A 240,787-nucleotide genomic window follows, 5' to 3' on the forward strand; every position below is an offset into this window, starting at 1 on the left:
CTATTTTTGTGCTGTCTGCAAATTTAACAAGTTTCCTTACTATACCAGAATCTAAATCATTAATGTAGATTAGGAATAGCAGAGGACCTAATACTGATCCCTGTGGTACACCACTGGTTACCTTGCTCCATTTTGAAGTTTCTCCTCTAATCAGTACTTTCTGTTTTCTACATGTTAACCACTCCCTAATCCATGTGCATGCATTTCCTTGAATTCCTACTGCGCTCAGTTTGAGAATTCATCTTTTATGCAGGACTTTGTCAAAAGCTTTCTGGAAATCTAAATAAACCATGTTGTATGCTTTGCAATTATCCATTGTCAATGTTGCATCCTCAAAAAAGTTAAGCAGGTTAGTTAGACACGATTTCCCTTTCCTAAAACCATGCTGACTGTCTCCCAGGATATTGTGACCATATAGGTAATTTTCCATTTTAGATCTTATTATAGTTTCCACAAGTTTACGTATAATAGAAGTCAGGCTTATTGGTCTGCATTTACCTGGTTCGGTTTTGTCTCCCTTTTTGTGGATCGCTAATATGTTTGCAATTCTCCAGTCTGTCGGTACAACCCCTGTGTCAAGAGACTGTTGCATGATCTTGATTAGCGGTTTGTAAATAACTTCATTCATTTCTTTGAGTACTATTGGGAGGATCTCATCCGGCCCAGGGGGGTTATTTATTTATTGTTTATTTTAAGAGCTCCTAGTCCCTTTAACACTTCTGCCTCTGTTATGCTAAAGTTATTTAAAACTGGATAGGAACAGGCCGACATGTGGGGCATGTTGTCCGTATCCTCCTTTGTAAAAACTTGTGAAAAGTAATCATTTAATATATTAGAGCACATATAAAGAAATCGACAGACAGTAAAAGAAAAACACTTCAGAATGAATCTGATCTCTACGGTCTGTCAATGAAAATAAACATATTATTCATATACAGCAATCACCAGCAAAGATTCCATTTATTTGATAAATATGTAAAATATTATTTTCCAATTTTCAGAAACCATATTTTTGCCAATAGCTCTCATTCATCAGATCTAAGGGGAAAGCAGAGAGTTAAAAAAAGACTAACTTGTTTTAACTTTTAAATCATACAGATGAAGCAAATCGCTATGAAAACACCACCATCACAAAGCACTTTACAAGACTGTTAGGAATAATGCATAATACATTAAATACAGTGAAATACAGGGCATAGTACATTAAATACAAACAGTAAAAAAAAAAGCAAATTCAATTAAATACAAGTCTAGGATATGAATTCTAAACAACGTCGATGTGTGTGTCATACAAAATCATACGAATAAGATGGAGTGAAAAACCTGGAATAGCAATTTAGACAACAGCTAAAAACAGATATCAGGCTTAAAGAGCATTGAAAGCAAGCAAGAACAAGTCAGTCTTGAGAGTTGATTTGAAGCGAGTGACTGTCGGGGGCCATGAAGCTAAAGTGGTGCATTTTTGCATGGGTATAACAAGCAAGTCAGAGTCAGAGGACTTCAGCTTGCGTGCAAGTACATAGCAGGTCAGCAGGTTGGAGCGATATGGACCTGTGTGATGAAAAGCCTTGTAGACAAGCAGGAGAATTTTGAAAGTAATCCTGAATTTAAAGGTAGCCAGTGCAGCTGGGCAAGACAGGGGGTAATGTGATCATGTTTTTTACATGTGGTAAGGATCCTAGCAATGGCATTTTGAACCAGCTGCAATCAGTTTATGGCGCGTGACAGAAGACCACCATAGAGATAGTTGTAGTAGTCGAGTCGAGAGGAGATAAATGCATGACAGAGTATCTCTGCTTCTGGGAGGGAAAGGTAGGGACGGACCTTTGAGATGTTTCGAAGGTGGTAGAAGGAGTATTTGACTACAGAGGAGATTTGGGCATCAAAGGAGAGGTTACTATCCAGAAGTACACCAAGGCTTCGTGTCATTTGTTGGACCTTATCATGAGAAAATTAACATCTGCTTTGCAGGATTGCTATTTTGGATACTTCTGTGTGCCTGGAACGTGAAGGGAGGTACTTTGTGGACATTATGGCCTTATGGTACAGACTCCCACATCCTCTTTGATTCAGTAAGCATGTTGCTGCAATTCTTCACTTTTGATTACATTTATAGATTTGTGTAGGTATTTGCAAGAAACACATTTTCATATCTTCGGTCGAACGTGTCGCAGCAATAAATTGAATATATATATATATATATATATATATATATATATATATATATATATATATATATATATATATATATATATATATATTATTTATTTATTTATTCAATTTATTGCTGCGATACGGTCGAGCGAGGATATGATAACGTGGTTCCTGCTGCCCTCAAGACTGCCCGAGTAACGTCAGTGCTCAAAAAATCCTCCTTTGACCCAGCTGTCTTATCTAACTTCCATTCCATATCTAATCTTCCTTTTCTCTCCAAAACTCTTGAAAGGGCTGTAGCCAGCCAGCTGATGAAACATCTCACAGATAACAATCTGCTTGAATCTCTGCAATCTGGCTCCCGGCCGCATCACAGTACCGAAACTGCTCAGCTCCGGATTGTAAATGATCTCCTGCTAAATGCTGATGCTCCCTCTGTGCTTGTCTTCCTTGACCAAACTACTACTTTTGATACCATAGATTATAGCACTCTTCTTGACCGCCTTCAGAATTATGCTGAGATCTCTGGAACCTGTCTCTTCTGGTTGTCCTCTTGCCTATCTGGACACATTCAGTCTGTTTTCTATGATGATTATTATTTGTTTATTTAGCAGACGCCTTTATCCAAGGCGACTTACAGAGACTAGGGTGTGTGAACTATGCATCAGCTGCAGAGTCACTTACAACTACGTCTCACCTGAAAGACGGCGCACAAGGAGGTTATGCTCAGGGTCACACACAGTGAGTCAGTGGCTGAGGTGGGATTTGAACCGGGGACCTCCTGGTTACAAGGCCTTTTCTTTAACCACTGGACCACAAAAATGTTTACCCTAATGCCAATAACTCTAGGTATAAAAACAAACAATTATTATACTATATTGAGTAGAAATACGTACATTGGCAACCCTGTGGATTGTCTTGGCTTATCCCAAAAAAACCAGTTTTGCAGCGACCACATCTCACTCCTTCTACATTCTCCTTACCTATGCAGCGGCCAGCCACTGTTCTGGAGCTGGGATCCGTGCGAGACTCACACATTCCATTATTCAAAGAGCCTTCTGGGTCACAGTCACAGGCTGTTTAAATCAAGGGGGACACATCAGAAAAGACACACTATGCAATAGCTCATGAGCAAGTAGAGGGAATGTAATAATCTTTGGCACGAGGGTGCAGGAGATAGTGTGAGTCCTTAAACACCCCAGAGGGAATGTCAGGATGGGGTTATAAAGTTACAAAATGAATTAACTATATAACGATTACAGTATGTTGGTTGTACTGTAGTGCTGCAGCAAGAAAAGATCAAGAAGGAAATTCAGCAGAAGGTGTAGGCTTATTTTTAAAAATTTTTTTTTTTTACTTAATTTAATGAGAAATGTGCATTAAAATACCATTTGCATATGATAAACAGACTCACAAATGTGTGTGGATGCACATATATTCTGTTTGAAATATATAGATACCTTGACCAGACTGCACCCAGCTACCTCCAGACCCTCATCTCTCCTACACCCCCACTCGACCTCTCCGCTCCGCCTGCACTAGAAGACTGGCTGTACCTCCTCTATGCTCCCCTGCCTCCACAGCCCGCTCCTTCTCCACCCTCGCCCCGCAGTGGTGGAATGACCTTCCTACAGATGTCAGGACTGCCCAGTCCCTGACCACCTTCTGGCGCCTCTTCAAGATTCACCTCTTCAGACAGCACCCTCCTCTTTTCCCTCAGGACACTATCACTCTTCCTTAAATGCGCTTTACTTGCTCTTATCTGCTCCCTATTTTACTGCATTTAATCCTGTATTTTAGAGTACTGTAATCTGTCACAAGTGTTATTTAATCTGTAGTATTTTTGTATTTAATTATATCCTGATATAACTATAACTGACACTGTTATCTGCTCTGTTATTGAATCGTATTTTGTCATACTTGTACTTGCTAGAACCAAAGTCATTGTATTTTATCGTGCTCTTAATTGTATTAATACTTGTACTGTGATTCTTGAAATGTATTTTTGTTTACAACTGTAAGTCGCCCTGGATAAGGGCGTCTGCTAAGAAATAAATATTAAAAGTAGAACGTCATGCTCTTATTTGCTCTTATTAGGACTTAAGTCATTGTATTTTGTATCTTGCTCTTAATTGTTCTGTAATCCTTGATATGTATTTTTTGTATTCAACTGTACAGTCGCCCTGGGTAAGGCCGTCTGCTAAGAAAATAAATAATAGATAAATGATACATGAAACCTTTTCACAATTTAGTACTAGTAGTCTGTGCTGCATAAATGTTAAATAATATTAGCTTCTACAAAATCTAATTCAGTGAGGTTCTTTTGTAAACACATAGTTTGGAGGTGTGTAAAGCATTTTAAATGATGCTTTGTAAAAAAAATAAAAAAATAAAAAATAAAATAAAATCTTATAATGCAATTAGACATTTTTTACATGCTTTGATTACTCTTTCTTCAACATTAACAAACTTACGGATACACACATAAGAATCTTAAAAGAATGGTCTGCACTGCTCACACTTTGGTCCCATTCTATCGTGTTGGCAAGTCTCACAAACACCTCCACCGACTCCATCACTAGCTAAATACACTGCCATGTCAAAATGGCAGTCTCTGAATGTCTGTTGCAGTTGCATTCTGGAAAACAGTAGTTTTTTTTTTATTATCTTGTAATGCAATTTATTTGTAGGTATGTATTTATTCCCCAATACACTTTTTGTATTATAGCAATGAAATGAGAGAAAACAAATAATGAATTATATTGCAAATGGTCTATAATAGCACATGTGGACTAATTAGAACTTAATTAGAAAAACACAAATTTGTATCCCTGGTACAACAGGTACTTGGACACAGAGTGAAAATTGCACTTAGAAAAACGCTGTATTCTTTTTGTTTTTTATTTCTCTGCTGAAATTTTCAATATTATATATATATATATATATATATATATATATATATATATATATATATATATATTAGCTCAAAGAGAGAGAGAGAGAGAGAGAGAGAGAGAGAGAGAGAGAGAGAGAGAGAGAGAGAGAGATTTTGGTGTTAATATTGTATAGGACACCTGTATAATTCATGTTTACAATATAAGAAACAACAAAAGTTCTAAGCTATAATTGTGTTGTGTAGTTGTGTAGTCCACTAGAATAATAAAATGAATCCCATTACTTTTACAGCCATTTATGCTTGATCTCTCAGCTGGCCTCCAGGGGGCATCATTGTAAAAGTCTTTGCATCTCTCACAGTTCAAACCACCAGTGTTGTGCTGGCAGACACACCTTCCATGGACCTGCAAGAAATAAGTCAAATTGCAGGGTAAAATTGTTGCTCTTAGCACAAATGAAAACCCCGTCTAACAAGATAATGTGCATACACTATTAACTTGTTATGACTAGGCTTTTTAGCCTTCGCTACCTGAATGTAAAAATAATAGTAATGATCACATTAAAAAAAGCATGCATTTCATTAATATTTTTACAGCATAACATTGTCAAATAAAGAGCAAATATATCCCTTACCATTCTCCTCTTGCATTGTCCACTGGCATACACCGACTGGCATGGCCATTGCAAAAGCAGCTCCCGCAGACAACCATTTCATAGAGAGTATAGTAATACTTCTCTTGAGGATTCCGCTTCCATCTTAATAGTAAAGTGTCTCCCAGTGTCAGAAGCCTGGTGAAGTTTACTCGAAGGTTTGTCATAGTTATGAGCTCTGAAGTGAATAAAATAAATGGTTACCATTAAAAAGTAACTGCAACGTTAAAATGTTCAATACAGTTTTTCTTTACCACCCCCTATTAATAAGTAAACAGATAAGTGAAACATTGGTCTATAGTAAATAGATTTAGACTTACTTAACAGACCTACTTTCTTTTGGTATATACCAGTAATTGTGGCTCTTAACACCCCATATTCAGTACCTTTTTCCTTCAAATAAAACATTTTTTGTTGTACTGTATATTAAAAAAAATATTTTACTTTGTAAAGTATGGTATGTGTAGTCATTAACTTTGAAACCAAACCTATATCAGAAAAAAGAACAAATAATAGAAAAGTCCCAAAATTATACCAACCTTGTACATGTGGATTATAAGGATTCTCTCTTTGAAAGTTAGGATCCAATGCTTTTAAAACAACCTGTAAAATAAATATACCGTTGCTTGTTAAATTACCCATTGATTTGGTCACTTACTGTATTACCTCCAGTATACAATAATTTGCACAATTAAATATTAAGTTTAGCTCAAAGAGACTGTTACTACTTTTATCTTTATTAATGTATTTATCTAGTTCTCTGGGCAGTGACCCAAGATTGTATGTATAGGCATAAGACATGAGCGACGGAAACAATTGCCAATAAAGTGACAGTACACAGAAAACTGAAAGCAGCATATAGTATTACACTTTAAGACCAGCTTTTTCCTAATGAAGTTATTCTTTTGCCAGATTGGTAAGACTGGAAAAGAAGATACAGAGTTTAAGTTATTGCTCTTGGATTGGGTTAGAGCTAGGTGGTATGTCATTATTCCTGTCAAATATATGGTAATGTCATATGAATTGGCTGTACTCTTCTTTAGAACGTCTGTCAGCATTTAACCCTGTCTGCTGTCTGGGTGGAATTCTGCTCTATCCATTCCTCCTCTGGCTGCAGATCTGAACATGTTCTGTGTGCATCTGTACAATAAAGCCCGGAGGTAAGATCTAAATATGCATCCTGTCATTTGGAAACACATATAAAAGCTGACTCCACAAGGTGTTAAACTTTATAGTTATTATTGTTACATTGATGTGTACACGAAACAGGACAATTAGAAAGAAATCCTTTTGTGCAAGTCATTTCGAAGCGAGTGGTTAATTGCATTGTGAGGTGTTCAAACACTAATACGTGTATTAGTTGCTGAATAACAGAGGTTCCGTCTGTACACACATCTGGATGGAATTTAATACACAGTTGTAATCTTGGAAAATATCTTATAAATAATTTTTCTAATTATCCCTTTTTATTCTGTAATAAACCTAGGCTTCTTGTCAGTGAGTTGTTTCTGTTTCTGATAAAGATTTATATCGCATTACTTCACTTCCATGCAACAGTGTTGAGTAATATGAGAATCACTCCAAACTGGCATTTTTTCATTTCTGAATTTATTGCCTTTCTGCTCATACTGTACTGACATCTAGATATCCCAAGATGCAATACTTCTGAGGTCCATTCAAACCACAGGTTGAAGTTGCCGAAAGCTGAGAGCTGCGGCCTATCAGCAGATCTCCAAGTTGTGGATGACACGAGTTCTTGATACATTCATCTTGAACATAGACAACAGCAGCCAGTAGTAAAAATACACAATACCCATGTTAATATCCTCGGCTGGATTAAAACCACAAAACAGTATCATTTTTTTTTATACATTACAAATTGGTTTTGGTGCTCCACATTAACTACTAACAGTAATGTGTATTTGATTCTATTATGAAATAAATAAATATGTATTATATAAACTGGTAAAAGCTTTCTTTTGTGCTAGTCAGGTTGGACCTTGCTTAAGCTTGTGTGTATGAATAGTTCAAAAACTCTGTTATGGAGTTTATCACTAACTTGGCTAAACTTGCAGATTCAGAATAGAACAATGCAAATCAACCATGAAGCAGCCGACAGGACACAAACTGCAATTACTCACTGGCTTTAAACATTAACAAAAGTAACATGAGTACGGCTTTGTGCAGCTCTCAGCCACTGCAATTGCGGGGAACCTGTGTTATGACAGTATAATATGTTTCATGAAGCTATATCTCTTCTTAATTCTTGGTTAGGTTTAAATATTGTCCTGAATTTCTTTACAAACAAGGGTTTTACAGTTCCAATCCTCCTGTAGTGGATGAGGGTTTACTTAGAAGAACCATATCCACACTTGTTTAAACATAATGTTTAAATAATATAAAACAGAAAATGTCCTGTTTCATATCTTTCTCAAGTTACGGATTTAAGTATTCAACTATAAAACATGTATTCTAGTGTTATATAAACATTAAACACACACACACACACACACACAAATGCTATTAAGATAGTAATAGTACCCAATAAATAATGTATACTAACAAACATATTTATCAGTTCATTGGTATTGTACCATGGAGTTGATGTTAGAAATCCAGCACCTTCCTAGACAAGCCCTATTGGTTTTTGTAGTAGGCGTTTCCACAAGTCCAGTATTTTAGTTGGTTACCGGAACAGTAGATGATATCTTCATGTTTTCAGCAGTCAGGCCAGCCAGTAGAGAAAAGGAGAGGCTGCACACAGGAAACACCCTCAGGAGGTGACCCATGGACACTGCAGAGCCAATAAGAATGGATAAAACCTAATAGACCCTAGTTCAGAAAGGAGCTAATACTGGACAATTCCTGACCGAAACAGAATCATGGGTGCCTGCAAGCTCCTGCTGGATCAAAAATGGATTTCCTTTGTGGGAAGTGAATAGGAGTGGAAACCTAACCCTTTTTTTATATACTTATTTATAGATTACACATAACATTTCACCTCTCAAGATTTATTTTCTTATTTTTTCCCTCTCTTCAACCAACATTGCCTTTTAGTGATTTCGACAGTACAGAAAAAGGAAAACAGAACAATATCTATGCTTGAAGATCTGAGTTGTTGTTTTGGGACTTTTTTATACTTACAGATAATGAGCAGCTGCGTCTCTCGAGTACTGCTGAAGAAAAAAAATATTGCTAGAAAAGAGATTTTGTTTTAGCAAACAACACCTGGGTAAAACGTAGTCAGAGAGAAAGTTAATTGAGTTATCTGGAAACTTGCTGAGGCACATACTGTCTGTGGCACATACAGACAGTTACATTATTATTATTTGTATTACTACATTTTAAGCTTTAAGGCATATTCCATTGTAGCTCATCCAAAAAACACAACAGTAGCACAATCATACATTTTAAACAAAATGGGTCTACAACAGACCCCTGTAGCAGTTCAGATGTTAAGTTGTGAGGTCACATCCTGCACTGATGTCAATCAGTTGTTGCCTGTTTCTAAGATTCAAACTTTTTCATCAAGCCAAGTTATATGGGAAATGAGAGAGACATAGGATGTAGCAGCTGTGAACATTCAAATAATCTTCAAACCATAATGGGTTTGGACCTTAGAAGTGATCATCTTTCACATTGCATTTAATAAACAGCTGGTGTTGTTGTGTCTGATAAATACACTATCCTATAATAACCAGTTATAGCTTTCAAAATGAACACATTTTGACATAATGAAATGCCCAATTACAGCTGTAATCCTTTATATGATGTGCACAAAGACACACATACATTCCCTAGGGATGTACTGTACTGAATCTTAGAACATCCCTAGTACTTCTGTAGACCAGAAAACCTTAAAACAACATAAATAATTCCGCAAATTCTGGACATAAGTTTAACAAGGTTGACAAGCAGGGCCTGGTGGCTGCAGGTTCACGCAGGTAATGCAAGACGGGCCCACACAAATGGTAAAAAAGCAATCGCCAAAGATTTTTTCATTAAAAAAAAACATTTCCTGATTAAGATATTTTACAAATAATACTGGAAAATTAAGTGAAATGAATCAAGAGCATGGATTAATTATTTTATTTTTGTGGCACATTTTACAAATTGATGTTTACTTCATATGAATTAAAAAGGAAATTAATTCTACAATTAACTGTAACTGTGCTATTGCATTTGTTTTAGTATAAGCCAAATGTGTCTGGTCTGGTGGAAAAGTCTGGTCTGCTGGAAAGGCTTTCCTAGGTTTCTAAAATGTGTACTATGATTATATTAATGAAATAAAATTGTAAATTACAGTAGAACTGCAATAGAATAGTTCTGCATTCCATAATTTTTTTATTTTTGTTAATGAAAAAAAAATTATGAATGAGTGTTCTTCTGACTATGCCCACATATTAAAGTTGAAGAAGTTTGCCTATCTAATTGCAAATTCAAACAGAGCACAAATGGAGCATATACTAATATTAAACCTTTTGATAAAAAATATATACATTAGAGCCCATTATGCTTGTAAAAATGCCTTTTCTGTTAAAATAAATAGTAAAGGAACTTACTTGCTCTTGGCAGTGCTTTGTAAGGCTATGAATTTCTTCAAAAATAGCTTCAGCACGTAAAGACACACCTGAGCTACTCCCAGGTAGCTCAGACTGCAGGGTGTCAAAGATAAGGTTTCTTGAAAACCTTACAACTACATATGTGATTTATGAATTACTATTTGCTATTTGAATGCAACAAATATATGTTAGTTTATCAAGGGGACTACATTGTATCTGTCTCCTGAACTGATTTAAGATTGTTGTGTGACATTACAGTACACATTTAAAATGCCTTGTATCACTATTCACATTTACAATAGTAAAGGTGACACTGAGCTATTGCGTACCTCTCATTGTCACTGCTCCACTTCTACCAGTGTTGTTGAACTTCAAAATGTTATTATGTTTTGGTCATTTTGGACATTCATGGTTTTGTGTCATACAGTATGTAATATATCCATTAAAGGTTCTGCAGCACTTATTTGTATCTCTTATTAGTGACTACAGCATTATATCTGCCCTGCTTCTCTTATGTTAAAGATCTTTCATTCTTTGCTTGTTTATTAAACTTTCATTTAGGGTGTAGAGATCCATTACACGTTGGCAGCTTCCAAACTGGTGGTCATTTAAAAATAAAATATCTGCCTTTTAAAATGGGCTTTAGTGATGAACCTAGAGAAGTTATGGAAATAAATTAGATGAAAGGTTTAACAACAATCATGATGGTACTAATGTTAATCATAGTTGATCAATACAGGTTGAGCATATTTCAAGTGGCGTGCCGTCAGGACCTTCAAGGTATTCTCTGCTGACCAGACAGTGCCAAGTAAACTGTCAGTCAAATGACATTACGTTGTTTCACTCACTTGCGTACAGTGTGCTTGCTCATACTATGAAACATACTGCTCTAATTATTATTTGTTCATTTGTCTGACGCCTTTATCCAGGATGACTTACAGGGTTTACTAGAGGGTTTTTAAGAGTCTTGACCTTTAACTCGCAAGTGTTTCCTGCCCAACTCACGTAATAACTTGGGTAACTCTGAAAAAAGCAGACCAGAAAAAAAGAAGAAAGGAAAGGACAAACAAGATCAACAGGAGACAGGTTAAGAAAGGGTTAGCGTGGGATGGTATGTGTATATCTGCCACTCAGTGGAGAGGAAAAAAAACACCTTTTCTCTTAGGGGAAAAGCTCTGGTGGACCTGGTGGATTGTGTGAATATTGATATTGGCTTTTGCTGCAGAAGTGGCTGCTCCGATTCTGAATGAATGAGGGGTATAGAATTGAGGCAGGCCTGCTCAAGCAACAAGGGTAGCAAGATGAGAGGATATCTTTCTGTCTTGATCTTGAAGAAAGTTTCTAGGTCTTTTATCCTTAAAATGCTGCTATATGACTCATTTTTGATATTTTAATTGCCTCATCCTTCATGTTCTTTAATTGTATTTATAAAATAAAGTATATGTTATGTTGATATATATCAGTGTCTCTGTATTTTTCATTTGATTGAAAAGCACCCACAGTGGGGATAAGTGTTGTGATCATCTTTGTTGGAAAACATGGAACAAGTATTGAACAGCAGTTTGCTACGCATGAGGAATGACGGCTGTATTCATGTTATTTTTCTGAAAAGTGATTTAACATTGGATAGAAAAAACTGTTAGTTCCAAAAATGCAAGCACTGCTGTGATAGATGAAGGCTGCAATATGGTAGAGAAGTTAAGATTATTTTGTGTCAAAGCAAATGGCTGGCCAGCAGCACACGGCTGTACAAACAAGTCCTTTGATCTCCAGCCCTGACATGAAAGAAGTTTGCCCTTCGGGAGTCCACTGGGGTATAAAACTAGTTAAACAGGTTTTTGCTTAGAAAATACAGCTGGTTTATGAGGGGGTCATAAAGCTAGTTTTCAAGGGGACCAAAAGAAGAGACCAGGCTCTAAGACTTCAGAGAGATCCAAAGAGATAGTGCCACTGGGATCAAAGGGTCTTAGGCAAATCGGAGAGATAGGAACAAGGAAGGTGACAAAAACCAGATGTATGGACCTTTGTGGCACTAGGGTCTGAAGACTGCACTGAGTTCAGAGATCTTCACACTAGATCACACACACACACACACACACACACACACACACACACACACACACACACACACACTCACACTGAATGAAATATATGGTAATAGGATAATGAGTTGTACCTTTTCTATTGGTTAAGTGTCAGAGAAAGAGGAGGAGAGAGACACCTATGCAGAAGGGTATTTAATGTCATGCAACAATTGTAAGAACGAGTATTCTGTGTCCTGTACCTGGGACCAGACTCCCTGCATATTTCAATAAACCTAACAACTGACTGAAGAAAAGGACTCTGTGCAGTTTCTTGAATCTACTTACTCACCATCCTTTTTTAAGTTACATCAATCTTATTGGCTGATAGGGTTTTACATCCTTGGTTGTTACAGTATGAAATAAATAAATAAATAATAACATAGCAGTGTAATACGTGAAAGCTTTGTAAAGCACAATGTATGTAGTAGTATGGTAAGTAGAGTTAGTAGAACAGTAATAAAAAAAAAAAATAGGGGCAGTAGTGTGGAGTAGTGGTTAGGACTCTTGACCGGAGGGTCGTGGGTTCAAATCCCGGTGGGGACACTGCTGCTGTACCCTTGAGCAAGGTACTTTACCTAGATTGCTCCAGTAAAAACCCAACTGTATAAATGGATAATTGTATGTAAAAAAATAATAAGGGCATCTGCTAAGAAATAAATAATAATAATAATGTTACCGTGTAAAATGACCATGGCCATTTTTATAAGGGCTGCAAGGTTGTACTGAATTAGAAGTTTAAAGCGCTTATGTTTATTAAAAATATAGCTTATTCCGGGGTGATGTAAAACAGACACAAGAAACTCAGCGAAAAAAGTTTTCATGTGTATAATCCATATTACACAGATTTGAAAATACATATTGAGAAAAATGGGACAAATCAGAGGAAGCATACTAGTGTAGTCTCGAACTTCACGAGACTAACTTATTCCATTTAATGTGGATCCTTTTTGTGGCCACTTGGGTTTGGTTTAGTACACTGTCACGGCTGACCCCGAACCAGTTATTATGTGTAGTAAGAAATTGGATTCCTTTGCATGGAGAATTTCAGTGGCTAGAGTTCACGGCTCCTCGATTGATTCAGATGCAGTTGTATTAAGTCTGCCCACTAATAATGTAGAGCAAAATAGGTATTGTGGTGTTTGCAGAGCCGACCCGAGCTGAACCCAAGACAGAAGTGGAGTCCTGCTGGGAACGAGCTGAAACATTGGACATGGACTAGATGATTTAAAAATGAAATGTATTAATGAGATGATATGTGCTGTAACCATTTGTAATGTTTGAATAATCTTTAGTCTGTAACAAATACTGTAAAGTGCTCTCTCTGTAAGACCGTATAACAGAATCTGGTACAACTTGATACACTGGCCGGCCTTGAGCAGTCTCTTATTAAAATTGGCACGATTCCCAGAATTTAGTGCTGAAATCTCTGTTAAGACTTTTCAGCTTGACTACAGAATAATGCTGTACTAATAGATGTATGTTAATATGCTTGTTTTAAATGGTATAGATTGCTGTGGTAACATATAATCATAGGTAGTGATAATTATTGTTAGTATGAAATACTATGAACAATTTTTATGTATAAGATCATATGATTCACTTTGCTTAATATGATAACATACCTGAAGCTGTTTTCTATCAAGATGAGCATAGTTAAAAACTGAGTCCTAATTCAATGAAAAGAATTACTGTGTGCTTACATTCAAGAATTATAACTTCTGAATATAAAGGGAAAAGGAGTTAGGAGTATTCTTAAGGGAAAGAGAAAAACAGAAAAGGATTAAAAGACCTCGCTTTGAGTAGGTTTCTGCTTGTAATTCAGTTTTAAAATAAGTAGGTGAGTAAGAACAACCTAGAGTAAAAGCAGACTATAACTTAAGAAAAATAAGCATTGTCAGAAGATACACCACAAATAGAGAGCAGAAAAATTGAATAAAATCCTATTGTAATATTGCGGATATACTGCTGCTAGCAGAAAGTAATAAGGTTAGCAGCCATACGCTATAAGAAGTAATGTACTAGTTTGACTCTGAAGTTAAAAGACGCAGCATAAAAAGATGTTGTGTTTAAAATACAAAATAAAAGGATTGAATAAATAATGAAGAATAAAAGCAGGAGATAGGTTTTAGGAGAGTAAACTCTATGTGACCTGTCTTCTTGAACTCTCTATCAGCCTGCCCTTGGAGAAATTAATATTAGCTGCTGGAAGGCCTCTTTGGTGGGAAGAAGCCGGAATTTTTTTATCAGAAGGCTTATAGTATCGGGCCGGACTGCAAAAATAGGGAGTTAGAACGGATGGTCTTAGCACCTAAGATAGTTAGTTGCCGGGCGGAACAAGCACGTGAGATACAGGTGTAAGGAAAGTTCTAGGGAACATTAATCACTATTAAACTTGGCAAGAAAAGAGGTGTCTCCAGCAAGCTGGTTTTAGCCAGTATGTGTATAGCTGAAAAATACAGGGTCATCTGGATGTCAATTAAGTTCAAGCTACCAGGGGCCCATAGGAGAAAAACATTACAGCTTTACAGCTCAGTAAAATAGTTAGGTTTTCCATAAGGAGAAAACTCTACATTAAAAAGATATAAGATGGAAGTTCCCTATAATACTGGCTAAACATACACCAGTAAGGAAAGAAGGAAACTAATTTGAGTGAGATGATATGAAGGAATATATTTTTGAAAGCCAAGTTCATGTAATCAATTATAACCATTATAAACTATAAACTGCTATATTATGATATAAACTGTTGGTGTTGCATATATTCAAAAAACACCACTTTTCTTATATTGGTGTTGCATATATTTAAAACACCACTCCTTTTTATAATGCACCCATATTAAGTAGTGAATCAAGGTTGCAGGGATTTTGTGAACTCTGCTTCACCTAACTTTTCAGATGAAGGAGGGGGGCCAAGAATGAGTGGATGAGAACATGGGCTAGTGTTGATTTGTTGGCATATGACTTTAATTGAGTCTGAAGAGTTGGTTAACTTCTTTAGAGATTACTGTTTGCCAAGAGATAAGGACTGTCAATATAGATTGATGATTGGAGCTAATTGGAGCCTCCCATTGCTTTCAATGGGACGAAAATTGTATAAAAACCCTGGGCCGATCACACTGAGACCACCACAATCAAGCTGGGCAGAGCTATGTGGTCCATCCTTTGCAGATCTCTACAGAACAGTCCTTCTCTTTTGTTCACGCTACTCTTCCTTATAATAGGAGGTAAGCATATTAATGGTATTATTGTATCTCACATTTATTGGTTATATTGCTATGAGGTTTTGAAACAATGTTTTAGTATTAAGAGTGTTATATTGAATGTGCTAAAACATAGCAGTGGGTGCTTGTAGGCTTTGTGCTTAACCAGCCTGAGGGCTGCACTGAATACATATAATTGTATTATGTTATTGAAGTATTAAATGCTGAAGCTTGTAATAAACTTAGGATTGCTAATTATTGTTACATGTTTTCGGGTTTTGGTAGTATGCGCAAACTACTAAACCAATATTAAAGGCATTTTAATAAAACGAAGGAGCGCTGATGTTGCTCTGATTCGTAAAACTTTGAATAAATGAGTCTGAGTGATTTTCTTGATTAAATAAAAAGGTTTTAAGGACACACCACTCGTCCAGTGCTCGAACATAAACCACTAGGAGTTTTAAACATCTCTGTCCTCCTTAACGTCTCCCCTGAGTTAAGAGTGTGTGCAGAGCAAATAATATAATAAAAGAGAATGTGAAAAGTGAAAACGTGACAACACTGCAATCAGTACTAAACTTGACCTAGTTTAACTGATGATCACAATGATCTAATCAACTTTGGGATTAGGAATGGTACTAATGTTAGTCCAAGCAAGTGGATCAAACTCGCATAATCCTTGTTGGGCAAATCAAGTGGACTAAATTTGGTATGTTGCAATTGACTAAATAAGTTTAAATGTTTTTCTTGTTTCTTTTTCTGGTATAGAATTATGTCTGGATATGGATAGCTAGTTTATTGTATAGTACCACTTTTGGCTTTTTTCAATTTTGTTAAATTAAAATCCTACAATTTTTCCTTATGTTCCCTGGTTTACTTAGCAGATTCAAACCAGTAAGCTTATCTTCGGTGTTATCAGAAACAACTGTTTGTAATTGTCAAAAGGAGTCATTAATATTAAGAAAATTGCATAAAATCCAAAGTAAATTACAAAAATACAAATTTTCCAATATGAAGTATATCTCATTCATAAACTAACACTTGTAACAATAATTGTTTGTTTCTGTATTCTATTTAAATGCAATTACAGAAAATATATATTATAAAAACGTAATCCTTTCCATCTGTTAAAAAAAAAGTCATACTTGTATATAGAATGCATATGCTCTCCCTTCACATGTATGTGTTGAATAAATAAGATAACACAGTAATCATATGCAAGAAGATTTATTGATTTCAGTAGTTTAAAGTAAACAGAGGTGCCCTAATAATACCATCACCAGAAAGAGTTTAATTGTAATTTAACTTCAACAGCTTGTTACTGGAAATACAATAAAATATATGTATTGAATTGGAAATTATTTCCCAGGACAGTCCTCACAGTTACAGTCTGTTACATAAGTGTACTCAAAAAGTCTGGTTTTAGATCCAGAGCAGGCCAAAGTTGCAATTCTTTTTTCCTCAGTCTTTGGCTGGCAACACTTGCAAATTGTCATCATGGATCCGGAATGGGAATTGGTGTTTAAAAAGAAGCTAAAAAATAAAAACCCAAGTGAGTATCAGTGTTTGCACCGTATACATATGTTTGATTAATACACAAATAGTTTTTGGTCAGCTATTTTAGGAAACACTGAAGGTATACAGTACATTGGTGACTGCCTGTCAGTTGTATGCTATGGATCCCTGCACTAAAAAGTAGCATTATGAAGGTCCTGATATAAAATGATGATCTTCATAGTGCAAAACACGGATATGCAGAGCAAAGAAAAAGATGTATGAAACAGCTCAGATTTGAATTGCAGTCCTATCAAATTTAAATTACCATATGAATAGTGGATAGAGGCCACAACAAAATTAATAAATATAGAATCATAACTTTATGTTAATAGTGCACACACATCTGGCCATGGAATGGAGCAGGGAAGACAGGTTTCTATTTAGTATTACTGTAAATTACATTGTTTATGGATATGAGATGAGACACAAGACTATAATTACAGATGATGATCTTCACAGTGCAAAACACTGATATGCAAAGCACAGAAAAAGATGTATGAAACAGCTCAGAAAAAATATTCAAATATAAGCAAATGGTTTAAATTAGTGTACCACCACACAACTAAAAATGTTACAAGCAAACCTAATGTCATTTATCAAGACACAGTAGATATGGTCAAAGTTGATTTTGGTCATATTTTAATGTATTAATTATGTAGGAGCGTTGAATATATTCAGTTAAAGAAGCTTGAACACTCTTGTTTTTGCAGCATGGTCATTTACATACCTTGATCCAGATTGACATTGGCCTTCACATTCGGTCACTGTCAGAAATGCTGAACAATCTTCGATCTGTATAGTTTTATTAGAGGTCTTCGGTACACATGATTCTTTACCTAAAACAAGAACATTGAATATATAAAAATTGTGGGGTACAAACCTCTGAATTGACCTTAGAAACATCGCTAGGGTGTAACCTATGCTTTCTGCTTCTGTAGCTGAAAAGCTGGTTCATGCTTTTGTTTTTTCGAGGATTGATTATTGTAACACTCTGCTTGCAGGCGTCTCTAAAAAGCACACTGTCCAGATAACAACATGTTCAGAACTCAGCAGCTCGTATCCTGACAAGGTAACGTGCCAGGGATCATATCACTCCTGTTAGAGTCCTTGCACTGGTTGCCTGTCAGGTTTCGTGTTGATTTAAAAATTTGACTTCTTACTTTTAAGGCTTTACATGGTTTGACTCCACAGTATTTATCTGATCTCTTATCAGTCTACACCCCTTCACTCAACTGATCTTGGACTGTTATGTGTTCCCTCTGTTCACGTACGTTCTATGGGCCACAGGGCTTTTTGTTGTTATGCACCCTTTGGAACACCATTCCTAAAGAGATGAGGGATTCTGCCAGTCTTAATGCTTTTAAATCTAGCTTAAAGACCTACTGTTATAGAAAAGCATTTTTATGACTGATTTTATTTTCTGTTTTGTTTGTTTGTAAAGAGCTTTGAGATGTTGCTTTTAAAGGCACTATATAAAACAGTTGTATTATTATTATTATTATTATTGTAAGGGTGTGTCAGCAGATAAGACTTGGCTGTTTTGTACACTGATGATGTTCACTTTGGGAACCACGGACAGTTCACATACAGTCCCCTCTGGTCTTTAGCTACTGACTAGAACTCCTTTTTCTTTATTGTTATGGTGTAATGTGTGTGCTCTTTTAAACTTACATGTGTAGCAGCACTTGTTGTCATCCCAAACTTTTTGGCTCTAAAGATTGAACACAAAACACGATTAATGAATAATTAATAAAGCAATGTTTAGAAACTATACAAACAGGCGAGTTAGATTAGTAAATAGTGTTGGTTTACTTTCAAATTCCCTCAGGACTAACAATATTTCCCTCTTTTAAATCTATATTTCATATTTTATGCTTTCAGGTTTAGGTATTATACAACTAAAGAATACATACGTCAGGGCAGCTTTGTGTGGGGCACACTAGAATCTTCTCGTTAATGCCACTCTTGACACAGCTGTAAGAATGGCATGGCTGTTTTGCATCATGCCATTGATCTCCAATCTGTATGAAGGAATCCAAACACAAACAAATACAGTTGTAGTCTAAAGTTTACATACCCCAATGGAAATTTATAATTTCTAGAACTTTCTCGGAAAAAAAAAAAAATTAGGAAAAATCTTTTAGCAAAAGTTTTGCTTTTATGGATGAGGAAAGAAAGTTACAAGAAATAGAAATACATATTTTTTTATTTCAGCAATTTTTTGCAAAACTCCAAAAATGCTAATTCAAAAGTATTCATACCCTGACAAGGAAAATTAAATTAATAGCTAGTTGAGGCACCTTTAGCAATAAGCGTCCTTGTGACTGACTGTAATGTTTTCATTTTGACAGTGTGTCACGTTTCATAATGAAAACTTATCATGGTTCTTTAATCTGTATTTTGTTCACATTTTCTGTTAAACAGGATAAAATATAATGAATACTGTAAGTGGAACATGCATACTGTTTGGTTTTCTAAATTGCAAGTTTCTATTACAAACCAAGCACCTTCTTTCTTAATAAACTGAATAAAATAATACATTTAAGAAATAATCAATAGGGGAGAAAATACCATCTTGATAGACCCTTAGAAAAAGAGTATATATATATATATTATATATATATATATATATATATATATATATATATATATATATATATATTATTCCAGTTCCAATTACCAGCCACATATCTTTCTTTTTAAGGACATTTAGCTTTTGGCAATAGACCAAAAGTAAAACAAATTAGAAAAAATAAATAAAAGTACGTTGTTGTTTACCTGATATGTTTGCCCTCCATGCTCACAGGTTATATTGACTAGAAAACAAAACAATATGTTTATTGTTTAAACAAATAAAGCCACAAAAAGGGAATCAACACTGTTATTAATACTACATTTGGTTATGTTTCTTTTTTAAATATGTATCTGCATTAAATCCTTATTTTTGACCTAGATTCTACACTTTAAAACACTCAATTTAAACATTAAAAGGGAAGTATGTCCATAACACATTAAATAAAAATATGTCTGCATCATAGTTGCAGCTGCATAGCTCTTATTGTCATTATAAAGACATAAGGCTTATGTTTATGCTAATTAATGCAACTTTACATCACTTAGGAACACACAATTGCATACTTTACTAAAGTATAAGGAATGTGTAATAAACTTCATAATAGTACTATAGTGACATAAAAGTACATTGTACTACATAGAAATTAAATTAAAGACTATTTATTTTTTGCATGACTGTGTATGTATGTCTTGTTTCAACTTTTGATAGCATTGTATGAGCTATTTAAGATGCTTTTACTATCTTGGACCACTGTAATTTGATCCTCAGACCAAGGCGACGAAGTCAGTAACTACAGCTCGAGTCAAAGAAATCAACACTATACGCTGCACACTAGACAACTTTCCATCTACCTTTTTACTGCTAGAAATACAAAATGAAGCCAAATGTGTGAAAATAATTAAAAGTACAAACTTTTCCCAGGTTTAATTACTCAAAACTAGCTGAATAGCAATTACTGTATGTAATGTCAACTTTTTTGAGCCTCATACATAGTTTGAAATGCTTACCACAATGTGGAATTTCACAGGAATCAGTTACATTGTTGACTACCAGAGATTGATAATCCTCACAGGTTGGTGTTACACGCTCCTCAACAACACATTCTTCCATCAGTGTGGTGCTGCTACATGTGCAATTTTTGCAATTGTATTTCCATGTCTCTCCAATCTAAAAAGCAGCAATGCTGTAATCATTATTTATATTTACCCATCAATATTGTTTTTTTCTTTTTAAAATCCCTACATAACACAATAAAGTCAAAAAGACTGAAAACCCTCCCAGTCCGTTTTATTATTCCTCTGTTTTAAGACAATTAAGATTTACCTGTGCTGACCCTGTGGGGACAAAGTGACTAAACTAATACATGTCTCTTGAAATCACATTAGTACCTTTTAAATAGACCTTTAATTAAGTATTTAGAGAACAAGGAAGACGAGCATTACAGGTCAGCAGGGAGTGCTTGTTTACTGTCTATTCTGACTTGGCTCTAGATTACAGAAGATCTATTAAGAACATCTAGAATTGTAAATGCTGACCTCTTTGTGCTCTCCATTTGGTCCTTTGCAGTCTACAAAAAGGAAGAAAAGGTATTATTTTTTATTGCCTCAACCAACGTCAGTTTTATCTCACATAAAATATGTTTTTTTCATGGAGTTTGTCTAATGGCCATTGACCTACACATTTTCAACAGAGACAACAAGATTATTGTGAAATAAAACATAGTCCACAATATAGCTAGAACCTAGAGCGGTGTTAATATCAGTTACTTGCAGCTGCAGGGTAACCCTTTGTATATCCTGTGTGATACTTAAAGGACTGATAAGATAAGAGGAACTCCCATTTTCATGTTTGTGTCTATTATAGCGTTGCACTCGCAAGTGTCAATATTAGACAGCTTTGCTTTTCTGTTTAAAAGTTGCTGCTTGCATCAACATCATCATATCCCACCCATGTGCTTCTGGTTAATTTTACAGCACACATCTTTTTATATATTTGTTTATTTATATAAATTGTTACTTAATACTAATATTATGAGCCAAATAAGTCTTCTTCATTCTGTATGATTTTAAATTTAAGTTTCACATTTTGTCACATTAATATCTGTGTTGGTTACCATTACTTTCTCCTTACCCCTTCATTGTATGATTGTACCAGAGAGAACTAGCTGTATCCAGAGATGTTCAATACTACGTCTTGATCCTCTCTCACACACAATAACCATTCACAATACCATACAGGTTAACATCTCCCTCAATGTTTTTTATTTGGAGGATGCGCTTATGTACTCTGAGCACATGCATAGTACATAACTACTTACATGTGCAGTTTCGAATACATTGAGCACTGTTTTTATCTGCACGAATTAGGCCATCAGGGCAGAAGCATCCAGATGTCATTTCTCCCAAGTCGGTTCCAGATTTACGCTCTCTGAAGAAACATTTTTAAATGAATTAGGAAACTTTAAAAACACAAATTAACCAAATGTTCTCATTTAATTACTGAATCACTTTTATTCAGTGAGATGCAGCAACTTGTTTAATACATTTGAGAAGGCTGACATTTATCAAGGCCCAGGGTTCTACTGGTAATTGTCCACACTGTAGACAGCACTTACTGTATAGCACGTTGGTTAAAAATGTTCAGGCTCATCCAATGAACATTTTATAATAAAAAGCTATTGGATGCAGTGGATGCTTAGTTTTAAACAAAAGTGCACCTTTGGCATGGTGAAAGGTTGTTTACATTCTGTACATTTAACGTTCACAATGTCCAAAAGGTGGACAAATCATTAGAACAATATTGGAATGATACTCTAGGTTATAATGATACATAGTTTTATGTCAACTAGATTTGAGAAGCAATGCATTTATATTTTCACATTGCATATCAATATACTGCTAACATGCCATCCTCCACTTTTAAGAATTAGTTAAGTGAATTTTGTTCCATGTATAAGTGGACTTGTACTTTATCCTCAGAGTTTTGGAAAAAAACAATTTCAGGCCTCAGTGCAACTTTTACTCAAGGTACAAAAGAATATAAGAACATTTCTGAATGAGAGCAGGTCATTCAGTCCATCTACTGTAAGCTTGTCTGGTTCCTAGTAGCCGATTGATTCCAAAGCTTTGTCAGAATGGGTCTTAAAGGAGCCAAGTGGTTCTTCCTCAACAACATGGCTAGGTAACCCATTTCATACCCTCACCACTCTCTGTGTGAATTTAAGGAGGGGGGTGGCAACTCTATTGTGAGTTGCTTCTTGTTAGTGTCACAACTCTTTTGATTAACTGGCAGATACTGTACTGAAAATATTGCAGCCAGTATAAAACTATGTTGATTGTTATCTGTTCCGTTGATTCTTTAAGCATGAAATACTACATCACAATTATACTTACCCTGCCTGGCAGTAATCATCCATCCCTCTGCGACATGCACCATAAACCAATCCCACAGAGCAGTTTAGGTCTGAAATATAAAATCCATACTCTTTAAAAATTACATGTTTTTATGTTAAACTAAATAAATTGTTTTATTTTATGGAGTATTCTGGTGTGGCTGTGAAGGTCTTTTTCTATGGTCTATGACTTTGCACATTCACCAGTTGCTGTAAATAATAGGAATGTAGGTAGTGGCTTAACTTTTAAAATATACCGTAGTTCAGAATTATTGCACTGGTTTCTGGTGCTGGAGGTGGGATGTTTGACTTTTATTTATTTTATTTTTTTTGCAACTTAAGGCTGCTTATCGTTGCCTCTTCAAATATATGCCAATAATTTAAAGAGCAACATCTCACAAGAGCAGTGGTATTCGAAAATGTTATCCGTTCCTGGGAATGATGAACAACTAGGGCTGGGGTGTTTTTTGACCTCTAAGCCCCAATGAGATCCTTGTTTATTACACTGCTTGGTAATTGTCCCCAACATTAGGCAATTTTTAATAAGCAATATTACCCACAAAAGTACTATATATATATTATAAAAAATATATAAAAAATTATATATAATTATATATAAAAATTATATATAAAAAATATTACACAAAAAAAAGGTTTCTGCAATGGTGACTGCCCAAAGAGATATTACTTTGAAAATTATACCTGTCTAAAATGTTGAAGAAAATTGTTTGAAACTCAAACTCTTGGTCTTAGAGAACACAGGGTAAACAGAAAGGCATATATATATTTTTTTTTTTATTGGAGGACTTCTAATACATAAAGCAATGTTATAACTTTCTCCAAAACAGAACTCAGAAGTAATTAATTGGAAAGACTAAAAAAAAGAGCGGGAATTACTTAAGACATGGTTAATATACTAAAAATTAAAAACAATAGTGCACGAGTCAAGTGGTGAGGTAAGAGTGTAATAATACCCAAGATAATGCAGAACTCTCTTTTTCTAAACAATGTCCCTTTACACACAATTTTAAAACAAAACTTACCACATATCCCGTTTGTATGTTTAGTCCATTCCACACAGATATTACTTTCCTTACAACGCTCTGCCGCTCGTGCTATACTTGAACAGTCCAGTTTTGTATTGTTTAACATGCAGTGATCGTATTGGCAGGCCGCTTCATAGTCTGAAAGATTTACTTTTTTTCGACATTCGTCAAAAATACTGAAATAAGGAAGATGTTAAGAAACAGTTCATTTTCAATTTGACAAGGGGTATGGATCATTTGTTAAATTTCCCTGGTGAAACTGGACCCAATCCAGGCCAATTGTATACAGTGTGTCCGCAAGAAAGGTGGTGAGGAGGTGAGGAATGCCAACCTAATTCTCCCAGCGCATTGTAGGTAGTAAAGACATTTTCCATTGATATGGCTAGAAGTTTCTAGAACACTGGACCACTGTTCAGCATTAAACCTGTAGCTGTACTGTTTTAATTATTCTTATTTAACTATACATTATAAAACATATTTTATAGGTTACTGTAAGATACAAGCTGCTTCCAGCCCACTCAAGGTCACTCGTTGTCCGCCCTTACCTCTTGTGGGGTGGCTATATCAGCTTGTATTAAACAGAACACTATATAATATTGCTGCTAAGAAATAAAATAATAATAATAATAATATTCTATAATCTAATATTCCTGGAGCCTTGGGGATCCAGGTACACCTTAAACATGTAGGGCTGTTTTCTTATGAGCACCTCAGCCAAAGCACTCCATGATGCTCATGGAATATTCTATTTATATAACAGATATAATGTGTGGAAAATAAATGTTTAAACCTAAAACAATGCATGCTTTTGGATTAGGATTTGAGATAGATTTACTCAGAAGCATTAAATATGAAAAATGTATCTATCTAATGCCTTAGACCTCACCCCATGGACCTTTTTGCAGGCTGAAGTAGCTATGGCATCATTGAAAATACAAGATCCTCACCAGGTGTGTCAGTCAAAAAAGCCCAATTTATAGCATAATGATATATCCTGATCATCTCCCTAGTTTTTTTTTTTTAGCAATATACATTGAGATTATCTATTTCACACAACTCATTAAACTGTTCGTGATTTCTTAGTTCACTAGCTTTTTGTTGGTGTGACACCTTATTTACACTGGAATTCTGATGTCCACAAGGTATTATGGGCAATCCTGCATACACTGTCAAAATTAATAGAATGTTAAGACAATGAAATAACTCACTGTGTTAGATTAGGAGGACCCCCTGTGTGTGTGTGTGTATGTGTGCGTGTGTGTATGTGTGCGTGTGTGTGTGTGTGTGTGTGTGTGTGTGTGTGTGTGTGTGTGTGTGTGTGTATGTGTGCGTGTGTGTATGTGTGCGTGTGTGTGTGTGTGTGTGTGTGTGTGTGTGTGTGTGTGTATGTGTGCGTGTGTGTATGTGTGCGTGTGTGTGTGTGTGTGTGTGTGTGTGTGTGTGCATTTGTTTTATTTAAATATGTTTGCTATTCATGAGACTGTTCTAGACTGTTGCTGACTTTGTACACAACTTTTTTTTTCTTTTTTTTGCTTGTATGTTGCATTGGTTTGAACTTCTGCTTCTGGAGTAAACGTCAAAGGAAGCACAGAAACTGTAACACTTCAAAAGAAACTTCCCATACCAACTGAAAGAAGCAAATTAGATGGAAACAGTGTTAGATGAAATTGAATTTACATACCTACTGCTGAGTAGCCAACAAAACGTTGAATTATTTTTCGTTGGTTTTGAAGAGCATGGGGGTGGAGTGGGTGGGGGTTCTCTGCAGGGCACGTTTTTCGGGGCTGACTTGCAGTATGGTTTACTGGCATCGTCGTATATCCAGTCATAGGCAGTCTTGTCACAGCATGAATCAGTTTCATTCATCCCGTCTTTACGGATACAGGATGTTCCACCACACACACCTTAATACAGGAGGGATAAACGTGATGTATGTTTCATGGGATAAAATCATTTAATGAAGTGTTTACTGTTAATATAATTTTTACATACCACACTGTCCTTGTGTATTGTTCTCAAAAATACTCCTCGGCACTCTGATATTGATTTCATTGTAACTCGCTAGGGATACCCTAGTTTGAATTGCAGGAATGAAGACTTTTACAGAAGCCCCTGTTGACTCCAACTGAATTCCATCATTTTCATAGGGAAATTTCACCTGCATATTGTTGAACTTGGACTAAATAAAATTAAAAAGAATAATGTGAATGCTTAAAACCTTTTTTTTTTCTTCACTTTCAGGAACAGGACAAAAGAAAAAATTATATAATTATTATACAGATAATTATAGAGATACATAACAATTGTACAATTCCACAGTAGAAAAATGAAAGAAAACCAAAAGTAAGTCGTAAATACAGTATGGTCATCTGGCTGGGAGGGCTGCATAAAATCAGTAACCCATTCAGGTCAAATTACTGTACATTTTCTGCAGTTCGGGTTTTAATAATCAAGCACTATTGATCTTTGAGTTTGCGCTGTGCCCAAAGAGTTATCTGCTTTAAATGCAAATTTTCAATTAAATGGTAGGATTTCTAGTGGCATGGAGAAAATGACATTAAAACACAACATTAAATTGACATTAGAAGCTGATTTCGCATGTTTTTAATACAATTTTGAGGGGAATTCACTAGCCTGTGCTGTGTATTAATGGAGTCCTGGGTTCAAATCCAGCTCAGGTTGCATCCGTCCACATAAAACCACCACATTAGTATAGAAAATTGATTCACTTACCACAATTTTATAATTCACTATGCTGAGTGTCACAATACTGCTTTTATATTTTAATATAAGGCCTCTGGCACAAGATGCTTTGTAACCCGGAATACAATTATAATTGTCAACTGCAACTGAAAAATTATGTATTGGAGACTTTTCTTCAACAAGGGTATAGGTGCAGTTCTCCAAGAAGGTATATGTTGTCCCACTAAAGGTTTTGTAATGAGGATCTCCATATACTTCACATTGACCTTAAAGATAAATAATAAAGAAAAGTAAGTGTCCTTTAAATATGTTAATTATACAGAAATGACACTAATCAAAACCGAAGGCTATTAAATTTAGGGTAAAGTTCATACTCACAGTCACAGTCCCATTTTGTACAACAACCATCCTCGACCAGTCTAGGCTCTACACCATTTTGACACGTAGGTTTGGACTGTATAGGGCAGACACGGCTTTCTTTAATTTGCTTATACATGCATGTCTTGAGCAGACAACCATCGTACCATTGTCCACCACACTGCACAGTTCCATTGGGGCTTTCACAAAAACAGTGTTCAGTGATAGGTGTCGTGGTTTCAGGGGTAGTTGACGTGGTTCCAGGGGTAGTTGTCGTTTCGGGGGTTGTTGTGATTTTGGGAGTAGTTGTGGTTTTGGGAGTAGTGGTTTCTGGAGTAGTTGTGGTTTCAAGGGTAGTTGTGGTTTCATGGGTAGTTATAGTTTCAGGGGTAGTTGTGGTGGTTCCAGGGGTAGTTGTCGTGGTTTCAGGGGAAGTTGTCGTGGTTTCAGGGGAAGTTGTCGTGGTTTCAGGGGTAGTTGTCATTTCAGGGGTTGTTGTGATTTCGGGAGTAGTTGTGGTTTCGGGAGTAGTGGTTTCTGGAGTAGTTGTGGTTTCAAGGGTAGTTGTTGTGGTTTCGGGGGTAGTTGTGGTTTCATGGGTAGTTATAGTTTCGGGGGTAGTTGTAGTGGTTTCAGGGGTAGTTGTGGTGGTTTCAGGGGTAGTTGTTGTGGTTTCAGGGGTAGTTGTGATTTCGGGAGTAGTTGTGGTTTCGGCAGTAGTGGTTTCTGGAGTAGTTGTGGTTTCAAGGGTAGTTGTGGTGGTTTCAGAGGTAGTTGTGGTGGTTTCAGGGGTAGTTGTTGTGGTTTCAGGGGTAGTTGTTGTGGTTTCAGGGGTAGTTGTAGTTTCATGAGTAGTTGTGGTTTCATGGGTAGTTGTAGTTTCGGGGGTAGTTGTAGTGGTTTCAGGGGAAGTTGTCGTGGTTTCAGGGGTAGTTGTCGTTTCAGGGGTTGTTGTGATTTCGGGAGTAGTTGTGGTTTCGGGAGTAGTGGTTTCTGGAGTAGTTGTGGTTTCAGGGGTAGTTGTTGTGGTTTCAAGGGTAGTTGTTGTGGTTTCAGGGGTAGTTGTTGTGGTTTCAGGGGTAGTTGTTGTGGTAGAAGCACAACAAATTCGAATCTCATAATCATCGCACAATCTAAATCCAATTGCCGTCCAGGCTTGGTCCTCATTTTTGCAAACTAACCCTTTCTCTTTGTCACATATCACGGTTTGCGTAATAGTACCACTTTTTACAGAACGGCACTGAATATTTTCAATTCCATTATAGCACGTGGATGTGTCTACGGTCTCATTATCCCCATCATTTGTAAGATTTGGTGTCACTTTGTTAATCCAGGCAGACCATGTCCCTTGACAAAAAGGCTCTGTAAAAAACACACACGCACACACACACACACACAAGGGGGGGTTACTGTACTGTGCTAGGTGCAAATTAACTCCTGATAAATTATGAGAATTAACACAGATTTGCTTTTAAATTCCCATGTAAACAAAAGAAATAGTCACAGAAGCTCTGCTCGTGAAGATATTAACATTATTTCGGAAATCAACAATTTTGGAAATCACATTAGGACGATTAGTTAATAACGAAACAGGCATAACAACCACTTGAAAATGCCAAAATCAATGCTACATACCGATTTCTTGAAACACTGGAGTTATAATTTACGACCTTATGAAAATCCTACCCCATTTCTTCTAATAACCCTGAATAAAATACGCGAGGCTTTAATGGTAAGGCATATATGTAAGCAATAAGGCATGACAGGTTGTGTGATATACTCTATTATAAACCTGTCAAGATGAGTAGAACCTGAATGCTGCCTTCTGATCAATGGTTGCTGTAGAGGGCATTAACTGCCAGAAAATGCCCTCAGAATGTCCACGCAACCATCACCAATAAAGTGCAGTAAGGAATCAATCCGCCCAAAAACATCTAATAATATAACGGTCAGCTGTCAGAACCACAACATAAAAATGACAGAATTTACTGGCTGCATTGTAAACAAAAACAAGTCCTCTATAAAAAAAAAAAAATACTGGGCTCAATCTCTATCCAACAAACGAGAATGGTCTTCACAGCATTCCAATGTCTTAAGTCCTGCAATTATTGATGTCCACCAGCTGTCAATAGTTGAAAATCAGCAGCACATTCAAAACCCGAAGCCTCAATGCTTCGATCCACCCCCAGAAATCTCAGCCCTGAACATATCCGCTATGTTTCAAAACTGCACTTTCACAGAAAACCTGCAATTCAACTTGAAATGAATAAACTTTAAAAAAACAAAAAAAGAAAAAAAAATACTTTCATAAATAAATAACTAAAATATTTAAATTACTAATTGAATTCCTTTCTTTTAGTAATAAATTAATTTGTTTAATAATACTGTTAGTTATAGAATCAATTTGTTATATTTACCTATTTAAAACTGTTACTGTTCTTTATTAATAGCAGACAAAACACAACTGTCTTTTGTATAAATGTTTTCCCTGTCTTAAGTAAATTAAAAACTAAACTGTATTTAGATTTTTTTAATGTTTGGTGTGTTTGTTGAGAAAAAATAGTTTGCTTCACTGTTATTGCTGTTAAAAATTTTAATGGTTTCTAATAGCAATAATGACCTCCAGGCAGGGCATTTCCCTGCCTGTTGGTCATTATTGCTTAAATATCACCATGCCCCGGGTGCGTTGCAAGGCACATGGTGAAGCCGAGTGGCTTCAACCGCCCAGGGCACACCCTGAAGTGCTTATTGCGCTTATAAAATGGGTTAACTAACTAATTTGAAAAATCCATTGTTTTCCGCCGAAGTGTTAGGAAGTATCCATACCAGATTAGCGCTGCCACTTCACAGTGGCGAGAAAGACGTTATTTGCATTATGGAATACCCGGTCACTTATCAAACTGACTTTGCGGTTTATGGCTGGACAACGTCGAGAACTACTGGGCCTGTATTAAACAATTAAAAATAACACTGAGCACAGCAGAAGAGATGAAACCATCGTACCTGGATTAATTAATGTGGAGCGAAAGGTACGGTAGGAATTATCAAGATAAATACAGGTACTCTGCACAACACAGATCACACAGCTGTGCAGGCATGGCAGGAGATGCAAGCGACCGAAGGAGGAGAACAGACATACAGTAGACCAGGGGCAGCGGCAACAAAACATCCATTTAACCACAAAAGACTCTTTAAGAGTCACCCAAATCATCTTCTTTTTTTTTTTTTTTTTTTAAGATGAAAGTTTTTAAATTATGCATTTTCAGAATAGGACAGGGAAACACTGTAGTATTGGGCGAGTTCAAGAAGAAGGGGCAGAGCAATCAGAAATGGCAAGTTTTTAATTGATTTGAATACTTTTGCTTTTTTTTCACTATTTGAATTAGAGTCAATGATGTTCGATTCAAGATTTCACCTACACTTCGGTTTCCCAAAAGTTCATCATTTACAGACATCTGTTTTAGTTATTTTTATTGCGATACAATGGCTGCTTTTTTAAATTTTTCTCTAAATTCTAGTGGTGTATTGCTATCTACCAGTGATTTGCCCCGTTTTGAAAAGAACTGCACATGGTGATATGCTTTAATATCAACACCCCCATGTGACTTGTGTATAATTTAAAATATATATATTCACAAGGTTATAATTATCTATTGTAAATTCCTAGAAATAATTATTTTTGCAAATATTTTAAGCAAGTATACTATAAACTATGATACAATTAAGTTGCAGACAAGGTAATTTATAGTTATACAGACAAGCTCCAAGTTTACTCTTAAAAATGTTAGTTTGTTTTTATTCTTTGTGAAGCAGACATGTATGAAAACATATTTATATTACCTGGAGTGGTTGAAGATCCTGTTTCAGAATTTAAAAAAAAAAAAAAAAGATACAAATACTTGATTACTGCAGCCATTCTCACACACGTTTTGTTGGTTAAACTAGCATGCTACAAAAAAATATTATTTGTGCCCATTTTTAAATTGCGCTGTGTGGGATTTATTCAACATTTTTATTTTAATAATTACCAGTAAATATTTCCACAGTTGTAGATGTTTCTGTACAAAGGAAGCACATTGTATTAATACCAGTAATGAATTAAGTTGTGTTGGATTTACTGTTGTGTCAAATATTAATGATGCAAACAAATAAAAAAACAGTCAATATGTTCATTTACAATTTTATTTGGTCAGTTCTGAGAGAGCATCAACAACTTGTTGGATGTTGTGGCGCTGTTTTGGGCGATCGAGCTAGCTCATGACATCCAGTTCACAAACTATATTTACTAACGTGGAGGGCAGACACGCGTTGTCTTTGGACATAGCTGGGATCAAAATAAGACGGGAATTAATTCAGTTAGACATTTAAGTACAAGGGTATTCTCAAACAGCTGCATTAATACTATAATAAGGGCATAGCGCAGTTCGTGGTAAGCGGTTTTATACAGAACTGTAAATCCACAAGAAATATACAGCATGACAGACCAGACACAGAAAAACACAATAATAAAAATAGCCGCCCGCATTATCATTAAGGTGAACTACACCACTGCTAACCATAAAATCGCCCATCAGCCACTACTTTCTGCTGTCTTGGAATCCACAGTAACAACTGACCTGCTCCCTTGCAATATTTATAGGTAAGAATAAACACGCTCATTAACATTTACACGTGAAATGCGGGTTTCCATGTGAAACTGGACGTGGATTTCCTGTGTGTTTTGTCATTTACATGAGTAAATGAGATTTATCCTATCCCTCTCTTTGGCCGTTTTTTTCAGCCACAAACCTGATTTATCCGAGTAATTCCCCCAAACGTGCACGCGCATTGCCATTTCACGTGCAAATTGACCCGCATGGAAACCCCATGAATGATGTCCGATTCAAGATTTCACCTACACTTCGGTTTCCCAAAAGGCCAACATTTACAGACATCTGTTTTAGTTATTTTTATTGCGATACAATGGCTGCTTTTTTAAATTTTTCTCTAAATTCTAGTGGTGTATTGATATCTACCAGTGATTTGCCCCGTTTTGAAAAGAAGTGCCCATGGTGATATGCTGTAATATCAACGCCCCCATGTGACTTGTGACCTGTTTTGACCAATCAGGACAGCGTATTTAAAAAAAATATATACATTAACTATAAAAATAGTTAATGTATAATTGAAAGAAAAAAATTCACAAGGTTATAATTACCTATTGTAAATTCCTAGAAATAATTATTTTTGCAATGTTTTAAGCAAAAAAATATATATATACTATAAACTATGATACACTTAAGTTGCAGACAAGGTAATTTATAGTTAATACAGACAAGCTCCAAGTTTACTCTTAAAAATGTTAGTTTGTTTTTATTCTTTGTGAAGCAGACATGTATGAAAACATATTTATATTACCTGGAGTGGTTGAAGATCCTGTTTCAGAATTTAAAAAAAAAAGAAGAAAAGATACAAATACTTGATTACTGCAGCCATTCTTACACACGTTTTGTTGGTTAAACTAGCATGCTACAAAAAATATTATTTGTGCTCGTTTTTTAAATTGCGCTGTGTGGGATTTATTCAACATTTTTATTTTAATAATTACCTGTAAATATTTCCACAGTTGTAGATGTTTCTGTACAAAGGAAGCACATTGTATTAATACCAGTAATGAATCATAAAAAAACAAACAGAATACGGCGTTTTATAATTTTTCTAAGTGCAATTTTCACTCTATAAGTCCAAGTACCTGTTGTACCAGGGATACAAATTTGTGTTTTTCTAATTAAGCCCATTTTATTTCCTCTCTTTTTCCCTCTGTTTATGTCTTTATGAATTTCTGAAAAGTTTATGAAAGTCAAAATGTGTCTCACCTATTATTTGTCCTGATGTTACTTGGAAAAAAACAAACCATACTTTGTTATAAAAACAGTTAATGTATATTTAAAAAAAAAAATTCACAAGGTTATAATTACCTATTGTAAATTCCTAGAAATAATTATTTTTGCAAATGTTTTAAGCAAAAAAAAAATTGTATACTATAAACTATGACACAATTAAGTTGCAGACAAGGTAATTTAAAGTTAACAGTGTCTGTAATTTATAACACTAAGATTATTTTATTCTCTTCACAAGAAAATGCAGACAAGCTCCAAGTTTACTCTTAAAAATGTTTGTTTTTATTCTTTGTGAAGCAGACATGTATGAAAACATATTTATATTACCTGGAGTGGTTGAAGATCCTATTTCAGAATTTTTAAAAAAAGAAGAAAAGATACAAATACTTGATTACTGCAGCCATTCTTACACACTTTTTGTTGGTTAAACTAGCATGCTACAAAAAATTATTATTTGTGCTCATTTTTTAAATTGCGCTGTGTGGGTTTATTCAACATTTTTATTTTAATAATTACCTGTAAATGTTACCACATGTGGACGTGTAGTTGTTTCTGTACAAAGGAAGCACATTGTATTAATACCAGTAATGAATCATATCAGTATAACACCACAAGATGTATTGATAGAATTATAAATAAAACAGTTAATTAAAAAAATCTAGTATTCAAGACTGTATCATTAGAAACTATAACTTATTAGGGCTTGACTTTTGCTTCTTTGGGTATATACTATGGCCCTAAATAATCAATAGAGTTGGTTTTTCTTTGTTTTTAAGTCTGACTTTTTTGTAATAGTTGAAGCACACCTTTGAATTAGTCAACCATTACATATTAGTACTCCGTAATTAATCAAATTAGGTGACTACTTCAAATTCGCAAAATAAACTCTCACAAAAGAAATGTGCAGACATGCCATGTGTCACTGGTTGGCTTGTTCATTTCCAGCATAATTATGGATTTAATTTGATTCCATCCAAATCAGCTCTAGTAATACAATATTAATAAAGGGAGGATTTTAAGGTTGTGAGAGTCATTCACAAAAGCAGCACTGCTAACACAGTATTACAAACCCATTTTCCATAATATTCACAATTAACTTAAAAAAAAAAACATTATAAGTTTTAAATACCTGTTTCTGTAGTTGTTGTCGTGGGTGTGGTTGTTAGTGTTTCTGTAGTAGTTATCGTGGGTGTGGTTGTTAGTGTTTCTGTAGTAGTTATCATGGGTGTGGTTGTTAGTGTTTCTGTAGTAGTTGTTGTCGTGGGTGTGGTTGTTGTGGTATTCAGTGTTTCTGTAGTAGTTGTTGTCGTCGGTGTGGTTGTTGTGGTGTTCAGTGTTTCTGTAGTAGTTATCGTGGTTGTTAGTGTTTCTGTAGTAGTTGTCGTCGGTGTGGTTGTTGTGGTGTTCAGTGTTTCTGTAGTAGTTATCGTGGGTGTGGTTGTTAGTGTTTCTGTAGTAGTTATCATGGGTGTGGTTGTTAGTGTTTCTGTAGTAGTTGTTGTCGTCGGTGTGGTTGTTGTGGTGTTCAGTGTTTCTGTAGTAGTTATCGTGGGTGTGGTTGTTAGTGTTTCTGTAGTAGTTATCGTGGGTGTGGTTGTTAGTGTTTCTGTAGTAGTTATCATGGGTGTGGTTGTTAGTGTTTCTGTAGTAGTTATCATGGGTGTGGTTGTTAGTGTTTCTGTAGTAGTTACCATGGGTGTGGTTGTTAGTGTTTCTGTAGTAGTTATCATGGGTGTGGTTGTTAGTGTTTCTGTAGTAGTTACCATGGGTGTGGTTGTTAGTGTTTCTGTAGTAGTTATCATGGGTGTGGTTGTTAGTGTTTCTGTCGTAGTTATCATGGGTGTGGTTGTTAGTGTTTCTGTAGTAGTTATCATGGGTGTGGTTGTTAGTGTTTCTGTCGTAGTTATCATGGGTGTGGTTGTTAGTGTTTCTGTCGTAGTTATCATGGGTGTGGTTGTTAGTGTTTCTGTAGTAGTTATCATGGGTGTGGTTGTTAGTGTTTCTGTCGTAGTTATCATGGGTGTGGTTGTTAGTGTTTCTGTAGTAGTTATCATGGGTGTGGTTGTTAGTGTTTCTGTAGTAGTTATCATGGGTGTGGTTGTTAGTGTTTCCATAGTAGTTGTTGTCGTGGGTGTGGTTGTCAGTGTTTCTGTAGTAGTTATCATGGGTGTGGTTGTTAGTGTTTCTGTAGTAGTTATCATGGGTGTGGTTGTTAGTGTTTCTGTAGTAGTTGTTGTCGTGGGTGTGGTTGTTAGTGTTTCTATAGTAGTTGTTGTCGTGGGTGTGGTTGTTAGTGTTTCTGTAGTAGTTGTTGTCGTGGGTGTGGTTGTTGTGGTTATTAGTGTTTCTGTAGTAGTTATCGTGGTTGTGGTTGAAGGTGTTGGTGTGGTTGTGCCTGTTAACGGTAAAGCAACAATTTATTTAAAGTTTTAAGCCACAGATTTCAATTAAGTACATACACATTTGCTGTGTGCTGGAATGTACACTGAACTATGAGTAGTGTAAAGTAAAACAAATAAAAAGTAATAAAAAAAAACGCCACCACAGAACTACATACAGATATACAGAAAGATAACTTCTCAAAACTGCAGACCACTCTAATCATGTAGGAAGGATAGTGCCAATAAATACCGGTACACTGTAAACTTTCATGGCTAAATCTATGACCATTTAATTTTTTTGTATAAAACATTGAAATAGTTTGTCTAAAGACATTGCATTACAATGAGTAATGAAAAGTACTTACCTCCACACTGCAGCCTGCCATCTGTGCATGCACTGAAAAACATGTAGACAAGTTTAGCATATATGTTGGGAAAGATGATTGTGCAATGCTAGTATTAATGTGATAAAAAAAAAAAAAAAACATATATCTCTAGTTATATTTATTGCTAATTTATGATAATGCACATGGGCTATCATTGCAAGTGAGCAAAGGAAAAGCAGTCCTACACAGAATGAGACTCCCTCTCCCAACAGCAAGGGGCTGAGAACTTTCCCCATTCTGTCACTGCATATACTGTCTCAATGGTATTGATGGCGCACATAACATGTTTGCCAGTGGATTGTTATATCCATAAACACATCATTTATATAAAAGTCTGAAAGCAATGCTGCTACTAAAAATAAAAGTCAACATAGTGGTTATTTTAGCTATCAGTAAGATTTTTTTTTTTAATAATAATAGTATGTAAATAACTTACCAAGTATCGTTGCAGTCATTTTGTATGGTTTCGCCTGGTTTTATTATTTGATTATAAAGACAGGTGCAGTCTTCTAAAGCAGAACACTGCATGGTGTTCTCATCAAGATAAGGTGTATCGTCTGGACACTTTGCATAGCAGCCTACATAAAACAGAAAATGAAAGGAGAAGATTGAAACAGAATTAGCAAGTCTGCAGCATCTGTGGCTATACCACGTCATATCGGCATGGTTTAAAAATGATTAAGAGTGTCCAGTCTTGTCTATTTAGCAGTTAACCAGGGTCCTTATCTGGCCACGAAATACATGACAGTTGTTTTCCTTTTAATAAGCCATTGTCTGACAGCACATGCCAAGAAAGCACACAGGTTATATTTTCTATACAGTACGTCTAGGCTGAAAATTAAAAATGTATATGTTTTTAAAAAAAGGTTTGTCAAACTTTCTTTGAACATTTCTAATCAGGGAACATCAGCAAAAGATGAACGCTAACTGTATTTCATTTTAACCAGACAAAAGAGCAAAGAAACCTGTGTGTATCTGTAGGAGTAGGTAGTACTGTACAGTGAAAATGACTGAATGATGCTCTACCAGCTACTTGAATTGTTTACAAAATTTGTACTAAAGTCAACGCTGATAAAAAAAAAAAAAACAGAAATATTGAATTAAAAACTAGTATTAATTGTGGGGGTCATTTCTCTAAAACTCAAAAAAGCTTAATTTTATTGTTTTTTTTCCTTCTTTCCTTCCTTCCTTTATAAGAGTATGTCTCAAACAGGTTTGTATTTTTTATTCTTGAAGTACTGGTATGCATGGCATGTTTCAAGGTAACATACAGTATGAAACTAATGATGAGGTATCCTGTGTATGAATTATTATAAACAATATGCTGAATATATATTTAAGACCAGAACATTCATGCCATATAGCACTAATGAGCCGTGAGAGGTAGGTCATTTATTTTTGGAGAGCACGACAGTACCAAATTATTTATAGTGCTACTAAATAATTCAGTACCAAGGTTGACCCATAACAATGAATTTACCTTCAAGCTTTGCAGAGAACTTCTTAGAAGTCAAGTTATTACCACAAGTCTTTGTGGCAATCGTTCCACAAGGTTTGTAATGCCAACTGCATTTTCCTGGATCATTGTAATAGTCACAATATACAGCTGTAAGAGATCATTACATTTAGTTATACAATTGTTTTCTTTTATTTACAACAATTGTAGCTTCTTAATGAGGTGCAGATACTGTACCAGCAAACTGTCGAGTGTCATTTTGTATCTTTGTTTTCGTGTAGGATATATTCCGTATCTTTCTGTACTGTCGCTCGGTATAAACCCCTGTCTTGTCCTAACTATATACAATCTTAGGAGTTATGTAGACTGATTTATTGTCTTCTACAGAATGCTACATTTTAAAAATAAAGACTTGCAATGGTTACTTATCTTCCTATATTTATACATTTTTGGTAGCACTCGTGGAACATGATTTTATGTCTGAATAGTTTTAGTATTCATGCACTAAGGTAAAGAAGCACAATTCTACTGGATGTTTAGGACAGATTCAAAACATTTTACAGAAATATTCATATACACAAGAACCATCATTGGTACAAACATTTACCACTACCCTCTGCAAAGAAATATAAATAAACCTATGTTGTACAACACCAGGCGTCTATATAGCCCCATCTAGTTCTTTGGCAATATACTCCATGATATTCACATTCATATTTGTGTAAGTCATAAGTTATAAGTTGAAACACTAATCCAGGACAATCATAGTAAAAAGATGTGATGGAAAACCAAAAAAAAATATTTTAACAGCCTTTGAAATATATCTCGTACTAATTTGAAAAAAAAATATGAATTAGCTTCCAATTGTTTTGTTGAATCGCTGCACAGATTTGCTTTTCAATGTTATTACAAACCCATTTCCATGTAAAAAAAAAATTGTTAAAGCTTGTTATTACAATGTTGTTATGCAATGATTACTTGTTATTCATGTCCTGTAATCTAAAGTTCTACCATAAAATGGAATAATGGAATAATACATACGGCACAAATCTGGGGTCCTCCATTTTATACAAACATCAGCCTCGTTACAAGCCTCCGCATATGCAGCAACAGCAGTGCAAAATCCAAGGTATTGTCCCTCCAGTTCACAGACACATGATTCTTTAACGCAAACATCGTAATATGGCTGGGGGTCCACCTAAATATTTAAAAATGCACAATGAAGATTAAAATATGACAGTTTATACACTCAACCACGGATAAACTATATTGTATTATTGTTTTTATTAAGCATGTAACACTAAACACTTTATAGCTATATGCTATTTTAAAAACTTTCTTTTTTTTAAAGAGAAAACCCTTGTAAATGTATAAACAGTTTTAACTATTACAATATTAAACTAAACTAAACTAAATGTGAGTTGTTTATTTTCTGTGAAAGAGCAATAGCAAACAGAAATTCCATGACTCAGGTCCCTCTATTGAGTGTGTTTTTGTTTTTTTTTATAAAGCTTTATTTACATAAAATAAGAAAGCTCAAAATGTAAAAAATAAATTTCAGATACAAGGCTTTTACAAAACAGCTTTCAGAGCTAATGTTGGTTTGGAGAATATTGTCCTCCAATTCCTGAGAAAAATTAGAATTGCACTAAATTTTTACCTTCTTATGACATTCTTGAAAGGTGTTGTCAGTAATGATCTTGCACCTTCTCTCTGCCCATGCACTACAGTACCAGTGTTTCTCACAGGGGGATGTCTGGTTTACTGTATTGCCACAACTGGGGTTGACTTTCCAACTGTTGCCAAATTCCAGTACATTTGTAACTTCTGATTTTCCTCTGGTTTTCATGTCATTTTTAGAGTCCCCGTCAAAGTTTCCACAGAGACCACAGAGACCTGTATTCTGCAAATAACAGAAAAAACATGTATCTACTGTTTCATGAATGTACACTGTACAATTTAAACATAAGATATTTCAATGTAAGGAAAATAACAACTCTTAGGGCTCCTGGAAAATGAGATCATCAAAAAAAGGTTATTAAGCTCCTTTTATACCCCCTCAGAATACAGTGATTTTATATATATATATATATATATATATATATATATATATATATATATATATATATAATGTCATTGAGGGAGGAATGAAAAGCTCCTTTGGTAGTATTTAGAAAAAGTGAAATGTAAATTGAAACTTACTTTCCATTTGGGGTCCAATATAATGGTTACTCTTGTGTGCTTGTCCCACAACAATGTAATGCCATTCGTCAGAGTGATAATTAGGTAGAGACCCACTGTATGAACCGAGTAACTTGTCGTCTCAGCCCCACATTTGTTTGATCTCTTTTCTAAAATTTTCATATCTCGTAATTCTATTTCTTCACCCTGTATAATTGCAAATCATATTAGACAGCTGATATAAAAATAAAAAAATAAACTGAACTCGGTTATAAATAAAGATTCCAGCCATACCTGGTAGTTAATCTTAATAGCCCTTGAGCATGTAAGTGCTTCATCGCAGCAGGGAACACTTTCTGCTGTTATTCGGAAAGTACCAGTCGAACCGCAGTAGTCCTAAAACCGAACAAAATACATGGTCACATGGAAACCAAAGCCAATACATTTTAGACAAAATATGTCTTGGAATCCTTTGTTAAAAAGGGATGACATACAATAAATATTCATATATAAACATACAGTAATTCTTGATATACAATGCTTGAATTCCAGCAACAACAAAAAAGGTTTAAGTTGGTAGCTCTGAATCTCTTAGAAATGCACAGATCCTTACCTCTACAAGAGTATATTCACAATTCCCATCGTAGCTGTACCACTTTAAATCAAAGGTTTGAAAGTGTCCATCTCCATAAACTTGGCATTTTCCTTTGCATTCTTCTTCTGTACAACTCCACTTTCCCCTGATGCAAGTGCTGAACAAAAACAGATTAAAAAATATTACGTATTTATATTTGTAGATATTGCTTGATTCAAACTGCTTTAGACATGTTTCACCCTACCAATTATTGCATCCACTTGTGACCGTTTCCCCTGCAGAGTAGCTTTTGTCCCCAAACACGCATGAGCATTCTTCCTGACGAACACATTTGCTATTATGATCTTCATAGTATCCATCTTGACAATAGCAGCCACTTTCACAGTTATCACTGGCCTACAAAAAGGAGAACAATTTGTGTTTGATCTATCTAAAAGGTACTATTATGCTCCAACTGTATAGCAGTTAATCAGACATTTCCCATACTACCCTTTATTTATTCCTGTGCTAAAAATTCCATTTCCTATTCCAAGAATTTAAAACAACACTTACTTGCACAGTAATTTACTTAAATATTTTTAGCTCTTTATATTGTTTATAAAAAAACAATATAAAAAGTTTAAATTTGACTTACTGGTAAATTTAGGCTTTTACATGTTTTGTTAGACGTTGGGCCTGAATATTTAGAACATCTGATATATTTCTTGCCATCTGTGCAGTCTAAAAAAGATAAACAATGTAAAAGTTATAATCACATTAAAAATGATCTCATTCTGTAAATAACAACAGTAAAAAACTGGGATTGCCCATTCATGTTGTATGGGGAGGGGATGGCCTGACAAACTTACACCACTTTACATGAAAAGTACATCATTATTATACACCATACTTATTACATATTTGTATTAACGTATTTATATGATTGTAATTGCAGCTACAGTTCACACTGTAATAGAACTCTAAAATACAGACTTGAGTATTTTAATATGTGCAGTGTTATACAACATACCTTTCAGTGGTTGGCAGTCAAGGTTTCCATTTTGGCAAACACTGAAAGGAAATAAAAAATGAAATCACAAACGTCAGGGTACTTTCTGTTTGGCCCATTATATCTACAAACATATCACATACCACTACCACATACATTACATTAGAACATTTATTGGATGCTTTTGTAACTATTTTTGCTCCCGTGGAAAATGTGCACATATTTTGTAAGCAAATGCAAACTGTGAAAATTACTAAACCAATTTAGAATTGTTGATATACAAAATTCAATTTCTGATATCAAGAAAAAAATACTGGTATCAGTAATATAATTGCTCATATCAGAACCTGAGGTTTAAATGTTAAGGGGCCTTGCTGCAGTAGCATGCTGTGATCGCCACGCTATTAACAGGCTTTGAAGTGCCTTGCTATTTGATGCACTTTGACCCATGGAACGATGTTAATCATACTAAACTAGCAATGCCCTACCCCCTCTAGGCATTCCACTTGGACTGTGCATTTCCAAAATCTAGAAAACTATAGTACAATTAGAAGTACAATCTAGAAAAAGAACGTTAATGTCTGGGTCCCAGAAGTCATTGTAAACATACTAGCCCTAGAGTGAGACAGAAAGACCTATAAAGAAACCTAACTTGCAGTAAACAGCTTAGGTACTAGTTGGAGGACTTGCATTAATGAGTAGGTAATACACTTTTTTGGTAAGGTGTTCTTGTAGGAAGAAACTCACCAGGTATGTCCATCAATTTCATTTTGCCCCAGACTAACTGGAGTTTGACCATAATAGCACGGGCATTGAGGTTCTGGAACACACATCCCATTGCTGTCCAAATGTTTTTCTAAGCAGCCACATCCATCTACTGGGACATCTTCCACTTCACAGGCAAAGTCAGACCCTGATAGTGACTGGCATGTACTATTGCAGGCCTTCATGTTGTATGAAAATTTCTGATTTTTATAACATTTTTCAACTATAAACAAAGAAAAAATGGATTTAGGACCAACTAACACATTAAACACATTTCAGTTTTCCAGTAAAATGACTGCTACTTCCACCTATGAAGCTGAATTTAAAGATTGACAACAGTACTGCATGTCAAGAGAAAGCTCTCAAAGTTTAACCTATAGTACCATTGCAAATTGTGTAGGTGTACTTACAGAAAAAAAAACTATACATTTACAGTATCCACTCAAGAAAATGAAACTTACCACAATCGTCCTTTCTCCAGTTTTCCACAATCAAGCCATTAGCAGCACAGGCCTTTGCATAATTACCCAGTGCTACACATGTGCATTCTGCAGGATTGGCACAGCATTTTGCGCTACTTACACATTTCTGGGAAGAAAACAACAATCAAAGACTGTAATGTTAATTTTAAAACAAAACACAAGACTACTAAAACATTACGTGCTTTCTCCTTTTTGTAAATGTCTGGTAAATCTATTATGCTATAGCAATCTCAGGTTTTATGTACTGCGTAAACAATGTTCTCGGTTGCCATATATGACGGCCAAATCAGGGTTGACCATGTTAATTATTCATGGATGAACAAGTCTATGAACCTATTGTTGTAATACACAGCTGTCAATTCTACATTTTTAACAACAATGAAACGGCAATTTCATTATAAAAGAGTACACAACCCAATTGAAAATACACGTTACTATTGAATGTTGGTATTGTTTTTTTTTTATTTATTTTTCTTAGTACATTTGTCATTTATTATATCATACAATTATATTATTTACCTCGAGAAAAGGTGTATAATCGACATGAGAATGGCATTTAGCAAATACAGGGTCCTTCAGGTAGGCACACTTCTCTTTTCCATATTTTTCTGTAATAACATAAAAATATTATATTCTTGAGTCTGTCGGAACATTTCAAGAAAGAGAGACCCTTCAAATGGTTTACCATACTGTAGGTAATCTGCACAGAATTTGCAGTTTCACATACTTTTCTCTACTCTATGCGTTAGTCAAACCCAATTACAATGCCAGGTGCATTTTAGATGTAGCATCTCTCTTTTGAGTTCACCTCCAGCCATATTACTTAAATCATTAAAAAACACAAGCAGATATTTGGCCAATGCCTGTTTAATAGATTGATGACATGTTTACTGTTATTATGCTGCAAAAAAAAGAACAAAACAAGAAATCCCTGTATTTGGAATGACATTCTTACCATTGTCTGTGTTCATGCAGATGGGAGAGATCTCTTCACACTCTTGTGTCTGTCTCCTCCAGGATTTGGCAAAGGATTTGGAATCCTCCACAATTCCACTGCTTGCCATGAATTCATCATCAATTTTGTCATTGTAGTTGCCACACAACCCTAAAGATTACATGGACAGTAACAGTCAACATATGATTCTGTGAATTGGTGAATCAAGTAATTCATCATTTTCTTTCTGCATGTGTGAAAATCAAGAGTACTTTTACATTGTTCAATTTAAATACAAGTTGAAGAGTGAAAATAACACAAATAAACTATGACAGGTAAACCACACAGCAGTCCTACCTTTTGTAACTCCCTTTGCAATGGCAGGTAATGTCACATACAGCTGCATAAAAGGACTCCTCTGAATTTGCATCTTCATACCAAACTTTGTTTGAACCTGAATGTACAATGAAGACTGCGGGAAAAATTGCACATTTTCTGGAAAAAAATAAATAAATACAAAGTGATAAAAAAACAGTTTTTTTTTGTTTGTTTGTTTTTGCAACTGCTTTAAAATAGGTTCCTTTTTTCTACTTACCTGAATTATACCTTTCAGCAGTGGCTTTATCATCAACGTAAATGCCTTCTTCAGTGAATGTGTAAGTGACTATCTGTAAAATAAATAAATACATTATATAAGCATGCAATTGCCTTTTTAAAACATTCACATATACTTGTATTATTAATCTCCCAGGTCATTAGTAAACAGTGGAATGAAACCAAACACATCCCCCTCTAGTTTATAGGGGCTCTTCAATTGAATCTTGACGAAGACTTCTTGTTGGAATGTTTGTCTAATTTAGTACTACTTGTATTTGTATTACTACTGAATAAAATCAACTCATTACATCCACGATGAGCATGTCCAGATGATAAAAAGCAAAATCATCAGTAAATGATTATAAGGGGAGCTTATACTCTATTTGAATATGGCATAAGGATTTGATGCTCAACTGAATAGTTCTATGTTGGAATAATGTTGTATTAACTGAGTGGAATCTGTTTGGTTTCATTTCCATTTGAATAATGACCTTCAAAACATGAATAATACATATTTTAAACCTCACAGTTCATCTCAGACAACCAGGTTCTGCATTTTGTGACTGTCCTTTTACATTTTAAAAACCATCCACTCCATACTGTCGTTACCTGCGTTGCTACATTATTAAAAACATTGAACAAAAATAAGAATAACAACTGAATTCAACAGAGCAGGCCAATTAACCTTTGACCTTTGATATGCGGGCTTGCTGAAATTATAAAATGATTTGGTTAAACAACTAAATAGTCACCGCTCCCATTCCCCCCCACCCCCCCACCCCCGCCCCCCAACTGAGAGATTCCACCTTGTAATGTAACATATCACACAATACAAAAAGGAAAGAGAAGCTTGTTCATCTGTGGTCACACAGGTCAACAATGAGTCTGAATGTGGATCTATGAAAATTCAGGAGAGGGATGGCAGTTTAAATTGATCAACATAGCAGAAGAAGGACTTCTGCACAATTATTTTATTTCCCCAATTTGAGAAATTGTATGACATCCCAAATCCACTGGACATATGAGGGTGGGGCAGCCCGCTTCTAATTAAATAAAATCAGACATCTAACCAACAAAGTAGCAAAGGCCAAGGTGTCAGATTGCACTAACAATTTGACATTAATTGCCTTTCATTGCAAACACACAATTTAATTTAAAAATACATGTGCTCTCAATCTGAAAACTTACTTGGTTACCAGTGATTTCAAGTTCCACCCTTGTCAGGCAAGTCGTTCTGCTGTCACACTTACTCAGCTGAATTATTAGTTTCCAGTCATCCCCCTATAAATGTATACAGAAATAATAATTTTAAAAAAAAAATGTTTAATGGAAAACCTTTACAATTTAAGTTATTCAGATGGTGGCTGAATTTGCATGGTATTTTTGCTGTTCACTAGCATTTACTGTGCTTTACCAAATGAATACATTGTAGCAGGTGGCAGTGCTAGGCATCCCCTTGCTGGATAGTTCAGGGGCTGTACTCCCTGGCATATGAAAAAGAGGGTAGCGGGTAGAGGATCATGGGTACGAGTCCAGTGTAGTTATTTATTGTATTTTGTACAAGTTTTAGGAAACAACCAGTTTCTGGGGTAACAACCATTAGCATACAAGGCAAAAAGTTTTTTTTTTTTTCTTATACACAATAAAACTAATGAAGTATTATTGACATATACTTTGTTTAGTGTTTATTTGTAATAAAATAACATTTTAAAAAGTATTTTGCCATGGTGAATCGGTATTTTGGTCAATTTGTGAGTTTTTTTAGCGTGAGAAGATGATTTACCCACCCTTTTTAAGTCATACCATGTTGTCAGGCCACAAGCTTCCTATAGTGTGAGGAATGTGTGTGATATGTGCATGCTACATCACATTCTCACAACAATGGAAAGAAAATTTGGAGTTTCTAAACTGCATGGAAACTGCCTATGTGGATATTCTGATGTCACTTGGTAGAATTTCTTGCTTTCATTTAAACTCATGTTAAATATTATTTTTATAAGGAATATACACATGATGAAGTGTAAAACATAAAACATAAGTTACCATAGCAGCATAGTACTTGCAGTTTCCATGCAATGTGTACTCTTTGCCATCAAATGTATGGATGAAAGACCCGCCTTCAATTCTGCACCTTGAAAGGCAATCCTTTTTTTGACAATTCCATTCTCCATCTTCACAAGTGCTGATAAGAAAATGTTTAAAATATGTTTAGGCAATGGAAAAAAGTATTATTATTATTATTATTATTATTATTATTAGGCACTAACTGGACTCACCATGATTCACACAATCCTGTACGTGAGCTATGTGGTTTATAAATCTGTCCATCAAATTTGCAGGGGCAATCTTTCTGTTTCACGCATTTATTTTGTCCTAGGCGGTCATCAAGAATTTTACCTTATGGGGAATAAATAAATAAATAAATCATGAATTAGCAACTACAAGTATCAAGTGATGTAAAAATATATACATTTCAAAACTGTTTTTATGTAGTAGAAACATTTACAAACACTTAAACACTGTACTCATAAGAGTAACATCTTTGTGGAGTTTTACTGCAAGTGAGTGGACACTACTCTCATCATTCAAACATTCCTATATATATATATATATATATATATATATATATATTTACCTTCTGGGCAAATGCAAGTGCTGGTATGTGTCTCATCAGAATATGTTGGATTTGAACATGTTTGGATGAAGGCTGGGCCATTATCTTTAAACTCCAGGTTTCCTGGACAGGTGGGTGTAGCTGTATTTTATAGGAGAACAAAAATGCTTATTAATATGACAGTTTATATCACACATTCAATAATTTAAATTGTGAGTTTATCATCTTTGTATTACATTTTTTTATTTGATCCCTTTTATCTTTAAATGTGGCATAGTCAATGTGTATGTTTCCTAAAAGTTTCAAATAGTAAACAGCATTTTACAATTAGATCCCTGTTCAAAACATGAAAGTCGGGTACCAAAGATCTTTGTAAGTCGAGCCTTATACAATCACATGAGACTTTGATGTAAAGTAGAAGAAATAGATTCCTAAACGTGTGTATGTATATATACACACACACACAATGGGGGAGTTTCCGTGTGTGGTTATTTACACGTGAAGTGGCGATGCATGTGCACGTTTGGGAGAACTCGAGAGGATCAGGTTTGTTACCGAAAATAAGAGCCACAGAGATGGATAGGGTGAATCTCATTTACTCATGAGCATGACGTAAAACACAGGAAATCCACACCCATTTTCTTATGGAAAACCCGCATTTCATGTGAAAATATCCATTGCTCCCAATCCAGACAGCCTTGGGAGCATACATGGAAGATGTCCGGCACAGATCTCTATAGTATCTGTCTATATTACGTCTCCACTGGTTTTCAGCCATGGTGATCTGCAATAGCTGGGTTGGACAGTCTCATTATATACCTCTGGGTTAATTATTTTCTTTTTAATTTAATTAATAAGTGGTGTGATAAATTAGTTCAAATATTATTCACTACTAACAACATGCCACCCCACCAATGGACATTTGAAAAACAATTTCTGCAAGAGCAGTAAAACACATTATTAAACAACCAGGCACGAGGCATTTGCAAATCACAGCTTTATTACATGAGCTTAACACTGTGCTTTAAAGTGTCACTCAAACAAGATGTCACCTGACAACCATGGCTTTCCAGGTGAGATTCTCTTGTGTACCTACTCTCTGTGCATGGAAACCACATTTGAGAACTCTATTCATGGCTAATTTGCATATCGACCTCCTCCTTCCCTTATTTGCATGACGTCGGGTGAAAAGAGGGTATTCTCGAGTAAAATAAACTGAGCCAATAGAAACCTGAAATGTATAGGTCCATTTTAATTTGGCTCGAGTAAAATTAGAACACACATGGAAACTCCCTCAATGAAAATATTAAGTTTTTTTGGATGTACACAAAAGTTTTAAATTATTTAAACAATATAAACACAAAAAACTGAATTTGTTATATATATATATATATATATATATATATATATATATATATTTGTTTTTTTTCTAACCGATTTTCCCTCAGACTTTATCCTAATAATGTATAATATATTGAAATCCATAATAACTTACAACAGTCCTCTCTCCAGTTGTAGATTCTATCTGTGACTTCTTCACAGTTACGAGTCATTTCTTCAAAAACAGGACACACACGTTCCTTTTTTTGTACACCATTACAAAACTCCTTTTGGCAAGTGTCTATATATTTAGGGGTTAATTCTCCACTGCAAGACATTAAGTAACTTGATATGGTCATCTGGCAAACCTAAAACAAAAGAGCACACATGGTTTTTTATTTAACTTGAAGAGAAATGGATTAAATAAACTGCAAAACAAAGAAGCGCACATTTTATTTTAGTTACATGGACGTATTTTATCTTAACTTTATCCTATTCAAACAATAAAAATCTATATTAAAACAAACACAGCTAGGTGAATTATTATTTTTCTTTGTAGAACATTAGTTGACACTTACAATGTCACCTTCACATGTTGGTATAACATCTTTGTCTTCACAGTCTTCACTAGAATATTTACTTTCTTGATTACTTGCTAAATAGAAGAACAAAAATGTGTTTAGTGTATATTTATGTATTGTAATGACAAAGTTGTAAGAGAATATGCCCCCCCCCTTGTAAAATAAATAAATAAATATTACCATCAGCACATAGACCAAGTGTTTTATCTTGATAGTCAGATTTAAGATTCATCTATTAGAAAAAAGGAAATAATAAAATATAATTTGGATTAAGCTGTTATGATATTATGAAAGCTCACATAGCAATTCATTCATTACTCTACAAAACAAAATATATATCTTTACTTTAAGTTAAGGCTTAGGGCCTGTGTCCGCAATACATCTTTTAGGATATATCCATAATACATGTTTCATTAATAAACACCTGAGTTACAGAGTCGATAAAGTTTGACATCTTACCCAAAGTGCATCTATTCCATTTCCCTGATTATTCCACAGCACTGTCAGAAAATCTCTCCTACTCCTTAGTCTTGTGTAAATCCCGTATTTATGGATATGGATTGATTTGTGATCAAATGGAAGGGAAATCCTGTGAATTCCAAAGTAATGTAAATATCATAATGGCAATGCTGGAATACACACACACACACACACACACACACACACACACACACACACACACACAGAGTAGAAGCACATTCAGTTTATATTCATACACTGGGCCAACAGCCTGGTTAGCATATTCCTATGGACTATTTTAATCAGAATGTATGTTTTTGTTGTTTATACAAATATTTATATATTTACTATATTTCTGTATGTTTTATTTCACATATACTTAAAATATTTACCTTGTTCCATCAACAGAAATGGTTCCATTGTCCACAACAGTTTCAATATTGTCTATAGTGATTTTAATTTTAGCCAGAATACCATCTTCCCCTCGCTGTATTATTATTTTAAATTGAGCGTCAGTCTCAGATGATTGGCTGAACACAAACGCACAAGTTGATCCCAAATAGAGAAAGTTGTTTTTGAAGGTCCTGAGTGATCCACTTCCAAATGTACTGCACACCACTGCAATCAGATTACAGTAAATACTGAATCAGTGTTTTTGATAACACAACAATTAATACATAGAATTAATTTTATAGAAAGTGTTTTTGATAACATACAAATTAATACATAGAATTCTGTAGTTTTACAAGCCATTTTGCTTTCCTTTTTTTTCAAAAATATTATTCCTATTTCTATTATGTCTGCAATTAGTCAGATTTCTATTGTTCAAATATTGAGTTTAGTTTTTTTGTATTATTTTCATAATATAAAGCCTGCTCTGTAAGGTGTTTTTGTGAGGAAAGCTTAATGAAAATATCACTAAAAAGCAGGTGGCAGTAAACAGCTTGTCATTTGAAGCTATTTACTCTTAACAGCATCTTCATTATATAAAATTATGTAAAAAAAAAAAAAAAGATGCCTGCTTGGTTTACATGGAAAAAGAAAAATAAGTCTCACCATTTTCTCACACTATTTTGGTAGTACCTTTCAGGAAGTATGTTTAGTACAGCACACTTTGTAAATACTAGTAGATAATCTACAATAGACAGCCGTACACTGTAAAAACCCCAAAGTCATTCTAAATAAATTAAATCAAGTTACATTAACTTAAATTCAAATTTTATTCATAACACTCATCCATTTTAAGTTACTTGAACATTCAAATTTACTTTAGTTGTTCAAACATAAATGGTTTAAGTAGAATCAGGGGACTAGATTCCCATCAGTCCTTGCAGGACTTGTACAATTTATTTTTGGAATTATTTGTTGTTTATTGTGTTGTTGTTTTGTGTATGTGCGGTTGCACATGCGTGTTGTGTTTGCTTGTCTCTTGTGCCCCCGCCTGCTCCCTTACATGTGTTCTTCTTGTGTTGTGTGTGGTCACCCCCATTCGGTGGTCAGTCTGCGGATGTGACCTCCCTCCCATCTCTCTCTGTCTATATCTCTGCATCTGCCTGGTTCCACCACTTGTAAATGCTGCCATAAACGCATAAGCAGAAGTGCTACACTGGTAGCTAATGAAATAGCTTGTTGATTGCACGCTCTGTTGCCTTAGCTAACTTTTTATTGTTTAAATGAAATAAAAATGTTCAAACTAACTTGACTATTAGAAAGTAAAATGGATTAAGTTACATGAATATACATGTTATGAGTTTAGTCAGCACCAGAGAAAGTTGTCATAACAAAAACTAAATGAGTAGCTAAACTTAATTATATTAAGGCTGTGAGTTTACTCAACTTTTTTGAGTAAACTTGACTTATCAGGGTTTACAGTGTACTTGCCCACATTTCCCACTACATACTGTTTGTATAATAATAATAATAATAATACTTGAATCCAAATTCAATCCGTAGGGACAGTTCAAGGCTCTCGCCAGCAGAATGTAGTTATATATATATATATATATATATATATATATATATATATATATATATATATATATATATATATATATATATATATATACAGTATATAGTTGTTGTTGTTGTTGTCGTTGGGCATCCAGTATACCGGCAGTCCATACAAGTTCAATACATTTCTCACTAGATGCTAATCGACCTGGGACTTTCTGGAACTTCCTTATGTAAGTCTTGCAGTAAGATGATGACCCGTATTTGTCTTTTTGAACAAATTTGTGGAACCAACTCGTTTTTTTTTCATGTTTTTGTTTTTCTTAAACTATCTTGCAAAGTGTATTAGGTTTTACTTCAACTCTGTGTGGTCGCTTAAGCTTGGTGCAGTCTTAAGCCCGCAGCAATAATGTAGGACATCACTTGCACCAGTTCCCAGCTATGCTAAAAGTTAGAAAAATACTGAGTGGCTTAGCATCTGCTGAGGAATTTGTTGAACTAGTATGAGCTACCAGTATAATAGATCCCCAATATATATATATTTTTTAAAAAAATTTAGTCGTCGCCAATTATTTTTACCCTGGTTTTCACCCCAATTTAGCATGCCCAATTATTATCTGTATCCCCGGCTCACCGCTCGCAACCCCCCCGCCGACTCAGGAAACGGAGGCTGAAACACGCGTCCTCCGAAACGTGCTCCTTCCAAGCCGTCATTTTTCGCACTGCAGATCCACAGCAATGCTACCAGACCTATAGTGCCGGAGGACAACACAGATCTGGCGGCTCCGCTGCAGAGCCACAGGCGCCCTATCGGCCACAGGGGTCGCTGATGCGCGGTGAGCCGTGGATTCCCCTGCCGACCTAAGCCCTCCCTACCCGGGCAGCGCTCAGCCAATTGTGCGCCGCCCCCTAGGAACTCTCGGTCACGGTCAGCTGTGACATAGCCTGGATTCGAACCAGCGATCTCCAGGCTATAGGGCACATCCTGCGAGGAGCGCCTTTACTGGATGCGCCACTCGGGAGCCCTATAGATCCCCAATATAAAAAAGTACAACAACAAGATTCTATTGGCTAGAGGCTTGCACTGTCCCTGCAGAATTTGGATGCATGTATTTATTATTATTATTATTATTATTATTATTATTATTATTATTATTATTATTATTATTATTATTATTATTATAAGAACATTATGCATTATCTATTATCGTTATTATCTATTATCATTATGTATTATCATTCATAGACTACCATAAGGATCAGTAGGAAACCTTATTATATATGTACATGTATAATATGCATCTAAATATACATGCAGTCAAAAACTATTTAGCAAATAATATATGGATATTTTTTTTTTGGTATTTATGTAAGGCTGTGTCTGGGTTTCTGTTTTATTTCCCCTGCTTTTTTAGTTAGTTTGTTTATTTATTGATGTATTTATTTCTTTTTTTGTTGGCCAAATGATCCGGACTGTGCACTTGCGGTTCTTCAACACAACTTAAAAGCTTCTTGTAAACCCAGTTTAAGAAAGCTGCACAATATCAGTAATCATGCAAGGCCAAATTAGAACGCTTGACAGGAATATTTAAATATAGCCTCCCAAGAAAACTACATACAAAACCAAATTGCCTGAAAGTTTCTACTAAAAAAAGGAAAAGTTTCATACATCAGTCTGTCTTTCCTACTTTCATCTGAAGAAGAGACCTTTGAGGTCTTGAAACTTGTGATTAATTATTGTTTAGTTAGTCCAATAGAAGGTATCACATCTCCTTCTCTTGATCTACCAAAAAGATGAGACTTATTTTTATTTTTGCATGTAAACCAAGCCAGTTATGATTTAAACAAAAAACTTTAAAAAAAAAATTACAGTATATAATTCAACTCATTGTTTTGACTGGAAAAGCTGACTGTTGTTTAATGCGCCTCCTGCAACATTGGGAGTAGTATTATTAACAATGAATGTAGTTACTTTTTATATTGGTGCAAATCTTGAAGTACTTTTGTGATAAGTTAAAATACTGAATACAATTACTGAACGAAGAAAAACAATCTTACTTGCCAAAATCACAATGGAAAAAGTATTTACTGTGAGCGTAACATTTTTAAATTTATGTTAAAAACTATTAATCGACAATTAATTCATGAATATCACTGTAAAAACAACTACATCTGATGAAAAGACCTGCCTTAAAGGGTAAATAAGGACCTTTTTTATTTTATTGTGTTACATGTTCCCATGTGTTGCTACAACTGTTTACGTAAGGTTTGTGTATTGTTTTAATTTTAATTTTTTTTTTACATTTTGACCACTTTTTTAAACTTTTAAATTGCATTCCCTGAACAACATTTCCCATCCTCCTCCTGCTCACTGGTGAATCCATCTCAGTTACATATGTGAGCAGGAGGATGATGGGAAATGTATTTCTGAGCGGTCCATGCGGGTACATGTGAAGCCATCTTGAGGTAGGGAATGCAATTTAAAAGTTTAAAAAAGTGGTCAAAATTAAAAAAAAAAACAAAAAAAAAACAACACACACCTTACGTAAACAGTTGTAGCAACACATGGGAACATGTAACACAATAAAAGGTCCTTATGTACCCTTTAACACGAGCTTTATTAACAATTGAATATGGTGCAGATTTGCCTTAATGCCAGTGTAAAGAGAACATTGTTAAAGCGATTAATAACATCAGTTGGATAGAGACCTGTGACAGGGTGGCATTTTTTCCTTCTTTTCATCTTTACTCCACAAAGGTAACCACTGAACATGTGCAAAGCATGACACCATGTCTTGGATCCCAGCTAATGTGGTGGATAAGATAAACCCATCAAAATGCTGAATAACATGTGTGCTATCCCAGGCAGTTACTTGATAATTTCCAGTGTCTAATACATAACGAAGGACATTCCTTTCTAGTAAGTCTTATGATGTACCGTTTACATCAATTTAAATGATGAAATCTCATGTTTGTATATATATATATATATATATATATATATATATATATGTCGTATATCTGCATTTATAAAAACAATTGGAACTTTTACATACCTGGTTTGTCATCGTAAACAAGCATGTTTCCAATACCCTTTGGAATGCCTGAAAATACAAGTATGGAATATAATAAAACTATTTAACGAGGACTATGGTTACAGTAGTCTATAATAAGACTTTTCTCATGATAAACAGTAAGTTTATTTTAAACTGGGATACAAAATTATCCTAAGACTAAAAAGAATCTGCAAGGTACAATAACTTACCATCAGACCCACTGGTGGTTGTAACGACTCCTAGTAAAGAAAAAGAAGCAAAAAGCATAATATTGTATTATTATTATTATTATTATTATTATTATTATTATTATTATTATTATTATTATTATTATTATTATTATTATATTGATACGTTTGTATAGCTATACAATAGTGCCAAGGCTGATACTGAAGGCTAAAGGTCAAATAACCAAAATATTATTCTACATTTTCCGCTTATAATCCTGCATTCAAGTGTAAGTGCTTACTTGATATACTTTATACCTTAAAGTGATACTAATACCTACAATGATACAGTAAGACATGATTTACATAACATTAATAACAATATATATATGGCAGCAGTGTGGAGTAGTGGTTAGGGCTCTGGACTCTTGACCGGAGGGTCGTGGGTTCAATCCCCAGTGAGGGACACTGCTGCTGTACCCTTGAGCAAGGTACTTTACATAGATTGCTCCAGTAAAAACCCACCTGTATAAATGGGTAATTGTATGTAAAAATAATGTGATATCTTGTAACAATTGTAAGTCGCCCTGGATAAGGGCGTCTGCTAAGAAATAAATAATAAAAATAAATCAAAATACATGAGAGAATGCACATTTGTCTTATACCAATCACATATTTTAAAAAAGAAGTAATTTTAATCTTAACGATGACCTACCTTTGAGTAGAGAAGAGCCACACAGAAGCACTATCACTGCAAGATGCATGTTGTTAGATGGTGACAAGCATCAACAAATGCAAAGTGCAGAATTTCCTTGTTAGGGTCTCTTATATTGCATTTTCATACAGGCCACTTTGAATAGTATGAGGAAGTGACGGCACAGTCATTACAGTATATAACCAGATAAAACCGGTCATACTTATCAGTGTTTTCAAATTGGTAAAATTTATAATTGTCTTCCTTGTTTTCAAAAACTAGGTTATTGATTTTACTTTGGGATATTTTCAGGTGTGTCATTTGCAACTACTTTATGATCGTTAGAAAAACATACACACACACACACACACACACACAAATTCATATATCATGTTACATAACTATTTTGCCCCTTTTGAAATCTATGTTGTTAATCTGTTCTAAAGAGAACTAAGGTAGCAAGGTTTTGTAGCAGCAACGAAAGAAAAAAAAAGGTTTCTTTAAATTTAGATATGTTTGTCCATCCTTCATTATGTTGCTTGATGAGTTGTTTGAAATGTAGTTCAAACCCACAAATCTAATGCAATAAAACAAACTAATGCAAGTTATTTATAAAAATGAAAAAAGAAATGCAGAAAAGTAGCATGAAAAGTAACACACATAAATTCACACATAAACAAATTCCTTATAAAGAAGAAAAAAATGGTTATTGGATTCAAGTTTATGAATGATGTTAAAAGGTCATGCACAACATTAAATACTAACTGCTTGTTTACAGACCACTAGCTTGGACTAGCTTACCTAAAGTAGCAATGGGTAATTTTCTTCAGTTAATTAATACGAATCAGGAAATCCTGCATGTCGAGGTTTGTAGTATGTGGTAAGGGTGTGTAGCCGGCTCTTTTGTACAGCGGTATCGGCACTATGCTTTAGTGCGAGAGGTCCCGGGTTCGCGCTCGCCCTCCGCCTGTGTGTGGATTGCCTCGCCCTGTGTGTTATGCCTGCCTGAAGGGAACCGAGATCGATACGCAGGAGCCCTTAAATCAACACTCTGGGTTAATCTCAGCAATCTCAATTTGATCTTATGTTGTGCAACTGGGCATTCATTCATTTGTAGAAGTTATGGTCCAGATCAGAGGAAAGTTTATATGCCTGGAAATTATTTTCCAAATTACTTCCTATTAATAAATATTTAAACAGGATATGCCCAAGAAAGATCAACTCTATTTACCCAAGGACTTTTCCTACAACATCTGCTTCTGCAGCATTATTCTTTTTAAGTCATTAAGTTATTGTCCTCTCAATATATTTTGTAATAAATCTATATAACTGTGGCAGGATGGCTTGCTGTGGTGAGGTGTGGTGACGTAACGGACCAGGAAGTAACAGAACCACAACAATGGATGGGCGGGTGAAACTGAACGCAACGGCGTTCATCTGATTTTAATAAATAAATAAAACAAAACAAAAGATTTAAACAAAACAACAAAACAGAAACCAAAGGGCACGAGGGCCAAACGAATAAACAGACAAACAAGTAAGTGTCGTGCTGGCTAATCCAGCACGTTTTAGCATTTGTTATTTTCTGTCTCCTCTCTATCTCCCCATACCTCCTCTCTGTACACCCAACACTGCAGCACAGACAGCTGCAGGTTCTGTTAATTATCTTATTACCCCTCGGCCACAGTCTGCACGCGTTTGGTAAGGATGCGCGACTGTCAGCTAGTTAAATAATCAGTAGCTGATCAGCCACGCATCCTCACAGGGTTTTTAAATTATAAATAATAAGAAATGCACTGCGCTGTTATCCGCGCCGCAAACAATAATACAAATAATAATAAATAGGGGTGGGACACTCCGCCATACATGCCCCCCCTTGCGCGCAGCACACATGGCCTTTTCGGCCACCTCCCCCCTTAGTCCCCAAAGTCCCGGCTAGCAGTCCCAGCCCAGGAACAGGGGCAGCAACGGACCAAAGGTGACGGCCACGGTGGGATGTCCTCCTCCCACCCAAACAGCCGTAGCGTTCCGATGGCCCGCGCACAGGCCAGCTCCTCTGGCCAAAAAAATTTTGGGAGTGATCTCCAGACCTGCCCCCCCTTCTTCATGGCCGGCAGCTCCCCTCCGTGGGGCTCCGGCCACCAGTTCTCCTGCAACAAAATTGCTGCGGGGGGAGCTGGTCTCCTGACCTCCCCCCCCTTCTTCATGGCTGGCAGCTGCCCTTCATGGGGCTCCAGCCACAGTATTTCCTGCCGCGAAAGTGCGGCTGGGGGAGCTGGTCTCCTGACCTCCCCCCCTTTTCCGTGGCCGGCAGCTGCCCTTCATGGGGCTCCAGCCACAGTATTTCCTCCCGCGAAAGTGCGGCTGGGGGAGCTGGTCTTCTGACCTCCCCCCCTTCTTCGTGGCCGGCAGCTGCCCTTCATGGGGCTCCAGCCACAGTATTTCCTGCCGCATGGCAGGACTGGTAGCGACCCCAGGCAAAACAGGACCCTCGAGAGGCGACGGCAGCAGCAGCGGACCCTCGGGAGGCAAACTCGGGAGGGGAGCTCCTGGCCATGGAGGCGGCAGCGGGAGCTCCACTTCTCCCTCGTACTGGTGGCTCTCCAGGTGATGCGGAGCAACAGGCAGCCCCAGGCGATGCGGAGCAACAGGCAGCCACAGGCGATGCGGAGCAACAGGCAGCCCCAAGCGATGCGGAGCAACAGGCAGCCCCGGGCGGTGCGAAGCAGGCATCCTTGGGCGGTGCGAGGCAGGCATCCTTGGGCGGTGCGAGGCAGGTATCCTTGGGCGGTGCGAGGCAGGCTTCCTTGGGCGGTGCGAGGCAGGCATCCTTGGGCGGTGCGAGGCAGGCATCCTTGGGCGGTGCGAGGCAGGCTTCCTTGGGCGGTGCGAGGCAGGTATCCTTGGGCGGTGCGAGGCAGGCTTCCTTGGGCGGTGCGAGGCAGGCATCCTTGGGCGGTGCGAGGCAGGCATCCTTGGGCGGTGCGAGGTAGGCATCCTTGGGCGGTGTGAGGCAGGCATCCTTGGGCGGTGCGAGGCAGGCATCCTTGGGCGGTGCGAGGCAGGTATCCTTGGGCGGTGCGAGGCAGGGCAGGAGCAGTCCTTCCCATGACGGTGGATGTGGAACCAGCAGGTATTCACCCTCTGCTGGTGGAGCTGGGAGCGGCAAGCAGTCCTCCCACGGCGGTTGAGGCAGAACCAGCAGGTATTCACCCTCTTCTGGTGGAAGTGGGAGGGGCAAGCAATCCTCCTATGGCGGTTGAGGCGGAACCAGCAGGAATTCACCCTCTGCTAGTGGAGCTGGGATCGGTAAGCAGTCCTCCCACGGCGCTTGAGACGGAACCAGCAGGCATTCACCCTCTGCTGGTGAAGGTGGGAGGGGCAAGCAGTCCTCCCACGGCAGTTGAGGCAGAACCAGCAGGCATTCACCCTCTGCTGGTGGAAGTGGAGAGGGAACCAGCAGCTATTCACCCTCTGCTGGTGGAGGTGGAGATGGAGGTGGCAGAGACAGAGGCAGCTCCCGCTGCTCTGCTCCTGCTGGTGGAAACGGTTGAGGTGGGGACAGCGTGTAGTCTCCTCCTCGTGCAGGGAACCGGTGCTTCTCCTTCTCTTCCTCTTCCTGGAGAATGGGGCAGTTGACCACAAAGTGTCCCCATTCCCCACAGGCAGTGCACCAGTTCATGGTCTCAAGTGCGCTGAGGTATGCTTCCCAGCTGCCCTTCGGTCGTCCCTCCTCATCCTCTCCAGGGCGGGGGCAGTTGACGACGGAGTGACCCCCCTTCCCTCAGGAAGGGCGCCAACTTGAGGCCTCGACCAGGCGAAGGTAGCCATCCCAGCGTCCACTCTTGAGCTTCCCTCTCTTGGGCTCTTGACGCTCGGGCTCTACCTTCATGGGCGCGGGATGCACGGGCTCCCCCCTTCCGGGAGCTGGATACACGGGCTCTCACCCTCCGGGCACTGGATGCACGGGCTCCCCCCCCTCCGGGCGCTGGATGCACGGGCTCCCCCCCTCCGGGCGCTGGATGCACGGGCTCCCCCCCCTTCTGGGTGCTGGATGCTCACGCTCCCCCCTTCTGGGCGCTGGATGCTCGCGCTCCCCCCTTCCGGGCGCTGTAGCCTGTTTCTTCGCCTTCTTGGCACTGTCCCTCCTTCCCTTCTTTGGGACCAGTAGTTCCACCTCCTGCCATGGAGGGGGTTGGTCGGGTGGTTTGTGCCCGACCTTGCCGACGGCAAAGGACCATTCCTCCCCTTTGAGGCAGGTGAGGCAGGTTTCCTGATCCACCTGCGGTGATGGTATGGCCTTCAGGTAGATCCACTCCTCCGCAGTCTCCACCTCACCTCGATCAAAGCCCTGCACAAAGAGGGGGTCTTCATATGGGCACACCTCAGGGAGGTGCCCATACTCCAGGCAGGCGAGGCACCACGTAGCCCCTCCTTCCTTCAACTCCCTCTGATGCTCATGCCACCTCTCCATGTAGGCATCCACTTTATCCATTTTTTTTTTCCAAACACAAAAACACTTATTCGAAAAAAAAAACAAAAAAAAAAAAACGACCTTTTCTTTCCTGGTCCGGCTCCTGGAGGCGTTGTTTGTCCCACGCAGGACACCATATGTGGCAGGCTGGCTTGCAGTGGTGAGGTGTGGTGACGTCACGGACCAGGAAGTAACAGAACCACAACAATGGATGGGCGGGTGAAACTGAACGCAACGGCTTTCAGCTGATTTTAATAAATAAATAAAACAAAACAAAATATGTAAACAAAACAACAAAACAGAAACCAAAGAGCACGAGGGCCAAACAAATAAACAGACAAACAATTAAGTGTCATGCTGGCTAATCCAGCATGTTTTAGCAATTGTTATTTTCTGTCTCCTCTCTATCTCCCCGTACCTCATCTCTGTACACCCAACACTGCAGCACAGACAGCTGCAGGTTCTTATACTCTGGCCGAGGGGTTAACTAGCTGTTAATTATCTTATTACCCCTCGGCCACAGTCTGCACGCGTTTGGTAAGGATGCGCGACTGTCAGCTAGTTAAATAATCAGTAGCTGATCAGCCACGCATCCTCACAGGGTTTTTGAATTATAAATAATAAGAAATACGCGGCGTTGTTATCCGCGCCGCAAACAATAATACAAATAATAATAAATAGGGGCGGGACACTCCGCCACAATAACCCTAACTTTTTTTTTTTTAAATTTAGTCGTTGCCAATTATTTTTATTATTTTCTCCCAATTTTGAATGGCCATTAATTTTTTATGCTCAGCTCGGGAGGCGAAGACGAACACACGCTGTCCTCCGAAGCGTGTGCCGTCAGCCGACTGCTGCGGACTCACCATGTAGCCACCCAAGAGCTACAGCGTCGGAGGACAACGCAGCTCTTGGGCAGCTTATAGGCAAGCCCACAGGTGCCCGGCCAGACTACCCTGGCTGACCTAAACCCTCCCCCCCCCCCCCCCCCCCCCCCCCCCCCCCGGGCGATGCTCTGTCAATTGTGTGCCGCCCCCTGGGAGTTCCTGTCCACGGTTGGCTGTGGAATAGCCTAGACTCGAACGGCGACGTCCAGACTATAGAGCGCATTCTGCACTCCACGCGGAGCACCTTTACCGGATGCGCCACTCGGGAGCCCCGTAACTCTAACTTCTGGCTCATCCCACAGGTCATGTATCTGTCAGCTTGTAGCATTCAAGGCAAGTCTCTTGAGAAAATATAATTAAATCAAAATAATAAATTAAGATCTCCTATAATTGATTTCTTAATTGTTTTGTATAGTGAGTGTTTCCTTCTTGAACTTTACACAGGTACAAACAAACAAACATAATATTATAAACCCTACTTATGTAACTATTCACTAAAGCAGATAGAACCAGTTCTGCCATAACCCACCTTACCTTAGTCATGTTGTCTGGCAACACCATTTAAAAAGAACTGTATTCCCTAGGGGTATTAATGTGGTATAACAAGTTTGAGCAGGAACTCTAAATTAAAAAAAAAAAAAATGTTGAAGTCAAGTGTTGCATAGATACAATATAAAATCAGTTAACATACAGTAAATAAATACAGTAGTAAATGAAAAACAAAGAACATCCAACTTTTGTTGAATGTAGTATTGGTATTTCATTTTCTTTTTTTTTTAATTTCTGACTGGAATAAGGCCTGATAGAGAACTCAACTTGACACATGAAGAACTAAAGAAACTGCTATTTAAAAAAAAAAAAAGTATATCCAAACAAGGAATGAAGTGAGAAGCATAAGGCTGTTCCTTGTTAAATTATTTTGTCATCACAGGATAAAGAGAAATCAAATTATGCAAGTATGTATACAATTTTCAACAGAATGAATACACATGTAATGCTGCATTGAAATCCCACTCAGTGTTGTGCAAAGTACACCACTTTTAATCCTTGCAAGTTGTACCATGGTCTTTTGTTAAAAACACCCCATTAATACAGTGTTCATCTATGTTTGAATTAGAGGACAGCAAGTTAAGTGGAATAGAATAGAGAAGCACCTATTCATTGTTTACTTTCTGTTACAACAGCAACCAAGAACACTATATATATGTGTGTGTGTGTGTGTGTGTGTGTGTGTGTGTATGTGTGTGTCTGGAACAGTGGAAGGGTTTAGTAAAATAGAGTGATAATCCTCACCTTGATTTGTGAGATGTTGGGCATCTATACCTTCCTGCCACAAAGGTAAAACTTAAATAAATAAATAAATATACATCAAAAATCAAGGTGACATTTATTTCAGCTAGTGCCTAAAAGTAATAAAAGAAAAACTGGAACTAAAGAATTTAAAAAGCAGCTCCTATAATTTGTTTCTTATAAGGTGTTTGCATGGTGTGTGTTTCCTTCTAGAACCTTTTTTATTATTATTTATTTCTTAGCAGGCACCCTTATCCATAGTGACTTAGTTGTTACAAAGTATCACATTACAGATAATAGCAGTTATAGAATAAAATAAAATCAATAGTAAGAGCAAATTCAAATGAAAGAAAATAAAAATTACAGTAAATAATGGCGTTGAGAGTGATTATGACTAAGAGCAGTTATAAGCGTAAATTCCATTAACAGCAGTTATAAGAGTAGATTCCATTAAGAGCAAGTAGTAAGTACAATAAATGGATAAGAACGATTTAAAATAAGAGCAGTTACAAAAAAACGAGAATACGGTTATGGTTACCTTTAAGAGTAAGGTCAATGATTGAGAGCAGTAGTAGAATACAGCAAAGTATGGAGCAGTTAAGTGCAAGTACATGATGATGCAAGTACTTATACAGTTGGGTGTCATATAGTCGAGAGTTGTCAGGCTTACAGATGCTGTCTGGACAGGTGTGTCTTGGAGGCGCCGAAAGGTGGTCAGGGACTGAGCAGTCCTGATATCCATGGGTAGGTTGTTTCAACACTGAGGGGCAAGGGTGGAGAAGGAGCGGGTTCTGGAGGCAGGGGAGCAGAGGGGGGTACAGCTAATCTGCCGGTGGTGGAGGAGCGGAGGGGGCGAGAGGGGGTTTAGAGAGGTGCTGTGTGGAGCAGTCGGTGAGGAAGGGGCGAATTCTGCGTATCTTGCTGAGGAAAAAGCGACAGGAGCGTGCCAGAGTAGAGATGTGCTGAGAGTAGGAGGGGTCGAGGGTGACACCGAGGTTCTTGGTGGATGAGGGTGGTGTACACAGAAAAAAAAAGATAAGAATCAACCCTACTTCAATCCTGTTATCTGGTACCATCATTATAATGTTTTGAAAGCTTCCAATTAATACAACAAAAGAAAAAAATAGTAAACCTAAGTAAATCTGTAAATCTAGAAAAATCAGAGTAGCTGCCTATTTGTTGGTTATATGAATATGTTCTGTGGTATCTAGTTCTGTCTTGAATGGACCTGTATTGTGGCTATGACATTTGACACATTCAGAAAATTGATGGTTAAACAAAACCAATACAAGAATACAGAAAGCATGATCAAGAACTTGTATATCTATCTACAGTATATAGCAAGTGCTAGACAAGCATCTAAATCAGCCGTTCCCAAAATGGTAAGCCACCCCACATTGTTTCATCACAAACTCCCTTGTCCAGACCATGCACATTAATTTCCTTTGGCATACATCCTGGATATATTAATATACTGCATTTAAAAAAACATAAGAAATGTTTTAATATCTTTTTTTTTTTCTTCTTAGGATACATTTAAAATATCGATATTTGTGTACAATCGATAAATCCAGTAACCTAAGTGTGGTTTTAGGTGCATACACCAGTCCCATATATTTTAATAATTTTATTACGCTGTGTTTTTCCTGGTTCAACCATGAACTATTACCATTTTAAACCCTGATTTATTGGTACCACAGCTTCTTTCATTTCATACACATCTTCACTGTAAGATCATGGCGTTTTAGAACCAGGCTGTGCACCACATAATATTAGCCGGTGACTGAACAGTGTTTATTTCTCTTTGTTTGGGTTTTGTACAGATTTCATTGAAATCTACCTCTGAATAGTAATGCCAGTAAAATAATTGTCCATGCTAAAGCTCCTTTGTTTGACATTTGTTTGCCACCCCGTTACCAGTAAACAATATTTAAGAATAGTTTCCTTGTGAAGTAACTGAGAACTGTACAAATGACATTGGGGAGAAAACCGGGGTAAAAAACCATTGGCAACAACTAAATTAAAAAATAAATGAATAAAATAAAATAAATAACAACCCAAGCACCTTCACTGGCATTCTTCACCTACAAAACAAATATAACAAAACAGTGTAAAAGGATATCTTTGTAAAGTTATTAGGTAAAATGACAGATTTGCGTGGTATGTTTTTGCATTAAGCTGCTTTAAACTAGAAATGTACGTGTGTGTAGGGGCCATAATGTACTGTATAAGGAGAATGATCTCATTGCTATAGGTTTAAACAAATGTGGCAATGAAACAGTACATTTTTACTGGACAATACCTGTTAAGGAACCGCATTGCACATTATCGTACCACATTACACAATGGACCCTATTTACAAAGCTTTAACTCAGGAATGTTGTGTTGTTATTTAAGGCTTGTGTAAGAGTGTTGTGTTGTTATATAGTGGTGGCATCTGTGTAATATTATGCATTGCAATGCCTAATAAAAATGCACTTAGTGAGTTTTTTTTCGACTAGATGTTAGTGTTTTATAGAATACCTGACATCACTGCATTATGTTTTGATCGAACCCCACAATAAAGTACTAACTTTTAAGGGTAAACAAATGAACCTCAAGATCTAAGGAAAACTTAAATGGGCATGTTTAATATATCACTCAATTGTTCAGACTTAAAGAACAGATCCATACTGTCTCACAAGTGTTTAAAAACAAGAATGAACACAAAAACAGTGTTTTCAGATGTGGATGCTTGGAAGGATAATTATTACAATATACAATTAAATTGTACTTTAAGTTTATAATATATAAACTTACATTTTACATACACTATACAGTATGACATTGAATTTCAATACATTGTTTTTATGAAACAATGTCTTCCGTACTAAAAGAAAGTTACAACATTGTCTTTTAAACTAAATAATTTAACCACAATAAATAACACAAAGCAAAACCAGTTGTATATGATGTTTGACATTTCCCTTTATAAGTATAACTACATTTAAACCATCACTTTTGTGTTAATGACCAGGTTATTATACCAATTAGTTACCACTTAATACCACAGTATCACTATTTTATTTCGTAGCCTATTTGATATGTGTTACACACACGATGCATTTAAATCAATGTGGGTTTTATTTCACAGGGAGATTCAGGTCACTCATCACGGTAAGTTTTTCCTCATAGCTCTCAGATAGGGTTGTCAACAGGCTGCAGAATCTCGGGACACTTTAAGGCAGGTCAGGTTTTTTTAACTCACCTCTAAAATACAATGTATTCAACATGTAAAGTGAGTGTGAATTGCTTGAGCAGTTTAGTAAATGTAGTTAATTGTTTAATTGTGGTGGTGATTCTATCCGGAGAGCCTCGTAACAACGATTAACCGTATTGCTTGAATTTTTTCTTACAGTAAACAATATCTATCAAAATAGTGCAACACCATTATTATAACTTTGCATTCACCTGCACATTTAGCCTTATGACAGCAGGTAAAGTTTCTATTTGTTTAATATTTCTTGCTTCACCTGCCCAGTCAGAGACTCAGAAAGCCAATCAGCTACTGTATAGGTCTGATTGATGGAAACGATCCTTGCAGGCAGGTGTGTGCTTTTGGTAACAACTAAGTAAAACAATTCAATTAATTTAGCGACAGTTCGCACAATTCACTCTCACTTTACTGAATACATTGCAGTTTAGAGAGGTGAGTTACAAAACCTGGCCTGCCTTAAAGTGTCCCGAGATTCGGGAGCCTCTTGGCCACCCTACTTTCAGATTAGGTGACACAGGTTGAAACGTCATTAAAGAAAATAGTGGGTTATGGCAAAGATGCAGCTCTCCTTTCTTGTAAAGGTAAAGTAAACTGTTCTGTATTTTGACGTTTCTATTGTGGGGGGAGGGGGCTATCGGTAAATTGTGTAAGTTTCAAACTGAAATCTAATTCAGGGATATGTTTCCATTAGGTAATAAAAATACTATGAACTAATAGGCTCAAACCAATAGATTGTGCGCATCCCTTGTTAGTAGCTTCAGTTTTTCTTGACAGTTTTCGTAGATTCGGTATTCAGTTCGGTATTCGGCTGAATCTTTTGAGATGGATTTTGTATTTGGCCAAATCTCAAAATATTGGATTCTGTGCATCCATAAAAACTATATAATACCGTATTCCTTCGGATTTAAGACACCCTTAAATTTAAGACGCAGCCCAAATTTCCCACCCTCAACTTGAGGGAACAATTTAAAATCAAATAAAGGTGCATTTACTCATATAAGAAAACGACGTATGGAGGCAGTTTGCAGCCATCTGCTGTCACACAGAGCATTACAGTTATGTGCTGCTTCTCATTTCCAGTCTGCTGTCACACAGAGCATTACAGTTATGCGCTGCTTCTCATTTCCAGTTGTGATTACTCACACATGTTTTTCTCCCTTTTTGTGAACTGTGGTATTGCTTGGCTAGTAGAAAAATATGGGGGTCTGATTAGAACCAAGCCTAATAACGAAATTGTAAAAGCTTCTCTTTGAATTCCTCAGGAAGCTAATGACGCTTTGTGACAGGAAGAATCCTGTTGTGGCTGAGCTGATATGGAGGTCCTGATTGGCTGGGGGGAGTGCCCAGGTAGCCTACGCCTGTTTAAGAACACAGCAGCGCCAGTTCGAGGCTACTGCACCACGGACATAGCTACACAGGCAGGCACTGAGCAAAAGCTTGCTTTGTAAACATCGAGGAGGAGAGTGTCCACTCTGCAAGATAAGTACTATGGCAAACTTTCAACTGCCAGTCGGTCACGTTGCTGTTTTGTGTACTCGGGTAGTCTCATCTTTTGTTGGCAATTTTAATACATGCATCACTATACTGTACTCGAATTTAAGACGCAGGCCAAATTTTTTTCTTTTTTTTGAAAAAATTTAGTAGTCGGCAATTAGTTTTTTGTTATTTTCTTCCCAATTTAGTAGTGTTCAATAATTTTTTTGGCTCAGCTCACCGCTACCACCCCTGCGCTGACTCGGGAGGGGCGAAGACGAACACACGCTGTCCTCCGAAGCGTGTGCCATTAGCTGTCCGCCTTTTTACACACTGCAGACTCACCATGCAGCCACCAAGAGTGGTGAGCTGCATGGTGTGCGGTGAGCCGAGGACACCCTGGCTTCCTTGGAAGGTGTGGGGGTGCTGGGCCTAGTGGAATTCCCGCCAGTAGATTCTTCCATAGTGGCCCTGGTGCAAGACCCTCTGGTAGGAGGTTTGTCTAAGGACCCTGCATACCCTAATGGCCAATGCAGTATAACAGAGGCCCACCTTAAAAGGGCGTACACAGCCTAAACGTAAGTAACGTGCCTGGCCAACATGGCAGGTCTCCTCACGGCCAACCTGGAAGGCATATTACAGTCGACGCCCCTCCCTGAACCAGTAGCTTCAGAGCTGCGCTTAGTCTCAGGTACGCTGCTGCAAATTTCAGGCTTCCAAGGGCAAACCCTGGGCAGAAGCCTGGCAGGCCTTGTAGTGGTGTGCAGACAGCTTTGACTGTCACAGGCCAGGGTCCCGGACACAGACAAGTCAAACTTGATGAACGCACCTATCTCCACTGGCCATACTTTTGGGCCAGCAGTGGAGGAGATCCTGCAACTCTACCACTGAGAGCGGAAGGCGTCTTGACAGGTGGCTGCGATGCTCCCTTCCTGTGCGGGAGATGATGAAACGCTGGCGTCTGCCCGTGACACGGACGGTTCACATCACCACTGCACTGCGTGGCGACCTGAGGCATTGCCGGACGTGGGGCCCCAGCACAACAACACCCCGGGAGGTAGTTCCAACGCTGCCCTAAGCAGCCTCCAAGACAGGCTTAACTACAGCCTCAGCAGCCCCAGCAGGGCTCCTGAAGGCTTGCGGACTCAGACCCACCCCTTCTCACAACACCAGCTGCAATACTGGCGCACTTGCACCTCAGACTGTTGGGTGCTCGCCACCGTACACACCGGTTATGCACTGCAGTTCCGCGCTGGCCCTCCTCCCTTTCGAGGGATCACGGTTACATCCGTGAGCAACCCTCTCCAGGTCTTGGCCCCACAGGCAAGAAGTAAAAACATTACTTCAAAAACAAGCCATTCGTCTTGTAGAACCCACTTCTCAAGAGGAGGGATTCTACTCGAAGTACTTTCTAGTGCCAAAAAAGGATGGTGGCCTCCACCACATCCTAGACCTGAGACACCTCAACAGGTTCTTGAGGGAGATGAGATTCCAAATGGTCACACATCGCCACATCCTCCAATCTGTCCAGCCAGGCAACTGATTTACGACTGTGGACTTAAAGGATGCGTATTTTCATGTCCCTATTCATCCAGCGCACAGGAAATATCTCTGTTTCGCTTTTCAGGGAAGCATCTTCAAGTTTTCCATGCTGCCATTCGGCCTCTTCTTAGCTCCCCGCACATTATCAAAGTGTGTGGATGCCATCCTAACCTAACCCCCTTGTGTGTTGAATTACCTGGATGATTGGTTGATTTGCTCTCAGTCGCAGAAGAGAGCAGTGGCCCACACGGCCATAGTGAAGGAGCATCTGGTGAGATTGGGTCTCAGCCTCAACGATGCCAAAAGCCAATTAATAACGGTGCAGAGTATGGTTTACTTGGGTCTCCGGCTGGATTCCCTTACAATGCAAGTCTACCTGTCAGATGACAGAGTGGCTGCCATTCACAACTGTCTAACCCTGTTTCAACAGGGATCCTCAGTACAACTGGTGTTGTGCCAGAAATTACTGGGTCCGATGGCCACAGCTTCATCAGCTATCCATCAAGTGTGGCTCAATGCCGTCCGGCTACATCCCAAACGCAACAGACACCGTCGACTGACCGTGTCTCGCATATGCGGCAGAGACAACTTACTGCCCACTGTGGTTCTCCCGCGAGTGGCCCAGGATGCTCTTGTACACATTCCCCCCAATATCATTGCTCCCAGCCTTCCTGGATAAGATCCGGAGAGAGAAGGTGACAGTTCTCCTTCTGGCCCCCAGATGGCCAAGAAGAACCTGGTTTTCAAACCTTTGCCAGCTGCTGCAAGGCCAGCTCTGGGAGATCCCGCTGTGCATGGATCTCCTTAGTCAGACGAGAGGCACTCTCTGGGCACCCAGAACAGGGCAGACTCCAACTGTGGTTTTGGCCCCTGAACGGGACCATCTGTCAGCCTTAGGGCTCTCAGACGCAGTTGTCAGTACACTGAAGAATGCTAGGGCCCCTCCACAAGGTTGTTGTACGCCTATAAGTGGAAGTATTTCCAAAATTGGTGTATATCCAGAGGCCATGACACCATTTATTGCCCTATAGCAATCATTTTACAGTTTCTGCAAGACTTACTGGAGGAGGGTAGATCCCCCTCTACGCTGAAAGTGTACCTAGCAGCCATATCTGCATGCCATGTCTCCATTGACTCAGTGTCCCCGGGCACTCGTATACTAGCGACCCGTTTTCTGAAGGGCGCTCGGAGGTTACGTCCTAGAGTCTAGATGCGGTATTGGGGGCTCTCACTAAGGCCCCATTTTAGCCTATATTTTCCATAGAGTTGAAATATCTCTCTATGAAGATAGCCTTTTTATTAGCCATCACCTATGCTAATCTTCTGACAGTCCCTAAAATTAGTTTGAACTCTGTCGGAGCCAGGGCTTTTAGTTATAATTACCCTTGTCTTTGGAACTTGCTCACGATTCATATCAGGAATGCTAGCACTATTGAATCTTATAAATCCAGTTTGAAAATGTATTTTATTATTATTATTTTTTTAGCAGACGCCCTTATCAAGGGCAACTTACAATTGTCATAAGATATCACAATATTTTTACATACATCACATTATTTTTACATACAATTACCTATTTATACTGTTGGGTTTTTACTGGAGCAATCAAGCTAAAGTACCTTGCTCAAGGGTACAACAGCAGTGTCCCTCATGTGGGATTGAACGCACAACCATCCAGTCAAGAGTCCAGAGCCCTAACCACTACTCCACACTGCTGTATTTGTTTGGGTCTGTTTATTTGACACAGGCTTTTTTATATTTCTTTTGTAAAGCGCCCCGAATGATTGCATGAAGAGCGCTATATAAGTGAAATTTGTATTGTATTGTCGTTGTATTATTATTATTATCATACAAAAATCAACCCAGCATAAAAAAAACCTGTTGTCCTATTTCTGGACAAATATTGTTGCCCCTTCTTTATAGTTTTATATTTACACAAAAATATACAGAAAAAACTCCAGCATTTGCTGTTAAATTGTTTGAACCCAGTGCTAAATCACAATGGAGTCAGTTTATTACTCACCTTAATGCATTTCAGATTGTACTGCATATTTTCTTATCAATTTCCTTTAAAAGGGTAACCTTTACTGATGTTTTTCATTGCTGTTTAAAAACAAAAAGTATTCTCTTTTATTAATAACTTAAAATTGTCTAAATAAAACAAAACATTCATTGAGTAACAGTTATATTCTCCTTAATTGTAAATACTATTACAGTATTATACTTTGCTCCATAATGCAGTTATGACTAACTTTCTATGCAAACGCCGACTGGTGTCACAGGGAATGAATTACGGTATGCTGGAGGGTCAAAACAGAGGAGTGCGATTAACTTGCGTTAAAAAAAATTAATCTCCAAAGAAATTAACGCGTTAATCGCCAAAGTTAACTGCGATTAATTGACAGCCCTAATATATAATATAATATAGACCCCTAATAGACACATTTGGTAAAATACTGTAAGTGGGGACACAGAAAACACAGCTGAATGTAAAACTACAATTTTTTCAAAAATTAAATCTGCATTTTAAATATTTCCAAATTTGTCCTAAAGATGCAGTCTAAAATATATATAGCTTCCTTACTTTTAACTTTTGTAACTGAGATTTAAGAATTTTTAGTTTTTTAGTTTTTTTTGTGCTTTATATTCATGATGAACAACAAAAAAAGGTAAATTAAGTTCATAACGTTTTCCAGAGCAAGACAGCTGGTCTAGGGTGTAACACTTTTCTTTTTAAATCCGTTTTGAACTGAATCCAACACGGAACTTGTACTGGACTATTGCCAACTATGTTGTATTTTTGGTATATTCTTTTTTCCTTTTCACCAGAAAGATTACCAGCTGCAGATAAGTACATACAATACAAAAGGGTTGGAATGATCATATCTTTATGTTATCTGTAAATCAGTATGAGGCAAAAAAGTTAAAATCAGGGGCTAGGTGACGCAGTCTGATAATATGCTTGTCAGAAATATTTTTAAATATTTGCCATATTATGCTTTGGTTTATTTACTCGTCAATAACTTAAGTTTGAAGGATTATTATTATTATTATTATTTATTTCTTAGCAGACGCCCTTATCCAGGGCGACTTACAATTGTTACAAGATTTCATATTGTACAGATATCACATTATTTTTTTTACATACAATTACCCATTTATACAGTTGGGTTTTTACCGGAGCAATCTAGGTAAAGTACCTTGCTCAAGGGTACAACAGCAGTGTCCCCCACTGGGGATTGAACCCACAACCCTCCGGTCAAGAGTCTAGAGCCCTAACCACTACTCCACACTGATGGGCAGCAATCCTGAATAATAGAGTAATATATATGTGTATTTTTGTTTGGGTATATGCATGTGTGAATGTATATGAATATGAATGTGAAAAAAAAAATATATATATATATATATATATATATATAATCTGAAACAAAAACACATTGGAAATGTGAAAAAACGGCAAGTTATCGAAAGTGCCCAGCCAATTAAAGTAGAGATGTCAAAAATACAAGCCAAGTTTCAAGAAACCATTGGGGCAACCTTATCCAGCACAAAGCAAATAGGCACAACTGTAAAACCAATGGGGGCCAAGGTTGCCCCAATTGTTTCTTCTAACTTGTATCAAAAACTCAAGCTAAGTTAGACACTTGGGGCAACTTTGGCCAGCACCAAGCAAACAGGCACAACTGTCGAAGTGTCATTCATTTATTTCATTATTTATATGAATGTATTTATTTATTTATGTTTTACTTTTACCAAATATATAGGCTGTATGTGTGTGTGTATACAGTCAAACCTGCACATAGGAAATTCATGACTTTTCTGAAACTATATGTTACAGGATTTATTATTTGTTTTGTTTCTTCCACTTCAATCTCTAAGAAGTGGAAGATGCATCATACCACCCAGACACCCAGATCTAAGAAGTGGAAGACGCATCATACCACCCAGACACCCAGATCAGTTCGCCCTCCCAAACTGAAAAGCCGGGAAAGCAGGAAACTGGTTCGGGACGTCACTCTGAAGCCAACAATGACCTTGAGAGATCTGCAAAGTTCTGTATCTGAGATGGGAGTCAGTGTTCACACATCAACAATAAGCCAGTCCCTACACAAAGCTGGCCTAAAGATATGATTTTTTTTAAAGCTATCTTTAAGATTCCATTCTGTTGTGTTTAAATTCCTTTTTGCTTCCAGAGTAAACATTACCTGGTCATTTTCTCAGAACTGCTAACTGATCAAACTCGCAGGGAAACCACATTCCATCTAAAATACGTTCACCGCAGATCAGGATGTCACACAAGAGTAAGCCAAAGGAAGTTTTAGAAGCATTCTAAAGCAACATTCAAAGCTCAGGAATTCTTCATCAATGTCTAAGAGTTTTTTTTAATTAATCTATATAACCCAATACAATTCAATACAAATTATTTGTGTATATAATTTGACCATCTCAAGGACAACCTGTATCCTTTCAATTTTTGTCAATGTAAACAACACACACACACACACACACACACACACACACATATATATATATATATATATATATATATATATATATATATATATATATATATATATTAGGAAGGCAAACTATGAAGGAATGAAACAGAGACTAACAGAAGTAGATTGGAGAAAAATAGAGAAAACATCCATGGAAAAAGGATGGCTGTTTTTTAAAAATGTAGTACTTGAGGCGCAAAACAATTACATCCCAAAAGTAGACAATTCTAAATCTAAAACCAAATTGCCAAAATGGTTTAATAGATCAATTAAAAAAAATATTCCGAGAAAAAAGGCACTTTACAGAGCGTTTAAAAGGGACCAAAAACAAAGTACACAGAAAGAGTACTTGGAACTGCAAATGCAAGCCAAAAAGGACGTTAGAAAGGCCAAGAGAGAGATAGAAATGAGCATTGCTAAGGGGGCTAAAATCAATTCCAACAAGCGTTTCCAATATTCAACATTCAAAGAGATGTCTAAGAGATACAAATGACAAAATCATAGACGAAGAGAAAAAAATAGTAAATATATTAAATGATTTATTTTAAATTTTTTACAAAGGAGGATACAGGCAACATGCCCCACCTGTCAACCTGTTCCTATCCAGTTTTAAATAACTTTAGTACAACAGAGGCAGAAGTGTTAAAGGGACTAGGAGCTATTAAAATAAACAAATCCCCTGGGCCGGATGAGATCCTCCCAATAGCACTCAAAGAAATTAAAGAAGTTATTTACAAACCGCTAACCAAGATGCAACAATCTCTTGACACAAGGGTTCTACCGACAGACTGGAGAATTGCAAATGTAATACCGATCCACAAAAAGGACAAAACCAAACCAGGTAACTACAGACCAATAAGCCTGACTTCTATTATATGGAAATTTATGGAATAAGAATAAGATCCAAAATTAAAAATTACCTATATGGTAACAGTATCCTGGGAGACAATCAGCATGGTTTTAACTAATCTGCTTGACTTTTTTGAGGATGCAACATCGACAATGGATAATTGCAAAGCATATGACATGGTTTATTTAGATTTCCAGAAAGCTTTTGACAAAGTCCTGCATAAAAGTTTAATCTCAAACTGAACACAGTAGGGTTTCAAGGAAATGCATGCACATGGATTAGGGAGTGGTTAACATGTAGAAAACAGAAAATACTGATTACAAGAGAAACCTCAAAATGGAGCGAGGTAACCAGTTGTGTACAACAGGGATCAGTATTAGGTCCTCTGCTATTCCTAATCTAATGACAAAGTACCTACTTAATAATAAACCACGATTATGTTCCCTCACTGCAGAAATTCCCCACACAGCTCAGAACTGAAGGTTCAGCGGGCATCCTCTGATCCCACAACCAAGCAAAGTTTATCTATTGCATTCAGGAACTTGAGAGCAGATGTCAGAGAGATACTGGCCTCTAGAGGACAAAGGCCAGCCCTGCAGGTGCCCACTTGAGCTTACCAGGCCTGAAACTGCACTGGCGCGGCCGTGCTTTTACCAGGTGAGCCACAGTGACCCGATTTCTTGCAGTTTTACCTTGGAATTCTGACAGAGCATTTTGAAATTATGAATGAAATAAAGAATACCAGTTCTAATTATAATAAACTGAAACAGATAAAAGATTATTAATACAGACCCAAACTAATATCAGAATACAATATATGCATGTTGTTGTTTTTACAATATGTATGATGTTATAGTAAATATGTAATAAATTGTATAACTAAAAAACAGTCCAAGTAGAACAAAAACTAATCAGTTAACTTCATCAGTAAGACATGCCAAGCAAAGTAGAGACAAGGCTTTCAGGTTTGCATTTTCCAGGTACGTCACAGATGCCTTGATATGACTTTATGTACCCCATTTAATACAAGAACGTTATAAAAACTTTCTGGAAAAGTAAGATAAAAATATTTATATCATTTTAAATAACCCAATGTTCTATAAAATCCAATAGTAACTGTATGCAGTTATAGTCAAATACAATTAGACTCTGACTAATGCAAATTATGATGGATTTGTTCTGATTGTAGGTTTATTCAGACTACATGGATCCTGATTAGCAACAGTCTACTGCAGTTGAATAAATAATGTTAGGTACAAAATGCAAGTGTGTTTTGCAAACATACCTGATGTGAATTTCTGATACAAAAAGCAGCCAATTTCCTGTAGTTCTTCCTTATTGGGAAAAGTTTCCATTGCATGCATTATCAAACTGTAACATCTTTTATTTCCTGACATGAGAACTTCAACGTTTCAAGCTGAAAAACAAGTATGTACAGTACAAGTGAGATTTTAATTTGATAATAACAGTGTCAGAATATTTAACCGTTTGTATTTGAATGGTATTCACTGCACTTTTACTATCCAATGAGTCAAGGTGTCTTTTACCCCTGCAGTTTTGTCGAAAACATCTGGCCTTGCATAAAATTTCTTTATGATGGAGTGAAGGCCATGTTTAACCTTACTTTCGAATAGCAAGTTTTGCAGTATAACAAAAAAAAAAGTTTAGCAGGGATGGAGTTAAATCTATCCCTGCCAACAATCACAGGTGTGGATGGCCACAGTCCATATAAAGATGTGTTACCTACAAAAATGACCCAGTTTAAAAGGCATATGGAACAAAGATGCAATTGTGGCACATGGAAAATAATAGACTTAGGTTAAAGGACAGTCCCAGAAACAAAAACACAAAATACTTTTCAGTCGGTGCCTTGCTAAATTACCAACTGTGATGTAATTACAGCTTCCCGACACTAGAGTGCGACAGCGCCACCACACAGGATGTGAGATTGAAATGCACTCACACTGGTTAAACAGTTAACAGTGAGAGTACAGGGTGATTGCATTGCTGTTTGACTGTGTGGAACTTTAAGGTTCACAAGAACTTTTCTCTTATTTTGCAGAAAAAAATAAATATGACACCCACGATTGAATATTGTCGGTGATTCATTTCAAGTGTGTATCACAATAAAAAAAAGTTAAACAGGTGCTTAATATTATAATAAATGTATATAAGTATATACATAGTAAATATAAGTGGAATGGTATATCAGATTGAATGATATACCAGTCTCTTCCATAAGCCTGGAAGCAGCCTAAACTTCAAAACTGCAGCCAGAGCGTGCACCTGCCAAAACCATGCATTTCTCTAATACCCATTGTTAACATCATCAGTAAAAGCTGAAAAAAGTGATTACATTTTCTTGGCAGAGATGTCTGGCTGTGCCTAACCTAGACCAGTCAAAGGAAGTATGGCCCTCAGTGCATGAAGTACAGTGTCCTCGTTGTCTTGGAATTGCTTTATTGAATTCAAAATTGCCATGTGATCTCCATTTTCCACAAATTCAGCTAAGAGCACATCAGAAACTGTAATAAATAATTCAACATTTTGTATTAATTACTGGTATAAAATACAAGCAAAAAGAAATGTACAAATGATGCTGTATCAGAGAAAACCCAAACCAAACCTGACAGCAGAAGATGTGGTAAAGCTCTGAGTTGTCATCAACGCCAGACCTCAACCCCCAACAGTGAAGCTGACAACCACCAAGAGTGCATACTGGTATATATATATATATATATATATATATATATATATATATATATATATATATATATACTGCAGTCTATGTAACCCACACAAACCATTAAACAGCTGTTTTGTTTATATACTTTCTGATGTATTCCCAATACATTCCATTCCTTTCCAACATCCTGTGGAGAAGCTATGTCATTGAGAGTAGATGGACAAACTTCCAGCAGTCTACAGCGTAATGACCAGCCCACCTTTAAACAAGAAAAGTCTGTTTCAAACTGAATAAATTGCACGTTTGGTGTATTGCAATTGGATAGAAAATCATTAGGAAATGTTGCTTTAAATAATAATACTAATGCTTTTCTTTAATACATTTCAGTAATTGAGGGGCTCGAATTTTAAACTGAGGAATGCAACTTGTGTTTCTGCATCAACTTCACTTGGGCACAAATATTTTAATAAAACAACATTTACTTCTGGTGCTAGACCTATTGGTTGTTTTCAAAATATAATAGTGGAATAAATAAATAAATAAATAAATAAATAAATACACATGTAATACAACAATTATATATATAATGTTTTTAATTTGGTATTTTTTGTTTTATCCTGCTCAAATAACAGGAGCATGCCAAGGATTAAGGAATGTATGTTACAAATTATAGTAGACAGACAGTACCAATTCATATTTTATTATATCCCCAATACAGTTGTGGTCAGTACAGTGCATTCACATAGTTATTTCTGACAGCTGTGTTTGGTTAAGTTTAGGGTTGGGGCTTTAGGGTGAGAGTGAGGGTTTCTAGATTTTCCAGTAATATAATAACTGTTAATAGGTTAAGTTTGGTCGTGGGAATAGTTAAAAGTGTAATGGGCCAGACAATAATGTACTACTACTGCAGATACATGGACCATTTTTAATTATCCAATAGACTACCAATTTACTGCAATGTAATGCTTGTAGAATAACAGATGGTTAGTCTTGAAATTACAGAAAAGAATCATGAAGACCACAAGAAGGATTGGGTTCCATTATGCAAACTTCCAAGGTTGTATTTAACTAAATGAAAAGTGCTGGCAATGTATACAATTTTAAAACATTCATATTAGAAAAGTGTAATTTTCCATAGGTCCCATAGAGGGCACAGAACACTCAGGTATAACACTCAAGGGCCCTTTTCTGACTAACAAATGCATTACAAGACAACAAATACACAATAGGCAAAGACTGTCAATGGTAAGGCCATTATAGGCTGACAGGACAGCACTGATTTGAGTAAAAAAAAAAAAAAAAGTGTTTCCGCATGTAACACCAGTAATTCGTACTGAAGTCTGCCAACTGAATGCCTAGCAGTCGGACGGACATTTAAAAAAAAAACAAAAAACAAAAAAAACGTATTGTCCACGGACAACCAAAACAGAAGTTATATACAATTGCATGCGCGTGTGTGTTAGACGTATTCACTGATAGTAACTCTTGCCACGGACGTCTGTGTATGGACAAGTTTCCGACCCAGCTAGTAGTATCAGTATCCGAATATGTTACAACTGCTGTCTTTCCTGTCTTAACTGAAACAGAACACATTCTGGCAGCACAGAGATAAAACCTTATCATTCTAAAAAAAAAAAAAACACCTTTAATTAAAGGACACCTCGTCATATTGTGTATAGGGGCTGTGATATTTTGCTTGGTTGTATCTATACAGGGTGTCCCATAAGTCAGGCATCACAGGCAAATATTGGTTCGTTATTTATTTGAGGTGTGAAATGTCTAAGCAGAGAGGAACACATTTTGGATAATTTTGATGTCTGGTGCAGTCCACCGGGAGTGGCTGTCCGATTTAAACATCTGATATTGACTTCTGTGGCCTAAATAGCCCTAGTGCAGTTAAATCAGTGTGCCAGCAACAGACCTTCACTAGTTTTCAGTCTTAGCAGCACCTACTCTTACTAATATAACATAACAAACGTATATTTCAGAAAGTAAGCGTACAGTATGTCTGGTTGTATGAGAGAACCCCACACATTATTCTCTTTTCAAATAAATACGAACATCGTAAAACTATTAAAGAATAACTTTAGGGACTTTAAATGTATATGTATTAGTTTACTTATATATTTTTCAACTTGTATGCCTTGTACTACAAAACGTCTTTAAGTAAAGGCCATCAGTGGCAATGTTCATTCCAAACGTACAGAAATACTCAGGGTTTTGTTTTAAAACAAATGGCTTGCTGGTTCTCAAAAAAAAGAACCAAAATCTATAACACGAACAAGACTAAAATTGCCATCCACATGTCTGTTTTCGGGACTTCAATTGTTGTATTATTGTAGTACGTAATAAAAGCATATTTATTGTTCTTCCGCTTCTTTGCTGTCATATGACCTCACAGGTTTTGAAAGACGGTACGAGCTCCACGTGACAAACATGCTCCTCCTTGCTTGAGCTGTGTACTGATCTGATCTGATCGTTCTTTTCAGTGCACACTCAAGCGTTTGGTTCACTTGTAACTTTGTGGAAGTGAAATTATCAAGACAGTGACACACAGTAACCAAAAGGACCATTGTTTTACATCTTTCAAAATATTTTTGAACCGTACTTTTTATATTCGGAAATAGCTTTTAGCCTGAAAATATAAATACATTAACAAATAACAGACTTCGCTGATACTTAATCAAATCCTAATACTTTTTATTTGGTTGTTTCCTTATGTCCCGCAAATCCAGTGACCATGAATATAACCTTCGAAGCTTAAGCAATCTGATGGGGGAGAGAAGGAAGAAACTGAACGATGGTACTGGAGAGCGAAGCCTCATCAAGGCTGCCTCCAGCTCCAGCATCAACAGCCAGGCTACAGCCACCGCCGCTTCCACTGGGGACCTGGAAAGGGCAGCCCGCAAGCAATTTCAGGAAGATGTCACCCCGAGTTTCGTGTACGTCCTGGCGAGTTTCTCTGCGCTGGGTGGCTTTCTGTTCGGCTATGACACCGGGGTAGTATCGGGAGTGATGCTCCTGCTCAAGAGAGAAATGAATTTGAGTGCGCTGTGGCAGGAGCTCTTGGTTTCCAGCACGGTCGGCGCAGCGGCGCTGTCAGCCCTGGCTGGCGGGGTGTTGAACGGGTTTTGGGGGCGCAGACCGTGTATCTTACTGGCCAGCTTTCTGTGCTCAGTTGGGGCGGTAATGCTAAGCGTTGCTCCAAGTAAAGAGATTCTGCTCGTAGGACGCGTTGTGGTTGGACTTGGAATAGGTAAGTTTGTATAGCCAAACGCCTAAATGGGAAATGTAACCTTTTGTGTTTTAAAACTCCTCTGGACTTATTTTCACATACTGCGTTTTAAAAAGCTAAATGTATTTGATTCTGACAGTACAGCAAGTCAGAATGTGGGGTTTTAAATGGCAGTACTTGCGTTGTCAATTTAGCGGAGATCCATGACATTGTTTTGTGTGTGTATGTATGTGATGGTATGACGTGACCCTACGTTTATACATTCTTAAATGCTTTATTGGATGATAACAGAAGCACGCACGTCATAGATTGTGAACTGAATACAGAAACAAGATACAATTCTAAGAGGAGAAAAATCAGCGCCAGCAGTGATGTGTTTCTTAAAGCCTTAACTGTTTTCAGTTAAATGTCATTCTCTGGAAAAACGAGGCATATTGTAAATAGGAAACATGGATTTTAAAGAAATGTACAATATTGCTGTAAACCCCCACCCCCTCCCCCCAAAAAAAACACGCCCGATTTGCCTTTAGGTTTGTAAAAACACGTCTGTCGGTTTTACAGTCGAAAGTTGTGGTGCTGGAAACCCTTGCACTGCAAGCAATTGTTTGTGATGTTGCAAACTATTTAATTTTTTTTGTAAAGATCTGTCAATCATTTGGGCAGGTTAGGTTTGTTATATCCTTTTGTTGAATGAGCAATACAGAACATTTTGTCCAAATGTGTGATGGTGACTCACAACTGAGAATTTTAGGTTATTCATATGTAAGAACACATAAAAGTAAATTAATAGAAAAAAATCGTTAGAATATTAATGTGTCTCTGTCTTATTAATAATTTTTTTCATAATTCATAAAATGTGATGGTAATTGGACAGGACATATTACAGTATGTGACAGTTATCTCCACGGAATTATCCTGATTGTGCAGCTTAGGTCAGAATATTATTTAAAACCCCAAACCTTTTTTTATATACCTGTTGTTTTCTGGGATTCAAATGCAAGTTAAGATTTTAGCACAGGTTTAAATACCTGCTGCACCTGATCTCTTTAAATCACTTTGTTTGATTAAATCACCATTATTAGCTGCAGTCTTGAGATTCTGAAAGCCATCAATAAGAGAGAAAAGGTTTTAACCTGTATCTAATACATCATGATTCAATATAAACACGCAGTTTATCATTCAGTATCGAAGCTGTAACAAGATAAGAGACATGCCAGGTTGTTTAATGTTTGCTTTAGTTACTCAGGCTTATTGTACGTGGGCATTCCCAAGTGGTTGTAAAATTCTTTATGTACCTAAATTCTGTCTTGCTTCTGGTTTATGTTAAGTGCTTTGTATGTCCCCAAACACTGAAAGAAAGAAAAAAGGTTTTGCTTAACTTTAAAATGATTGCAGCTAACAAGTGATTCATTGTGGACTTCTATTCGTTATATAAGCCTCAAATGTGCAGTTTTGAGAGAAACATGTGATAGTAAACATATTTTTTTTTATTTTAAAGCAATATATGTAGTACTACACTTGGTTAAATACATTTCAGTGCGCCAGCCATGCTTTCAGTTAGTTTTAGATCTGCTTGGTCAGTTCAACTGGAGGGTGAAATTGGATCCACCACTTTAATGGCTTCTTAACCACCCCAGAAGTGGTATATATCATCGGAATCGCACTGCTCGAAGTGGTTGTAACACAGCTACCCGTCATTTGGGAGAATTAAAATAATTAAAACACATTTTAAATTAAGACAAAACCAGAAACTTATATTGTGTATACCTCCGCAGTGAAGTACAGTCCCACATTTAAAAATAAATTGCACGTCTCTGTTTACTGTGAATATATGCATCGAAAGAGGCATCTTGAAACTAGAGGACAGCACAAGCTAATGATGTTGATGGTCTGGGCAGAGTTTCAAGTAACACTGAGAAAGACAGGAGAGCAGCTACGATGGATGCTGAAGCCAGATCTTGAGGTGAGTTTGTGACCTTGTTATATGCAAGGCACACATATTCAAGTCCGTTTTCATCCTTTCGGATCTCAGAAGATGTTTTTGTTTAGTTGTCAAACACCCTCGTGTCCATGTCGTGCCTGATTTAAGTTTAAGATCAAACCAGACTTTCCTCACCAATCCGACCGCAGTGTCAGGGGATAGTGCCTCAGTTTCCCGCAGACGCTTCAGATCCAGGCTGGTAATTTGGAGGGTGGCGTCTTGCCTTGTCTACCTGCTTTTCTAAAAGTTTTCATGACTGACAGGAGTATGTTATTGCTGGTTTTAAACTCGCTGTCAGCAGAGATGTTAACACTTCTACTGTTAAAATATCTATTTAGTCCAGCTCTCAGTGTTATAAAACTGGAGACTGAATACTGGTCACCTGTTGGACTGGCATAAAATCCCCTTTAATGTTGTTGACATTTTTTGGACTTATTTCCTTAAAATTAATGTCCATATCTTTTTCTTTAAACCAGTCTTTAAGTACATTAACAGCTCATGCTGTCGTTTTTTCAGTCTTAGTTTTCTTCTGTTTCATTTAGCTGTGCCTCATCTGCTGTTATGTGTTACTCTTGACAGTTGCTGGTGCACTTATTTTATTTATTTATTTTTTCAGGTGGACTGCTGTCTTCACTCAGCAAGTTGGTGTTGTGCCAGTTATCTGTTTTCATCCCCAAATATATTAAAGGAAATAGGTGAAATGCCACTCATTTTTGGCAGTGGTTTTGTAACTAATAACAAATAAAATGGCAGTTTGTCATGGAATTTAGAATGTAGTGGTGCGTAGTGATTTATTCAGTGTGAAGCGGCTCCTTAGTATGCGTGGTCATGTGATGCTGTTTAACCAATCGGAGGTTGTTATTTTTCCAAGCTGTGTTATAAGGCAGAATAAACCCACCCTGTTATAGTTATTTCTTTTGCGTTGTATGTGCCTAACACAGTAAAGTAGCAGTTTTAGAAATCCCATGACTTAAAAGCTTGGTTGGGGGGGGGGGGGGGTCTAATTATAGTATAAAAGGAGAATAGAAATATCTGTCCTTTATTTAGTTTAAACTGAATGTTTTACAGAAAAAGAGATGCATTGTCTTGGTGTTAACAACAAGGAACAGAGTTCCTTCAGTAACAATTAAGTGTGCACTGTTTTCTGTTACTTTTTCCACTTCTACAAGATTTGCATAAACATGTAAACGTACAGCAGTCTCCACATAAGAAAACACTTTGCCTAAGAGAACAACCTTGTGGTAAACCATAAATGCTCCAGCTAAAGGAACAGGAACTTTGCTTAAAAGAACACCTTCTTGGCACCGATAGTGATTTATTCACAACGGATACAGTACTATTTTTGTAGCCTGACAACTCATCATCATCAAACATAAATTAAAGTGGTTTATTCAGTCTTGTCAAAAGTGACCTGTCATCGCGAGAGTGTCTTGAGGCTCACTGATTGGTTTATTAAATATTTCCATAACTGCCGTCATTTCATTGCCTTGTTTTGCATTCTGATTTCCACCAGTGCACCTCATCGCTACAAAATGGCATGTAAACAAACAGTGAAATGCGCCGCTGTTTCTCTTGCTACACAAAGTTGGAAATTGTTCGAGCTTTTGAAAAAAAACTGAATAAGACACAAATCACAGAACAATTTTGGTGTTTGCCGTTCTGGTGAGTTGTTTCACCATTCTGTTAAATAATGTGCATGGCTTGAATATTACTCCTGTACATGTATTCATAATTAATCTAGAGGTGCTGCTGCTGCATTTGGTAATATGTAGGGGTTGCTGTGTTAATCTGGTTTTGACAGTTAGTTTATGAATGTTAGTTTGTCTGTTACTGTATTATAGTTTATTAATATACACTTGCCTATTGTTTTTCTTTTAATTATTCTGTTAATTTCATATGTTGATGCACGTGTGTCATGACAGGTAATACATATGCATTTATTTATTTAATGATTCCTATTGTGTCTGGTGTCTAACTCCGTCCTAGAGAACACTTCGGCTAAGAGAACACTTTGCTTGCTTCCCGAGGGGTGTTCTCTTAGCCGGAGACTACTGTACCATTATACTCTCACTGTCAGTTTTCAAATGAATAAATCACTCATCAAAAGGTGAAACACTGGAAAGACCATGGCCTGGTCTCTCATAATATAACTAAATAATAGGATAACAGGAAAAACATATAGCCATACAGTACTTTTATTGGCTAATTTTATATTGCATTGTCGCTCCCTAGGATATTCACGTTGAGCACAATTTTATAGGTCTAACTGTAGGCATTACGTATTAGTCAATCTCAACACTAAACCGGTCAGTGATCTGTTTACTCAGTTATCTCATTAACAGAAAGGTACCATGGGAGACAGCAGAACTGAAAACACACCCATATAAATGAAATCTTTAATAAGACAAGTGTCTTGTGAAGCACACATTCTCATCAACTGTCCATGTGTCCTATTTAGATGCAATATTTTCACAGGTTTTTGGTGAATTGTTGAGTACTTGTGAGGCATTTAGACAACTGTTTTGATGATGGCCCTGCTTCAGACACAAAACACAACATGTTTTTGGAAACCAGAAGAGAAAAACACATTAAACCTGGGATGGAAATAAGACTCTTATTGCATGTCAGTTTCAACCATTCCAAGCTTTACTACAAGCTCGATTAGCCATAGTGTATAGGTAACAAGCTCTAATTAAACTCCTAGTAAAACCAGGAATGGATCAAACTGATATGCAACGGGAGTCTTACTTCCCTCCATTCATTAAACCAAACACTTGGATGTGATGATTTTTTTATTTTATTTTGTTACTGGTACCCACAAATAATCTGAGACTACTATACAAGTATAATGTGGTTAGAGGCTGTTGGATTTAAACTTCGTTGGTTTAAAGACTGTTCCCAAGTACTGCTGGTAATATGGCAGTAAACCGTAGAAAAAGTAAGAAAGAGTCCTTAAAACCACCTTTCTGCATGTTATTTAATTGGAGAGATTTAGCTAACTGGATTCTCAAAAAAATGTTTAACAATAGAAGCTTTCATGAATGATTATTGCCATTATTTTGCAATAATAGATTAATTCACAACCTGAGATCTAATTTTGTATTCAGCAATGCAGCTGCACATTTCATTAGTTTAATCATGCTGCACCCTTTATTGCTATGCAAATACAATTTGTTATATAGCAATGTCTGTTAGTATTTAATGAACCAAAACCATTTGGTGCTACAATTGTTATAAACAAATATATTTTCTGTTCGGTTTGTATTTAAATTAAAACTGCATAATAACCTTCTGCCTTCTGTTGTTAAACATTCATGTATTGTAAAAAAATAATGCATTTTATAACATTACATTTCTTTGAATAGATATGAAAACATTTTATATTGATACCAGATGTGTACATAAAAAAATAGCAAACAGAATATCCTGATTCACTGTTTTGTGTTTTTATTTATTTACATGACTATTTTTTGTTTTTGTTTATATATTATCTAACTAGAAAACAATTTTAACAGAAACCATATTTTTCAAATTTAAACAAAATACCTTTACACTGTGGCCCATACTAAATAAAAGTTGTATTGCAGTTTTTTGATGTCAAGAATTCATGTCACATGGTTACCCATGCAATCCAACTTTCTCTCTCAATCAAGATTAGCTTGAACAAAAATCGTTTGTCACAAACTCAACACCCAGCCAACACTGATGCTTGAAAAATGTATTAGTCAACAAGAAAATGTAACCCCATCCAAAAAATGAAATTTGACTTGGCTTTGGTAAAATATTATCAAACTGAGATCGGAAAGCACAGAAATACAGAAGAAATACCTATGTCCGAAATTGATACACACCTGGAAAATGTCATTTTCTGCATAGTGCAAAAAGACGGCAGTGAGTATAAATCTAGCAGTTTGTGTTGTGGGCTGAGCTGCTTCTGCTTGCTGTTGTGGAAACCTGCTCTCTCTCCTTGAGTTGCTGTTTCCTGTTAGCAACATTGCTTTCAAGAGGCAGGGCCTTCCCCAAAGGCTCTGGTCAGACTGTAAAGCTGGGGATAGTAGCTATATATTTACATGGTGGCCCATGCTAAAAAAAAAAATCAATAATCTAATTGCACTGTGACTTTCACTTTTGTGACCTTCTCTGTCAATCAAGATTAAATCGAGCCTAACATTTTTTTATTAGAAGATAGTTAAAAGTATATTACCTGTGTCACAATTTTGAGAAATGGATTGTCCACCTATATATGTTTAGAAAAGACACTGTTTTATTGTCAGCTGTGCTCTGCTTTGCAATGTCTGATTCTCTCAAACTAGACCACAACAGACTGACAGCTGAACTGTTCCCAGAAGGGGACAATTGCACCTTTCAAAAGTCAACCTCCCCTTCACAACATCAATACACAATAAACAACAAATAAGTACCATGTCTTATACTTCTTAATAATAGAAACAATATTTGAAATTGGGATACTCAAATGCTTGGAAATCTTTTTGTATCCTTCTCCGGCTTTATGACAATAAATAATTTTCTGCCTAAGGTCTTTAGCTCTTTACTTTTTCCCATTTTGGCTTATTGGTATTGACGGCAATCATCCTATGCCTAACCCATTTGTACTCTCTAAGAATGTGCACCTACAATCCAGCATTTTCTAGACTTTTCTAGATAGGTTCTACATTATTATTGCAATTTCTAGCACCTTGTAGACAATACTATCATAGCATCAAAGGTATGAATACTTTTTAATTAGCATTTTTGGAGTTTTGCAGAAAAATTGGTGAAATAAATAATTGTAGACATCTATTTCTTGTATTTTCTTTTAGAGACATACCCCAAGCGACTTACAGCTGTAATCGCAGCAAAAGGTGGCGCTACAAAGTATTAACTTAAGGGGGCTGAATAATTTTGCACACCCAATTTTGCAGTTTTTTATTTGTTAAAAAAGTTTGAAATATCCAATAAATTTCGTTCCACTTCATGATTGTGTCCCACTTGTTGTTGATTCTTCACAAAAAATTACAGTTTCATATCTTTATGTTTGAAGCCTGAAATGTGGCAAAAGGTCGCAAAGTTCAAGGGGGCCGAATACTTTCGCAAGGCACTGTATATATATATATATATAATATATATATATATATATATATATATATATATAATGGACAGAATGATTCACTTTTTTTGTTTTTTACATTTTTGTTTTTGTGCTCTAGACAGCTGTCTATGTCACTTACCCCTAACGCAGGGCATACCAATAGGAAGGCAAAGAGGCTTATGGGATGTGTTAGAGGACCACTGGTATCTATAACCAAGTCCCTCATTTTAACATTATGTAAAAATAAAAACAGGTTTATGTTTGGGATTGCTTCCTATTAACATCTCTGTGCTTACTGATGAACACATTTTTTTTAAATCAGTATGCATTTAATGAGATCAAATTATGTAATTTAGACCAAACCTCTTGTTTACTGTCTCTGCATTGTAAAATACAAAATGATTTTCTACCAGTAAATACCATGTTTTGTTTCAATTTTTATTTGACACAGAGACAGTCGCCAACATTTACAGCCCCTTGGTTCATTGTGTGTGTGTGTGGGGGGGGGGGGGGTTGAGGTTATATTGCATTCACTCAGACTGAAATCAAGTCTCCATATGGCATTTTATGCGCAAAGGCACCAACACTGTAAATCAATTGAGCCTGAGACTTGGATTCTTGGCAATAAATAGCCTGGTGTTGCTAGGCAACGGCACAAACCTTCATGTTTTCAGCCACTGTTAATAAAAGTGGGTGGGGCTCTCTATCATCTCTGTTCAGGGGAGCTTAAAATTGAACAGGTACATTTAACTCTTCTGACACTGCAGATCTGTATGCAGGTCTAGAAAAGATAACTTGCTATACTATAGCTTTACCCCTTTGTACAGTGTTTGTACACTGAAACGGTCCTCTGTGTGCAGGGTGAGCCACACAAGATTGGTTTGAATCCCACTCGCAGCAACAGAAATGGGTCTTATCCTAGAGTAATCTTTCTGTAAAGTTAATTCTGAAAATCTATTGTTCTTTAGATTTAAAAAGAATGTGTGGATACTCACAGGGTTATGAGGTGAATGGTTTTCCACCACTTTTCAATTGGTTGGAATTCAGGGAAGGGTTTAAAATTAGTGAAAAGAAAGCTCTAGAAGTCCTGCTTACCCATACAGTCACTCTACAAACTTGTATGTTAAAGTAATTTGAGTTATATTTACTTTCAAACCTGGCTTTGAAATGTTTACTGGCTCACTGAATATAACTCTTGATGTACTTTAGATCTCTGAGTACTGTTGTACTGTGATATTCTAAACTGTGCACTTTGTTTAGATCATGTCTGTGTTTATCACCCGACATGCGTTATCCCCAAGGGGGCAAACAAAATTCTTGGGTAAATTGCAAAAAGTGTAGAGTACAAAACCAAGGAGGTTATGATAAGGTTGTATAATGCACTGGTATGTAATAATGTAATTGTATGTAAAAAATAATGTGATATTTGTAACAACTGTAAGTCGCCCTGGATAAGGGCGTCTGCGAAGAAATAAATAAATAAATAATAATAATAATAATAATAATAATAATAATAATAATCGCACTTAGAGTACTGTGTCCAAGTCTGGTCACCACAGTACCAAAGAGACATTGTGGCCTTGGAGAGAGTCAAACAGAGAGCAACCAGACTAATCCCAAGGCTTAAAGAAATGAGCTATGAAAACAGGCTGAAAGAACTAAATCTATTTAGCATAGAAGAATGAATAATTAGGGGGTACATGATCTTAAGTCTTTAAAAGGAGCTACATTTAAACTCTAAATCGCCACATCGCCACATCCATTTTAATCTGTCTGTAACGGGGCGAGATCTGTACTGGCTATCTGGTGTATGCATGATCCTATAGGGGAGAGGTCGGGAGTCCTGTAGGATCTGCCTGTCAATCATGGCGATGACACAGAGAGGTTGAGTGAGCATGTGTTCTCTCCCTCTCTCTGAGTGATCGGGTGGTGGGGCTTGTGAGGGTGCCTGACCTGTAAAAACTGTGCTTTGTTATTCCTCAGCCCCACCCATCTAGGAAGAATAACTGTGACAATCCTGGTCATGAGGGTCTGGAGAAACCATGAAGGGATATGCAAACGAGGCTGAGGAAGACAGCCAACCCGAAGAAGAAAATAAATAAAATAATCTGTATTCACGTACCTGAATCAGGATGTGTGTAGATTAGCAGGGAAACCCAGGGCAACCCCATATATTATAGTAGGGGAATAACAAAGTGCAGGCTGAAGACCCGAGCCGTGCAGGTAGCAAGAGCAGCACCTTTTAATTTGTAGTTTTGTTACTGTGATTTACTTTCCTTTTTACTTTCGCCCTTTTGTTTGTAATATTATTTTGAGCACCTGCTTGTGCATCGCTAGTGAACGGCCAATCTTTTACTATTGTTGGTACTGGGTTGTGCTCTGGTGACAGTGCTACAGTGCCACCTTGTGGGATAAATAAATCTGTGCGCCAAGTGGCGTTTTCAACTACAGTTCTTGTGTCTAGTGTCTAGTGAATTCCTACACCCTCCCACACCGTCTTTCGCTTTCAAAAAGATATTCTCGCGTGTTGCTTAGCACTTACAATGGTGTAAAAAGGGGAGTGTAATGGCTGTAGAGGAAAAGGAACAGATACCATATCAATCAAAAATAGATACTGGCAGTGGGGTGTAAATAGCATGTTTCAAATTGTACTTGAGTTTAAATACCAAAGAGTCAAACACTGCACTATACATGCATTTCAAATAAATAACAGTTTGCAAAGCTGTGTTAAAAGCTTCCGATCAATAAACAGATTCACATCAAAGCATCAAAGGTTGCCTAGATATTTTTATCATCATGGTATGGCAATTGTAAGAAATCGATCACTTGTCTAATGATATTACTCAATATTTTTTTGGAAAAAAAAAATGATAATATAGCATAAGTACAATACACAGCAAGTTAATAAAATAGTGCTGGATCTTTTGGGGGTGGGGGAAGGAATTGTATCTGTTCTGAGACACCTCTTTACTACTGTGTCCTACTGAAACTACATCGATTACAACATTCGATCATTCAAATGTATATGCATCTACAATACTCCCCTTTCTCTAATAACAGCAGACCACCAGAGGGGCCTCAACAGCAGAGATAATCTGTTTATTACACAACTTACCAATACTTGGAATCTCTTCATGGTTTTTATTTTATTTTGTATTGACCACTCTGTATTTCTTTAGTGTAAAATGCTAATTAATGTAGGCATGCTTCTCCCCTCCCCCGCCTTACTTATTTGCTTTGGGGTTTAATAATGTGAACTCGTCAGGACACCTACTGGTAAATCATTCCTTATATCATTGAGAATGAATTGCTTTAATATAGCTTTTCATTTTAGATGGTGAAAACGATTATTTAATAATTAATGTGTAAACTAAAGCAGTATGACTTTAGTATTTGAAAATGCTGTAAAACGTCCTTGGTCTTACTACATTTAAAAGAAAATGTTGGTATGCTTGCATGTATTTGAAACATTGGAATTCAAACATTAGAATACTACTACTACTACTACTACTACTAATAATAATAATAATAATAATAATAATAATAATACAAAAATAATGTATGTTGTGCTGACTGGACTTATCACTGATTTCACTGTCATCCGAGTTGACTTGCATCAGATTTCACTTTGGTTCCAGAGGATTTTCGTCCGATTTCGCTTATGTCTGACAGTGCTTAGTCCAACCTAGTTTTGGTCCGATTTGACTGTGAACCTTACCATTCAAGTGCTAAGGATGGTGCACACAGTTGTCTGCTGTAACCCCCCTTCGCTCAATATATTTTATGGCCAGCAGTGTGGAGTAGTGGTTAGGGCTCTGGACTCTTGACCGGAGCGTCGTGGGTTCAATCCCAGGTGGGGGACACTGCTGCTGTACCCTTGAGCAAGGTACTTTACCTAGATTGCTCCAGTAAAAAACCCAACTGTATAAATGGGTAATTGTATATAAAAATAATGTGATATCTTGTAACAATTGTAAGTTGTCCTGGAGAAGGGTGTCTGCTAAATAATAAATAATAATATTAATAATATGGCCAATAGAGAGAATGCAGTGAACATATTACCGTATTTCACAACACTTCCTATTGCAGTGACTGAATCCCACTTCATTGTATTATTATTATTATTATTATTATTATTATTTATTTCTTAGCTGACGCCCTTATCCAGGGCGACTTACAATTATTACAAGATATCACATTATTTATACATACAATTACCCATTTATACAGTTGGGTTTTTACTGGAGCAATCTAGGTAAAGTACCTTGCTCAAGGGTACAGCAGCAGTGTCCTCCACATGGGATTGAACCCACAACCCTCTGGTCAAGAGTCCAGAGCCCTAACCACTACTCCACACTGCTGTATCTCAGAATGATGCAGCTTGTACATAATTACACTGTACTATAATCACTCAAGCTGTCTAAAAATAAGAAAAACTTATTATTAAGAACATCAGCACTATAATACATAATACATGTAGTGACAGATGTGTTTAACACATCTGTCACTTACCTATGTGAAAAAAGCAACTATATATATGCCACCCTCGAATTAACGCCTCACTCAGATATCAGCTTTTTAATAGACGCTGCCTCAAATAAACGCCGCTCAATAAAGAAACGTAAAGACTGCAGCCTCAATCTAGCATGTAATACAAACTAATGTACACACACCTTAGTAAGCAAATTTTATTTTATAGTACAGTCCTGGCAGAGTTCAGTGCCAACACATCAAGGGATAAAACAAGGGATGTCTCTTTACCTCGTCGTCAGCTTGGATGATGAAAGCTTAAACTCAGAGGAACTTAGAGCTTTGCTGGTCACTCTAAGCGCTATCCGAAAGCTGGCCGAAGGTATCTTCTTGTAGGGGGTTTAGTTGTTTTGTTTTTTATTCAATTGGAATTTTACTCAGTCCTGTACAATTTATATATATATATATATATATATAAACAAAACTTGCTTACTATCTATGAGAAGATTTAGTTTCGGTTTCTCTTACAGAGAAATTACAAACAAGCAGGTAAATTACAGTGAGAAAAAAAATAACAGAGTAGGATACATTTTAGTTTTTTATATATAATGTGTGTTTTTTGTAGTTTTTTATAGAACTGTAACTTTAAAACTGTATTTTCATATACAGTTAGTTGCTTGTCATTGTCATTACAATGAGGAGGCTGTGTGGTCCAGTGGTTAAAGAAAAGGGCTTGTAACCAGGAGGTCCCTGGTTCAAATCCCACCTCAGCCACTGACTCATTGTGTGACCCTGAGCAAGTCACTTAACCTCCTTGTGCTCCGTCTTTCGGGTGAGACGTAATTGTAAATGACTCTGCAGCTGATGCATAGTTCACACCTGAGTATCTGTAAGTTGCCTTGGATAAAGTCGTCTGCTAAATAAACAAATAATAATAATAATAATAATTAAGAAAACTGTGATCAGCTTACACGTTGCTAGGGAAACATCCTTGCAATGGCCAACTTGTTCTTGCAATTTAATCAATAATTATACTGTATAAGAAAACCTGGAAGTGATGTGTTTACATAAACCTAGAAAATCATGAAAGTGACCTGAATCACAGGTATCAGTAGAATGTTTTGTATTTTTAGAATCCAAACTGTTGGCTGCACTTTGCTAATGCATATTGATACAGTACGGTACCTAGTTTCATCACAATGGAATGAACAATTCTCTAGATATATCCAAACAGTAAAGTGTGATGTACAACGCCAAGACATGTACTGTATCCTCTCCCCAGGATATATCATTACACACTAGAAGAAAGAGAATACAAATAATCTGTTAATAAATATACTGAAAACATAGCTTTTGTATAATGATCATCACATTTTAAAAAATTAGAGAGGGAGAGCGAGAGGGGGGGCTGAATAAGAGGGAAGTTGTAAATTGGGGTCAGAGTCACACTTCAAACCAAAATGTAGAATGAGCTTCCTCTATAGCTTTGATTATCCATGCAAAAGACAACTAAAATCTTACTGTTTTCTTCATGGTGATATTAGAACTCCTCCTAACATATGGTACTTACAAAACATCCCTTTTCTAGTACAGGTAACACAATTTAAGGTATGTAAGGTAGGTCATTGTATAATAAGGATCAGATGCTTCATCTCCTGTTTTAACTGTCCAAAAAATGTTGATAAAGAAAAGGAAAAAGATAATGTATTGGTTGGAATATGAGAATAAGAGGAAAGATGGAATAATGTTCTATTTAAGTGAGTGATGTTCTCTAGCCTCCATAGCAAAGATATGTCTCGACTTATTATTGATGTTCAGGATAGTGGAGCAGTGGAGAGACCAAAAGTCACTACACTTCATTGAAATAAGCTTTTCCTTAATGGTTACTTAGGAATTTCCCAAGTGAACTGAGAGTGTTTTCTATTCATTTTAGGCAAATAACATATTCTGTTATTTTGGAAAACATTATTAAGATCTTCACAAGCCTTTAGATAAGATAAACCCAGACAAGCTTCCTACTTACTGTACTTGAAGGTAGCTTAGAGATCTTGAGATAGAAAAGCCTTTATTTGAATAATTGACTTATTTTCCACTTTAAAATGTGTATTGTTCAGTTCCCCATAGAAATGTATTTAATCTGTACACTGTTACGGTTTCTGTGTGCCTTGTGTAGCACATAAGAAGACTGTCTTTGTTTACAAGCCAGGTATCTCTTGTCTGTAGTGAACTGAGTGAGGCTCAGGTAACGTTTCCTTCTGTACAATGAAACTAGTCCGTAAATCTCAAGGGTATAGGAACAGGAGCAAATGCTGTCAGATGCAGGTATGCACCCCTCTATAAGGATTTGAAATAAGCTTTTTTTTTTTTTTTTTAAATGTATTTGTGTCTTATCAGACCAATACATTTTAACCGTCTGTAGAACCATTCTAGTTATGTTTATGTGTAACTTGAATAGCATAATTTACACCATCTGTTATAGTTTTTACTTCATTAGTGTTGTTCTAGAATCGTACAAACAGTACAAAACTGAAGAAATCAGAGTGCTGCTTTATTAACTGTGCCTGGTCTTGAATGCAGTGCACTCCTGCAAAGGTTTGAAATGTCAGGGAGGTAGAAACAGGTTTACACGAGCAGACTACACTGTAAAGTGACTCAGAAGATGAAGCTGTGTCCATCACAGATGCACTGTGACTCATCAGTGATGAATGTCTCACATTGCTTGTGGTATAACAAAAACAGTTTCGGGTTTTAATACTGATTGACTTTTGTCAGATAGCACTTAATGTAGCATATACTATTTTCTATAAATTAATTTTACATCTGTAATTGTTACTGATATTTTAACCATATGGAGTACAGTTGCATACAAATATATAAACTGTATACAATGAACTTGACACCAAAGGAAATGAACAGTACTGTACATGTTTGTTTCTCAATGTGCCTGTGTTATACTGGCTGGTAGCTGTAACAGTAACAGTATGCAAGACATTTCAGATTCTTTTATATTGTTTTTTTTTTCCCCATGATGTTTTTTTCTCTATTATTACCATTGTTCCTTGAGTGAAGAATGATTATACCCAGTATGATCGGAAGCAATTGTCGTCACTATAGAGATCCGGCATGTTTTATTGATCATTCTAACATAAACCAACTTTATTGATTAGCAGATTCAATCTACTACTTTAATTTACTATTTAGTACTAAAATATAAATCATTTTATTGCAACACTCAAACATGGCACATTTTGTATAATAGGTGCAATAGGTTCCACCAAAAATTACCATGACCGTGTTTTAAAAAGTCCATCCATTCTACTGTTTTTTTTCCCATTGAGTGCAATATCCCAGTCATCTGAGATGGCCTTCATGACATTACATTTTATTTATTTTCTAAGACAAGGGTAAAGGGGGACAGCTGAGCTGTGCTGAGGAACCAACACAACTCACAACTCTACTGATCTCTTTGCAGCTTGCTTCTTCAAATTTGAACCATGCCTGCCATTGCTTAGCTTATGAAATCTGAGATCAGTTTCAAAATACATTCAAGTATGGCGGCTGGTAATGGATTATGGGAAAATGTTATGTTAGGTCATGCATTTAAACTGTTAATAATGGCAATGGTTATATACTCCAATATACTGTACAAATCCGGTACTAAAAATGTTTTGTGAGTGAAAGGTTAGGTAATATGAACCCCTTGCACTTTAGTGTTTGTCCCATTTTCCTTGTCTGTAACAGTCATTGGGACCAAGTTGAAAACTAACAGATTGAGATCAAACTAGTTTAATTTCACTCTGTATACTCTAGTTAGGATTGTGGGCTTATAGAAATGATTTATTCAAACCCACTCTGATAGTTTTCTGACGAACATTAAATGTGCAGAATGCCAGAGGTGGGTGTTAAACTGCTGGCAGACAGGAGGGCTGTCAATTAATTTTACAATCAGTGAAATATTGGAGGTGGGAGGTAGGTGAAGATATTTATTAATAGAAATTCTACAAACATATTAATCTTTGACCTTTGAGTAACATCCATTTTCATACTGTAGATGTGAAACAAGACAAGTTTTACAGAGTAGTTTCATGCTGCAGACGTAAACAATGCATGAGTGATACAGGAGTTTTTGTTGAAGCCTCTTTAGCCTGTGTTGTTCACCAGTGGCGAGCCTAATAGCAATTATCTGAAACAGAACATGAATGTTTTTGACTGTTGAGACGACGAGCTGGAATTAATTTAGAACATATTCACTATTGTGTAGATGAAGTGGTTATGAGTTTTCTGTTGTTTGGCCCATCGAGCGTCAGCTGCCCTTCATTACAAAAGCTGAAATTGCAGATATGCAAGATTGAAAGGTCGTCACTATCTACAGGGCATTTCTGTCCCCTAACAAGCGTTTTTTTTGGGCAACATGGCATAATACAGAAACAAGTGATCACTGCACTTTATATCTTTATATCTGGTAATAATCCTTGTTGACAACTCACTCTATGCAAGTTACTCTCAAATCAATAAACTTTAGTTTATATTCACTCTGCATGCACATTCATTCATATTCATATCATATTCCATAACCCAACGATGAATACTATTTTACAGTTTACTATTATTTAACTTCTCAAAATAATTACTCCTCTCCTCTAACTTTTATCTATGCTTAAGGTCTCTTCCTCCATGGACTTACTGGGCTGAACACCTTTAGTTTGGTTACCTAGGGAACCACGATTACGCTTTTTAAACATGCACATTTGTGAGGTAAAGTGTGATTCAGTGTCAATAGCCCCAGACAGCGTGAGATACAGACAAAACAATGAACAGTGAGAGAAAATAAGACAAAAAACTATTCAAGCACAGTGAATTAGCTGAAAAAACTGATCCTGTCAATTATCTTTTATTTGGGCTTTAAAAAAAAAAAACTGTAAGAAATGCACTTACGGCCTGTCAAAGATGGCACGGTGGATATGCACTTAAGTTTATTTTCCCACTGTTTACTGTCATGCCATGCATTTAAGTTAGAAACCTTTCATTTACAATTAAACACACTGGAGTTAGAACATGTTGATGCATATTTAGACACAGTGCTTAAGATGCTTATGCAACATAAATAAATTGATTAATAATTGACGTGCTATCATTAGTTAGCCTGCATGCTTGCTGCGCAGTCATTTTCCAAAAAAAGAAGACGGTGCCTGAAATTGACACTCCCTCGCAATAAGAAAAGGGAAATTAGATGTCCATTCATTTCTTATGAATTTAACTTATCATTTTCAATTTCATAGCCTTGTTTAGTGCATCTAATCTGTTTTGATGAAAATGACTATAAAAAACAGAGAAAGGAATTAAAAATAAATCTTAAAAAAAGAGGCTATAAAGAACAGCTTATTGAGAAAGAATTGAGAAATGTTGACAAACTCAATAGAAATGAACAACTTGAATATAATAAAAGAAAAAAGGTTAAAAGAGTACCACTAATAATTACATATTCTAAATTATTACCCAACATTTCAAACATTTATACTTTATAATTCAGAGAAAATGGAAAAAAATATTTCTGAAAGCGACGATTGTGGCTTTTAGAAGGGATGCAAATTTAGCTGACATTTTGGTGCATAGTAGACATAAACGGATCGTAAACACATTACACACTGTTGTTGTACCCTTGAGCAAGGTACTTTACCTAGATTGCTCCAGTAAAAACCCAGCTGTATAAATGGGTAATTGTATGTAAAAATAATGTGATATCTTGTAATAATTGTTAGTTGCCCTGGATAAGGGCGTCTGCTAAGAAATGTAATAATAATTATAGTAAAATTAATCAGTGTTTTGTTTCTTGCCATATCCCAAGGTGTTGCTTCCATGACGGTACCAGTATACATCGCAGAGTCTGCCCCCCCTCATTTAAGAGGAAGATTAGTTACTATCAGCACACTCTTCATCACTGGAGGGCAGTTATTTGCGAGTGTCATTGATGGGGCCTTCAGTTATCTTCCTAAGGATGGATGGAGGTATGTATTGGTAAAGAAAAGGGCATTGTTCAAAAATTGCATAATAAACACATGAAATATACTGTGTTACCTGTTTGTAGACTGAGATATCTCTACATTAGATTTTTTTTCCTGGCTAATCCCATGTGTGTTCCTTATATTTATGTATTTTTAGTTGTGATTTGGATAATCATCAGGTAAGTTGTTGATAGTATCATTATGATTCACAGTTGGATAGCAACATATGCAACTTGATCAAAACCACCAGATTGCAGGGTGGTTGACATTTGGACTGCTGGTTACTAAGGAAACTGACACATCAAATTCTTTGTGGTTGAGTTTCTTAATAATTGCTGTAAATCAGTTTTGCATGAAGATTTCATCATAGCTCAACTGTAAGTTCTCCAAGCTGTCCACAATAATTAGACAGAGACATTTTAAACCTTGTTTTTATTATAACATAAAGTTTGCTTTGCAGTATGGCAGTGCAAATTGTAGAGGCTAATACTAATTGATGTATGTAGTAGTCACACATATCAAAGACCGGAATGTATTGTTCTGTAATGTACAATATTCAAAACATTATGAAATGTTTTGTCAACTGAAGACGTCATTCTGAAAATTTAGAAATGATGCGGCTGCTATCAAATGGCTCCAACTACATTGTAACGCAACTACATAACAGATGCAGTTTGCTATGAGGTTCAAAACATAGTAATAAATGTAAACCCTTAATTGAATCTTAATAGGATTATATCTATGAGACAAGGTATTTGGGGATGTTTCAGAATGTCTGTGGCATTTCATAGAATGTGCTTGCCCTTTAGCCATGAGCTTTTCCTGTGAGTAATGAGTATGCATAGAGGTTTCTGGTTTAACAAATGATGGACGTGCTGCTTATGAACAAAGGGCTGATTTGGTAACAGGTGTATAATGCACAAGCATTGAATATATGGTGGTGCTGCTAACACTATGTAATTTTGGAAATAAGGATTTTTTTTAACATTACCTGAGTTTAAAGCAGAACTGGTGGCATGAAGTCAACCCTTTTGAGGGAAGTGACTTTTTTTTGTTTGTAGCAAACATGTGTGTCAGTGTTTACAACCTCTTCCTGTCTGGTGAAGATCTAGAAATAGCAATTGTCTTGGAAGCAGCTGGAGGCAACATTTGGTTTATTGAAGCTTGTATTATTAGTTTTATTATTAGTTTATTTGGCAGGCGCCTTTATCCACGTGCAAAATCAGTGTTAGTGAGAAGAAAGTTCCAAGTTTTCTTGACTTGCCTTCCAGGAAGTCTGCTACTACTTTACTTCCTAGGTCATTTCACCCCAGCAGTGTCTTTGGGGTCAAACATCTTACTGCCTGCAAAGCATTAGGGGAAGCAGCTAGTTGGTTATCAACAGAAAAAAGCCCTAAAGAGGTTATAATTTCACTCTACAGGTAAAATGACCCAGAAATCTGAAAGCATGTCTTGCAAACAAGAGTTTTCTTTAACCTAGTGTAATACCAGATATCATCTTTTAAAATGAAATGTGTTTCTTTTAAAACTGCACAATTGAGACCTATAGAGTGAATGGATGTGCACAGCGGGGGAAATGCATGGAAATATTTTGTTAGTTACAATCACTTTAATACACAGGGGGGAAAAAAACCCTGCAATTTGTTTTCCAGAGAGTTGGTCAAATTGGTCTGTTTCTCCAGGGACTATTACAGAAAAGGCTAATAAATGGTGAATATTATAATAAATCATGAGTTAAGAAAAGACATTTAAAAACTTGCTAAAAGCTGCAAAATGTCACAATTGTATTGTTAAATGACTAGCCTGGAGAGAAGACATTTCAGAGGCAATTCCTAAGTCTTCTCTTCATCGTTTTTTCCATTTTATTATAAAAATGTTCATCCCCCATGGTTGTCAAAAACCCAATCCTGTCTTTTCATACACACAACCCTCAGGGCGTGAGTACATTACTGTGTTGAGCCACAGCTCAAACTTAATGTTCCACAACATTACAAATATAGAATTGACACTTTAAAACAACTCAACAAATAAGGCTGTGGCACCAAGGTCATGTAATTTGTGAAAGCGTACAAATCACTGATGTACTCTGACAACTGTAATAAAGAATGCCAAGGCACGTATTCCATTTCCAAACTGGACATTTTAAATCTTGACATCTAACAGAAAAGGACTACCTGTTTCCTAAAAAAGGGATGCATTAAAAAAAACACATCCGAGTCACAGATCTCAATATAAGTTCATTTATATAGAGCGAGGGCATCCAACACTGTATATGTTTGTATGCTCTCATTAGTACTACGTTTGCTAAATGAATGACATTAAAGTATTTGCATTAAACTGGGGACCACTTTACTCTCAGATTGACAGCAGAACGAAAGATGATTTATCTGCCATTGCTACATTGGTTTTCTGGTATTGTTATGAGAAAATGAAGTGAAGAAACTGGAAGAATAAAGCCTAATGTGGCAGGACTTATTAAGAGTACTGGGACCTCTATGATAGAACTCAATTTTCCCCCTGCTCAAGTTCTCAATTGAATGAAGAGTCAGAGGAAAAAAGATAATTTAGTGTTCATTCAGAGCAGGATATTTTAACACATAAGGAATAACACATAGATAAGCTAAAATGACCAACACAGCGATGGCTGCAGGCAGTGGACAAAGAAAGAATAAAACAGTTGTTTGGAGTCCTTTTTTACACATCAGCACATAAAAAGAAAAGAAAAGTCAGGGCTCCAACACAACAAAAATAAACCATATGCTAGAACAAATCTAGTTTGATTAACCTAGTTTAACCTCTGTTAAAAAGACTAAATACTAAACCTTTAATCACAAAATATAAAAACACTACACAGAAGGTACAACACTGTACTAAAACCCGTAAGAAAACAGTCTAACACCATAAAGAAAACAGTAGCTGGCCGACGTCCTCGTTCTAAAAATATAAAACACATTTGTCAGCATAGCCAACATTAAAACAACCATCACATTAAAAGATTATGCAATCAATTAAAAGACAAGTTACCTCAGGGAATCCAGGATATAACAAATTACACAGCAACGCCTGAACTCACCTTACAAAATCCACAATAAAGGCAAGGAAAAGTGAAGGCAAGGAAAATAGTTGGATTCTTCAGATCAAGTATAAATGCTTAAGAAAATGTAGCAAAAGTCCAAGTGCAACTTAAAAACCACAGAAAAAGCGAGTGCAGGAGGTACATACTAGATGGAACAGCACTTATGAAATGTTTCAAAGGCTTGTGGATCAAAAAGAATGCATTGCTGCAGCTCTTGTCACTTTAAAGACATTGTTCCCTTGACCTCCGCTGAATGTGACATTATTAATTGCTGCCTTTGGGTTTTACAACCATTTGGCAACTTCAGCGCTGTCTTCAGAAAAAAGTGTTTCAGCATCCAAAATAATTCCACTGACCAGAATGCTCCAGTGTGTGTTATCACAGAAACATTCGCTTGTTACCTACCCTACAGCAGAAGTTTTGACAGCAGAGCTACAAGCCGACACACAAAGTAGGTGTGCTAATGTAGAAACAATAAGAATGCTTTCCGTTTGTACTCTTCTTGATCCACGTTTCAAAGTCCTTGCAAAATACACAATTTCTTTAAAAATGGAAACGGCAGGGATTCGAACCCACTATTTTCCACCTCTCTAATTTATAGCTAGAACTATACTACATGCCCCACCGAAGAATCTGCTTGTAAGCACAAATCAAAATATCCTACACAATCTTACACATTGAGTATGGTTGCTGAAGCCCCCCATCAAATTACGTTGTCTCTTATTTCAAGCAACAAAAGCTTGTTTTTGGTTGGACAACATTTTTATATTTCTAGTATGGTTATTTAAGAAGGTTTTATTGGCTAATTGCATATGTGGTTGATATGTAAAATAAATATTTCAGGCAATTTCGAAGAAAGCAACGGCTGAGCTCTGTCTTTAGAAAAAGACATGTTCCTTTATACTGAAACGATTGTTTAAATTATAGATGCCCACTTAACTGAGAAAATTCAAAATGAAATTGCTTGATATTGTATGTCAAAAGTGTATGAAATGTCACTATATAACACAATGTCTTCTCTGAGCATTAGTGAAATTGTCCAATACTAAATGCCTTCTCTGGAGATAGGGGGCTGTCTTTACTTTCAATGTATTGAGTTGTGCAGATCTACCAAGAGATGGCACTGAAGAGCATGAAGCGCTTCATGTGCTTCGGCTCAGTGAATCTTTTTTGCGATTCTGAGGGTTCAGTGGTTCATTTCCTATCACTTCCTATCACTACTGCTTACTGCCCGTGCTGCACCGATTTTACACACAAGATAACAAGATCTTTAAAGCAAACTAGCCCCTGCTGGTTCCAGTTACCCCACCTGTTACACTAATAATATATTTCAAGCACATATACAGTAATGCACTAAAAGATGTTGGTCTTTAACACTGTTTAATAGCAAATGCTTAGTCTGAAGAATGTGTACAGCTAAGAAGGTACGCTATAGGGACGTGCAGGAAAGTAAAAGCGTGTAGGTGTGGATCCATTTGTATATAGAACATGGATAATGAGTTTGTAAGTGAAGTAATATACCCCAAACAGCATATACATTACACCAAAATGCAATTTGTATTTTTTTTTTTTTTTTGTGAAAGATTACTAACTATTTATGTTACAAAACTAGAAACAAACAATTTAGGCACAGTTGTAAGATGTGCGTTAATTCTTTTGTGTGCTATTCGTTTTTTAAAGAGGAAATTGCTGTTACCTTAACCTTGTGCCTCACAACATACATAGAAGTGCGGTATTCCCACAACTGTGCACATCTTGGAATGTCTTAATGCTTACACCAAGCCTTTACTTCAAATTTTAAATATGAAATAAAGTGTTCCACCCAGCAGTAACCATGGCAGCCCATGTAATAGTGTTGATTCTGCAAGTATACACTTGACTAAGACTAATGTGAAAGTGATTTGTGTTGAACCTGAAAGCTATTGATGGTCAAAGACTGGTGGGTTTTTAATTGGGTAAACCTGTAGTATATCTCTGTGACCAGTCACTTACTCTGGCATTAAACTCCATGTGTTCTGTTAGAGTACAATTTTGTCATGAATCCTTGGGAAAAAAAAAACACAAGGAACCAATTGCCGTTTGCTGACCTTTTTTGTTTGCGCCATGGTCTTTGCTGAACAGTGCTCTCTCTCTCTCTCTCTCTCTCTCTCTCTCTCTCTCTCTCTCTCTCTCTCTCTCTCTCTCTCTCTCTCTCTCTCTCTCTCTCTATATATATATATATATATATATATATATATATATATATATATATATATATATATATACATATATATTAGTCCTACAGCCAACAGATAAATACCAAAATACTAATGCTCTTAACTGTAACATGTTTACTGATTTACAGTATGCTAAATAAATGAATTTATACCACTTTAAAGGAGTTTTCCTACCTATTTTTCTGCTTTTGGTTCTTGGCTTGTATTCAATTTAAAATGTTGCAATTTTTCAAAGAAAACACTATTACAAACACTAATGGTAGCTGACGGCTTCCTGGTACATAATCACTTCCTGTGCTGAAGCTCAGTTTCACAGTAATGGTCTAGCTGCTATCAGAACATGTGACCTTCTTCACAGAATACCAGGATTCCAATAAATTACACAGCTATTCAAAAGATTATCCTTATTCCAGAATTAAATAGTGCAACGTTACTATTCATATTGCACTATTTTAAGTCAACACCTCCTTAAAAAAAAGAGTGTAAAATAAATACCTAACAGTATGCATTTAAAAAGTTTCTTGCCAATACCCTTTTAGATTGTGAAAGGTTTTTCCTTTTTATTTACAGATACATGCTGGGCCTTTCTCTTTTCCCAGCGGTTCTTCAGTTCTTTGGGTTCCTGTTTCTTCCAGAAAGTCCTCGTTGGCTAATCCAAAAAGGCAAGACACAAAAAGCTCGACGGGTTCTCAGTCGGATCCGTGGCAATCAAAACATTGACGAGGAGTATGACAGCATCAAAACCAGCCTTGAGGATGAGGAGAGAGAGTCTGGAGGAGGTAAGCTGTTACACACAATAAGTACAAAAAATAATATACAACATATTTTTGAAACAGTGAAACAAACTAATAACTGCAACATCATCTACAGAATTCACTTATTTTGTTTAAAAAAAATCAAATGAAACCTGTTGAATAATGTTACATTAACATATTGAACTACATACCGCATTTTGTAGTTTCTTTGATTACATGATGTTAAATAAAAGATCTAAATTATGTTCATATAGTATTTATTTATTTATTTTTTTAATTATGTCTCAATCCTAAAATTACAAGTACTGCAAAGCTTTTAGCCATAGCTGTACTGTCATATTGACAGTAAATATTAATGGACAGAAATAAATTCAAATCCATAGATGTTCTGGTGTGCATGCAATTCTTGTCGTTCATTTCATTGCAATTTATTTGTAGGCTTGGTGGGGAGACTGAGAAATGGCTGCCCCCATGTTACTAATCATCAGTCATTCTTTTTAAATCCTGGTCTACACCACACCCCTTTTCTCTGCGTTGCTTTCTTGTCTGCCTCCTCTCCACCACCTTTGCATCAGCTGTCCTTTTGTGGTGTCCCATCCTCCCCTCCCTTAGATGCTCAGTCTTGAGCCTCACATCTGTGTAAAGCCAGTTCTGCCCCATAGTGATCATTATAAGTAGAACCCCGTGAAATTCTTTTTATTTTTTATAATTTTTCATTTCGTTTTTCCCAAATTTCATTTTATTTCACATGCACATTAATAAAACAACTCAAATAGATGTATATAGTATACGTCATGTTTTGACTACATACATAGTTTTTAAATATTATCCGCTTTTTAAAAAACATTTGGAGATAAACAGACCTTGTACAGAAAAATAATTTAGTTACCATAGTTTCTCACCAGTGACAGTAATGATAATGTACAATCCCCCACTCTTTTTTAATTAACTGCCTATTTACAGTAAATAATTAGCATACTAATACAAAGTACAGATGAACCTGTTTTATATCACCTCGCTTAATATCATACCCAGCTTATTATCATGATTTTTGAAAAACCACTTGCCATGCACCATAGGTTCTTTTGAGAAATTTCCTCTCTTAATATCATCTCACAAACCCGCTTATTGTCATGTTTTGTGCAGCCTGTCAAAAGCTGCTTGGCCGGGCTTTACTAAGTAACCACACAATATAATTAATTTCCAACGCAACTAACAATCAATAATCATCTCAGCTGATAAACTGACATGTTGTGCAGCCTGTCAAATGCTGCGTGGACGGTTTTAATGGGATACAGTTCAGGTACAAAACACCAATGCCGCAAATTTTAACATAGTCAAATGCACACACAAAAAACAAAAACAAGTATTGATAGCTCTCATTAGTCGACAATTCATGCCTTTTTTAGATAACGACACTGTTTCAAACTGTGTTTCATTCCAGTAAATGATACACAACGTATTTGTCCTGTAGTAAACTGTATGCTTTTGTTTATATGTAAAGAACAACTAAACGTACAGTATTAAAACACTGCTCTTTAATTCACAGGTGTTTTTTTCTTGCACTCGTAATGTGCTCATGACCCACTTTATATCACAAATTATGCCTGCACGGCAATCATGACGTAACGTGGGTTCAACTGTTACAAACAAACAAGCCATATTTTTCCCAAAAGAAATAAACAGCTAATGATGCTTAACGACATTCCAGCCGACAGTCATTATTTTGTCACCATCAGCTTGTTTAATTATTATGTGCGGTTTAGGCATTTTAGAAATAAACGTCTCTTCTCTTCCATCACAATTTTAATTTCCAAATTATACATCTGCGCAAGTGCTAGTCGGGGTTTCCGTTTCCCTTCTGACCGTGTCTATGGTAACGGCTGAGCCTTGACAACTACGATTGCAAGTATTTATTTAAAGTATTTTTTGTATAAACCTCCCAATTTAAAAATGTCATTGTGTGTTTGTTTTATACTGATTTTTCGTTTTATTTCGTTTTACATTTTACATTTCTTTTTACTTCGTGTTTGCGAAAAACACAGAGCTCTAATTATAAGTAATGAATTAAAGGTTTTAAGGTGTTCCATTGGACATTATTTGAAAACATTTGCAAAATGTTTACGCAAAGCAAAATATTTTCAGGGCTTTTTTCACAAACTAATCATATCATCTGTTTTAATTATTAAAATGTTGCAATCCAGTTGTTCTGATGCAGAAACATTCAGATAATTCAAATTTATCGCCTGGAAAAGTAATTTCATTGGGTTACACTAGTTGGTTTAATAATTGCAAAACACTTGAATGGAATAGCAATCATGAGGTTTTCTGAAAGCTGATCTTCAAAGAACAAAACTAGTACCGCATCAATTTAAAGTGCAGCTCAAGATTATTTGTTTTGCACATGCTGTGGGTAAAATAAACAGAACAATACAACACTGTTTTGCTGCATGCTATTTAACATCAAAGATACTTCTTTTTGTTGACAAAATTTTGTCTGGAAGAAAAGCAATAATAATTGCTGATTACACTATAACTAAATACTATATAACTCAACAGGTAGAGTAAATCCTGTTTCACAAGTAGCGTGAGGCAATAAATTGAGGTCTTATAACTTGCTTTGATGGTGGCACTGTATGTGCTACACCTATAAACTAGACTAACGTAGGAATAATTTCATACAGATCAAACTATCCTATTTATACCTGCATTGTGAGTTTCTCACGTGTTCCTGGATTAGTCGGTTAGACATTGATAGACATGTGTGATCTATTAGTTCTCAGGATTTGTTTTTATTAGCAAGATACTGGATGTAATTCACACATTGTATGTGTGAAAAAAATAATATCTGGTGCATGAATTTGTTTTGTCAGTATAATTATACCATGCGCATAATCAAAATGCAGAGCTGTAATCAAAGTAATGTCTACAATAATTGTGAGACTTGCATGTCTGCTTAAGGATATATATATATATATATATATATATATATATATATATATATATATATATATATATATATAATGTATTTAATAATTTGATATGACCTTCCTACTGTATCAAAAGACTGGGATAATGTAATGCTGCTGTCTTCCTGTTTTTGCTTAGTTCTAAGAAGAGCTTTGGGACATTTGGCAGATAGATAAGTCTGGTAAAAGATAAGCATAGTCCACTAATAAGATAAGATTATGTAAGACTTTTTTATTTTTTTGGTGCCAAACTGATGATATTTCACTGTATTGAGTGTCTATGCCTGTGTGACATTCATAAATTAAACAAACTATGATTAGTATAGAGCTCTTTTAAGACATGCTTTGATTCAGGGTGAGATTTGTAGAGGGATTCCTGTCACATTCTGTCACTCAGACTTCACATGAAGGTTATTGGTTTTATAGGCACCAAGGTCAGTTTCAGCACACAAAGGGATTACTATGAACTATTGTAGGGTACTACAAAACAGAATTTGAGGCGAACTGTTCTTACAATGTTGAAGTGTGTGAATTTGTCATCCCAAATGGACAGGTGTTTTGGTGACATGTCGTTCTTTGTTGTAGGAATTAACAACTTAACAACTATACATTTAAAAAAAAAAAAAGTCATTTTCTTCTGATGTAGACCAATATCCAGCATGAAGAGAGTGGAATAATTCAGACTATTATAATACTGTCCATATTTTAGATTTTCTGTGTAAAACTCTCTTTTGATCTGTAGCACCCAATGTTAATGTCTAACCAGGACTAACCTTAGCTTTAGAATATCTGTAATACAAATAGCTAATCTGTATTCAGAATGGGACTAGATGGCTAATAAAGGGCATAGTATAAAAAAAAAGTACAATTTTTTTGAAATATTTTCATGACATTTTATTGTCATTTAAAATACATGTATTTGTTCATTGTATTGCAGCATTCTCAGTGGTGAAAACAACAAAAGTATGGCATTTCAGGAACAATGCATACAGTACATTTTGTGTCATTGTACTGATTATTATTATCAGAACAAAAAGCAGACATTGATTCCTCCTGTCCATAATGGATGAATTTTAATAAGCAGCCATGGCATCACTATTATCTTTCTCACTGATCATGCATGATAAGAGGTTCTAATCTCATTTGTTTTAGCACAAAATAATCTTTAATTTTGTAATTAACAAAACACATTATCTATAAAGTTTGCATTTATAATACTTTAGGGGCCAGATTTAAATTCATTTTGTAGCTGGAGGGAAATGTTTTTTGGCATTAGAAATGCATGCAATAAACAAAGCAAATATTTATATCTGGATTTAATAATACATCACTGGTGATGTAGAACTAACCTAGGAGTATGATGTGACTAATTACTTATTGCTTTAAATTGTGTCAGTAGTTTTAGCAGTTGTGTAGTCTCATTTTATTGATTTTAGTACCTGTGTGGAATTAAGAGATTAAATGCAGATCATACCACAGTGTTAAAACTTATTAACTAATACCCTTTTCACAAAGACGTATTATGACGGCTTAGAACCGGCACTAATGCGGCATTTTGGTCTGTGTGAATTATAATGTCACAGAGCCGTCATATTTTATGCTGTCTCTGAACCGCCTTAACTCCTGTGTGAAATGCTTTGCCGGCACTGAAGCTCTATAGTGGCCGTGGGTTGAAAGTCTACATGCCACGTGACTGTATACCGGACGTGTTGGGTATTTTTTACATACAGTGGCTGATCAAGAACAATGACTGATCAAGATGAGGTAGTAACTGGAGTCTGGAATAAGTTAAGAAATTGTTAACTGTTAAAATTGTTACAGGATGACGAGGAGGTGAACTCACAAATAGAAGGAATGGTGCGTGTTGCTGTCATTTATGGGTGAATCGCTGTTTCCATGAAAATTATCTGTTGACTGACAGGTTTGAAATTTGCACTCACATGATGACTTTGGCTGTGTGAAAGGGTTATGACGGTATTATACCGGCATAGATTGCGCCATTTCGTGCTGTGTGAATGGGTATTTTAAATCATTTTTTAAACGGCTCAGAAGCGGCATTTGTGTGCGAAAGTGGCTTAAGATTTTTTTTTTAGAGATTCATATTGGCTCTACAGGCGATGACTATAAAATATTCTCATTTCCCTCATATGGCTCACAAACTAGCATGTCCCTACAGCTCAATCTACATTTAGGAAATTATTTTTTGCATTCTTATGAAGGATATTGTAAAAAGACGAATGATTTTAAATTCTGAATGATTTTATGGTTAGATGAAAGAGACAAACGTTTTTGCCTCCAATCCTAATCAAAAAAATATAACTAGTCACTACATTTTGTAACCATGCACAGGTTTTGTTATGTATTATAGGTTTGCAGTTAAATATTTAAACCGTAATTAAACCCTACAAGCCTGAACTAATATTTCTTCATTTAAATGCATTTGCTTACTTTAGAAATCCACTTCACTGGGATCTTGTTTTCTACTTTCCCCATGAGATACATTCTGTAATTGCTTGCAAATGTTCTCCTAATTAAGATGTCGCAAATGCAAGCTTTAAAATTAAAAGCAAATAATTTTACCATCAAAGGATTTGTATGTATCCCCATTGCATATTGTATATACCAGGCTCTATTCTGGTATATACAATATGCACTGTACACAGCTAGTAAATCAGCTCTGAGCAGCAGCCACAATTCTGTAAAGAACTTGACTGGTAGACCGTCGATTGATGGAGTCTTGCCTCCTGTCAGCCCCTGGAGGGCGTCAACTTCTGCAGTCAGCACACTCTCCAGCCCAGCGCTCTCTTCAGCAGGGAGCCTCGGCAGAGCTTCCAAAAACCACTGGGTCTCCTCCAGTCCCCCACAGCCTTTGCTGTGAAAAGGTCTGAATAGAAACCCTCAGTGAACCTCTGGATCTCCCCAGACTCCCTCAGCCTGTTCCTGCTGTGGTCTTCAGGCAGTGGTTTGTTTTACACTCTGTGCTTTTCCACTTCAGACCAAAGAAGAACTGTGTAGCTGCATCGATCTCTGTGAGGTGTTGCACCCTGGACCTCACCTTTTGAAACCATGCAAAACAAGGACTATTGTCTCTTGCTTGTTTCTGGATTAAAGGTCCAAACATGATTATTAAAAATGAAGATTTTAATATCCATGATGATGTTATGACATTACCCTTGGCATCAAAGGAACAAATAGAATTTAAATGTTTTCCACACTTAAGTTGCAAAGTCTATCTGCAATCAACTTCTATGCAGTTGATCAAGATTAAACTTTAAGAAAACATTTGCTATTCGTTTGACTACAGAAATACTGCAGTTCTTGACTCTTTGCCATTCATGGATAGATTTAAACTACTCTTAACAATTTATCACTGTGGAAGGGTGGGGGTATTCACTGACACGGGAGACAGAAGATTGCAGTTGCAAACACCGCACAGGTGCCCAGTTTTATTTATTTTCTTTTGTATTTATTTTTGCGCACAGATGGCACTGTTGTCTGTGGCCAGGTTACCAACACAGGTTTAGGCAGGCGCACTCACAGGTGCTCAAAAATAATAATGAAAACCAAAGGCGAAATGAAAAAGGAAAATAAAACACAGTAATAAAACTACAAAACCAAAGTGCTGCTTACGCAGTGCCCCCACACATGTCCCCTTGGGTACGTAACCAGAGATTTTAATAAATGGTTTATATAAGGCTGTCTTCCTCAGCTGTGCTTGCCTGTATTGGTTGCTCGGAATGTATCCAGTTTCCACGCTCTGCTGTACAGAAACAATCTGCACTTTAAACTTCTTGTTGTATTCCCAACCACGGCCACCCGAATGCACAAACAAGCGCAGTTCTTATGGACCGAGCAATCCCCCAAGGCCCGCCTCTCAGCCACTCAGAGAGAGGGAAAGCCAACACACCCTCTTCCCCACCTCTCCGTGTCATCGCCATGACTGACAGACGGATCTTGCGAGACTGCTGCCCTCTTCCTGCAGAACCATGGATACACCAGACAGTCAGTACAGATCTCCCCTATTACAATCACCAACACCAGTGTACATGCTCAAGGATGGGTTAATGTAAAGACAACTTCGGTTGGTCCATTGTTAAGAAAGAACTTGGGGTTTCTTATTATTTAGAAATCAATATGAATAATTCAATGCTGCTACTGGAATATGTAATCTACAATGCATTTATAAAATTGAAGGTTTTCTGTGTACTTCAGTAGTTTGTGCATCATACTATTTTGCATTGTCTATAATCCCTAAATCCACCATCCTTAGGTCAATATGTGGATCTGCACATGCAATACCCTAGTTAGATGTGTGATACAAGGTGATCATCACTTCAAAAAACATTGTGCCCTTGCTGTTGAAGGTGAGAAATTTACGGTATAGTGTGCAGAATCCAATGTAAGCTCTCATGTAATATAATAGAAGTATGAGTCAGTAATTCACAAATCTGACAGATAAAGAATTGAGCACTCCCCATTGTGAAGCGTAATAAGCAAAGCATTTTATTATTCATTTCTGGACTAAAGGTAATGTCAATGACAATGTCTCAGTGAGGAGGACACTGGAGATCTATTTTTTTAATGATTTTTTACTTTGTAAGAGAATAGAACTCCTAAAGGTGGCCACTCTTGAAGACAGAAATCCTCAATCTTTGTGTATAACGAACAGTGAACCTGATTCTCTTTGCCATCTACAGTACTTTGAGTTTATGTCCCTAGTATCACTTACAAAAATGAATACCGTTGCAGTGCTTGCAGGGTAGAGCAGTTTGTTACAGTCCTCAAACAACATAATTTTTTTTAAAAAAAGGAGTAAAAGTTACTTTCTAAAGCAGCCACAAATGCTTAGATATCACTACAAAAACAGAAGAAACAAATGTAATTAAGTCACTTTTACAGTTTATTTTCAAAATGATTAAGAAGGTGGCAGACGAACTAACTTGAAAAATATAAGTGTTCATGATAAAGCACAGTGAAAGTCAGATTTTTTTTTCTTTTCAAGTTGCAATCTGTCAGAGCAAAAAAGTGATTTTGAGTGACAGGTGCTCCATTCCCTGCCTTGTGCCTTCTCACATCCATCCATTTTATTAAAATGTAACTACAGCCGGCTCCTCGTTCTATATTTAGCACTGAGCAGACTCTCTTGGAAGAGTTTCAGCTTAATTTCTTATTGCATTTAGAACAATTCAGCTTAATTTCTTATTGCATTTAGACTCTTGGTAAAGAATCTATTTTTGTGTTTGTGTGTGTGTGTGTGTGTGAGTGTGTGTGTGTGTGTGTGTGTCTGTGTGTCTGTGTGTGTGTCTGTGTGTGTGTGTGTCTGGTGTGTGTGTGTGTCTGGTGTGTGTGTGTGTGTGTGTGTGTGTGTGTGTGTGTGTGTGTGTGTGTGTGTGTTAGATACACAATAGCTTGTTTTACCAATGTGACCGTTGTTGTTCAAAGTGTCCTTCTCTCACTGCAGACCCTTTTTGGAATGACATGGTCTTAAAAATTCAAAAATGAAGATATTAGATACAAACAGTGATATTCTTTGTGTGAATCACACACTGAAAACAAGGATAAGGTTAGCAAATTGTTGGAAAATAATATAGTTATGTACATGATCAGGTAAAAAAAAAAACCTTGTCAGAGCTGTAGACAGTCCTCATTGTATATAGATGAGAATATCTTCTAGGAACAGCACTGAAGCTGCCCTTTTACTTTCTTTAATACCTCATGTTATTTCAGGACATCCCACATTTTTCTTTCAACAAGTTATGGATGATACAGTGTAAAATGCTACATGTTGGCATGTTTCTTTACCAACATATATACTTTTTTCTCTTTCACAGTATTCTTACATCAGTCGCAAAGGGAAAACAAATGGGAAATAGTGTTTTGTTCCATATAAAAAATAAATTTTTCCAATTTCCATTCTTTTGAATAATTAATGGTAATCTATAACAATCCCTAAAAACATAAGGTACATTGCATTACTGTTATTATTACGATTTTAAAAAAATAGCTATAGACTTATATTTTATTTATAAAAGGGCATATACCACTGTTTATTCCTGCTTTAAAGCTAGTTAACAGAAATCCATAGTTGACATGTTACCTTTATTGTGCTGATTTGATCTTGTGTTCCGATGTTTTTGATATTTTTATGTTGTGCTGTGATTTGTTGTTGGGCCAGCTCTGGCCCTGAGATTTCTGTATTTCTGAGTGTTATGACATTGTATCAGCAGTTACTTGTGTGCTGAAAAGGAGTTTAATGATAAAATGTGAACAAAAATGCATATTAGCAGTATAAATATGCAGGATTGCTGGTCAAATACAAAGCACTTCTGGTTGCTAACAAAGACAGCATCAAAGCAAGTACAATGAAAATTAAATTGACCTAAATTGCAATGCGTCAAATAAAAAAAATATAGAAATACATTTGTGTTTCAAAAAGAGATGAAAGCAGTTATGTTTCTCATCTCAAATTTAATTCAATTCCTTGTAGACAATGTGGAAAATTAAATCAAGGGATTTGCGCAGGGTGCTGTGTTCATCTCTGGTCAGTCTATCATATTCTTAAGTTTAAATAGATAGATTGAACTTATAGGATAGCGAGGAAGCAGACTTGGGCCCGGACCAAATCAAAACTTTGACAACCCACTAATCGCACTTAACAAAACTGTATTTAATAGCGTTTTTTTTTTTTTTGTAAGTATCTCATTTCTTGTACTCATAAAAAGAAAATGCTATCAAATACAGTTTTGTTAAGTGCGATTAGCGGGTTGTCAAAGTTTTGATTTGGTCCCACCCTTGGTCTACATTGACAGACAACATTGAGTGGTTGTTTTATGTTTTGTACTAGAATTGAGATTTTATTTTATCAAGCAGTAAAATGCATAAATACCGTATTTACGTATATTTTGGTGGATTGATTTGGAACGGTGATTAAACATAGTTTGAAAGATATTAAGGCCCTGGTATTGACCAATCATGTTAAAGGAAATCTCTGATCCATTTTCTAATACTTACATTTATAATGCCATCAGTAGAGTGCTCTACTCTTTATTTCCCATGTGAATATACAGCCCTGAATTTAAACTGCCTTTGTTGTCATGGTGACGTAACACAAAGGTTATCTGGGTTTCCACCATTTAAAGATTTCAAGGATGGCCTGCCACTGCACATCTTTTTCAGTTTTGTCCTTGAGTTTTGAAACATTTTTGATGGATATGGGCTTTGTTATTTTTGTAGATTATGAAACTTTGACAGGCTATTTGTTTTTAACTGATGGTGTTGTCATGATGTTTGTTTGTAAATTTGAATTTTACCTGAAATACACGTGTACAGCATGCTGACCAATTAATCTGAGAAAATTCCTCATTATTTCATGTCATATCCTTTGTTAAAGACATAACAATGCTACATGGGCACCACTTGAGGACAGAGCTTCTAGAAATCCCACTCCTGGTGCTGTACCAGCTTGTATTCTACAGAACCCTGTTCTACATATATTATTAACTAAATGCAATCCCTGCCTGTGGCCCATATGATTTTTGTGTGGTTTTGCTTATGTCCACTTTGATAACAAGGTTCTTAACAACTAAGAGGTAAACTGGAATTTCCAAGTGTACCACTGTCGTAACAAGTCATTGTGACTTTCAAAAGGCTCTCAGTTAAACCGATAAATAATTTGTCACCCTCAAGAGAATGGAACCCTAGAAATGGTATAAATCCAGCACCTAGCGCTGCTGTGAAACATCTTTCATTGTCTGCAAAATTGTAAAGGATTTTTTTTATGAATATGACTGGTCGTCCTCACAGTAAAATGTATGCCTACTGTATGAGTTTGTACAGTATTTTATCTGTTACTGTATGAGTATTTTATTTGTTTCTGGATGAGTTTGTACAGTATTTTATTTGAACAAGTTTACCCGTAGTGCTGAAACAGCATTTCAAACCAATAATAATAACAAATCCTCCATACACTGATTATTCATGAGCTTTACTACTTTTTATTTAAATACAGTAAGTCATTTGCTATTCACAGCACTGTGGTCAAACAGGCACACATTATCTGGGTATTTTAAGTTAGCTTTGGTACCACCAAGGCCTGTTCTTCTCAAGTTCTTAATTAACTGCTACTTTTTGAAAGGAGAACTTTCCAAATTACAATCTTAGAAAACAAATTGCACATAGAAATTGGATTTACATTTTTTTTTTTAAATATCTGCTGATTACAGCCAAATGCTATAGAGCTTGGTTGTCAGTGTTTTATAAAAACAGAACATCAGGTGATTAATTTGTTTTTCAGCTGTTTACCAAATCTGAGGTCATGGGTTTCAAGTTTCCATAACCACTTTCATTCATGTTCTTTATCATAGTGAATGTTTAAATAATATTGATGTCAAAAATATAATATTAGTATTTGTTTTTTTAGCGGACGCCTTTATCCAAGGCGACTTACAGAGACTAGGGTGTGTGAACTATGCATCAGCTGCAGAGTCACTTACAACTACGTCTCACTCGAAAGACTGAGCACAAGGAGGTTAAGTGACTTGCTCAGGGTCACATAATGAGTCAGTGGCTGAGGTGGGATTTGAACCGGGGACCTCCTGGTTATAAGCCCGTTTCTTTAACCACTGGACCACACATCCTCCTTATAATCTCCTGTTTGTTAAAGTTGCCCTTTCTATGCTTTCGAACCATTTGAGCTATTGTCTCGCCTCATGCACAAATACCTGTGAATCAATTGGGTGTAGTCTGAGTTGGGATTCATTTCCTGTTTGGATTCAATTAAATGTATTCATTTCTGCAGCCTTGCGATATTAGCTCAGCTCTTTTGAATTTCACAAGATATTCATAGACGAAGAGAAGGAGATACCTTGCATTGCACTAAACAATAATTAATCACAAGCATTCAAGACCACAAAGGCCTCTTCTTCAGATGGAAGTAGGAAAGAGAGATTGATGTTTACATTCAAAGGTGGCATCAGAACTTTATCTTACCCTGTATTTCCCAACAAGCACTAATCACCCACACAATAGTTTAAGGATTATTTCTCTTTTACATAAAATGGTGCAAACTATCTACTGGAGTACAAAGCTTTAGCTGGAGTACATAGCCTGTATGCTATGAACAACTTTTAGCATGCTGTAGCATCCAATAATAATAAAAAAATACAATACAAATATGAAAACCAACACATTTTAAGAAAATACACGATTTAAAGTAGGTATTTGGAAGGGGATTGTCAAATGTACAGTTGGCCTATATATTCAAATTGCTAACTCTTTACAGTCTGCAGCCTGTAAGGCAGGATCAGCTGTATTTACAACATCTTACAGAAGTTCTTGATTTCCAACACATTCCAGAACATGCCAGAATGCACTGTTCCAAAGAGTTAGGTTGTGTTTGGTTAGTCTAGAAACCTCTCAAACATGTTAAAGACATTGCAATTTCTGTTTGTTGGGCTTCAGTGCAAGGAAATCATATAAAATCAGAAAACCTTCAGCTGAAACATCGAATTTTTGTTCCAGTAACTGGACTGTGTGTGTGGTTGTAGGGTTGGTAATGTCTACAACTATTCTTTTTATTTTGAACAGTTTTTTTTTTCTTTGCTGTAGAAAAAGAAATTTTCATGTTACTTAACTGAATTATGTAATTAAGTAACCTGTTTTAGGAGTATCTATGGCAGTCAGCCATTTCCTTTATTTTATGATGCCTCTTAATTCTATCCAATATATGTCTGATAGTACATGTCATGTGGAGGCTCTGGAACTGCATAGAGGATACATATGTTCATGAAAATTGCTCTAGGGCAGAGAATGAACTTTGGCTTTTCATCTTGAAATGTGCTGGTTGTAGCTAGTCTAGTCTATGCCTTTGAAATACACAGCTTAGATCAAGAAACTCAGAGGAATCTGTGGAGCTCAAACAACAATAACATCTCAGAGATATTGTCTCAGCACTGTAGAAACAAGGATCAAACAGAGCTACTGTATCGCAGAAGTGCAAAGGGTAGTTTCCAAAAGACAGATTCAGACAGAATTTTTTTTTTGTTGTTTTTTAATAGTAGCTATACATAATATATTCTTCTATTCTAGCACTGCAAGCAATTAAATCAATTTGATTATAGATAAGCACATAACATTAAATAATGGAAACATAATACACTATAGACATAAGCCTGCCAGTAAATGCATCAAAGCTCTAATGCCACACCAATGCTCTTAAAAATAAGGCCCAATGCTCTGTATCGCTTCAGTTGTAGTGAATTAGGCATACCATTTATTTAAATATAAATTAGCCTCTAGTCGCTCACACAGGGACGTCAAAATGTAAGAAATGAGACATACCATATTTAAGTTCTGGATCATGTAGAACTCGGATTCCCTTGACAATAACCGACATTCACACAATGTGTCAGAAATATAAAACAATAGTTTATTTAAGAATAAAAAGGGGTGCACAACTAATCTAATATTACAGAAAGGAAATATTACATATTAATGTTTAATTTTCTCTTTCAATAGTATTGGTAGGGATTTTCTGAATTGGAAAATAATCCGCTATAAAAGAAAAGTTACAACAATACATTTTTAAATAGACATGTATCAGTATTAACAATACCTTTACTCTCTCTCAGATGGGCCAGTCATCTGGAGGATGCTGACCTATCCCCCAACTCGGAGAGCTCTCATCGTGGGCTGTGGATTGCAGATGTTTCAGCAGCTGTCTGGCGTCAACACAGTCATGTATGTATTTACTTAAATAAATTACTTGAAAAGCAGTTTAAGACTCTATGAAAAGATGGATCATTCCTCAGGATTAATACAAATCTAAATTGCTATTGAGTTTAGAAATGAGTAATGTATTACCTAACATATTGTAGCTCTTATACCACTGAAAAGCATTCAATTATCTTGCATTTAAATGTTAAGTTGTGAAAAGAAATGTCATTGTGTATGTTATGCAAAGTGGGGCCCACAAACCCATAGCAGAATGCAGGCTGTTCCGTGTGTGCACTGGCTGCTTATTAAAAAGCAGCTTGTCTGAAAGTGACCTGGAGTAGAGCTTCATTTTCTTAATACTACATGTCTATGTTTAGTGTACCAATTAAGCTTTCCTTTACAGTTCCCTGCAGACATAGCTAGCTGTATAGAGAATGTACAGGAGTGGTTTATTAATTCACCTGCTGTTCTTTCCCTCTTTATGCCATTGTCATGGATACCAGATTTAAGATACAGATTTACATCAGCTATTGTTAAAAGTAGGGTAACTTTGGTAAATGTGCAGCTGCAAATAAAAATATATGGTTTGTACATTTTGGAGAGTAAATACAACACTGCCAATCACTGAAAAATAAAATATTATCTAGGAGAAAATATATCATTTAATGTTTTTTCATATTGTGCGGACTGAAACAGTGCTGGGAATTTTATTTAAAAGAAACAGTTAATGCAAGAAGGCATCAAGCCATAACAATGGTTATACTAATAAATAAAAATACAATTTGACACCTTCTACTTGTACATGCTGTAAACCCCTTCATCTCCAAAGATTATTACTGTTTTAAGGCTTGTTGGCAGTAATGAGTCGCTGGTGGCTTTAATTATTCTAGAAGATGGTTCTACGCAATGTAATTACATTTTGTGCAGCAAGTCAAAGGTGTTTTAACATATCATGATTTGGGAGGTTTACAATTACTTTCATATATGTATTTTTTGTTCATGAGAGCAAATTATATTTCCATGGGATCTATTAATATTTTACAATCATATTTCCCTGGTACACAGGCACCTAATCTGAGTTTAACAGTGTACTTTACTTTGGAAGTAAAGCCTTGTTATATCAATTATCCAAGGTCGGCGGTTCTTTAAGTACGGATTCTCACTTCCCACAGTGTTTACTTTAGTCTTGTAATGGTAATGAGCTTTCAGCCGGTGGCTGTGTGGAACAGATGAACTGCATTTACACTGGAAGTTATAATTAGCAGCTTAAACAGTGGACATGCCAAGAGTTGAATTTGATTATATTAAAGTAAGGATGGGAAGGCATCTTTAAGACATCTTTCATTACACCTCTGTAGGGCCATATTATTAACATCACTGATTGGTATAAACTGTGACAGAGCTTATTGTAGAGGAAGCTATTTATAGAGAGATCTATAGATAGATGTGTCAGTTGATTTGATGTAAAGGTGTGACAGGAACAGTGTTGTGGAAATTAAGGATACAGGCAGGTAATTTAGAACAAGGAGAAAGGTCAAACTTGAGTATATCACCGTATTTAGCTGAGCTCTCTGTGTGGCTCAGTTGATGAAGTATTTGCTTGTTCATATGTTCTATGATATAAGGGAATCTAAAGGGAAGCATTTTACAAACAAAAACCTTTCTATGTTCTCAGAGAGAGATAAATAAAGCTAAGATGACAAGCTGAGTGCTTTGATCAGTAGGAAACCCAGGTGGCTGTAATGTGTTTGTAAAACACTGTAACTGTTCTGTAGTATCATACAACAAAATTGAAGTTGTTCTAAACACCCTTTTAAAGTAGTTTCATAGCAGTATGCCTGACAGAATATTAACATCGCTTAATTACCACAGAATGGCACTGACTGGCATGGCATGTTGAAGTTTGTTGTAAACCCTTGGTATATTAAGAAGATCTATTACATACTATAATATGCAGGAATGTTCTAATACTAAATAATAACATTGCAATGTAGGTAATAATTCAAGGTCTAGGAATGTAATACATTTAAAAAGGTTACATTTTATTAATTCAACAAAACATTTCTGAGGACACTTGCAGAAGTAACTTACTGCTCACGTATTTATCTTCAGACTTTTTTTTTATTACCCTCCTACTAGAGATAAGTATTTATAGTGATTTAACAATAACAAAAAAATGCAGCATAGAATGCATTGTATTTACTTATTAATGTAGGAAGATCGCTAAATCCTTGAAAACTGTGTGTGCTGTCAATTAGAACAAATTGAACATGTTAAATACAGCTGATAAACTTTAGTTTAGCCGGGTTATAGAGTTTGGTACTGTATTTAACAGAAGTAATAAAGAATAAGCCATCAAGATTGGAGCCAGAAGCCTGGGATAGAGCCTGCCACCTCTCTAATCTGACATAGATAATGTGATTATATACTGTAGCCTGGAGTTGCAGTGACATGAGGGGAAGGCTTGCCAACTTATTATAACAATACAAGGTCATGTACCACAACCTGCGAAGAGCATCAAACACTGCTACATGTGATCTATTGATTTACACTATGTGAACCATATGCAGTTATTCAAACTAGAACAATGTATAGATCACAATATCTTATCACTGAATACTATTTCTCAACAAGAGACATATTATGTGTGATAATATACTTTATTTTCACTTATTATTTGATATATTCATGTGTTTCTTAAAAATGCATGATTTATGGTTCCTAATCATCATTGCTGCAACCACCTCCCACCACAACCACCCCCCCAAAAAACAACAGGAATAAGAAAACAAATGATTAAGAAATACAAGACATGCAATTATGACAAACAAAGGTGTCTATTCAAGTCTTTCTTGTGTATCTGGAGAACATTCAACCCCCCCCCCCCCCCCCCCGCCCCATTGAAAAGTAGTAACCCTTTCATTGCCGCATTGTTTTAACCTCTGGCCATATCAATGTTACAGACCACATGCTTTGAAATAGTTGTGTTCCCAGATCCTGTCAGATGGTGTCTGTCCGGTAGAAATGAACGACTTCATTGCCACAGTGTTTTAACCTCTGGACATATCAATGATGCACATATCCATTCTACTTCATGTTTACAAACCATTCAATCTGTTATGATATTCCACTTATATGTATAATGCCCCAGGATGCTTTTTTTGGTTTACAAATGATTTGCTGATAGCAGGCTATGTACTAAACTTGTACATGCAGAAGACACAAATAGATACTCTTTCACTAAGGCATTCTATTTCCAAGATTTTGCTTCTTAGTCTTTAGACACTGCAAGAAAAAAAGACAGCAATTTTGTTGATATTGTCAAGTTATAACATTATGTAATGCTTACATTATTTATTGGCAAAGTCTCTTTTGTTAATATAATTGTTTAACAACAGTATAGAACTATTTTATTAGAAATTGAGCACACAGAATATTATTGTTGCGCTTGACTGAAAAACAATAACATCAATCATATTATAGTGAACAGAGTAGAACAGTATTTGTTTGTGTCAACTTCAGTGCATGTCATAAGCTGTTCCCCAGGGACAAATATTTAAATGTCATCTGAGAAATTGACACATTCATTCTATGAATAATAACCAATTCATTATTCTTTTAAACCTAATTTAACTGTCTATTACAAATTATAATTGTGCATTATAACAGAGTTTCTGAAGGCTACAGTAAAGTATATACAGTATTGAGAACTAATTGTATCATTCCAACATCATTATTAAAACATAAAACAGCATAATACTGTATATTTTTTCCTTCTGGTTTGGAATTTTGTTGCTTATACAAATTGCCAGTAAAGCTGGAAATCATTAAGACTATTGTTGAGATCAGCAATGTAAAAATGGTGTGATGAAAAGGAGCAGTTTGAATTGTTGTGCATTTCAAATTGTAAATAAAACACTGTGCTGTTTTAGCCCTTAGTTCAATAGGCGAAATGTTATTGTTGTCAGAAAGTATTGTAGCCAGTGTTCCCTGTAGGTCTGTTAAGAAATTAAGCTTACAGCAAAAAAAGACTAAAATAAAAATACAGATCCTTGTCACTGTTATCCTGTTTTAAACTCATCATTATGAAAGCAATTGAGAAATAGCCATTATCTGTTATTGTTTTACTGTTACTGGTAGATACTGGTCAGAAGATGATACTAGTTGGCAAAGTAACAAACCATGTTCGGGTTTGTTTAGCTTTTAGCTTGTTTCCAGACATTTAGCACAGTTTGGATAAAGAACACTTTTAACACTAGCTTTACAAACACCCACTGGTCCTTCTGTAAAATGCATTACCCAGATACACAACACGAAATTGGTAATTTAAAAAACTGTCTCTGGAGCCTAGTTTCACTATTCTGTTTATTGAAGCAAATCATTTTATTTTATTTATTTTACAAAGGAAACACACATAAAGGCATCCAAAGGCCATGTGATACAGGAGACTTGGCTACTGAAACTCCTGAAAAAAAAATAGAGGTAAAAGTGCAGCAAAACAATGTATTGTCTTTCACATGTGTAGCTGTGTTTTGTGAGACCTATTGCATTGGTTTCATGCTGTAGTTTCTGGGGTTTTTCAATGAATACAAAATAGCACAATACCTTGGATATCCTGAATACAGTCTGGATGAATATTTCAGGTTAATGGATTTATTGTCAGCTGTGTACAAGTAGCAAACTACAGAGAGCTGTAATTTCTTTACTACAGAAGAAAAATAATTGTCACATAAGGAGGATAACAATGTCCTGTACAGGTACATGGAAAATGCAATCATTTTAGATGCTTGAACAAGGACATTTCCATAGAGATGTCCATCACTTTCTTTGGCTTTGAAAGAAGAGTAAATAGGATATTAGGTTTATACATTGTTAAAAGTACTGGAGTGGGAGGTTGAAGTAAAATAATACAATAGTAACTGAAAATGCACCTTTTCATATCTATAATTTTATATTCACATAATACTAATGTCTTTAAATGCCAATTGTCTCAAAAGAAGCTTAATTATTCACAATGTTCCTTTTATAATTTTTCATCTATAATTACCTAATAGTTATTTACCACTTTCAATATGATTACATTTTATGGACAAAATACATATCACCGTTTTCAATTTAAATAACACATTTTAATGTTTTATTGTACTACATAAAAGCAATTAAATCTCATGTCTAATAATATTAGTGATATTAAAACAGTCTTATTGTTTTATTAAACCAGAATTAATTGTTGTATATTTGTTCATGCTTCATTTCTTTGTTGTTTTTCACTTCCAAATATATAAAACAAGTTGAGGAGGTTGTAATTAAACTGTAAAAAGTATGTTAGTTATTTAAGTGTTTTGTAAAGCAAACTGCAATTACATTGCCATGCAAGGTTCTATGTGGCAATTTTAAGATAATTACTTTAGAAAAGCGGTGGCAGAGAGCGAATGAATCCTAGTCAACAATCTCCCTCCTGACCTGTGAGGGCACTGTATAACAGGAACAGTGTGCACAGGACTGGATGCTTTGGCAGTTTATTCCTGGGTCATTCGGAAGCCGGCCATCCAGGAAGGGGGCGGAGTCACAATACCAGAAGTCATCGCCTTAATAGGTAAGCGATGTGTCAGTCATGGATTGGAGGATACGTGGTTGCACTAGCTATCGAAGGGGGCATGACTGGTATTTCAGGGGATGTGACGAAGCAGTCTGTTCCTTTGTTATGGTTACTGCAAGAACCTGTAAAGGAGAGAGTGTAAATGTACCGTGAGTGTTTCGTGTTTTGTTTGTTTGTTGTTCTAACTGTTACTTGTCATTGTTAGACAGCTAACACTAACCGGGAGCTGTCACTACAAGCCAGCACCAAAGCCGGACTACACTGCACCACTGTTTCATGATCGTTGTCTTGCACCACACCTGCACAAAGAGCACTCACTGTCTGGAGAAGTGACCGTGTCTGTGTTGTGTGCTATTATTATTAGTGTCTTATTATTTCGGGACTGAAACCCTTGTTTTGCATGGAGCGGTACACATGGCTGTGTAGAGCCTGTGCTTATTATTTAAGTGTTGTTGACACGCAACCCAGCCAAATAAAGAGCTGTTTAATTGTGAACTGTCTTGTGTCTGTCATTTCCAGAGCACTCCATCATCACTGCACCGGTGCACTGCAAACCACATGTTCACAGGCTGTTAAATCATTCTTGTCATGCATTCATTTATCCATTACCAAAATAACAGGTTCCCCTTAAAATGGTGTCAATAAGTGCTTTAAATATTTTTTTCATATCTCTCTAGTTTTTGTTGATAGAAAAGGAACTTGGACAATTCCTTAAATCTTATACTGAAAGACAGTTTGATTCAATGAGTTTGTGGGGTAAGATAGCCCAAAACAACAACATGTATGTATTTGATATTATTCTATATCTATTCAATTAGCTACAGGTACTGTATAGTGGACCTCATTGCCTTGACTCTGTTGTTAGTCTGGATTTGTTTCTATGTCTGATTTGAGCTTGTGAGTGTTATGAAAAGTACATATATTTGCTAGAGCACTGTTAAAACTCTTCATGCATGTCAAGCAAGAGCACCATGAATTCCCAGTAGTCCTGCAGAAAGAGTAATGCATCTGCTTTAAAGATGAACATCCTTATAAGTCACTCGTTCTTGAATAATAATACAAATGTTTTATTCCAGTTGCCAGTCTTTACACTTTCAATGATCGGTTTACATATGGCAATCCCGTGGTTCCATCTTCACCTCATTTTAGATGGCGCTGTAATTGTAGGTTGACGATTAAAGGAAAGAACTCACATCCACCAATAAGAAGAGACAAAGGCATCCAATTAGATTTTATTTTGAAATCAAATAAAAGCGGCACATTGAAACCAGTTAAGACAGTACCATGAAGTTCCCCTAACCAAGACAATTACTACTTTTCCTGGTAAGTTCTAATTTCCAAAGTTACTGTAGAAGCTGGTCATTATTACATATTATCAGAAGCAGGCATATTATTGGTAGGATTTAGCAGTCTGGTTTATTGTAATGAAATATAAATCACTATTTACTGTACAGCTTAACAGTTTAGCTTATTGGAAGTGCTGGTAGATTAATTTGCTGCACTCAAGATGTTTTTATAGACTAGGGCTATAGATTTGATTAACATTATAGTGTTACTGTATTGAATGAAAATAAGATGCACACTGGACAATAATGTTCTTTTTAAAATGTTTAATTGCTGTCATTTAGGGTGGAGTTTTTTTTTTAAAAGAAGTTAGTAAGTGAGGATAGCATGTTATAGGTTCTCTTGCTGAAGTTTCAGTTATCATTCAGTAAACGGGTTTGTAAAGTTTTAAAGCAATTCAAGATTAGATAGATTCTTAAGTTATTTACATGGCTACAAATTGATTACAACTGAGCGTTTCTGAAGGAAAAGTTGACCAACTGTAACATAGTAATCAGACAAGCATCTGACCCTCCATCTTATTTAATTCAGTTTGACTGAAACATGAACTGAAACATGATGAAACCTGCATCTTAAATTTTGAAAAAAGGAATCAAAACCATTGATGCCAAAATAAAAAAATAAAAAAACAGTGGTGTGGAAAGGGCCTTTGTTGAGTGTAGACAAGTAAGAAATGTTCCCTAACATTAGAAATGTAGCTTTGCTATCATACATACCGATGAGCTATCTGAAGCTGTGATGAGCTACCTGTGAAGCAGTGGTATGAAGGGCTCTTGTCCATGATGAGTCATTTAATAAACTGAGTGATGGAAACGCTTTCTGGTAGATAAACAGTTTCTAAACACATTGCTCAGTCACCCTAATCTCCACCATTTGGGGTTTGTATGTTTCTTCCCACTCATTTCAGTGGTAATATTAGTAACCATAAACTGTTTTACTGGCTGTTCTGGAGCTCAGATCTGTCAGATTTTCCCCCACTTTTACAGTAGGGATCTGTGGCAAAGTGCCTGCCCCCTATGTATATAGTATATGTGCGCTGTTATTATTTATTGTATTATGCTTAATTGTTTATAAATGACGGCGAATAGCCGTGTGTGTTTTGTCATTGCTTGGCAGCATGGATGGGGTTAAAAGCCCCATCATAAAAACCTTGTGCAGATGGTGACCATCTCCCGAGTTAATTCATTGATTAATTGTTGCTAATCGGGAGGTGGCCACCTGTTTAAAAAGCCTGCAGTTTTCTGGGTGGAGAGTAGTGGAGAGAACGAGAGAGCGAGAGAAGCCATCTGAAATGAAAGAAACTAAAAATCAAGTATCATTGAAGGTTACTGCCCAGCCTGACTTATACTGCTTAGTGTTCGTGATTTTGTTTTTTTTTTACTATTTATTTTTACTCTGTGTGTTTATTTTTGTTCAAACCTTTTATTTTGTTGTTTGGAAACAAACAGCGCCGCAGTGCTAACAAAGGTACCACCAAATGTTCCTGTCAGGATAACTGAGGAAGTCAGCACCTCCGGTCACTTTTTCTTAAAGTAACAAAAACGCTTATTCAGTGCCAAACATGAACAACTTTAGATGTGTAATGGCTGCAGTAGGATATTAACCTTAGGTTTAGGGTTTCAGTGTTGGGAGAGGATTATTTGTTGTTTTATGAACAATACTATGATAACCAATCAGAGTGCAGTGTCCTGACAGGAACATTTGGGGGTACCTTTGTAAGGACAGCCCTTTTGCCCTGCAACACTTGCCTTTGTGTTTGTTCCTGCATTTGGCCTGACATCAACACTCAGCCATTCCTGTGACAGGATCTCATTATTTTTTGTGAAATCGCGCCTTTTGCAAGTTTGAAGGGCAATAATGGGGAATGCAGTGATAGCTCAACTCACTTTGGTGAGGCTTGGCTTTAAAAACGAATTGTTGCAATATCTCAACTACAATTTCAAATGCTGAGATACTGAGTAATACAATATACCATTTTGTGTTAAATGTTGTAAGGAATATAGCATGACAGGGTGCACCCTGGAATGTCATATTGCCTTAAAGCATACGGCTCTTGATTAAACTTGTCAAACAAGTTCAGTTTAAATTGCATTGTGTGATATTAAGAGGCTGAGGTTATAGTAAAATAGCTGCTAAACAATTAGGAGCTAATTAGTACTGTTTTCATATATTGGTTTGAAGAATATTTATATTAAGTTCTAGTATGACACTTTGTTTAGGCTTTGAAAAGCACATCATTGATTTGAGGCAAGAGCCTGGTTGTGTTCTGTGTCTCTGTGCCTCAGAATTCAGATTGCCTCATTAGTGAAATTGGTCACTTCTCTTTGGGGGGGGGGGGGGGGGGGTGGAGTGCCTAGACTTACGCTGTGTCTTTGTTCTCTTGTATTTGGTGGAAACAGAAAAACTTGCTTCATTCAAATAGACATCATGTCATTCTTTTTTAACTACATAATGAAGTTGAAATGTAGATTTAGGATATGTATTTGAGGGATTCTATAGACAGTCAAACTCCTTAATGTGATATTTCGTAAGGAGTAGCCTACAAACCTGAACTGTCAACAGTCCTTTGCTTGAATCAATTCTTGAATCCAGTGCATGGAGAACTGCTTGACAGTCACCCGAGTCATTTGTTCAATATAGTGTTTAATAGGAAGGTACAGATTACATTTTAACACCTTTGAGGTGTTCACTGAATTATTGGTTTCACAGGATTTGTAAATCATGCTAGTGGAGATGAATGTAACACTGGATGTTCCTGCAAAATCGAGTAGGCATCTACATACAGTATAGCAGTATAGTGTCAAAACACCAATCTGAGCCCCCAACACAGGCAGAAATTAAAAGACACATGCCCAAAAACCAGAAGCAACAAGGAAACCTATCAATTTGTGGTTCAGCATTAGGAGTTGTAGAACAGCTGCAGCAGACAAGCAAATAATTCAGTAAGCTTGTGAACCTTCTGTCAATATGGAGCCACATCAGCATCATAAAACCCTTTGGCACACTGTCAAGTGACAATGAGAATGTCAACTGTTTTCTTCTAATTGCTGACTGGCCAGGCTGTTCTATCCTGCTAGCGGGATCCCAAGGGCATTAAGATTCATTAGGATTCTTGGTCCTCTGTGATTGTAACCTTTTGATGACCTCATCTTCGACTGCTTTTAAATGACAAACATGTCTGCCTCAGGAAATGCCAATGAATTACAAACACATTGGATTCACTATAGTATGCACCTTCTCAATATTGCATTCAATATGTACTATACTTAACTATGTAACAATTCTTCACTTATTCTCCATTCTGATTATGTGCAAGGTCTTCTTTTTGTGTGTGTTCTTTGCTGTTTAAGGACTGCATAGTGAAAAGAAAAAATATAAATGTTTAAAGATTTTGGTTTTAGGCTTAGTGTGACACATCTGCAAAAGACGTATACAAGTCACAGCTTCTGAATGTGCTCTAAAATTCCTCAGATCAGATACAAGGGTGTGGTGTCTCGTTGTGCCCTCGCCCTTGTTTGCAACCAATTGCATTTCACTTGAATGTTCAGGAAATGCACCTGGACAAACACCATAAAACACTGCCTTCAAATTGCAAATTCTGTTATTCAGTCTTGATATTTTGAATAATTAGCCCTAAAAACTTAGTAAATATATGTACCCGAGAGGTGTAATATAGGAATGGGGAAAGGATCAAACTGGCCATTAAGATATAATAGTCATACCAGTAGGATCCTCCTCTAAATAAAACTTATAACTTATATCATAATAAGAATTTCAGTTACATGCATCACTCATATACAAATGTACGTTTAACAATGGACAGATACCTCTGTATACCCCCACTTTCTGATATTCACTGACAAATGCCCTTGGCAAGATTCATGAACATACAAGAAGGTATGTAAAAAATGCAAGAGTGACATACAGACTGTTAATTAGACAGAAGATTAAAATGGTAGACCAGAAGAAGTATGCCAGAGGCACAATGTTGAGGAGAATTGCATTGTTTGAAATTGCATGGTTTGACAGTTTAGTTTAGGAGCATAAGATTAAACTGCTGAAGATGGCGCAAGTGTGCTTGCCTTTTCTACAAAAGATTATGAAGAATACAGTAATCCTCATCAGTGTACTTATTATTAAACACCATGAAACTACAGATTAGGACATTAACAATTTTTTTTTTTTTTTTTTTTTTTTTTAAAGTTTAAACCATAAAAATGCTTATAGATCATTGCTGTTTTTGTTTGGTAAACTGTTCTGCCTGCTGTAACAGTACCTGTGCTGGTGCCTAGAAGTAGAGATTTTATTCTGTGTTTCCCAAACACATGAGCATTCCTAATACGTTCTAGTATTGATAGATCCCCATCTTGATTTATGTATTGCCACTCTTTCCCACCAGCCTGGTTGCTTCAGAACTGGTACCTTAATTGGAGGCATTAACCTTTATAATAAATGTGATGTTAACCTTCACCTGGTAGGAAGAAAAAACACGAAGTAAGCTTCTTCCTTTTTTTCTATGAGAGCTTGTAACTTAAAACATATGGACCGCTTGTCAGATTGATTTGAAAACTTGTGTATGCCTTTATAACAGTGGGGGAATGAAACACACACAATTGCAAACTGTTATAGCAAATCTAGAAACGCCCACCCATTGTCTATCATTAGATCTATGAGCATTGCCTACATGTGTCCTAGTACTTAAGGTAGCATTAAATACTAAAACATGTTGTGTGCTTCCCTTGTAAAAGTGTTCCATTGCATTTAAGGTCAATAGAAACCAGTGCCAGGTCAAATAGACCCAAAAACATAATAGGACGGTTAATCTGCTATCAGGTATTACTCTGTCATAATTCTTGTTAATTAGAAGAAAAAACAAATCTGTTCACAAGATCATTACAGATTAGGTACATTTAAGGAAAAACATATACTCTATTACTGCTGAAGATAATTAAAAATAACCTGTTTATGTTAGCATATAGTAATTGTTTTTCTGTTGTGCTGAAAAAAGTCCAGTCATTCCAAGCTGGAGTAAAGCTGACCCTGAGCTGAAGGCCTAGTCAACTGCAGCTAGAGAAGATTTATTTTCTTGGAATTGTTTTTTGTGCTTCTGTTAAACAGTTTTAAATGACAGCAACACTGGAGAGAATCTGTTTATCCACATAGCAAGAATTGTACAGGTTTTTCCTTTATTTGAATATGCTTATACATAGGTTGTTGTGTTGAAGGCTACTGTAGGAGGGAGAGCCTGATTATCTACAGCTGTGTTGATAGTTCAGATATCTAGTTAAAGGGAAATAGGTAAAAAGGCATTTGCATCTGAAAATCATTAGACCTAGGACAAGTGGACCCCAGGGGTTACTTGATCTCTTACGCCAGTGACTTATAACTTAATGTGGCATGAGTTAAAAGCTATTTTTTGCACACACACCACACCTGCCCTGTTACTGTTTTCTAAATCAATTTTGTATGTATCATCAACCACAAATGAAGGATACAACTCCCAAGAATTTGGTCCACTTGCACTGGAATGACCCACAGGATTTCTTTTTTTTTTGTATTTTGTCATTACCTTGGACAGAATGTGTGCAAAATGTGCACACAAATGATAAGTTAATAAAAGACATAGATGTAATCTGTGCGAAAACCCAATTCCAGTAAAATGACCAATGACTTCTCACATACACAGTACATTTTGTAGCCCACGGTTTAAATGTGACCACCGGCTTGCCATTTAGTGTAAGTTGGTGTCCAAAGCCTGGGAATCATTTTAACTTTGTATGTATTTTGTCCAAAAATAACTGCAGGGTTTCAGAATTTGGACCCCTACCCAGTGTGAGCTATGATGTTATTTCAGTCCTGCTTGGGAATGTCTGTCCTCTGCTCTGGACCCAGTTTGTTTTTGTTAACCCGATCTCATCTGCTTGTTTGAATGAAGTATTATTCACAGACATTTGTAGTACTGAACAGTAATTTCCTGTGTAGATTTACAGCAAAAGGAACCTGTTAACCTGTATCATGCAAAGGTCCCTCCTGATCACATAATACTGTAGGAGCAACCATATGTACTGCTTTGTGTGTGCTGCTGTTATATAAAAAGTTAACTTGTATGTATATTTGAGGGACCATGTCCTAAAGTTTGTGATGTGATCTGTTTCTGCATTGGCAGAGTAATTATAAAGAAGTAAAATACCTGCCGTTTGGCACAGTGGTATTTATTTGTATTTAAAATCAGACCACCAAACAAACAAAAAATCTATAGACAAATATAACTGTAACCATAAGCGCACCTGACAAACTTGCAAAAGAGTGGAAAAACTTGCAGCAAAATATGAGCATCGCAGAGCTGTCTTTGTCAAGGTTTTTTTTTTTTTTTTAATTGATAATGACTGAGAGGTGTACGCTTTATTTGCATTCTTGTGTGAAGGATGACATTCCTCATCTTCTGTGTTTGCAAAGTGGGCATGCCTCATTCTGTGCATTCCATTTTATGTGTTGCATTTGAAATGAGCACTGGTAGGAGGTTAGATAAAATGAGAACATCAGCTGCAGGTTCAACTGGTTTCTATCAGCTTCAGACAGTAACATTACACAACCTGGTGGCATTTTTATGGAACTAAATTACTCTCCCTAAATAGAGGAGAACTCTGACATTTTGTTTGGTGATTGCTCTGTCAAAATCTGATGGGGTCCTTATACACATGCAGAGCTTTTTGTATGATTGAAAAATAACACCGGCAGACAATGCTTCCAGAATGAAGGTGAGGCTGATCTTGAAGAGCAATGATTTCCCCAACAAGACATTCCATTAGAGAGAAGGAAGGAAATAAGCCTAAACCGGAAAAAGCAATCCAAGGAATTTTATGTGAGATAACATTGAACCTGATTGTGGGACACTGGACTGCTATAATAAAAAATAAAAAAAATGAAAACATCTTGGTAAATCATGCTGGATATTGATGCAGAGGTTTACAATGTTTTCCTTTAACCTACTTCAAATATAAAAGCTGGCAGACATAATTGTAGGAGGCTGTGTGGTCCAGTGGTTAAAGAAAAGGGCTTGTAACCAGGAGGTCCCTGGTTCAAATCCCACCTCAGCCACTGACTCATTGTGTGACCCTGAGCAAGTCACTTAACCTCCTTGTGCTCCGTCTTTCGGGTGAGACGTAATTGTAAGTCACTCTGCAGCTGATGCATAGTTCACACACCCTAGTCTCTGTAAGTCGCCTTGGATAAAGGCGTCTGCTACTGTAGGCGTCTGCTACTGTCGCAATGAAAATCTGGAAGTTGAAAATTGCTATACTATGAGTCGCTTGTGGCACTCTAATGAGTTCAGACACAATTAGAGCCAAAGCCAAGAACAGCATGACCTGATATTCATTTCACTGTGTAATGAGCAGCCAGTGCAAGGCCTTTGTGAGTAGTGATCTACTCTGGGGCTCAAACTGAAAATACTCATCCCTGTATTTCTCTCAGAAATGTGTAAACACTGTACGTCTTTTTTGTCCATGCTATCTAAACAAATGTGGTTAACCCACCTAACTGACCAGGTTAACATTATTTAGCAACTGCAGGACAAAGCATAGAAATACACTGAGACCTTTTTAGTTGTATGCTATATACAGTATGTAGATTTTCTCTTTCTCCGCAGAGTTCTCAATGCAGTTATCATGCTGAGGCATTCATTTGATTATGGAAAGCTTTATGAGCTAATTTTGACATGTGGCATTTTAATTAACCAATTTGACACTATAGCAAATATATTGATCATATGTATATGACTATTGTTACAAAATGAGTAAGAAGACTGCTCCCAATACATACATGATATGCATATGTTCATTGTGTTTTATTTATTTTGCAGGTACTACAGTGCTACCATCCTGCAGATGTCAGGGGTTAAAGATGATAAAATGGCAATCTGGCTAGCAGCAGTAACAGCATTCACAAACTTCACTTTCACTCTGCTTGGTGTTTGGTTGGTGGAAAAAGTGGGCCGCAGAAAACTGTCCCTTGGCAGTATAGCAGGTATAAGTTATTAAAAAAAAAAAAAAAAAGTTTCATGTCAAAGAAATATGTGTGTATTATTTTAAATGAATGTAAAGCATGCAATACCATCTTAATAGACCCCTGGTCCTTATACTGTCTCAGTATTTGTTAGCGGTCAGTGTACGGTATATTAGAATTTAGGGTGATAGATGGCTTGGATTCTATATACTGCTACTGTTAGAGAATATTAAATGTGGTAAGGCAGAAGGTGTAAGTAAAAAAACAAACAAAAAAAAACGATAGTATGTTCTCACTAACTGGTTGACAAAAAAACATGCCCTTTATCTCTGATGATTTAAAATAAAAAAATTATATTTTGAGATCTGAATGCTGATGCATAACATTTTTCAACAGAATACAAATATATTTGATGCAATATTTATTTGATCATTTATTTGGAAATAATAATAATAATAATAATAATAATAATAATAATAATAATAATAATAATAATAATAATAATAATAATAATAATAATAATAATAATAATACACTCTTTTGAAAGGAGATAGCACTGGTAATGTGATAACATGCCAAACAGATTCCTCTGTATGGTATTGTGAAAGATATAATAATAGATGGACCACTTATGATACATAGCAATGTGGGCAGGAACATTGCCCTTAAACTGAGAAGTCATGATGAGTTCAGTCAGCAGCAGGGGCTGGTTTAGCATACAGTTTCTTTCTGAAATGAATACTCAGGGCCTTGAAGGGCAGGTTAATCATTCTAGATTTTTGCAGTGAAAATTGGAAACTATAGAGCATGCCTTGTAAAACTCTCATCTAGAAGACGTGAACACCGCCAGAACAATAAACCTATGAAAATGCATTTGTACTCCATGACCAAGTAGCCAAGGAACTAACAAAGCAATATTGTATTAAATCCCCATTGTACATCATTCAAACGTTTGTATTATATGGAAGGTTAAATAATTTATGGTAGGTTATATTCTGAAATTGTGTGCTTTCCCACTTGTATGGCATTCATCAGTATTGTAATACAGTATGTACAGGCTACCATGTACAGAATCATCCCTGCCATATAAATGCAGCATCATATTATATATGTTAATCGTCAGATACAATATTTATCCATTTGGTGTAATTTAGGTGGAAAACAACGCAGTTTACACAGCCATATCCAACATATGCATTAAAAAAAGGAATCCTTGTTTTCTGGTACGTCTTCCAGGTACAGCTCTGAGCCTGTTTGTTCTAGCCATTGGGTTTTTGGTGTCTGCCCAACACTCCCCACCCATCACCATCCATCCAGCAGACCCCTCAACTCTCAATAACACCTGTACAACATACGGGTAGGAATTGCAATCTAGCTTTCTCTAAATCAGCTGCACACAGCCCATTTAATCTGCTGGTAACAACGTTCTGATTTGTTATTTTGAGTATCTCCATTAGAATTAGATTTACCGTAACTACAGATGTGCATAGGTGATACAACGGGCTACATTACAAAGCTCTTTACTCCAGATCGTAAGTAGTACAGTTAGCACAGAAAGAACACTCAATAAAGTTACCAACCAGAACTGAAATATTATTGTCTTTGGTTCATTTAGGTGTTTGTTGTAAGTTGTTTGTTTTTTGTTTTGGAATTAGATTTCCAAAAAACAAAGTCACATTCAGGTTTTTTTTTTTTCCCTTTCAGAAATTCTGCTAATACAATTTGGAGTAAAAAAAGCTTTACAATTTTGTCCACTCTGTATATTTATTAAATGCAAGTACTGTTGCTATAATGTACTGAAATAGTCCCTAATGGGAGCCACTTACAAATGATGTAAAACCAAAGCCAAAAAATCTGTCTTGAGTATATTGTATTACCATACATAATAAATACACTCAGATACAATATTCTACTCATTTGATGCTGTAATCAAAAAACAAAAATGTTAGCTGTCTTGTATTTAGTTTTAAATTGTAATATTTTGGTCCTCAGATTCTGCAATGACTGTATGCTGAATCCAGACTGTGGGTTCTGTTACCGGCTGAATGGCTCCTCTGTAGTTGACTCTTCCTGTGATCATGTCAATAAGGCATCTACAGGAGAAGCCGCCTGGGGCAGGTATGAAAAAAGCCAAGCAGCTCTGCGATTTAAATCCATTGAAGGTCTTTTTAAAGATTGACTTCTATTTAAGCATTCATACAACTTACTCTACACATCTTAGTTTGAGAGGTAGGCAGCTAAGGTAAACATGAACAGTGTCGTATTTGAGTAATATGCAGTCAAACCTGATTATAAATATCTATACTGGTCATCTTATATACTGGATATAATTCAATTGGTTTCTAATTGTCTTCTGTTTATGTTATTGGGTACTGTACTTAGTTTTTTAGTCTCTGTTAAGCATGTGGAATGCCATAGTTATTTATAATATATGTATCTTCTTGTTCTCTCTCTCTCTCTCTCTCTCTCTCTCTCTCTCTCTCTCTCTCTCTCTATATATATATATATATATATATATATATATATATATATATATATATATATTGTGAGACAGGGCACAAGGCCCTGTGGAAAAAAAAAATGTACATGAGTGTTTATTAATTGTATTATTGATAATTGTTTGTTAATTACTGTCAGCTGGCGATTATTGCAAATTGCAGCCAGCTGCAGTGTAAGAACAGCAGCCAGTCTACTCGGGGCTGTGCTGTGGGAAGAAGCCTGACTGAGAGTGTGTTCAGTCATATTAAAAAGGTAGTGTGTTAAGCCTTTTTGTTTTGTGCGTGTGAAACTGTTTTGCAAACCGGTAAGCAGCTTACCTGTCTGGTTATTTAGTTAGAATCCTGGAGTGTGTAGTTAGTGCTCGGAGAGAGCTAGTTTTTTGTTTTCAATTTTGTTTATTTTGTAAATTAAACACAGTGCGTCAGTGCTTAAACCTCAAGTTTTGTGTCGGGTCAGTTTTTAAAGGGACAACGAACTTTTTAATTGTGTGGAGAACAGTGAAGATGGGTAGCGATATCTCACATATATATATATATATATATATATATATATATATATATATATATATATATATATATATATATATATATATATACAGTACTGTGCAAAAGTTTTAGGCAGGTGTGAAAAAATGCTGTAAAATAAGAATGCTTTCAAAAATAGACATGTTAATAGATTATATTTATCAATTAACTAAATGCAAAGTGAGTGAACAGAAGAAAAATCTAAATCAAATCCATATTTGGTGTGACCACCCTTTGCCTTCAAAACAGCATCAATTCTTCTAGGTACACTTGCACAAAGTCAGGGATTTTGTAGGCATATAGTCAGGTGTATGATTAAACAATTATACCAAACAGGTGCTAATGATCATCAATTCAATATGTAGGTTGAAACACAATCATTAACTGAAACAGAAACAGCTGTGTAGGAGGAATAAAACTGGGTGAGGAACAGCCAAACTCAGCTAACAAGATGAGGTTGCTGAAGACAGTTTACTGTCAAAAGTCATACACCATGGCAAGACTGAGCACAGCAACAAGACACAAGGTAGTTATACTGCATCAGCAAGGTCTCTCCCAGGCAGAAATTTCAAGGCAGACAGGCGTTTCCAGATGTGCTGTCCAAGCTCTTTTGAAGAAGCACAAAGAAACGGGCAACGTTGAGGACCGTAGACGCAGTGGTCGGCCAAGGAAACTTACTGCAGCAGATGAAAGACACATCATGCTTACTTCCCTTCGCAATCGGAAGATGTCCAGCAGTGCCATCAGCTCAGAATTGGCAGAAAACAGTGGGTCCCTGGTACACCCATCTACTGTCCGGAGAAGTCTGGTCAGAAGTGGCCTTCATGGAAGACTTGCGGCCAAAAAGCCATACCTCCGACGTGGAAACAAGGCCAAGCGACTCAACTATGCACGAAAACACAGGAACTGGGGTGCAGAAAAATGGCAGCAGGTGCTCTGGACTGATGAGTCAAAATTTGAAATATTTGGCTGTAGCAGAAGGCAGTTTGTTCGCCGAAGGGCTGGAGAGCGGTACACGAATGAGTGTCTGCAGGCAACAGTGAAGCATGGTGGAGGTTCCTTGCAAGTTTGGGGCTGCATTTCTGCAAATGGAGTTGGGGATTTGGTCAGAATTAATGGTCTCCTCAATGCTGAGAAGTACAGGCAGATACCTTTCCATCATGCAATACCATCAGGGAGGCATCTGATTGGCCCCAAATTTATCCTGCAGCATGACAACGACCGCAAACATACAGCGAAAGTCATTAAGAACTATCTTCAGCGTAAAGAAGAACAAGGAGTCCTGGAAGTGATAGTATGGCCCCCACAGAGCCCTGATCTCAACATCATCGAGTCTGTCTGGGATTACATGAAGAGAGAGAAGCAACTGAGGCTGCCTAAATCCACAAAAGAACTGTGGTTAGTTCTCCAAGATGTTTGGGCCAACCTACCTGCCGAGTTCCTTCAAAAACTGTGTGCAAGTGTACCTAGAAGAGTTGATGCTGTTTTGAAGGCAAAGGGTGGTCACACCAAATATTGATTTGATGTAGATTTTTCTTCTGTTCACTCACTTTGCATTTTGTTAATTGATAAATATAAACTATTAACATGTCTATTTTTGAAAGCATTCTTACTTTACAGCATTTTTTCACACCTGCCTAAAACTTTTGCACAGTACTGTATATATATATATACTCTAAGAAATACTGTAATAAATACTGTAATAAAGCAAATATTTGTAACTGTTGACCAAGCAATATGAAGCAGCAAAATGCCATACTGTATGTTTGTGTTCTTTTCAAATGAACAGACACTATAGTCTAGATTTAGCCACGTCTTTACAATGAAGTGCAATTTCTATAGTTTATTTTAAAGAAATACTGTAAAAACTCTAAATGTTACTCACTGTAACTGCAGCAACAAACAGCATATGCTTTTTTTTTTTTTACTTGGAAATGGAATTGTCTAAATCTGTCCCTAACAGTATATAACCTTATTGCCCATATTTAATTTTTATGTTACTATTATTATTATTTATTTCTTAGCAGACGCCCTTATCCAGGGCGACTTACAATTGTTACAAGATATCACATTATTTTTTACATACAATTATCCATTTATACAGTTGGGTTTTTTTTGCATTACATATCATTTACGGTTTTTATTACATTTTTTTAAAATACCAAAACAGGCAAAAAATTATAATAAATCACATCAGGACGACTTATACTGAATAGGGAGCCTGTTCCTTATATTCCTTACATTTTATTCTTACACTTGATATTTTACTCCATCTGAGTATCAGTTTGAAATCCAAGAACCACTGTATACCGTGGTCTCTATGAATCAAGGCCCGTAGCAACTCAATTATTGAGGGCAGTAATCTACACTGGAATTAATCAGCACAGGCTTCAAGCTGTCATGGCTATCCTTGAAAAGCTCTTAGACAGCTGTGTGATAACTGTAAAACAAGAGAGGACAAGCATGCAGGTCTCTTCCAGGTAATTTGGAAGGAATTGCTTGTGCCTCATATGTAAGTGGTGATGTACCTCTGTTGGTGCACCAGCCAATGTTTTGTAACCTTGCATGGATAACAAAGGTTACCATTTCTAAAATAAGGATTAGACAGTGAGGTCCATTTCAGTGTATAAAATGATGAAAATGTATTCTTTTTGTATCATGTATATGCTTTACAGTACAAGAAAAACTTGTTTTGCAAACCACAGGAATACCAATACTGGTAATAGTTAAAAGCTGGCGCACTCACAGGTGCTCAAAATAATAATGAAAACAAAAGGCGAAATGAAAAAGGAAAATAAAACACAGTAATAAAACTACAAAGAGCTGCTTACGCAGGGCCCCCACTGCCGCTAAGCCAGTCAGTATGGGCCTCCGACCTAGCTCAGCTATTTCTATACACTGGGGTGGCCAGAGTTGCCCGTATAACTACACACGTCCCGTCGGGTACATAATTATTTATTTTACCTTTTAAGTTATTTTAAGGCAGGCTGTCCCCCTCAGCCGGGCTTGCCTGGTCTTTGTTTACACTGGCGTCTTCTGCCAGCGTCACTGTATATTCCCAAACACGGCCACCCGAATGCATAACCAAGTGCAGAACTTATGGGCAATCCCCCAAGGCCCGCCTCTCAGCCACTCAGAGAGAAGGAAAGCCAACACACCCTCTTCCCCACCTCTCCGTGTCATCACCATGACTGACAGGTGGATCTCTCGAGACTGCTGCCCTCTTCCTGCAGAACCACGGACACACCAGATATTCAGCACAGATCTCCCGTGTTACAGATGGAAAGAGGAGTCACCTTGCCTGAAATGAGGAGGCAAACTTTGTCCTTGTTTGAAGCCGGATTGCTGTGGTACAAGGGTGATTAGAAGAGGCAGAGGCCAATATTCACACTGGCAGTCTTTATTTTGTCGACATTGGGATAAAGCCTACTGTATCTTGGCTTCTTTATCAACTTCTTCTGTTCTGTTCCGGCTCTTGTAGTACTTGTTAGGCTCACTATCAGTTTTTATAAATCAGGTCTTTTTTTTTTTTTTTTTACTTGCAAGCATAGCAATATAACTACAAGCAAAAAAAAACATTCTCTTTTTCTTAGCCAAGAGATCTCACTTATAGTGCCAGCTAGACAGCATGTGAAACAACACTGCTTTTTACACACCTTGGAAGAAGTGGCTGGCAACCTTAAGGTTCATCACTGTTTAAACAAGCACTAATGTGTATAGAACATTTTAACTCAGATATACCGTATTGCCTTCAACCTAATTTGTCATAACAAAGAAAGGAGTAATCTTTGCACTGTAGCCACTTGCATGTGTCACTCAGATGCTGCCAGAATCCCCAGGGAAGCTGCTGTCTTTGAATTTGGTTTCTAGCAGTACTCCTGAAAGACATGTTCACTGAATTTTCACAAAACATGTTTTTTAAATGTTGATTTTTGCTGTTTGAGCTTTTGCTCATAACCTTATGTTGCATTATGAAGCTGAAAAGCTCAAATGATCTGTTTTATACACACATTAGAAATAAAACAATAAAAAAACCTTCTGAACAAGTGCTCAGAAGCAGTGTTAGAAACCCCATGTTTATAACAAATATGCAATATCGTATCATAGCAAAACGAAAGCAATAGTATCCCTGTGCAGTCCAGCCCCTTAAATCTGTTGTTTCTTATGCCTGCTCAGAATATATCATTGTCGCTTCCTGACATGTCAAAGAACATTTATTATTTCTGAGTGTATTGTAATTCTCAGCTTTTATTGCAGCATTATTTGTTGCTGCTTCTCTGTGACATTTACCACATTGCCATCAATTATTCTTAAGTTCAGTTTCTAGTTAATTTTAACCACAATTGTCTTTTTAGCTCACGCTTCATTTGACAGTCTTTTGATTGCTCATCCCAGTCACAGTACAGTTATTATGCCAAACAATGTATGTTTATTAGAGGTTTTCCTTTCCTTCTTTTGCCACAATTTATCAGATTTTTCTTTATATATATTGTGATAGGGCCAGGGGCAGGGTCGTGAATGGGAGGTAAGTGAGGGCAATTATGCTCTCACACTACTGGAAACAAGATGGCCGACCTGAAGGAAACTACAGCTCCCATATGGCTATCTGGTGGGAAGTGACATCACAACCAACGAATTTGGCACAATATATATATATATATATATATATATAATTCATTTTTTAAATTTATTTTTAATTTTTTGTGCAGATTTTTGCATTGTCCAGCTGAATGACAAGGGGAACTTTTTGAAACGCTTCTTTAATTTTCAAATTCAGCTTTATATCTTAAAATCTGTGGTACAGTTGGTCAATGTTGAAGACAAGAATCTTGTCTTCAACAAGATTTAGTATTTTAATTAGCTGTATGTGTATCATTGGTGTTGCGTGCTTTTTTTTCTATGCATATTAAACAAGAATTACTCAGTCAAAGATCCATATAAGTGTTTATGCATATGCTGTACAGTATATAGTACATGCCAAGAAACAACCTTAAAGCATATTTTACAGCAGAGCAAGCTGTTGATTCGACAAATTCAGATGTAGACCAAATATTCTATTCATTGACATGGTGGAAGCGATAATGTTCTTCCAAAACTGTATTATTTCATTGTTTTTATTTTCTCTAGGTGTTCAAATGAAACAGCTATGGCAGATGGAACATTTTGGGCTTACAATTACTGTCCCACTTCCTACTCCTGGACTGTACTTGTGGGTCTTATTATGTACCTTATATTTTTTGCACCAGGTGAGATTCTTATAGATTTGGTCAATTATTTGGTCATGCATCATTTCTTTTACTAATAAACAGTGTGTGTGTGTGTGTGTGTGTGTCTATATATATATATATATATATATAATATATATATATATATAATTTCTTTTTGTCTGTTTTCAGGAATGGGAACTATGCCTTGGACAGTAAATTCTGAGATATACCCACTTTGGGCCAGAAGTACAGGGAATGCCTGTTCATCAGGAGTGAACTGGATGTTCAATGTTCTGGTTTCGCTGACATTCCTCCATGTGACGGAATACCTGACCTACTATGGTACAGTTATTTAATATCACATTCACTAGTGGAAAATTCTCTGAATTATTAAGTGTGAGACATCCATCCTCTTTTTTGACCATTGCCTTATCATTGCATTTCTTAGGCTATTAAAGCAGTCAAATGCCAACAAACTGAAATAGTTTTTTTTTGTTTGTTTTAATCAAATGTAAATGCAGTAATAGCAGAGAAATGCACATGCCTTTCATATCGGCATGCCTAACTTCAAAACAAGTAAAATGTGTATGTCGATCTTACCTGAAGTTCTTAGTTAACAGTATCAACAAAGACACAAAATAAGTTAGAAGAGTTCTCAAAAGACCACACCCTGTTTTGTTTTTTTTGTTGGTTTTACAAAGTACAATAAATAGTGTTTACAGCAATGAAAGCAAAATAACTAAAATCTACTATTATTTTATGTATATATTTTAACAGTGGCTTCTTAAACCAGACAGAAACCAGTGCTGTAAATCCCAATTTATTTATTTATTTGTCAGCAAGCAGTATGTGGTAAACATGTGCTAGACATTGGCAACAACACCATTAAAGGACTGTACCATTGACCTCTAAGAATGTACAAGTATGAAATATAGGTCAATAGGATCTGCTAAAGTAATATGCAATTTCACAATTAAAATCCTGTAATAATTTTCAGGGCGATCAACCATTATGGCTCTTTAACCCTATTCTGATTGATAAAATAAGCAGACTATGGTATAATTTGGTGAGACACTGTAAATGGATGATTCACTAACCTATCAAAGCTGTAACATTATGAGAAACAATTACTCTGTTACTAAAATGTAGAAGATGCCCTTATATATATATATTATATATATTTTTTAATGTTAAGTAAACTTTTTCTCTTTTTTTGGCTTCAGGTGCTTTCTTCCTTTATTCAGGACTTGCAGCCTTGGGGTTCCTTTTCATCTTTGGATGCCTTCCAGAGACAAAAGGAAAGAAACTGGAGGAAATTGAATCATTATTTGAAAACCAGCTTTGTACATGTGGTGTTTCAGATGAAGGCAGACATGTTGAATATATTCGGGTGAAAGGAAGCAATTACCATCTTTCTGACAATGATGCCTCTGATGTAGAATAATTTATGCTGCAGCTTTTAGTCATTTAGTAATAATGGCCTTCTGGGGATAAGCAGTTACTGGTGACCTCTGTACCCTGCTTCTGGTCTGTTTCTGAATTGTGTTATCTTCATTAATATTCTGGTTTGCTCATGTATTTGATGGAAAAATATGTTCATTAAATCTATCAAGCTATTCTTCAGCTATGAAACCCAAATGATTTATATCCTCAATTACTGTTAACGGAGCATTCTGTTGTGCAATCATTAAACATTACAAACAATATCTGGAAATGAATAGCAGTCCTTGTTTTTAATTCCTTCATCCTCTTACCAATTTTAAAACAATGAGAACATATGGACGTGGAACTAGAAATTGTCAATACTCAATACAAATACTCTTTTTTCTATTTACTACAATGCTTTTATGCTGCCTTAAGGACTATTCACACAATAGCTTTTATTCGCTGCGTTTTTATGGCCGACGTTTCACTATTTTTGTATTCAGACTTGCGCGTCAAATATCACAGGCAAGATGGGGGAACGTCTGATTATAGCAGAGCAGAATATCTTGGTTGTGATAAGCAGTACAAGAAATATCTACGTAAAGAATACAAACAGATAATATGAGGAAATCGGAAAGTAAGCACTATTGGTATGTTAAAAAAACTCCCCTAGGGTTTCCCATTGCTCATTATAGGGTGAATCCACATTCTTCTCTTTCTTTCTCTTCTTCAGAGCAATAATCATGCAGCAGCTTGCACCCGATCCATATTGCCTTCAGATTACATCTAAATTTAGCAGGACAGGGTGGTGATCGCGGTAGTTTTCGTCCAAAAATCGAACCTGTTTCAAGTATGAAAGGTAGTATTGAATTCCATAGGTTCAATTTTTTTACCATAGAAAATCCACTGAATACATGCATGTGTGAATAGCCCTTAACACACATTTACGGTTGTTGGCATATTTCCTCCTCAACGGTGCTTCAACTTCATTTTTCAACTCTTTCTAATCTCAATATTTTATTGGGATAAATCAGAAGTGTAGAATTATAGAGTCTGAATATAGCTCTGCTATATAGATACATGTGCTAACATGCACATTTGACAATTGTGTTCATTATATAGTACTAGTACACTCTGAAATGAACATGAAATTAACCTATATTTCAGTAAACTTTAGTAAAATTAATATTAAAATTAATATTAAAATTTAATATTTATATTACATAATTTTTAAAAAATGTGATCATGAAAGTTCTAATACACTGTCATTCAACATTGCATTTCATATTACTTTATACACAAGGGAAGATATTCTCCAGACCAGAAGCAGACTTTTTCTACAGAACACATTTTATGTTTAAAAGTTTTTTTTTAATTGCAGATAAAACGTTTACAGTTTACACAGTTCTGAAGCATATGAAATTGCATACTAACCTTAACCTTTTTTAAGCAAAAGGGTAGTTATACGGTTTTGTGGAAATATTGTTTTCTGTCTTCCTCTGTAGCCTTGTGTACACAACATGGGTACGAATATCTATTCCCCAAGTGGCAGTTGATACATTTGTTTTAAATGTTAAAAGTACTTTGAAAATGTTGTTTTTAAAATAATGAAATGCAAATGCTGCATTAGCTGGTATAAAACTGTAAACACCTTAATAGTCAGTTTTCATAGATTTAAGTGTCAAAATAAGTTTTTAAAGCTGGCTTCTGGCACCTAAAAGGATTGAAAATAAGTTATGTGCATTGTTTGTGACCTAAAGAAAACAACTGCTAATAATATCAATGGTATGTTCAATGGTGAACATGTTTTCTTCAACAGAACTTCTATTTAAAGGTTGCTGTGCTGTTTTGTGCCAAATTATTTGTAGGTGTTTACCCAAAGTCTGATGTAATACACATTCTGTCAAGGTTTCTTTTTTATTTCTATAGTTCACTACAGGAATTGGACACTTGTGCCATTACATGATTATTTAATGATATTAAAATGTGTGTATATCTTATTTTTAAAGTTAATGTAGGCTTGGTTATAGGGGGATTCTACATTGTGTTCTTAAAGATGTATTATGTATTATGAACAAGATTTTTAAAGCACATTTTTGCTAGGTGTTGCCAAGATTAATATAGTTTTATAGATTATGTAAGAGAATGACAACTGGTAGCCTTCCATTCCAGTACAAACTTGTTTTATTATTAACAGCACCATCTACCCAATTAGTATGATTGGAAAACCTACTTTACATTTGATACTAAATTATGCAGACTACCAAGTTACATCTTTGGCATGTTGAAATTAGCATGTATTACCAGTACCCAATCAGAATACAAACAGACTAGTAAATATGAATATAATAAACTTGAAACTGTGTACAGTTATAAAACAGTCTAAATGTTTATTCAACCAGAATTAGGTTCCCTAAACATATCAGAAATTAAAATCTTGGCAATCCTGAATGAATGTTTATTTTTGTGGGCTTTTTTATCGTTATTCATGGAATCTGGAAATTGTATTTCTAAATAGTGAACAGATGCAATTTTCCTATGTGAAACAAATGTAACTGAAAAAGTGTTTGTACAGTTTATGTAATTTTAGTGCTGTATAGTTAATTTGGTTCTTGTTGCTGTACATGTTTTATTAGAGTTGTATCTTTATATATAAACTACATATATTCATTAAATGCAATCACTTGAATATGTAAATGGGAAATAAATGTAAGCTAATTACCTAGCAGAGCTGTCTCCAACTTTAATGCTAGTCACCTGGCAACAGACGAGAGAATGACAAATTAACAATTTACTAATTTCCTTGAGCTGTAACTATTTTTCATGCCCCAACATCAGCAAAATATCTGCTATTTCACGGAGTGTCTTTGTCTCTTCTGAGTTCCTTTTAACCTTGGTCTCAGGTTGGATTTGCTCAGTTTCCCATCCGTAGATGTTTCTATCAGTAAGCTGTGTCAGTAGTATGTGAAAATCATTTTTTGTGGGCTCACCTCTTGGTACTATCTGACTGCAGGACACATTCTTTGTTTCATCATTTCCGACAAACAGGCTCATTTTCTGGGAATCCAAATGTTCTTTTGTTTTTCTATTTCTTGGTCTTGTTATTATTATTATTTATTTCTTAGCAGACGCCCTTATCCAGGGCGACTTACAATTGTTACAAGATATCACTTTATACATTATTTCACATTATTTTTACATACAATTACCCATTTATACAGTTGGGTTTTTTACTGGAGCAATCTAGGTAAAGTACCTTGCTCAAGGGTACAACAGCAGTGTCCCCCACTGGGGATTGAACCCACAACCCTCCGGGCAAGAGTCCAGAGCCCTAACCACTACTCCACACACTTCAATCCAAGCTTCCAAAATTTCCAGTGTTGGTTTCACTCTTGCTCTCAAAGTTTTTTTTAGAGTTCAGTCGAACTACTGTTGCTTTGTTTTCCTCCAGCTGTGAAGTTATTTATACAAAGATGCTCTGTTTCAGTGTTTGCATGTACCTACACTTGAATTTCTTGGCTCTGAGGTGTTATTCATTGGACTAGTCTGCCTCCTGGTGGTCACATTAGGTTTACCATTATTGTGATTCAGTTCAGAAACAAACACCTTGTCATTCCCTAAATTGCATTGTGTAGCTATGTCTGATTTGCCAGAAAATATCAAAACACTGTCAGTTTGTGTCCCAACATTCCTAATTTGGTCATTACCAGAAGATTGTAATCTACATTTTACTTGGAAAGGAACAAACTGATCTTGATCCTCATTGTTCCTGATTCTGCTGCTGGATTTTTTCTCATGTGTATTAAGGTCATCTGTTTCATTAGCCCTTGAATTTGTCTTCAGATGATCACTCTTGGTTGCAGGTATAGCTTTACCATAAGCTTCTTGAATGTTGAATTCATCCTGTCCTTCTCGTTGCATGTTTTAACCATCTTCATCTCACTAGAAAATATATAAATTGTATAAGCACTTGAACAGTGCAAGTGTAATTGCAGTATGTTGTGAAAGGAAAATATCTGTTAATGTTAGAAAAATAACAGAAATTCAGAATGTTAAACGGTTTGCTAGTTGTTTTGTAAGGTAGTTAGATTTTCCTTCTCACAATGTATTCATCGACAAAGCAACATACACCAAGTTTCTTTTTAAACTGGTCTTAAAATAGTCAGTAGCTGTTGATTTAATTAAAAAAAAACACAATTTATTAATTGTCATGACTAAATCTATGTAGTTGTGTTACTACCATTAACCATTAACCAGTTCTTTTTTTAGTATTGCAGCTTAACTATAAATTACATTGGTGTTTTTGTTTCTATACATTAAAAACAAGCCCTGGAAGGTTATTATTAATACAGTATCATTGTTCATAACAAAGCAAGTAGACAAAACCAATTTAATGACATAAACTTACATTGGAATTTGTACTGAAAAAACTTGCCCTGGCTGAATAGGTAGGAGATTCATTGCTCAAAAATGAATAATTGAATACTGTAAATAAATAAATATAACAAAATATATTAACTCACTAAATATAATAAAAATAAAATCACACACATACTAATCAATGGTTTATCTGTTCATTTATTTAAGAACACAGCTTAGCCATTAAATATATTTTTAAATCCAATTTAATGCAATGCTTCCATGTTCATTTATTATTGTAAGCAAAAGCTAGAGATAAAACTGTATCAACTGTGTGTGTATATATATATATATATATATATATATATATATATATATATATATATATATATACACACACACACACACACAATGTAAGTTTATTTTGCTGATTCCCCTTATGTAAAACATACCTGTAGTCCACTTATGGATAAGCAGCAAAATAACAAAAATCAGGAAAAGAAAAACTTACTTTGTACAGACACCTGTCTGCTTGGGACCTATATCAAATACAAATACTTATCCTTAAGGCATAGCACCATTTGTCAAGTAATACCTGGTATATGGTGGCATAAGATTATTGATAATATTTGCTATACGTATACTGGATTTGATTTTAGTTTATTAAAAACAAACCTGTAAAGTTAGTACAAACTGTCAGTGTTAAACTTTTACAAAGTCACAACCTTTTGTTATAAATTACCTTTTCTGTTAAACCTCGATACTCAGAGAGCTCACGGAAGCAAGAAGATAGATAAGAAAGTTCAGAACAAAGTTGTGTCAATGCAGGCAATAAAAAAATGTACAGGATATTTATCATTTCACCGTATATGCACCAAGAACACTGTTGCCACACCAGCCTTTTTATTATAATTTTCTACATACTTTGCCATATCGTTGTCAAATGTGGAACCTGGAATTAACCTGTGACCAGCTAAATGTATTTTGTTTAGCTTTGAACAATTGTGTGAGAATAGCCTTGTTACAGTACATGACCTACAGTACACCAGTTAAAGCAGGAGCACCTCCTGGGAAGGGTACAGGCCCTATCCACTGTACAAAACCATATTCCAAGAACATACTGTATTCTGCTTATACATTTTTGTATGATTATACATATGTGACTACTTACTGCTATTTTCTTTCTTTGCTGATATCTGATTCACAACAAATAATGTAACCATGCTACCTGCATTGTCTTTCTGGGGTGATTTCTCGCTAGTCTGTATTTACGTGCTGGAAGAAGATACGAAACTATAAAACATTAAAATAATTATAAACATTTCGTGTTCGAAAATATTATTATTAGCTATTATATTTTATGACACAAATGATAACAAACATTCTTATTACAGTGCTGCATCCTAGCCTTAGCAAAACATAAAAACTAGAGTAACCAAAAATAAATGCCTTGCCCTCCATTCAAATTTCGGTTGCCTTACCGTGATCTACCAACCGAATTCATTGTTTTTAACTGGTCGAAGGTATGTAGCAGACAAAAAGGTCGATTCAGACTTGTTGGCCTCACATGAAACGAAAACGCACAGTACTTATACGGGTCTTCTTTACACCAATAGCTTCTCTATTGGACAAAATCACAGCAAATGCGATACACATTTCTTGATCTACAGTATCTGTAACCCAATACCCTCCTCTCGTTGGAAACCTTTCTTATGTTTCATGTAACTTACACTTGATGTAACTTACACTTATGTTTTTCTCTTTTGTCACCCTGCGTGTTAACCACACGCTCACGAGCCGATTTGTTCTAGTTCTGTATAACAAAAACGTTGTTACATCGATGAGTGACAGTGTTGAAAAACTCTCTGTAAGTTGTATTTAATTTAATTAAAACAAATTTGACCAAAAATGCACATTATAATAAAGTAGACTTATGAACATTTTATCACCAGTTTTGTGTGATAATGGGTGTTCTCCCATTACATTTCTGTTGTTGTTGATCCCACTCTACTACTTATGTGAACTGGTCAATTTACTGCACTTGTGTAAAGCATTTCCTCAGCTGAGTTCTTGAACCACAGCGGTGGGATTTCTGCTTCCCTAACGCGGTCTTGTTTCGGAGCAACTACAACACATTGCATACTAATCTGGGCAAAAGCCTACCCTGTATTCGAGCTAACAGTCTAAGACAAGTGACACCCTACGCTTTGTTACGCCACAATTCAAGACAACCAAAGCGTTTAGTAAACTTTTACCACTTTTTAATAAAACAAAAAGCTAAATACACAATTGGTAACACATAATCTTTATAAAGAATACAAATAAACGTATTTCATTTATAGTATTAGCTCATGATGACAAAAGTATTTCGTGCGTCCTTTTGCTGTAGCCTTTCCTTTGTTGTAGTTTGCTGTCAGTACTTTTCTCAAACGGGAACTCCTTTGTCTTGACCACCAGCTGTGTGTTGCCAAAACGTTGGGCTTTGACTGCGTTAAAATAATGTTTTATGCTATACGTGTGGAAAAGTACACTATTTAATATATATTTTTTGCGCTTCCAAGAATCAAGTATCTACTGTACTCTAGTTAGTTGGCGTGCGTATTGCATTGTCTGGGTTAAACTTTACGTGACAAAACAGTTTACGCTACGCAGGTGTGTATCAAAACCCTTTGACAGTCGCCTATTTGCATTCGCCAAACTCACAACCAATCGTCTCCTTCTGGGGGAGTAGCCAACAAGAAAAACTGCAAAAATGTATGACGGAAGCGCTCCAATTCATGCGGTCTAGCGGTGCAGAGGCTGTCACTGTTGGTAGAATCCGCAGTTTGATTTCCTGGAGGTTTTGTTTTTGCCTTTTTAATTGTAGAATTTAAAGCTGGATATGAGCCGTGACAGTAAATATCAGGATTAGAAAGATCGTACAGTTCGCATATTATTGTTGAAAGATGTCCAATATTTTGCATGCAGCCGCTAAAGTGAAATGGAACCAGTCAACTGCAGCAAAACGAGCAGCGTTTCTTGTAGCTGCTGCCTATGGAGTGAAAACACTGTACCCCATAATTTGCAAGCAGATCAACAAAAGATCAGAGACAGTGAAGTCAACAGCCTGCAAATCAAAGAAACAAAACGGATTATTATTACAAGGACCAGAAATAGCACCAACAAGATCTCCGGGTGTAAATGCAGAGTTTTTTAACCAGATTCTTCAACTTGTAAAAATCCTCTTCCCAAAGCTCGTCACGAAAGAGCTGGGGTTGCTTTGCTTACATTCTTTGGCTTTAATCTCCAGAACATTTTTGTCTATTTATGTGGCCGGTTTGGACGGTAAAATCGTGAAGACTATAGTTGAAAAGAAACCGAGGAGCTTCGTCATCAAACTAATGAAATGGCTTCTTATAGCCATACCGGCCACATTTGTCAATAGCGTAATACGTTATTTGGAGTGTAAGCTTGCTTTGGCCTTTCGCACTCGCCTTGTGGATCATGCGTATAAAACATATTTCACAAATCAGACATACTATAAAGTCACCAATATGGACGGGAGACTGGCGAATCCAGACCAGTCCCTTACTGAGGACATCATGATGTTTTCACAATCGGTTGCACATTTGTATTCCAACCTTACCAAACCAATTTTAGATGTGATACTAACCTCTTACACCCTCATTCAAACTGCTAGATCAAGGGGGGCCAACGCATCAGGACCAACCTTGTTAGCTGGACTAGTGGTGTATGCTACGGCGAAGGTTCTCAGAGCATGCTCCCCGAAATTTGGGAAACTGGTGGCAGAGGAGGCACACAGGAAAGGCTACTTGCGTTATGTGCATTCCCGTATCATTGCCAATGCTGAAGAGATCGCATTTTACAGAGGGCACAAGGTAAGGTAGTAAATTGTGTGAGTGGATAATTGGGTAAATGTTGTCAACACTGGGCCTGTCACTAGATAGTTTCAGTCCAGAGGCTGTCATTAAACTAGTTCATCATCATGGGACGGGGAGGGGGGGATGCAAATAATTCACTTCTAGTTTTAGCAGGTTGTAAAAATAGTAAGACAGACTGGAATATGTGGGCCTACTTCACAGTATTTTGTATTTGAAAAAGGAACAAACCAAACAAAAAACAACTGACAAACAAATGTAATCGGAACAGTTTATGATTACATTATTATGTGCCCATTACAAAATGATTGTATTTCCCAGACGCGTTTTCACTAGTGGTTTTGAGACTATAATTAAACCATACTTAAACGAATAACCATTATTATTATCATCATAATATTAATGATAATCATATTTCACGTTTATAAATGAATACAATCTTTTCTTTCTTTTTTTTTTATAAAATAGTAATTCCCAGCTCCTGTTGAAATTGGACACATTGTCAGTAAATGGAAAATGTTCTCAGCAGGTGTTATGTGCAATATAGTTACACTACAGCAGGCATTTGTAGTGGTTGGGACAAATAACATGTTGCAATACACTTGTTTTACTAATCTCGTATCCCCTCTCTTTTTGCAATAGGTAGAGATGAAGCAGCTGCAGAAATGTTACAAGGCCCTTGCTGATCAGATGCACCTAATTTTGTCAAAGCGCCTTTGGTACGTCATGATAGAGCAGTTCCTGATGAAGTATGTGTGGAGCAGCTGTGGCTTAGTCATGGTGGCAGTACCCATAATCACAGCCACTGGTTTTGCTGATAACGGTAATCACTTTTATTATTAAAACAGCTCAGGCTGCAGTTTCACATGTTTCCTAACCAAGTTGTTGCACCAATACATTCATTTTTAACTAAAATTATAATAAATAGTTCCCCTTCCCTTTTGTATCCTGATGATAATGTTGATAGTTTCGATCACCAGTTGCTACAGTTTATGAAAAAAAGAAACATTGAACAGAATCTTTAAACTGTACCATGAACATTTAAGTACAACTTAATGTTACTATCTAATCCAACAGTAAACACTGGTGATATTTTTGATCTAAATCAGCTATTAAACACATTTTTTGTGTGTCTAAATTTACTTTTAAATTCAGCCCAGAAGATTATACAATGCAATAGTCTGGTCTAGGGTGCCGTGGTTGCTTTTGTTCTCATAATGAAAATGGCCCCTTCCTGTTTCAGACAGACATTAAATAATGAACATTTCAGTAGTCCTTTTTTAAGCAATGATGAACGTCAAGGCATTGGTTACAATAAAGTGTGTACGGTACTCGAAATAACACTGTGCAGTAGATAATAATTTCAAAAAAATAGTAGCTGAAGAAGTGTTTGCTGAAGAAGTTTTAATTAAAACACTGAGGCCAGACTTACAGGGTGTATTCTATTGATCTTGCAGATCTAAATGCTTAATTAAATAAAACATCCATCAGTGCATATAGTTTGTTTATGTGTTATAGCAGGAAGGGTCATATTCAAATTATTTATACAACAGCAATAATTAGACATGACCGCTAAGATCAACTGACCAAACCCTGTAGCGTCAGATACAGTACCATGTAAATACGGTGCAACTTATTATTATTATTATTATTATTATTATTATTATTATTATTATTATTACTACTATATGGTGAACAATCATTTTACCACAGACTTCTGTGCTTTAGGTTGATGATAAAACTGCTAAACTCAATTTAAAAAGAAAAAAAAAACACCTGTACATGAACACAGCAAAATACTCAATACCAAACAAACAACGGTGGCCTGCAGTTTAAAATCTATATCTACACAAGACAGTGCGAAATTTTTGGAAGAGCAGAATAACACAAGCACTCTTAGAAAAACAATAAGCAACATACATTGAATAAGAAATTACCTCAGCCACATGTCCTCCATGTGATGTTTGGCAGTTTTAGTCTGATGGACCTCAGAAAGCAGAGGCTCTTGAGTGAAGAATAAAGAGGTTGATTGATTTTCTACTCCAATTTAATACTGTTCTTAGTATTAATAATACATGTAGTTTTACCACCCCCCCAAATTTTTTAAATAAAATAAAAAGAATATTGAAGTTTAGCATTAATTGTTAAAAAATAAACTTGCTTTATATTTTTTTTTAATTCTGTTTTCCAATATTATTTTCAACACTTCTTCATTGTTAAACACTGCTAGTTGTGTCGCCATGTATTATAACACATATACACCAAAATTGTAATAAGGCTGGTTTTCTGATGACATTGATAAATCACACAAGCAAGCGCTCTCGTGATTCATATGTCAACATAAACCCTCAATAGAATTACAGCCTTATTATGCATAGCTGGGTACGTTATTATGAATATAGTTATTATTACAGATTATTTGTGTGAAAGACAACAATTTCAATATTGTTGTTAATGCAGTGTTCCATTTATTTGAACTTTTTGTATAACCTGCCAGATGGAACTTATTTTAAATAAAATGAAAAAGTATGGAATTTCAGTTTATAAATAAGGTCATGTTTGCTCAGTATGTGTTTAGGTATACTGTGTATGATTGAAGCTCCTTACATTTTCAGACACCTCAGTGAAGACCTTTATTTATTGAGTTATGGATTTTGTTTAATTTATGTGGGTGAGATATGCTGACAAAAAAATCATAAACTGACAGTAATTAGTACATTTTTATTTTTGTATTTTTTTTTTACCAGAGTTAGAAGATGGACAAACACAGGTTTTGGTTAGTGAAAGAACTGAAGCTTTTACTACAGCTCGTAACCTTCTGGCCTCTGGAGCTGATGCTATTGAGAGAATAATGTCTTCCTACAAAGAGGTATGGTGCAGAAATTAAGAAAAATGTTATTTTATTTTATAAGGCCAACATCTATTATGTATTTATTAAACCCCACCTTTCTTTGTCCCTCAACATCTGCCAAGAATGGCAATAAACTGTAACAGGCTCAGTAACTACAAGGAGTCCACCCCACACAAATGGTCAACTAAGAGTGTAATTGATTTCCCGTTCACCATAACTATAGAAACATTTCCAAATCCAAACACAACAATCAGATAATCAGGGGCATGGGACTCTGTGAGGGTGGTTGTTGTGATTGGAGGAATTTCTTCTTATCACCGTTTTTCTTTACCACAAAGTCTGATGTTTTTGAAGCAGTTCTGTAGATGATACAGCTCAATAGCCATCTGATTTTGATAGTCATTTCCTTGCTTTTCAAAGTAAGATTACAGTCAATGCCCAAGATTTTATCAAACTACTGTATTAGTAATTGTGATTCAGTGTAACTCAAAGTTGAAACCCATTTTCTTAATTGCCAATTCCATATTCACGCATTAATGTGCCAGCAATTTATTTAGGAATTCATCTTATTGATGCAAAGTGATTAATAATTTAAAAAAAGAAAGAAAGAAAGAAAGAAAGAAAAGTACTGTATGATTCACAGTAGGTGAAGTCATGGCTGTATATTTAGACACAAAGGGGTCAGATGAAGATGCTTTAATTTTGAGTTTAACGTTAAGTTAGTGACAGTTTAATACATGTGAGCATTTTTATATGGGTTACATAAACCCATATAAAACGTCTAATCACACCATATAAAACATCTAATTTTGCTAATGTTTCAAACACACTCGCTGCCTATACTATTTATATTCTGTTTGGGTTAAATTTAATAATAAAAAATATGCTCTGTAATTTTAAAGACCATTTTGCATTTCTTTATAATTGAATGACTATCAACAGTCACCAGTGAAAGCATTGCATCGTTGATACCTCTTATTGTACTGTATGGAAATTGCATTGAAAGCATTCAAGAGACTGTTGAGGGGGCAGGATTAGCCTAGTTGAGTATAATCCACCAGCTGTTTAACATGCAAAAGCTTTTCCTGTTTAACAATTCATGCGATCAAGTATGTGAACCCTCCTCCATTCAGCAACTCTGCTCAGTGGCGGTCATACTTCTTTTTCATAGCCTTTGAGACCATCCAGTGACAAACGTTATTTAATCTGGAAACAAAAGTTACTGTTTGTGTCTTTTATCTTAGTTTTAACTGATTATGCCACACAAATGTTTTTGTTTTTTAATTGTACATTTGCATCCTTTTGTAGAAGAGACTAAATGTTTTTTTTGTAAAAAGAAGCACAAGAAATCAGCTCATCAAAAAATAGAAACATTTGCCATCTTTTGCGCACACTTTTGTGTAAATAGGATGATCCTCACATTGCTGATGATTAATTGCTATATTGTCAATGGAATCTTTGTGAAGTTTGTGTAGCCACTTAATCTGCAAGCGCACATTGGTGTGATTTGTCATGCTAGGCAGCTTGACCAACTAGTCCCCCAGCCCCCAAAAGTGCTTGAAATAGTACTGTAATAAAAAGAAAGTGCCAGTATACACTTGAGCATTGAACTGAACTTTTAGCTAAATGGTGCAAGTAAGCAAATAACTGGAATTGGTACTAGGTATCCATACTGGAAAAAAAAAAATAACAGGATATTTGGCTTTACTTTTTTATTGCCTCACTGAAAATGATGAACTCTTATTACATTAGTTAGCTTCAGCCTGAGCACAAACAAAAAAAATGTTTTTTTTTTGTTGGCTGACATTTGAACCAAGATGAACAAAAGCAGTCATTGGTTATGTTTGAGACTTTTAGCAAGCCAGAACAGTATGTTGTTCCCATAAGGCACTATTTTATCACACTGTGAACAGGATGTGAGTGGTGTAAAACACAAGTGAAAGTCCAGACCAGAGTTCTCCCAAAAAGTCTGTGTTTATTTTAGAAAACAAATAATAATAATAATAATAATAATAATAATAATAATAATAATAATAATAAACCACCCCTCTGCCAGCGATGGCATCGGGGGGAACACGGCAGGTTTACAGTCCTGAAACAAATAATAATAGTAACACTCCTGTGACCACAATCCTCCGTGCACCAAACTGTGCTCTTTCTCCGGGGTCGTGGTGAGTGCTGGTGCTGTGCGGTGCTGTGCTGTGTTGTGCTGTGAGGGTCGTGCGACCGGGTGTTTAGTGCTGGCTCTGCGGCTGCAGCTCCCGACTCTCACTCCTCCTCTGTCAGACTCTGAGACAAAACAAAACAATAACAGAGACACAGGTTCCGGCTGGATACCGTCATCAGCGCAAGGGGGCCGTACTAACGTAGCTGCTTCCCCTTTGTACCCAGAACCTCCTCCTTGCAAACAACACATTGCTATGGTTTCTCCAATAGGGGCGCACCCTGCAGCTGATTGCAATGAAATCCTTCCAGGTACATGCAACTACGCGCTCCCCCTAATATGGTCACCTTCCGGTTTCCGCCTACCGTCAAGGCAGTCCATCTAGGAGGAAGCATACGGTCAACCTTACCCAGCGCCTTTTTTGGTCGGGAGGGAGATTTACAGTTCGAATTCTTTCTCTCTCTGTCACACACACGCTTAATTTATGTTTTGTAAAATGCTTGATAAAAGTGGTACTGTATGACTAAAATGGATTCCTGGCCGTTTTTGGCTTGATAAACAGCGTGCCATACTATTCTGTCATGGTAGGGACAACAAGAATAATTCTACATATAATTGCAACAAAAACACAAACAGGTCTCATTCCAAAATCCACAGGCACCCATTTTTAAAGGAATAGGCTTACGTTAAATACTTTTTTTTTCTCACATCAATTAAAACACATGACCCTCCTAAAAATGCAGGTAAATCGAAAATGTTATTATATTACAAACATGCCAACAGCAAACCAGCCACTTTTTTCCCATTGTAAACATAGTCACTGATATACAGCAAACCACGTGACATAATTGTCTTGCCTCTGTCTGTTTTACAGTAAAGCTTTACCAACTATTTATTCTCAGGTCACTGAACTTGCGGGCTACACTGCTCGAGTCCATAATATGTTTTTGGTCTTCGATGAAGTACAGAAAGGAGTTTACAAGAGATCCACTGTTACTCAGACTGCTGCATCAGATAACACAAATGCAGCTAGACCCGAAATGCACATCAATGGCCCCCTTGAAATCAAAGGTATTTTTTAAAATTGTATTTTGTAATTTTTTTTTTTTTTTTTACTATTTACTGCAACTGAAGTATCTCGCATATCATGTTACTTTGTAGTGGTGGAACATATTGCATTTACATTTTTTAAATATATATATATATATATATATATATATATATATATATATATATATATATATAGATATATATTAGCTCAAAGAGCCAGCTGCCCAACGTTTTTGATATGTTGTACATATCGTTTTCATGGCTCATATTTTCCCATTTTCAATTGCACTAATGCAGAAGATGTTAGTGCAAATTAAATGGTTTTTCAGGTGTATATAAGGAAGACTTAAATAATAATAATATATATATATATATATATATATATATATATATATATATATATATATATATATATATATATTCACCATCAAAACTATTTTATGGTCAATAGTCTGAACTGTTCCATGTCACGTTATAGCAGAGCAACATATCTCAATGTTTAAAGTTCACTTTACCCTCCAAGTTGTTAATATATACTTGAATGAGACCTTTGTATTATTCTACATTTTTGTTCTGTTGTCAGACTTTGTACCAGGTATTAGAAATATACATCCGTACTATACTTGATTTTTAAGATCTGCTGCATAAAAATGTCCATGTTAATTTTTGATGTTTTTCAGTTTGGTTTACTGAACTTTTGCCTACAGTACATGACTTATTTGCATTCTGGCAGACAACTTCCTTTAGAAAAAAAGGAATACATTAGGGACTAGGCTGCAGTTATAAGGCAGGGCCTAAAATAATCTTGGCAGTGCTATTTCAGGACATTGAACCTATTTTTCAAAATGAGTCAGCTAAGTTCTGGCTTGATTGTGTCAGCAGTGTGGAGTAGTGGTTAGGGCTCTGGACTCTTCACCGGAGGGTCGTGGGTTCAATCCCAGGTGGGGGACACTGCTGCTGTTCTCTTGAGCAAGGTACTTTACCTAGATTGCTCCAGTAAAAACCCAACTGTATAAATGGGTAATTGTATGTACAAATAATGTGATATCTTGTATGTCACCCTGGATAAGGGCATCTGCTAAGAAATAAATAATAATTAAGAGTAAAGTTATGCAATATATTTTGGCATGAGTTAATTAATGACAAAAATGAGAGACTTGTTTTTGTAATAATGTTGTAACTGTTAACTGCAATCAATGACATTGCTCCACAAAGTAAAATTAGTCCAAAGGTATATAAGACAAAGTTTGATGTCATGCTGTATAAAGCTTTGCAGAACATTACACTAATATGTCACGGTTATGTTTTTTTTTTTCTTTTTTATTAAAGGACATGTCATTGACGTGGATAATGGGATCATATGTGAAAATGTCCCAATCATCACTCCCAATGGTGATGTGGTTGCTTCCAGCTTAAATTTTAAGGCAAGTACAGTCTTGTCAATGTGACCACGCCCTTTTATTTAAAGGGCAATATAATAAATGCAGTTCTCTGAAAATATTTTTAGCACATTCTACATTCAACAAATAACATATGAACCATAATACTACAATTAGTAGATAATCAAAATCATTTTTGTCTTAAGAGTATGGTTCTAGGTTTGTGTTGTTTTCCTTATACCTTTGACCTGCAGTACTATACAGACATTACATCAACTCATACCTCTTTCAAATGTAGTCTGCAGCCACATTTGCTGTATTCTCTTTTAGTCCATATTTAAGTACTTACAAACAAATATAATAGATTATATTTTAATTCCAGAATGAGAGATATCTGGAGTTGCCGTTTTCATGGCTCATATTTTCCCATTTTCAATTTCACTAATGCAGAAGATGTTAGTGCAAATTAAAGGTGTATATATGGAAGACTTAAATAATAAGTACATTATCTTCAACCGGAGGTACGCGTACCCCGGGGGGTACTTCTAAGAGTCATAGGGGGTACGCAGGATGACTCAGAAATACACAAATAAAAATTAAAGTAAAAGAAAATAATGATCTTGAATTTATTTTTTAAGCAGTGTTATATATTATCTCTAAACCACTGTGCATAAATATTTCATTTTTGTTTGGACACTCAAAGGTTAGAGTCTGACTGTAGTTTCATCCACCTGTACATGTGTGGTTTCAATTGAGTGGCTTTCCACTGATATGGTGGGTGAAGCAGACATCCAGCGATTCTGCCCATGGAGAGCTCTTCACTGCTCATGATCTTTGCAGTTTTCACTTCATCATAATTGAATATTAATCAGTGGAGCACAATCTTTCTGGATTTTCTTTAGAAGTATAAATGTTCTGGTAAAATGTTCCTTTGATGTTTTTTGTTCTATTTATTAGGCACGGCTGCATTTTAGTAACAGCAATAGTACATCCAGATTATCCTGTGTATCGTTTAGAGTAAAAATGTATACATTTGTTACTTGCAAAAGGAAAACGAAGGAAGGAAACACAAAAGAGTCGACAAAGTTATGATCATTTTTATGTTGGCTTTAATAAAAACTGTGTCATTATCGGTTATTCTTTATTTTGAGGTTAATGTGTTAAGAATTGCTATTTGGTATTCTGTCCTAAACCAGTAGTCTGTCAGTACTCAACTGTTGTGACATAAATTATATATTAAATAAAAGGGGGGGTGGAGGAGGGGGGGGGGGGGCTGTGGCACCATTCAGTAAAGAGAAATTGTAAAGAGGTACTTGAGCTGAAACCAGATAGAAGGGGTACAGTTTTAAAAAAGGTTGAAAACCACTGTTCTAATGGATGGTTTTGTTTTTAGGTGGAGGAAGAGATGCATCTCCTAATCACTGGTCCTAATGGCTGTGGCAAGAGTTCTTTATTCAGGATTCTGAGTGGTCTGTGGCCTGTCTATGGTGGGCTTCTATACAAGCCTCCACCCCAGCACATGTTTTATATTCCACAGAGGTAGGTGTTCCCTTATATCAGCTAGAGAGCAGGCTTAGACAATCAGGTTAAAACTACTAGAGTATATAAGTTATGTATTTCTGATTGTAACCTGAAGCTATTAAACCATGCACTAAATATACTCTAGTTGCAGAAACAAGTGTAGTAAACTTTTGAAAATGGTATAGAACAATTGTATGCCACTGCTTCTCCTGAAGAATCTAACCCTTCACCTAGATTCATTTTAGAAGTAAAGAAACTGGAACTATAAAAAAAGAGAGATTTGACCTTTACTAACCCTGCCTGTGCAGCAGACAATGGGCTGGAGGTTTGGCCTCATTTGGTAGTAAAATTATACCTTCTACTACATTGCTTATACAAAAGGGTGGTTACACGAGGGCCAGAAACTCTGTCATTTGCAGAGAAAGTTTGAATGGTTTTTGTTACTGTAGAAACCAGCAGAGAGTTTTCTTATTTATCTAAATAGTTTAGTTTTTTCTTTCTATAGTAGAACCACAACCCTATTTTAATTCAATTGTTTCTGGCATATTAACTGTGCTCCAGAGTTTGCCATTCTGTTCTCGCTGGATCAAAATGTTTGAGGTTCTGAGTCTAATTTAAAAATATGCTTTTGCCTGATAAGGAAGGTTTGGAACTTTCAGCAGGTCGGAATGACCTTTTGATACAAGGAGCTCTCTTTTCAGACCTTACACATTCACTAATAATATTTTTCTACTGTTATACTAGAATAAACAGGAATATAGAATCCTACAATATTCTCATAGACCAATACAGAGTACATAATACATTTTTTTTTCTGAATAGTGTGTTGTAACAATTTGTTTAATATTTCTGCTGACTTTATGTTCTTTAAAATACAGTACAGTCATTACAATATGTGTTGCAGTTTCACAAATGTTCAGTTTGTATCCCGAAGATCAGCCTGCTTCCAGTAGCAGTGACAGTCTTGGGTCAGTTTCTGCTCTCAGTGAGTCTGTCAAAGCCACCACAGGTGTGGGTGACAATCTTTAAAAGCCTGATACCTGCAAAAACTTAAATCTTGTTAGCTGGGCTCCCATCTCTACATTCTCATTCCTATCATCAGTGGGAAGACAAATAAATTAAGGTGTTTCTATCAAAGAGCCATCCATCTCTACCGCATATACCTTTCACTCAAAAAAGGTGTTTGCACCTTGTACAAGGGAAGATGGGCTTTAGAGTCGTAACAAAAGGTAGAGCACAGCACACAGTCATGCTAAAGTATCAAGAAATGCAGTTAACATATTTATTGACTGGTGAAATACAACTCAAAGTTACTGCAGTATGTCCACTGTTTTGTCATTTCAAATATTTTTTACAAAACAAACATTAAACTTTAAAGCTACAGTGTGCAGGGCAAAAGCAATGAATTACAAGCAAAATTAATTACAAGCAAAATGAGTTACAAGCTCTTGCAGTGTCAAAATAACTTTTTCATATTCGGTGGTCCCAAATGAAAAATATTTGTCTAACTGGATGTAATTTTGGAATCAATCTTGCATTCATTTAAATCCAACATACTTTGTTGTCCATAATAAGCCATGTTACACAAACAAAATACTCCATTAAGCTCCATGGAGTTATTTCACAAATGATAATAGCAATATTATACTTTAACTGTTGTCACCACTACTGTCACCAGCATTGACCACATTAGGCCAGTTTACTTGTTGGTTTGTTTCACGTGAATGGACAATGTGCGTGAAACTTGGCAGGGAAAGCTCGTGAAAATGTCCCAAAAAACGGTCTCAGTGTTTTACTGTGAAAGTCTCAATTTCTTGTGAGATTCCAGGTAATGCTCGTGAAATCAGCGCCCACTTGCGTGTGTAAACACGAGTTTCTCGTGAAAATGTTAATTAGCTTGTTCAAGTCCTTTCCTAAAGCTGCTATAAAAGTCACATGGGAATACGTAAGTTACCATGGTCCAAAGATGGCAGCAGGGATGTTAATGTTTTGTTTGCAGTATTTCTTTTATCAGATTGATGTTGCAGATAACCCCACTTTTTTCTTCGTCTTCCCTAGAACTTTGCATAATGCCAATCATACACGGATCTAAATGTGTTTGTAAAGTATCATACAGATTGTATTTACCAAGTTTCTGTTTAAAACTATTACTAAAAATGTTTGATAAACTGCATCGTGGGCTTGTGAATTCAGGTGGTTACAGCTACTGTACAGTACTTCAGAATACACTTGCAAATAGCTTTCAAAACAACTGTCAGAACGTCTTTATTGTAAAGTAGGCCTAAGTACTATGTTTAAATGTGTATAACTATACTCCAACGCAATTTCTCCTAGTTACTTATGTCTGAGCAAAACCCGTGTCCATCCTCCACTTACATCCGTTGGAGCGATGAAGAGACGGGTGTTAATATCCAGGGAAGAGCTTGATACAATGCACAACATGAACGTTGTTTAACCCACTCTCAAAATAAAATGTGGTGTGGAATTTTCGCAACTTATTTCTTGGGAATCAACAATATTACTCAATATTCCAATTCCTTATTAAGCAGAAGCAGTCCTACAAGTACAGCACAAATGAGGATGCTGTATTTGGTATAAAGAGATACAAAACAAGCTAATGAAACAAAAATGTGATACAGAATAAAAGTACACTGTCAGGTTACAAAAATAAAGATAGCCGTGCATCTCTGATAGCAGGACCCTCTTCATATCGCTGTTGTGCAATTCTTGCTGGAGGCTGAGGTAGCTGTTCCTCTGCTTGCCTGAGCACCTCCTTACGGTCCTGGCACAGATTGTGCAGGTTACAGCAGGCTGGAATAATTTGGGGAACAAGCTTGTGGTTCACTTCAGTACGCTTCAGTAGTATCCACCCCTTCCCTTGAAATAGCCCAAACGCCTGTTCAACCACCACTTGGATTTGGCCCAGTTTATTATTAATAAAGATCTCCACCCCCCTCCCCCCAACACTAAAACAAAGTATTAAAAAAGCAGGCACTATCTATCAGCAAATCAGATCTTTAATAACCATTTTGTCACACACAATGACACGTGAATTCTCTCTCGTGAAACAGTTCCCTGCTCATGTAAACAGTATTTTGGGGACTTTCACTCTTAACAGCATGAGAATCTAAGTGGGCTGTCAGCATGGCTAATTTAAATATGACCCCCCTCCCCCTCTCCTTCATTTGTATAGTGTTCAGGGAAAAGTAGGCGTTCCAAAGGGAAATGAGATGCTTTACATGTAAACACAAAAAGGCACCATGTCCACGTTTATTTCATGAGAAACAGATGTCTCGATAGTGAGTCTTATGGACTCAGCCTGCCCAAGAACATACATAAAAAAATACTGAACAGATTACCCAACACCTTCATAAAAAGTCAGGTGTGAGCAATTAAGCTCACAGTAAAGTCTGGAGCGGTTCTAACCTCTATGTAGTGGAGGCCGTATTCCCTTTTATAATAATGAAGATTGCAAAACTGTGTGTTGTTACTAATAAACAAAGTGTGATTTAAGTAGATTACAAAAAGCTCTCAACCTTATAAAGGGTATTTTCAATGTGTCGCTTGGCACCAGCAGAGCCTTGTTATTTTAGTGCAAATTAATCATATTGAAGAAAACCTCAGTATGGTGCAGTGCTCCTTCAGCCTCGTACTGAGTGCATTACATTTGAATTCCACTCCCGTGGCTGAGCAATGCGGCTGGTAATACTATAGGCAGCAGTTCAATGTGGTTGAGCCTGGGTAATGATATTTAAGGAAACCTGAACTGACGTGAGTGAAACAATTAGAACATCCCACAGGTGGGGTGCACTTAGAAATGATAAATGTTAGGAGTTTAGTATAAATATTTTATATGTGAAGATAGCTGTATCAACTGAAAGCTGATAAATATCTGCACGCAGGGACAGAATGAGAACTACTCAGAAGTGGCATTGCAGCAAATTGCCTAGAGGAGCAGGTTGACCCACTTGAATACAAGGTCAATACACCTGACGTGGTTGTCTGATTTTGAAATAAATGCTGCTGTAAAATGGTGAGATATATAATGAAAATATGTCATTTTTTTAAAACATAATATTATGGGTTATCATGTGGTAAAAACCCTAAAATGCACAAAACAGAGGGATATATACCTGTCAAAACACTGAACACGAATGTTGCTTTTTGTTATTTTGTAGTACTTTAGATGTTACGTCTACAGCTGGAAAAACAAGTCCCTTGCATTTAAGTTCATAAATAATATTAAATAATGAGTGATTACCGTTCAGTTTGCTGGTGTTCAGTCATTGACATGTCATTACCAGTAGATGTTATACAAGTACTTTCCTGTACCATAAACTTTTGGACTGTGGTCTGAAAAGTGCACTACAAGCAGGTTTTTTATTGATAAATTTGAAAATATTTTAAAAATATATCTATAACAGTGATTCATTGTGCTATTATTGGGCTATGCCCAATAATAATCTATTGATGCTTTTTTTTAGACCCTACATGTCGATAGGAACTTTGCGGGATCAAGTCATATACCCTGACTCTGTAGAAGACATGCATGACAAAGGCTACAGAGACCTGGACCTGGAAATCATTCTGGACATTGTCACTTTGAATCAGATAGTTCAGAGAGAGGGTGGTAAGGGTACTTTCTTTAAATATACTGTACAATGAATATGACCTGTAAAAACAAAACAAGAGTGTGCTCTGTGTGAGTAGGAATGTTTGTGTGGTTGTGTATATGATGTTGTGACAAACAATTGTAGATAATGGCATTATAAAGTATTTTTTGTGAAGTATAGCTGTGGCAGCAACATTAACTTTTAATTATATATATATATATATATATATATATATATATATATATATATATATATATGATGGTTTTAGCGCGGTTGCGCACTTTTATTATTTACAATAAAAGAAATAAAACAGAAACAAAAACCTAGCACTAACTAAACTTTTCAAAACAAAACCCTAAACTAACAAACTGGGCAGCTAAGCTGCTTACCAGTGTCAAAACACAAAATAAATACAAACACGAACAAAACAATAAAAGGTTCACACAGTACCTTTTTTTCTCACTCTTCACTGTGACAGCCTCGTTTCACACAGACTAGAGACTGCCTGGAACAAACATTTCTGCAGATTTATATACCTGGCTTCTAATTGCAGGCAGCTCATAATGATTAAAGGCTGGAGCCAGGTGAACCCCAGCCTGACTCCCTCCCGTGGCATTCTGGGGGTTGTAGTCCTGCAGCTCCCTCCTTGGACTACTTTTTTCTCCCTTCCTCCACCCAGTCTGTCACAATATATATATATAAATTAACATATTGTCATGTAATATGTAGTTTCCCATGATAATCCCATTTCTGAAAAAAATAGTATAAATATACATATTTTTAATCAGCCGAGTCCAGGCTATTCCAATGAGTCCAGGCTATTCCACTGCCGACCGTGGACGGGAGTTCCCAGGGGGCGGCGCACAATTGGCTGAGCGCCGCCCAGGGGGGAGGGCTTAGGTCGGCCAGGGTGTCCTCGGCTCACCGCGCACCAGCGACCCCTGTAGACTGGCCGGGCGACTGCAGGCTTACCTGTAAGCTGCCCAGTGCTGCGTTGTCTTCCGACGCTGCAGCTCTGGGTTGGCTGCATGGCAGGCCTGCAGAGTGAAAAGAAGCGGTCGGCTGATGGCACACGTTTCGTTGCTCTGATATTGCACCCTTAAAATGTTATCGGAACTTAAAAAGCAACTAAATGTTTTTCTTAATCTCTGTAGATATATTTACTGGAATAAAGCCCTCTGCCTGACACCGACAACCACGTGTTGATTTACTCTTCCTTAAGATAACTGAATGAGAATCTTATACAGCTTCAGGCATCCGTCTGTATTCTTATATCATATTTGATATTAGTAATGATACAGTATAACTTTGTTTCCCTTAAGGTTGGGATGCAGTTACGGATTGGAAGGATGTTTTGTCTGGTGGAGAGAAACAGAGGATGGGCATGGCAAGGATGTTTTATCACAGGTAAAAGAAAACATGACTTCTTTAGATGCAGTGTAATTAAAGCGATACCTGTTATTGTAATAATAGTTTTATACATTACTGACGATAATGGATTTTGGAGCAGCAAGTCAAGCGTACTATTACAGTGTCCTGAGAGGTGTTACCTACTCACATTAAGCATACCATTCTGTAATGTAATACTGTTCAGTTTATGGTACACATAAAAACCTAAGAAGTCTAACAAGCAGAGATAATTATGTATTTGTACGTTTATAAATTTAAAGTAATTGTAGTTAACAAAATAATTCCATTAGCTACATACTGTAGGTCTCAATGTCTAGGTTTGAAATAAACACATGCTATACGAAACATGTATTTTCGTTAAAGGTTAAAGAAATGTCTTGTTATTGCCTTCCATAAAGACTGCTTCCTTGGTCATTTCACCCCAGCAATGTCTTTTGGGTCAAAGCCACTGAAATAACCTAGGAAGTATAATCTAGTCTAAAAGCATGGCTTACAAAAAAAAGATTTGCTAAAATATGTTTCTTTCAAAACTGCACATTTGAAACCTATAATGAATATATATATACATACATACATACATATATATATATATATATGTGTGTGTGTGTGTGTGTGTGTGTGTGGTGGAGAAAAATGATGGAACAATTTTATTAGCTACAATTACTTTAACGTCCTAAAGATTGATATGTTCTGTCAAATGATTGTTTGGTTTTATTCAGCTGTACTATCTGGTTGTTTATTCTGACATTTTAGTTTTCAGTTTTCTAAATTGCATTGACGCAAGGTGTTATTAGCCTGAAAACATATTAGTAAGAGAAGGATGATAAATCATATTTACTAAGTACAAGTTTTTCAATAACGGCAAACAGAAGCGTATGATAGAATTCATTTTATGATGTTTTTCTTCCATTGCCCTTTCTCTGTTTAGACCAAAATATGCTTTACTAGACGAGTGTACAAGTGCTGTCAGCATTGATGTGGAGGGAAAGATTTTTCAAGCTGCAAAGGATGCTGGGATTTCTCTGCTTTCTATTACACATAGGCCGTCCCTCTGGTAAGCATACACCCAGACGTTTCTATAGTAACATGTTAACATAATATTTGTTTGTAAAGCTCCCTGTACTTCCTGTACTAGAAATAAATAAATCAGAACAGAAGGGCTGTTAAATATTTTTAAGTAATTTCTTTTTTTTTTTTACATTTACAGGGTTTTCTACCTTCACACATGATGCTTTCCTAATTTCAAGGTTTAGAGTGGTCAGACATAGTCAATATTTATACAAACCTATACAACTAAGATGTTGTGTATGTTTATATATAGTACCTGCCTTTCTATACAGAATTGTATAATGTAAATAGATTTGCGTGTACAAGTGACAATTAGCAGTCTTCTCATTGGGGCTGCTTCAGTGTCATTGTCTCACTACTCCTTTGGCCCAAGGGCAAAGTGCTTTATTTTTACGATTGTGGCGTCACCTTTATGTTGTGTTTTGAAGGGAGTTTGAGCAGGCTGCTGGCAATAATAATAATAATAATAATAATAATAATAATAATACTAATAATAATAATAATAATAATAATAATAATAATAATAATAATAATAATAATAATAATAATAATAATAATAATGTACTAAAATGTATAACCAGTAACTAAAGTCTGAAATCAATGACAATATGAAGTACAAGCTACCATAATAAATCCAAGCTTTTTTCAATGTAGTTCCTGTTCCAGTTCATGGTGTTATTTCTTGTGGAATGTTATGTTTATTATATTAGGTAACATTTCAAATGTATTTAAGTTGCAACCATTTTTTTTTATCTCCCCTAATATCTTTATTTTTGAGCATGTGCTGTTAAGGTTGTTTGGGCAGGAAGCCAGTGGAATGTTAAAGATAATTGTAGCATTAGATTGTGGAGGATTTAAGATTGATAGAAAATATAACAGAATCCTAAACATGTGTTTATTGTTTACTTAAAGCTCATTGCTAAATCTTAGTAAGATAATGATGTGTTTAAGTATATATATTTTTTCTGTCCTTTACAGGAAGTACCACACTCACCTCCTGCAGTTTGATGGTGAAGGTGGTTGGCGTTTTGAACAGCTGGATACAGCGACTCGACTCTCCCTCGCAGAGGAGAAACAAAGGCTTGAGTCCCAGCTCGCCGGGATTCCCAAAATGCAACACAGACTCAATGAACTGTGCAAGATCCTGGGGGAGGACTCTGTCCTCAAGACTACTGCTCTTGAGGGTGAGGATTAAACATTTTCCCTTTTCTAGCCGAGGGAACAAAGAAGCAAACCCGAACAAGTGATAAAAAGGGTGTATATTTCACATTATGTTTGATTGTATATTATTTGCTTAATCTGTCAGAGTACAGTACCACTTTTTTCATTTAATAGTCTTTTGCTAAACAATTTTACCACATTACACTAGAATTCTTGTAAAAGGTGTGATGTACTATATACAGTACGTGTTTACAAACACTATCAAAGAATTTAGCACTTTACCCAACTGTTTGCAAAAACAAAGTTGCAACACTAGCTAGTACTTTTATGTGTTGGGCAGAAAGAAATATGAGAAACTGTTTAGCACGTTTAAAAAAAAAAAGAGAATGTATTTGCTAACCATGTTTAGTATACTGTGCTAAATTCTATGATAGTTTTTTAAATGTTAGTTTTTCCTGAACCTTATTTTACATCAGAGCCTAAACTGTCAAAAACAGTGTGTGATATATGCAAAAACATAAAGTGCTGGGTTTATCAAGGTATGTCTGCCAAAATGCAATTAGCATATTCTTTTGGTTGAAAGAAAATCAAACTGTTAATGTTACAAAACAAGTAACACTCAATTCAGAAAGCCCGTTTTAGGACCCAAGAGTGTGCTTATGATAGTAGCTATTAATTTCATAACAGCTTCATTTTTCTTTTACAAAAATGCAGCACATTTTAAAATGAAGATCTTTATAAATCATATCCAAGGACCTTATTCACTAATAATGCATTATTTTTGGTTTGGGACATCCTAATGCATTTATTGTTTTTGCAATACATTAACTTTCTTGATATTTAACAAATGGTGACTTTATCTACATTCACCTGTCCACGCAAAGGACTTCCTAAGATAACTGACCTATAGCTACTTTTATATTGGGACATACCTCATGCATTAACAAATACAGGTAAGAAAATGGTCAAATCTACTGAAGGGTCAGTTAAGAGAAACAATGAAATATTTAGAAGCAGGTAATATTGCTTGGGGAGTTGTCATGCAACTGCTTCAACCTGTTTGGCACAATTGAAGGAAACAAAAAGCATGGTATAATAGTAAGAAATCTAGACAAATGGAGGACAAACAAGAGGCAGCAATTGTTAAACTGATATATATGTCAGATAACTAGGTTAAAGTCCTAACATGATTTAAGTTATTTAAAAATGTAAAAGCCACTGAAATTGAAGGATACTGTAATCAGGGTGTCCTCGGCTCACCGCGCACCAGCGACCCCTGTAGTCTGGCCGGGCGCCTGCGGGCTTGCCTGTAAGCTGCCCAGAGCTGCCTTGTCCTCCGACGCTGTAGCTCTGAGGCGGCTGCATGGTGAGTCTACTGAGTGTAAAGAAGCGGGCAGCTGACGGCACACGCTTCGGAGGACAGCGTGTGTTCATCTTCACCCCTCCCGAGTCAGCGCAGGGGTGGTAGCGGTGAGCTGAGCCTAAAAAATAATCGGGCATTTCAAATTGGGGAGAAAATAATAAAAACTAATTGGCAAAAAAAAATAAAAAAATACTGTAATATATGAGGACATAATGCAAAAAAAGGCAAAGATACATTCTCTTTAAAATATTTAGACCTAAATAATTTTAACCAGGCATACTTGAGGCCAACTTAGGTGGCAAACAACAACAGATAGCAAAACTAGCTTGTTAAAGCAACTTCTTAAATAGGAACTGTTAAAAAAAAAAAAAAAAAAAAAAAAAAAAAAGCTTTTATGCATAAATAATGCATTTTTAAATTTTTTGAATGAGGGCAAAAATATTTAATATTTTATTATTGAGGGGGGCAACTTTGACCACAATCTGCTGGAAGGATATTTCTTCACAGCTGTACAATCAAGATGTACTAGGATCAGCAATCATTTAGAATTGTGATACAGAGATTCTGCATTGTGATTCATTACCAAGAGCACATGGTTACTTACTGTCAACATAATGGTTCTTGATTGATGTGAGATATAGTTTGGCATACATGCATGTCATTGATGATACTTTTATCTTGGTAAATATCATACAAATGATCCCATCAGGACCACATATCGTAACACATCATCCATGTGGTCAATTTGATACCAAGTGAAGCTTTTGTGAGCTAAAGGAACAATGATATTAAACTAGTATATTACTGACAAAATAAATTGTCCATCTGAACTAGCCCCAAACTCTTTGCAAAAATGCTGTTTTACTGTGAATTTTAAGTTTGTGCATTGTTTTATGAATATTTTATAATATCATTCCGGTGGTTGGAGCTCCTATGACTGGAAAAAGGCATATTTTAATATTTTATTTATTTTCTTTTTTTTAATTATTAGATTGAAATGATAGGGTTTTCTAAAATATTTATTTGAAACTAACAGCAAAAAAATGTTTGCTTTTATTTGGTAAAATGTATGGTACAATGCAATTTTGCAGCAGTGTGTGAATGCATAGAAATGATCAGGTTATTTTAGGTGGGTAATAATTAAGTTACTAAAATGTTTCTATCTATTTTTAGTCACAGCCTAAATTCAACCCCTCTACAAATCCCCTGTGAATCCTGACTGCTATTTGGGTGTATTTGGGCTATACTGGCTAATAGTGATATGCCCATACCAGTCAGGCTCAGCATGGCTATTATTGAGTGGGATGAAATGTTTTTGTAATATGTGCTTTCAGAATAGTAAGTGGGAGTCTTTCCCACACTTTGACTGACTGTGGGAAACTTTGGGTGTTTAGAAGAGAAATACTGCTAAATCTGTTCCTAAATCCTGAGTCCTGCAATATCAGGGAATCTATAACTTTAACCGAACTGTTGCTGGGCTTGAACCAATGTACTTTACATTTACCATCCTTTTGTAAATGTAGTTAGGTAGGAGCATGTGTATAATTAGTATATAATGTTTGTAACTTTAAAAAAATATTTTTTCATTGTTTCCTAATCCTATACCTCAGGCTGATTTTCATCAGAATGAAGCAGAAAACAAATCAAATAATGAATGTGTATTTAATATTATGGTTTGTGAATTGAAAGAATAATAGCGAATGTGCTTATGCATGATATGGCTATATGATGGAAACTTTAAAATGTTCTCTATATTTTGGTGTAAGTGTCCAGTTTTTCTAGTTAAAAGAAACCATCTGTTCAGCACACACTGTACTTGGCAGCTCAATAGGGTTGTAGTTTTTCACTAGTGTAACTACTTAAAATGATGCACTGCTCTATTAAAAATGTTCTTTGCCTTTGCTGTCATGGATTCATTCTTTTTAGAGCCTTAACACTTATTCAGTTATTATATGAAAGAGAAGACTGTAGTTTAGAATCTAATAACAAAATAGTATTCAATTGAGAATCTATTATTCTACATACTGATCAGGAATTTGAACAGTGGCAATTTTAATGTTCACACTATGGGCCACACTGTTCTCACAAAGCATTTACCCCAATGCTAACATGTGACATTTATGTTACAAAGCTTCAAATAAATTAATAACTTGCAAGGTTAATTTTAAAAGATCCTACATGTACTTTAGATTTAGATAATGTATTACTTTATTGTTTACATATGTTCTCATCTGCACTCCCAGGCTTAAAGTAATCTTTAGATATTGTTATTTATATTGTTAGGTTTGGGTCTTTAATTGAACAGTAATTCTAGGCATGCAGTTTTTTTTTCTGTGGCATGTAGGTGTTTCTTTAGCCTGCTGGACTACATATTGTCCATTAGTGTTTTTTTAAACTATTCATTCAAAGTAAACTTGTACACAAGTGTTTTATACATAAACCATTGTTGTATATCAATCAATCATCACCTTAAGCAGACACTGAGAGGCCTCTCTATCATATTAGAAAGTGTAGACACTGAGCTTACCCCAGGATATATAACATGTGAGTTAAAGCCCTATAAAAATGTTTACATGTTTGTCAACAATGTATTATACCTGCTTATAGGCATGTCTTTCTTACATCATGTTTGCATTATAAACATCTTATAAAATGTTAAATACAGAGATGGAAAAACCTATTATCTTTTAACTGTGTGCCATACGGGGAATGTTCTTAAAAGCTTTAAAGACTTACAGACAGCATCTTATTTGTACTGTGAACAAATAAACCGTGTGGACTTCACAAGTTTCTCTGAACTTTATTGAATATGCAGGATGCTTGAATTTATTCATCATTATTTTTTAAAGGTCTGTTCGTTTTAAATGCATTATGTTTCATGTTAATCAGTGTTTCTAGGTAATAAACTATATCTACAACCCCCATGAACTGTAAATAATAATATACAATATACATATATTGTTAATGCTTTAGGATAAATGGTGTTACAATCTGAAATGAATGAGTAATAAATTGTATGAATAAGTAAAGAACTATATGCAGCATTCTCATTAGAAGCTGCTGCAAGAGAAACTTTTCATTTTGAAACCACAATTGTAAACTGTTACTATACAGCAATAATTCATGTTTGTGGGTTAATTACTAGAACCAGCACAACTGTATTTATATGTTAATAATATACACAATATAATGAAAAGTTGTCTTAAAGGGGTTAATGTCAACAGTCATTAATAAGAAAGGTCAAAGTACAAGCTTTCACATACTGCAACTGGTCCTGAAGTATTCATGTGAAAAAGAAATGAGGAAACATGTTATTAAATACTATTATTAAACGTGGCTTAATATTACGTATAACACATGTATAAATATATTATTTATTTATAACATCCTTTAAAGCGACCAGTTTAATTTAGGTATTATAATCACTATATTCAGGAGTTAAACAAATAGGTGCCTGATCTTATAATGAAGTGAGGAGGGATAACATTTCTGTTTCTAGACCTAATGTAATGACCTTGATTTACAGCAGCTTCCATAGATGCTTTAAGTTCTCATCTGCTTGTGGGTTTCGTGTGTTATTGTTAGTGTTGGTAGCTACATGAAGACCTTTGCCTAACCATTTTTTTTATTTTCATGATGTCACATGATTCTTCAATAATGCTGACAATTGACATAAAGGTATAGTGCAGAAGAATCTTTTGACAAGTCATTTTTATTCACCAAAACGTAGTGTCCGTCTAGCTGACAGTACCGCATTTTATTTTTTAAACGTGTACGCATTTAAGTAGTCTCCTTTACTAAATGTTGCATATCCTTTTCTGTAATGGTTTATAACACAATGTATCATTTTTTTCAATCAACATTTTTATAATGGGCTAGATAGCTGCATTCTTGTCAGCTTTCTAATATCCAGCTATCCAGAGTAAATAGCATTGTGTTGCATATACAAGTAGATGGAATAGGTGCATGAGAACAATTTTCAGGTAAACAAGTTAGCTAAGAGACTTGCAGCTAAGTGGAGTATACTTAAGCACTAGGTAAAACTACAGTAGGTCAAGTAGACAAACGTTTAGGCTAATGCCTTCATCAGTGTGGTACTAACAACAAAGAAACCTACAATTTAGACAAATATTTTGAAGAGAACTCCTTTCAATGTCTTTTTTATGTTTAATGTTTAAAAATTGTTACAAATTTATTTTTTAGCACTAAACATGTGAACAGATTTCTTAAGATGTATATCTATTATCTTAATATATTCAGAATAAAAAACTACTGCATCCCCCCCCCCCCCCCCCAGCCATGTTTTTTTTATCCTTTCTAATCTGCTTCTCTCTCCAGTCAGAGAGGCAGGCCAAGACTGAACAGCTGCCCTGAGCCCAAAGAAGAAGTGGATGTGATTGGCTTGCAGGATCAGCAACATGGGGCCCCATAAGAATGCATGTGCAACATACAGGGGGTTGGGCAAAAGCACAGACACCTGCCGTCTGTAGCACACATTTTGAATGTCTTTTCCTTATCATCTGGGTAAGGCTTATTTAGCCTGTGCTTATTGGTTTGGGGTCAGCAGAACTGCCACCTGAAAAATGGGGAGAGATAATGATTAGTTAGTCCAAAAGTGTTTTATAGGCTGGGTTTCTTGTTAGGTCTCCTTGTGATATAGTCATTGGTATAGTGGTCAAAGTTGGTAAAATGGCGAGCTTGAATTGAAAGTTAAAATACCCTTTTATACATTACCACTTGGTGGTGCTATGTTGCCTGCTAATTAAATTGAGCATCCTGTTGTTACTTTCTACAGTATCTATCTAACATGCTACATTTTAGGCAACTAACTACTTTATATCATTCTCTGCATTGATTCCTATTGGTAAATTATTATATGGGACGCCTGTAAGTCAAGCCTAATTTAGGCATGCCATGTTATACAAATAGTATTCAAGTGTTATTGCACTTGCACATCCCATCTTGCCCTTTAGATGTCTGTGTCAACATCAATTCAAGTAAAAACCAATTAGTCACAGACTCATCCACCCATGGCATTGTAACACATCTATAGTAAAAATAGAAAGGGAAGGGTGCAGTTTTATTTTTAATTGACATTGTTAACAATCAGAATATACTGTCTAACATCTGACACACGTTTCCATTCAAGACTATGTAAAAAAAAAAAAAAAAGGTGGATCTGGGTTAAGCCCCATTATGGAGCAGTGCACTAGTTGTTAATAGAACTCCTCCAAAGCTATGTTACTTTATGTAACACTTTCCAATGCCATCTACCAGCATATAGCCACAGTCAAAGTGAAGCCTTATTACATTTGTGTTGTATGTACCAGTAATAACAGCAATGTGAACTGAACAGCAGCCTTGATAAATAGCGTGGCATAGAAATGATTTTAATAAAAAGGGGATGTTGCATGTTTCATATAAGGGGCGTGGTTTGGTGACGCATTGCGGATCGAGAGAACCTGGAGCTCCTGCTGGAGAGCTCCGAGCAAACAAGCTTTCCCTGTCAATGGGGGAGAAAAAGAACGAGTTAGTGGCAGTAGGCAACGATTTAGGACGAGTGAAGAGCAAGCAGTGTTATTGAAGTAAACAGTTTCTGTGCAGATTAAACAGTGATGCCACCACAGCTATTCAAATACAGATGAAACGGCCTTGGAAACTTATTTATAACGATGTATTTTATTTTATTTTAAAATGGCTGAGACGGGGAGGTGAACTGGTGTTTCTGCTGTTTTTCGTTGACTAGTGGCAGCAGCAGAACCAGCTTGCTTGGTTTAGCAAATTAGCTTTGATCCTTATTTTATTTTTTCTCTATATATAAACGGGAAATTTGCAGCATGTCGACGGCTAGTCCAGACGAAAGCACCGTGCGAGTGGCTTTGAGGTAAGGTCCGTCTTATTTTGCACTGACGTGTTCCAGCGAAAATAAACAAGTACCTGCTGCATGCAGGCACATTGATATATGTGCCACAATGGATCTTTACACTGAATGTTTTTTGAGGCCTGGGAATGTATTAATTGTCGGTGCTTTTATAATTATACGATGCAATTCATGGTAGCAAATTAAAACAATTTACAAGTCTTAGCTGCTGTTTAAACGATGTATGTGGTTCTAGAACAAATGACCCCTGGGTAGTAATCTTATGTGTAATAATAATATGCAGCTACAGACGAGGGAGTAGGCTACTGTATAGATGCACATTTTTGTAAGATATTTACATTGTTTTATATTACTACAGGAACTCAAGTGCTTTGAAATATACATTGTACAGTGTAATAATAGAGCAAACACGAAGGATGGTTCCTAGTGATCATGACATGTGACATTTTCTCTATTGTGGAAACATGAGATTTCACCATTATCATATTAACTCGAAGAGTCAAGTGCAAAACGCCATTTGGCTTATTATTATTAGTTGATTTATTTTATGATCATGGACTTACTTTATGTCCTCTCTAATTTGAAAAGGGGGAAATTATTGTTAGGCTATAATTGTTTCATGAGCGTGTGTGCTGCTACTGGATTTCATCCAGAATGAGCAGCAGGAGAAGGACAGATAATCAATGGATATACTGGTTTATTGTGGGTTTAATTGACAGGTACAGGAAGACAGTGCAATAAACAAAGTGTTTAAGTTATTAAGCAACATGAATATGTAACTTAGGTATGCTAGTTCTGATTACTGAGTGCAGTACTATGGGGTTTAATTTCTTGGGTGCTGGAAATACCACCCAAGGCTACAGTATCTGTCAGACCTGTTTATCCCTTTCACTTTAGTCATGCAAGAATTGCCCCTCTTCTGTACCCATCTTACTGTAACACCTTAACTCCAGACCTGCTTTTTGGATGGCATTGAGATGCCATTAGAAGTCTGAAAGCTAAACTAATGGGTGCTGCACTGGGCTTCAGTATATAGTAATATTCTACAACACTGTGTAAAAGCAACAGTGATAGAATTAAGTAGTGAAACTTCTTCTCTTTCATCACCATTTTGTTTTGATGTACTGTAAGATACAAAAATATACAGTTGTAGTCAAAAGTTTACATACCCCAATGGAAATTTATAATTTCTATAAATTTCTCAAAAACAAATAATTGTAGGGAAAGTCTTTGGTAGCAAAAGTTTTGCTTTTGTGGAGGAGGAAAAAAAGTTACAACAAAAATGAAATTATTAGCTAGTTGAGGCACCTTTAGCAATAATAACCTCTTTTAAACGATTAGGATATTTGTCAGCTTTTGGCATGATTCTTTAGTGATTTTTGACAATTTTTCAATGCAAAATTGTTCCAGTTCATTCAAATTCTGAGGACTTTTCATGTGCACAGCCTTCTTGAACTCATACCAAAGATTCTCAAATGAATTTAGATCGGGACTTTGACTATGCCATTCCAGAACCTTGATTTTATTCTTCTTTAACCATTCTGAAGTAGATTTTGATGTGTGCTTTGGATCGTTGTTGTGTTGGAATGTCCAGTTGCAGTTTAAACCAAGTTTTGTAGTGGAGGATTTCAGATGGTTGGCCAATATCTTTTCATATGCTATGTAATCCATTTTGCCATGTATTGGAACTAAATTTCCTGTGTCATTAGAGGAAAAACAGCCCCATAGAAGGATATTACAACCTCCATGCTTGACAGTATGAATGGTGTTCTTTTCTTTGTACACCTCACCAGTCTTTCTCCAAACGTAACGACTATCGGCGTGACCAAATAGCTCGATTTTTGTTTCCTCACTCCACAAAACCTTTGGCCAGAACTCATATCCATCATTCAATGTCGTTTTGCAAACTTTAAGCGATTGTCCTTGTGACGTTTTCCAAAGAGTGGCTTTTTCCTTGGCCTGCGACCATTGAGACCTTTACCATGCAGTACTCAACCTATGGTTGAAATGGAAACCCCAGTCCCACTTGCAGCCAATTCACTTTGAATATATTTGGCAGTCAATCTCGGATTGTTATTAACCTCCCTCACAATTCTTCTTCTTGTTCTTGGTGAGCATTGTGACAGTACCATGAGTCTTGTACTTCTTGATAATAGAAACAATAGTTGAAATTGGGATACTCAAATGCTTAGAAATCTCCTTGTATCCTTCTCCAGCTTTATGACAGTAAATATTTTTCTGCCGAAAAATAGCTGTTTACTTTTTCCCATATTGACTTATTGGTAATGACAGCAATCATCCTATGCCTAACTCTTTTATACTGTAAAAATGTTCACGTACAGTCCAGCATTTTCTAGAATTAGGTTCTGCATTATCATATTGAAATGTCTAGCACCTTGTAGACAATATTACTATCATAGCATCAAAGGGTATGAATACTTTTTAATTCGAATTTTTGGAATTTTGCAAAAAAATTGCTAAAATTAATCATTATAGACATCTGTTTCTTGTAACTTTTGTTTTCCTCATCCACAAAAGCAAAACTTTTGCTACAAAAGATTTTACCTAAAATTCTTTGTTTTTGAGAAATTTCTAAAAATTATAAATTTCCATTGGGGTATGTAAACGTTTGACTACAACTGTATATTTACAGACCTGATCAAAGGATGTCATTAAACCAGCTGACAACTCTCTCCGACACACCTGAGTGAGTCTAGTGATTGACAGCCAGCAACAACCTTTGGAAAAATGGGAAATGACTGTTGGGGTAAACATACTTGAGAATTTTGTTTTTGATTAACTGTTTGACCTTATTCTCTTTTAGAATTGGGCTACTAGGGGGTTAAATAATTCACTCTTGCTCTCTGCATGCATTCAGTAATTACAGACAACAATACCTAGTAACATACATTTATAATTATAATAACCCTTTAAGATCCTTACATCTTTTGGGAGGGGCAAGTACTGAATGGCTGTTTGTATGAAAGACTTCTTTAATGTTAGATATTGGAATTTAAATAATTTCCCTTTAAGTCCTTTTTTTAAGACAAGTGGCAACAGCAAAGTGCAAAGAAATGGTTATGTCCTTGGGGCTAAACTGATCTTGCATTCAATTTGTAATGTAAAAGTCTACTAGAGATAGTTGACTAGTGATGCATTTGGGATCTTTGACTGAATATTTGAAAATAAATGTCCCTGTTTTTTTTGTCTTTTTAATAAGAAAAAAATAGTATTGTCTATTTTAAATGAAATATAGCATGCAAAACATATTTTTCTTGCCAAAAGTTTTTAAAGTCTTTGACACTGGCTGATTTTCTTTAAGACATCAGAAAATACCACCTGGCTAATCCGCCCTGTGGAGAGCTGATTACATCAATGCCTGCTTTAGTCTGTCTTCAATCGTAAACAATTACATTGGCAATTTGGTCATCTTGGCCAGAATAATGAGCTCATTAATACATTCATTTTCAAGGGCATACTGTGTTCCCGGATAGCTTTGTCTAGTCAGGCAGTCAGCAATAATTCAATAACATTTCCCCTGATTACAAAACCTGCAGCTTCTGGGACAGGAGGCAGTAGTTTCAACATTTATTATCAGCATATCAGTCTGGAGTGCTTCTGTTTACATTTGTTGCTGCAGATGTTGTTATTTTATTTTATGATTCATTTTATTTTTCATTAGTAAATTGGTAATATAAAATAGTTACCGTTGTTGGTGTTTGGCTTAAAATACATCTGCTGTTTACATTTTTGTTTTCCAGTTTCTACACTGTAATGTGAGATGTGATTCTAACTCAACCAAAGTCCTCTTAAACACACATTATCCTGTGTAAATGATGTTTGAAAATGTAGATCTACAGTTTGGGGGGTTTAAGTATGTTTTGGTTGACTGTACAAAAGGATCGGATTGCCTTGGATAAGTGGTTGTCAAGCTTCAATCCCTCAGTTGCAGTACGAGTTTAGAATATGGACTGAGAGATTCGCTCTGGCCCAGTCACTTTGATAAAGGAAGCATCAACATGCATCAGTGTGACGCACAGTACAAACTCTGTGGGATAACAAAAAGCATAGTTTCTGAGTGTGTTATTTATTTATTTATTTACCTTTGTTTGACATGAAGAGATATTCAACAGTACATCTGACAATACATCATATTTTTAAATAACATATACTGCAGGCTAAACATTCCGAAAACAAAAATTAGGTCTAGATTGAAAGTTCTGTATTTCACTTGTGTGAACTGTTAGGTGCAGAAAGAGTTGACAGTTTGCATAAAAAAAATCTTCTCCAACTGCTAAATATACCTTAAGAGAAAGGACCCTGAATATATTATTATTTATTTCTTAGCAGACGCCCTTATCCAGGGCGACTTACAATTGTTACAAGATATCACATAGTTACATTATTTTTTACATACAATTACCCATTTATACAGTTGGGTTTTTACTGGAGTAATCTAGGTAAAGTACCTTGCTCAAGGGTACAGCAGCAGTGCCCCCCACTAGGGATTGAACCCACGACTCTCTGGTCAAGAGTCCAGAGCCCTAACCACTACTCCACACTGCTGCCCTATATATATAGAAAATGTAACCTCAATATTTGTTGACTTCATGTTGTATACTGTACTGTTGTGACTTGTATTTGAATAATACATAATGTATTTTTCTTTTAATGTTATACAACCTGTGTCTGTTTTTGTGCTTGAGTTGTGTTTAAAATAATTATTTCCACATTGTTTGAGTTTTTGCATAATGTCCTAAATGTTATGGAGGGACAAAAAACTTTCAGTGATAAGGGACACCCTAAAACTGTCTGGACCTGGAAGTTTATTTGTGACATTATCTCTGAGCTAAACACTGCCTGCCCATCTAAACAATGGGTGCCTTTTCGTGTTCGATAGGTCAGTACTTTTGTGTTGACCTTTGTTTCATACTACAGTAGAGACTTTGACCCAAGATCACTAGAGCTTGTTGGATGGTGGTCTTTGCTGAATTGGAATTCCAGGTATCAGAAGTAACACATTACAGTAGGTTAAGTCAGAAGGTAAACACTACTTGGGGTTGAGAATCCCAGATAATTCCAGTATTAAAGGAGATGAGGCTGTGTGGTCCCAGTGGTTAAAGAAAAGGGCTTATAACCAGGAGGTCCCCGGTTCAAATCCCACCTCAGCCACTGACTCGCTGTGTGACCCTGAGCAGGTGAGACGTAGTTGTAAGTGACTCTGCAGCTGATGCATAGTTCACACACCCGAGTCTCTGTAAGTCGCCTTGGATAAAGGCATCTGCTAAATAAACAAATTATTATTATTATTATTATTATTATTACTGTAAAGGGAAATGATCTGAAGAACATTAGAAAGCTTGTCCATATAGGCTACTGTAGTCAGGTGCAGATTTCTTGTTCTCACTGAATTAGGGTACTGTATCTAGTGTGTGAAATGTTAGAGTTGGTGGTTAAAACTGTTAAGGGGTTAAACTTCCAGACTGTTGTTATTAAGTGTTCAGTTCGATGGTGCATTCTCAATAGACTTTGTTCACGGCAGCCCCAAACGAGGCTTGGTGTGCAGCTGTCAGCTTCCGGCCGCCAGAGTCAAACTGCAGTGGAGTTGTAGTCTGAGAGAAATATGGCATTGCATTGTTGTGTCTAGGGCTGCAACAAAGAGTACGTTTTGACCTTTGAAGGTTCGAACCTTCGATAGTACTAATTTGCATAATTTATTGGTGACGTCACCATAGCTACTTGTTTATATTTGATTGAAAATCCTATTGTTTTACAGGTAGCCATATAAACGGAATAAAACATTCATATGTAGTTTAAAAATACATTATGTAGAACAGTAATCATGTTTTTTATAATTTAAATAAAAATACAGGTTGTTTATTTACATGTAATTGATGCTGCTTGCGCGTAAGCTTGGATTGCAGCAGCACTAACTGCAGCAGTGACAGTGCTGCTGTGGCGGCCATGACAGTAGCTAGCACACCAAGCCTCGTTTTCAATACCAACATGGCCGCTGCGTGAATAAAGTCCATAATATTTAGAATTACAGTAAAATGCACTTTTTCTGTTATTCAGAATTCATTAAAAAACAACATGCAAGGCTGAAACCAATATGGTTTGAACCGGGGACCTCCTGGTTACAAGCCCTTTTCTTTAACCACTGGACCACACAACCTCCATAATGGTGACCTCTGACCTACTTAAGCTGAGCTACAGTTCTTACTGTACATAAAAGTTTAATCATCTTTGACATTTTTTTGTAATTCACATTATGTGCATTATATAATTTAAGGACTATATAGTATTTTTGTGAAGCATATTATTATAGAGACTCATTCGCTGACACGTGTGTAATTTACAGTCTTAAATTATCTAGTCATAAATCTGATTTTAGTGTGACTCAAATAACTGAACGTATAACTGCCATTAAACCCCTCATAAAGAGCAGTAATACCACACCTGTACAGGCTTGTGGGGTGTTAGTTGAGCAAAGACAAAAGGGTGACTGAGTAAAGAGATTGTCTGCAAATACACTCAGTGGGTCCTCAAGTTACTCTACAGGAGCTATGCACTGTACCAATCACACTGTACTTTAGTTTTTTAAAGTCATAGATTTTAATTAAAAAAAAAAAAAAAAAAAAAAGTATTTTATATGCTGCTTAAACAAAATCAGCCATTCAGTGGCAGGCTGTGCTGCAAATGACATCCTTTGACCTTAACCTTTTCATGGACATGTTAACTCATAAAGAATTCAAGAACAGATAAATGACTGGCATTAGTCTGTCATCACCATAATGTTTATATTAAAGTGTAGCATAAAACCGACCACCCTAATGTGATTAGATTGGATTATGAAAGCAAGCACTGCACACTAAACAAATTGGGATAATTATATAGAAACCGAGCAGTACAGTATATACTCCACCCTTTCTTTTTTACATGTCTTTCACATGCATGTTTTTTTTTTTTAACAGTTTTCAAATAAAAATGTAAAACAAAACCTACCGTATTCCTTTCTTAAGATGCAGCCCAAATTTACCACCCTCAATTTGAGGAAAAAATAAAACATCAAATAAATATGTATTTACAAAGATGCAACCTCAGTTACGCTGTTGTATCGTACAAAACTGACACGAAACAGTGTTGTTGTAGATTAACCACAGAGCTTGTTTTATTGTGCTGCGCACTGTATAATACTTAAGATGGCATCTTTGTTGTCTTTTCTCAGCAGTCAGTCACGCTGCTGTTTGTGTACTTAGATTAGTCTTTTGTTGGCATCACTATACTGTACTCGAATTTAAGACGCAGGCTGTTTTTAAGAAGCAAAAAATGGTTAAAGTGCATCTTAAATTCGAAGGAATACGGTATATCAACTACAGTTAGTCATGACATTTGTCATGGCAACAGTAACAGCAAAGTTCAAAATAAAAGGTTGAACATTTGACAAGTAATGAGTGATCTATATTGATCATATCTTTTAAAACATGTAAATTGTGACTTCATTCCCCAGTACCAGTATAAAGTATTAGAGTGGCTGAATACTCTTGTCTGAGCCTGTTTAACTGTTGGAGTCAAAGTCATTTGGGTAATACTTTTTTAATAGCTTTGACTTTATTGCATACTGTTCTCTTTCAACAAATGTATTTTCATGGTAACCATACTTGCTAAGGTTAAGGTTTTTTTCTTTTAAACTATTGAGCCGTTTCAACTAGCACTTTTTTGTCCTTTTTGTTGTGAAGATCAAGTCATAAGAGGGTTTTGTAGACCTACTACTTTCAACAGTTCAGGGTCTAGTTTAGAACAGTAGGCAAATAATGAGGGAACAAAAGCAGTGTAAATTATGTCCTCCTGGGTTACATGAAGAGAGGCATAGATACATAACACATGTAGCGGTTCAATAATATTTGTGCAGTCTATCTATGTTTTGTTACATTATATGACTGGGATAGCTTTTCAGTGACATATTTCTCCTGGAACTTTAAAAGAGGTATTCAAGGATTGTAAATATCCGGGACCAGGTGAAATTGTTCTCTGCTTATGGGGGTCAATGTCTTTCCGTGAAAACAAGGGTTTCAGTCCCGAAATAATATGACACTTTATAATAACACTAAACACAGACACGGTCACTTCTCCAGACAGTGAGTGCTCATGTGCAGGTGGGGTGAAGTACAACAGTTCGTGAAACAGTGCTGCAGTGTAGTCCGGGTTTTGGTGCTGGCTAGTAGCGACAGCTCCTGGTTTGTGTTAACCGTCTAACAGTGACAAAAGACAAACTGTTCGCACAATCAAACAAACAAAACACGAAACACTCACAATAATTAATTACTTCAGTTTCCTAAATGGGTCCTTTCAGTAACCACAACGAAGAAACAGATAGCTCGGTCACTTCCCCTAAATACCCTCAGTCATGCCCTCTTTCAGTGGCGCGGCCAATCACGTATCCTCCAATCCGTGACTGACACATCGTCTACCGCATTAAGGCGATGACTGCTGGTATTGTGGCTCCGCCCCCTTCCTGAATGTCCGGCTTCCGACTGACCCTGGAATGAACTGCCTAACCATCCAGTACGGGGCACACTGTTCCTGTTATACCATGCCCTCACAGGTCGGGAGGGAGATTGTTGACTTGGATTGATTCGCTGTCTGTCACAACAGGTAAATGTTCTATTTTGATTTAAAAGAATAGCATTTGAAGATTGTCCAAACAGGTGTGTTAAATACATAAAGCTGTTACTGTACATATTACATTTAAAAGAAAACGCATAAAAACGCTTATACTAATTGCTAACACTTCATTCAGCCTTGTTTTAAACATAGCCAACACACTTACAACATAAACAAGTGTGGTCATCCACCAGGAAACATTCAGCGCTGCAACAATTTTGACCATTATTTATGTCTAACCTGTTGATACGGGACTGACAGACAAAAAAAAAAAATATTGCCAAATGTTATTCTTGTGAGGATGTACTGTACTAGAGAGAAGAATGAAACAACTGTGTAATCCCTAAATTTATTGTAAAGCTTTATCTAATAAATATTGTACTTTTTTTTTCTTAGGCAACAGGCAGAGTTTAAGGTTTGTATTTGCACAGCACCATAGGCTATTGAGATCTCCTTTGTCACAGCTTGTGAAATGTGCCATTCCGCAAACACCGTGAAATTTAGTAGAGCCAGGATACAAGCTGAGAGCTGTTTTCAGTTTAGTGCTGCTACATTTTCAGAACGCTCATGTTGTGAAACATTAAGCCAGAATACTTTTCTGTGCTGGGGTCAGGCTTCACAGGTATTCAATGCATGGCTGGACATACGTTTTTGTAATTATCAACAGAAGAACCCTTGCAGCCACCTCCATTAAACTGACAACATACAGTACATTGCTTTCCAAATTCTTGCTCAACCAAGAGCTGTTGCTAGTCTAATTGGAAAGTTGAATCATATTAAGGTTAAACAGGAGCCAGGATACCCTTACAGTACATGTAATATCTCAATAAACAGGTTATTTTAAAGTGGTGAATTAATAATTTACTCTGGTTAACCCGATGAATATGAATTAATGCGACTAGAATTACAACATGAAGGAGGCTGTGTGGTCCAGTGGTTAAAGAAATGGGCTTGTAACCAGAAGGTCCCCAGTTCAAATCCCACCTCAGCCACTGACTCATTGTGTGACCCTGAGCAAGTCACTTAACCTCCTTGTGCTCTGTCTTTCGGGTGAGATGTAATTGTAAGTGACTCTGCAGCTGATGCAAAGTTCACACACCCTAGTCTCTGTAAGTCGCCTTGGATAAAGGCGTCTGCTAAATAAACAAATAATAATAAGAAATAAGAATTGTATTCGTCTGCAAGACCCTTTTTGCTGTTGGCTGTCAGGTCACTGTATAATCACTGGCACTAGGATAAATGTATACAGTATTTTATGTCCCATTTGTTGTACTGTACAATATATCTAGGCTTGCTATTTATCAATATTAATCTGTAAAGCTTGTTAAATGTCAAATTCCCCAAAAATATGAGTTTGACTGAAATAAATTTATATTTGATAAACGTTGGTATAGCCACTTGCTATTCTTTCTTGCCACCCGTCCATACAGGCCAGCTTTGTGTAGGGACCGGCTTATTGTTGATGTGTGAACACTGACTCCCATCTCAGACACAGAACTTTGCAGATCTCTCAAGGTCATTGTTGACTTCAGAGTGACATCACAAACCAGTTTCCTGCTTGCCTGGCTGCATAGTTTGGGAAGGCGACCTGATCTGGGTAGTGTCTGGGTGGTATGATGTATCTTCCACGTCTTAATGATGGACTTCACTGTGCTGAGAGGGATAATCAGCGCATTTTAAATGTTCTTGAACCCTTCTGCTCTGTGCCTCTCTACCACTTTATCCCTGACCTTGTTTTGAAAGCTCCTTGGTCTTCATGGTTGCTTTGTTGGATCACTATGTGAGTTGTAGCTTAAGTCTTTATATACCTCAGGGAAATGATCTACAAGTTAAACCACATATATAATATATATATTAAATATATATATTCTTTTTTTTTTTTTTTTTTTTAAATAAGAATGGGGTGGTCAACGTTAATTGAGTAACCATTTCCACTGTTTTTCCGGTGTTTATTGGCTAAGCACCGATTTCATTTTTTTGTATCCGGGGCGGGAGGGGGGTTGTCTTTTTATTGGTTAAAACCGAAAATCAGAAGCTCTATAATAGGTCAACATTATACAGTATTACATATTTTATCATGACAGTTCCAGCTTCTGTGACACTGTCAAGCTTTGCTTGGTTACATTGCTTATTCCATAACACAGTACTGTGTGGTATTTTGACCTGCCCTAAACCAGTGACCTAAAACTATTGTGAATTGCAGGGCTTTTACCACATGATTACAAAAGATGGACTTCATCAAATAAAATAAATAATTAATTAGGAACACTAATTTAAGTATTGATTTGTTTAGTTTATAACTGAACTATACGTCCGCTGCCTGTGGACAATACTTATTTCCATGTGCAGTCCATTGAGTGAATTAAACAAGGATAGTTTGGTCGGGTTCTGTTTTGCAAAATATAGTAAAGCATGGGGCAGCAGTGTGAAGTAGTGGTTAGGGCTCTGGACTCTTGACCAGAGGGTTGTGGGTTCAATCCCTGGTGGGGTGACACTGCTGCTATACCCTTGAGCAAGGTACTTTACCTAGATTGCTCCAGTAAAAACCCAACTGTATAAATGGGTAATTGTATGTAAAAATAATGTGTAAAAAAGAATGTAATTGTATGTAAAAATAATGCGATATCTTGTAACAATTGTAAGTCGCCCTGGATAAGGGCGTCTGCTAAGAAATAAATAATAAAATAATAAACTTAGAGTAAATGTTACAGTTGCAATTTCAATTGTGTTGATCATACTTGTATATCACCTCTACTTTCTAATATTCATTAATGAGGTGTCTTAATAAAAAATAATATTCCTACATTCATTCATACTTTAGAAGAGTTTCAGGTATGTAGCAGTATTTCTACTAAAATAAATCACATCTTAACTTTCAACTGAGCTCTATTCCTTTTCAGGATCATTATGTTCAGTGGCTGTCAAATAATACACAACGTCAGACTGTACCTTTTAAAAAGCACCTGTCACCATCTTGCTCTGAAAACAGAACTTGACTTTTCATACTGAATAATCAGGGAAATAGTGGCATTTACCGCCCTCCCCTCTCCTCCACCGCAAACCCAGCTGTGCTCAGAACTAATCAGAAAAATTCAGCAATAACGCACCCTGGTATTTATTTATTTATTTATTTATTTATTTATTTATTTATTTATACAGGACATTAACCCATTGAGGCCGAGGCCTCATTTACAAGGGGGTCCTGTCAAACACAGACACAACCATACATAAAACATCACAATTAATATTTGTGTGGTCCAGCCTTAGACAACAACAACAAATAAACAAAGGAGCAGTAATACAGCGTTCTTTTTTTTCCTTTTCAATGTGAACTAAAAGAAAAGCAATGGCAAGGCGTTTTAAGCAAATCCCTAATATGCTCTTTATAACCAAAAAATGAGAGGTTATCAAATTCCATTCTTAAACCACGTGAAAGTGTTCCAGTTTTTTGGTAGTCGATAAGAAAAAGCCAGTTCTCCGAATCGTGTCCATATCAGTGGAACTACCAAACTACCAGAATCGTGAGATTGCAAACTATAGCCAGTATTGACCTTTTTGACTAAAGTACTAAGATAATCAGGAACCATTCCTTTTAATAACTTTAAAAACAAAGCAATACCAGTGATAAAGCCTTCAATTTGTTAATGAGAACCATCCTAGATTTTTATACATCTGGCAATGATGTGTCAAAAAAGGACACTCTAAAACAAAATGGCATCATGAATTACATATCACATCCAATTTTTGCAAAGACTGCTTGGAAGCAAACTGATAGATAAAATCACCATAGTCCAAAACAGGTAGAATAGTAACAGTCAGTAACTTTAATTTGCCAGCCTGAGAAAAAGAAAAAAAAACTTCTTATTCCTAAAAAGGAAACAGAGTTTAGGTCTTAATTTTGAAAGTAGTGATAATTAAATGTAAGATGCTCATCGATCCATATACCTAAATATTTATAGGAGGAAACTTGCTTAAGTGATTCACCATACAGAGTAGTAATAGCCCAGGTCTGATTACTAATTTTCTTCCTGTTAGAACAAAATAACATGGTTTGAGTCTTAGTCGCATTTAGCAGTAATCTATCCCGGAGTAGTTGTTTTTGCACAATATCAAATACACTCTGCAGATCTCTGAACAGCCTGTATGGAATATCCAGTTGTATGTAGAATAGTGTAATCCACATATAGATGTATGGTTGAATTTGTAGTACCCAAGTTACACCCCAAATATACAAAGTAAATAGTAGTGGTCCAAGTATTGAACCCTGAGGAACTCCTTTGCAAGTTAAAAAGGTTGAAATATTTCCATCAGCTCTTATCTTATTTGCGAAGTAGTCCTTGAACCAATCCACAGCCCTGTCACTAATTCCCAGGCCAGCTAATTTTCTACAGAGAACAGTATGATCAACTGAATCAAAAGCCTAGGATAAATCTAGTAATAAAGCACCAGCATATTTCCCGTCATCCAAAGCGATTGATATATCAACTTAAAGAACAGCAGTATGGGTGCTATGTTTTGACCGAAATCCAGATTGATGTCCTGCCAAGATATTATTCTGTGTTAAAAAAATAAATAAATAAATAAATAAAAATAAAAAATAAACTTTGTAATGTTTTGCTTATAAAGCTCATTATTATGGTTCAGCAGCTTGCACTCCATTATTTGAACAATCTTTCTGTTACAGCCAGCTGCCTGACTGCGTAGGGCTCCACCATTCGCTACCGTCTCCAGCAGCCACACCTGATCCCACCACCCTCCCTGTCTGCTCGCTGTTGGCCTCTTTCTCCTCAAGGATACTAAGAGGAGGCAATCTTGGCAAGGTTTCCTTTGGGGCTACAGTACAACTACTTCTTTGTTCACTGAGCTTGAAATCACTTCTCCCTGGCAAGATTATACTAAAGTCCTACATCTGCCAGCTGCAACTACGGAAAATGAATGCAAATGGCTACTGTTGGCTGTGGGTTAAAGAATCTGTGAGGAGATATTCATCAGCCAATAATAGAGACAGTGATTGGATGAAACAAAACTTTAAAGTATTGACATGCAGCTTCAAATGTTACACTTTGGTCTATAAATAGGGTGCATTGTATGCAAATTACATTTTAGTAACATCTCTATCATTCTCTGTTGTTATTTTTGCTTACAGTCGATAATTATTTACCATGAATACAACCTAATCAAGCAAAAATCTCCTTTTCAACCCCTTCACAATCTGAGATTGTGATTGAGCTTTTAAACTTTGTGTTACACACACTCATAGATCATCAACGTAAGGGTCTTTCAGCTGCATCATGAGTCTTTCTGATGCTTAGCTCCCTGGTTACTTGTGCTTTCTATGCCTTATCTGTCTGTCTTTGTTTATACAGAGATACAGATCTCTTGTCATCAAGTCATCCCCGAGCAACAGTAATAACTGTAGCAGCATGGGGGGTGGTCCAAAAACAAGCTGACTCTGTTATAATGCAATATGTTCCAGTACAGCAATACTGGTGGAGGAGGTGCACTTATTATACAGTACTGTATGTGACTTTCTGTACGTCCGTATATCAACCTTTACAGTTTTAGTAGATCTAGAGAACCAGTTAGGCTGTTCTTTAGGACACATGGCTCTTCTTTCTATCTTTATGTACATAATTATATCACACTGGAATTTCCTCTTATCAAGAGTGACGTGTTTCCAATTGTGATAATATACAGTACTTGCTTATGAATTTCTTTGCCACCAGTTACTGGAGCAGGTCAAGGTCTATACTATTTCTCAGCTAGGAGGTTTGCATTACAGGCAGTTTCCTTTTCCTGTAGTCCAAAGCAAATCTGGTGTGTAACCTCTTAACGTGAGCTGTTTGTTTAAGCTATTGTACTTGTACAGTACCATACACAAATCAGAAAGACTAAACCCATGGCTTCAGTTCATGACTTTAGGTACAATGCAATGGAGAGTTTCCTGTTTTTTTTTTTTTTTTTTATGGACCGCATGGTGCACTCTGGAATGATGTGCCAGTTAAAACACATGTGCATCCTTAGACAGTATTGTCAAATAGATTATTCATTTGAACTAGGGAAACCATGTACTGTAGCCTACAGAAATTATTTATTTATTTATTAATACATTCTTTGTCTGATGCTTTAAGTGAACTTTTCTCAGTTTTCATTGACGTTAGCTTTTCCAAGCATGTCAGATCAGTCACAGTCAATGTTTGAATTGTCTGTAATCACTGGCAAAGTGAGTTTTAATGTGTATAACTAAATACTTTAAACATCATGTTATGACAAAACATGAACCCAATCATAACCTCTTATTCAAATGCAAGGTGTGTCTGTAAAAAAAAGGTAATGACAAGCAACCTGGTGGATCTTGACATTATCACGTTAATAGTTTTGAAGCAGATTAGTTGGTGGGTACAATGAGTCTGGTTACCTCTCAGGCATTTTCATTTTTTGGCACCGTCTTGTACAAAAGCTGTCAACCAATGAAGCTTTATTACTAAAAATCAGGGAAATTTCAAATTAAACCACAGGAAATATGGAAAAGTGAAAGAGCAAGTAGCTATAGATTAAACCTTATATATATATATATATATATATATTGCAAAGGTTATATCTGAACGATTGCAAAGGTTATATATATATATATATATATATATATATATATATATATATATATATATATATATATATATATATAACCTTTGCAATCATTCAGTGTGGTTTTGGGTTATATTGCTCCAATATAAAATTATTGGTACTTTTCACTTAACCTCTCTTTGTCTACCCTGGCGCTTGCTTTGATCCTTACTGAAGATCCTGAGTACCTAAAGTCAAATGGCAATATGACCTTTCAACTCTGCCAGCTCCACCTACTCCACATATCTATAGAGAGGGAGTAGGCAGGTCTGGCAGAGTTTTCTGTCTCGAAAAGACGTGAGTGCTGATATGACAAAATGCTTTTCATTTCTTTGCTTGGATTCAATGAGTACAATCTTCCTGTGTCCTTTTACCATGGATATACAGTAAACATTCACTTGTCTTTTTTAGTGCAGTTCTAAACGGCTACAAAAACACCTGATTCAAATTGTGGGTTCCACCCAATATAACTTACAATGCAAGTCTTCTTCCATGAAACCCTGCAGGCAAATTAACTTACTGTACACCAAAACAAAAAAATATATATACTTTGTTAAAAAATGAATGTACAGTATCATTTTTTTAATTATTCCTATCCATTACGTCTCTGTTTTCATACTTGTAGCGCTCCCCCTGAATGCATACTGTATACTGTTCTGTGCACCATTTTATATTGTTCAGTTACATTCTTTGAATAAACTGCTTCATCTGAGTAAAACGCGTGGTTGCTTCCACATCTCATTAAGCAGGAGATGGAAAATCAATATGGCTTAGAGCCAAGCCATTGTGAACATTGTTTTCAGTGTTACCTTCGAATGGATTTGGAACAAAATCTGGATACAGTTGTTTAAATAAAGTCCTTCATGCAGTGTCAGAAGTAATTTTCATTTCTGGAAAGGGTTATTACCTTAGTGTGATTTAGGATATTTGTCTCCATTACTTCTACTGTAGCTCAAACAGAAGTCTAATTCCAGAGATTTTATTTAAAGCGAATATGGTATTAATATATATTTTTAGGACAGGGATATACCTGACATTTACAAGTTTAAACCAAGATGTGTTCTTTGATACATTTTCTGAGTAAAGAACAATGGCAAACATTCTACTGTAGATAATGGAAGTTTTAGTTTTAGTGAACAATTTCTTCCTGAAGAGTACAGTAACGTGGCCAGTAACAACTTTTCTAGAGCTAGTCTGACTTCAGCCTAATGCCATTATTTATTACACTAACACATTCTCTTAGAACCCTTTCACTTTTCAAAACGTACTTATTTTTGGGAGGATTAAAAACAGGTCTGTAAAGAAAAAATCTGTTAGTAAAAAGTAAATCTACACCAGCTATAATTTACAATTTTTAATTTATGTACTGTAATTGTAACACATTTTACCTATCTGTAGTAAAATAAGGTACTGAATGTTAAAACATGAGAAATGTGTGTTTGTTCCAGTGTTAAAAAGGACTCGCTGTCTGCCCTTCAGCTTTTGGTTGTTATGCTCTGAAATGATTTTTTGCTGAATCATTCTGGCACTTTCCCAATTTGCAAATGATTTCTTAACACAACAGTATTTCTCTTTGAAAAAATCTAGGCTATTTTGTAGGGCTGCGACGAAGGGTACATTTTGACATTCAGTGGTACTAATTTGCATAATTTATTGGTAGCGTCACCATAGCTACTTGTTTATATTTGATTGAAAATGCTATTATTTTACAGGTAATCCATATAAATGGAATAAAACATTCACATGTCATATAAAAATGTTATATAGAACAGTAACCATGTTTTTTATAATTTAAATAAAAATACAAATACACATTGTTTATTTGCATGTAATTGATGCTGCTTGCGATATATACACTAAGCTTGCATTGCAGCAGCAACAACTGCAGCAGACTGAGGCAAAACAAAGCTTCATTTACAGTCACCGTTCCAAAACAGGTTATCAGTCAGTCACATTTTACTACTACTACTACTACTACTACTACTACTACTACTACTACTACTACTACTACTACTACTACTACTAATAATAATAATAATAATAATAATAATAATAATAATAATAATATGAACTTACACTTCTCAGTGACATAAGAACAAAAGACCGTTTACAAACGAGAGGAGGCCATTCGGCCCATCTTGCTCGTTTTGTTGTTAGTAGCTTATTGATACCAGAATCTCAACAAGCAGCTTCTTAAAGGATCCTAGGGTGTCAGCTTCAACAACATTACTGGGGAGTTGGTTCCAGACCCTCACTATTCTCTGTGTAAAAAAGTGCCTTCTATTTTCTGTTCTGAATGCCCCTTTATCTAACCTCTGTTTGTGACCCCTGGTCCTTGTTTCTTTTTTCTGGTCGATAAAGTCCTTTGGGTCGACATTGTCAATACCTTTTAGAATTTTGAATGCTTGAATCAGATCACTGTGTAGTCTTCTTTGTTCAAGACTGAATAGATTCAATTCTTTTAGCCTGTCTGCGTACGACATGCCTTTTAAACCCGGGATAATTCTGGTCGCTCTTCTTTGCACTCTTTCTAAAGCAGCAATATCCTTTTTGTAACGAGGTGCCAGAACTGAACACAATATTCTAGATGAGGTCTTACTAATGCATTGTAAAGTTTTAACATTACTTCCCTTGATTTAAATTCAATGCTTTTCACAATATATCCGAGCATTTTGTTGGCCTTTTTTATAGGTTCCCCACATTGTCTAGATGAAGACATTTCTGAGTCAACATAAACTCCTAGGTCTTTTTCATAGATTCATTCTTCAATTTCAGTATCTCCCATATGATATTTATAAATGGATTTTGTCCTCATTTGTATTCAGTGAAAGGCTTTTTAAGACTGAGTAACCCTGAATTATTAATGCCCTGGTAGCATCTTGATACTGTACAGAGGGTTTTAACTTCGTGGAATTATAAGTAGAGAGCACTGTAGTTGTGACTATTGAAATGTATTATTTTTAATAGACAGGTTTTAATATGTTAACCCAGAACATAAATCAACAGTAGAACAGAGCAGATTTTGTGTCAGATTTTATTTCATAGTTGTTTTAGGTGCCAGATATCGATGACACCATTTTGCAAGACCTTCTGAGCTGCAGAGCCATCTGCTGTCTTAACGTCTCATGTCCGTGTAGCCCCTCCACAGTTTGATCATTGTTTCCATAGGGTGCTGTAGCTACTATATAAATAGACTGATCCACCAGCTTTTGAACCAGGGTCAGGCTTGGTCTTCCTAAAAACTACAGCTATGGCCAAAAATTTTGCATCACGCTATAGAACTAACTACTTTAGCTTCATAAAGTCAAATGAAACCTGCTGAATAATGTCACGTTAACATATTGAAATACATACCTCTTTGTAGTTTTCCATATATTTAATGAAAAACTGCCAAAATGTGACATTTCGAAATCTAACATGAAATGCTGTACTATTGTTATGGCTTCCGGTAGACTTTTACGATATAATTTTGTAGTTTCTTTTATTACATGATGTTAACTAAAATATCTAAATTATGTTTTTTTTTTTTTGTTTTTTTTTTTTTAAATAATTATGTGTCAATCCTAAAATTCGAAGTGATGCAAAACTTTTGGCCATAGCTGTACATTCTGAGAATGATGCAGTATAAGCAGATCAATAACCTCCATCCTAAATACATTAAAATCACATCCCGTCCTGATGTGTCAGTATTCTACCAGGCATCTTTCTGTTGTCCTTCAGGGGAATGTGCATTTGATATTTTAATTGTAATGCGTCTTTCTAATTAAATGTACATGTGACACAGTATGTTCAGTGTACTGTAGGTTATAGTACAGAAACTACACCAGTGTACGTAGTGCTGTGGTAAAGTAATGCCAACACAATGTATTCTTTACTCAAAGAATACACAATATTTTTCAGCTTTAACGTGTTACATATTGTAACGTCTTGCTGTAAAATAAAGGCACACACACAGGGGCCACGCCCCCTTGCCCCTGCTGCTATGCTGTTTCTGCCTGCGTTCAGAGCAATATAATGGCTTTTATTACTTTTTGAAAGCAAACAAATATCCAGACGAATATTTAAATTATAAGTGAATATCCAAACATGAAAATCCTGTGTTTGTCCCAGCACATAATTTCCCTTTGTAATGTTTACATTTTTGCAGAGAAAAAAAACATTGGAAGGGGAATATGATAAGGGCCTTAAATTGGGATTAAACTACTCCAGTGCAGTAGATATTATAGTTTTACATGAACTGGGACAATACAGCATTGAAAATTAATTTTATTCATGTAAATCAACTCTAAAACTGAAAGCTGCAGGCCTTTTAGACTTATAAAACAAATGATTAGGAGGAATTTGTTTTTGAAAACAGTCTGATTTAAAATGAACACTTCTTAACAATTTCATATAGTGTAAGTTAAGAATTTCTTGTAGTGTAAGACAGAAACAAAGTTTGAAAAGATAAAACCATGGTTAAATAAGTTTCTTGATTTTATTTATTTTTTTAACATGTTAAAGTGTACATAAGGACCTTTTTATTTTATTGTGTTACATGTTCCCTTGTGTTGATACAACTATTCACGTAAGGTGTGTGTGTGTTGTTTTAATTATTTTGTTTTTACATTTTGACCACTTTTTAAAACTTTTACATTGAATTCCCTGCCTCAAGATGGCTTCCCCTGTATCCACATTGACCTCTCAGAAACATTTCCCCTCATCCTCCTGCTCACTTGTAAATTCATCTCGTACATATGTTAGCAGGAGGATGATGGGAAATGTAGTTCTGGAGGTCCATGCAAGTACATGGGAATACATCTCATACTGACATAGCTCATGGGTTTTTTTCACAGCTAACTTTTCTTATGCAGTTACTAAATAAGCTGTGCACTACATACATTTAGCTTCATCCCACAGTTATCTCGTGCCTGATTCAGCATGTGGGTTATGTGGCCAGAAGTGTGTTTTCAGCAATTGGAATTTAAACTTGTAACTACGTTAGCAGCAGAACGTTAACCTGAAGAGTACAATGTTATCTTACTGTAGTTACTGTACATATTTGCTAGGGCTGGTGAAACTGACTTTCAAAAACAGAAGGTCGAAATCCTGATAGTTTTTGGTATTTTATGTGGTAACAAGCAGTACATTGTTTAGGCCTAGTTGTTTTTTTTCTTCTTTTTTTTTCGATTGGGAGAATGCAAGTAGAAACAGAGTATCAGTAGTAGCCAACAGTAAAGACATTTGTTGCTCAAATTCTGTGCCGTATGTTTCCTTTAATACATTACAGTACATTTTAAGAGTATTATTCAAGATAAAGAGCACTGTGTCCTACTACTGGTAGGACAATGATCTACTACTGCAGTTCGTATTATATTTACTGCATGCAGTATTTACCTATAGGTATTTTAGAGAACATCAAGATAACAAGAACACAAGCAAAATCCCTGTCTCCAGTACCTTATTCATATCTTAAATGTAATTGGGTTCACACAGAATTAAAATGCTGTTGACAAAATGAGGGCTGAGCGAAGCTACTCTCAAGGATGTTGTGGGCCACACAATTCACACTGCATGAAAGGATCTGAGAACAGTCTAGATCAGCCAACCTTATACAAGCTTGCTTACAAACACAAAGTCAGAAGCAGGCTAAATTACTTCTCCCCTCCCCCTTGACTAACTAGATGTTGATATATTACACTAGCAGTAATACAATACTGGAAGAGCCCTGTTTATACCTGCAGTGACTGTGCAGTTTGATACTGCAGTGTATTATTTAACCTCAACGAGGATATTGTAGATTCCTTTATAACTAGTTGTGTTTTAAATATAATTTTGAATTGAAAAGAACTGTACAGTAGTACACATGAATACCTGCACTGTGGACTGATCTTTTGATTCAGAATATTTGCTTGCTGTAGTAAATCTTAATGCATTTTGTTGCTGTGTTAAAAATGCTTTTCAAATGCACTTTAGTGTCATTTGTTCCCTGCCAGTGCTTATTCAAAGATTGTGTGAATATTTAAGCTATTTTTTTTAATCTCATTTTGCACATGGCAATACAGACAGTTTTTTGTTTCCAGAGATAATGATCTTTGTTTTGAAACACAACTATGACAAGTTAAACTGTACCCTGAGGCTGGAAACGTCATTTTATTTTACATTGACAGAATACATTCAGCATCTGGTATTCCTGTTGTTTTTCTATCAATGTGCTCTTAAAAGATTGTTAATTAATTCCTTCTTTATTAGTAAGTGGTATGCTTTAGACTCTACCTCTTTAGAAAGATGAACACATCAAATCAACTAGTTTGTTCTCTATCATCATATTGTATCATAAAGTTGACTAGAATGTACTTTTAGCTCCTGTAATCAAAAGAAATGCATAAAATCTTACCTGTCGTTCAGTTCCATTTGCTACAGTAGTTCTCATAATGTGCCGTTTTTATCAATTCTGTTTTTAAACATGAAAATATGTGTTTGCTGTAACGTGTCATTTCTTTCAAAATTGCACATATAATCTACTTTAGCCTACAGAATGAATATAATTATGTCATTAGCTATTAAAACAAGGTGGTGAATTACTACCATTCAGTTTTTAGAACATATCAAAATATCCATGTGTCACTGTACTGTTCTTGGCAGACAGATTATATTGTACGAAATGTGGTAGGAAAAAGTAAATGAGTGGAGGGCGTGATGTCACATCAGGATCAATTTGTCAGATTCTTTGTAGAACCAGTTGGACAGTTTTAATTCTCAGTGGCTGCGTTGAGACAAGGCAAGTTAAATCAGTGTAGTGAGTTGACCTGGTGTACTGTACGTGAGTTTGAATCACAAACCTGTCTGTCAGAACCACAAGTAGGATCAATAATGTTTCAGATACTGGTGTTTAATGTGTGTGTGTTTACCTGTGAGTGGGAAAGGGTAGATCCTGCACTGTATTACAAACAAGTGGATTGGTTCCTTGTTTGTATTCCATCTTGAATTGAACTCTGTGTAAAGACAAGATTGTAAAAAAAAAAAAAAAAAAAAGAGCTCAAAGAAGCATGGAAACTTGCAATCGTGATCTCCTCTATATTATTCCTGAGCCCAACTTGTTTTTATGAATACTCTGGAACATTATTCATTTAAAAAAAAAAACGTCCCGCCTACACCCCCTGCCAAGTATTTTCCTTTGCTGCTCTCATCCAGGGCTAAATCTCAAAATGGAGGATCTGATGTCAGTGACACATAATACTGGTTCTGTACTGTATGTGTTGTAAAACATTAGTTTTGTGTGTGCTTGTTCACAATGCAACTCTTTATAGTTAATGACACCGTGGTGTTTGTTAGGGATGGTGAACTTATATACAGCAGTTCTTTCCACAATTGTCCAAATTGTCTAATTATTGTATCTACTGTATAGGTATGTGTATTAACCATGTTCCTATCTAGAACATTTTAAGTCAACATGAAGCAGCATTTTTTACATTTTTGACAGATATTTCTCTTTCCATTTTCTAGAATCCGCCCTCAGCTAGCTAGAGAGAAGATTGAAGGATGTCACATTTGCACTTGTGTTACCCCTGGTGAACCCCAGGTGATTCTGGGGAAGGATAAAGCATTTACGTTCGATTATGTGTTCGACATCGATTCTCAGCAGGATGCCATCTATTCAGCCTGCACAGAAAAACTTATTGAAGGCTGCTTTGACGGCTACAATGCGACAATATTTGCATATGGCCAGGTAAGCTGGGCATGGCTTGAACCTTTTGTTTTTTAACTATTTGTACACAATCAGTTCTTGAAAATGAGTTTAGGTAACACCCTTATCAAAGATGCAGCTCATCAACAGGTCCTAAAGGTAAGGTACTGCAAGGTCATCTCTGCATTACTGTACAGGAAGAATATTATGCAAATTATTTCTGCTAAAAGTGATTATATATATATATATATATATATATATATATATATATACACACACACACACAGTACCTTGCAAAACTATTCAGACCCCTGACCAATTCTCTCATATTACTGAATTACAAATGGTACATTGAAATTTCATTCTGTTTGATATTTTATTTTAAAACACTGAAACTCAAAATCAGTTATTGTAAGGTGACATTGGTTTTATGTTGGGAAATATTTTTAAGAAAAATAAAAAACTGAAATCTTGCTTCTGTTTGCAGTGTTTGCAAAAGTGTAATTGGATGAGAAGTCTGAAAAAGATTTCTGTATTTCTTTGCTGCTGGTTTTATATTTATTTTGACATGTACGTGCCCTATGGATATTTCCCTTTTCCATGATTTCCAACCCTGTACATATTTTACTTGTTTCACCAGTCAGAAATTACCATTCTTCTATAGATGGGTTAATATTGATCAACTTTTATTTTTTAAATTTGGAATCGGCAATAGTTTTTTTTATTTTTTATTTTTTTAACCCCATTTTCACCCCAATTTGAAATGCCCAATTTTAAGCCTGGCTCACCGCTGCAACCCGTCTATCTGTATATAAGAAACGAAAACGAACACATGTGTCCTCCGAAATGTATATTGGCAGTCATGCAGCTACCAAAGAGCTACAGTGTCAGAGGACCACGCAGCTCTGGGCCGCTTGCAGGCAGTCCTGTAGGCGCCCAGGCCAGTCTACAGGGGTCGCTGGTGTGTGGTGAGCCAAGGAAACCCTGGCTGACCTAAGTCCCCACCCCGGGCGGCGCTCGGTCAATTGTGCGCGGCCCCTGGGAACTCCCATCCATGGCCAGCAGAGGAATAGTCTGGACCCGAACCGGCAACCTCCAGGTTATAGGGCACTCCACGCGAAGTACCTTTACTGGACGATTAACAGGTTTAAAGACCTGGGAAAATGCTTTTAACTCTTTTAGAAAAAAAAAACAATTCAGCTAATATTAACAGAGAAGTTCCTGAGATCAACTCCGCATTTGCTTAGCAATGCAGCATAATTTGGAACAGTGTGATTTGACCAATCATTCTTTCATTGGATTTGAATGAATGCAAGGCAGAGGAATATTTCCGTGTGCTGTAGGAGTAAAAGATAAAAAAAAAAAAAAAGTATAACACAAACTGTAAATGCCCTTGTTGTTTTAGACTGGTTCAGGGAAGACATACACCATGGGGACAGGATTTGATGTCAGCATTGGAGAGAATGAGCTTGGGATTATCCCCAGGGCTGTGAAGCACCTCTATAAAGGAATAGATGAGCGGAAGCAAGCGGCCATAGAACAAGGACTGCCATCCCCGGAATTCAAAGTCAACGCGCAGTTCCTTGAGGTGAGGCAGACGGTTCTTGGGGGCCCTTGAAATAACTGATGATAGTAGGAGTTTGTGTTAAGAAAAATGAACAGCAATAAAGCTTTAGCAAAAACCGTTTTCAACTTGGAAATTATGAGGCTTTGAATAAATAACATTGAATGCAAGTTTACTCATTCTCAGACAAAATTAAAATTAAGATTTAAGCGGCTACCTTTTTCTCCAAAAAAAAAAAATAATATTGCTCCCCAAAACATGTTAAAATATATGCCTAGTATCTTAGGATACTAAGTATTGCAACTGTTTTTATTTGTAAGATCATAGTGACAAACCTTTTTTGTTTTATATATCTTCTTAGCTTTATAACGAAGAAGTACTGGATCTTTTTGACACAACACGGGACATTGAGTTAAGGAAGCAAAAATCACACATCAAAATACATGAAGATGCTAATGGTGGAATTTATACAGTTGGTGTTACAACACGTACTGTGAACACAGAAGCAGAGGTAAGTACCGCGTTTGAGTTAACATTGTAATGCTGAACAGCTTGACTGTGACCTCGGACACTATGAACAAATATGAGCACGTCTGACATTTTTTTTAAAATCTTTAACCCTTTTTAAAAAAAATTTTAAACAGTATTTGCTTATCTTAATTGTACAGTGATTCATCCATATGGCTTCTCAGTTTATCTGGAATTGAATAGAGTTTTACTGAAATGTGTTTTCTTTTAGTATACTGTACTTTTCAGTGCCATGTAGTGAAATAGCTATTCATGATTTTAACAAAGTTAGAGAAGATTTAAATAAAAAAACAACAACAACAATAATATAGAACAGGTTCAAAATAAAAACAGACTGAAAAAAATCTAAAAAACACTAATACATTAAAGTAAATAAGGCCCACTATGTGTATAGATCTAAAATGTAACATGATTATTAACAGAATACAAGTTGTGTTGTGGTCCAGAAAGAGGTACAGTTTAAAAAGAAGTACCAGCATATGCAATTATTATTTTAATTGTTAATATTTTCTTTTTCAGATGATTCAGTGCTTGAAGCTCGGTGCCCTATCTCGTACCACAGCCAGCACTCAGATGAACGTCCAGAGCTCTCGTTCTCATGCCATATTCACTATCCACTTGTGTCAAGTGCGAGTTTGTGCGAATGCAGAAAATGTACGTGTCCTGGTTAAATATTTGCAGTGTTCATTTGTAGTGAAGTCTTAGAGTTGCATTATTTACATTTAATTAACCCATACTGTTTTTTATAAGTATCAAAACAGGATTGTAAATGTAAAAGTCCTATTTGGAAATAAAAAAAATAAATATAAAAAGTTTGTCTAATTGTCAAATACATAATGTACACAGTGACTCGCCATTTAGTTTAAACTACAGCAGTAGACTTGAGTGTCTTTTTGTTTTAAAGCAGGATAATGAGACAGATAACAGGATAATGGATGGATCTTCCCAGATGAATGAATTTGAAACCCTCACTGCCAAATTCCATTTTGTTGACCTGGCGGGTTCAGAGAGATTAAAGAGAACAGGAGCGACAGGGGAAAGAGCCAAGGAAGGAATTTCAATCAATTGTGGGCTGGTAAGATTAAAGGCAGGCCTAGCTCAACTGCCAATAGCCTGTATTAGTTGTTGTTTTGGTTGCCAATTGTTTAGAAATTCCTGAAGCGAAGTGTTTGCTGTCAAGCAAGAGCCAAGGGCTAAAATGTGACCTGTGAAAAATGACAGGTCACAACAGGAAGAACCTGTCAGAGTCAGATTTGCAACTGCAACTGCATCACATGATTTGTAGAAGCTGGTCTTAAACCACTTCTGTGAAATTGTGCACACTCAAAAATGTGACGGTAGAATTATTTGTGCTGAATTAATTAAACATTCCATCTGTTTTGTTTAGGTGTGCAATACACTGAATTGTTTATGATACTCTTACCAACAAGATACCCTTTAATGTGAGATGTGCCGCAGTAGCACCATCTAGTGGTAGTTTCATGCAGCCATACTGTATATTTGTAGAATTCTTCAAAAGCCACTGGTATTTAATTCTTAATCAATTTTACAATAGCGTCAGTGTATTCTGTTCATGTATATGTCAACCTTGTTAGGATGTGGTTGTCTTATATCACATTTCTCTCTGCACCAAAAAAAAACAAATGACTCAGCATATTATATAATCAGCTGTTCAAGGTGGTGAGTTGCACCTGAACAGGATGAAAAGTGAACAGATCCGCAAAACAAAAAAGCTGATTAAAGCATTCAGGTCTTTGTACACAGAGATTAGTGTAGGGTAGAGACAAACCTCAAAGAACTGGATGAACTGGCAGAAAATTCCCAGAGGCATATAAAAACACCCTTATGGTATAATTTAAAAGTGATATCTTACCTTCAGTTCAATATGTACAGAAGGTATCAAAGGTGCAGTTTTGAAAAAAAAAACACATGTATTTTCATGAAAAAAAAGAAATCTGGTACTATACTAGGTTAAATGCTTTAAACACCCTTTCGGTAGGTTATTCACTTGCTTGGTCATTTCACCTGAACCCCTCCCCCTTCAGTGCCTCTCATTAACCAATTATGACACTTTTATAGAGATTTAAATATTTTCATGCATTCCAGAAATAGAACTATAGCCTTCAGAGACGTCACTTTTCATGATATTTTACTTTTGACTGAGATAAAGGAATCCTGTTAGCACACGTGTCACTCACACAGCACACAGAGGATCACATCATTTAAAAGGAAATAGAGAGTCAACAAGCTCTGGTTATTTTTCTCAGTGTGTGTTTTTAGTGTGCAATGCGTATCATTAAAACAGAAGTGTTCATCATGGGCGATAATTTGAATGACAAATTGTATACAGTACCACTTACCATTACATGAAAATACTATTCGCTGGTGTTTTTATTTGATATACTATATACACAATGTATTCAAATAAATGCAATAATAGGTCTAAAAATGTAGTTGCCAAAATATAACTTCTTGTACTAATAAATAGGCCCTCCACCAGCCCCTCGGACAATATAAGAAAAATTCTCATTTAGTATGCTGGTTTATTATAGCCTATTACTATATTTCACATGACTCCATGAATAATACGCTTATACATTGAATTCAGTCAATGTATCAATTAGAAAACAGCAACAAAGTACAGTAATCATACAAATGAAACAGATTTCATGTCTCCAGTACATGCATAGTAAATTAAACTACGTAGCTTAGTAAAATTAAAATGACCTGTTTAACAGCTTCCAGATATTAGCACTAAGACTCCATTTGTTAGGCTACAATGCACCTTTGGATCCAGGGGTTTATTTTACAAATTTTGGAACTGGGTAGTAAGCACAGTGACCATTTTTATGTAATGTTTTTTTTTTTTTTGTTGTTTTTTTCTTTTTGGGGGGCGGGGGGTAGTCTTTGAAAGAGCATACGGTTTATGTGTGCTGTATTTGATGGTGCTTTTAGACAGCCCTTAAGAGTGGCATCAGTATCTCGTGTCAGGACTTGGGTTATACTGAAATACAAATGGGTCTTTCAAGCTCAAGTGAACCATTGGGGGAGGGGTACCTTGACTGACCCCTTGCAGGTCAATAGTTTTATGGTAGGAAGATCTGTCTTTGTCATCTAATGCATGACATAAATGAGGTCTAAGGTAGTCACAGTAGCCATTTTCGCAAGCTTCAGACACTTTCTCACACTGTGGGGTATGAGTTACACAGCTTGTTTTGACACCTACCCATGAAACTGTTTCTCCTTCACATATGGTTTATCTATCATCAGCCACAAATGGAGGAAACGAATCCTTGAAAATTGGTAAACATATGCTGGAATGATCCAGGTGCTTTCAGAAACAATCCAAAAAAAATTCTAAGCATTTTTAAGTAACCCTGTTTTCCTCTCCTTATTTAAGTTAGCACTTGGGAATGTTATCAGCGCACTTGGAGATAAAAGTAAGAAGTCATCTCACGTGCCTTACAGAGATTCCAAGCTTACTCGGTTACTGCAGGATTCACTCGGAGGAAATAGGTGTGTATATTTAGACAACAAGCAGCAGAAGCAATCACAAACTACAGTCCAAGAAATTGTTTCCCAAATGCAGTAAAAAACAAACAACCAGGGGAATGTATTCTGTTGTGTGAAGTAAAGCAAATCTTGTTTATTTAACTTCCAGCCAAACCGTTATGATAGCGTGTATCAGCCCATCTGACAGAGATTTCATGGAAACCTTGAATGCGCTTAAGTATGCAAACCGAGCCCGAAACATCAAGAACAGAGTGATGGTGAACCAGGACAAGGCCAGCCAGCAGATCAGTGCTCTCCGGACTGAGATTGCACGGCTGCAGATGGAGCTTATGGAGTACAAGACGGTAAGGGAACAGTAATTAACTGCTTCATTAGGTGGAACGCTGGTTTAAAAAAATATATATAGGGGCATTTTAGTAGGACTGTTTTGCCATTTCAATTTTAATACATACTCCAGTTTTTGATTCACTTACTTTTTTTTTTTTTTTTAAACCCATTAAGTACCAAATACATTTCTTTAAAAAAAATTCCTAACACAAGCTGTATTTGTCATTTGATACATTACATTTAGACTTAACTTTTGCGGGTAACAAAATTAGAATAAGTGATCATAACAGTGTAGTTAGTTGAAGAGAACATTTATAATAATAATAAAACAACAAACAAAACACAGGAACAAAACAAACAGGCATGGTGGCCAAAACAAACAGTTTAGACAAAACACTATAAACACTGAGCTGCCGCTTTCAATGAAACACAACACACACAAATCACTCTTAACACCAGCCATCGCCTTCTCCGACACTAACTCACCAACATTAACGCTCTACCCTACACCTTTTTATACCCTGTGACCTGGAGCCTAATTAATCATCAGTTTGTACGGCTCCAGCCACATATCTGCAGGGAGGAATTTAACCCCCTCCCTGCCAACCCAATATTCCCCCCACCCCCCACACACACACCTGTGCACTGGCAGGGCTTTCACCCTGCCACAATACCCCAGCGAAAAAAGTCACAACTAGATTTTTTTAAGGGCATTTGATAGCACTGGGGCATAGCCTTGGATTGCATTAACCACCTATTAGTGGTTATCATCACAGGCTTACTCCTAAAAAGAAGAGGTTCATGCAATCAGTGTAGATTCTATGGTACTGTAACGGTCTAATAAAATCCAATGACTCTGGCGTGAAGGTTGATCACCTCAACCCCATAAGTAATATATTGGAAGGTCTCTTAAGCGCTTTCTTCTAGTTTTGTAATATTAATTTAAAATAATAGGGATTAATTAAAGACCGGGCCACACACATATTCAGCATTTAACGGCTGTAGTCCACCAATTACTAGTTTTGTTGTTATTGCTGAAGAGTGATGTATGTTGCATCTTAATATGGGTGCTACTCTGTGTATCCTCAGTGACTTGACATTCTTTTTCACAAACAATAGGGTAAAAGAATAATAGGAGAAGATGGAATGGATAGTGTTAATGACATGTTCCATGAGAACTCCATGCTCCAGACGGAGAGTAACAACCTGAGAATCCGGATTAAAGCTATGCAAGAGACTATTGATGCACAGAGAGCCAGACTCACCCAGCTCTTGAGTGACCAGGCTAATCAGGTGCTAGCCAACGCAGGTAGGCTGGCCTTTTCTTCTGTAATTATGAATAATGAAAGTGGGAAAGCAAGATGTCACCAGTGGTCATTTGCAACTTCCTATTTTAGATTAGAATGTATAAGATTTTCTCTAAGTTATGTTTTCTTTTTTATTCTCCTTCCAAAGGCATTTGAAAAATCTGTGTTTTTGCTGTTAATAGCTTGCTTTTTAATTGTTCAGGTGAAGGAAATGAAGAAATAGGCAACATGATAAAGAATTACATCAAAGAAATTGAAGACCTCAGGTAAACCACATGTTTAAAACTGGCCACAAAAGCATGTTAAAGCATTGCAAAGTATAGTGAAAAAAACATTGTGAAAGGAGGGGAAAGCACATCTGTCATAAATCACTATACTGAAGTGTAGTAAACCATCCATGGTGAAGCATGGTGAATATATAATAGAATGTGCCCCAATGGAAATTTTTAATTTATAGAAATTTCTCGAAAACAAATAATTATAGGAAAAGTCTTTTGTAGCAAATGTTTTGCTTTTGTGGATGAGGGAAAAGTTACAATTATTTATTTCATCCAATTTTTTGCAAAACTCCAAAAATGCTAATTCAAAAGTATTCATACCCTTAGTATTGTCTACAAGGTGCTAGAAATTTCAGTATGATAATGCAGAACATAATTCAGAACTTTTGCTAAGTGTGTGTGTGTCTGTATGTATATATATATATATATATATATATATATATATATATATACTGATGCACAAAATAGTGCATTCATCAACACTCAGGTCTAATGGATTTAATCACATATTTTAAACATAGATATCAAACAAAATTACAGAAAATGTGAACAAAAATACAAGAATCATGATAAGTTTTCAGTATGAAACGTGACACACTGTCAAAATGAAAACATTACAGTTAGTATCGGGAATGACCTCCCTGAGCATTAACACAATCCTGGCAGTGTTGACGCATAGACTTGATCAGCCTCTGGATAGACTGCTGTGGGATGTTCTGCCACTCTTCCTGTGCAGCTGCAGCCAGCTGGCGAAGGCTGGCTGGTCGAGGCTGTCTCCTGTGAATGGCACTGGCGATTTGGTCTCACAGATGTTCTACAGGAGAAAAAGCTGGCCATGGCAAGACTTCGACATTGTTTTCTTGAAGTCGTGCAATTGTAAGCCTAGCACTGTGTGGTCTTGCATTGTCCTGCTGGAAAATCAACACTTACGGATTGGCTTGCAGGAACAGAAAAACTGCTGCCTCAAGGACTTCGTCAATGTATCGCTGAGCAGTAAGGTTGCCCTCAATCTGCACCAAAGGTGTTCTTGTGTTAAAGGAGATTCCTTCCCACATCATCACACTTCCACCACCCCACCGGTTGACTTGAACAACGCAACAGTCAGCATAACGCTCACCACGACGTGGTGGGCCTGTGTGGTGACCCTCTGCCTTCCAGGACCGTGGCCTGTCCCTCACAGAGCCGGTTTCCCTCACGGAGCCTGGTTTCTCTGGACTAGTCTGCTGATTTGTTGAAGCAGAACATCTCATTCTCCGGGTAACTTCTCTCACAGACAGACCGCCTTCAATCATGCCGTTAGCAACCAGGCGATCTTCGTTATCAAGCGGGGCATGGTCATAACTTTCGCTGTTCTTGCGTTAATTAAAATCATGTATTTTCGAATGGCTATTTATGCAGATTCTTAATCAACTCATTATACTTACAATACTACTGAAACAATCAACAAACATATCTGATCACTATTTAAACACTATTTAAACATTATGTACTGTATGTGCCCAGTGAGCTATTCATTGTGCATCAGTATATGTGTGTGTGTGTGTCTATACATATATATATTTATATGTGTGGTATCTTTATAGTGCATTCCCCCCTCAATATATCGAGTTGGTACTTCACAGGTACCAGATTGGCTTGTAGTGAGGATAGCACTAATAACAACAATTACTAAAAATCATTTAACTGCAAAAAATGCACATTAGCAATAAAAAAAAAACGATTTATTTCTCAGTACATCAGTGTTTTGCACACCTAACATCATTGATAACATGTACCAAGATTTCTTGGGCTAAAGGGAGACTGCAATGCATTTCTGTACCAAAACTTCTCTGACAGCAAGCATGGGGAAAATAAGCATGGGGCAAGGTAACAATGAAGGGCTGTATACAGTCAAACTTATAATAAGGATCACCTGGCTTCACTGGTGACTCCCAGTGCATATTCACCTGCCTATCAGTTCCTTGAGTGGTCCTAATTAACAGATTTAACTAGATACACAGTAAAAGAAGATGTATTTGCTTGCACTTCGTGCCTCAAGCCATCTTCCATACAGTGGCTTGAGAAATTCAATTTGGCAAAATTGAGGAAACCTCTGTAACATGTGGTACGATAGGATGGCATCAGAAATAAGTGGGATGGTGAAGCATTTCTGTTGTACCAGAGACCCACCTTTTAATGTTTTTACTTGCAAACTATTCAAACTATTAAATTATTATTCACAATAAAAATGAGATAATTGGCATGCCTGCTTGACATTTCATCATTGCTGAAGATTTAAATCTATGCTTTGTTTTTTAGGGCTAAGTTATTAGAAAGTGAGGCTGTGAACGAGCATCTTCGAAAAAATCTTTCAAGAGCCTCCTCAAGATCTCCTTTTTTTGGTGGGCCAGCTTCATTTTCCACGTCTGTGATCGAGCCAGAGAAAGAAGCCACAGAAATCATTGAACTGGCAAAGAAAGATTTGCTAAAACTCAAGAAGATTGAGAAAAAGAAAAAGAAAAGGTAAGAGTTTGCATGTTGAATATGAACATTATTGAAGTATGACTGCTTTTTGAAAACAGAATTCGAAAATCAAGATGCATACAGTGTAATATAATGTGCTAGTCATTACTGTTGGTAGATATACTGTAGGTTATGAAGTGAGTCTTGGCAATGTGTTTAATGCACAAAAGGTATGTGATGTGGAAAATTGCCACATTGGCTGTGAATTAGACACAAACTGAAAGAACCAAGTATTTACAGGGATTGTTCTTGTGTTGGTTGTGGAAATATCCATTTTATTCTTTGTGCCATTTTATCATGCAAAATGCTTTTGAAGGTTTATGAGTAAAATATGACGTTTGGTGGGAATTTTATAAACCTAGGAATCACGTAGAATAAAATGTTAAAATGCATTTAAACTGTACTAGTTAGGTTCTAAGTTAGATCGCATCAAGTAGTACGGTTTGTTAGAAGTGTAGATGGTGTAATACTGAACCAAATTTTTGGTGTATCCTCCACTATCCCAAAATGCTATTTGATATGTTTGGCGCATGGACATTGCAAATAGAAAAGGAGCCTGAAGGAGTTAAGAACCACTATCAATACTGCTTCACTGTATACAATTTAATCGTAACACAAGCCCAAAGAGGCATGATCAAAGAGCCTATACAAAGCCCGCCTATGGCGAGACTATTGCTGCCTTCTCCATCGTTGACACCTTGTGTTTTTAAGAAACAAAGCCATAACGTTCATGCTATGTCTACCATTGTCATGGGCTCCATATTTGCGGGGTTGTAAACATATAATGCAGTGCATGGTGGGATGCCATAGTATAAAGTCCCACTGTCCATTTGTGCAGCTAGGAACATTAACCAAACTATTTGAATCGTTTTTGTACGCATTACTTAGTGGGGTTCCGAAAACTATAGCGTTACACGTCCCCACGTGTTGCTACACCTGTTTAAATAACTTACGTGTCATTTTTCTTTTCATTGATAACATCATGACAACTTTTTACGATCACAATTTTAAAGTCTGTTTCAAAGCTATTTTCTAAATGTCTGCTCTAGTGCTCTGGGGTTTGAGACCTGTCCTCTAAATCACTGCAGGAAGAAAGATTTAAAAACAAACAAAAAAACATTACAAGTGCTCTGGCTTTTCTGTTCCGTACCACATCATGGATCGTTCTTGCAGTGTTACCTGTTAGACAATGTGGGCAATAATCTCTACACTATCAGTGCACTAGATGACATTTTGAAAAAAAGCTTTTTAACAGACTTTAAAGTTATAAGTGTGAAAAGCAGAGATGAAAAATCTCCAGTGTTTGGCGATTTTCCACTTTTACTCAGTCCGCTGGGGCTATTGATGTGATCAGTGCAGATCGATTTTTTTGTTTGTTTGTTTGTTTTTTAATCACATTTTTTTTAAAAACTATTAACACATTTGTCACAGTCTGTGACGTTTGTATTTATTTATTTATTTATTTATTTATTTATTTATTTATTTATTTATTTATTTATTGATTTATTTATTTATTTATTTTTTTAACATAAAATAAACAAACAAAAACCTGAAAAACTAAGGCACAATTTCATGAAGGTGGTTGTTTTTACATTACGTACCCCATTGGTGCTTGCAGACGGCTGTCTTGGCAAGTTGCTATTTCATTGGTCCACAAACAAGTACAGTGAATTAAACAGTTATGGTGCAGTTCTGCAGTTTACATTGCAGACGATGCCGAAAATAATGGAACGAAAGGAAGGTGCTGGCGAAAAATTAAGATATATATGTATTTCTTTTCTGTTTCACTTGTGCAGTGAGCAACGCTGGGGTGGGGGTGGGGGTGGTATTGATCACAGACATTGTTGACAAAGCCTGTAGACCCCACTCTCCTGGAATAATCCATACATTAGGCATGTATCGCTCACCTTCAAACCGTGAGCACCATCTCTGCCTTTATTTTAAATGCTTTCCTATGAAAAATATACTGACAGTACACTTGCGTCTTATACATAACTAAGTCTGCATTTTCTTTATTGGTCCGCATATGAACCTGCGTACCAGTTATGTAAACCTCTGATTATGGATCAAGAAGGTACAAGATGTTGGAAAGACATATTTTCTGCAGAAAACATGTAGACATAATAAATACTCGTCGCAGTAACTACAGCCTGTCGTCTGCATTTTCTTTGCGACCTGATGTTGATGGAGACAAACATGGTGATCCAGCGAATTATAAAATACACCCCATGTTTAAACAAGCATCTTTTGAAAAACAAGAAGTTGCCAGATATTTGATTCTCATAGAAGATGGAGTGAAAAATCAAGAGGTCATTTAAAACTTTTTTATTAACAGAACGTTAAGAATTATTATTATTAAAAAAAAACAATAAAAATAGAAATTACACGTACATTATTTAAACGGTTGTAGAAACACGCAGGGATGTGTAACACTATATTTTTCGGAACCCCGGTATACTCTGTAAGTCCGACTAAACATGAAACGGTACTTCAGTGTGGGAGCTTTTGAGCTGGATTAATTGTAACTAGGACTTAGGGCTTCTGATTTCGGTTTTAACCGGTAAAAACCGATAAAACCCCTCCAATACAAAAAGAAAAATGAAAGCTGTGCATATCCAATAAACGCCGGAAAAACACTGGAAATGGTTACTCAATTCATTGACTTGACCCCTTTCCCTGTGAGAAATAAATAAAATACAGTAACCTACAAAAAAAAAAAAAACCAATGGCAGTCCCTCCTTCCTGACATTTCTGAATACTTTAAACCCACCCTAACTACTGAGTGACAGCAAATTCGTACATTTCTATTGGAGGATTGTGACACGCATGCGAGATTTAAAACAATATTACAATTACTAGAGTGGAGGATTGTTCTTTCTCGCAAGATTTAAAGCTATTACAGTTCCATAGGGAGTATTTACACGCTTGTGGAACCTAAAACATAATTGCAAATTGATGGGAAATGTAAAAAAATGTCTAAACACACAGAAACCCCAGAAGAATATTCCCGTGACCATAAGGATTTCGTTGTGGAAGACAGCAAAGGAAAGAAGGTACAGGAAGAGTGCAAGTACTGTCGAGTTAATACATATTGTGACAGAAAAAAAAAAAAAATCAAGAATTTTGGAAAGTAACCGAAAATAGTAATTTCATACAGTAAATAAAAAGTGAAAGCCTCGAAAAAAAACTCAAATAGCTGAAAATAAGCGAAAAATGAAATTAATAAAAACCGAAAAACAGAAGCTGTAATTATAACGTATTTGAGTATGGTTCTCGAGATCAGTTATGTAATGTGGACATAGCCTTAGTCTTCTTAAAACAGAAGTACGCTTTAGCCAAGCTTACTGTATAATTCATGGATAGACAATTTTCACTTAAATTCCATAGTTAACCGTATGAAGTTCTGTAAAAGCCACCATTTCCAAACTATTGTTACTGTCGCATGTTGTTACAGGCCTGAGGAAATGTCATTTATTCATTTGTTTTGTTTTTGCTATTAATAAGTAGTGAATTGATAATGTCAGTTCATAAACCTTCAAGCAGTTTTGCATGGCAGAGTCGTTGTTACGAAGTCCCAACGCTGATGTGTTGTTTTCTACATTCTTGTTGCTTTGTGTGCTCTCTGGGTTTTGCCCTGAATGCCTTCCTTTACTGCACTGCTCTCACATTGAAGGCTTCAGCAGCTTGAGGAAAGCAGACAAGAAGAAGAAGAAGAAAGGTTGGATAAATCTCTTCCAGCTTTTCTAATGCAGGTTTAATTTCAACAGGTAGTTGCCACACATGGAGGAAATCCCACTAGCAACTTATATTATTATTATTATTATTATTATTATTATTATTATTATTATTATTATTATTATTATTATTATTCATTTTAATTTAAAAAAAACACTTTCATAGTACAAACGGATGAAAAGAACTTAACCAAATGATATAGATCTATTCACACAAAATCAGAGGATTTGAAAATTGATCTGGTATAAAACAATATCCACTATATTGGCAATAAATGTAAAGTATATTGCTACTGATCTGGGCCGGAAAAGGGGATGTACCAGTAGATTAAGTTAAGCATAATCACTCTTAATTTAGGGATGGAAATCGTATGCTTGATACCTTCATCTTCCTCCATTCACCTGTGTCTTATTGCTTATAAACACTGAATTCCAGTTAGAATAGCATCAATTCTATGACGCCAGCTCTTCAGAATGTATACAGTACTACCCCGCGTTATAACATGACCTGTTATAGTGTGGAATCGGTTATAAGATGGTAAGGTCGTGGCTCCCATTTCCCACACAATGCAATTTGACTCGCAAATGCTGGGTGAACGTTCCAGATATACAGTACGAAGCATGGCAGACAGCAAAAAAACGAAAATCTTTCATTTAAAATGAAACTCGATGCAGTGGACAGAGTAAGAAAAGGTGAAACTCAAGCAGCAGTTTCAAAACTTATAAATGTTGCAGAATCTACATTGTTGATGGCTAAAAGACTAAGAAAAACTAAGATGTTTTCTTGATAAGATTGACTTCAAGAGGGTTGCTCTAGAAAAAAAATGCACTGCGCTAAAGAGAGACAAGATGCTGAGTGAATGTGCTCCTATGAGAGTGCAAAACTGTTTGTTGTTTTTGGTGTGGGCCAGGCTAATGGCCGGGAATAATCGTCCCAGTAAACCGTGGATTAAAGTACCTGCAAATTGTGTGTGTCGCCATTTTCCCCCGTACGCTACAGTATTAATTTGGCTTGTTGGCATTGTAAATTATTTTAATAAAAAATACCAATAGTCGTTACAAGGCCAAACACAAATAATGCAGTCTCTTAATTATGGACCCCGACAACCGCATTATAACAGGGTAGCACTGTATTTGTTACTTAGTTGTATTTCCTGTACAAATTAGCCATGTTAAAAGTGGTTTACATGAGTAACATTTCTTTCTTCCCCAAAACACTGACCAGTCAGTGATTTCAAATTTACAAAAGACTGTAATAATCTAATAACATTGAAATTCCTTTCCTTTAACATATTCCAATTCCAATAATACCTTCCTTTGTAAAACCATTCCAGACTGCTTTGTGTGTTACAGGTATAATCTTTTTAATATTTTGTGCATTATAGTAGCACACATCATGTTTACCTCTGCTAAATATGTATGTGAAATGCATTGTACAGTACATTTTTTATGTAAGTGGGTTTTAAAAATGTGACTTGGTAGCTACCCCTGCATTGCTTTAAATGTAGTAGTAGCCTTTAGTTGTATCACTTGCATTAAACTATGAACTAATCATGCACTTACACAGCAACCACAATCATCTACTGTACTAACACTTTTTCTTAGACCTAAATTAATCTCACATTCTATATTTTGATTTGGTTTGTGTGGTTTTTGTTATTATTTGCAACAGACCAAAGAGACTTACTGTATATTTTCAGATTTAATGTATATTACTTTTATTACTCTATATATTTTGAAGATTTGAAATCCTTTCATAGTAAATCACTATTGTTTAATGATAAAGCAAGCATAAAGGTATATCTGCAACATAAGGTTACGTATTTAATGTAAAGGGATTACAAAACGTCTAAGTTATAAGTGTGGTTTACAGTGTTAATCTTTTAAGGCCATACTGTTTAAACAAACAAACAACATAATAGATAGTAAATGATAGTACTGCATCTTATTTTCAAGCCCTTTTCGAATAGTTTGTAAACTGTAGAGCATCATCTGGTTGTAACAGTTTATATGGTAGCTGAATTAGCATCTTTATTTTTCAGTGTTATTAAAGAGGAGTGTCCTGACAATGAGCAAGATAAAAGGGGTGAAAAGGAAGCATCAGAAGAAGTAGAAATGGTAGGTTTCATTATTAAAGGTTCTTCAAAGGGGGTTGATATTGCCAAATAATGGCTCTGTTTTCATAAACCAGACTAGCTAGTACCCAGTGAAACCCCTATTATCAAGAAAACAGAACAGAAAATCTGGAAATGCCCCTTTGTTTTTAAACAACAACATGTATTGCTTTGTTACATATTCTGTCAGGGTACTAAAAAAGGGCCAGTTGCAGGGAGGTTTCAAACCTGAGCATGACTATCTTGAATCATGAAGTATGGAAGTTCTCATGCACAAGTCAAGCCTACATCTGCATATGTAATTGTCATGTATCCAGGAAGGACAAGAAGCCAGTGACCATGAAGAGGAAGAGGATGATGAGGAAGATGATGACATGGATGCAGAAGAAAGTTCAGACGACTCCGACTCTGAACTGGATGAGAAAGGTATTTGCTTTACTTTAGTATGTACACTATAAATACCACCACACACTGTGCATTATACTGCACCAGGATGTTCACAGCTTACAACTATATTCAATGAGTTTAAAATAGCCTAGGTATCAAATAATTAAGGTTCTGTAATACACAAAATAAACAAACACACTTTTATAGTGTGCTAAAAAAGTGGAAATATCCTCCCCCCCCCCATGCGCTTTCGTATTTAAAGTATTATGGATTTTCTTCTTGTTACTGCATCTTGTAAAGTGCTTTGTGGTTATGGTGAACTATGAAAGGCGCTATATAAAATAGATTGATTGATTGCTTTAGTGTTTATTAATTTATGCATATGCGTATTGATTTAAATACAAATGGCATTGCAACATACTATGCTGTTGTATAGTAATGAAAATGTGTTGATGTATCTTAAACACTTCATTAGCTACAAGTCATCCTGAGTCAGTGTGGTGTGCTTTCACTGTCCATGGCATGTAAAGTATATATGCCATTATTGAGTAAATACTATACTATTACAGTGATGATGCTATTGAAACTGTGTATATGAAGTTATAACTCTCTCAACAGCCAACTTTCAGGCAGATCTGGCGAATATCACATGTGAGATTGCTATTAAGCAGAAGCTAATTGATGAACTGGAAAACAGCCAACGACGGCTTCATACCCTAAAACAGCAGTATGAACAGAAACTAATGCTGCTTCAGAGCAAAATCCTGGACACCCAACTAGAGAGGGATCGTGTTCTGCAGAATATGGGTATGTTAATCTGTAACATTATGAATTATGTAATAGTGTATGTGCTGTATTCCTTCGAATTTAAGACCAAATTTCTCACCCTCAATTTGAGGAAAAAATAAAACCATCAAATAAAGATGCATTTACAAAAATACAACCTCAGTTGTGCATATAAGAGCCATTTATACAAAGGAATGGCTTTTTACCATGAAATGCTACAAACTCGTCCAAGACGTATTGGTAAAGCATATTGTACATTGGCAAATTTAACATGCCTGTAATAACAACGAATTCTCCGAGTTGGAGGAGTCCTCTTTTATTACATGACATCTCCCAGACAAATGACTCCCGTTTCTTTGAAAATGGATGCCTGATTCGAGATCAGGCAGAAACATTTTTGTCCCTCTTTTCTCGGGCAGTCAGTCACGTTCCTGTTTGTGTACTTTTGACAGTGACATCTTTTGATTTTTAATCCACGCATCACTACATTCAAATTTAAGACGCAGGCCATTTTTGAGAAAATTGGTTTAAAAAGTGTGTCTAAATTCAAAGGACTACAGTATCTTAAAATGTATGAGATATGGCTGTTATTTTCAGACTTAATATTATTTGTACAGAATATATTGCTATTGGGAGCGAAGTAATACATAGTTTTTAGAAAAAGGTTCATCAAACTGTTCTGCAGGTTCAATGGAGACATATTCTGAAGAAAAAGCAAACAAAATCAAGGTTGAATATGAGAAGAAACTGAGTAGTATGAACAAAGAAATGCAAAAGTTGCACTCAGCCCAGAAGGAACATGCCCGGCTATTGAAGAATCAATCTCAGTATGAGAAGCAGCTAAAGAAGCTGCAGCAGGATGTGTCAGAAATGAAGAAAACAAAGGTATAAACCCCAAATACACCTTGCTTTACAGAATTAACTTTGTTTAGATGATGGCGATACCTGCAGAAGTATTAATAAGACCGTATTAGTTTAATAGAATTCTTTTTTTTATTTTATTTTTTTAAGGTCCGTCTAATGAAGCAAATGCGAGAAGAGCAAGAAAAAAACAGGGTGGTAGAATCAAGAAGAAATCGAGAGATAGCCACACTGAAGAAGGATCAGCGAAAGCAAGAAGTAATAATGGAGCTTTATTTGGTTTATTTGGTTGCACATCCACTATGATTCTGTATCCCAGAGCTCAAAAGATTGCCATAAATAGTTTTACTTTGAGGTAGAAAACAGTAAATACTCATAGAACATTTTTAGAATGGCTATCCTGTGAGGGCTTATACAATCAACAGTCTTCCATTCACTGTAGAATGTGTAGAACATCCTGTAACAGAACAAGTACATCTAACATAGTAGTGAATAAGACCAGACAAGACAAAAAAGACATGGCCCTTCACAGTCCCTACCCCATCCATCCATTTTAGTTGATTAGAGGTAATGATTTAACTGTGTGCACAATTTTTTTTTTTTTACAGCATCAGCTACGGCTTCTGGAAGCACAGAAGCGTCAACAAGAGTTAATTCTCCGCAGAAAAACAGAAGAGGTGAGGAAATCCAGGATCTTTTTTTTTTGCTAAGCGCAATAGGGTTTACATAGCAGGCATATGAAGATGTTTAAAATCCAATTTGCATTCATTTTCAAAGGTGACGGCCCTACGTCGACAAGCGAGACCCGTGTCTGGAAAAGTGAATCGGAAACTGAGTCTGCCTGAGCCTGTTCAGGATCCTGCTTCAAACACAATGCGGGTTCCTGCAGGCAGGATGCAAGCTTCAGGGCTGACAGCGCCATCTAATGGAACCAGGCAAGGCGTTTGTGATGAGATAGTCTGAATAAAGTTTAAACTGAGACAGACTTGTCAATGATCTAAGGAGCTGGAGTGACGTGTTAGATTGGTTTGGTGATGCCCAGTGGATGTCTGATGTCCAGAGGGATTCAGGTTTAAATTACTGGCCTGCATGTATATGCAAATCAAACAGGCAATGTAATTTAAGTCCAGAGCACCTTTTTTTCTCTTTTCTCATGTTAGTGGGAGTTGAGGTAGCAAAGAAAGCTGAAACTTGCACTGTAGTGGTTCAGTCCATGTAGTGGCCTGGCCTGGGAAAGCATTGTGAGCCAACAAGCTGCTGCTTCACTCTACACCACTCACAGCTAGAGAAGAAATTGGCCATTAGGAAACGCATAGAAAAATAGATTCCTTTTTGATGTAGATGCAGAATCTAAAATGAAAAAGCATATGCCACTTTTAGTCAGGCTTTAGGGCAGTTAAAATATTAAGTTATATCATGACCCTATGAATGCTCAATAGTCTTTAAATCTTTTAGACAGTACAGTTAATACGTTTTGTTGGGCACTGTCATATGGATTGTAAAAGCTGTTTTTCCCCCTAAAAAAATGCCCTGAGAAGAATATAATAGTTGAAATGATCAACGGACAGTTGATTTCTAGGCTGAAAAGGTAATGGTTGCCTACCTTAAAAAACAAAAAACAGAAGACAGGCTAAACTGAGTCTTTCTGAATTGCAGGAAGATGTATCAAAGGAAATTTGTAAGCGTTTACTCATCAAAGGCAGCAAGGATGAAATGGCAGTCTCTGGAGCGCAGGATGACAGATATCATCATGCAGAGAATGACTATTGCTAACATGGAAGCAGACATGAACCGCCTCTTAACGGTATGAATACCACAAAATCAAACCCGTCTACAGTAATGCCTCTGTTATCAAAACTAATTGGAACCAGTGGGTGTTTGTAAAAATGGATTTGTACAGATAATCAGAATGCAGATATCACATGTAATTCCCAACCATGGAGCAGACTGTTATAAAGACACTTTGGCTGCTCCAGCCAATGATACATATGTCTATGGCTGGAACTAGAAGTTGCTCCTGAAGGTGAAAACACTTTAATATAGACTTTATAGCTATCTATCTATCTGTCTAGCTATCTATCTATATATAATTTGAACAATTGCAATAAGAGCCACTCAAAATTATTGCAAACATCATAAAAACGTAAGAACATTTGAAGCTACCTACTCTAATAGGCAGTCTAGATATTGCAAAAGAAAAAATAAATCATTATAGAAACTGTTTTCAGCATGTATGTATGTAACCATGTTTTTTTTTAATGATTATACAGCATTTATTACATTTTGTATATATTTAAATACAAAAATAATGCTATTTTGTGTTTTGAATTTGCCTCCCAGAAACGTGAAGAGCTAACCAAAAGAAGGGAAAAGATTTCAAAGAAGAGAGATAAGATTACTACGGAGGGTGTTGATGCAGATAGAGCAGTACTCTCTCTAAACGAAGAGATGGAATCACTGACTGCAAATATAGATTACATCAATGACAGCATTTCAGACTGCCAAGCCAACATAATGCAGATGGAGGAGGCAAAGGTAAGCTAACCATACCTGAACACGGATTAGAAAACCCAGGAGTGTGCATGTGTTTTGTAATTAAAATAAATACATAAATAAATCACTAAATCCATAACTTTAAATACTGAATCTACTACAAAGAAATTGAACAAGTGTTTCATTGTCAAATGTCTTTCGTCAAAGTTTCATTTAATTGTTTCTGTAAAATATTACTATGCTTGGACAATACTGACTATCCCCAGTAAATCTGCATGTCATACCAGGGTTATGGAACACTTTATCATTTGAGTTACAGTACCTACAGTACCAGCAGAGAGAGCTGTGGTAATTTCATTCCTGTAACGTGTCTCCAAGTTGCATCAGGGAATCAGGGAATCTCAGTCCAGTTTACTCACCTTCTCACAACCTGGCTATGAATTCGGGTCAGAACGATAATGACCTTGAAGTGTATGTTTGCTAACAGCTGTCTGGTTTGACTTCTCTGAATAACTCTCAAAACACCCTGCAGTGAAGAAGCATTTGGGTTACAGAAGTTATTAAGTGGGATTTCATTTTAACTCATATTGTATGCATGTACTCTCTATATATGTATTTTACATGCAACTAATATTGTTTTTCCACAATGGAAATTTCCCTTTATTTGACTGTGCACTGTGCTTTTTGTGTGTGTGTGTCTGGAATTACAAGGTAATTAGCTAATGCTTTTTTTTTTGTTTGTTTGTTTTGGGTTTTTTTGCAGGAAGAAGGAGACACGGTTGATGTTACAGCAGTGATCAGTTCCTGCACTTTGACAGAGGCACGCTATCTCCTTGATCACTTCCTTTCAATGGCTATTAACAAGGTATCATTATTTTTATAATGCAGTACAACACTGTTAAAGTTTTTTTTTTTTTTTTTTTTAGGAATTTCAGTATACTGCAAATCCTGTAACAGCATTTTATTTAAAACAGGTGTTGGCGGTATGATCTACTACAAATAAACGTATTTATAAAATTAGATGAAAGTGTGGTCAGTTTTAATGATCTAAATAGTGGCTGCCCTGCACTTGTATTAAGTGATGTTAATACGGAGGATAAAAAATCAACCCTATAAGAAAACACTTCTGTATTAATCCCACAACACTTAGGGGTAGATGTACTAAAGTGTTGTGCCTGTCGCAATAGTCGCAAACCAGTTGCAAACGAGTCGGAAGTCTAGGGTGAAATGTACTAAACATGTGCAATGCTGTTAGCAACTTTTTAGGGAATGCTTTGCGGCAGCAGTTTTTCTTTGTGGTTCAACCTTAGATGAATATGTAATTATGGGCGTTCCTGCATACATTTGCAAAAAGGGGACGGAGAGAGTGCACATGAGGGTTCTCAAATATTCTAATGAGATGTACTAAAGCTGTCGATAATTGCGACACTTACAATTGAATCAATTTGTTAAGAACGTTTGAAAGCATGTTTAAAACAGTCGCAATTGTTGGTGGCATTTCTCAGTCCGCTTTTTCTCGTGTGTTGCCAGTTGTGCTCGATGTATTTTTGAGATGAACACCCAAGTACCTAATTTTCACTAAAGTCAGGGTGTACTTACAAGCCTTGAAAACACATTTCTATGACATTTCTGGTTTTCCCAGCGTGAGCAATAGACTGCACACATGCGCCACTAATCCCTCCAACTCATTCTGAGCCAACCACAACTCAACTCCTGCTATTTATTTGAACAATGTCGCACGACTCTCGCAATGCTTTAGAGCTCGCTAAGAAGACAAATATTTAAATTAGTATATTGTGGCTCTTTTCATTAACATATTTTCTCTTAGTACATATAAGAAAATGTATACTTTGCAACGAAAATGTAAATTGCGGTATGTTTGCGCTGCGACTGGACCATCTTAGTACATCTACCCCTTAGTATGATCTCTAATCTTTTTCAGAAAAGTAGCATAGGAAAATGGAAATCACGTCCTTTGTAAATGCTGGCTGAAATAATCTTCACCATACTTTTTATTCACCCTACCTCACAGGGTCTTCAAGCAGCCCAGAAGGAATCTCAGATTAAGGTTATGGAAGGCCGACTAAAGCAAACCGAGATAAACAGTGCTACTCAGAACCAGCTCCTGTTTCACATGCTGAAGGAGAAGGCAGAATTTAACCCTGAACTGGATGCTTTGCTGGGTAACGCATTGCAAGGTAGTTTCCGCAGTGTGAAATCTTTTGGGGAATGCACGTCGTTTCATTGCATGTTTCACTAGTGCAATGATTGCTTTGCTCGGTGCAATCTTTTGAATAGATGCTGTATTTGTGTCAAACAAAAATGCTGTAAATCTGGACTTTTTGGTCAATTATAACTAGGGACCTACCTAAATCGCGATTTCGCAGAAATCGTGAAATTGAGGGGTCACCGCATAATTCACCTCTTAGGGGGCAATGCATACAAACAAGTACGGAGAGGAAAAAAAAAACAAAAAACGTTTGAATGAACTACTGCACAACGCAAGCGACGCAAACTACGTATCTTCCTTCTGTAGATTCCTTCGCCGTCCCTTTACTAATAAAATAAATTATTGGATGGGACAAATAACATGACAACGAACGTGCTGCATACTTTGACTTTATTAAGGTATGCCAGATGCCTTTGTGTAACCGAGTTTTGGAGCTGTTTCTAATCGATATCCACATCTGTATAACTTGGCAAAGCTTTGCCTTAACTTCCAACCAATTCAGTGTGTGCAGAACGTGCAGTCTCAATGTATGGGCAAGTCAACTACAGGGGGATGCCGCATACTTGCCTTTAACAAATGACAGCACTCTGTTTTATTAAGGAAGCTAGTACCACTATTTTTAGGCTTTATAGTGTTCTGAAATACTGTCTACTTAGGTTTATTTAATGTTTAAACAGGTCCGCGAAATCCTAATTTTATTCCGCAACATACCCGTGAAAAATACGTAAATTTACCGCGATTTAAGTAGACCCCTAATTATAACATGTTGTAACCCTTTATCTTAAACCAAGAGAATAGCACTGAATGGTGTACAAATCAAATTTAAGGAGGAATGTATCACAGTTACCTCCTAATGAAGGATAGACAGACATCCACTTTCAGCCGCAAAAATAGATTGTTAAAGTCCCCTTCAGAATATGCAGTAGCTTTAACATAAGGGCAATGTCTTTGTAAGAAGAATCTTTGCTCAAGCCTAAGTGCTGTTTGATTTAATCAGTTGTATACAGATTTAATGATGAAGAGGTAATTTGACACCTTATTTCAGGTGTTTTTTTTTCCTAGCATTCTGACAATAATTATATTTGATCCACATGTTACTGAACATTTGAGCTGAAGAGTTGATTCACTTATTGCAGCATCTATTCCTATTATGGTTCAAGTTACTTGTCGCCTTAGTTGTTTTTTTTTTCTTAGAGGATGTGATTTGATTGGTGTGTTGCTTTTTGTTTCCCTGTTGCTTGAATTCACACAGAACTAGGTAGCATACCAGTGGGTAAGTATAAAAACAAGCCTCTCCTGTAATGCATAAAAGCATGGGCTCCCAAACTAACCAAACTCCATAACATGAAAATGTGCATGTAATGTTATGTTGCAAAGCTTACCATTGACAACTTGCCACCCACTTTCCATTTTAAGGTCTCGCTCTGTACTTGAGCCATTTTTAGTTGTACATGTTAACAGTCATCAGCAATACCCAGTTTGCAGTGCAAATGGAATGTGTTTGCTTGTCTAAAGAGATGGCCTCATGTTCACATTCCAAATACATCATACTAATGTTTTAAACCCTATGCATTTAAGAATTCCCAGAGCACTTTCACTAGTTCAGAATTTATAACTCAATTTATTCTTTTGAATTCAAAGATGTTATCCCCTTTTTGCTCTTTTGCTTTATGTAAAGTGTTATGAGATTGCGCTACAATGCTACTTTTCTTTGCATTAAAAAATGTCAGCTTATTTTCAGCCATTGTGATGAATAATTCTGATTGCTAAGGATTGTTCTCAATGCAGGGAAATACAATGCCTGTGGCACGTTTCTACTACAACAGTATTAACTAAACTAAGTATCAGGTCAGGTTCAACCTGGAACAAAAGTATCAGGAAGGCTCTGTTTTATGTAAATTAAGTTCAGTAAATGTTTTGGATCTCAATTCTGCTACAAAAATGAGGGTGTTGTAGGTTCAATTTTAAGTTATATATTATGGTACAGTAAACCAGTTATTTTTTAAAAGATTACATACTAGTAACTGTAAATTGTAAATTGTATTTTTTACAATTGACCAGAAAATGGAGATGAAAGCAGCAGTGATGAATCAGCCCACAGCCCTGCTACAGAAGGAAGGTAACGTTTTTAATTCTGTAATAAAAAATAAGTACTAAAAAGTACTTTCCATAACGCAGAGTCCCACAATATCATGCACAAAAAAATGTGTTTACTTGACATGGAAAGCTGGCCAAATGATTTTGTTCCAAAACAAATAAATAGGCTTTTTATTTGTTAAATCCTGGATCCCTAGAATTTCGAATGCTTTACTTATTGCCCCCCACCCCCACCCCACTGGGTATGTTTATTTCTGAAGGCAAGATTTATTGGATGCGTCTGTCTGTATGTAAGCACGTCACAGTGTAGAGTTTAATATATAACTAGTAAACCACTTACTGAGTTGTGGTGAAACTTAGGTTGATTCTTTAACAAAGGTTATTGGTAGTGTCACAATCTGGAGATGTATGGAGGGACGTGTTTATAAGTCTGTCTGTACATACTGTATGTCACACTTACATTTTGACATGTATGTAAGTATTGGGGATGTATTTATTATACTTTTCGTAGCATTAAGGTAACTGTAGTGTTTTTCCAAATTGTTCTTTTTATTTTAGTTCATTAACATCTGACCTCATGAAGCTCTGTGGGGAATCCAGACCAAGAAATAAGGTATGCAACTTGTGAAATCTATTTGTCCAGATTTAAAAAAATTAAAAATACATAACAAATAAATAAATAAATAAACATGGTTGTGCACTATAAATTACACAATTGAACAACGGTTCAACAACAATTGGGGTACGGTATCCATACCACAAATACCACCTCCTCAGATTTTTCCTTGTGTCCACAAGTTTAATGTTACTTACGTGAACTGTCTCAGGGGTTTGTATCGATGTATTCTGTGATATTGAGTTATTATCCTCATCTGCATAGTGTTGTTTTGCTGGAAGACTGCTTATCTAGTTGTACTGGAACCTGCTAGGGACATTCTTTAGCTCAAGTTATTAAGTGTATCAGAATCTGGGGGATTATGGGAGTGTTTTTGTCACACTTGTGCATACAGTGGATGTAGATCATGGTGATTTACTTTTTCAGGATTCTGATACTTCAGCACTCATTTTGAATACAAGGCCGTGGCAAGGGTTGTATGTCATGAACATGCTTGTTTATAAAGATTTCTATATGAACACTACAGTGTATAAATGTTGGTTTGTACAACCACCAAATCCAATGTTGATGTAAAAATACACTCTCCTATTAAATTGTATTGCAGGCGCGAAGAAGGACAACTACACAAATGGAGTTGCTCTATGCCGACAGTAGCGAACCACCTTCTGATACTTCTGCAGGGGACTTCTCTGTACCTCTAATGCCTGTAGCAGAGGGGCAAGAGACTGGGAGGGACACTGAGAATATTGGTGCATCTGCTAGGGAAAAAGAGCTCATGCCTACACCATCTGGCTTGCCTTCTAAGCTGGGCAGCATGTAAGTTTGGCTACACTGTACTAACTACCTCTGCTTTTTGCATGTTGCAGCTTTCTTGCAGATTTAATTCTCTGTGTTTAAGTAAAACAGTTTTGCTTCAATACAATAAAAAAAAAAAATATCTGGATATCTTTAAATTATAAAATCAATATGACATTAAATATTTTTCACTTTGGCCTATTATTGGGAAGATACCAATATCTTCCTTGCATTATACAAAACTTAACATGATGTGGCAAATTATTTCAGATTTCTGGTTTTATGTTTAATTTTATTTAAAATTTTTTTTAAAAAAGTTAGTATATGCTACTGAAAAAAGTTTGCTTATTTGCATTTAGCATCCCTAAATATTACATTTTTTTAGACATTATTGCAATGCTATATCTTAACCTGTAGGGGATTTAACATTTAAAAAACAGATTCAGAACACATTTTGGTGGGGTATATTTTTTTCCACAATTAAAGACATAATTAATTTATTGTCATAGCCATAGTTATGAGATCAGGCTATTTGTGTGCTGCCTTATATTGAGAGTGGCATTGTGGGGCAAAAGGGAGCCATGACCATGTTGCATTGTAACTGGTTTAAAGTGGGCACACTGTATTGAATATGGTTTCATACAAATGGACAGTAAATTTAAAATAAATAAATAAAATGAGCTCATGATTCCTTCCTGGTACTGGTACTGCATTAACACTTGCCTGGCTCCATGAGCTTATTGCATGAACCTCTGGTGGCAGTTTTATTACTTTGAAACAAGATACTAGGCTTACTGACGAACACTGAATATCATTACCCACTTATGTGCTTTAATATTGCTCAGTAAATTGGCACAGTTGCTGCTTGCTTAAAAAAAAAAATGATGGTGTTGGTTAAAAACAAAATATTTAAAAGTATTAAATGTTACTGGACCATAAAGAAAATGCAAGCCTGGTGAAGATCAGTCATTATGATTTGGGATAAAGTAATAACAGGTAACTATATTTCTTAAACATGCATGTCTGCTGATCCGCTTTGAAAGTTTTTCTGTGTAAAGGCGCTCAGGTTTATTCAGTTACAGAATAGAAGTTTGTCAAAAACACAAAATAAACACTTTCAAACACCTAACAAAACAAGTGGCTGCCTTTCACAAGTGAAATATGGTTATCCACCATGTGGGGTGCCTGCAGCAGGAACATCTAACTAAGCTATACTTTCAGTTGTCATGACAACCTGATACACTCTAATTCTTAGCAACGTGTGAGTAACATTGGAGATTCAGGGTCGCTCAGCTGTCCACTGAACTCTCTCTACCTTCTGCCGTAGAGGACTAAAGATACAGAAGCCAATCAGCTTCTCCTCACAAATGAAAGCTTGGTTGTTTTTAGTAGAGCAGCTCAGCTATATAGCCTGCTAAATCTGGTGTTGACTGTACTCCATTTGTTACCGGTCCTTTTTCACACAGAAAACAATTATTCAATTTAACATTTAATACATTATCTGCTGAGCCGCCCTAACAAGCTACAAGAAATTTGACTATGCTCCGGTTTCTGTCTTTGAACACACAACTTTATTTACATTTCAAACATGTGACAGGGACACAAACGTTCTGCAAATTGCTATTTGATGATTTTGAAGTTGTTATTTACTTTGCACAATAAAATTGCTTTTTTAATGAAATATTGCATTAGTTCCAGACAGTCTTTGACAACAGAGAAGAGAGCCCCTGAGCCATCACCTTTGACCAGAAGAAAGATCTATGACAAGGGGCAATTAGCAGTGGACAAAACCAAGAGCAAGGAAACAAAACTGTAAGAAGTATACTTGAGCAGACTAGTGACTAACCCAGTTGTGTGTACTAATAGCAAGTTTAGTCTTTCCATAAATGACATGTAGTTTGAGAAAAAGCATGTGGCAACTAATGGAAACAAAAGCGCTTTGCATGAGTTTGATTCCCCAAATGTCAAATCATAACATGAATGTACCACATTAAATTAGAAACTTAAACTGTAGATATTCTGTAAAGACTGCTTCAAGAGCATAGCATGTGTCAATTGGAAAGCAAAAAAAGAATACAAAACATTTGAAAGTGCATTCATTGTCTGATTTTACTGCTTCTTCTAGTCATGTTTTGATTTTTGTTTTTACTTGCAAGTCCCTGTTCACCTGATGCAAATGAAAATACAAAAAAAAAAAAAAAAATCCATCATAAAAATTCTTTTATAAAACAAAAAATGAAATAGTTTTCCTTTTACCTCCTGGAGGCATTGGTTTGAATCCGGCTGAGGATACAAGGGGGAAAAGTTGGTAGTTTCAGCTTTGTTACAGTATAAACCCACCACAAATTTGAAGGCAGTGTGAAAAAGACACGGTAGTGATTTTTATGGGCCTAGAGAGAGAACTTCTGATGCTGTGCATCCACCACGTTTCATGAGCATCACAGACACCGTCACCACCCAATCCAAAAATTCTGCAACTAACCTTGGCAAACTAACCCCTTACTTACTCCTAACAGAATCATTGAAAAAAGGTTTTGTTACTATATCCTCAGTAATTAGGTAAAACTTGGACAAACAATGTATTATTTCACATTGTCAAATCAAAAACGACTGTAGTAGATTTGTTTCTGTTTTGTCTTCAGTCAAAAGTAAATGAAGTGAGTATCATGGTAAACAGTGACTTCAAATATACATAATACAATGAAGTGTAATCTGGAGAGCTTGGGCCCTTTGAGTCACCAGCTATGTGTCCTACAGATTTTCTCTTATAATAACTACCTATGAATCCAGTTGATACTTCAGAAGCAACAAGAAGTGGGAAGTCTTTGTTCCTATGCAAATATACGCTGTTGTTACTTCATAAAAGGGAGCCTACAGTATGTGGAGAAAATGAGTAATTTGTTGCTCTGAAAATCCAAAAAGTTAAAATATTGTGTTGTAGCTCTGATTCAGGAACTTCAGAAGCCAGTTTGTCACCCCCTTCCTCTCCTCCAAGCCGACCGCGTAATGAAAAGAATGTTTTTAGTTGCCTTACTGTTTCTCAGAGGAAGTCAGCAGCTCAACAGAATAAGTAAGAGAATATTATTAATATTTAAACGGTAACTTCAACATTTAGTTATAAAATATATAAGGTAATAACACTTATCAAACAGTCTGTTTCATTTTTATCTTGCTTGTATAATGTGTTCTCTTATTATGCTATAAATCTAAATCTTTTTTACCCCCTTCTTATTCCAGTTATACCAATAGCCTTGTAGTATATACAATGAGTAAAAACCAACAAGAACCCTTCACTCCTGACTACTTTCTGTATTCAAGAGAAAAAACATCAAAAAATCGCGTTTTATAGCCATTGAAAGCCATTTTAACCTGTCGGTGCCTTACATATACAAGGTCATATTCATAAACTATTGGCGAATATTTTCTTTGCATTTTCTAGATTGCTGATGTTTTATGAAGAATGCCTCCTGTGTACAGCATGTAAAGATAAAATGTTGTTTGCTTTTGGTTAATCCTTGTTTTTTGTCAATTTCATTCCTCTCATTTACTTGTCTTTTTTTTCTCTTATCATTTAGGTTTCAAGCCCCTTAATTAAACTCCCCAAAAAGTGCCATGTCTCTTAATGCTTGCAGTTAACATACCGAGCTAGTTTGAAAAATAGTCATTAAGTACTCCACATCTGAGACCCTAATGTGTGCCTATTATCTGTAGTGTTTAGTATGAAATTGGCCTCATTTTTTAATAGCGCCGTTCAACCAGCAAAACAAACCAATCTTTTTGTATTATTCAGTGTTTTATTTTTAAACAGACATCTTAATATTTTGCTTTCATTGTGATTTGTTAAATTATACATTACACATTACGTCAGTTTGTTTGATGGGCTCTGCCTTTTCCCCTTTCAATCGCACTGCTATTTTATTGTAGGTTTGAAAATGATTCCTCTCTGTCGGAGGTAGACAGGTACTTTATTTTCTTTTCTGGCCATTCCTTGCTGTTTGTGTGTTTGTACCTTTATCTTTCCCAGTGTGTGAGAATGATTTGCTGCATGTGGCTAGTGGGCTGTAATGTACTGTACATGGGTATTTCTAGATGCATCCAGAGATTTTAGTGACACCTACACTCAGCATGCAGATGCAGTTTAAAAGAGCTTAAGTGAGTTCCAGTGTTGGAATTTAGATGTTTCGATGATTCCTGCATATTCTGTAATGTGTCTGATCTTGTTTTATCATTAGGGGTGTAATCAATCCATTCCCTGCTTCAAAAATAAGGAGTACCCCTCTGCAATGTATCCATGTAGCTGAAGGACACACTAAAGCTGTTCTCTGTGTAGATTCAACAGATGATCTGCTTTTTACTGGATCTAAAGGTGAGAAGTGCTAACATGTGGGGGAATATTTTGAAGCAGGTTATTCAACTTCAAAAAACGTTTTGTTGTCAAACAAAACAGACATGGAACAAACAAGTATCGTGCCGGTGTAAAACCAGCACGGGTAGCAATGGTTCTTCTCTTTCTATTTCTCTCCTACCCACGACTCCCGTTCCGCCTCTGAACACACCTAACCCCATTCAGCCAAAGATGCTTGTTTTTATGTTGTGGCCGAGGGATTCGCTGGCTATTAATTACCTAGTTTATCCCTCGACCACATTCGGGACTGGTTTTGTACCCCGTCACAGCAATGTATGCAGAAGTATGTGTTCATGTGATCCACCATACCTACTATGTATAAGCTGTGTGAGAGCTGTGATCCACTATTCAGCAACAATCTTAGGAAAGCAGAAGGATCTCTGTGAATTTACAAGTGGCATGAAAGTGGTGGCCATGCAACTGGTTCATCCCTCGAACCAGGTTGACCAGCGTGCGCATCAAGGGGTCTCATGGGTGCTCCCAGGATGCTCCTACACACAATTAAAGATGATTATACCTCTGTTATTATAATTGGAACAACACCCTGTAATAAACTGAGTTTTGTAATAAAATGATAAAAAGCTAAAAATGAGATAAAATAATTAGTAAAGTAGACATTTTGATAGTTTTAGCTTGACAGAAACTACTAGAACAATGATATCATTGATATTGTTTGATGTGCGTGTGTTAGCCTTATTGTTTATGTTTCTTTCTCTCCAGATCGCACTTGTAAAGTTTGGAATTTGGTGACTGGACAAGAAATAATGTCTCTTGGAGGCCACCCTAACAATGTGGTATCTGTGAAATACTGCTCCAGCCTGGTCTTCACAGTCTCCACATCTTATATTAAGGTGTGGGATATAAGAGACTCTGCTAAATGTATACGGACTCTAACGTAAGTATCGGCTTTGAATTGTCTGATTTTACTAAGCTTCTAATTGAAATACAGTACTGAAACATGCAACTGATTTCCTCCAGTATAAAATGGTAGATGGGCCTTTAAGAGAGCACATACTGGGGAGTAAAGAGCTCACCAGGGGATTTGATCCTGGGTTGGCTTCTTAAAGCTGGTTATAATCTGCATGTTCCTCTAGTTCTTCAGGCCAGGTGACACCCGGAGATGCCTGTGTGGCCAGCACTCACAGGACTGTTACAATTCCTGCTGGAGAAAACCAGATCAATCAAATTGCACTGAACCCAACTGGCACTTTCCTATATGCCTCCGCAGGAAATGCAGTGAGAATGTGGGATCTCAAGAGGTGAGGCGACAAAAAACAGAAATGCAAAGTAAATTAAACAAACTGTAAGCCTTTAAAGATCGAGGGAATTGTTTTTTGAGAGTGGAATTTAAAAAGGAATAAAATGGTTTAAACGGTAAACTATAAGGAACAATAATTTAACAGCTCCTCCCTGCAACTAAATTGTTAATGTGTTTGTTATACTGTTACAATTAGTGGGTCAGTTGAAGATCTGATCCGAGTCCCTTTTCCATGTTTTCCTTGTTCCTTAGGTTTCTGTCTACAGGCAAACTGACAGGTCATATTGGACCTGTCATGTGTCTTACTGTTGACCAGACCGGGAATGGACAGGATTTAATCATTACTGGGTCAAAAGATCATTACATAAAGGTATGGGAAGAACAACGCTGGAAATCAATTGTATAGCTAAGAATTGCGTAGACCTCTTCAAACTATAAGTGTAATGTGAGTAAATCGATTCATACAGGCAAGACTCTTTCTATCAAATGGTTATGAGGAAGCACAAAACGTGTAATCTGTAAACTACCACTTTTTTTAAACTTGGGTCACTGTGGAACTATGATATCCAATTTGACTCGTAGATCAGTCAATGAACTGCATATATATATATATATATATATATATATATATATATATATATATATATATATATATACACACACACACACAGTGCCTTGCAAAAGTATTCAGACCCCTGACCAATTCTCTCGTATTACTGAATTACAAATGGTACATTGACATTTCGTTCTGTTTGATATTTTATTTTAAAACACTGAAACTCAAAATCAATTATTGTAAGGTGACATTAGTTTTATGTTGGGAAATATTTTTAAGAAAAATAAAAAACTGAAATATCTTGCTTGCATAAGTATTCAGCCCCTGTGCTGTGGAAGCTCCCAGTTTACACCGATGAAAGAAATTGCCCTAACGAGGACACAATTACCTTACCATTGGCCTCCACCTGTGAACCATTAAAGTTGCTGTCACATTTTCTGGATTAAAAACCCCACTGTTGAAGGATCATTGGTCAGGCTGTGAATCTGAAGGAAAATGAAGACCAAAGAGCATTCTACAGAAGTTAGAGATAAAGTAATACAAATGTATAGATTAGGGAAAGGGTACAAAATAATATCCAAGTGTTTGGATATCCCAGTGAGCACAGTTGGATCAATAATCAGGAAGTGGAAGCTGCATCACACCACCCAGGCACTGCCAAGAAAATGTCATCCCTCAAAACTCAGCGCTCAAACAAGAAGGAGACTTGTGAGAGAAGCCACAGAGAGGCCAACAATCACTTTGAAGGAGCTCCAGAGTTCAGTGGCTGGGAGTGGAGTAATGGTGCACCAGTCAACCATATCAAGAGCTCTGCATAACACTGGCCTGTATGGGAGGATGGCAAGAAAGAAGCCGTTACTCAAAAAGTACCATCTGAAAGCACGTCTGGAGTTTGCCAGAAAGCATGAGAGTGACCCAGCTGCGATGTGGGAAAAGGTTTTGTGGTCAGATGAGACCAAGATAGAGCTTTTTGGCCAAAACTCAAAGCGCTATGTGTGGCGCAAACCTAACACTGCCCATGCCTCAAGACACACCATCCCTACAGTGAGGTATGGTGGTAGCAGCATCATGTTGTGGGGATGCTTCTCATCAGCAGGGACTGGGCATCTTGTTAAAATTGAAGGAAGAATGGATGGAGCAAAATACAGGGAAATACTGCAAGAGAACCTGCTTCAGTCCACTAAAAAACTGAAGCTTGGGAGGAAATTCACCTTTCAGCAGGACAATGATCCCAAGCACAAGGCCAAAGCAACATTGGAGTGGCTTAAGAACAAAAAAGTGAATGTCCTACAATGGCCCAGTCAAAGTTCTGATCTCTGAATCCCATTGAGAATCTGTGGCACTATTTGAAAATTGCGGTCCAACCAACCTGAACAACCTGGAGCAAATCTGCCAAGAAGAATGGGCCAAAATCACTCCGACACTGTGTGCAAAGCTGGTACGTACTTACCCCAAAAGACTTAAAGCTGTTATTGCAGCGAAAGGTGGCTCTACCAAATATTAATGTGTGGGGGTTGAATACTTATGCAAGCAAGATATTTCAGTTTTTTATTTTTCTTAAAAATATTTCCCAACATAAAACCAATGTCACCTTACAATAATTGATTTTGAGTTTCAGTGTTTTAAAATAAAATATCAAAATGGGAGCAGTACAAGCTATGTAATCAAGTCAACATAATGCATGTTACAGTGAGTAGACAGTAAACAGCTTCTTGTCTCACATTTCCTATGTGTTTTGAACAGCTCCTTTCAGTCTTTATACACAAACTGCTGACTTTTGAAGGGAACAGGCATTCAGGAAAGGATAATAACAAAATAGTATTCTTTGTTCCAGATGTTTGATGTAACAGAAGGGGCTCTGGGGACAGTCAGCCCAACACACAACTTTGAGCCCCCACATTACGATGGAATTGAGTCTCTGGTGATTCAGGGAGACAGCCTCTTCAGTGGATCCAGAGACAATGGCATTAAGAAATGGGACCTTTCTCGCAAAGACCTCCTCCAGGTTAGAGGGCTACAATGTAGAACTTCTTGAAGTGTTAAATGCTAGGTTTTTCGCATGTTGATAAATGAGTGTAGGCATACGTTTCTTTAATGGAAAGATGGCAATACTACCTTAAAATACATCTCAATCTAAAAGTATACTGTAACTATAATAATTAGATTTCAATCTCGTGGTTTACAGTTGCAACATATTTTTAATAACACTTATTGGCTTAATTTTTTAAAAAGCTCAGTCTCCTCCACACATTTATGCATTGTTCACTTAAAGTCAGAATTTCAGTGGTGTGGCTTCAGTAACAGGATTATGGAGTGGATTTTGTATGCTGGGTTTGTATTTTATATTTAGGGCTTCTGATTTTTGGTTTTAACTGATAAAACCTGATAAAACGCCCCAGATACAATTAAATCGGTGGATAGCCAATAAACACCTGAAACACTGTGGAAATGGTTAATCAATTCACGTTGACTTTACCCTATTCCCATAAAAAAATAAAACCTACTACAAAAATAATAATAAATACATTTATTAGAGTCTGTTCTTAACTAGTATTTCTTTTTCCAGCAAGTTCCAAATGCCCACAGAGACTGGGTCTGTGCTTTGGGGGTTGTGCCTGGCTGCCCTGCTCTTCTAAGTGGCTGTAGAGGAGGTGTCCTCAAGCTGTGGCATGTAGACACGTTTTCACCACTGGGGGAAATGAAGGGGCACGATAGTCCTATAAATGCTATCTCCACCAACTCCAGCAACATATTTACAGCATCAGAGTGAGTATTTGTCAGTAACGTAATAGAGATTAATTATGGGTAGTGATGCCACTACGTATTTTAATAAAAGACACACATTTGAGTGTCTTAAATATCGTTGAGTGGATGAAACGGCAACAGAAAAAAAAAAAAAAAGATTCTTCAAAATGCACATGGCACATTTATGTTCTGGTGTTTAGTACCATAACCAAATAAAAAATAATAGCAGATAACAATGAAAATCTAGCAGCAGTTTCCTCATGAACCTATTTGTACAAGGATTTAATTTAAGATGGTAAATGGCTTATTTCTGATAATGAGTTTGAATGCCATAATAATAATAATAATAATAATAATAATAATAATAATAATATAATCTTTATTTTGTATAGAGCCTAAATGCAGGCATCTCAAAGCGCTGAACACTTTAGAACAATAACACTAAAAACAACAAAACTAAATATAAACTAAATATAATTGAACCTAGTCAAGATTAACAGGTGTTCCAGATCTTTAGCCACTGATGATGTAAAGACACCATAAAACCTGCTGGATAGGGGCTCTCCAGGACCAGGGTTGGAGACCCCTGATTTAGAGCCTTATAAGTTAACAATAGCATTTTAAAATCAATCCTGTTAATGTTTTGCAGTGATCATACAGTGAAAATATGGCGAGCCCGAGGCAGTCTCGATGGACAGGCTTCTGATGCTACAGACGCAACCGATGAAGTCGGCAGCAACTAAACTGGAAAGAGGAAGACCTCCTGAAGATACTGTGAAAGGCATGCTGCACTCTATGCACTTTGCTGTGAGACAGTGAGGAACCTGTGATAACTGGAATGAAGACAACTGAAACCCATCTGCTTACTGAATAAGTGTTACTGTTCTTCAGTGCTGTACTTCAAGGAATCTATATTCAATTAAAAAAACTTCTAGTTTCTTCCTCCAGCTTCCCGACACTAGTTTCTGTGTGCAGACTAAATGGTTGTAACTACAGCAGACCACTATAAGTAGTAGTAGCTTTTGCAGCATTTACAGCAATCAATACAGAATTGAAAGGAAATGCTTACTCAGCAATTGTGCAGTGAAAGCAGACCTTTGGGAATCCATGATTCTTTTATCCTTAAGCTGGTCTTCATTGGAGGGAAATAAGTCGTGTGGTTTTCAAAGGTCTGGCTAAAAAGAAGTTATATTCAAATGTATTACTGGGAACAGCTTAATGTCAAGTGAAATATCCTTATAGTGGCTATTTCTCAGCAAATAAGCATAGAGCTCTGAAATCTGTAAGATGTGCTTTTGTGTTTGAAAATGATGGGTGACCAAAGTGTGTAAAACTGTTTTAGTCCTCAGCAGGCTACTAATCTGTTACATTCCAGTACTCGATCCACTGGAGTTTCATGTCATACAACTCCAGCAGCATTTTTGCTTATGTATTTTATTGTCTTAAAAATGTACTGTTTCTTCATAACAACCCCTGTCTAAATGTCACTTTTGTGTTCAACATTGTTTTAACTTTTTTTGCTTTAGTTTTTTTCTGAGCTGATTTTGAAACTATCCTGAATGCGTTTGACCTGTTATTTTGCAACATTTTACAAATTGGACAAGAACTTTACCTGGCATAGATATAAGCTGTATATAGATTTTAGTATAAAGGGAAGAAACATTACACTGTGCCTGTGTGAATGTTGACATGCTGTAGACTGTAGATAATGACCATAGGAGGGTAATATCCAGCTGCTCAAGTTCATACAGTTTTGGGTTTGATTTTCCCACGTTGAAAAGCTTTATGTAATGAGAATGTTTGGGGTTTTTTTCTTTTTTTTTTCAGCGCCAGGAAAAAAAAAGCAACATTTTGTTTTGCCAGATTCAGTGTGAAATAAATGTTATCTGTTAAAGCCTAAAGTTTCTGTGTTTCTTATTGGAATCAAAGAGAAGTGACACGCTCTGTAATGACAACCTACATTTTGAGAATAGCTATGAGCTAAAATGTTTTTGTTTTTTTTTTGTTTTGTTTTTTAACTGTCTGAAATTTTTTTCAAACAAGGCTTGTCATCTTCATTTTAGTTCTGACTATATGCAGTATATTAAGATTAGTCTATTAGAGGAGGTTACATTATAGGGCGAGTCAGTCATGTATACATAAGAACAGAATTGGCTAAAATAATTCCAAACATCCTACCAAATGTCCTTGATCAGCATAAGTGTTGCGTTCCAGAAGAAATCTTAATTAAAGTATTGATGTGTTTCCATTTAAATACTTCTCATTTGCCATAAATCAAATAGGGTCTTATTTACAGTTCGAATAGACACCGTACTGGGGGTGGCCACGGCGGAGCTCTAGGACCTGGGCCATCTGTGCCTTGAGGTCCATTATGTCCCTCGTCTGCTTTGAGCGCTTAACCCGTCACGCTTGTGGAGATGGGAAGTGGCTATGAGGAGTCGACACCCGAGCCTGCACGCAGGGGATATCCTGCAAGGAGCTCTGGGACAATCGGAGGAGCTGGGGGACTGGGGTCCCAAGGGCCGCTGATGGTTCAGCCGCAGGAGACGGACCGTCCGTCCATGTGACCCTAGCCAACCTATTGCGAAGCACCCGGGGCTGAAAAGCCTTGCAGATGTCACAAAAGGTCTCATCCCGACTGCCCAAGTGGCATGCTGGACACCCAGGCACCGCGCACATAGATTGTGACCATCCTCCTGGGGCAAATCTTCCAAAGCGCAAGGCACGGGAGCGCTTAAGCACCGTGTGCACCAAGGTACCGAAGCACCAAGGGCACTGCGTGCACCAGGGTACTAAGTACCGTGTGCAACAGCTATGACCGTGCACCAAGAGCACCGGGCATTCTGACGCTTAGTGTCCCAAGTACCGTGCACACCGAGTGTATGGCTATCATGTGCACTGAGTTTGTTGCTTTATACATTGACAAAGATGATCTAAGGCGAGTGATAGATGAAAAAAGATACTCTACAGACATTTCTAATGTGTGCCTCAAAAGACAACGTAGAGTCATGACCATAGACCATAGAAGGCACGGTATTAGGTAAGATTCCGTGATTTTTGTAATGCAAAAAAAAAAAAAAAACTATGAAAAACTTTTAATGCTTGGGAATAAAAATGATTATAGCAAGGCCTCCCAAAAAATAGTTGTATATTGAAAATGTTAGCATTGAATTAGAATCTGGGGCAACAGGGAAATATAGTGATTTGTTAAATCCAATATTAGCTCAATGAAAAATGATAACAAACTAAAAGTGTTTATATTAGAGTAACAAAGAATTTGGTTGTATTTACTGTGTGTAAAACCACTGGTGTTATAATACTGCTGATAGGCTTGCACAGGTGTTTCTTTCAGAATGGATACATGAAAATTGCAAGTGTATAAGTGTTTAAGATTTTTATACAGCTAACATAAAGTGCATGTTATGTACCCTGAACAATTTAATGGAAAACAACTAAAATGGCTTGTGTCTCTGTTTTAGTCCCCAATCCTTACAGTGTGTTCAAATGGTATACAGGATACATTCTTAATAGTGCCACTAGATGACAGTGTTGTGCCATTTGTAACATTCCAAATAATTAGCAAGTTGGCATTTAGTATCTTTAATAGGCATAGGAAACATCCATATTTCCTTTCAATAAAATACAGTAAAACCTTGATTATCTTAACTTTGATTTTACAAACACCTAATCCTAACAGCTCCCTGGGCCCTGGTAACCTTGTCATGTTGTGTGCAATGCTGTTTGTGCCCCATAATAATGGAAAATGTGTGTGCCACCAGCAAACTATCTCTTATATTCACTGTAACAGTACAATATTGTATGTTATATATTTTAAATGCACAGCAGGTTCATATTGTAATGAGTGTGGTGTATTTTTTGGTAATGTCAGATTAACAGTTAAACAGTAATATTTCTAGTATACAAGCAAATACCAGTTAGCTCAGACAATAGAGGCATTACTGTAATGTGTGTTCTCAATGCAAATAATAGCACTGTGGCAATATTCAGCTATTAGGTGGTGCTCTGTAAAAAGCACATTGTATGTGGAGCTCTTTGATGGTGGATTGAGATATGTCTTGTCAGTGTGATCGCTGTACTATAAAAGGATTGGGAATGACTGGATCTGTGTGTTTGTATATGTGGGGGTAGAATTGTTATTTCAAATGTTCAAATGTTTTTTCTTTCTACTGCATTAGAACATTCACTAAAATATGTACTATTTTCATTACAATGTAATTCAAAAAGTCAGCTGTACATGTAGAGAGAAAACTGAGACTATGAAAATGAAAACTCTTTCCCTTAAATGGGAATCATACTCCTATTGTCTGTACTTATATAGTATAATTCAATGATTTTACATATAAAACACTCGATTGTAAGATAGTAGAAATACTACAGGAAACTAACAAAATTCATTAGAACTTTGATAAATCCTTCTGGTCAAGACCTTTGTCTAACATTTCGGTTAGAAGTTTTCATTATGATCTTGATAAAGACGTGTAGTCAATATGTTTCTCTTAGGATTCTACATATCTTAAAATGGATTGCTTCATAGTTGATGTTATTTTCACTGCAGGGCCTCAGAGCTGAAAAGCTGCGAATGGAGTGCTCTTAACATCAGACAGAGCTTTGGCACTGACAGCACGCTTCAGAATTCTGTAGGTGCCAATCTGTAAGTGGTTTGGGGAAATCTAATTCCCAGTACTTTTGTTTCCTTTACTTTAAACAGCCTAAAAAGGTTTTTTACCACCACCCTACACATAATAAACCAACTGACATCATTCCACTGCATTTTTTTTATTGTCTTGCTGATGTCTGTTTTGAACTGAATAGAGTCAAAGGATGGCAGCATTTAAACCCGCCACTGCTTAAGCCTTCCCATCAACACAAAATTAGTTTCAGATCTTTAAACCTCCCATACTGTAGATAAAACTGAAAGCAACAAGGAAACTAATTAAGAAATGCCTCTAGGCAGGATTTTAACAGTGAAACAAAATGCGGCAGGGAATTCCAAAGAATAAAAGGCAAAAGTAAGCTGTGTGTAGCCTTTAATGCAACAAGGTTAAAATCAAACAGGGCTGTCTATGTTTCTTTATACTGTACAGTAGGTGAAAACAACAGTAATGTCAGGCTGCAATGTAACAAAAAGGACACTTGATATCTCTCAATGATGTCTTCACAACAAGCTCTAATGATAATCGACACTTTAGGTCAATGTCCCTTGTTTATACTATAATTTAAATGGATTTTTGTTTGGATAACCTTAGGTGGACATGTCATATATCTCAATTATACTTATTATTATTATTTATTTCTTAGCATATGCCCTTATCCAGGGCGACTTACAATTGTTATAAGATATCACCTTATTTTTTATATACAATTACATTTTTTTTTTTTTTTTTTTTTTTTTTTACACATTATTTTTACATACAATTACCCATTGATACAGTTGGGTTTTTAATGGAGCAATCTAGGTAAAGTACCTTGCTCAAGGGTACAGTAGCAGTGTCCACCACCTGGGATTGAACCCACGACCCTCCGGTCAGGAGGCCAGAGCCCTAACCACTACTCCACACTGCTGCCCTATAGCATAGTTCCTAGTTCCAGATAGAGACCACAGAATCTTTAACCTCCTAGTGGGAGACAAATAATCACAACTGCAAGTTATTTCCATTCATTAAATAGTACAAAGAAGATGTTTGTAAACCTAGTATATATTTTACTAACTTGTTAGGGCAGTATTGATTCTTGATTCAGGAACTGATTCTTGAATACACAACTTTAAAGGGCTTCCTGCTGTGCAGTGGAGTTTCTCCCCATGGGGAAAGGGAAGACTGAGTGATCCCCTGGTGTTGCTGTCAGACTGCATACTGTATCTATACTTCTAACCAGACACTGTGACTTTGATTGACAGCTCTCCCTGCATGTTCTCACTTTATTTGAAAGACAGAACCTAGGGTGTGGGGAAAGGTTACAACCTGCCAATTAAGTCCAAGACAAATTCTAGTCCTCCTCAGAAATAAACCTTGAATATGAATTGTACCTTATAAATACATTTTATGTAGCTAAAATGTAATTGGCAAATTATATGAAACCTGCAACGAAAAGCAAGTTAGAGACCAATGCCAATTACCATTTTCAGCACCCCTGCATGAGGAAACAATTAGGTACCATTGCAGGTTCTGATATTTTTTAAATAAAGTAAATACAGTACATATTGACCATTATTATTAGAGACATTAAAATAATGCATTTAGTGCAAGAGTATACAGTTTAATCCAATATGCCCCATTTACCAAATCTACATCAAAATTAAAAGTTCAAAATTCATGGGCATATGTGTGTCTGGAAGGATGACACTATGGTAGAAAGGCCAGAAATCCTGCAGCTAAAATTATCTTACAAACTGGTAAGCAAACAATGCAGAGCTCACAGTCTAAACTATGGAAGAATGTAGCTTGCAAGCATCAGACTAACCAGGAACAGTGTTTTCCTTATATCTACTGAGACTTTTACTGATACTTGTTTGTGTTTCTGTTTCAAAAATGCCCATTATGCCCAAACATCTCATTTCACAATGCAGTTACAGCATTTATTAGATGTAGATAAATGCAATAGCTATAACTCTCTTGCAAGTTGAAGCTCACATAATTTGTGAATGGCCTGCTTGTGAGAGATTAGGGAGAATGGGACTGTGGAGCCTGCAGGGACCATGCAAGCTTTTCATAGTTCTGTGAGGGCATCTCTGGCCTTACCTCATCCCCTGTCATTCAGTTCTGACCCTTTCTCAAGTTCGAACTACCAATTGTGCCAAACAGCACGGGGATTTTGAGTCTAGATTGTGACCAACGGTTTCAGAGTACTTGCATAAACATTTTCTCTCTGCATTGACATCAGTGTTTTATATGTTAGTATTTATTTATTTCTTAGCTGACGCCCTTACCCAGGGCAACTTACAGTTCTATACAAAATAAAATAAATATCAAGAATACCAGTAAAATTAAGAGCAAGATACAAAATACAATGACTTCAGTCCTAACATTACATTATACCACTGGCTACATGCCAACAAATTATAACAATGCAAGTTATTAACACAGTAAAACACTGGTTAGTGGTTTTTTTGCATATATCCAGTGACAGGAATATACACTTGCATTTTAGAACAAGCTATTGGCTCTGGGGATTTGAGGATATTAGAAAGCATCTGTTTGATTTTTACATACACTATATCCATGGAACCATGTATTCAATTGTGATGAAACTTAATAAGGATATTCTTTGGCAGTTACTGTGACACTTACTTTGTACCTGTTCATTTTCATAATACTAAAGCTCTAATTTTGATTTCACAGCAGTGGTGGGGAACATTTGTCTTATGGACATGCTTTTTTTTTTTGGTGGAGAAAACCACCTTAGAACACATCACAGTCAAATATTGCAATATGAAACTCAGAAGACTAAACAGGGAGACTTTTATTTTTTTGGAATATTCACCGGTCATACCAGAAATTGTTGAAACAGTAGGTGTTCTATGTGATGGAAGTAGAATTTATTATCTAATTAGTATGGCTTTTGAAATGTAGGTTTAAAAAATAGGAAGTTAAAATGATTTCGTGTGGGATTTTTGTTTTTTTACACTAAACAAAGTATGCGTTGGTTAGATACGGGATTGAGATATCATGTACTGTAATCGATTTGGCAAAAATGTAACAAAAAAATTCTGAAACTGTGATTAAATATTGATGTTAATTATTCAGTGTCCGTGGTCTATTTTTTTTTTCATTCCATCTGAAAGTAATTACGGATTTTAATATCAAATGCTGCTCTGGCATGGGACCTCAGCACAAATGGAAGCAAATGCAACATTAAAACACTCAAATTTAAAACGCTCTGGAAAAGTCTGTTGAGGGCTTGCCAACTATTTTATTTCATTAAAGCAATGGAGATGAAAAAAGAAGCCCCAATGCTGCTAAACAGTTTGACTGACCACTGCAAAAACAGCTGTGTCTCGTAATGAACAAATTAAAATCAATACAATCTTACTTGTTTGCATTAGCAGAGACATTTCATTTCTAATTCTTAGCAGATGTGCACCGATGAAGAAAACATAAAAGGAATTGTCTGAAAGCCAGAATGAATTCAGTATAAACGTATTCAGTCAATGGCAGGAATATAGAAGATAAAACACTGCATGACAACTATGAATTGAACTACCTGTTGTAAGGTATATCTCCGACATATCAGTATTTACTATGTGATACATCTTTCTTTTCATGTTACATAGTAACAGAACCACAACTGTGACCCAGTTACAATTATGTTCTGGGATTCCCTTGTTTTTGTTTTATCCCCTCCCTTTGTCTACTCCTCAAATTACATTATTTATTTCAGGGTTGTCAAACTTGATTTTTTTTTTTTACCAAGGGCCATATTGTAATGTTCTATTTGATTCATGAGCCCAAACTTGTTTTATGATTTTTTGTTTTTGTTTGTGGAACTAGATAATCCCTGCTTTCTGGGTAAAATACAACATGCAATATAGCTAATGTGTACTACATTAAACTTTACATTCATCGTCCTCTTCTTTAAAGATAGTGTTATGATATAAACAAACACATGCAATACTGACTGGTAATATATTAAAGTTCAAGTATAAAGTATGAATATGAAAAGCTAGATATGCTATGTAAATAGATAAATAAAGAATTTACTCAAAAACAGTTTTCTTCATATATGACATACTGTAACACTGTAATTGTATATCTGTTGTTTAAATATTGTTATGATAGAAAAATCCAAAAGCGTTTGTCTGTTCACAAGGTGGAATGTATAGGGTAGTCACTGAACTGAAAACAAGATCTTGTCAAATATACACAGCAACAGCAACTATGGAAACATGAAACAGGTTTAACTCCTTATTGTCAATAGAATGGAAGATTATCATGCTCCCTTGGTCTAAATCAAAGGGTCAGAGAGCCAATTCTGTGACTGAATGACCATTTTCATACATTCCTGGTGCTATAAAAGTGTACTACATGCACATATTACAAGGCAAATGCGCATTATGTAACACGATAGCAAACAAAACCATTTAACAACAGAACATGCTATTTGACACAGTTTTATCTGTATAAAACAGTGGAATCATCTGATATTTTCCTGCAGTTACAAACACGGTTGTGTTTCCTCCTACGGTGGCTCATGAGGACATGGCAAATGGTTATGTCAAGATCACAATACTGAAATATTGATAGCTAGAAATGCTCTTTTAAGCTTGACTTCCATTTGCCATGTCCTCAGTGAGC

The 240,787-nt window shown here is 36.3% G+C and overlaps 4 protein-coding genes across 16 annotated transcripts; 3 read left to right on the forward strand and 1 right to left on the reverse strand.

The window, feature by feature from the left end:
- Nucleotides 1–16,757: 16,757 nt before the first annotated feature.
- Nucleotides 16,758–54,785, reverse strand: LOC117419791 (mucin-2-like). 3 transcript variants are annotated; one of them, XM_034926381.2, is made up of 51 exons: nt 54,682–54,785; nt 54,009–54,038; nt 53,800–53,847; nt 49,186–49,411; nt 48,794–48,923; nt 48,515–48,566; nt 48,332–48,408; nt 47,929–48,121; nt 46,455–46,574; nt 46,096–46,216; nt 45,863–46,001; nt 45,008–45,100; nt 43,818–43,890; nt 43,580–43,717; nt 43,244–43,393; nt 42,808–42,896; nt 42,268–42,394; nt 41,789–42,029; nt 41,063–41,103; nt 40,688–40,773; nt 40,298–40,449; nt 40,072–40,210; nt 39,753–39,854; nt 39,480–39,665; nt 38,938–39,180; nt 38,319–38,475; nt 37,302–37,427; nt 36,258–36,399; nt 35,801–35,832; nt 34,184–35,449; nt 33,571–33,606; nt 33,382–33,399; nt 33,031–33,051; nt 32,763–32,792; nt 32,573–32,590; nt 31,204–31,233; nt 31,016–31,033; nt 27,197–28,537; nt 26,849–27,084; nt 26,108–26,294; nt 25,797–26,019; nt 24,113–24,291; nt 23,071–23,140; nt 21,996–22,105; nt 21,214–21,245; nt 20,686–20,845; nt 19,882–19,919; nt 19,017–19,124; nt 18,775–18,814; nt 17,831–17,939; nt 16,758–17,079 (listed from the first exon to the last, which is right to left on the reverse strand). In XM_034926381.2, the coding sequence occupies exons 1-51, from the start codon at nt 54,728–54,730 to the stop codon at nt 16,905–16,907; spliced, it is 7,947 nt and encodes a 2,648-aa protein (XP_034782272.2). In that variant the 5' UTR covers nt 54,731–54,785; the 3' UTR covers nt 16,758–16,904. The 3 variants fall into 3 exon arrangements, with proteins under 3 accessions (XP_034782272.2, XP_034782273.2, XP_058842051.1); XM_034926382.2 differs by lacking the exon at nt 31,204–31,233; XM_058986068.1 differs by lacking the exons at nt 31,204–31,233; nt 32,573–32,590.
- A 23,302-nt stretch (nt 54,786–78,087) lies between these two features.
- On the forward strand, nt 78,088–143,448 carry LOC117419334 (proton myo-inositol cotransporter-like). Its single transcript, XM_034031986.3, has 10 exons — nt 78,088–78,876; nt 96,241–96,400; nt 102,260–102,468; nt 116,042–116,150; nt 130,931–131,094; nt 132,310–132,430; nt 133,066–133,191; nt 139,224–139,342; nt 139,493–139,645; nt 140,527–143,448. The coding sequence occupies exons 1-10, from the start codon at nt 78,339–78,341 to the stop codon at nt 140,745–140,747; spliced, it is 1,920 nt and encodes a 639-aa protein (XP_033887877.2). The 5' UTR covers nt 78,088–78,338; the 3' UTR covers nt 140,748–143,448.
- Nucleotides 143,449–147,851: 4,403 nt separating this feature from the next.
- On the forward strand, nt 147,852–172,879 carry LOC117419848 (ATP-binding cassette sub-family D member 2-like). Of its 2 annotated transcripts, XM_034033126.2 has the most exons (11): nt 147,852–148,965; nt 149,608–149,788; nt 151,713–151,834; nt 154,883–155,051; nt 156,360–156,454; nt 157,803–157,948; nt 162,415–162,560; nt 163,866–163,950; nt 164,882–165,007; nt 166,000–166,205; nt 171,884–172,879. In XM_034033126.2, the coding sequence occupies exons 1-11, from the start codon at nt 148,033–148,035 to the stop codon at nt 171,904–171,906; spliced, it is 2,232 nt and encodes a 743-aa protein (XP_033889017.1). In that variant the 5' UTR covers nt 147,852–148,032; the 3' UTR covers nt 171,907–172,879. The 2 variants fall into 2 exon arrangements, with proteins under 2 accessions (XP_033889017.1, XP_058842053.1); XM_058986070.1 differs by lacking the exon at nt 171,884–172,879 and having other exon boundaries at nt 166,000–170,353.
- Nucleotides 172,880–173,022: 143 nt separating this feature from the next.
- Nucleotides 173,023–233,370, forward strand: LOC117419846 (kinesin-like protein KIF21A). 10 transcript variants are annotated; one of them, XM_034033122.3, is made up of 37 exons: nt 173,023–173,429; nt 196,200–196,422; nt 197,786–197,968; nt 198,306–198,455; nt 198,992–199,126; nt 199,380–199,547; nt 201,873–201,988; nt 202,134–202,329; nt 203,432–203,621; nt 203,822–203,885; nt 206,196–206,399; nt 210,073–210,117; nt 212,176–212,251; nt 212,565–212,673; nt 213,253–213,441; nt 214,106–214,305; nt 214,432–214,539; nt 214,890–214,958; nt 215,059–215,216; nt 215,938–216,085; nt 216,622–216,816; nt 217,538–217,639; nt 218,807–218,972; nt 220,257–220,277; nt 221,066–221,123; nt 221,660–221,714; nt 222,322–222,533; nt 224,205–224,324; nt 225,454–225,582; nt 226,437–226,472; nt 226,745–226,878; nt 227,638–227,812; nt 228,012–228,176; nt 228,428–228,545; nt 230,566–230,736; nt 231,298–231,497; nt 232,126–233,370. In XM_034033122.3, exons 1-37 carry the CDS (start codon nt 173,383–173,385, stop codon nt 232,217–232,219), a joined length of 4,929 nt encoding a protein of 1,642 aa, XP_033889013.2. In that variant the 5' UTR covers nt 173,023–173,382; the 3' UTR covers nt 232,220–233,370. The 10 variants fall into 10 exon arrangements, with proteins under 10 accessions (XP_033889013.2, XP_033889006.2, XP_033889007.2 ...); XM_034033115.3 differs by lacking the exon at nt 225,454–225,582 and having other exon boundaries at nt 173,024–173,429; nt 199,377–199,547; XM_034033116.3 differs by lacking the exon at nt 225,454–225,582 and having other exon boundaries at nt 173,024–173,429.
- The last annotated feature ends 7,417 nt before the right edge of the window (nt 233,371–240,787 follow it).

The sequence above is a fragment of the Acipenser ruthenus genome, chromosome 14 (assembly GCF_902713425.1).
Source record: "Acipenser ruthenus chromosome 14, fAciRut3.2 maternal haplotype, whole genome shotgun sequence".
NCBI classification, from domain to species: domain Eukaryota; kingdom Metazoa; phylum Chordata; class Actinopteri; order Acipenseriformes; family Acipenseridae; genus Acipenser; species Acipenser ruthenus.

Bases quoted from the DNA above. Each gene is read 5' to 3' on its own strand.
- LOC117419334 (XM_034031986.3), top strand. From the start codon at position 78,339: ATGTCCCGCAAATCCAGTGACCATGAATATAACCTTCGAAGCTTAAGC. The intron at 102,469-116,041 runs GTAAGCTGTTAC...ACTCTCTCTCAG, and splicing joins GGAGAGAGAGTCTGGAGGAG to ATGGGCCAGTCATCTGGAGG. The intron at 133,192-139,223 runs GTATGAAAAAAG...TATTTTCTCTAG, and splicing joins GGAGAAGCCGCCTGGGGCAG to GTGTTCAAATGAAACAGCTA.
- LOC117419848 (XM_034033126.2), top strand. From the start codon at position 148,033: ATGTCCAATATTTTGCATGCAGCCGCTAAAGTGAAATGGAACCAGTCA. The intron at 151,835-154,882 runs GTATGGTGCAGA...ATTTATTCTCAG, and splicing joins TAATGTCTTCCTACAAAGAG to GTCACTGAACTTGCGGGCTA. The intron at 165,008-165,999 runs GTAAGCATACAC...TGTCCTTTACAG, and splicing joins ACACATAGGCCGTCCCTCTG to GAAGTACCACACTCACCTCC.
- LOC117419846 (XM_034033122.3), top strand. From the start codon at position 173,383: ATGTCGACGGCTAGTCCAGACGAAAGCACCGTGCGAGTGGCTTTGAG. The intron at 210,118-212,175 runs GTTGGATAAATC...TTTATTTTTCAG, and splicing joins CAAGAAGAAGAAGAAGAAAG to TGTTATTAAAGAGGAGTGTC. The intron at 221,124-221,659 runs GTAACGTTTTTA...TTTTTATTTTAG, and splicing joins AGCCCTGCTACAGAAGGAAG to TTCATTAACATCTGACCTCA.
- LOC117419791 (XM_034926381.2), bottom strand. From the start codon at position 54,730: ATGCATCTTGCAGTGATAGTGCTTCTGTGTGGCTCTTCTCTACTCAAA. The intron at 48,409-48,514 runs GTAATATTTATT...TCTTCTATTTAG, and splicing joins ACTTGGTCTATGTGCTGATG to CAAGTAATCAAGAAAGTAAA. The intron at 21,246-21,995 runs GTAAGTAGTTAT...TCCTTTTTGTAG, and splicing joins ATGTATTCGAAACTGCACAT to ACTGCAAAGGACCAAATGGA.